Here is a 288,358-nt window from a genome sequence, read left to right on the forward strand (position 1 = left end):
AATGGCAAAAACAGCTGGTCATGAAAAACAACACCCTTGGCCCAAAATTAGCTTGCTGGATTCGCAGCCTTCGCGGCGCGAAGGAGGTTCGCGGCGCGAACTGAAGCTATCTCAGCTTCCTTGCTTTGCAAGCTTCATCCAAAATCTTCCATATTATGATGTCTCATTCCAAAAGCTCTCTCATCCAAAAATTCTACAAAACTAACAAATATGTGAAATAACTATTCAAAACAAAATAAATTAAACCTAATTGCATTTATACAAATTAATGAGAATAAAAGTGTGTAATTACATCAAAACTTGGTAAAAGGGACCAATAAAATGATATAAAAAGTAGTACTAATTGGTCCCTAACAACCTCTCTCCAGGTTCAAGAAAAGCACAAAATTCTCAAAATAGTTAAACTAGCCAACACTGCACTCTCGCTTGCAGCAACATGAGGTCCAATCTCTCTATAGTTGGAACATCCAAGAGAAGCAGACGCTTCTCCCCCACTTGTTTCATTCCCAAACTGCAGATGGAAAACAAAACAAGCATCGACAGTGTCCTCACACACATGTCGCATACTTAGGAACAAACAGAATTAAACAACCTGGCTGGATGGACCGACCTACTATGATACCACTAATGTAACACCCTTCTAAACCCCATATACAATTATCGCATAATTCAATTAAAATCACAACCACAAGGGTGTCACACACATAAAAAACAAATCATGCTCCGTAACACAGGTTACATCAATTTACATTAAACTTGTCATCGTATGCTCACTTCCATTTTAAAGTGTCATCGCAACGGAAATATCATCAAATCAATTAAAACATAATAATTTCAACTTTCATAACACAACAAAAAAAGTTGTATAAATCAACTCAATAACCACATCAGTTGTAATACTTCAACATAAACATGACATAAGAAGCTAAACAAGCATTCCAAAACCGATGTTACATAATCAGAGCAAAACACTTCTAATTATACGATAAATAAAGAAGTAACTCCAGGAACTAGCTTCCACTTACTTCTGCGAGATCGACTCCACAGTATCTGCATGATGCCCATGTAAAGGCAACGTTCAAACATAAGGGGTGATAATTCATTTAAATAATAAGGTATAAAATGAAGAATAAAGTATAATATCTACATAATCATGCACAAAAACATATCACATTCTCATACCCAAGTCATCATCAACATCATACATAATAACATCTCAATTATCATCAACATCATACACAACTACATCTCAATTATCATTAACATCATACACAATAATATCTCAATTATCATTAACATCATATGTGAAGCTAGCTGAAATATGCCCACCGAATGCATCGCATGCGCGAAGGTAAAACATAATCGCCACCAAACTTTATTTATCCCAAAAGAATGAAGAGAAAACATCGAGAAAACCTAAGGGAAAAAAAGAACACATAGAAACGGGTAAGGGAATTGGTTATGCAAGGGAAAGGTATTAGCACCCCTCACATCCATGGTACTCCATGCGATCCGTCTTGAGTGCTCTTGCTTGGATGGGTGTTTCTATCTTCATGTACCTGCAAAATAGAAATGGGTTAGGAAAAGAGTGCTCGAGGAGGACTGAGGCCCTCATGCCTACGTATTCTCGTGGTGAAATAAGAAAGTCAGAGCCTCGTAGTTTGGAGAACAAGAGAAAGAAAGGGGGAAATAAATAAAAGTGCTCAGCAAGGATTCACATCCTCGTGCCGCCGTATTCTCATAGTGCAATGAGAAAGTTAGAGCTCCGTAGTTCAGAGGACAAAGACCGAGAAAAGGATGATATTGAGGGTGGTGTTTAAACCAAAGGAAAAATATAGGGGGGTAACCATAAAGGTGTGTCCTAGAAGAAAATGAATTGCAATGGTGTTTAAACCAATAGAAAGGAAACTTGTCAAAGCTGGAGACTTACATGATAAGGGTCTTACCAAAGCACTGAGACTGATATGGTAAAGAGAAAAACAGAAACCTGTCAAAGCACTGAGTCTCACATGACAGGGGCCTTACGAAGGCACTGAGACTGATATGGTAAGGAAAAGGGAATAACCATAAAGGTGTCAACCCAGGGAATAACCATAAAAGTGTTAACCCTCAAAGAAGTGATTGCAAATGGTGTTTAAACCAACAAGAAGCTTTTCAAATCCAGAGACTTATATGACAAGGGTCTTACCAGAGCACTGGGAATGATATGGTAAAGAGGTAAGCAAAAACCTATCAAACCAATGGGTCTCACGTGACATGGGCCTTACCAAGGAAATGTGACTGGTACGGTAAGGAAAGGGGAATGTTCATAAAGGTGTCAACCCAGGGAATAACCATAAAGGTGTCAACCCTCAAAGAAATGATTGAAAATGGTGTTTAAACCAATAATATCTAAAGAGAGGAGCCACAGAGGTTAGGGATAGACTTGACAGTGAACTAACCAGAATTGAACTAAAGTCTGTGAATAAAGGCAAATACTATGAGCAACTGGGTCATTCATCCTGTACCCAAAGATATTCTACACAAGTGTAGGGAAGATCCCTTCTCATTATTCTCTATTGCTTAAGGCTCATGGTATACAAGTCTAGTCAATGACTGACGATTTGTTAGAGTAGGGTCCCAAAGATGCTTATGGGGATGAGTTAGATGAATGACTGCTGATGAATGTTGCATTCCACTAAGGGCTTGAACTTTTTGAGAGGTTGATGCTCCAAAATGACAAAGACAAGTCCCATCAAGTGACCAAGGGACTTATGGTCACTTGTTAAAGATAAAGGGGAAGTGGTAACATATGATATGATTTAGTTGATTAAAATGAATTTGGTCAAGGTAAATCAAAGGGAGTATGATTTATGAAACAAACAAGGATGCATGAACATAAAAAACTAGCCTAGGGTTTCATTGTTAGGTAGTCCAAGAGGAAGCCACGTGGGTGCAAAAGGTACTGTCCTATGTCTCATTGTTAGGTAGCCAAAGAGAAAGTGATGTGTGTGTATGAGTGTGCTAAACCTAAGTAGATGAATGCAATAGGCAATAGTCATAAAGTAGATGAAACAACACAAAAAATCCAAGGGTTCAACAAGAACAAAAGCAAGTCAAAGTGTTCCCAAGCTCTCAGGATCCAAGATCACTCCAAGTCAAGCAAAGAGCCTAAATCCTAAGTCAAAGTACAAAGTCCTAAAGGTCTTCAATACTCCAGATTCAGCATGGGATTAAGATTAGGTCCGAGTTATTTTATCATGTTTTGATTTTATTAAGATTAATAAGCAAATATCCAAACAAGATATGAGCAACAAATGAATATGGTAAGATGAAGTGATATGATGATAATGTGATATGAATTTAAAGTGCATTAAGTAAATGACATAAACTTAAATGACTTGAATTAAATGGAAATAATATAAATGGAAATAAGGTAAAAAGCAAGGTTAATGTTAAGAGTTAGTGGTTAGTTAATAATGGGTCAGTTACAATGTATGTGTCAGACAAATTAGAGAATTAACACAAAGTAAATCTAAAACACCAATGTCACACAATCAAGAGAAAGAGATGAAGATGGAAAGGAGTGAAAGAGAGAATCAGGCCAATTAAACGAGATCATTCTATCCTCAAATCAAAGGACTCAAAATATGGCGCATCGAGGGTTAACCTATCATTAATGCAAAGTATTGAAGATGATTCACAATCATCTATCAATAGTTTTGGATCAATGAAGGTTGATCAACCTCAAATCCACCTATCAATGATTTGAGATAGGAAGAACACATCAACCAAGCAATCAAGCCAACTAAAAACACCAAGAGGTCAACAAAAATCAAAATAAAATGAATTAAAATGATTTAATATTTATTAAATAAAGAAAATAAAAGGAAAAATCTCAAAGAGAGGTCAAAGTATCAAATAAAAGTCTAATAAAATTGTGGAAGGTCAACAAAAATATGAGAAGTTTGACCTTAAATGTTGGGACAAAATGTTTTAAAATGATTAAAATAAAAATACAAAAGGAAATTAAAGTGAAAATAAAAGAAAATATGAAATAAATGCAAAAATGATTTTAAAGAAATGCAAAAAAGGACATGAGGTAGAAAATAATTTTATTGAATTATGAAGAAATGGATTAAAAATTAATAAGGGAACCATTTTTAATGAATTTTAGAAGAAAAAGGAATTAAATGAAATAAAAAAAACAAAATAAAACATTTGAATCCAACGAGTATGGGAGGTGGTGCGTCCTGATTGGCTAGGGATTTGAATTTTCCCTCTGAAGCGTGCACATCCAACTTCGTCTTCAACCTTCAACTTTGATTTTGCAAACTCGTGAACTGGGATTTTTGAGCTCAAACACTATGCGTGAAAGCTTCTACTACCATCATCGTCCCTGTCCCCTGCATCAGAGCAATTGATTTGCTATGAGCAGGAAGAATTTTCTCAGAAACTCGAAGAACCCTAGTTCTTCAAAGTAAAATTAAATGCAATAGCTTCCACTATTTATAGGGTATGAAATGAGATCAAAATACGTGTGGAATTGGGTCGAATTTGTGTGAATTAAGTGGGAAAAATTTCAGATCCCGAGCATGTGAAAGTCTGATGCAAAACTCGTGCATTTGAAGATTTTCAGGTCATTTCAAGTGATACTCAAGTGCGTTAGGTCATGGGTAATTGGTTTTCATGTGTGAGAAGTGGTCCCAAAGTTTTTTGTGCAAGTTTCAATATTATAGGTCACAAATCAAAATAGAGTTGGATCACCAAGTTCAAGCTTAGGTCAAATTCAATCCAGTCGCGCGTTTTGTAATTTTCTTTGAGCCAAATGATCACTTATTGGATTAGAATATGATGCAAAAAGAATCAATCCAATAGGAGATTTGAGGTGAAAGTTGTGGGCTTGTGAAGTTGAGGCCGTGACCTGAAAAATAGGCTAGGCAAATGGTTAAGCACCTTACAACATGCTAGGTAATATTGAGGTCCAATATTCATGATGCCCTATTTTTTGATTCCCTCGTGCATTTTGAGCCAAACTTGGGCCAAATGATCTTGGCCATAAGATTAACACAATGAAAAAGGAATTAGGTTAAAAGAATAATTGAGCTGAATATGGCAAGGGTGGAAAGTAGGGGTCATGTCAAGGTTTTAGCCCAAATTGGCAACTTGACCAATGGCACAAATGAGGTCTTAAATGGATGAATTGATGTTTGGACCCTGAATCAAAGCTGCAGAGGATCCCAAAAGGCTCATTTGGCTCAAAAATTTGGCATTTGGATGAAATTGAAGAAGTTATGGGGTTTGGACCAAAAGTAGGGCCAACTTGCACATTAAGTCAACCACACTTGTACACATCTTACAAACTTGATTTTTTTCTTGCATTACAAGCCATGGTGATTATGCAATGAGAAACCCTTAATGAAATCTTACTAAGGAATTGAGTGGTATTGAAGATAGCTTGAAGATTGAGCGATATGGCATAGAAATAAACACATGAACCACCTTGGAAACACCATGGAAAAACTTGCATTCCTCTTGGCTCAAAAGACCTCGTTCTTGCCTTGATTTGAAACATGATTACCTACATGAGTAGCAAGAGAAACCAAGCACCATCTCTCAATGAAATTAGGGTCAATTGACAAGTAGAACAAAAGGAAACCATAATGTTAAGATACAAACCACAATGTGGCCATGCTTGTGATTACATGATCAAATGCAATGGTCATGTATGATGTGATTTGGATGTATGCAAATGAGGTATATAACAAAAGGAAAATGGAAGGTTAAATTTTGGGGTATGACAGTTGCCCCTATTTAATCATCTTTAACCTGAAGGTGCGAATTGCGCTAGCTTTTCGGATGTTCGAGGTAAAAGAGGAGTAAATACAAGAGTAACCAAATTTTTTCCCGAGAAAGGGAGATTACAAAGAGAAGTAGATAAACTGGTTGGTTTGATTTGCTGGGGATAAACTGAAACATTCTGTTGGGGAGATAGATCACTTGCAAGATGAATGCTTGATATGCATGATTGCAAGATGACAATGCATGATTTTTTATTTATGATGCGTATGTAATGAAATAGCAAGGTAAAGTTGGATGTATGATAGATATACTTCAACTCGTCGGTATCTACACCAGAGAACCCTGCATGGGGGAAAGCTTCCAAGTTACCACCGCTGTCGGGGAAATATCCTGATGCCCGAGGACTACCATCTGACTCCGCTTGGGGAAAGAAGAGTCCATTACTGGTGTGAGCAAAAATAGATACAGGCGTACAACGAGTGCTAACTATAGACTACTAATAATCCACTAGGGAGTTCTCAATAATCAAAGCAATGTATAAAGGTTTTCCTTTTGATTTAGCTCTTTTATTATTCTCGAAGTTTCATGGCATTATGCAATCAAGATTGGCATTATTTTGCAAACAAAATACGGGAAAATAAGAAGAGATTTGACTAAAAAACAACTGAATTTTATTGATAGTGGAAAATTTGTACATGTAGAGTATGTACAAGGATGCGAAAATCCTTAAAGAGGAGATTGAAAAATTGAAAAGAAAATTAAATGGAAATAGGAAATTTCTACTGATCACAACATTATCTGTCATTCACTGTAGCACTAAGCTCCAAAACATTGCTTCTGTTGACGTTGATTGGACTGATCTGATGATGCCTGAGGTCAAGCCGAGAGTTAAGCTGAGAGTGGGATATGCTCAAAAGACAACATCAGGATATAGTCAAATGCCTTTACCCCTAACTTTTGCAAGAAATTTTCGATTCTTTTGTCCACCGAGATGCCATTTTTGCATAAGTCGCCCTTTTAGGTTTTCAACCTAGTGGGCTATTTTTGTTTAATCCTTAACTTTTGCATGGACATTTCTTTTTTTGGGTCCATCGGGATAACCATTTTTTCCTAGATTGGTTCTGACAAGTTCCAATCTAGCGGGCTTTGTATTCATTTTTGTCTAGGCATACTATTTTTTTTATTATATCTGAGTTCACTGGCATCGAGAAGTCATCCCCGTCCATTATGGTGAGAATGAGATCCCCTTATGAGAAGGCCTTTTTGACAACAAAGGCCTTTTATAGTTGGGAGTCCACTTGCCCTAAGGATCTGAGTGTGTGGGAGAAACTCTTTTGAGCACAAGTTCACTAGCTTGGAATGAGTGGCGAAGAATCTTCTTATCAAAAGCTCTCTTAAGACGTCTTTGGTAAAACTAACCATGGAAGACGGCCGTCAAACGCTTATCTTCAATGAGATTCAACTTATCATATATGGACTGCACCCATTCAACTTCATCGAGGTCTTCTTCCATGATGACCCTCAGAGAGGGGGTTTCAACTTCAATAGGTAACAACCTCCATTCCAAATACTAGCAAATAAGGAGTTGCCTCAATAGAAGTGTAGCAGGGTATTCGTTACCATTAGAGATATTGACTAAATCCAAGGTAAACCATACAAGTCAAGTCGCCACCGCACTTCTATTTATCCAAAGGAATGGTTAGAAAGCGAACAAAAACCTAAAAGTTTTATCGAATCAAAAACTAGTAAAAATGTCAGAGATCGGGGTAAGGGGGTTGGTTATGCAATAGGAAGGTTTTAAGCCCCCAAAACATCCTAGGTACTCCTAGGGAGCCCTTTTCACATTTGTTGTAAGGTTGGTATTTTGTGAAAATTTATTTGTGCAAACATGATTGAAGAGATGAGAAGAGAATATACAACTTATTTACAATTTTGTGTTTGGATGGATAAACCCATTGCCTACGTACCATCTTAAAAAAGATTAGGATCAAAACCTCGTCGTTCGGGGTAAAAATATCAAAACAAGTTGGTGAATTGATTGGTCCAAAAGCCTTAAGGTTTTTTGTTATCCAAGGGAGAAAACTCAACCTAAAACCACAAATCCACCATGTGAGGATATCTTCAACATGCTAGTGAGGGGTTAACCCTATAATAAACATGGAAGACTCATTGTCCATCACTAAGGATATAGGTGAGTATTATATCTACCTCAAGGATAACTAAAACCTAATAGCTAAAGGTTGTGAAAATTTTTTGATAAGGAAGTGGCCATTGAAACCACAAAAACATTTGAATGAGTTATATTTACCAATTGAGGAGTATTTACAGAAGTTGGTCAAAGTTGACTTAAAGATTCAATTCAAAATTAGTGTTATGAAAAGAAAGTTTGAAAATCAAAAGCATAAGGTTTAGGTTTCTAATGTTTGAAAACAAGTTTTAAATGTTTGCACAAAAGTTTTGGCTTGGGTTAGAGTGGAGGGAAGAAGAAGAATGGCTAAAGTCCTAATCATACAAGAGATGAAGGATAAGAAACAACACCACAAATGGAGTTCCTCTCTTGAGATCATATTGATGATCCAAGTAGCTCCCATCCTTTGGAATATGCAATCAAAATAAGTGTAAGCTCAAGCAATCAAATTAATCAAGCAAGCTCTTAGAAGATCCCCCATGGCTCTTGTATCTTTCATTTTGGATGAACATGGCAATGGTTCTTCAATTTGGCTCAAATAGGATTCCCTAGCACAAAAGCAAACACATCAAAAAGTTCTATGAAGTAAATCAAGGATGGACAAGAGTGAGTTTAGAGATTTGGTCCTTCTAATCCATCTTCAACATTAGGCATTTTTACTCCAATTTGCATAGGGAATGTCCTAGAAACTAAGTCCGTTTGTCCATTTTTGCATTTGGTCCACAATAATCAAAACAAAACACAAGCTCAATAGTATATACACAATTATGTGCTCAAGTGAGCAAAAGGCAAATTGCATTAACATAAACATGTGCTCAAATGAGCAAAGGGCAAAAGCAAATGAATAATATGTACAAGAATAGTAAATTGCATAAATGTAAAGAGCAAGAATTAAAGTTTAATGGTTAATGGTTAGTGTTAGAGTTAGTGTGCAATAAGGCAATTTAGCGCTATGTTAAGCAATCGTAATTGGACTTATGTAGAAGTCACAACTATTTGAGGCCGGTCAATAATAATGTAGGCAACAACACAAGTTAGAGATTTTGATTAGTGAATCAAACTCCTACAACTTGCCATGCCAAAAAGAAGATGAGAAATGATCTTGTATTGATTTAGGTTCTTTGCATGATTAGGAAGCAACCTATCCTTAATGCAAAGCCATTCACTTGATCCATGATCAAGATGAATTAGATTTGAATCAAGGAAGGTTAAACCTCCATGTATCAAGGCTAACCACCAATCTTTAACTCATTGATCAAAAAAGAAAAAGAAGAAGAAGAAGAAGAAGAAGAATATTAAAGTACATAAATGGAAATGAAATGAAATAATCAACAAACATTGACCAAAGATAGAGAAGATCAAGGTCAAACAATAGAAAACAGAAGCAAAAGGAAGATTAGAAGTCAAGAAACAAATAAAATATTTTTGGTATTTTTCAATATTTAAAATAAAACTTGAATTAAAATAATAAAGAAAGGTCAAACTTCAAACTCACTTCAAATCAACTTTGAAAAGTCCAAGTGAATTATTCCAAGTTCAACAAGGTCAAACAAAGTTTGACAAAAAATTTCAGCATTTTTAAAAGTCAGAAACTATTTTAAATCAATTAAAAATGCATAAAAATAACCTAATTGAATTAAAATCTCAAATAAATCTCAAATCAATTAATAAATTGATGAGAATATTTTTCATAGATCTATCATCATTCAAAGAGGTTGGAAAAATATTTTTGTATTTTTTGGATATCAAAAACTAATTAAAATGAATTAAAAATAAGTAGAAAAGAGAAAATTCCTAAAAAATATCAAATGATAAAATAAAAAATATTGAAAATCATTTTTAGAAACTAGAAATTAAAAGGAGAAAAATGAAATTGGTCCCATATTTTTTGGACCAATAATGAAGGAGATATGAATTTTTTAAAAAGAAAATGGAATTAAAAGAAATAAAAGAAATTAAAATCAGAAATTAGAAATTAGAAAATGCGTGGACCGTCTGATTTGAGCTCATTAATTGAGCTGGCAAATCATGGGGCTCACACACGCGCGCCTACCATGTTCCTTGGTCAATGCATCACATGTAGCATTATTGTAAGTCATAACATGGAACGGACAAGATTCAATATGGAAAATGAAATGGAAGGCTCAAATCTAATCTAGAGAACAGATGGTGACCAGCGCCACCGTCTTCTCTGGCCAACTTCCGGCCAAGCTCAAAAGTTGCAGAGAAAAAATGTTAACCAAATGCTACGATCCAGGCACCAATCGAAAGCTGGGGTGATGTACATCACCCCTGTACCAACCAAATCCACTCTAGGTTTCTACATTGAGAGAAATTAGAGATGGAATTTTAATGGTGTTCAACTGAACTTGCTAGATTTCAAAAATTCGAAGCTCAAAACAATTGCCTCTATGCAGAGGACTTCAGATCACACAACAACAGCAAGAAATAACCAGTATATGAGTAGATTCGAAGAAATTAAAATGTGAGGTAAACCTCTGATTTGCAGAGCTTGGAGTCACAATTTCTTGCTATGGATGCTTGCAGTTCACTCTATAGATCAAGGAGAAGAAGGCTAAGGAACTTTAGATCTCAGAAAATAATCGAGGTAATTGAATTCTAGATCTGAAAATTGTGAGAAAAATGAGAGAGTTCCTTTAGTGTGAGGGTGAGGTTTCAATTGCACAGCATGTAGGGCGCCTTCAGGTTAGTGAAATGAAGAGAAATAACATTGTATTTATAGGCAAGGCAAGCTGAAATACATGATCATTCCATTGCATGAATGGAAAGGGCCTCCATGCATGGGCCTGTACAGGCGCATGGAGGGCCCAATTCCACTTGGATTTGGCATCTGATCATCATCATATGTAAACTGGACATGCAGATCATGTAGTAATGGCTCATGCAATGCAAATTTCATTGATTTTTCAAAATTGTACCTTAATGTTCAAGCCTTCGAAAATGCTATGTCCAAACTTGAAACATAACCTCATGAGTAATGGTTGGAAAGATTTTTGCATAAGGATCATTTGTTATGTTGATCAAGACTCCATTTGAGCCTTGGAAATTGATGAAAAGTGGTCATGAAGTATAGGGTGCAAAACATGTACATGTGAGATTTTCAAAATTGACCAAAGTTCAAGCCCTTCTGTTTCAATGATGAAAGCTCCAAATGACAAAATCTTCAACATAAAAGTTGTATATATTTTCAAGGAAATAAATTTGGACTTAAAGTTTTCATCATTTGGAATTTTTATGAAGAAGTTATGGGCACTTGAAGTTGGACTTTTCACATTTCAATGCATTTGGTCCAAAGTGACCTATAATATTTTGCATTATCACATGTATTTCTTTTGAGATTTTGAAATTTTGCTCAACATAACATTTGAATTAGACATCTTAATATTTACAATGCATTTGATCCCATATCAAAATCATGAAAAATGAATGAGTTATGTCCTTGGGAAGTTGACCCAAAATTAGGGTTTCAGTCAAAATGACCTATAATGTTTTTGAATGGATAATGACCTTCCAAGGTTAAAATCAATTTTTGATGAACATGAAAGTTGTTTATATGGTTCTTAAGAACATTTATTCTCTTGGGGTCATCTCCATTAGACAAACACCTAAAAAGTTAGGTCTCAGTGTATTTCAAAATAGTTAGATGAATTGACTGATCAACTTCTCAAGTCCAAACCTCATATCTTGATGGATTGATGATTGAGGACACTCAAATAAGTTCAAATATGCATGAAATGATAAATGAAAGAACTTACCTTGATTGTATTTGATCATGGGTTGAGGTTACTTCATGAGCAAGACACAGTTGATGAATAGATGAATTAAGGTCTCCTTGGGAAACAAGCCTCAAGCCCCCTTGATTTGCTTTGATCAAAATGATGAATTGAGATACTTGGGAGGCATCTTTGATGGATGAGAGCTTTGGGGACCATTTCCATGCTTGCTTTCATCTTCTCTTGGCCATATCAATGCACATAGGATCTCCTAGAAGCTTTAGACCTTGTGACTGCTCAAGCTACAAACAAGAGATGTTAGTGACATATTTTTATGCTTTTGGTTAGTAAACAAAATAAGAAAAGAAATAATATAAAATTCAAGCATTCTTGGTGATCTCAAACCAACTCTCAAGGGATCCCACCCAAAGGTAAGGAGCCAAGATGCTTACGATCCTTGAGGCAAGATGCAAATGCAATGTTATGATGCCATGAGGGATCTTAGGGTCAAAATTAGGGTCTTACAAGAAGTACGCACTAAATTTATATAGCCATGTAGAGCAAAGGGAAGCATTTCATGCCAATCTTTGTAGGTTTGACCATCTTTTGGTCTATTCTCTTGACATTCTTGTTAGCTGCTTCAACGGCGCCATTCGTCTTGGGCCGATATGGTGAAGAGTTGTAATGGTCAATCTTGAATTCTTGACACAACTCACTCATCATCTTACTGTTGAGGTTACTGGCATTGTCAGTGATAATCTTGCTAGGAACACCATATCGATAAATTATTTCTTTCTTAATAAACTTTGCAACCACTTTTATCGTGAGGTTTGCATATGAAGTAGCTTCAACCCACTTCGTGAAGTAGTCAATGGAAACAAGAATGAAACGATGACCATTGGAAGCTTTCGACTCGACCATTCCAATCATATCAATTCCCCACGTAGAGAAATGCGAAGGAGAAGTCAGGACGTTCAAAGGAGTTGGAGGAACATGAATTTTGTCACCAAAGATTTGGCACTTATGACACCTCTTGACGAAGTTGTAATAATCCACTTCCTCTATAGTCCAATATTATCCGGCCCTGAGAATCTTCTTAGCCATAGCAGACCCCTTAGCATGTACACCTTCACAACCCTCATGGATGAACCTTATGATTGTGCTTGCTTCGTGTCTATCCACGTATCTAAGCAACACATAATCATAATTCCTCCTGTACAAAACAAGAAAAACTTAGAAGATAACCTTCTAAAAGCCTTCTTATTTGTGATTGATGCTTTCTCGGGATATTCCTGTCTTCCCAGATATTTCTTGATGTCGTAGAACTAACGCTTACCGTCAGATTCAACCTCCATTGCAAGACAATGCGCTAGTTCATCCAACTGGTCAATGTGAATAGATGGTGATTCATTTCTCCAATTGACTTTAAACATGGATAAAAGAGTTGCAAGAGCTTCGACCAACTAATTCTCTTCCCTCGGAATAAAATGAAAAGTTATTTCATCAAAATAGGGAATCAGCTTCACGATGTGTTCTCTGTAAGGAATTAGCTTCTTATCTCGTGTTTCCCAATCTCCTCTGACTTGATTGATTACTAAAGTAGAGTCTCAAAACACTGCAAGAATCTTAATTCTCAAGTCGGTGGCTGCTTCAATCCCATAGATGCATGCTTCATATTTGGCCATGTTGTTTGTGCAATCAAAGCAAAGCCCGACGATGAAGGAAATATGAAAACCAGTCAGAGATGTAATTACTGCCCCTATTCCATGGCCTTTAGCATTAGAGGCTCCGTTGAACACGAGCATCCATTGCACTTCTAGTTTGGGTTCTTTGTCGGGGCCAGGAATATTGCAATCTCTGATGAACATGATGTCCTTATCGAGAAAGTCAAACTTGGTCGGCCGGTAACCCTCCACGGGTCAATGGGCAAGGTAATCAGACTAAACACCCCCTTGATGGATTTCTGAGTCACGTACTGAATATCATACTCGGTTAATAACATTTTCCATCTAGAAGTTCTTTCACTGACATCGGGCTTCTAAAAAATCTACTTTATTGGATCCATTTTAGATATCAACAAAGTTGTGTGGCAAATCATATACTATCTCAAGCGTCGAGCTACCCAAGCTAAAGCATAACAAGTCTTCTCTAATAGTGAGTATCTGGTTTCACATTCAGTAAACTTCTTGCTCAAGTAATAAATTGCATGTTCTTTACGGCCCGTGTCGTCATGTTGACCCATAACACAAGCCATCGATTCATCTAGCACGGTGAGATACATGATTAAGGGCCTACCAGGAACTGGTGGTTTCGGGATCGGTGGTTCTTGAAAATACTTTTTTATCTTGTCAAATGCCTCTTGACAATCATCATTCCACACGGGCACTTGATTTTTCCTTAACAATTTAAATATCGGTTCATAGGTAGCCGTTAGATGATAGATGATCCGGGATATGTAATTAAGTCGTCTAAGGAAGCCTCATACTTATTTTTCTGTTTTAGGAGTTGACATGTCTTGAATAGATCTGACTTTGTTCGGATCAATCTCTATACCTTTGTGACTCACTATGAACCCTAACAGCTTGCCGGAGCGGACCCCGAAAGTGCATTTAGTAGGTCCAAGTGATCATCTTCAGTTTTGGATTTAAATCATATCATCTACATACACTTCAATCTCCTTGGGGACCATGTCATGAAAAAGAGTCATCATAGTGTGTTGTTATGTTGCACCTGTGTTTTTCAAACCAAAAGGCATGACTTTGTAGTAGTAAGTTCCCTAGGGTGTGATGAAAGTTGTTTTCTCCATGTCGGTTGGATCCATCTTAATCTAGTTATACCCTAAGAAACCGTCCATGAAAGAAAAGACTGAGTACTGAGATGTGTTGTCTACCAACACATCAATATGAGGAAAAGTAAAGTCATCCTTTGGACTTGCTTTGTTAAGATCATGGTAGTTCACACACATTCGAATCTTCCCATCCTTCTTCGGAACCGGAACAATATTGGCAACCCATTGAGGATACTCAACAATAGTTAGGAAACCAACACCAAACTACTTTTTGACCTCCTTTTTGATCTTCAGGGCCATGTCGAGTCTGGTTCTGCGAAGCTTCTGCTTAACTGGAGGACATTCAGACTTGAGCAGTAGGAAATGTTCAATAATGTTGGTATCCAACCCATGGATATCTTGGCTGGACCAGGCGAAGATATCGACATACTCATAAAGTAACTCTACCAACTCACGGTGTACATGCTCGGCAAGGGATGCCCTTATCTTAACCTATCTTCTGACTTCTTCACTGCCCAGATTGATTACTTCCAACTGTTCTTTATGGGGATGAATCTCTTTTTCTTCGTGCTCAAGAAGTCTAGCTAGCTCAGGTGGTACTTCATAATCTTCCTCACCGTCGTCTCCAACTTGGTTAATTGGAAACCCAGATTTACAGTGAATTTCAACAATGTTGCATTCAGTGGAATTGTTTGCTCTACATGTTATGAGCTTATTTTAGAATGGATTTTTGAAAAAAATGTGAAAAATAAAAGAAACTTTTGCCATTTATTTTTAGTGAAAAGTAAAAATAACATAAAGAAAAGGAACATGATTTTGAGTGCAAAAACTGTCTTTCATTGACTGAATAATACTTTTAAAACATGGAGGCCCTTATATGCTATCTGTAGCGGGAAATTCATGATCGTCAAGCTATTGACAAGCAAGAGATCAATTAACAAGAGTCGCCACCACGCTTTTATTTTTTCCAAGGGAAAAGGGAAAAAGTACGAACAAAACCAAATTAGTAAGACGTTTTCAAATAAAAACTAATAAAAATTAGAGATCGCAGGTAAGGGGGTTAGTTACACAAAGGGAAGGTGTTAGCACCCAAAGTGTCCTAGGTACTCCTAGGGAGCCCTTTTTGTGTGCATATGTATTTTGTACAAAGTGATGTTTACAAACAAATAGAATGAGGGGGATGAGAAAAGAATTCATTAATTATATTTTTGTGTTTGACAAGACTTTCGGTCTTGTGCCTACGTACCAACATATGAGTGAGGGATCAAAACCTCGTAGTTCGTGCTAGAAATTTCAAAAATGAGTGTGTTGGTTTTAACAAAATTTAAGTTTGAAAGGCACAAAGGCCTAAAATGGTTTGAATGAGTTAGTTACTTTTGGATTTTTTGAAAGTTTAAGTCAAGTATCGTTAAGTTTATTCACAAGTTTGATTTAAGAAAATAAGTTTGAAAATGCAATGGCTTAAGGCCAAAGTTTCTATCTTTTTTGCAAAAGTGGTTTAAGTTTAGAACAAAAGTAGTTCACACAAAGAAGGTTTTGAAAATGGAGGGAGAGATTTTGAAATTAAAGAAATGGGGAGAAGATTGAGAGACAACCCTATGCACAAAAATTTAAAAGTTTAAAGTTGAAAAGATCTGACCAAATTGGGAGCAATCCAATAGACAAGTATGCTAATAGAAACCCAAAATTCCCTTGAACTTTTTAGAATCAAGCAACACACAAATGCACAATTATATCAATCTTGAAGAGCAAAGGCATCAAATAAAGATGGCCTCATCCAAGCTTATCCACTTCATGATCTTCTTCAAAATAGCCTATGTAGCAGATGGATTCCACAAGTCACAAGTTCAACATAACAACTTAACAATGATCAATGTTGCAAATGAACTGGAGAGATCTTGAATGATGTATCAGATGAATTCAAATTGTAAGCACTTGGTTCTTCAACAAATTGGCATTGGCCAAGTCCATTAGCAAAGGAATGTTGCCTAAATTTTAAGTCCAATTGGGCAAGATCAAAACAACAGTCCACTCAAACGTTTTTTAGGGTTTTTGTTATTATTATGTACATTAATGGTCAAAGACCAAACAAGCAAACAAAGTATACAAACAAAATAATATCACACAATATGATCCAAATGGACAAAGGGAAAATTACATTAACATAAACAATTAGAATGATATGTATAATGGCAAATGATATAGAGTGATAAAAGTAAATTGCATTAAAGTAAAGACTTGAAATTAAAAGTTAATGGTTAGTAAGTTAGTAGTTAGTGTTAGTTCTATGTGTTGGCAACAATTTTGGTAAAACCTAGAGTGTTCACAAGGTGTCACATGTGTTGTCTTGACATAAGATAACATGTACATGCAGGATGTTTAAAATGTAAATATGCAGGATTTTACTGAGATGTCAGACCCGATGTCATGACATCTGTATACAGAACATTCAGTCTGAATGTTATGTATTGTGTGATTGCGTTTTTTATGCTAATCTATGTATGATTGAAGAGGTGATTAAAACGCGCATTCAATCAGTAATTACAACTAAATTGACTTATTTTCCAAAGAGATATAATCAACTGTTGTGAGAAGATATGAATGGAAAATAGTTTTAGGGTTTTATGATGTCCAAGCCCAGCCAAATGCTTCTATATAAAGGACATGGAAAACCTGGTTTTATACACAAGAAATAATGAACGAAATATTTAGAGAGAATAAGGGTTTGAGTCTTGTGTGGTCGTGTGAATTGTAAGCCATTCAATTCATCCATAAATGATTGAATTGGTCTGATTTTTGAGCTGTAATTTGTCCACTTTAAGCTTTGAAGCATGAGTGTGTGTTTACTTGATTGAAGCTTTTAAGTAAGATCAAGTATGTGTCTTTGAAGAGTGTCTTCTTTTCATTGTAATTCTTGTTTTATATCACTGTTGTGATTGAGGGGTGTCGCATTACGCGAAAAACCGGCGGGAAAACAAGAAACAACAGAGCCGCCACCGTGCGTTATTTATCCCAAAAGAGGGAAAGGAAACGCTCGAAGTAAACCTAGGAAAGAACATGGTCTCGCGACCAAAGAGAATGGGTTCGGGAGTCGGTTATGCGAAGGGAAGGTATTAGCACCCCTACGCATCCGTAGTACTCTACGGGATCCACGCACACTAGAAAGGAATAATGGTTGCTAAACACTGCTCAAACTCACACACACTGGCTGAAAAGAAACAAAAGAAACAGACAAGACTGACTCGGCAGGATGTCGTATCCTGGGCCTACTTAGTCTATCAGGCATAGACATCAGAGTCGAAGTAGTTCGGACTGGGAAACAACACATGCTCGCTAGGATGTCGCATCCTATGCATACGTATCTCCTTGGACGAAGGAGAATCAGAGCATTCGTAGCTCGGCTGACACGCACACAAACAAACAAGACACACACAGGCAAACGTGGAGCCCGAATGCCAATCACTGGACTTACATCGGCATCCGAACCTAAACACACACACACTGGAACCCCAATGCCACTCGATGGACTTACGTCGGACTCCAACCAGAACACACACAAGGGTGGTTAAGACACAAAGGGTTGAAAAAAAAGAAAAAGGGCGCCCGGAGAGATCAGCTCAATCTCCTGCCTACATACTTCATCTGGTATGAAGATCAGGGCGATGTAGTTCCCCTACGCAGGGAAAAAGATCTAGCCTAACCAGATAACAGAGGGAGACACAACTCTAGGGAGACTACGACTCGAGCCTAGATGTTGTCATGCAAAGTCGTCCCTAAGTTAAGGTTTCTAGCCAACTTGCACAGGAAGCAAGGGTCTCGATTGCAACTAGGGCAAGAGAAAGGGGAGATCTCAATCACAACGAGGGTGAGAGAAAAGAATTAGTGTTAGTGGTTAGTCAAACTCGACAAGACATCGCATCTCGTGCCTACGTATCTCATCTGGACATGAGAATCAGAGTTGCCGTAGTTCGGCTACGGAGGGACAAAGGTCTCGATTGCAACTAGGGCAAGAGAAAGGGAAAGTCTCGATCGCAACGAGGGCGAGAGAAAGGAAAAGGCTCGATCGCAACGAGGGCGAGAGAAAGGAAAAGGCTCGATCGCAACGAGGGCGAGAGAAAGGAAAAGGCTTGATCGCAACGAGGGCGAGAGAAAGGATCGCAACGAGGGCGAAAGCAAACAAGGATTAGTCTAAACTAAACCTAACTTGCACAGGAAGCAAGTCAAACAAACATACAAGCACAGGTAGCACACACTATATACACACAAGGGGCTCACACAATGGTTAGGTTTTAGTCGAGGGGTCATATCAACCTCAACAAACAAACCTCTGGAAATGGGTGATGGTGCTCTTAACCTTGACATTGAGAGCCAAGGTGAAGCAGATGAAAGGTGAGTGAAGATGAGACTTCACAGCTTCTATCCCTGGCCTGGGAGAGCTTAAGACAAGAATGTGTGGGTTCAGAAGGTGGGAACCCTTCTACACATTTGATACTGACTCGACTGTACAATTGTACAAGATCTTGGGTTTGTATCTGCAATGCATCAACACAGTGGTGTGAGCAAGAGCAGATGACACACAGAATAGCAGGGGATAGGTTTCATATCCCTTGGGTTCTGCCAATTGCCTCTTCACTTAGGAGGACTTTCATATGTACAGGGACAAATTAAACATACACAAACATTGCCTCTTAAGGAGGACTTCAGACAGTTGCCTGGCCAAGTAACAGGCCAGGTCTTCCAGACTACATGAAGAAAAAGTAATTATACCTCAAGCAAGTTGCTATTTAAAGCAAAGCAAAGCAAGTTCAAAGAACTAAGCAACTAAGGGTACCTGAAATGGTCAAACAAATCAGTACACAGTTCACAAGTTAAAACAAAGGAAATAGGAATCAACAGTCAAATCAGATAATCAAATGTGCAAAGCACAAGACTCAAATCATATGAGTCAAGCCACCTACAAAACCAAGAGGTTAGACAATGATATTTAAGCAAGCTCAATCAAAAGAAATGGTCTCATTGGAGCATTTGTTGGTCAACCTGAAAACACAAGCTCAAGGGTAAGTAACAGGACCACTAGGGCAAGCCTAGGGTCAAAAGAGAATGAAAAAGTCAAAACAGCAAAGGGAAAGCATTCAAAATCATGTTTAATCAATCAAGAAACAATTCCAATTGGGTTCATGTTCATATCATGCATCATCATCAATTCATAGGCAAAAGAAGTCAAAGCATGGCAAATGAAAGCTCATAGAAGTCAACAGAATGACTTGCATCAAAAGTCAACTCAAACATTTCCAAAAATGACCAAATAAATCATGATCACTCCTAACACATATCATGGTAAGCATGTCAAATTTCATTGCATTTGGACAAGTGGAAGGCAGTCAATGAAAATCAGAAAGTCAAAGCAATTTCAATCATGCTCAATGAAGTCAACCAAACAAGCATCAACTTAGAAAAATCATAACTCAGAGAGGGTGTATGATAAATGAATGGGACTAAAACCATAGCAAAGATGAGGATGTCTAGTTGTCTCATGAAAAATTTCATGTCCATCTAATATAGTATGAGCATTTTACAAATGGAATGGCAAGATGTGTCACACAAAGTCAACATTTGACTAGACAGGGGAGAAAAATCTCAAACAATTAGGAAAATGGCACAAACAATTCCACAAAAAATCACATACAAACTAGACACATAAAAGAAGGATCATGCAAAAATTGAGGTCAATTGGAGGTCAAGAGGCATGGATACAAAAATCAGGAAGTTGCACATCCATGGTGTGACACAAGTTGTCACACCTTACTTCAAAAATTCACAACTCTCAAACCACATAAGATAAATTCATGATCTTTACATCAAAATAAACATGGATGAGTTTAGATTAAGCACAAAAAATTTCAGATCAAATGGATAATGCATCACAATTTCACAAAAGGTTTGGCAAGATGTACAAAATTTGGTCACATTCTACAAACCCTAATGCCATTTAAAATTCACTCATCCAAAAAATCAGCAAAAATAATGATAAAAAACTAGGGATCATGATGAAGATGATGCAAAAATTCCCATGAAATTTGGAATTAAAATGAATGAATTATGAATTTTGCAAGATGAGTAACCAAAGTGAAATAAAATAAGAATTTAAATGAATTAATTTGAATTATTAATGATCCGGATGGCAAAGCTGTAAATATGGAGTTCATTAAACGGAACGGTGTCGTTTTGAGCCACAGAATGGAATGTTCTTATTGGTGCATGAAGCTACAGTGGCATGCAGACGAATAAGACAAAAACAGTTGGAAAGGCTTATGAACATTAGGGTTTTTCAACACAGTAGCATCACCTTCATCTTCCTAATTCGACTCAACCAAGATTTTTTCCAGAAATTGCAATTGGGTACACACAAATACTCAGCAAGCTACCAATAACATGAATCCAGCAATGATTTTCAATAAAACACAGTACATATCATAAATCGAGCAAGAATCGAAAACAACATCAAACTTCATTTCAGTGCAACTCGAGCAATAGTCAACCATTTTCAAAAACAAACACATCATGAAGCTCAGCATGGAGAGATCTACACTAAGCATGGCATGGATTTGAGAAATAATGAGATCGAAAACTAACCAATTCTGAAGAGCAGATGAAGATTCAGGTGTTATTTGGATGTTATGAGCTCGAACAGATGCAGCCTTGTGCTCCCAATGGTGAATGGTGAAGATGCTTAGCTCGAAGAAGCTTGAAGATACCTTAATCCAGATCTGCCATGGAAGTTGTGTTGAAGAACAGTCCAGCAAAAACCTTCTCACAGTCGAAGAAAGATGATTGCAATGAGCATGAAATGATGCTTGGATGATGCAGCAACAATGGTATGGTCGTGTTCTTTTGAGAATTTGGCAGATTTTTGGAAAATGGTCAAAATGAGGTTTGAGAGAATGAATGTATTTTTCTGAGTTTGGAGGCAGCTAGGGTTCACAATTCTGCAGAAAATGTCATTTATATGGTCTATTTTGGCTTTGCTAATTGAATGTTAACCATGTTTAACTCAAATCAACCAAATTGCCATTTTGCTAACTTTGACCAAATGGATATGGAGGTGTGTAATTCTGCACGATTTTGGGCCTTGGCAAGTCAGAAATCATGTCTCAAGTTAATCCCAATTGGTCATTTGGATAGAAATTGCTTAATTCAAAAAGTCAAAATTGCACCTCACTTGAATTTTAAACATGCTAGGTCCAAAAGTGCCATTTTGATTGGCAATGTTTTAGCACATGAAATTTACATTTTTGGAAAAAGGAGGTAAAATGTGGTTTGTAGGAAAAAAACCCACCAAAATTGGCCAAATGGTTTGAGAGATATGGCCTTTTGAAGTTCAAGATTTTGTGAAAATGATTTGATCCTATCCTGACAACCATACATGGGAATTGAGAGTTCTTGGACTTTTTGGAAATGGGAGAACAATATCTTCAACTTTCATGTTGGGCAAAAATTCATTTGAAGCTTGTATCATGATGTAAGTTTGGGATCAAGAAGTTTCCATTTTTGGCAGTTAAAATTACAGGTCCAGTTTCTATTTTTGGAAATTTTCTGATTGGCTTCAAATTTTTCAATGATATTGATTGCCATGATATATGAGGCCTATTTGGACATGAACAAGCTCTCTCAAACTAAATCCATCCATCAAAACCATAAAATCAACCACAGTTGACCAAGTTTGACTTTCTAGGGTTTCCGACTGACTGTGCATGAACTGATGACCTCTGAATATCCAGCCCTTGACTTAAACACTTCAAATGGACCTCCAAGTCATGTGAACATGTTGGACAAATCCTAGGGCCTTGGCTCCTTGAGAAACACACTTGCTTGCTTGGTTGACTGATCTCCTGATCAGTTTGACCTAATTTCTTGCTTGGCTTGCACTTGAAGCAAAGGGACAATGCAATGTTATGCAGTGGACCATGATATGCTATGACCTAATATGAAAATGTATGTGCAATGATAGGTGCAAATTTGAGGTGCTACAGCTGCCCCTATTCAATCAGCTGGGAACCCGGACGGATGATAGCAACGACTGTCAGACTTTCAGGGTAAACAGGGATTGAATACCAAAGAACCGTAGAATTTGCACAATACAGGGATCCACCAATGGAAGCGTCCACTGGGATCTGATTCTTATTACTGGGTATAATACAAGAATGCCGGTCAGGATCGGCAAAGAAACAGTCTTGAAAGAAAAATCCGTCTGGAACGGAAGAAGAAATTGGCCTGAATACCGAAACAGAAACGTCGACCTGGATACCAAAATAAATGGTAACACAGGGATAACCACGGCTTGAGCGTCGCTCGTCAGTCTGAATACTGAGCATCGGTGTATGAGAGATTTGATGTCGATCTGAAACATTGGAAATTGGCCTGATCGCCACCTCGGTCTGAATACCGGAAAATTGGCCTGAGCGCCATAAGTACATCGACCTGATCGTCGGAAACTTCTTCGGTCTGAATACCGGAAAATCATAAGTACATCGACCTGATCGTCGGAAACTTCTTCGGTCTGAATACCGGAAAATCATAAGTACATCGACCTGATCGTCGGAAACTTCTTCGGTCTGAATACCGGAAAAACATAAGTACATCGACCTGATCGTCAGAAACTTCTTCGGTCTGAATATCGGAAAAATTGGCCTGAGTGCCAAAGTGTGAATTGGTTTGTGTTCCAAAACACTCAACATCCTGAAGAGGGCTAGAAAAGCAGTCTTGTTAAAGGATGGACATTCGATTCCACAAGGAATACGAATCTTACTCGACTGGGGAGGACGACTTCGACCCAAGAGCGCATGAGACATATTATCTATAGCCGTCAGAACGTAGATAATAACCTCGCATGGAAGATTATCCATAACCGGGTTGTAGGTTGTTAAATGGATAAACGACCGAAAACATCCTGAAGAGAGCGAAAGCAAACTTGTTAAAGGATGGACATTCGATTCCACAAGGAATACGAATCTTACTCTGCTGGTGATAACAATCGAAAGATTGACCAAAGAGTGCATGAGATATATTATCTATAGCCGTCAAAACGTAGATAATAACCTCGCATGGAAGATTATCCATAACCAGGTTGTAGGTTGTTAAATGAATAAACGACCGAAAACATCCTGAAGAGAGTGAAAGCAAACTTGTTAAAGGATGGACATTCGATTCGACAAGGAATACGAATCTTACTCTGCTGGTGATAACAATCGAAAGATTGACCAAAGAGTGCACGAGATATATTATCTATAGCCGTCAAAACGTAGATAATAACCTCGCATGGAAGATTATCCATAACCGGGTTGTAGGTTGTTAAATGAATAAACGACCGAAAACATCCTGAAGAGAGCGAAAGCAAACTTGTTAAAGGATGGACATTCGATTCCACAAGGAATACGAATCTTACTCTGCTGGTGATAACAATCGAAAGATTGACCAAAGAGTGCATGAGATATATTATCTATAGCCGTCAAAACGTAGATAATAACCTCGCATGGAAGATTATCCATAACCGGGTTGTAGGTTGTTAAATGAATAAACGACCGACCTCATCCTGAAGAGAGCGAAGGCAAACTTGTTAAAGGATGGACATTCGATTCCACAAGGAATACGAATCTTACGCTGCTGGAGATAACAATCGAAAGATTGACCAAAGAGTGCATGAGATATATTATCTATAGCCGTCAAAACGTAGATAATAACCTCGCATGGAAGATTATCCATAACCGGGTTGTAGGTTGTTAAATGAATAATCGACCGACCTCATCCTGAAGAGAGCGAAGGCAAACTTGTTAAAGGATGGACATTCGATTCCACAAGGAATACGAATCTTAATCTGTTGGTGATAACAATCGAAAGATTGACCAAAGAGTGCATGAGATATATTATCTATAGCCGTCAAAACGTAGATAATAACCTTGCATGGAAGATTATCCATAACCGGGTTGTAGGTTGTTAAATGAATAATCGACCGACCTCATCCTGAAGAGAGCGAAGGCAAACTTGTTAAAGGATGGACATTCGATTCCACAAGGAATACGAATCTTACTCTGCTGGAGATAACAATCGAAAGATTGACCAAAGAGTGCATGAGATATATTATCTATAGCCGTCAAAACGTAGATAATACACTCGCATGGAAGATTATCCATAACCGGGTTGTAGGTTGTTAAATGGATAAACGACCGAAAACATCCTGAAGAGAGCGAAAGCAAACTTGTTAAAGGATGGACATTCGATTCCACAAGGAATACGAATCTTACTCTGTTGGTGATAACAATCGAAAGATTGACCAAAGAGTGCATGAGATATATTATCTATAGCCGTCAAAACGTAGATAATACACTCGCATGGAAGATTATCCATAACCGGGTTGTAGGTTGTTAAATGAATAATTGACCGACCTCATCCTGAAGAGAGCGAAGGCAAACTTGTTAAAGGATGGACATTCGATTCCACAAGGAATACGAATCTTACTCTGCTGGAGATAACAATCGAAAGATTGACCAAAGAGTGCATGAGATATATTATCTATAGCCGTCAAAACGTAGATAATACACTCGCATGGAAGATTATCCATAACCGGGTTGTAGGTTATTAAATGGATAAACGACCGAAAACATCCTGAAGAGAGCGAAAGCAAACTTGTTAAAGGATGGACATTCGATTCCAAAAGGAATACGAATCTTACTCTGTTGGTGATAACAATCGAAAGATTGACCAAAGAGTGCATGAGATATATTATCTATAGCCGTCAAAACGTAGATAATACACTCGCATGGAAGATTATCCATAACCGGGTTGTAGGTTGTTAAATGAATAATCGACCGACCTCATCCTGAAGAGAGCGAAGGCAAACTTGTTAAAGGATGGACATTCGATTCCACAAGGAATACGAATCTTACTCTGCTGGAGATAACAATCGAAAGATTGACCAAAGAGTGCATGAGATATATTATCTATAGCCGTCAAAACGTAGATAATACACTCGCATGGAAGATTATCCATAACCGGGTTGTAGGTTGTTAAATGGATAAACGACCGAAAACATCCTGAAGAGAGCGAAAGCAAACTTGTTAAAGGATGGCCATTCGATTCCACAAGGAATACGAATCTTACTCTGTTGGTGATAACAATCGAAAGATTGACCAAAGAGTGCATGAGATATATTATCTATAGCCGTCAAAACGTAGATAATACACTCGCATGGAAGATTATCCATAACCGGGTTGTAGGTTGTTAAATGAATAATCGACCGACCTCATCCTGAAGAGAACGAAGGCAAACTTGTTAAAGGATGGACATTCGATTCCACAAGGAATACGAATCTTAATCTGTTGGTGATAACAATCGAAAGATTGACCAAAGAGTGCATGAGATATATTATCTATAGCCGTCAGAACGTAGATAATAACCTTGCATGGAAGATTATCCATAACCGGGTTGTAGGTTGTTAAATGAATAATCGACCGACCTCATCCTGAAGAGAGCGAAGGCAAACTTGTTAAAGGATGGACATTCGATTCCACAAGGAATACGAATCTTACTCTGCTGGAGATAACAATCGAAAGATTGACCAAAGAGTGCATGAGATATATTATCTATAGCCGTCAAAACGTAGATAATACACTCGCATGGAAGATTATCCATAACCGGGTTGTAGGTTGTTAAATGGATAAACGACCGAAAACATCCTGAAGAGAGCGAAAGCAAACTTGTTAAAGGATGGCCATTCGATTCCACAAGGAATACGAATCTTACTCTGTTGGTGATAACAATCGAAAGATTGACCAAAGAGTGCATGAGATATATTATCTATAGCCGTCAAAACGTAGATAATACACTCGCATGGAAGATTATCCATAACCGGGTTGTAGGTTGTTAAATGAATAATCGACCGACCTCATCCTGAAGAGAACGAAGGCAAACTTGTTAAAGGATGGACATTCGATTCCACAAGGAATACGAATCTTAATCTGTTGGTGATAACAATCGAAAGATTGACCAAAGAGTGCATGAGATATATTATCTATAGCCGTCAGAACGTAGATAATAACCTTGCATGGAAGATTATCCATAACCGGGTTGTAGGTTGTTAAATGAATAATCGACCGACCTCATCCTGAAGAGAGCGAAGGCAAACTTGTTAAAGGATGGACATTCGATTCCACAAGGAATACGAATCTTACTCTGCTGGAGATAACAATCGAAAGATTGACCAAAGAGTGCATGAGATATATTATCTATAGCCGTCAAAACGTAGATAATACACTCGCATGGAAGATTATCCATAACCGGGTTGTAGGTTGTTAAATGGATAAACGACCGAAAACATCCTGAAGAGAGCGAAAGCAAACTTGTTAAAGGATGGACATTCGATTCCACAAGGAATACGAATCTTACTCTGTTGGTGATAACAATCGAAAGATTGACCAAAGAGTGCATGAGATATATTATCTATAGCCGTCAAAACGTAGATAATACACTCGCATGGAAGATTATCCATAACCGGGTTGTAGGTTGTTAAATGAATAATCGACCGACCTCATCTTGAAGAGAGCGAAGGCAAACTTGTTAAAGGATGGACATTCGATTCCACAAGGAATACGAATCTTACTCTGCTGGAGATAACAATCGAAAGATTGACCAAAGAGTGCATGAGATATATTATCTATAGCCGTCAAAACGTAGATAATACACTCGCATGGAAGATTATCCATAACCGGGTTGTAGGTTGTTAAATGGATAAACGACCGAAAACATCCTGAAGAGAGCGAAAGCAAACTTGTTAAAGGATGGACATTCGATTCCAAAAGGAATACGAATCTTACTCTGTTGGTGATAACAATCGAAAGATTGACCAAAGAGTGCATGAGATATATTATCTATAGCCGTCAAAACATAGATAATACACTCGCATGGAAGATTATCCATAACCAGGTTGTAGGTTGTTAAATGAATAATCGACCGACCTCATCCTGAAGAGAGCGAAGGCAAACTTGTTAAAGGATGGACATTCGATTCCACAAGGAATACGAATCTTACTCTGCTGGAGATAACAATCGAAAGATTGACCAAAGAGTGCATGAGATATATTATCTAAAGCCGTCAAAACGTAGATAATACACTCGCATGGAAGATTATCCATAACCGGGTTGTAGGTTGTTAAATGGATAAACGACCGAAAACATCCTGAAGAGAGCGAAAGCAAACTTGTTAAAGGATGGACATTCGATTCCACAAGGAATACGAATCTTACTCTGTTGGTGATAACAATCGAAAGATTGACCAAAGAGTGCATGAGATATATTATCTATAGCCGTCAAAACGTAGATAATACACTCGCATGGAAGATTATCCATAACCGGGTTGTAGGTTGTTAAATGAATAATCGACCGACCTCATCCTGAAGAGAGCGAAGGCAAACTTGTTAAAGGATGGACATTCGATTCCACAAGGAATACGAATCTTACTCTGTTGGTGATAACAATCGAAAGATTGACCAAAGAGTGCATGAGATATATTATCTATAGCCGTCAGAACGTAGATAATAACCTTGCATGGAAGATTATCCATAACCGGGTTGTAGGTTGTTAAATGAATAATCAACCGACCTCATCCTGAAGAGAGCGAAGGCAAACTTGTTAAAGGATGGACATTCGATTCCACAAGGAATACGAATCTTACTCTGCTGGAGATAACAATCGAAAGATTGACCAAAGAGTGCATGAGATATACTATCTATAGCCGTCAAAACGTAGATAATACACTCGCATGGAAGATTATCCATAACCGGGTTGTAGGTTGTTAAATGGATAAACGACCGAAAACATCCTGAAGAGAGCGAAAGCAAACTTGTTAAAGGATGGACATTCGATTCCACAAGGAATACGAATCTTACTCTGTTGGTGATAACAATCGAAAGATTGACCAAAGAGTGCATGAGATATATTATCTATAGCCGTCAAAACGTAGATAATACACTCGCATGGAAGATTATCCATAACCGGGTTGTAGGTTGTTAAATGAATAATCGACCGACCTCATCCTGAAGAGAGCGAAGGCAAACTTGTTAAAGGATGGACATTCGATTCCACAAGGAATACGAATCTTACTCTGCTGGAGATAACAATCGAAAGATTGACCAAAGAGTGCATGAGATATATTATCTATAGCCGTCAAAACGTAGATAATACACTCGCATGGAAGATTATCCATAACCGGGTTGTAGGTTGTTAAATGGATAAACGACCGAAAACATCCTGAAGAGAGCGAAAGCAAACTTGTTAAAGGATGGACATTCGATTCCAAAAGGAATACGAATCTTACTCTGTTGGTGATAACAATCGAAAGATTGACCAAAGAGTGCATGAGATATATTATCTATAGCCGTCAAAACATAGATAATACACTCGCATGGAAGATTATCCATAACCAGGTTGTAGGTTGTTAAATGAATAATCGACCGACCTCATCCTGAAGAGAGCGAAGGCAAACTTGTTAAAGGATGGACATTCGATTCCACAAGGAATACGAATCTTACTCTGCTGGAGATAACAATCGAAAGATTGACCAAAGAGTGCATGAGATATATTATCTAAAGCCGTCAAAACGTAGATAATACACTCGCATGGAAGATTATCCATAACCGGGTTGTAGGTTGTTAAATGGATAAACGACCGAAAACATCCTGAAGAGAGCGAAAGCAAACTTGTTAAAGGATGGACATTCGATTCCACAAGGAATACGAATCTTACTCTGTTGGTGATAACAATCGAAAGATTGACCAAAGAGTGCATGAGATATATTATCTATAGCCGTCAAAACGTAGATAATACACTCGCATGGAAGATTATCCATAACCGGGTTGTAGGTTGTTAAATGAATAATCGACCGACCTCATCCTGAAGAGAGCGAAGGCAAACTTGTTAAAGGATGGACATTCGATTCCACAAGGAATACGAATCTTACTCTGTTGGTGATAACAATCGAAAGATTGACCAAAGAGTGCATGAGATATATTATCTATAGCCGTCAGAACGTAGATAATAACCTTGCATGGAAGATTATCCATAACCGGGTTGTAGGTTGTTAAATGAATAATCAACCGACCTCATCCTGAAGAGAGCGAAGGCAAACTTGTTAAAGGATGGACATTCGATTCCACAAGGAATACGAATCTTACTCTGCTGGAGATAACAATCGAAAGATTGACCAAAGAGTGCATGAGATATACTATCTATAGCCGTCAAAACGTAGATAATACACTCGCATGGAAGATTATCCATAACCGGGTTGTAGGTTGTTAAATGGATAAACGACCGAAAACATCCTGAAGAGAGCGAAAGCAAACTTGTTAAAGGATGGACATTCGATTCCACAAGGAATACGAATCTTACTCTGTTGGTGATAACAATCGAAAGATTGACCAAAGAGTGCATGAGATATATTATCTATAGCCGTCAAAACGTAGATAATACACTCGCATGGAAGATTATCCATAACCGGGTTGTAGGTTGTTAAATGAATAATCGACCGACCTCATCCTGAAGAGAGCGAAGGCAAACTTGTTAAAGGATGGACATTCGATTCCACAAGGAATACGAATCTTACTCTGCTGGAGATAACAATCGAAAGATTGACCAAAGAGTGCATGAGATATATTATCTATAGCCGTCAAAACGTAGATAATACACTCGCATGGAAGATTATCCATAACCGGGTTGTAGGTTGTTAAATGGATAAACGACCGAAAACATCCTGAAGAGAGCGAAAGCAAACTTGTTAAAGGATGGACATTCGATTCCACAAGGAATACGAATCTTACTCTGTTGGTGATAACAATCGAAAGATTGACCAAAGAGTGCATGAGATATATTATCTATAGCCGTCAAAACGTAGATAATACACTCGCATGGAAGATTATCCATAACCGGGTTGTAGGTTGTTAAATGAATAATCGACCGACCTCATCCTGAAGAGAGCGAAGGCAAACTTGTTAAAGGATGGACATTCGATTCCACAAGGAATACGAATCTTACTCTGCTGGAGATAACAATCGAAAGATTGACCAAAGAGTGCATGAGATATACTATCTATAGCCGTCAAAACGTAGATAATACACTCGCATGGAAGATTATCCATAACCGGGTTGTAGGTTGTTAAATGGATAAACGACCGAAAACATCCTGAAGAGAGCGAAAGCAAACTTGTTAAAGGATGGACATTCGATTCCACAAGGAATACGAATCTTACTCTGTTGGTGATAACAATCGAAAGATTGACCAAAGAGTGCATGAGATATATTATCTATAGCCGTCAAAACGTAGATAATACACTCGCATGGAAGATTATCCATAACCGGGTTGTAGGTTGTTAAATGAATAATCGACCGACCTCATCCTGAAGAGAGCGAAGGCAAACTTGTTAAAGGATGGACATTCGATTCCACAAGGAATACGAATCTTACTCTGCTGGAGATAACAATCGAAAGATTGACCAAAGAGTGCATGAGATATATTATCTATAGCCGTCAAAACGTAGATAATACACTCGCATGGAAGATTATCCATAACCGGGTTGTAGGTTGTTAAATGGATAAACGACCGAAAACATCCTGAAGAGAGCGAAAGCAAACTTGTTAAAGGATGGACATTCGATTCCAAAGGAATACGAATCTTACTCTGTTGGTGATAACAATCGAAAGATTGACCAAAGAGTGCATGAGATATATTATCTATAGCCGTCAAAACATAGATAATACACTCGCATGGAAGATTATCCATAACCGGGTTGTAGGTTGTTAAATGAATAATCGACCGACCTCATCCTGAAGAGAGCGAAGGCAAACTTGTTAAAGGATGGACATTCGATTCCACAAGGAATACGAATCTTACTCTGCTGGAGATAACAATCGAAAGATTGACCAAAGAGTGCATGAGATATATTATCTATAGCCGTCAAAACGTAGATAATACACTCGCATGGAAGATTATCCATAACCGGGTTGTAGGTTGTTAAATGGATAAACGACCGAAAACATCCTGAAGAGAGCGAAAGCAAACTTGTTAAAGGATGGACATTCGATTCCACAAGGAATACGAATCTTACTCTGTTGGTGATAACAATCGAAAGATTGACCAAAGAGTGCATGAGATATATTATCTATAGCCGTCAAAACGTAGATAATACACTCGCATGGAAGATTATCCATAACCGGGTTGTAGGTTGTTAAATGAATAATCGACCGACCTCATCCTGAAGAGAGCGAAGGCAAACTTGTTAAAGGATGGACATTCGATTCCACAAGGAATACGAATCTTACTCTGCTGGAGATAACAATCGAAAGATTGACCAAAGAGTGCATGAGATATATTATCTATAGCCGTCAAAACGTAGATAATACACTCGCATGGAAGATTATCCATAACCGGGTTGTAGGTTGTTAAATGGATAAACGACCGAAAACATCCTGAAGAGAGCGAAAGCAAACTTGTTAAAGGATGGACATTCGATTCCAAAAGGAATACGAATCTTACTCTGTTGGTGATAACAATCGAAAGATTGACCAAAGAGTGCATGAGATATATTATCTATAGCCGTCAAAACGTAGATAATACACTCGCATGGAAGATTATCCATAACCGGGTTGTAGGTTGTTAAATGAATAATCGACCGACCTCATCCTGAAGAGAGCGAAGGCAAACTTGTTAAAGGATGGACATTCGATTCCACAAGGAATACGAATCTTACTCTGCTGGAGATAACAATCGAAAGATTGACCAAAGAGTGCATGAGATATATTATCTATAGCCGTCAAAACGTAGATAATACACTCGCATGGAAGATTATCCATAACCGGGTTGTAGGTTGTTAAATGGATAAACGACCGAAAACATCCTGAAGAGAGCGAAAGCAAACTTGTTAAAGGATGGACATTCGATTCCACAAGGAATACGAATCTTACTCTGTTGGTGATAACAATCGAAAGATTGACCAAAGAGTGCATGAGATATATTATCTATAGCCGTCAAAACGTAGATAATACACTCGCATGGAAGATTATCCATAACCGGGTTGTAGGTTGTTAAATGAATAATCGACCGACCTCATCCTGAAGAGAGCGAAGGCAAACTTGTTAAAGGATGGACATTCGATTCCACAAGGAATACGAATCTTACTCTGCTGGAGATAACAATCGAAAGATTGACCAAAGAGTGCATGAGATATATTATCTATAGCCGTCAAAACGTAGATAATACACTCGCATGGAAGATTATCCATAACCGGGTTGTAGGTTGTTAAATGGATAAACGACCGAAAACATCCTGAAGAGAGCGAAAGCAAACTTGTTAAAGGATGGACATTCGATTCCACAAGGAATACGAATCTTACTCTGTTGGTGATAACAATCGAAAGATTGACCAAAGAGTGCATGAGATATATTATCTATAGCCGTCAAAACGTAGATAATACACTCGCATGGAAGATTATCCATAACCGGGTTGTAGGTTGTTAAATGAATAATCGACCGACCTCATCCTGAAGAGAGCGAAGGCAAACTTGTTAAAGGATGGACATTCGATTCCACAAGGAATACGAATCTTACTCTGCTGGAGATAACAATCGAAAGATTGACCAAAGAGTGCATGAGATATATTATCTATAGCCGTCAAAACGTAGATAATACACTCGCATGGAAGATTATCCATAACCGGGTTGTAGGTTGTTAAATGGATAAACGACCGAAAACATCCTGAAGAGAGCGAAAGCAAACTTGTTAAAGGATGGACATTCGATTCCACAAGGAATACGAATCTTACTCTGTTGGTGATAACAATCGAAAGATTGACCAAAGAGTGCATGAGATATATTATCTATAGCCGTCAAAACGTAGATAATACACTCGCATGGAAGATTATCCATAACCGGGTTGTAGGTTGTTAAATGAATAATCGACCGACCTCATCCTGAAGAGAGCGAAGGCAAACTTGTTAAAGGATGGACATTCGATTCCACAAGGAATACGAATCTTACTCTGCTGGAGATAACAATCGAAAGATTGACCAAAGAGTGCATGAGATATATTATCTATAGCCGTCAAAACGTAGATAATACACTCGCATGGAAGATTATCCATAACCGGGTTGTAGGTTGTTAAATGGATAAACGACCGAAAACATCCTGAAGAGAGCGAAAGCAAACTTGTTAAAGGATGGACATTCGATTCCACAAGGAATACGAATCTTACTCTGTTGGTGATAACAATCGAAAGATTGACCAAAGAGTGCATGAGATATATTATCTATAGCCGTCAAAACGTAGATAATACACTCGCATGGAAGATTATCCATAACCGGGTTGTAGGTTGTTAAATGAATAATCGACCGACCTCATCCTGAAGAGAGCGAAGGCAAACTTGTTAAAGGATGGACATTCGATTCCACAAGGAATACGAATCTTACTCTGCTGGAGATAACAATCGAAAGATTGACCAAAGAGTGCATGAGATATATTATCTATAGCCGTCAAAACGTAGATAATACACTCGCATGGAAGATTATCCATAACCGGGTTGTAGGTTGTTAAATGGATAAACGACCGAAAACATCCTGAAGAGAGCGAAAGCAAACTTGTTAAAGGATGGACATTCGATTCCACAAGGAATACGAATCTTACTCTGTTGGTGATAACAATCGAAAGATTGACCAAAGAGTGCATGAGATATATTATCTATAGCCGTCAAAACGTAGATAATACACTCGCATGGAAGATTATCCATAACCGGGTTGTAGGTTGTTAAATGAATAATCGACCGACCTCATCCTGAAGAGAGCGAAGGCAAACTTGTTAAAGGATGGACATTCGATTCCACAAGGAATACGAATCTTACTCTGCTGGAGATAACAATCGAAAGATTGACCAAAGAGTGCATGAGATATATTATCTATAGCCGTCAAAACGTAGATAATACACTCGCATGGAAGATTATCCATAACCGGGTTGTAGGTTGTTAAATGGATAAACGACCGAAAACATCCTGAAGAGAGCGAAAGCAAACTTGTTAAAGGATGGACATTCGATTCCACAAGGAATACGAATCTTACTCTGTTGGTGATAACAATCGAAAGATTGACCAAAGAGTGCATGAGATATATTATCTATAGCCGTCAAAACGTAGATAATACACTCGCATGGAAGATTATCCATAACCGGGTTGTAGGTTGTTAAATGAATAATCGACCGACCTCATCCTGAAGAGAGCGAAGGCAAACTTGTTAAAGGATGGACATTCGATTCCACAAGGAATACGAATCTTACTCTGCTGGAGATAACAATCGAAAGATTGACCAAAGAGTGCATGAGATATATTATCTATAGCCGTCAAAACGTAGATAATACACTCGCATGGAAGATTATCCATAACCGGGTTGTAGGTTGTTAAATGGATAAACGACCGAAAACATCCTGAAGAGAGCGAAAGCAAACTTGTTAAAGGATGGACATTCGATTCCAAAAGGAATACGAATCTTACTCTGTTGGTGATAACAATCGAAAGATTGACCAAAGAGTGCATGAGATATATTATCTATAGCCGTCAAAACGTAGATAATACACTCGCATGGAAGATTATCCATAACCGGGTTGTAGGTTGTTAAATGAATAATCGACCGACCTCATCCTGAAGAGAGCGAAGGCAAACTTGTTAAAGGATGGACATTCGATTCCACAAGGAATACGAATCTTACTCTGCTGGAGATAACAATCGAAAGATTGACCAAAGAGTGCATGAGATATATTATCTATAGCCGTCAAAACGTAGATAATACACTCGCATGGAAGATTATCCATAACCGGGTTGTAGGTTGTTAAATGGATAAACGACCGAAAACATCCTGAAGAGAGCGAAAGCAAACTTGTTAAAGGATGGACATTCGATTCCACAAGGAATACGAATCTTACTCTGTTGGTGATAACAATCGAAAGATTGACCAAAGAGTGCATGAGATATATTATCTATAGCCGTCAAAACGTAGATAATACACTCGCATGGAAGATTATCCATAACCGGGTTGTAGGTTGTTAAATGAATAATCGACCGACCTCATCCTGAAGAGAGCGAAGGCAAACTTGTTAAAGGATGGACATTCGATTCCACAAGGAATACGAATCTTACTCTGTTGGTGATAACAATCGAAAGATTGACCAAAGAGTGCATGAGATATATTATCTATAGCCGTCAAAACGTAGATAATAACCTCGCATGGAAGATTATCCATAACCGGGTTGTAGGTTGTTAAATGAATAATCGACCGACCTCATCCTGAAGAGAGCGAAGGCAAACTTGTTAAAGGATGGACATTCGATTCCACAAGGAATACGAATCTTACTCTGCTGGAGATAACAATCGAAAGATTGACCAAAGAGTGCATGAGATATATTATCTATAGCCGTCAAAACGTAGATAATACACTCGCATGGAAGATTATCCATAACCGGGTTGTAGGTTGTTAAATGGATAAACGACCGAAAACATCCTGAAGAGAGCGAAAGCAAACTTGTTAAAGGATGGACATTCGATTCCACAAGGAATACGAATCTTACTCTGTTGGTGATAACAATCGAAAGATTGACCAAAGAGTGCATGAGATATATTATCTATAGCCGTCAAAACGTAGATAATACACTCGCATGGAAGATTATCCATAACCGGGTTGTAGGTTGTTAAATGAATAATCGACCGACCTCATCCTGAAGAGAGCGAAGGCAAACTTGTTAAAGGATGGACATTCGATTCCACAAGGAATACGAATCTTACTCTGCTGGAGATAACAATCGAAAGATTGACCAAAGAGTGCATGAGATATATTATCTATAGCCGTCAAAACGTAGATAATACACTCGCATGGAAGATTATCCATAACCGGGTTGTAGGTTGTTAAATGGATAAACGACCGAAAACATCCTGAAGAGAGCGAAAGCAAACTTGTTAAAGGATGGACATTCGATTCCACAAGGAATACGAATCTTACTCTGTTGGTGATAACAATCGAAAGATTGACCAAAGAGTGCATGAGATATATTATCTATAGCCGTCAAAACATAGATAATACACTCGCATGGAAGATTATCCATAACCGGGTTGTAGGTTGTTAAATGAATAATCGACCGACCTCATCCTGAAGAGAGCGAAGGCAAACTTGTTAAAGGATGGACATTCGATTCCACAAGGAATACGAATCTTACTCTGCTGGAGATAACAATCGAAAGATTGACCAAAGAGTGCATGAGATATATTATCTAAAGCCGTCAAAACGTAGATAATACACTCGCATGGAAGATTATCCATAACCGGGTTGTAGGTTGTTAAATGGATAAACGACCGAAAACATCCTGAAGAGAGCGAAAGCAAACTTGTTAAAGGATGGACATTCGATTCCACAAGGAATACGAATCTTACTCTGTTGGTGATAACAATCGAAAGATTGACCAAAGAGTGCATGAGATATATTATCTATAGCCGTCAAAACGTAGATAATACACTCGCATGGAAGATTATCCATAACCGGGTTGTAGGTTGTTAAATGAATAATCGACCGACCTCATCCTGAAGAGAGCGAAGGCAAACTTGTTAAAGGATGGACATTCGATTCCACAAGGAATACGAATCTTACTCTGTTGGTGATAACAATCGAAAGATTGACCAAAGAGTGCATGAGATATATTATCTATAGCCGTCAGAACGTAGATAATAACCTTGCATGGAAGATTATCCATAACCGGGTTGTAGGTTGTTAAATGAATAATCAACCGACCTCATCCTGAAGAGAGCGAAGGCAAACTTGTTAAAGGATGGACATTCGATTCCACAAGGAATACGAATCTTACTCTGCTGGAGATAACAATCGAAAGATTGACCAAAGAGTGCATGAGATATACTATCTATAGCCGTCAAAACGTAGATAATACACTCGCATGGAAGATTATCCATAACCGGGTTGTAGGTTGTTAAATGGATAAACGACCGAAAACATCCTGAAGAGAGCGAAAGCAAACTTGTTAAAGGATGGACATTCGATTCCACAAGGAATACGAATCTTACTCTGTTGGTGATAACAATCGAAAGATTGACCAAAGAGTGCATGAGATATATTATCTATAGCCGTCAAAACGTAGATAATACACTCGCATGGAAGATTATCCATAACCGGGTTGTAGGTTGTTAAATGAATAATCGACCGACCTCATCCTGAAGAGAGCGAAGGCAAACTTGTTAAAGGATGGACATTCGATTCCACAAGGAATACGAATCTTACTCTGCTGGAGATAACAATCGAAAGATTGACCAAAGAGTGCATGAGATATATTATCTATAGCCGTCAAAACGTAGATAATACACTCGCATGGAAGATTATCCATAACCGGGTTGTAGGTTGTTAAATGGATAAACGACCGAAAACATCCTGAAGAGAGCGAAAGCAAACTTGTTAAAGGATGGACATTCGATTCCAAAAGGAATACGAATCTTACTCTGTTGGTGATAACAATCGAAAGATTGACCAAAGAGTGCATGAGATATATTATCTATAGCCGTCAAAACATAGATAATACACTCGCATGGAAGATTATCCATAACCGGGTTGTAGGTTGTTAAATGAATAATCGACCGACCTCATCCTGAAGAGAGCGAAGGCAAACTTGTTAAAGGATGGACATTCGATTCCACAAGGAATACGAATCTTACTCTGCTGGAGATAACAATCGAAAGATTGACCAAAGAGTGCATGAGATATATTATCTAAAGCCGTCAAAACGTAGATAATACACTCGCATGGAAGATTATCCATAACCGGGTTGTAGGTTGTTAAATGGATAAACGACCGAAAACATCCTGAAGAGAGCGAAAGCAAACTTGTTAAAGGATGGACATTCGATTCCACAAGGAATACGAATCTTACTCTGTTGGTGATAACAATCGAAAGATTGACCAAAGAGTGCATGAGATATATTATCTATAGCCGTCAAAACGTAGATAATACACTCGCATGGAAGATTATCCATAACCGGGTTGTAGGTTGTTAAATGAATAATCGACCGACCTCATCCTGAAGAGAGCGAAGGCAAACTTGTTAAAGGATGGACATTCGATTCCACAAGGAATACGAATCTTACTCTGCTGGAGATAACAATCGAAAGATTGACCAAAGAGTGCATGAGATATATTATCTATAGCCGTCAAAACGTAGATAATACACTCGCATGGAAGATTATCCATAACCGGGTTGTAGGTTGTTAAATGAATAATCGACCGACCTCATCCTGAAGAGAGCGAAGGCAAACTTGTTAAAGGATGGACATTCGATTCCAAAAGGAATACGAATCTTACTCTGTTGGTGATAACAATCGAAAGATTGACCAAAGAGTGCATGAGATATATTATCTATAGCCGTCAAAACATAGATAATACACTCGCATGGAAGATTATCCATAACCGGGTTGTAGGTTGTTAAATGAATAATCGACCGACCTCATCCTGAAGAGAGCGAAGGCAAACTTGTTAAAGGATGGACATTCGATTCCACAAGGAATACGAATCTTACTCTGCTGGAGATAACAATCGAAAGATTGACCAAAGAGTGCATGAGATATATTATCTATAGCCGTCAAAACGTAGATAATACACTCGCATGGAAGATTATCCATAACCGGGTTGTAGGTTGTTAAATGGATAAACGACCGAAAACATCCTGAAGAGAGCGAAAGCAAACTTGTTAAAGGATGGACATTCGATTCCCCAAGGAATACGAATCTTACTCTGTTGGTGATAACAATCGAAAGATTGACTAAAGAGTGCATGAGATATATTATCTATAGCCGTCAAAACATAGATAATACACTCGCATGGAAGATTATCCATAACCGGGTTGTAGGTTGTTAAATGAATAATCGACCGACCTCATCCTGAAGAGAGCGAAGGCAAACTTGTTAAAGGATGGACATTCGATTCCACAAGGAATACGAATCTTACTCTGCTGGAGATAACAATCGAAAGATTGACCAAAGAGTGCATGAGATATATTATCTATAGCCGTCAAAACGTAGATAATACACTCGCATGGAAGATTATCCATAACCGGGTTGTAGGTTGTTAAATGAATAATCGACCGACCTCATCCTGAAGAGAGCGAAGGCAAACTTGTTAAAGGATGGACATTCGATTCCACAAGGAATACGAATCTTACTCTGCTGGAGATAACAATCGAAAGATTGACCAAAGAGTGCATGAGATATATTATCTAAAGCCGTCAAAACGTAGATAATACACTCGCATGGAAGATTATCCATAACCGGGTTGTAGGTTGTTAAATGGATAAACGACCGAAAACATCCTGAAGAGAGCGAAAGCAAACTTGTTAAAGGATGGACATTCGATTCCACAAGGAATACGAATCTTACTCTGTTGGTGATAACAATCGAAAGATTGACCAAAGAGTGCATGAGATATATTATCTATAGCCGTCAAAACATAGATAATACACTCGCATGGAAGATTATCCATAACCGGGTTGTAGGTTGTTAAATGAATAATCGACCGACCTCATCCTGAAGAGAGCGAAGGCAAACTTGTTAAAGGATGGACATTCGATTCCACAAGGAATACGAATCTTACTCTGCTGGAGATAACAATCGAAAGATTGACCAAAGAGTGCATGAGATATATTATCTAAAGCCGTCAAAACGTAGATAATACACTCGCATGGAAGATTATCCATAACCGGGTTGTAGGTTGTTAAATGGATAAACGACCGAAAACATCCTGAAGAGAGCGAAAGCAAACTTGTTAAAGGATGGACATTCGATTCCACAAGGAATACGAATCTTACTCTGTTGGTGATAACAATCGAAAGATTGACCAAAGAGTGCATGAGATATATTATCTATAGCCGTCAAAACGTAGATAATACACTCGCATGGAAGATTATCCATAACCGGGTTGTAGGTTGTTAAATGAATAATCGACCGACCTCATCCTGAAGAGAGCGAAGGCAAACTTGTTAAAGGATGGACATTCGATTCCACAAGGAATACGAATCTTACTCTGTTGGTGATAACAATCGAAAGATTGACCAAAGAGTGCATGAGATATATTATCTATAGCCGTCAGAACGTAGATAATAACCTTGCATGGAAGATTATCCATAACCGGGTTGTAGGTTGTTAAGTGAATAATCAACCGACCTCATCCTGAAGAGAGCGAAGGCAAACTTGTTAAAGGATGGACATTCGATTCCACAAGGAATACGAATCTTACTCTGCTGGAGATAACAATCGAAAGATTGACCAAAGAGTGCATGAGATATACTATCTATAGCCGTCAAAACGTAGATAATACACTCGCATGGAAGATTATCCATAACCGGGTTGTAGGTTGTTAAATGGATAAACGACCGAAAACATCCTGAAGAGAGCGAAAGCAAACTTGTTAAAGGATGGACATTCGATTCCACAAGGAATACGAATCTTACTCTGTTGGTGATAACAATCGAAAGATTGACCAAAGAGTGCATGAGATATATTATCTATAGCCGTCAAAACGTAGATAATACACTCGCATGGAAGATTATCCATAACCGGGTTGTAGGTTGTTAAATGAATAATCGACCGACCTCATCCTGAAGAGAGCGAAGGCAAACTTGTTAAAGGATGGACATTCGATTCCACAAGGAATACGAATCTTACTCTGCTGGAGATAACAATCGAAAGATTGACCAAAGAGTGCATGAGATATATTATCTATAGCCGTCAAAACGTAGATAATACACTCGCATGGAAGATTATCCATAACCGGGTTGTAGGTTGTTAAATGGATAAACGACCGAAAACATCCTGAAGAGAGCAAAAGCAAACTTGTTAAAGGATGGACATTCGATTCCAAAAGGAATACGAATCTTACTCTGTTGGTGATAACAATCGAAAGATTGACCAAAGAGTGCATGAGATATATTATCTATAGCCGTCAAAACATAGATAATACACTCGCATGGAAGATTATCCATAACCGGGTTGTAGGTTGTTAAATGAATAATCGACCGACCTCATCCTGAAGAGAGCGAAGGCAAACTTGTTAAAGGATGGACATTCGATTCCACAAGGAATACGAATCTTACTCTGCTGGAGATAACAATCGAAAGATTGACCAAAGAGTGCATGAGATATATTATCTAAAGCCGTCAAAACGTAGATAATACACTCGCATGGAAGATTATCCATAACCGGGTTGTAGGTTGTTAAATGGATAAACGACCGAAAACATCCTGAAGAGAGCGAAAGCAAACTTGTTAAAGGATGGACATTCGATTCCACAAGGAATACGAATCTTACTCTGTTGGTGATAACAATCGAAAGATTGACCAAAGAGTGCATGAGATATATTATCTATAGCCGTCAAAACGTAGATAATACACTCGCATGGAAGATTATCCATAACCGGGTTGTAGGTTGTTAAATGAATAATCGACCGACCTCATCCTGAAGAGAGCGAAGGCAAACTTGTTAAAGGATGGACATTCGATTCCACAAGGAATACGAATCTTACTCTGCTGGAGATAACAATCGAAAGATTGACCAAAGAGTGCATGAGATATATTATCTATAGCCGTCAAAACGTAGATAATACACTCGCATGGAAGATTATCCATAACCGGGTTGTAGGTTGTTAAATGGATAATCGACCGACCTCATCCTGAAGAGAGCGAAAGCAAACTTGTTAAAGGATGGACATTCGATTCCACAAGGAATACGAATCTTACTCTGTTGGTGATAACAATCGAAAGATTGACCAAAGAGTGCATGAGATATATTATCTATAGCCGTCAAAACGTAGATAATACACTCGCATGGAAGATTATCCATAACCGGGTTGTAGGTTGTTAAATGAATAATCGACCGACCTCATCCTGAAGAGAGCGAAGGCAAACTTGTTAAAGGATGGACATTCGATTCCACAAGGAATACGAATCTTACTCTGCTGGAGATAACAATCGAAAGATTGACCAAAGAGTGCATGAGATATATTATCTATAGCCGTCAAAACGTAGATAATACACTCGCATGGAAGATTATCCATAACCGGGTTGTAGGTTGTTAAATGGATAAACGACCGAAAACATCCTGAAGAGAGCGAAAGCAAACTTGTTAAAGGATGGACATTCGATTCCAAAAGGAATACGAATCTTACTCTGTTGGTGATAACAATCGAAAGATTGACCAAAGAGTGCATGAGATATATTATCTATAGCCGTCAAAACATAGATAATACACTCGCATGGAAGATTATCCATAACCGGGTTGTAGGTTGTTAAATGAATAATCGACCGACCTCATCCTGAAGAGAGCGAAGGCAAACTTGTTAAAGGATGGACATTCGATTCCACAAGGAATACGAATCTTACTCTGCTGGAGATAACAATCGAAAGATTGACCAAAGAGTGCATGAGATATATTATCTATAGCCGTCAAAACGTAGATAATACACTCGCATGGAAGATTATCCATAACCGGGTTGTAGGTTGTTAAATGGATAAACGACCGAAAACATCCTGAAGAGAGCGAAAGCAAACTTGTTAAAGGATGGACATTCGATTCCACAAGGAATACGAATCTTACTCTGTTGGTGATAACAATCGAAAGATTGACCAAAGAGTGCATGAGATATATTATCTATAGCCGTCAAAACGTAGATAATACACTCGCATGGAAGATTATCCATAACCGGGTTGTAGGTTGTTAAATGAATAATCGACCGACCTCATCCTGAAGAGAGCGAAGGCAAACTTGTTAAAGGATGGACATTCGATTCCACAAGGAATACGAATCTTACTCTGTTGGTGATAACAATCGAAAGATTGACCAAAGAGTGCATGAGATATATTATCTATAGCCGTCAGAACGTAGATAATAACCTTGCATGGAAGATTATCCATAACCGGGTTGTAGGTTGTTAAATGAATAATCGACCGACCTCATCCTGAAGAGAGCGAAGGCAAACTTGTTAAAGGATGGACATTCGATTCCACAAGGAATACGAATCTTACTCTGCTGGAGATAACAATCGAAAGATTGACCAAAGAGTGCATGAGATATATTATCTATAGCCGTCAAAACATAGATAATACACTCGCATGGAAGATTATCCATAACCGGGTTGTAGGTTGTTAAATGGATAAACGACCGAAAACATCCTGAAGAGAGCGAAAGCAAACTTGTTAAAGGATGGACATTCGATTCCACAAGGAATACGAATCTTACTCTGTTGGTGATAACAATCGAAAGATTGACCAAAGAGTGCATGAGATATATTATCTATAGCCGTCAAAACGTAGATAATACACTCGCATGGAAGATTATCCATAACCGGGTTGTAGGTTGTTAAATGAATAATCGACCGACCTCATCTTGAAGAGAGCGAAGGCAAACTTGTTAAAGGATGGACATTCGATTCCACAAGGAATACGAATCTTACTCTGCTGGAGATAACAATCGAAAGATTGACCAAAGAGTGCATGAGATATATTATCTATAGCCGTCAAAACGTAGATAATACACTCGCATGTAAGATTATCCATAACCGGGTTGTAGGTTGTTAAATGGATAAACGACCGAAAACATCCTGAAGAGAGCGAAAGCAAACTTGTTAAAGGATGGACATTCGATTCCACAAGGAATACGAATCTTACTCTGTTGGTGATAACAATCGAAAGATTGACCAAAGAGTGCATGAGATATATTATCTATAGCCGTCAAAACGTAGATAATACACTCGCATGGAAGATTATCCATAACCGGGTTGTAGGTTGTTAAATGAATAATCGACCGACCTCATCTTGAAGAGAGCGAAGGCAAACTTTTTAAAGGATGGACATTCGATTCCACAAGGAATACGAATCTTACTCTGCTGGAGATAACAATCGAAAGATTGACCAAAGAGTGCATGAGATATATTATCTATAGCCGTCAAAACGTAGATAATACACTCGCATGGAAGATTATCCATAACCGGGTTGTAGGTTGTTAAATGGATAAACGACCGAAAACATCCTGAAGAGAGCGAAAGCAAACTTGTTAAAGGATGGACATTCGATTCCAAAAGGAATACGAATCTTACTCTGTTGGTGATAACAATCGAAAGATTGACCAAAGAGTGCATGAGATATATTATCTATAGCCGTCAAAACATAGATAATACACTCGCATGGAAGATTATCCATAACCGGGTTGTAGGTTGTTAAATGAATAATCGACCGACCTCATCCTGAAGAGAGCGAAGGCAAACTTGTTAAAGGATGGAAATTCGATTCCACAAGGAATACGAATCTTACTCTGCTGGAGATAACAATCGAAAGATTGACCAAAGAGTGCATGAGATATATTATCTATAGCCGTCAAAACGTAGATAATACACTCGCATGGAAGATTATCCATAACTGGGTTGTAGGTTGTTAAATGGATAAACGACCGAAAACATCCTGAAGAGAGCGAAAGCAAACTTGTTAAAGGATGGACATTCGATTCCCCAAGGAATACGAATCTTACTCTGTTGGTGATAACAATCGAAAGATTGACCAAAGAGTGCATGAGATATATTATCTATAGCCGTCAGAACATAGATAATAACCTTGCATGGAAGATTATCCATAACCGGGTTGTAGGTTGTTAAATGAATAATCGACCGACCTCATCCTGAAGAGAGCGAAGGCAAACTTGTTAAAGGATGGACATTCGATTCCACAAGGAATACGAATCTTACTCTGCTGGAGATAACAATCGAAAGATTGACCAAAGAGTGCATGAGATATATTATCTATAGCCGTCAAAACATAGATAATACACTCGCATGGAAGATTATCCATAACCGGGTTGTAGGTTGTTAAATGGATAAACGACCGAAAACATCCTGAAGAGAGCGAAAGCAAACTTGTTAAAGGATGGACATTCGATTCCACAAGGAATACGAATCTTACTCTGTTGGTGATAACAATCGAAAGATTGACCAAAGAGTGCATGAGATATAATATCTATAGCCGTCAAAACGTAGATAATACACTCGCATGGAAGATTATCCATAACCGGGTTGTAGGTTGTTAAATGAATAATCGACCGACCTCATCTTGAAGAGAGCGAAGGCAAACTTGTTAAAGGATGGACATTCGATTCCACAAGGAATACGAATCTTACTCTGCTGGAGATAACAATCGAAAGATTGACCAAAGAGTGCATGAGATATATTATCTATAGCCATCAAAACGTAGATAATACACTCGCATGTAAGATTATCCATAACCGGGTTGTAGGTTGTTAAATGGATAAACGACCGAAAACATCCTGAAGAGAGCGAAAGCAAACTTGTTAAAGGATGGACATTCGATTCCACAAGGAATACGAATCTTACTCTGTTGGTGATAACAATCGAAAGATTGACCAAAGAGTGCATGAGATATATTATCTATAGCCGTCAAAACGTAGATAATACACTCGCATGGAAGATTATCCATAACCGGGTTGTAGGTTGTTAAATGAATAATCGACCGACCTCATCTTGAAGAGAGCGAAGGCAAACTTTTTAAAGGATGGACATTCGATTCCACAAGGAATACGAATCTTACTCTGCTGGAGATAACAATCGAAAGATTGACCAAAGAGTGCATGAGATATATTATCTATAGCCGTCAAAACGTAGATAATACACTCGCATGGAAGATTATCCATAACCGGGTTGTAGGTTGTTAAATGGATAAACGACCGAAAACATCCTGAAGAGAGCGAAAGCAAACTTGTTAAAGGATGGACATTCGATTCCCCAAGGAATACGAATCTTACTCTGTTGGTGATAACAATCGAAAGATTGACCAAAGAGTGCATGAGATATATTATCTATAGCCGTCAGAACATAGATAATAACCTTGCATGGAAGATTATCCATAACCGGGTTGTAGGTTGTTAAATGAATAATCGACCGACCTCATCCTGAAGAGAGCGAAGGCAAACTTGTTAAAGGATGGACATTCGATTCCACAAGGAATACGAATCTTACTCTGCTGGAGATAACAATCGAAAGATTGACCAAAGAGTGCATGAGATATATTATCTATAGCCGTCAAAACATAGATAATACACTCGCATGGAAGATTATCCATAACCGGGTTGTAGGTTGTTAAATGGATAAACGACCGAAAACATCCTGAAGAGAGCGAAAGCAAACTTGTTAAAGGATGGACATTCGATTCCACAAGGAATACGAATCTTACTCTGTTGGTGATAACAATCGAAAGATTGACCAAAGAGTGCATGAGATATAATATCTATAGCCGTCAAAACGTAGATAATACACTCGCATGGAAGATTATCCATAACCGGGTTGTAGGTTGTTAAATGAATAATCGACCGACCTCATCTTGAAGAGAGCGAAGGCAAACTTGTTAAAGGATGGACATTCGATTCCACAAGGAATACGAATCTTACTCTGCTGGAGATAACAATCGAAAGATTGACCAAAGAGTGCATGAGATATATTATCTATAGCCATCAAAACGTAGATAATACACTCGCATGTAAGATTATCCATAACCGGGTTGTAGGTTGTTAAATGGATAAACGACCGAAAACATCCTGAAGAGAGCGAAAGCAAACTTGTTAAAGGATGGACATTCGATTCCACAAGGAATACGAATCTTACTCTGTTGGTGATAACAATCGAAAGATTGACCAAAGAGTGCATGAGATATATTATCTATAGCCGTCAAAACGTAGATAATACACTCGCATGGAAGATTATCCATAACCGGGTTGTAGGTTGTTAAATGAATAATCGACCGACCTCATCTTGAAGAGAGCGAAGGCAAACTTTTTAAAGGATGGACATTCGATTCCACAAGGAATACGAATCTTACTCTGCTGGAGATAACAATCGAAAGATTGACCAAAGAGTGCATGAGATATATTATCTATAGCCGTCAAAACGTAGATAATACACTCGCATGGAAGATTATCCATAACCGGGTTGTAGGTTGTTAAATGGATAAACGACCGAAAACATCCTGAAGAGAGCGAAAGCAAACTTGTTAAAGGATGGACATTCGATTCCACAAGGAATACGAATCTTACTCTGTTGGTGATAACAATCGAAAGATTGACCAAAGAGTGCATGAGATATATTATATATAGCCGTCAAAACGTAGATAATACACTCGCATGGAAGATTATCCATAACCGGGTTGTAGGTTGTTAAATGAATAATCGACCGACCTCATCCTGAAGAGAGCGAAGGCAAACTTGTTAAAGGATGGACATTCGATTCCACAAGGAATACGAATCTTACTCTGCTGGAGATAACAATCGAAAGATTGACCAAAGAGTGCATGAGATATATTATCTATAGCCGTCAAAACGTAGATAATACACTCGCATGGAAGATTATCCATAACCGGGTTGTAGGTTGTTAAATGGATAAACGACCGAAAACATCCTGAAGAGAGCGAAAGCAAACTTGTTAAAGGATGGACATTCGATTCCACAAGGAATACGAATCTTACTCTGTTGGTGATAACAATCGAAAGATTGACCAAAGAGTGCATGAGATATATTATCTATAGCCGTCAAAACGTAGATAATACACTCGCATGGAAGATTATCCATAACCGGGTTGTAGGTTGTTAAATGAATAATCGACCGACCTCATCCTGAAGAGAGCGAAGGCAAACTTGTTAAAGGATGGACATTCGATTCCACAAGGAATACGAATCTTACTCTGCTGGAGATAACAATCGAAAGATTGACCAAAGAGTGCATGAGATATATTATCTATAGCCGTCAAAACGTAGATAATACACTCGCATGGAAGATTATCCATAACCGGGTTGTAGGTTGTTAAATGGATAAACGACCGAAAAGAAAGGCATCGGTACCAGGACTAGGTATGCAAAAGATGACCAATCAAGAGAGGATAAAGTTGCCAACTCGGAGCAAATATCCAAAAGGAAGGGAAAGACCCAATGGGGACAATACTGCTTGATCAAGGCAAGTATCCAGAGGGGAAAGAATATCAATACCGCAAAGAGGGGATTACATCTACCGGTTTGTAGGCAGAAAACCAATGGAGAAGTAACCAGTCATCATCGGGATGAGCACAAAGGGTTAACTCCAACAAGGGGATGAAAATGGGATTTTACAACTACCAGCTAGTGGGTAGAAAACCACAAAGATAGGACTTACAACTACCGGTTTGTAGGTAGAGGCCAGTAAAGAAAGGACTTACAGCTACCGGTTTGTAGGTAGAGGCCAATAAATTCCGCTGAGGATAAGATGAATGAGTGCCGGTTAGTGAGCGACTATTCATTTATGCCCCAGGGAAGCACATGAGACAGCCAACAGGAAGCCAATTCAGGATCGATCCAAAAAGGCAGACTGAAACAAGACTCATCCTAATGAGGAAAGAACTCAATAGGGAAAACCCATCCCAATGTGTGTTGGGAGGGAACGGAAACAACCGTCATCCACGAGGATGTATCTCAGTGGGGAAATGGCAGGAAAGGATAGACACTTTCTGCTTAAGGGGTTGGCTCTACATGGAGAGATCAGACACACCCATATCTGCTAGGAAAATCTACTGGAGAGATCTGTATCACCAAATAGCAGAAGGCAACAAACAACAGATACACGACAACAGCTGCAACATGAGTACCTGAATGTTATGATTATGCATGTATGCATTCTACCTAAAATGTATGATGAATGCTGACAAACAGACATGCTCAACACGCAGGCCCAGGAATCAACCACCCGGTACTACTCTTCTTCCATAGGGAAGGCCAAAAACACCAGAGAGCAAACGCGATCTGCTGGAAATCGGGATATCAGGGAACGACACCATCCTGCAGGGAGAGGAGAAGACTGCTCTGCTGGAGAGAGGAGCGCTAACGTCTTCAGTAAACACTCTGCTTGGGGAACTGCCCCACAAAAGTATTTCAACAGCAACCTTGCTGGGAGTGCCCCACAGTAGGGCTCGAACAATCCTCTACTGGAGATGCCCCACAATAGGGCTAACAGGGACTTGGAGGAAGAATGTTGTACTGCCGGGAACATGAAGATAAACAACTTCAACCAACACTGCACTGAGCAACCGTGCTGAGGAGAAACCAAAAGAAGTTCGACAGGAGAAAGATACGGTTATGCTCGAGATACGAACAAATATCTTACCTGTTGGTAATCATACCACCCTCGGGAGAGCACTGCGGGTCTCCTAAGTATCCTTCCATCATTGCGAACGTTCACTTTGTTTAAGAACAATTTTGTGAAAAATTTGTTTATTTTGAAAACAATGATACTTTATCAATTAAAGCATGCAAAACATTTGTTGAGTTGAAACAAAAAGGAGTGCAAATAATTGGATAAAAGCTCAAATTAATGTGATGGGATGGTAGTCTGCAAAGGGCGAGACTCCATAGATCTGTACAAGTTTGAAATCGGTGATATATATTGGAGAGGGCTACATTGAACATAATGACCTTTCCTCTACCATTCCGAATTTTCGATGTATTCGGAGCTTCAGTTGACGACGAATCGAGAACCCCTGACGGATGACAGATATAGAGCACAGTCTTGTCAAGATGCAGTTACTTGCCAAATCCCTAATTTTGCCTAGACTGCCTCAGTGTGAGGTGCTCAATCTAGCGGGATGCAAATTCTTTTTTCAATGTCTCTAACTTTTGCCTGGATCGCCCTTTCGGGTTTTCAATCCACCGAGACGCTCCTTTTTGCCTAAGTCGCCCTTTGGGGTGTTCGACTTAGCGAGCTGTTTTGCTTTTTCTTTCTTTTTTTGTTTTAGGCGAAGTATTTCTTGACTGCATCAGGATTCACAGGACGAGTGAACTTCTTCATCTATTGTAGTAAGTGTTAGAACACTGCCTGAAAAGGCTCTCCTGACAATGTACGAACGTTCGTAGCTTGTAGAGTTCACTTGCCCCTGGAGTCGGGTGTGAAAGACAAGACTTTCCTGAGCACACGGTCCTTTTCTCAGAACTCGAGACCTGACCTTCTTGTCGAATGCTTTCATCACTCTCTGCTGATATAACTGACCATGACACATGGCAGTTGATCTCTTCTTCTTGATCGAATTCAGCATCAGTCAACTTGGGACTTTGAGGGTGCTATTTTTCTTTTGTTTTCTTTTGATTTTCCTTTGATTTCTTTTGATTTCTTTTGATTTTTTTTTGATTTTGCACCCTCTTTTCCTTTTTTTTTTTTTTTGATTAATGCCCCAGTTGGCTGTTCTGCTGATTCTCGAGATGCAGCTGAGTGTGATCTTCTTTTCTCGCTCAAGAAATCGGGAAATACCGTCAGGAATCCCTTCAACATCATCTTCGTCCGCTTCAAATACAGGGAATTCAAAATTGGGAGATGACGTCCGATCACTATGTTCAATGGGTTTGAGAAACAACCTGCATAAAGGTTTTGATATGAAAAGCACTTTGAAAATCAAACAAGACAATCGTTATGCAGATGAAAAAATTGCTTTTATTCTTGTTTTTTAAGGTTTTTTGTGATCACCAATTTCGTGCAAAAAGCGAAAAGGGAAAACAAAAGGAAAAACAAATGTTTAACATGAATTTATTTGAATGAAAATATCATTGCACAAAATGTTGCCAACAATGTCATCACTTCTCCTTTTGGCATGGGAGAAGGGTTTTTAAACAAAGTGATTATTACAAAGACTTATGAACAACTGTAGGAACGCCCACAGTGACCCAATTATGATAGATCCCACCGGGGATGACAACCGTCAGTATCTCTTGCATCAGCAGCTTCTGTTTTCTGAACAACCCTTCTGAAGAAAAGTCAACGCCAGCCCGGGACTTGTGAGCTTCAAGCTTGATTAGCATTGGGACCTAAGTCTTCCAAAATCAGAATACCTGACCTCACAAGGTCTTGAACCTTCACCTTCAGCTGGAAACAACTGTCCATATCATGACCAGGAGCACCCGAATGATACACACAATGTTGTTCAGGCCTATACCACCACCGAGGGTTGACAGGTATGGGCGGCGGGTCTCTGGGAGTAATCAAGTTCCACTCTATCAGAGTGGGATACAGTTCGGCGTAGGACATGGGGATTGGATCAAAAATGATCTTCCTCTCATTACTTGTACTGGCTTGATTTCCATTGTGAGGCTGGGAAGCCTGCTGCTGAGGACGATGTTGTGGAGTCTGATACTGCTGAGTTGGTCTTCTCGGCTGTTGGGGTTGAGTAGCTGGAATAGTCACAGCAGCAGCATGACGATACTGTCCTCTGTTCACACTCCTCCGTCGGTGCACAACATTTGTTTCATTCTCTCCCCTTTTGGGTGCCCCAGAGTATAGCTTCTTAGAACTTGAAGAGTTTGAAGAGCCAGGATCTTGTATCCTTCCTGCTTTGATAAGGCTTTCAGTTCTCTCCCCACAGACAACAACATCAGAAAAGCTGCTGAACGGGCAACTTCCCAAGCGATCCATGAACACACCTTGCAAGGTCCCAATGAACATGTCAGTCAGATCTCTCTCCAACATCGGAGGTTGCACTCTAGCGGCTAGCTCACGCCATCTCTGAGCATACTCTTTGAAACTTTCCTTATCTTTCTGATACAAGCTCTGTAACTGAGTTCGGCTCGGCGCCATGTCCATGTTGTGCTTGTATTGCCTTAGGAAGGCCTCACCCAAATCTTTCCAGCTTCTAACTGATTCTCGCTTCAGATCCATGTACCAATCCAAAGACGCTCCAGATAAACTGTCTTGGAAAAAGTACATCCACATCTTTTCATCATCAGTGTAGGCAGAGATCTTCCTGAAGTACGCCTGCACGTGGGTGCGAGGACAAGAAGTGCCATTGTACTTGTCGAAAGAGGGTGCTTTGAATTTGTAGGGGATCTTCAACCCTTCCACCAGACCCATATCGGTCACATCAAACCCAAGGGAGTTCTGACATTCCATGGCTCGGATCTTCTCAGCAAGAGCATCCACCTTTCTGTCCCTTTCTTCGGTTCTTACAACGTCATCGTCTTCACTGAGGAGAGTAAACATGTCCTCCTGTCTGTCAACAAGTGAAGCAGGATGACGAACTGGAGCCCGGGTAGCTCTGATATTGACCTCTGCAGCAAGAGGCTGTCCATTGACTCTGATGCCCCCCAACTCATCAACCCCATCAAAGTTACTGGCGGGAGTGGCAGCAGCAACATTATCATCCACAGGAACACCCACTGGTGAAGCACGGTTGGCAGTTGGAATCACAACTTCCTGTCTCTGGGCTAAGGCACGCAGCTCCTCTTGCCCCTGAACGACCCCTTGCATCATGTTCATGAACTGGGCCATGTTCGCCCTCATCTCAGCTAGCTCAGCTTGAACCTGGTCCATACTCCTCTGATGATTGAGTCTGGTTGAGTACCGATGCAGACGACGATCAGCAATCCTGTCTCAGTCAGGAACCAAGGTGAGAAGTCCCTCCAAACATGTCTGCAATGCAAGAATGATATGTGCATGGTATGCATGATGCGGATGCGGATGCTATTTTAATATGAATGATCCTGATAAAGGATATGCGTATGCGAGTTAACTTTTTCTTTTTTCATGCATTATTATTTTTTGGAAAATAAACATGCTATGATGCAAATGATGGAGCCAAGACTGGCAGGAACTGGCATCTGAGGAAACATCTGAAACCCCAAAGTCATCTGAGGAGCTGGCATCTGAACCCAAGTCTGGAGAACTGAGTCACCATCTGAGCAAGTACCCTCAAATTCAGCCCAGGGATCCGAAATAAACGGAACCCTCTGATCAATACCAGGGTCAAACCTCCGGCGTCCAGGAATATAACTCGTAGTCACCATCAGTACTAGGAGTCACCAACTGTACATGTTAAAATGATCATTCCCGCCCCACTCACAGGTGTAGTCTAGGCCAGGGTAAGGTCGAGAGAAACACAGCATAAATAACCTTTCGCAGAATATCATCATATACACACCTGAAGTATGCAACGACAATATCCCACCAGGGTCTGAACTGTTCGTGATATCAATGTTCCGCTGAGTGGCGCAATACCACCCGCTTCCCACGAATCACTCTATTCCTAAGCATCCTAGATTTCACTCATGGTCTGGGTATTGGACCTTTTACCTCAAGTGACTCCCACCCCCAAACAGAGAAACACAGACAGCACAGCAGATGATAATGAATGAATGCAAACATTGATGCAAACAATAAATGCAAATAATAAATGCACATATATACAATGAATGCAATAAATAACAGCAAAAAGCAACCAAAGCCCTAACCTAGAGAGCGCTAGGAGAGACTCGCTCAGGGAAGATGGACCAGCAAGAGGTCAACTTCTCTTTTCCCCAGCAGAGTCGCCAGTTGTCGCATTACGCGAAAAACCGGCGGGAAAACAAGAAACAACAGAGCCGCCACCGTGCGTTATTTATCCCAAAAGAGGGAAAGGAAACGCTCGAAGTAAACCTAGGAAAGAACATGGTCTCGCGACCAAAGAGAATGGGTTCGGGAGTCGGTTATGCGAAGGGAAGGTATTAGCACCCCTACGCATCCGTAGTACTCTACGGGATCCACGCACACTAGAAAGGAATAATGGTTGCTAAACACTGCTCAAACTCACACACACTGGCTGAAAAGAAACAAAAGAAACAGACAAGACTGACTCGACAGGATGTCGTATCCTGGGCCTACTTAGTCTATCAGGCATAGACATCAGAGTCGAAGTAGTTCGGACTGGGAAACAACACATGCTCGCTAGGATGTCGCATCCTATGCATACGTATCTCCTTGGACGAAGGAGAATCAGAGCATTCGTAGCTCGGCTGACACGTACACAAACAAACAAGACACACACAGGCAAACGTGGAGCCCGAATGCCAATCACTGGACTTACATCGGCATCCGAACCTAAACACACACACACTGGAACCCCAATGCCACTCGATGGACTTACGTCGGACTCAACCAGAACACACACAAGGGTGGTTAAGACACAAAGGGTTGAAAAAAAAGAAAAAGGGCGCCCGGAGAGATCAGCTCAATCTCCTGCCTACATACTTCATCTGGTATGAAGATCAGGGCGATGTAGTTCCCCTACGCAGGGAAAAAGATCTAGCCTAACCAGATAACAGAGGGAGACACAACTCTAGGGAGACTACGACTCGAGCCTAGATGTTGTCATGCAAAGTCGTCCCTAAGTTAAGGTTTCTAGCCAACTTGCACAGGAAGCAAGGGTTTCGATTGCAACTAGGGCAAGAGAAAGGGGAGATCTCAATCACAACGAGGGTGAGAGAAAAGAATTAGTGTTAGTGGTTAGTCAAACTCGACAAGACATCGCATCTCGTGCCTACGTATCTCATCTGGACATGAGAATCAGAGTTGCCGTAGTTCGGCTACGGAGGGACAAAGGTCTCGATTGCAACTAGGGCAAGAGAAAGGGAAAGTCTCGATCGCAACGAGGGCGAGAGAAAGGAAAAGGCTCGATCGCAACGAGGGCGAGAGAAAGGAAAAGGCTCGATCGCAACGAGGGCGAGAGAAAGGAAAAGGCTTGATCGCAACGAGGGCGAGAGAAAGGATCGCAACGAGGGCGAAAGCAAACAAGGATTAGTCTAAACTAAACCTAACTTGCACAGGAAGCAAGTCAAACAAACATACAAGCACAGGTAGCACACACTATATACACACAAGGGGCTCACACAATGGTTAGGTTTTAGTCGAGGGGTCATATCAACCTCAACAAACAAACCTCTGGAAATGGGTGATGGTGCTCTTAACCTTGACATTGAGAGCCAAGGTGAAGCAGATGAAAGGTGAGTGAAGATGAGACTTCACAGCTTCTATCCCTGGCCTGGGAGAGCTTAAGACAAGAATGTGTGGGTTCAGAAGGTGGGAACCCTTCTACACATTTGATACTGACTCGACTGTACAATTGTACAAGATCTTGGGTTTGTATCTGCAATGCATCAACACAGTGGTGTGAGCAAGAGCAGATGACACACAGAATAGCAGGGGATAGGTTGCATATCCCTTGGGTTCTGCCAATTGCCTCTTCACTTAGGAGGACTTTCATATGTACAGGGACAAATTAAACATACACAAACATTGCCTCTTAAGGAGGACTTCAGACAGTTGCCTGGCCAAGTAACAGGCCAGGTCTTCCAGACTACATGAAGAAAAAGTAATTATACCTCAAGCAAGTTGCTATTTAAAGCAAAGCAAAGCAAGTTCAAAGAACTAAGCAACTAAGGGTACCTGAAATGGTCAAACAAATCAGTACACAGTTCACAAGTTAAAACAAAGGAAATAGGAATCAACAGTCAAATCAGATAATCAAATGTGCAAAGCACAAGACTCAAATCATATGATTCAAGCCACCTACAAAACCAAGAGGTTAGACAATGATATTTAAGCAAGCTCAATCAAAAGAAATGGTCTCATTGGAGCATTTGTTGGTCAACCTGAAAACACAAGCTCAAGGGTAAGTAACAGGACCACTAGGGCAAGCCTAGGGTCAAAAGAGAATGAAAAAGTCAAAACAGCAAAGGGCAAGCATTCAAAATCATGTTTAATCAATCAAGAAACAATTCCAATTGGGTTCATGTTCATATCATGCATCATCATCAATTCATAGGCAAAAGAAGTCAAAGCATGGCAAATGAAAGCTCATAGAAGTCAACAGAATGACTTGCATCAAAAGTCAACTCAAACATTTCCAAAAATGACCAAATAAATCATGATCACTCCTAACACATAGCATGGTAAGCATGTCAAATTTCATTGCATTTGGACAAGTGGAAGGCAGTCAATGAAAATCAGAAAGTCAAAGCAATTTCAATCATGCTCAATGAAGTCAACCAAACAAGCATCAACTTAGAAAAATCATAACTCAGAGAGGGTGTATGATAAATGAATGGGACTAAAACCATAGCAAATATGAGGATGTCTAGTTATCTCATGAAAAATTTCATGTCCATCTAATATAGTATGAGCATTTTACAAATGGAATGGAAAGATGTGTCACACAAAGTCAACATTTGACTAGACAGGGGAGCAAAATCTCAAACAATTAGGAAAATGACACAAACAATTCCACAAAAAATCACATACAAACTAGTCACATAAAAGAAGGTTCATGCAAAAATTGAGGTCAATTGGAGGTCAAGAGGCATGGATACAAAAATCAGGAAGTTGCACATCCATGGTGTGACACAAGTTGTCACACCTTACTTCAAAAATTCACAACTCTCAAACCACATAAGATAAATTCATGATCTTTACATAAAAATAAACATGGATGAGTGTAGATTAAGCACAAAAAATTTCAGATCAAATGGATAATGCATCACAATTTCACAAAAGGTTTGGCAAGATGTACAAAATTTGGTCACATTCTACAAACCCTAATGCCATTTAAAATTCACTCATCCAAAAAATCAGCAAAAATAATGATAAAAAACTAGGGATCATGATGAAGATGATGCAAAAATTCCCATGAAATTTGGAATTAAAATGAATGAATTATGAATTTTGCAAGATGAGTAACCAAAGTGAAATAAAATAAGAATTTAAATGAATTAATTTGAATTATTAATGATCCGGATGGCAAAGCTGTAAATATGGAGTTCATTAAACGGAACGGTGTCGTTTTGAGCCACAAAATGGAATGTTCTTATTGGTGCATGAAGCTACAGTGGCATGCAGACGAATAAGACAAAAACAGTTGGAAAGGCTTATGAACATTAGGGTTTTTCAACACAGTAGCATCACCTTCATCTTCCTAATTCGACTCAACCAAGATTTTTTCCAGAAATTGCAATTGGGTACACACAAATACTCAGCAAGCTACCAATAACATGAATCCAGCAATGATTTTCAATAAAACACAGTACATATCATAAATCGAGCAAGAATCGAAAACAACATCAAACTTCATTTCAGTGCAACTCGAGCAATAGTCAACCATTTTCAAAAACAAACACATCATGAAGCTCAGCATGGAGAGATCTACACTAAGCATGGCATGGATTTGAGAAATAATGAGATCGAAAACTAACCAATTCTGAAGAGCAGATGAAGATTCAGGTGTTATTTGGATGTTATGAGCTCGAACAGATGCAGCCTTGTGCTCCCAATGGTGAATGGTGAAGATGCTTAGCTCGAAGAAGCTTGAAGATACCTTAATCCAGATCTGCCATGGAAGTTGTGTTGAAGAACAGTCCAGCAAAAACCTTCTCACAGTCGAAGAAAGATGATTGCAATGAGCATGAAATGATGCTTGGATGATGCAGCAACAATGGTATGGTCGTGTTCTTTTGAGAATTTGGCAGATTTTTGGAAAATGGTCAAAATGAGGTTTGAGAGAATGAATGTATTTTTCTGAGTTTGGAGGCAGCTAGGGTTCACAATTCTGCAGAAAATGTCATTTATATGGTCTGTTTTGGCTTTGCTAATTGAATGTTAACCATGTTTAACTCAAATCAACCAAATTGCCATTTTGCTAACTTTGACCAAATGGATATGGAGGTGTGTAATTCTGCACGATTTTGGGCCTTGGCAAGTCAGAAATCATGTCTCAAGTTAATCCCAATTGGTCATTTGGATAGAAATTGCTTAATTCAAAAAGTCAAATTTGCACCTCACTTGAATTTTAAACATGCTAGGTCCAAAAGTGCCATTTTGATTGGCAATGTTTTAGCACATGAAATTTACATTTTTGGAAAAAGGAGGTAAAATGTGGTTTGTAGGAAAAAACCCCACCAAAATTGGCCAAATGGTTTGAGAGATATGGCCTTTTGAAGTTCAAGATTTTGTGAAAATGATTTGATCCTATCCTGACAACCATACATGGGAATTGAGAGTTCTTGGACTTTTTGGAAATGGGAGAACAAGATCTTCAACTTTCATGTTGGGCAAAAATTCATTTGAAGCTTGTATCATGATGTAAGTTTGGGATCAAGAAGTTTCCATTTTTGGCAGTTAAAATTACAGGTCCAGTTTCTATTTTTGGAAATTTTCTGATTGGCTTCAAATTTTTCAATGATATTGATTGCCATGATATATGAGGCCTATTTGGACATGAACAAGCTCTATCAAACTAAATCCATCCATCAAAACCATAAAATCAACCACAGTTGACCAAGTTTGACTTTCTAGGGTTTCCGACTGACTGTGCATGAACTGATGACCTCTGAATATCCAGCCCTTGACTTAAACACTTCAAATGGACCTCCAAGTCATGTGAACATGTTGGAAAAATCCTAGGGCCTTGGCTCCTTGAGAAACACACTTGCTTGCTTGGTTGACTGATCTCCTGATCAGTTTGACCTAATTTCTTGCTTGGCTTGCACTTGAAGCAAAGGGACAATGCAATGTTATGCAGTGGACCATGATATGCTATGACCTAATATGAAAATGTATGTGCAATGATAGGTGCAAATTTGAGGTGCTACAAGGGGGAGTGAATAGGATCTCATATCTAAGAGTTCTTAGGTAGAAGTCACACGGGTAGAGATTAGGTGAAAAGACTGTAACTTGAAGTTGTTTACTAAAAGTCTTTGAACTGATTCTATTTAGTGGATTTCCTTCCTGGCTTGGTAGCCCCCAGACATAGGTGAGTTTGCACCGAACTGGGTTAACAATTGCTTGTGTCTCTTGCATTACTGTTCTTTATCTTTTATCATGTTTGTATTGTTCAGATATTAGTGTCGTGACATTACCTTCGACATCTCATATCTGATACCAGAATTTCAATTGGTATCAGAGCAGGCATCCTGCTCTGGTTCTGGGTGAGATCTAGGGATGTTACTTTTTGGTACTATGGATAGAGACGGGGGATCTGTTCACAGACCACCTATTCTGGATGGATCCAACTATGACTACTGGAAACCTCGGATGGTAGCCTTCCTAAAATCTTTGGATAATAAGGCTTGGAAGGCTGTTTTAATAGGCTGGGAACATCCAGTTATTACTAAGGATGGAGAAGCTACAACTCATAAGAAAGCTGAGGAACAATGGACCAAGGAGGAGGATGATCTAGCCCTTGGGAACTCTAAAGCATTTAATGCTATATTCAATGGAGTAGGTAAAAAAATCTTCAGATTGGTAAACAACTGTGAGGTGGCCAAAGATGCTTGGAACATTCTCAAAACCACTCATGAAGGCACCTCTAGAGTAAAGATGTCTAGACTGCAGCTGCTCACTACCAAGTTTGAAAATTTAAGTATGAAAGAAGATGAAAATATTCATGAATTTCATATGAATATCCTTGAAATTGCTAATGCCTCAGGAGCCCTGGGTGAGAAGATGTCAGATGAAAAACTAGTAAGGAAAATACTCAGGTCACTTCCTAAGAGATTTTCCATGAAAGTGACAGCCATAGAAGAGTCTCAAGACATTTCCAATATGAGAGTTGATGAGCTAATTGGATCCCTCCAAACATTTGAGATGGGAATGTGTGATGGTTCTGAAAAGAAAGTCAAAAGCATAGCCTTCATGTCAAACACTGAAGAGAGAGAGAGAGACGAAGAAAGTGGTCAAGATACTGATGAAGATCTGACAAATGATGTAGCATTACTGGGAAGACATTTCAACAGACTTCTGAAAAAGATGGATGTAAGGTCTAAGTCTAATGTCAAGAACATCTCATCTGACATCAGTAAGTCCAATAATGTTGGAAGAAGAAAAAGATTTGATGAAAAGTCCAAAAAGGAAAAGGAGTTCATTGCCATGAATGTGATGGGTATGGACACATTAGAGCTGAATGTGGAACCTACCTCAAGAAACAGAAGAAGATTCTTGCTGCTACTTGGTCTGATGAAAGTGAAACAGAAGAGTCTGCAAATCTTGTGACTGCCTTGACTGGAAGATGGGGTTCTGATGAAGACTCAAGTGATGATGAAGTAACCTTTGATGAGTTAGCCACTACCTACAGAAAGTTGTGTCACAAAAGTGAAGAAGTGTGTCAACAAGTTGAAAGTCAGAAGAAAGTGATAATACAACTGGAGAATGAGAAGGTAGAACACTTGGAAACCATCTCTAAGTTAAAGACTGAAGCAGTGTTCTTGAATTCCAAACTGGATGAGATGACAAAGTATGTCAAAATGCTAAACAATGGATCTGACACCTTAGACAAAATTCTCCAGACTGGACAAATGGCAGGAGACAAGCCTGGCATTGGGTTCAATGAATCCAAACCTAAGTGCAGTCACACTGGTAGCAAACCAAAATCTAAACCTAAGTGCAGTCACGCTGGTAGCAAACCTAAGATGTCACATCATATGTCACAACATCATAAAGGAAGACAACAGAAAGGGAAACATAAAAGATGGAGATGTCATTGCTGTGGAAAATTTGGCCACATAAAACCATTCTGCTATAAGTTATATGGTTATCCTAGTCCTTCTCATCATTAACCTAGACCCAAGCATCACATACCTGTCAATAGAAAAGAATGGGTTCCTAGGACTAGTGTTACAAACCTGATAGCTCACACTTCCTTCAGAGTTTCAGCCAAAGAAGACTTGTATTTTGACAGTGGATGCTCCAGACACATGACTGGAAACAAAAACCTGCTAACTGGCCTTCATCCTCATGCCACCAGCTATGTAACCTTTGGTGATGGAGCAAAGGGTGAAATCAAGGGGATTGATAAGCTTAACTATCCTGGAGTCCCTAACCTTTTCCATATGGATTTGATGGGACCCATGCAGGTGGAAAGTCTTGGTGGGAAGAAGTATGCTTATGTAGTGGTGGATGACTTCTCCAGATACACCTGGGTCAATTTTATAAGAGAAAAATCTGATGTATTTGAAGTCTTCAAAGATCTTTGTCTAAGGCTTCAAAGAGAAAAAGAAAGTCAAGTTATCAAAATCAAAAGTGATCATGGGAAGGAATTTGAGAACATCAAATTTGTTGGATTTTGTGCATCAGAAGGAATTAGTCATGAGTTCTCATCTCCCATTACTCCCCAGCAAAATGGTGTGGTAGAAAGGAAAAATAGAACTCTCAAAGAATCAGCCGGAGATATGATTCATGCCAAGAAATTGCCATACCACTTTTGGGCTGAAGCTATGAACACAACCTGTTATGTCCACAACAGAGTAACCTTGAAAAAAGGGACTCCTACTACCTTATATGAAGTCTGGAAAGGGAGAAGACCTACAGTCAAATACTTCCATGTGTTTGGTAGTAAATGTTATATCTTGACTAATCGTGAACAAAGAAGGAAGATGGATCCCAAGAGTGATGAAGGTATTTTCTGGGCTACTCAACAAACAGCAGAGCATATAGAGTCTTTAATTCCATAACAAAAGTAATGATGGAATCCATCAATGTTGTGGTTGATGATCAACAGACTGATGTCATAGACGATGTTGAGACATCTCTAAATGATGCCCCAGCTGATTTCCCAGACAAAAATAATGAGAGTGAACCCCCTCAAGCTGAACTTGAAGCTGACAAAATCAACAAGGGACCCTCCATCAGAATTCAGAAGGATCATCCCAAAGATCTCATTATAGGAGACCCAAATAAAAGGGTCACAACTAGATCAAGGGAAGTGATATCACATGGCTGTTTTGTGTCCAAGATTGAGCCTAGGAATGTCAAGGAAGCCTTGACTGATGAGTTCTGGATCAATTCCATGCAGGAGGAGTTAGGCCAATTCAAGAGAAATGAAGTACGGGAACTGGTTCCAAGACCTGAAGGAATAAATGTCATAGGAACAAAGTGGGTGTATAAGAATAAATCTGATTAACAAGTGGTGGTTACTAAAAATAAAGCAAGATTAGTAGCACAAGGATATACTCAAGTTGAAGGAGGTGACTTTGATGAAACATTTTCCCCTGTAGCTCGCCTTGAGTCCATTAGACTATTGCTTGGAGTGACATGTATTCTGAAGTTCAAACTGTTCCAAATGGATGTAAAAAGTGCCTTCTTGAATGGCTACTTAAATGAGGAAGTATATGTTGAACAACCTAAAGGATTCATAGATCCAAATCTTCCAAAGCATGTGTATAAGTTGAGGAAAGCCCTCTATGGTTTGAAACAAGCTCATAGGGCTTGGTATGATAGACTCACAGTGTTCCTCACTAACAATGGATACAGGAAGGGAGATATTGACAAGACCCTATTTGTTAAGAATGAAGGAGGAAAACTCAAGGTGGCTCAAATATATGTGGATGATATTGTGTTTGGTGGGATGTCAGATCAGATGGTCGAACATTTGTTAAACAAATGCAGTCTGAATTTGAAATGAGCCTTGTTGGAGGGCTGACCTATTTTCTTGGGCTACAAGTCAAGCATATGGAAGATTCTATCTTTCTATCTCAAAGAAAATATGCCAAAAACATTGTTAAGAAGTTTGGGATGGAGAATGCAAGTCATAAAAGGACACCTGCTCCTACACATTTGAAAGTCTCCAAAGATGAAAATGGTGTTAGTGTAGATCAAAGTCTCTACAGAAGCATGATAGGAAGTCTGCTATATCTCATAGCAAGTAGACCTGACATTGCTTTTGCTGTAGGTGTTTATGCTAGATATCAAGCTGAACCAAAAGTCAGTCACATAAACCAAGTAAAGAGGATACTAAACTATGTCAATGGCACCAGTGACTATGGGATGTTTTATACTCATGGATCTGGATCTATGCTGACTGGATACTGTGATGTTGACTAGGCTGGAAGTGTTGATGATAGGAAAAGCACATCAGGAGGATGTTTCTTCTTGGGGAACAACTTAATATCATGGTTTAGTAAGAAACAAAATTGTGTGTCCCTGTCCACTGCTGAAGTTGAATACATAGCAGCTGGGAGTAGTTGTTCTCAACTGGTTTGGATGAAACAAATGTTGAGTGAATACAATGTCACACAAGATGTCATGACATTGTACTGTGACAACCTGAGTGCTATAAATATTTCTAAGACTCCTATTCAGCGCAACAGGACAAAGCACATTGATATTCGTCATCACTTTATTAGAGAACTAGTGGAAGAGAAAATCATAGCCCTGGAGCATGTTACTACTGAAATGCAATTAGCTAACATATCTATAAAGGCTTTGGATGCTAATCAATTTGAATGTTTAAGAGGGAAATTAGGGATTTATATCCATGAGAATTTATAGCAATTAATTTGGAGTGGAAAAGGTAATAAAAATATTGTCTGCCCACTTAAAAGAAAGTGCCCCATTTATGGTAATCATTACCTAGTATTGGAACTACCATCTATAGCATTTTCACACGCAACCTCAACTCAACCACTTCCATCTTCCTCAAACTTTATCGACCATCTCTGCTAGGGAAACAAAAATTCTTTTACAAGCTCAACAAGATGTCACAACATCCTTCATCTTCTAGTTCTAAAAACACCAAACCTGCGCACAAAGCAAGAACACCCTCCATGGATTTTCTTCATGACGATATTTTGGAAGTGATTCCCCTATCAGTCATCCCAGGCGACGCTCCTGGTCTATCCTCCACTGCTGGACATACTCAAGGTAACATTTCTGATAATCCTACCTCTAAAGATGACATGCATCATACTGATCGTGTCATTAGAAATCTTGTCACGAGGATCCTAAATGAAGGACACTAAGTAAAGGGAGTTTCGACTCCTCTGTCTAGAAGGGACCCTTCTCCTGAGGTTGAACCTCACAATGAGAAATATGATGATTCATCTAGGTCTGAGAAAGATATTGCTGCAGAAGGACTGTGTTCTTTAGGGAAAACCGTGCCTTGTAAAAAATCTATAGATGCTTCTCAGTCTAAGAAGCATGACTCTGGTAAGAAGGTGATTGACTTGGAATAAGAGAGCTCAGATGACGAAGATGATAGCTTGCTTCATCACTTGAAGCCAAGTGTTGCTAAGAGAATGAAGACCAGGAAGGGTAGGTCTGTGGTCGAGATGATGACAACCAAAACTAGTAAGAAGGCTACTGTTGTAGGCCCTTCAAAGTCATGGAGTAAAGTGGAGGTAAAGAAGAGAAAGGTAAGAGAAAGTTCTGATTCAGAGGAAGATGTTGAAGACGATGTCCCAAACATCTCTCCTGTCAAAAAGCCAACTGTTAGAGAATCCCCTGCTAAGGTTGCTGCTGTACATTTGGATAACATTTTCCATCTGGAAGATGGTGCAGCCAAGTGGAAATTTGTAATCCAAAGGAGAGTAGCCGTGGAAAGAGAACTGGGAAAGGATGCTGTGGAAGTTAAGGAGGTCATGGACCTGATCAAGTCTGCCGGTTTAATGAAAATAGTTAGTGGGTTACCTCAATGTTTTGAAGGTCTTGTTAAAGAGTTTGTGGTGAACATCCCTGAGGACATTGCTGACAAGAACATCAAAGAGTTTTGTAAGGTGTTTGTTAGAGGAAAGTGTGTGAAGTTTTCTCCAATTGTTATCAATAAGTTCCTAGGAAGAGGAACAGAAGGTGCTGTTGAACTAGAGGCCACAAATAATGAAGTCTGTAGGAAAATAACTGTTGGATAGGTCAAGGAGTGGCCAAGAAAAAAGCATCTCTCTGCTGGAAAATTAACTGTGAAATATGCTATCTTGCATAAGATAGGGTCAGCCAACTGGGTACCAACAAATCACATCTCTACAATCTCTAATGCTCTTGGAAGGATCATATTTGCTATTGGAACCAAGCTTAATTTTGATTATGGAAGATTCATGTTTGAACAAATTGTCAAACATGCTTCCATAAATGTAGTGAAGCTGCCCATAGCTTTTCCCTCAATAATTTGTGGGATAATCCTAAGCCAGCAACCTGGTATTTTGAGCACAAGTGATATCCATAGTAGAAGAAAACCTTCATTGTCAGTTCATTACATCTGAAGGCAGTCATGTCAATGACATTATCATGACCTCTGTTATGAAGAAGCCAACCTCTCAAGGTGGTCTGATCTGAACTGAAAGAGACCTGTAAGGAGTTGGAGACTGGGATAAGGGTAGCTAAGGCTAGGAAAGAAGCTTTAGAGGTTCTGATTAATAGCTTGGAGCAAGGAGATATGGATAATGTTGGTGAAGCCAAGGAAACAGATTCCCACACCTCTAGTGAGAGGTCTGAATCTCAAGAGAAATCAAGTGGCAGTTCTGGATCTGAAGCTGATGAAGATGCTAGCTCCTCTGACTGAGTGGTGGTGAACCTGTTATCATGATGTGCTGTTCTAGATGCTTTGATGTTTTTTTGGCAGTCTGTTTTGATGCCTTGATGTAATTTCTTGGGTTCTTTGTGATTTCTTTTTATCTCAGCTTATATAGTTGTGTATAATTGTGGTTCTGTAACAACTGACAATATGTTTTAACATTCTATATGTTTTAAAATTCTATGTGACATTCTCTGTTGGACTATTAGACATTTATTTTGTCTCATTGGTCTCTTTGGTCTATTTTGACTAAAAAGGGGGAGATGATGTAGCTAAAGGAGAGCTGCAGTTAATATGTGCTATGAAGTAGCTAGGCTATAAACAGATGACAACTGATGTTGAACAGGATAATGTTTTGTGGAGTACAGGTGATGTTAAAGTATATGTCAGATAGGGTGATGGATGTTACAAGTGTTGTTGATGGAGATGTCTGTGTTGAACAGACTTAAGGGGAGAAGAAGCACATATGTGTTTAATGTGTGTTTACTAGTTGCTATTATAGCTAGTAAATGTGTGGTTTATTACTTCTGCTGTTGCTTAACTGCTGATATGTTTTTTTACTCTTGTGAACAAATGGACTGATATATGTTTTAGCCAAAATTTGCCAAATGGGGAGTTCGTGGTTCTATGTGTTGGCAGCAATTTTTGTATAACCTAGAGTGTTCACAAGGTGTCACATGTGTTGTCTTGACATAAGATAACATGTACCTGCAGGATGTTTAAAATGTAAATATGCAGGATTTTACTGAGATGTCAGACCCGATGTCATGACATCTGTATACAGAGCATTCAGTCTGAATGTTATGTATTGTGTGATTGCGTTTTTATGCTAATCTATGTATGATTGAAGAGATGATTAAAACGCGCATTCAATCAGTAATTACAACTAGATTGACTTATTTTCTAAAGAGATATAATCAACTGTTATGAGAAGATATGAATGGAAAATAGTTTTAGGGTTTTATGATGTCTAAGCCGAGCCAAATGCTTCTATATAAAGGACATGGAAAACCTGGTTTTATACACAAGAAATAACGAACGAAATATTGAGAGAGAATAAGGGTTTGAGTCTTGTGTGGTCGTGTGAATTGTAAGCCATTCAATTCATCCATAGATGATTGAATTGGTCATATTTTTGAGTTGTAATTTATCCACTCTAAGCTTTGAAGCATGAATGTGTATTTACTTGATTGAAGCTTTTAAGTAAGATCAAGTCTGTGTCTTTGAAGAGTGTCTTCTTTTCATTGTAATTCTTGTTTTATATCACTGCTGTGATTGAGGGGGAGTGAGTAGGATCTCATATCTAAGAGTTCTTAGGTAGAAGTCACACGGGTAGAGATTAGGTGAAAAGACTGTAACTTGAAGTTGTTTACTGAGAGTCTTTGAACTGATTCTGTTTAGTGGATTTCCTTCCTGGCTTGGTAGCCCCCAGACGTAGGTGAGTTTGCACCGAACTGGGTTAACAATTGCTTGTGTCTCTTGCATTACTGTTCTTTATCTTTTATCCTGTTTGTATTGTTCAGATATTAGTGTCGTGACATTACCTTCAACATCTCATATCTGATACCAGAATTTCAGTTAGTTTTGTTTTGCTTTTGATTTCAAGACATTCTTTGGAGAACACTCAACCCACTTGCCACAAGCATGGATCCTTGAACTAAAACATATTCAAAAGGAAGGAAAGAAGGCCAAGTTTCCACACAATACCATGGAAGAGGGGAGACTTACAATCTCACTAACTAGAATGCTTATGCCTTTTGTGTCACAAATTTAGCGCTATGTTAACCAATCGTAATTGGACTTATGTAGAAGTCACAACTATTTGAGGCCGGGCAATAGACTTTTGGTGTTAATGCATGTTGGAGACATAGTATTATGAACTATGTTCATTAAACATGCCACACACAAAAAATATGCAAAAGGTGTGGCATAATGTCATCCATCCTCATGTTAATCTTTCAATCTGTTGGTTCTAAGTGTTGGCAGCAATTTTGGTAAAACAAAGAGAGTTTCACAAGATGTTATGTGTGATGTCTTAACATAAGATATCCTATGTACATGCTGGAGTTCAAGAACATAATCATGTAGGATTGTTTCAGAATGTCATATACAATGCCATGACTTCTGATATTGTGTTCCTGCTGGAGTTGAAATGAAAAACATAATTATGCAGGACTGTATCAGGATGTCATACACGATGTCATGACACCTGATGTCTTTGTGTACCTGCTGGAAGCTATAAAAGGAATTATGGAATTATGCAGGATTTTTCCAGGATGTCAGACCCGATGTCATGACATCCTGTACACAGAATATTCAGTGTGAATGCCTGGTGTTTTGTGATTGCACAATTAATGGCAATCTATGTATGATTGAAGATCTGATTTGCAGGCGCATTCAATCATGGATTACAACCTGATTTACTTATTTTCCAAGGAGATCTAACCAGTTGTTATGAAAAGATTTAATTGGAAAATAGATTTAGGGTTTTCAAGATGTCCAAGCCCAGCTGAAAGCTTCTATAAAAAGAGACTTAGAAAACCTGTTTTACAACATAACCAATACTGAGCGAAATAGAGAGAGAGAGTTAGGGTTTGTGTCTGTTTAGTCGTGAGACTTGTAAGCCATTCAAGTCATCTTTTGATGATTGAATTGGACTGATTTGTGGTTGTAATTTGTCACTCTAAAGTTGTTAAGCAAGAGTGTGTGTCTACTTGATCAAAGTTGTGAAGCAAGATCAAATGTGTGTCTACTTGATCAAAGTTGTGAAGCAAGATCAAGTGTGTGTCTTCTTGATTGAAACTGTGAAGTAAAATCAAGAGTGTGTTATTGAAAAGTGTTTTCTTTTCTCAAGGGATTGTTATTTAAGATCACAGGTGTGATTGTAGGGAAGTGAGTGGGTTCTCATATCTAAAAGAGTGCTTAGGTAGAAATTGCACGGGTAGAGATTAGGTGAGAAAGACTGTAACTTATTGAAGTGTACGGAGAGTCTTTGAACTGATTCTATTTTAGTGAATTTCTTTTCTGGCTTGGTAGCCCCCAGACGTAGGTGAGTTGCACCGAACTGGGTTAACAATTGCTTGTGTCATTTGCTTTACCATTCTGTATCTTTATCCTGTTTGTGTTAACAGATATTAGTGTCGTGACATTACCTTCGACATCTTATATTTGATACCAGAATTTAAATTGGTATCAGAGCAGGCATCCTGCTCTGGTTCTGGGTGAGATCTAGGGACAACACTTTCTGGTACAATGGAGAGAGATAGAGGATCTGTTCACAGGCCACCAATTTTGGATGGTTCTAACTACGACTATTGGAAACCTTGAATGGTAGCCTTTATAAAATCTCTTGATAACAAGGCCTGGAAGGTTGTGTTAACAGGCTGGGTGCACCCTGTAGTTACTAAAGCAGGAGAAGCCACTGCTGAGAAAAAGCCTGAAGAGCAATGGTCCAAGGAGGAGGATGACATAGCCCTTGGAAATTCGAAAGCATTGAATGCCATCTTCAATGGAGTAGACAAGAACATCTTCAGATTAGTGAACAACTGTGAAGTAGCTAAAGATGCTTGGGACATTCTCAAAACCACTCATGAAGGCACCTCTAGAGTGAAAATGTCTAGACTACAGCTGCTCACCACCAAGTTTGAAAACTTAAGGATGAAAGAAGATGAAAATATTCATGATTGTCACATGAGTATCCTTGAAATTGCCAATGCCTCTGGAGCTTTGGGAGAGAAGATGTCAGATGAAAAGTTAGTAAGAAAAATTCTCAGATCACTTCCCAAGAGATTTGTTATGAAAGTAACAGCCATAGAAGAATCTCAAGACATCTCAAATATGAGAGTTGATGAGCTAATTGGATCCCTCCAAACATTTGAGATGGGAATATGTGATGGAGCTGAAAAGAAAGCCAAGAGCATAGCATTCATGTCAAACACTGAAGAGGGAGATGAGGAAGGTGGTCAAGATATTGATGAAGATCTGGCAAAGAAGATAGCAATGCTAGGAAGACAGTTCAACAGACTGATGAAAAAGGTAGATGTGAGAGCAAAGGGCAATGTCAAGAACATCACATCTAACATCAGTAAATCCAACAACTGTGGGAAGAGAACAAAGTCTGAAGAAAAGCCCAAATAAGTTCAATGCTATGAATGTAATGGGTATGGTCATATTAAAACTGAATGTGGGACCTACCTCAAGAAACAAAAGAGGAGTCTTGTTGCCTCTTGGTCTGATGGAAGTGAAACAGAAGAAGCAACAAACCATGTGACTGCAATGACAGGAAGATGGGGGTCTGAGGAAGAGTCAATAGATGATGAAATAACCTTTGAAGAACTGGTCACTACCTACAAAGAGTTGTGCCACAAAAGTGCAGGAGTGTGCAGACAAGTTGAAAGCCAGAAGAAAGTGATAGCTCAGCTGGAAAATGAAAATGAAGAGTATGTGGAAACCATCTCAGAATTGAAAACTGAAGTTGCACTCTTGAATTCCAAACTAGCTGAGATGACTAAGTATGTAAGAATGCTTAACAATAGATCTACCATCTTAGACAAGATTCTCCAGACTGGCCAAATAACAGGAAACAAATCAGGCATTGGATTCAAGGCTGAGTGCAGTTACACTGGTTGCAAACCAAAATCCAAACCTAAGTGCAGCCATGTTAAAAGCAAACCTGAGATGTCACATCAGATGTCAGAACAGCAGAAAGGGAAACATCAAAAATGGAAATGCCAATACTGTGGAAAATTTGGCCACCTGAAGCCCTTTTGTTATAAGTTATATGGTTATCCTAGCCCTGTTCAGTCTCAATACCAATCAAGATCCAAGCATCACAGGACTGTCAACAAAAATTGGGTTCCTAAGACAAAGGTTACAAGTCTAATAGCTCACACTTCCTTCAGAGTTTCAGCCAAAGAAGATTGGTATTTTGACAGTGGTTGCTCCAGACATATGACTGGGAACAAAAATCTGCTAACTGAACTTCACCCTCATGCCATGAGTTATGTTACCTTTGGTGATGGTGCAAAGGGTGAAATCAAGGGAATGGGTAAGCTGGACTGCCCTGGAGTTCCTGACCTTGACAATGTTCTACTTGTTAAGGGATTAACTGCTAATCTTATAAGCATCAGTCAACTGTGTGATCAAGGTCTGAATGTAAATTTCACCAGAACTGAATGTCTGATTACTAACAAGGAAAATGGAGTAATCATGAGGGGAGTTAGGTCCAAAGACAACTGCTACATGTGGAGCTCTCAAGAAACTGGATACTCTTCAATGTGTACCTTGGCCAAAGAGGAAGAAGTGAAGATATGGTATCAAAGATTGGGCCATCTGCATCTTAAAGGTATGAAGAGGATAAACTTTTCTTTCAAACATCCCCTTGGTGAGGTATAATCCTTAAATCCATAAGGCGCTTTCATTAATTACGCCTTCAACATGCCTTACTAATTTCTTGTGGTAACACCTATGCACAAAAATTTAAAAGTTTAAAGTTGAAAAGATCTGACCAAATTGGGAGCAATCCAATAGACAAGTATGTCAATAGAAACCCAGAATTCCCTTGGACTTTTTAGAATCAAGCAACACACAAATGCACAATTACATCAATCTTGAAGAGCAAAGGCATCAAATAAAGATAGCCTCATCCAAGCTTATCCACTTCATGATCTTCTTCAAAATAGCCTATGTAGCAGATGGATTCAACAAGTCACAGGTTCAACATAACAGCTTAACAATGATCAATGTTGCAGATGAACTAGAGAGATCTTGAATGATGTATCAGATGAATTCAAATTGCAAGCACTTGGTTCTTCAACAAATTGGCATTGGCGAAGTCCATTAGCAAAGGAATGTTTCCTAAATTCTAAGTCCAATTGGGCAAGATCAAAACAACATTTCACTCAAAAGTCTTTTAGGGTTTTTTCTATTACTATGTACATTAATGGTCAAAGACCAAACAAGCAAATAAAGTATACAAACAAAATAATATCACACAATATGGTCCAAATGAACAAAGGGAAAATTACATTAACATAAACAATTAGAATGATATGTATAATGGCAAATGATATAGAGTGCTAAAAGTAAATTGCATTAAAGTAAAGACTTGAAATTAAAAGTCAATGGTTAGTAAGTTAGTAGTTTGTTTTGTTTTGCTTTTGATTTCAAGACATTCTTTGGAGAACACTCAACCCACTTGCCACAAGCATGAATTCTTGAACCAAAACATCTTCCAAAGGAAGGAAAGAAGGCCAAGTTTCCACACAATACCATAGAAGAGGGGAGACTTACAATCCCACTAACTAGAATGCTTATGCCTTTTGTGTCACAAATTTAGCGCTATGTTAAGCAATCATAATTGGACTTATGTAGAAGTTACAACTATTTGAGGTCGGGCAATAGACTTTTGGTGTTAATGCATGTTGGAGACATAGTATTATGAACTATGCTCATTAAACATACCACACACAAAAAATATGCTAAAGGTGTGGCTTAATCTCATCCATACTCATGTTAATCTTTCAATCAACTAGCATTAGGACTTTGAGATGTCATTGGCCAATGAGAAATGAATGGATGAAGAAGGGGAATTAGATGAAGAGGGAAAGGGATGAATGAGATCACAAATTGGTCAAAGGAGGAATTTTACCAAATTAATATTATTCATTCATTTTGGGAGATGAAATGTATATTCCATCAATCCCCTAAATCCAGTAATATTAACTTGACAAAGTCAAATCAACCTTGACCAAGGCCCAACAACAAATAAGAAGTTCAATTAAGTCAATACAAATGGTCAACACAATTAAAATGACATTTATTCAATTAAAAATAGTAAAATAATGCATTAAATTCAAATATATTTTGTCTAAATCCTAAAATCTTATCAAAACACCAAGTAAATGGCCATGAGATTTATCATAGGTCAAACAAGGTCAAAGGACCTTGGAGAAAAAAATTCATAATTTTTGGACACTTAAAAATATTTTTAAACAATTAAAAACAAATTAAAAATTAATTAATTCATGAAAAATATTAATAATGATCCAAAAAATAATTTTAATTCAGAATATGAAAGAGTAAAATATTTGATTTTTTTTGGTGAAAGTCCCATATTTTTTGGATCAATATTAAATTTAATATGAATTATTGAAGAAAATGGAAATAAAATGAAATTCAGAAAATTCAAAAATATGTGGACCATCAGATCTCCCTCATTAATTGAGGTGGCAGATCTGATGATCCAAAATGCGCGTTCCACCAATGTCCTAGTCAACTGCGATGTACACATGGTATTCACAAGGCACGGTCAAGATTAAAACGTGAGAATTAGATCCCATGGTCCAGATGCATGCCACATCATCGCCAGAGCCAGAGCTCCGGTCATCTTTCCCCATGAGCTCCACCGGACTGGTCAAGATGAACCATCACTAAAATTCAAAACAGGGACATGATTTTAAAGAGAAAACATCACTGAGCACGAATATGACCTCCAATTCCTCCAATTCCAAATATATTAAGAGATATGTGGAATTGAAAAATGAGGTTCATGATCTGAGTTGCTTCGATTTGGCCTAAAAGCAACTCAATCTTCTTGCCTACATTGGTAGGACTTCAGACAACTCAAGAATCAATGGAATTGAGAAAGAATCAAGGAGAATCGAAGAGTTTAAAATTTCTGCAAATTACCTTCAATGGAGGTCTGAACTTGTTAGATCTTGATCAGAATCGTGCTTGGCTTCACTTCAATTGCTTGCAGGAGAGGAATGGAAAGACTTAGAAGAAATGGATTCCTGGAGAATTGAATTCCAAAACAGTGGAGATTCAAGCTCAAATTCAAATGAATTTATCAGGGTTATCCTCTTAGAGTGAAGGGTTTTCAATGGGGATTCAAAGCTGGCGCAATGTGTGTGTGATTTCTGAGCACAAGGGCCTCAATTTATAGGGAAATCAAATGCTATTTGCACACTCTTTCCACCTTCCAAATTTGGTAAAATGATGATGCCATGCTGCATGGGCGCGCATAGGCCCATGCAATGATGGTTTGAAAGGCCAAATGAATGATTAGATGCTTTGAAGATGGATTGGATTGCAAGGTACATGTGCATTGTCACTTGAAAGGTGAGATCAAGAGGAACAAGTTTTATGTTGAACACTTTTCCATTTGGAGCTTAAACTTGGAGATGTTTGAGGTGTAAGTTTGGAAAAATTTGACATATCAAAAATTTTCTCTGTGTCAAGCCATATATCTCAATATTCCACCTTGCGTAACTTTTTATGGGAGCTTCAAATGAGAACAGTGTCTTCATCAAAGTTGTAGCTCTCTCAAAGTCATTCAAAATGTTTACCAATTTCATGTCATTTGGATTTGAATTGATAGAGTTATTCATTTTTGAAGTTTGGAAAAATCACTTGATCAATGGTATAGGTCAAAAGCGACCTATAATGTAGCCTCATATCACATGTTCAAATAAGTTGAATTAGCTCCCACTACAAACATAAAAGTTAAATTAGACACATTGAATTTGATTGTGCAACTTGGAAATCTTTCATCTCATAAAAATTGAGCAAGTTATGGCCTTGGAAAGTTGACTTTCAAATTAGGGTTTAGACAAAATGACCTATAATGTTTCAACATAGAAAATGATTTTCCAAGCAAAACTAGTATTAGGTATCAACATGGAAGTTGTTTATAATGTCATTTATAGTAAGTTTTCTCTTCGAATCATTTTCATATGGTGAAAATTGTAGGAGATAGGGTTTAGGGAGACCTAGTTTTGATCATATGAATTCATCTGGAGTGTCCCTTGACTTTCTTGGCTCATGGTAGATCATATATGCATAAGATGATGAATTTTGAAGTGTCCCTTGAGAAATTTGATCAGTTGGTGAGATAGCTTGTTGGAGAAGTTACTCAAGATACCTAGTCAAACTAGGGTTTCCAAGGCAAATCACCCTCAAACTCTTGAAGAAAGATTGATCAATATAACATGTAGAGAACATTGGGACTCATATATGATGCTCATAACCATTCTTGGTTGTGCTCTTTGTTCATGAGTGTCTCAAACCCTAGATGTGATCAATGAATCAAGGAGATCATGCCCTACCTACAAAAGAGTTAGAGAGATACAAAGGCATATTTTTGGTATTTAGATTAGTGAAATAATAAAATACAAGTATGATATAATCACAAAGTGCTTGGTGATCTCTCCCAAAACAAAGCCAACGAAGGAGGGGTAAGGAGGATGCCAAGGTATGATCCCAATGCTAATGCTTATGATGAAATTGCATGAGGGATCTTAGGGTCAAAATTGGGGTCTTACACTATCCACATGCCTCGGGCGAAGGCAAGGGACAAGGAAAAAACAAAATTCTTTACATTTTTTTCTAAGAAAACCATAGGAACCATAGTAGAAGTCCAGTTATCCAGCTTAAATCCCATAGGAAACTTGTAAATGAGACCGGAGACTTCACGTTGGCTGGAGCTTGCTCCATCTACTACTGCTATAGAAGAATCCAATTGGTACCCAAAACTGATGAATCTGATAAGGTTGAACTTCTTACCTCCCCTCACCGCTGGGTGACGGGAAGTAGGACGATAACAGGGACCAAAACGACCATGCTTTTATTTACGCAAGAATCTCCAGCCCTCCTATCGAGGTTTACTTGCAGGACCAGCTACAAAGTTCTAGACTAATATGTCTTACATATATGGTGTTTCTGTTGGTAAAGTGTTTGGAATACTAGAACAATTAGTGAAATGTTTGCACAATAGACAAATTCAGTAAGAGTAAGAAAGGATAAAAACAAGATAAAGATGTAAATGAACAAAGAAAATGAAAATAACTTGACAAGTTAAATGGTTTGAAAATAAAGGTAGAAGCAGAAGTACATTTTGGCAGGAAGTTAACTCTTTTCTCTCAAACGCTTGATACTTCAAGTGTTTTCCTATTGAAATGTTACAAATGTCACCCCTTGAAATGAAAATTACATCTACTTAAATAGTAATAAGAAATAAATGATAAGAGGTTATGATCCATCAATGATGTGCCACGTGTCAGAGCGTGTCACCCACGTTGCTGGTAACTTCCCACTTTCTGCTTCCCACGATCAGTTCCCATTATGGTAAACTTGCCTTCGACTTCGACAGACTAACCTCTTTCGTTGACCCAAGTCTCTTGGTTTCCCCCTTCGTCGATTCTAATTTCGAACTATTATTGGTCGACCTGGCTTCGTGCTATCAAGGTCAAAATTTTCCAACTAACAAATTGCCCCCCTAAAAGTCCAGTTTCGACTGAGGCGCTTCGACCGAGAAACTTGACTTTTTGACATTCCAAATTTTGGATGGATGTCTAATCGTTAATGATGTTTTGTGCAATGATGATTTTCCTGCGCCACGATTTCCCAGAAAAACGGTCATCATTATGAGCTACTTCCTAGGTTATGGGATCTCAACTAATTCTACTAACTTTCCCATTACCTCTTAGTCGGACAACTGTCAAATGAAGCTTGATTGTCATTTGGTTTGCCTATAAATAATCCCCTTTTTACATTCATCATTCTCTTCCTGTTTCTTCATCCGCGCATTCTCTCTGCAATTTCTCACAGCAACCTTATTCTTACCAATTTTTTCTTCATCTTTCATTGCAATGACTTCCTCTACTCGTACCAAAAACTCCACCACCTTCAACACTGACAACAACCCTGTTTCTTTTCAACTTACTAAAATGAAAAGTATGAAACCTATTCATCAACCCACTTCTACTAATGAAGTAGTGGTAAAAATCTGGCAACGTCAGTTGCTTATTCGATTTGTCGTTGACGACAAACTTGTTGCATTTCACAGACCTTACCCAGACACCAAAACTCAACCAAAAATGGTTCAAGGCCATTTTCCTGGTTACACTCTTGCTGCCCCTCCAGCTTTCAAAAAGGATGGAACCATCGACATTTGATTCATGGACCCAAAGGCAAGAGTCTTCAGGTCGATGCCTACTCCAGGAAATAAAGAGTACGTAGCTTGGCTTAACAAAGTCTAATGAAAACTCCAAGACGAATGAAGAAGCACAAGGATCTTCGACGCTATCCAGATTTCAAGGCATGTTCACCGAATCAACCACTGCATGCTGCTGGATTTGATGTATTTATGGGAAGGTTCGACCAATACTTTCCAGCTGCCATGTGGAATGTTGACACAAACTCTCTTCGACGTGGCGGCTATCATAAGTTTATCTCCACTGAGCAAAAAAATTTGATCCCATGCTTTTGACAGAGACCACTTCTCGTTCAGTCGTGCTAGCCTTCAAAACTATATCGAAGATCATCACAACAAGGATTCTGTAGAAGTATCTAACGAGCATATTTCTTTTCTATCATTATGGCTTTCATACTATGTTTTTTGTCCTGGCTCTTTACAAACAGCCAAAAGTTACATAAGTCTGGCGATCCAAATCCATGGAGGTTGACAGGTATATCTAGGTAAGCTTTTGCTAGCTTCTTTGTACCACTCCCTAGGGCTCGCAACCCAAAAATTAAAATACCTCTATTCTACTTCCAAGGCCCTGGACTTGTCAGGTCCTATGTGACTTTTTCAACACTGTTTGAATGCCACTTTTGAATAGCAGTTGGGTTATCCGGTGTCGAAGCACATAATGCATTTAAATGAGGATCAACCAGTCGAAGGAGCAAGACCTGCCCTGATGACATGCCAGGAAACCCCCAACAAGCATCTTTCATGAAGTACCTCAACATGTTTATCGAGGCCGACGCCTTCGCTCCAGGTATGGCTCCATTTATGGATCGAAGCTTTGGTCCAAAATTGTTTAAGAATCCTTTCCCAGGAGTTTTCCCTCAGGCTGTAGCATAGTCGAGTGCTGTGTGGAGGGCGTTTTTGACCCCTACACTGTTATCCTTTAGGATAGAAGCGGGGTCGAATGGGTATGACTTCATGAGTTACCAACCCAACTTGGTGGCTCTCCAATTCGACCTTTGCCAAATGTTACCGAAACCTTTGGTGTCACATTAGACTGACATCGTATGGTCTGGTCGTTCACTAAACGCTGATGACCATAAAGCTTATATGAGATTCCACAAGTCCACTCAACGCCTTGAACTTCCAGTGTTTAAGAACCAACAAATCCTTTTGACAAGCGTACACTTTGACGAATGATGGGCCGACTACCAACGTCAAGGTTTTTCTAGTTCTCTTTTCCTTCAAAATATAATCGATTCTTTTTCCACTCTCACTGGAAAAATGCCGCCTCCACCACCGTCTATTGATGCCCCCGACACAACAATCCAAATTACAAACGCCGACGAAGTCCCGACAAAAAAGGTACCCACTGTTCTTTTTCCTTTCCCTTATTTTAGAAAGAAAAAATAAAAACTTCTTTTCTCTGTTGTTAGGGTCGAAAAAGGGTTCCAGCAACTGAACCAGCCCCTAGCAAACCTTCCAAAAGGCAAAGGGCGTCATCAACTCCGAAACCGAAGGTACTTAGTGTCAGGGTTTCATGAGGCTTTGTTTTTACAATTTGGTCACCTTCTCACGTATCTTATGACTTAGGTTCCTGAAGAGGTGCCTTCGGTCGACAATAACAACTTTGGTGGCAGTGTGCATTCACACATCTTTCCAACGTCGAAGGTGCCACCAGCTACTCCACCTAATCCGGCATGGAAAAAAAGTCCAATCCAAGAAACCCCCTTTAAGAGTCGCTCCTTTGACCGCGAAGACCATAGTTCCAAATGATATTTGTGAGGTCTTTGCCCCCCATGGTCAAGAAAGAAGTCCTCCTATTTCTCCGTAACATGTGGCTTCTCAAGTATTTGTCTCCCTTTGTTTTACCAACTCACAAACTATTCTCCAATGTGGGTTCTACCTTCTTGGTTATAGGAACATGTGGCTGATTCAACTCCAGTTGGGCCATCAGTTGAAGCGAGGGTCGATAATCAAGCAACTGACACTATCTTGAGCCCTAAAAAACAAGATTATTTTAGAGCGTATCACCCGAGGCTCAACAAAATCTCGCTGCTCAACAAACTCAGGACCCTTCGATCTTTGCTGGCAAAGGAATCTCTATCAGTACTTTGAATCCAGAAGAGGTTCTGGCTGTGAAGCGATGTAAGACCCTAATTTTGACCCTAAGGTCCCTCATGGCATCATAACATTGCTCATTTGCATTTGCCTCAAGGATCATAGCATATTGGTTCCTTAACCCTTGGGTTAGGACTTGTGTGAGTTGGTTTGAGACCACCAAGCATGCTTGAATTGTATATTATTGCTTTTCTTATTTTGTTTACTAACCAAAAGCACAAAAATATGTCACTAACTTTGTTTGTTTTGAAGCTTAAGCAGTCATGTGATCCAAGGCTCCTAGGAGGCCCCTATGCCCATTGAAGTGGCCAGATGAAAGTGAAAGCAAGCATGACAATGGTACACAAAGCTCTTAATAATCATATATGCCCTCCAAGTATCTCAATTTTTCAATTTGATCAAGATAAACCAAAGGGCTTGAGGCTTGTTTCCCAAGGAAACCCTAATTCAACTATGCATTGACTGTGGCTTGCTCATGAAGCAACCTCAACCTATGATCAAATACAATCAAGGTAAGTTCTTTCATTCATCATTTTATGCATATATGATCTTATGTGAGTGTCCTCAATCATCAATTCATCAATATTTGGAGTTTGGACTTAAGAAGTTGATCAGTCAATTCATCTAACTATTTTGAAATCCATTGAGACCTAACTTTTGATGTGTTTGTCAAATGAAGATGACCCCAAGAGGAAAAATGTTCTTAAGAACCATATGAACAACTTTAATGTTCATCCAAAATCCTTTTGAAACTTGGAAGATCATCATTAATTTCAAAACATTATAGGTCATTTTGACTGAAACCCTAAGTTTAGGTCAACTTCCCAAGGACCTAACTCACTCATTTTTTATGATTTGAGGTGGGACCAAATGCATTGGAAATTGTAAGATGTCTACTTCAATTGTTATGTTGGACAAAATTTCATAATCCTAAAATAAACACATGTGATAATACAAAACATTATAGGTCACTTTGGACCAAAGTCATTGAAATATGAAAAAGTCCAACTTCAAGTGCCCATATCTTTCTCATCAAAATTCCAAATGATTCAAAATTTAAGTCCAAATTTATTGCGTTGAAAATACCTACAACGTTTATGTTGTAGGTTTTTCCATTTGAGGCTTGCATCATTCAAACAAAAGGGCTTGAAGTTGGTCCATTTTGGCAAAATTTCCATATACATGTTTTGTACATTGAACTTCATGGCCAGTTTTCAATATTTTCCACACTCCAAATGAACTTTTGACCAACATAACATTTGTTCCTTATGTCAAGACCTTTCCAACCATTACCCACATGCCTATGTTTCAATTTTGAAATTGGCATTTTCGAAGAGGTAAAGTTTTGGGTTCAATTATGCATAACATGTGAAATCTTCTTGCATACTACATTGCCTTGCCAAATGCACGTCCAAACTTCATCCATTTGTGTTCAGCACTCAATTGCAAGTGGTTTTGGGCCTCACATGCGCCTGTACAGGCCCATGCACGGAGGACCCAAGCTCATGCACACACGGGTATTTCCTTGCTTGCATCAGCCTTGGCTATAAATAGAATGCTTCACTCACTTCAAATCTCAACCTAAAGGCGCCTGAAGCTCTGCACAACTGAATCCCCAACCCTCCATTAAAGGAATTCTGATTTTTCTCTTCATTTTTCAAGCTCAAATTTCAACTTCATTGATTGATCTTTGACTTACAATTCCTTAGCCTTGCTTCCTTATTACTTCAAGATCAAGCGGCATTGAAGATTTGGATTGGATCAAGCACTGAAAAGCTGCACTGAAAAGGTTGATTCCCCAACTATTTTCCTTCGAATCTCCCTTGTTATTGAGCATTTTTTGTATTGGTTGGTACCTCTGAAGTCCTCATGTGAGAGGCAATTGATTTGTGCTTTTAATTTTGTGAATTGAGCAAGTTCAGATTGAACACCTCATTTTTCTATCTCAGATTTCTTTCTTTATAGGGATCTTGAGTAGAAATTAAGGTTACAGGGGTGATGTACATCACCCTAGCTTTCGAATGATGTATAGATCGCGTGTTTTTGTTGAGGTTTGAAAACCTGCAACAGGTGGTCGGAACTGGCCTTCTCGCCGAAGAAGACGGTGGTTTCCACCACTGTCCCCACGCGTCATAGCCTTAGCCATTGGAGGAGTGTCTCCAGATCTAATCTTAGCCCTTGGTTGTTATGACTTCATTTAATCATGTGTGTTACACATTTGACTCATCCATACCATACGCGCGCGCTTCTGGTTCCTTGGATCAGCCACGTCAATTAATGAGCGCTGATCCAAATGTTGTGGATTTTTCTTATTTTCTAAATTTCCATTTTTTTTCTTTTATTCCATTTTATTTTAAAAATTCATAACTTCTTTATTTGGAATCACAAAAATATGGGACCAATTGCAAAATTTTTCTCTTAAATTCTAGTTTCTAAAAATGATTTTTAATTATTTTTGTGATTCCATTTAATATTTTTTGTGAATTATTTCATTTCTGATTGTTTTTAATTCATTTAAAATACTTTTCAATATTCAAAAATGCCAAAAATATTTTCTTAACATCTTTGGATGATGATGAATCTATGAAATATATTCTCATCAATTTCTTAATTGATTTGAGATTTGTTTGAGATTTTAGTCCAATTATGTTATTTTTCTTCATTTTTAATTGTTTAAAATTAGTTTCTGTTTTCAAAAAATGATGAAATTTTTTGTCAAACCTTGTTTGACCATGTTAGACTTATGATGATCCATTTGGACTTTTCCAAGTTGATTTGAATTGGATTTGAAGTTTGACCTTTATTTGTTCATTTTATTTCAAATATTATTTTAATTCCAAAAAATACCAAAAATATTTTTATTATTCCTTGACTTCTAAGCTTCATCCCACTTCTGTTTACCATTGATTGATGTTGATTCCATTCATGTTTGATCAATGTGTTTTGCTTATGTCCTTTGAATTTCAATTATGTACATTCCATTTCCATCTTTTTCTTCTTATTTTTTCTTTTTTGACCAATGAGTTAATGATTGGTGGTTAGCCTTGACATATGAGGGGATTAACCTTCTTTGATCCAAACCAAATTCATATTGATCAAAGATCAAGTGAATTTCTTTGCATTGAAGATAGGTTGCTTCTTTGTCAAGCAAAAAAACCTAAATCATACAAGGTCATTCTTCTTTTCTTTTGGCATGGCAAGTTGTAGGAGCTTGGCTTACTAGTCATGGTCTCTAACTTGTGTTTATTTGCCTATAGTTTTATTGACCGGCCTCAGATAGGTGTGACTACTACATTAGTCCACTTACGATTGCTTAACATAGCGCTAAATTGCCTTATGGCACACTAACACTAACTACTAATTACTAACTTTTAATTCAAGCATTTAATTCTTGCAATTTACTTTAATGCAATTTAATTTATTGCTCATTAATTCATTTGTCTTTGCCCTTTGCTCACTTGAGCTCATGTTTATGTTAATGCAATTTGTCTTTTGCTCACTTGAGCACATTATTGTGTATATACTATTGCTTTGTGCTTGTTTTGTTTTTGTTTGTGTGAACCCAATGCAAATGGAGAAAGGACTTAGATTTAGGACCTTACCTATGCTAAATGGAGTTTGAAGAGCAACTAGGCCTCATGCCTTTAGAATGCTAAATATGTTGAAGAGCAACTAGGCCTCATGCCTTTAGAATGCTTAATCTTGAAGATGACATTGAAAGGACTCTTAATTCTAAACTCACTCTTGTCCATTCTTTTTATTGCATTATGGAACTTTTTGATTTGTGTGCTCTTGTGATAGGGATCCTAAACTTGAGCCAATTAGAAGGACCATTGTCATGAGCATCCAAGATAAGAGAGAAAAGTCCAATTGGAAGATTCCTAGGAGCTTGATTCAAATACTTGCTTGATTGTTTGAGTTAATTGCTTATTGCTTGCTAAGTCCAAAGGAAAGGAGAAACTTGGATCATCTTTATGATCTAAAGAAGGGAACTCCAAATGGTTTTATTTCTCTTCTCTTATCTTTGCATGTTTAGGACCTAGCCCTTCTCTTCTTCTCTCCACTATAACCCAAGCCAAACTTATTTTGTGCAAACATTAACATTGCTTTCAAAAATTAGAAACCTAGGCATTATGCCTTTGATTTTTCAAACTCTTTTTCATAATACTTATTTTGAATTGAATCTTAAGTCAACTTTGGCTTCCTTTTGTGAATACTTCTAATTGGTAAATCCAACTCACCCAAATTGTTTTTATGGTTCCAATGACCATTTGTGTTAAAGCTTTTCATAAACAATAGCTATTAGGTTTGAGTTATCATAGATGTTGATATAATACTCACCAGTATCGTTAGTGTTAGATCATAAGTCTTCCATGCTTATTATAGGGTTAACCCTCACTAGCATGTTGAAGCACTCCTCACATGGTGGATTTGTGGTTTTGGGTTGGGTTTTCTCCCTTTGATAACAAAAGAGCTTAAGGCTTTTGACCAATCAATTCACCAACTTTTTTTTGATATTTTTACCCTGAACTACGAGGTTTTCATCCTACCTTTTTAAGATGGTACGTAGGCAATGGGTTTATCCATTCAAACACAAAATTGTAAATAACTTGTATATTCTTTTCTCATCTCCCCAATCATGTTTGCACAAATATTTTCACAAATACCAACCTACCATACAACATTTGTAAAAAGGGCTCCCTTAGAGTACTAAGGATGTTTTGGGTGCTTAAAACCTTCTCATTGCATAACCAACCCCCTTTCTCAAATCTCTGACATTTTTATTAGTTTTTGATTTGATAAAAATTCTCGGTTTTTGTTCGCTTTCTAACCTTTCCTTTGGATAAATAGAAGTGCGGTGGCGACTCGAATTGTATGATTTACTTTTGATTTAGTCAATAAATCTAAAGGTAACAAATACCCCGCTACAGAAAAGTGGCGACTCTGTTGGGGAAACTCTTTTGCCTAGTGGGTTTTGCCTACTTTTTACCTTTGTTGTATTGTATGTTTATATTACTTGTGACATATTTTTGTGCAAATTTGAGATGACTGTATTGTTTGTAATGTATGAATTTCTTGATATATCAATTGCTTGTGTGCTTGGTGGTCTCTTGTGAGATGAGTTCTATACCCGAACTCGAGTTCACTTATGATAGGAGAATGGCATAGTCTTGTTAACTTATGTGGAGTTATTCCTTAGCAAGTTAACTTGCAAGCCCATTCACTTGGTGAAGGTTATGTTGGGATCAATAATGTCACACGACTAGTCGTGGTTAGGCATTACTCTTTCCAATATATGCCTTAGAAGCCAAGGACCTTAGATTACCTAGCCCATCTTGGCCTATTTTAGGATGTAGTGCGAAGGTCGTTCAAGTGTAAGATTTGATACGATTGTTACGCGATACTACATTCATAAGAGTCTCTCTTGAGAATATTTTTGGAATACGAGTAGTCGTTTATCCGATAATATCCGAAAGATGGGATGATGACTATGGGAACCTCTTGTAGAACATGATTGTCAGGTTTAACCATAGTACACTCCCTTTGGATTGTTCTTAACCGAGACCCCATGCTCGTGACTTGCAACAAACCCTTGATTCGCGGTTGATCCTTTCTCGTATATCCTTAATATCAATGGAACTTGGGTGTTGATAAGGTGTAAACCATAATCCACCAAAATGGATGATTGATATTAAGGATGACTTGATCCATCCCGTGACCTTTGTGTGGTGTGATTTGCTTGATCCTTGAGTGTGATTGTTGCATCCATGTGTTCATGCATTCATACACATCCATGTCATCAACAATGAGAAAATTTTCAAGGAACTTAAGAGGTCTATTTGCAAATTTTCAGACATGGATAAGCAAAGAAGGAATACGAAGAAGTACAGTTTCAGACAACCCGACTTGAAAGAGTTAAGGAGTTTGACATCCTATGTATTAGACCCCTTGGAGTTCAAAGCTCGCCATGGGAAGCTTTTGTCTATTCTTGCTACTCAGGTGGATGAAGGTCTGATGAGTGTGTTGGTGCAGTTCTATGATCCTTTGTACCCTTACTTCACTTTTCCGAATTTCCAGCTTTTGCCTACGCTTGAGGAGTATGCCTATCTTGTGGGTATACCTATTCTAGATCAGTTGCCGTTCAGTGGCTTGGAGAGAGTTCCTTCTTCCCAAGAGATTGCTTATCTGTTGCATATAGATGAATCTGTTGTTGGTGCTCATATGACTACCAAAGGTGGAATTCAAGGTCTCCCATCTGATTTCCTCATTGCTCAAGCTACTTATTTTGGGAAGGCCATGAGTGAGGATGCCTTTGAGGCCATATTTGTACTTCTCATCTATGGGCTAGTGTTATTCCCCAACATCGACAATTTTGTGGATGTGAACGCTATTAGGATTTTCTCTACTCTTAATCCCGTTCTTACTCTGTTGGGTGACACTTATTTCTCTTTGCATATGAGGAATGCAAAGGGTGGTGGTACCATTGTGTGTTGTTTGCCTCTGTTGTACAAGTGGTTTATTTCGCACTTGCCACAGACGCTCCCCTTCAAGGAGAACAAAGGATGTCTATGGTGGTCCATGAGACTTATGTCTCTCACTAATTATGATATCTTTTGGTACAACCGTGTATATGATGGTGTGCAGATTATTGACTCTTGTGGTGAATTCTCCAATGTGCCTCTTCTTGGTACATATGGTAGAGTTAACTACAACCCTGTTTTGGCACGTCGTCAGCTTGGGTTCCCCTTAAAGGATAAACCTAATAACATTTTGTTAGAAGGTGTATTATTTCAAGAGGGTAAAGATCCCCAAAACTTGAAGGGCAGGATGGTCCGCGCTTGGCGCAAGATTCATAGGAAGGGAAGGAAAGAGTTTGGTTCGAAGAATTGTATTGCTTTGGAACCCTACACCTCATGGGTGAGGAGGAGAGCTTTTGAATACCGCATTCCCTATAACTATCTGAGACCTACACCTATGGTTATGGTTGGGCCTTCAACCCTCCCAACCAAGGAGTAGAGGAGTTGAGAGATGAAGACCGTTCGCGTGCTTGGATCCGTGAGCGAGAGGAGCTACTTCAGTAACTTAGATATAAGGATGCTTTGATTGAGTTTCTGGAGCATCAGGTTATCGACGAGCCTGATGATGTGGTCACTTCTCTTCTTCCTCAGTCTTCCAAGTTTTGGAAGAGGAAGTATGACCGACTCGCCAAGGAGAAGGCGGATATGGAGGCAGCCTATGAGAGAGAGGTGAAGAGGCTTCGTGCAACTCATCTTCCGGTCTCGAGAGCTTTGGACGATTGTTTCTAGGGTTCCATAGGATGTTCATTTTCCTTCTCTCTTGTATTGTATTTGGTTACCAAGACTGTACTTCTCTGGTGTAAAATTTTTTCCAGTTATTATTGATATGATTATTCCATATATGTCTAAGATGATTAATATTTTCCAAGTATTTGCAAGTAGATCTCTAAAAGTTCCTCTGATAAAAATAAAATCATATGCACAAGCATTGCATGCATCATGTGCATAAGCAGGTTTTGTTCAGGGCTTCTTGTTCAGTGGTCTAAGTCTATGTTCTTCATTTAATTCAAAGATAAGCTGACGCACCGGTACTATACCAGAGCCAACTCATCAAATCTAATGGATCACCTCGAGCAAGAAAATAGAGAACTCAAGGAGGAAGTGGCAAGATTGATTGTCCTGATGGAGTCATTCTTGGCCGCCCAAAGCCAATCTTCTCCAACGCCTTCAACTCCTCCCTAGAGGACGGTCATTTCAGAGGTTGCTTCCTCTACCGTGCCTGCTTCCAGTGCTCACTTTGCTCCGTCTGCTATGCCAGTCGGGTTTCCCTGGGGGATGCCCGCTAATTTATTCGAGAGGGTCTCGCCCCTACATTTGCTTCTCTGCCGGCATCTAGCCCAGTCCTCGCCGTGCCACCTCCAGTTATCAATACTTTGCCGAGAGTTGATGACACCATTTATCACTCTGAGCCGTCTGAGGGCCCATATGTGTACGAGAAAATGGACGCTATGAATGATCAATTCCTTGAGCTACGCAAGGAACTTAAAACTCTCAGAGGGAAGGACCGCTTCGGAAAATCTGCTGCTGAGCTATGTCTCGTACCAAATGTCAAGATTCCTATCAAGTTCAAAGTGCCTGACTTTGAAAAGTACAAAGGAAACACTAGCCTGCTCAGCCATCTTGTGATGTACGCACGCAAGATCTCAACTCAGACTGATAATGATCAACTCCTGATCCATTACTTCCAGGATAGCCTGTCCGGTGCCGCATTGAGATGGTATATGGGCTTGGATAGTGTGAATATTCGCACCTTCAATGACCTTGGCGAAGCTTTCGTTAAGCAGTACAAGTACAACGTTGATATGGCTCCCGCTAGAGACCAACTGAGGGATATGTCCCAGAAGGAGAAAGAAACATTCAACGAGTACGCCCAGAGGTGGCGTGAATTGGTTGCATAGATTGTGCCCCCGCTCGAAGAGAAAGAGATGACGAAGATCTTTCTCAAGACTTTAAGCTCTTTCTACTATGAGCAGATGATCGCTAGCGCTCCTTCTGACTTCACCGAGATGGTGAACATGGGGATGCGACTAGAAGAAGGAGTCATGGAAGGGCGCCTGACCAGAGAAGAAGGCTCTTCTACCAAACGTTATGGGGTGTTTGCCAAGAATAAAGATGGAGACACACATGTTGTGTCCTCCCATGTTAAACAAAGAAGACCCTCTGTGAAGAGGAAGACTGTGCGTCCCTCCAGTAACCAGCACCAGGTGGCTTATATAGCACCTGCATTCAGGGAAAATCAACATTATCAGCATCAGAACCACCAACAACAACATCAACAATATCAACAGCAACAACATCGTCCACAACAGCAGACCTACCAGCCTCAAAACAACAACCAAACCAACACTAGCTATGATAGGAAGAGGGTCACTTTCGATCCTATTCCAATGACTTATGCAGAGCTATATCCTTCATTGATTGAAAGGAAGCTGATCACTCCACGTGACCCACCTGCTATACCAACCAACCCTCAGTGGTGGTATAAGCCCGAGCTTCATTGTGTTTATCATTCCGGTGCTCCCGGACATGATGTGGAGAACTGTTACCCTCTCAAGACCAAGGTTCAAGACCTTGTTAGAAGTGGTATTTTGTTTTTCGAGGACGTAGGTCCTAATGTCAAGAAGAACCCATTGCTCGAGCATGGGAAATCTGTTGTTAATATGGTTCTGGGTTGCCCTAGTAAATACAAGGTCAGATATGTCAGCCATATCAGATAATCTTTGGTCGAGATGCATAGACTGTTATGTGGATACAGTCACTATGAGCATGACCATGACAGCTGCCGTGTATGCACTGTCAACAAGAGAGGATGTCGCCAAGTTAGGAAAGACATCCAAGAAATGCTGGATCAGGGTGTGATCGAGATACTTCAGAATCGTGATGAGGATGAAGTTAATGTTATATCCCATGTCTTCAGAATACCTGAGCCTGTTGTTGTCAGATATGATGGCAGCAAGCAGAAGGCTACTCCTACTCTCGTTATTAAGCCAGCTGGCCCTGTTCCATACTTTTCAGACAAGGTTGTTTCCTATCGATATAATGCGGTTGCATTAGAAGATGGGAAGGAGGTGCTCTACCCTCCACTTCTGTGACAAGTATTTCTGATGTCAGTGGATTGACCCGCAATGGTCGTGTGTTTTTGACACCGCCGAAACCCCAGGCTGACACTAGAAGAACTGATGTTGTTGATAATGATGCCCGTCCTGTGGGGACTTCTTCTACTTCTCAGAATCCGGCACTTGCTGTTGACAAACCTGCCTCGACTGCTAGAGCTCCTATCCCTATTGGCCAGAATGACATGTTAAAAGAGGACTGTGATGAGATGCTGAGGCTCATCAAGAGGAGCGAGTATAATGTTGTAGATCAGCTGCTACAAACTCCATCAAAGATATCTGTGTTGTCTTTGTTGATGAACTCTGAGCCACACCGCGAAGCTTTCCAGAGGGTGTTGGACGTGGCATACGTGGATCACGATTTCACAATAGAATAGTTTGATAGTATTGTTGCAAACATTACTGCTTGTAACAACTTGAGCTTCTCTTCCCGAGGAGGGAAAAGACCACAATTTGGCACTACACATCTCTATGAACTGTAAGGATGATGCCTTGTCTAATGTGCTGGTAGACACAGGATTATCACTAAATGTGTTGCAAAAATCCACTCTGGCGAAACTTTCTTACCAGGGGCCTCCCATGAGGCAGAGTGGAGTTGTAGTAAAAGCTTTTGATGGAACCAGGAAGACTGTGATTGGCGAGGTTGAGCTCCCAATCAAGATAGGACCTAGTGATTTCTAGATCACTTTCTAGGTCATGGATTTCCATCCATCATATAGTTGTTTGTTAGGAAGACCATGGATTCACGAGGCGGGCGCCATGACATCCACCCTACACCAAAAGTTGAAGTTCGTGAAGAACAAGAAGTTGGTGGTGGTAGGGGAAGAGAAGGCTCTCTTGGTAAGCCATAGTCTTCCTTTTCTTACATTGATACTGAGGATGAGGTTGGGATGCCGTTCCAAGCCTTGTCTATTGCTGAGCCTTCTAAGAAAGGAACTTCTTCATTTGCGTCCTACAATGATGTGAAGTTGGCCATTGAGCATGGCGCAACTACTAGTTTAGGACAAATGATTAAGCTGGAAGACAATAAATCCCGGGCTGGCATAGGGTATTCTTCAGGCACTTTCAACAAGCACGGTTTGTTTCAGAGTGGTGGTTTTATCCACATGGTTGAAGACCAGGAAGCTGCTGCAATAGTGGAAGATAATGTAGAGGAAGATTCTGGCAACTTTGTCATCCCTGGAGGAGTCTGGAATAATTGGGTTGCTGTTGATGTTCCAACAGTTGTCCATAAGTCCACGTAATGTTCATTTTTGTTTAAAAACCCTTCTCCCATGCCAAAACGAGAAGTGATGACATTGTTGGCATATAAATACAATGATATTCATTCAATAATTACATGTTAAATGTTTGTTTTTCCAAATTATTTTCACTTTTTTCTTTTTGCATGAAATTGGTGATCACAAAAAACCTAAAAAGAAAATAAAATCAATCTTTTCATCTGCATAATGATTTGCTTTGCTTGAATTCTAAAATCTCTTTTATATCCAAAATCATTATGCAGGTTGGTCAAACCCATTGAACATAATGATCCAACACCATCTCCCAACTTTGAGTTCCCTGTATTTGAGGCCGAAGAAGATGATGTTGAAGAGATTCCTGATAAGATTACCCATCTGCTTGAGCACGAAGAGAAGATCATTCAGCCGCATCTTGAGAATCTGGAAAAATCAACTTGGGGTCTGAAGATTGTGTTCGTGAAGTGAAGATTGGGGCACTCCTTGAAGAGTCTGTGAAGAAGGGGTTGATTGAGTTGCTACGAGAATATGTCGACGTCTTTTCCTGGTCATATAAAGACATGCCTGGTCTGGATACTGATATCGTGCAACATTTCCTGCCTTTGAAGCCTGAGTGTGTGCCTGTGTAGCAGAAGCTCAGAAGAACTCATCCTGATATGGCAGTGAAGATTAAAGAAGAAGTTCAGAAGCAAATTGATGTGGGGGTTCTGGTGACTTCTACATATCCTCAATGGGTGGCCAATATTGTGTCCGTGCCTAAGAAAGATGGAAAAGTCCGGATGTGTGTGGACTATAGAGACTTGAATAAAGCTAGTCCAAAAGATGATTTCCCTTTACTACATATTGATATGTTGGTAGATAATACAACTAAATTCAATGTCTTCTCATTTATGGACGGATTTTCCGGTTATAATCAAATCAAAATGGTACCCGAGGATATGGAGAAGACAACATTCATCACACGTTGGGGAACATTCTGTTATCGAGTGATGCCCTTCGATTTGAAGAATGTCGAAGCCATGTATCAACGAGCTATGATTACTGTATGTTGATGATATGATTGCAAAGTCGAAAACGGAAGTTGAACATGTAGAGCACTTGTTGAAGCTTTTTCAGCGTTTGAGGAAGTACAAACTCCGTCTGAATCCGAACAAGTGTACATTTGGAGTCCGTTCTGACAAGTTATTGGGTTTTATTTTCAGTGAAAGAGGTATTGAGGTTGATCCTGCCAAGGTCAAAGAAATACAAGAGATGTCTGCGCCCAAAACTGAGAAGCAAGTCTGAGGTTTTCTTGGCCGCTTGAATTATATTTCAAGATTTATATCCCATATGACTGCCACATGTGCGCCAATATTCAAGCTCCTCCGGGAAGATCAGCATCATGATTGGACCGAGGATTTCCAGAAGGCCTTTGACAATATCAAAGATTATATATCCGAGCCTCCGATTCTGTCTCCGCCTATGGAAGGGAGACCCTTGATTATGTACTTTACCGTTCTTGAAGACTCTATGGGTTGTGTATTGGGTCAGCAAGATGAATCAGGAAGAAAGAATATGCTATCTACTACCTGAGTAAGAAGTTCACTGATTGCGAATCTCGATACTCAATGCTTGAGAAAACATGATGTGCTTTGGCTTGGGCTGCTAAGCGCTTACGCCTGTATAGGTTGAATCATACGACTTGGTTGATATCCAAAATGGATCCAATCAAGTATATCTTTGAGAAGTCTGCTTTAACTGGGAGGATTTCCCGTTGGTAGATGTTGTTGTCTGAGTATGATATCGAGTATCGAGCTCAGAAAGCTATTAAAGGTAGTATCTTGGCTGACCACTTGGCACATCAACCAATTGAGGATTATCAGTCTGTTCAGTACGACTTCCCCGATGAGTAGATTCTGTATTTGAAGATGAAATACTGCAATGAGCCTACGCTCGATGAAGGGCCAGAGCCTGGTTCCCGATGGAGTATGGTGTTTGATGGTGTTGTAAATCAATATGGAAATGGGATTGGGGAAGTGATTATTACTCCTCAGGGCACACATTTTCCCTTTACAGCGAGGCTAACTTTCAAATGCACGAATAATATGGCGGAGTATGAAGCCTGTATTATGGGTTTGGAAGAGTGTATTGATCTTAGGATCAAACATCTTAATGTTTATGGTGATTCGACCCTTGTTGTTAATCAGATTAAGGGTGAATGGGAGACGAATCATCCTGGCCTCATCCCATACAGAGATTATGCGAGGAGGATTTCAACGTTCTTTACTAAGGTTGACTTCCATCATATTCCTCGAGATGAGAATCGGATGGCAGATGCTCTTGCTACGCTTGCTTCTATGATTATGGTGAAATTCTGGAATGAAGTCCCCAATATCACTGTGATGCGCTTGGATAGACCAGCTCATGTATTTGTAGTAGAAGAAGTGAAAGATGATAAGCCTTGGTATTATGACATCAAATGCTTTCTCCAAAGTCAGATTTACCCGCCTGGGGCATTTGTTAAAGATAAGAAGACTTTGAGGAGATTATCAGGCAGTTTCTACCTCAATGGCGATGTGCTTTATAAGAGGAATTTTGACATGGTTTTGCTCAGATGCGTGGATAGACACGAAGCAGACCTGTTGATGACTGAAGTCCATGAGGGTTCATTTGGTACTCATTCCAATGGACATGCCATGGCAAAGAAGATGTTGAGAGTAAGCTACTATTGGCTGACAATGGAGTCTGACTGCTGCAAGTATGTGAAGAAATGCCACAAGTGTCAGATTTATGCGGATAAGATTCATATTCCCCCGACACTTCTGAATGTTATTTCCTCCCCTTGGCCTTTCTCTATGTGGGGAATTGACATGATTGGCATGATAGAGCCAAAGGCGTCGAACGATCACCGTTTTATTCTCGTAGCAATTGATTACTTCACCAAGTGGGTTGAAGCGGCATCATATGCAAATGTGACTAGGCAGGTGGTTGTGAAGTTTATCAAGAATCAACTCATATGCCGTTATGGTGTGCCAGATAAGATCATTATTGATAATGGATCTAACTTGAACAACAAGATGATGAAAGAGCTGTGTAGAGAGTTCAAGATTACACATCATAATTCTTCTCCTTATAGACCCAAGATGAATGGGACTGTTGAAGATGCTAATAAGAACATCAAGAAGATTATCCAGAAGACGGTTGTTACGTACAAAGATTGGCATGAGATGCTGCCATTTGCTTTGCATGGCTATCGTACGCCTGTCCGCACTTCAATAGGGGCAACCCTTTTCTCTATTGTTTATGGCATAAAGGTTGTGCTCCCCGTGGAGGACGAGATCCCATCAGTGAGAGTCTTGATGGATGCTAAGTTTACTGATGCTGAATGGGTTCAGAGTCGTTATGACCAACTGAATTTAATAGAAGAGAAGAGATTGACTGCCATGTGCCATGGTCAGTTATATCAGCAAAGGATGAAGAAAGCCTTTGATAAGAAGGTCAAGCCTCGTGTGTTCCAAGAAGGTGACCTTGTGCTCAAGAAAGTTTTGTCTTTCGTGCCCGATTCGAGGGGCAAGTGGACTGCAAACTATGAAGGTCCATATGTTGTTAAGAGGGCCTTTTCAGGCGGTGCTTTGATACTTACAACTATGGATGGGGAGGATTTCACTCGTCCTGTGAATTCAGATGCAGTCAAGAAATACTTCGCCTAAAATAAAAATAGAATAGCTCGCTAAGTTGAAAACCCGAAAGGGTGGCTTAGGAAAAAATGAGCGTCTCGATGGATTGAAAACCCGAAAGGGTGATCCAGGAAAAAGTTAGAGACATAAAAAAATGAATATATATCCCGCTAGATTGAGTACCTCACCTTGGGGCAATCTAGGCAAAAATTAGGGATTTGGCAAGTAACTGCATCTTGACAAGACTTTGTTTTTTAACCGTCTTCTGTCAAAGATTCTCGCTCAGTCATCGTAAACTGAAGTTTCAAATACATTAGATTCAGAGTTGGTGGAGAAATGGTCATTATGTTCAATGTAGCCTTTTTCCAATATATATCACCAATTTCAAATTTGTAAAGATCTGTGGAGTCTTGCCATTTGCAGACTACCATTCCATCAAATAAATTTGAGCCTTTATCCAATTCGTTGCACTCTTATTTGTTTCTGTTTAACAAATGTTGGCATGTTTTAATTGATGAATATCATTGTTTTAAATAAATAACGTTTTTATAAACTGTTTTTAAACAAAGTGAACATTCGCAATGGCTCAAAGGATAATTGAGATGTCTTCAGTGCTCTCCCAAGGATAGTATGATCTCCAAAAGGGTAAGGCATTTGTTCATATTCATAGCATATCCTTTATCCTATTCATCATCTTTTAGGTTTGTCTCCTCAATGAGCGCATAGAAAGGTAATACACCACCAAATTCCCCAGAGAGTCTGGAGTTTGGTCTCAGTCTTCTAACTCCCCAGTGAGTCTGGATTTAGCATCTGTGTTTTATCAATTATATGGTTGTCATCCCTTGTGGGGATTGACCTAAAATCTCTTATAGATTGATAAATTGACATGATATCGTTTTCGAGGAAGTTGATATTCCCTCATTCAGATTGGAAATCTCCTGCAATTTGAGTAGGAAATCCAAGCATGAGTGGAATTTTTAACAAGTTGGTTTGTAGCTTATCCCCAGCGGATTCGCATACATTGATCTCCAGCCAGTTTGCCTACCATTCATCCTCAGCAGGGTTGCTCATATTAGACTTCCCCAGTTTGGTCGCCAACAGGTTATTCCAGCTGATCCCCTACAGGTTGTCCCTGGTTCAGTCATCAGCAGTTTTTCCTCAGTGGAGTTGCCTGATCGGAGCCTGATTATTGTTACTTCCTCCCTCTTGGATAGTTTCCTCCTAGCAGAGCGGGTGGTGAAAATGTATATTTTCTATCCCCAGCGGAGCGGTGTTTCTCTTCTCCTCGGCAGAGATTGTTTCTCAAGCAGTATGAGGAAATGTGATGGCTATTGGAACTTTTGTTTAGTGGTTATTCCCCACAGAGTTCTATATCTTTCCTTGGTTTTTCCCCAGTAGAGTTACTTCTACGGTGGATCTTATCCGTGTTAAGCTCCCTAGTGGTGACTGAGTAGCTTCCCCAGCTAAGGCTCTACCTGATCTTAGTTTGGCTTTGGAACTTCTAGGAAGATGTGTTGATTCCTTCCCTAGTGGAGTGACTGGTTCTCCTTCTCCGCAGCAAAGGTGTTTCCCTCGGTGGATAGGAGTGAATGTTTGATTGGACGTGCTTCTGTTTGGTGGTTGTTCCCCATAAAATTCCACATCACCCCCCTGATAAGATCCCCAGTAGAGTTCTTCTATGACTGATCTTATCCTTGTCTCTGCGTACTATTGGAAGATCCCCAACTTTGGTGATTGCGACCTTTTGCTTATTCCCAACAGCGGTCTCTGATCCCCGGTGATCCTTCTTGTTCCTCTGGCAGTGGTCTTTGTCCCTTGCAGCGACTTCGCTCGATCCTCAGCAGTGATTGGTTTCCTGGTATTTGTTGCCCCCACAAGATTGGATCTCTCCTGTGGGCTTGGCTTTCTCTTTTGAGATATTGTATCGGATGCATGTCCATTGATTCTTGGACCTGTTTGTGTTAGATATGTTTGTTTGTCAGCATTAATCATACATAAACCACGCATATACATGCATATTTATAGCATTCAGATATTCATGTTGCATTCTTTGCCATATATCTTTGTTTTTTATCTCCTGCTAGTGGTGAAATGTTCTTCCCCAAGCAGACGTTTGTGTCTCATCTCTCCATATAGAGTCAGCCCCTTAGGCAGAAAATGTCTATCCTTTCTTCCATATTCCCCACTGAGTTATGTCCTCGTGGATGATTTTTCTTGCAGTTTCCTCCCTAAACATGTATTGGGATGGAATTACTCCCCTGAGTTATATCCTCATTGGGTTGAGTATTGCTTCATTGCGTCTCTCTAGTTTGTCACTAGATTGACTCCTCTTGTTATTTCCCTTGCACTTCCCTGTAGTTCATGTGATCAATTACTCAGTAAACAGTAATTGTTCATTCTCTCCCCAGCGGATGTTGTGGCCTTCCACCTAGTAACCGGTAGTCGTAAGTCTTATTTCTGTGGTTTTCTACCCAGTAATCAGTAGTTGTAAACCCCATTTTGTCCCCTTGCAGAGTTGAACCTCGATTGTTGTTCATCCTAATCGATGACGGGTACTCTCTTCTGTGGTTTTTTGCCCAGTAACCGGTACATGTAATCCCCTCTTTGTTGGTTATCTTTATCCAATATTCAGTATTGATATTCCTTCATTTTTTGAGTATACCACCCAGTAACCAGTGATATATCTCTTGGATAATTGCCATAACTAAGCAATTTATCCCCAGCGAGTCATCTTTCATTTACCCTTGGTTGGTAATGATTATTTCTCCCCTTGATTGGTCATCATTTTATACCCAGTAACCAGTATCCCGATGTCCTTTCTTTTCGGTCGATTTATCCTTTATTAACCCAGTAACCGATTGTGGATAATCTTCCATGCGAGTATGTTATCTATGTTCTGACGGTAATAGATAATATATCTCATGCGCTTTTCAGTCGAAGCCTTTGCTCTTCTCCAGTTGAGTAAGATTCGTATTTCCTTATGGAATCGAATGTCCATCCTGTAATCGAGTTTATTGTTTCAGCCCTCCTTTTGGATGATGAGTGTCTTGGAAAGATTCCCCAATTCACGCTTGGTTGGTCACCTATTATATGCCCAGTAACCGGTATCCCTGGTGTTCCTTCCTTTCTGCCCCCTATTATGACTTTTTGTCCCCTGTGGAGTCAGATTTTCCTGAGTTGAGATATGCCTTTTGGGTTTTCCTCAGATGATTTGGATGATTGATATTTCTCACCCTTATATCGGTCTTAGATATTCTTTCTCCCTGAGCGTGTTGTTCTTTCACCCTTATACCGGTGTTTTGATGACATGTCTCTTCAAGTTTATTACCCAGATGATTGGTAATACTTCGTTTCGTTTCCCTCAGCCGAGTCCTTAGTGGACTTCCCCACCTGAGTCCGAATTTTTTATCCGAAGTATCCCTTGTGGATAGTTTGCTGTATTGGCATATTTCCCAATACATGCATCTTTGCGTCAGCTCGAGTCTTTCCATTGATTTATTTTCATGGAATCCCTTCGCGTCTCCCAGCAAGTTTCAAGTCGTGACTTGCTCACGCATTTTTACCCTTTACTCCCCCAGAGTCTATGTCTCCCTAGTGAGTGTATTACTCCTTTGGATTCTCAGTTTCTCCTGAATTCCATTTTCTTTGTGGACATATATCACCATAGAGTATTAACTTTTGCATACATACATTTGCATCATGAGGTCTCTTAGGGACCAAAATTCATCTCTTTGTTATTATTTAAGCCCATTCTACCTCGTTGAGACAATGATTTTAACCTTAATATCTCCGACTAGAATGACCTTAAATAGGGGCATCTGTAAGACCCTAATTTTGACCCTAAGATCCCTCATGGCATCATAACATTGCTCATATGCATTTGCCTCAAGGATCATAGCATCTTGGTTCCTTAACCCTCGGGTTGGGACTTGTGTGAGTTGGTTTGAGACCACCAAGCATGCTTGAATTGTATATTATTGCTTTTATTCTTTTGTTTACTAACCAAAAGCACAAAAATATGTCACTAACTTTGTTTGTTTTGAAGCTTAAGCAGTCATGTGATCCAAGGCTCCTAGGAAGCCCTTATGCCTATTGAAGTGGCCAAATGAAAGTGACAGCAAGCATGACAGTGGGTCACAAAGATCTTAATCATCATATATTCCCTCCAAGTATCTCAATTTGTCAATTTGATCCAAATAAACCAAAGGGCTTGAGGCTTGTTTCCCAAGGAAACCCTAATTCAACTGTGCATTGATTGTGCCTTGCTCATGAAGCAACCTCAACCTATGATCAAATAAAATCAAGGGAAGTTCTTTAATTAATCATTTTATGCATATATGAGCTTATGTGAGTATCCTCAATCATCAATTCATCAATATTTGAAGTTTGGAATTGAGAAGTTGATCAGTCAATTCATCTGACTATTTTTAAATCCACTGAGACCTAACTTTTGATGTGTTTGTCAAATGAAGATGACACCAAGAGAGAACATGTTATTAAGAACCATATGAACAAATTTAATGTTCAATAAAAATCCATTTGAAACTTGGAAGGTCATCATTAATTTCAAAACATTATAAGTCATTTTGACTGAAACCTTGAGTTTTGGGTCAACTTCCCAAGGACCTAACTCACTCATTTTTCATGATTTTGAGGTGGGACAAAATGAATTGGAAATTTTAAGATGTCTACTTCAATTGTTATGTTGGACAAAATTTCATAATCCTAAAAGAAACACATGCGATAATACAAAACATTATAGGTCACTTTGGACCAAAGTCATTGAAATATGAAAAAGTCCAACTTCAAGTGCCCATAACTTTCTCATCAAAATTCCAAATTTATTTTATTGAAAATATCTACAACTTTTATGTTGTAGGTATTTCCATTTGAGGCTTGCATCATTCAAACAGGAGGGCTTGAAGTTGGTCCATTTTGGCAAAATTTCCATATACACGTTTTGTACATTGAACTTCATGGCCAGTTTTCAATATTTTCCACAATCCAAATGAACTTTTGACCAACATAACATTTGTTCCTTATGTCAAGAACTTTCCAACCATTACCCACATGCCTATGTTTCAATTTTGCAATTGGCATTTTCGAAGAGGTAAAGTTTTGGGTTCAATTATGCATAACATGTGAAATCTTCTTGCATACTACATTGCCTTGCCAAATGCACGTCCAAACTTCATCCATTTGTGTTCAGCACTCAATTGCAAGTGGTTTTGGGCCTCACATGTGCCTGTACAGGCCCATGCATGGAGGACCCAAGCTCATGCACACACGGGTATTTCCTTGCTTGCATCAGCCTTGGCTATAAATAGAATGCTTCACTCACTTCAAATCTCAACCTAAAGGCGCCTGAAGCTCTGCACAACTGAATCCCCAACCCTCCATTAAAGGAATTCTGATTTTTCTCTTCATTTTTCAAGCTCAAATTTCAACTTCATTGGTTGATCTTTTACTTACAATTCCTTAGCCTTGCTTCCTTGTTACTTCAAGAACAAGCTGCATTGAAGATTTGGATTGGATCAAGCACTGAAAAGCTGCACTTCAAAGGTTGATTCCCCAACTGTTTTCCTTCGAATCTCCCTTGTTATTGAGCATTTTTTAAATATTGGTTGGTACCTCTGAAGTCCTCATGTGAGAGGCAATTGATTTGTGCTTTTAATTTTGTAAATTGAGCAAGTTCAGATTGAACACCTCATTTTTCTATCTCAGATTTCTTTCGCTATAGGGATCTTGAGTAGAAATTAAGATTACAGGGGTGATGTACATCACCCCAGCTTTCAAATGATGTATAGATCGCGTGTTTTTGTTGAGGTTTGAAAACCTGCAACAGGTGGCCGGAACTGGCCTTCTCGCCGGAGAAGACGGTGGTTTCCACCACCGTCCCCACGCATCATAGCATCAGCCATTGGATGAGTGTCTCCAGATCTAATCTTAGCCCTTGGTTGTTATGACTTCATTTAATCATGTGTGTTACACATTTGACTCATCCATACCATACGCGTGCGCTTGTGGTTCCTTGGATCAGCCACGTCAATTAATGAGCGCTGATCCAAATGTTGTGGATTTTTCTTATTTTCTGAATTTCCATTTTTTTTCTTTTATTCCATTTTATTTTAAAAATTCATAACTTCTTTATTTGGAATCACAAAAATATGGGACCAATTGCAAAAAATTTCTCTTAAATTCTAGTTTCTAAAAATGATTTTTAATTATTTTTGTGATTCCATTTAATATTTTTTGTGAATTATTTCATTTCTGATTATTTTTAATTCATTTAAAATACTTTTCAATATTCAAAAATGCCAAAAATATTTTCTTAACATCTTTGGATGATGATGGATCTATGAAAAATATTCTCATCAATTTATTAATTGATTTGAGATTTTAGTCCAATTATGTTAATTTTCTTCATTTTTAATTGTTTAAAATTAGTTTCTGTTTTAAAAAAATGATGAAATTTTTTGTCAAACCTTGTTTGACCATGTTAGACTTATGATGATCCATTTGGACTTTTCCAAGTTGATTTGAATTGGATTTGAAGTTTGACCTTTATTTGTTCATTTTATTTCAAATATTATTTTAATTCCAAAAAATACCAAAAATATTTTTATTATTCCTTGACTTCTAAGCTTCATCCCACTTCTGTTTACCATTGATTGATGTTGATTCCATTCATGTTTGATCAATGTGTTTTGCTTATGTCCTTTTAATTTCAATTATGTACATTCCATTTCCATCTTCTTCTTCTTCTTTTTTCTTTTTTGACCAATGCGTTAATGATTGGTGGTAAACCTTGACATATAAGGGGCTTAACCTTCTTTGATCCAAATCAAATTCATCTTGATCAAAGATCAAGTGAATTGCTTTGCATTAAAGATAGGTTGCTTCTTGGTCAAACAAAAAAACCTAAATCCATACAAGGTCATTCTTCTTTTCTTTTGGCATGGCAAGTTGTAGGAGCTTGGCTTACTAGTCATGGTCTCTAACTTGTGTTTATTTGCGTATAGTTTTATTGACCGGCCTCAGATAGGTGTGACTACTACATTAGTCCACTTACGATTGCTTAACATAGCACTAAATTGCCTTATGGCACACTAACACTAACTACTAATTACTAACTTTTAATTCAAGCATTTAATTCTTGCAATTTACTTTAATGCAATTTAATTTCTTGCTCATTAATTCATTTGTCTTTGCCCTTTGCTCACTTGAGCTCATGTTTATGTTAATGCAACTTGCCTTTTGCTCACTTGAGCATATTATTGTGTATATACTATTGCCTTATGCTTGTTTTGTTTTTGTTTGTGTGAACCCAATGCAAATGGAGAAAGGACTTAGATTTAGGACCTTACCTATGCTAAATGGAGTTTGAAGAGAAACTAGGCCTCATGCCTTTAGAATGCTAAATATGTTGAAGAGCAACTAGCCCTCATGCCTTTAGAATGCTTAATCTTGAAGATAACATTGAAAGGACTCCTAATTCTAAACTCACTCTTGTCCATTCTTTTTATTGCATTATGGAACTTTTTGATTTGTGTGCTCTTGTGATAGGGATCCTAAACTTGAGCCAATTAGAAGGACCATTGTCATGAGCATCCAAGATAAGAGAGACAAGTCCAATTGGAAGATTCCTAGGAGCTTGATTGAATACTTGCTTGATTATTTGAGTTAATTGCTTATTGCTTGCTAAGTCCAAAGAAAAGGAGCAACTTGGATCATCTTTATGATCTCAAGAAGGGAACTCCAAATGGTTTTATTTCTATTCTCTCATATTTACATGTTTAGGACCTAGCCCTTCTTTTCTTCTCTCCACTCTAACCCAAGCCAACCTTATTTTGTGCAAACATCAACATTGCTTTCAAAAATTAGAAACCTAGGCATTATGCCTTTGATTTTTCAAACTCTTTTTCATAATACTTATTTTCATTTGAATCTTAACTCAACTTTGACTTCCTTTTGTGAATACTTCTAATTGGTAAATCCAACTCACCCAAATTGTTTTTATGGTTCCAATGACCATTTGTGTTAAAGCTTTTCATAAACATTAGCTATTAGGTTTGAGTTATCATAGATGTTGATATAATACTCACCTGTATCCTTAGTGTTGGATCATAAGTCTTCCATGCTTATTATAGGGTTAACCCTCACTAGCATGTTGAAGCTCTCCTCACATGGTGGATTGGTGGTTTTGGGTTGAGTTTTCTCCCATTGATAACAAAAGACCTTAAGGCTTTTGACCAATCAATTCACCAACTTTTTTTTGAGATTTTTACCCCGAACTACGAGTTTTTCACCCTCCTTTTTTAAGATGGTACGTAGGCAATGGGTTTATCCATTCAAACACAAAATTGTAAATAACTTGTATATTCTTTTCTCATCTCCCCAATCATGTTTGCACAAATATTTTCACAAATACCAACCTACCATACAACATTTGTAAAAAGGGCTCCCTTAGAGTACTAAGGATGTTTTGGGTGCTTAAAACCTTCCCATTGCATAACCAACCCCCTTACCCAGATCTCTGACATTTTCATTAGTTTTGATTTGATAAAACTTCTCGGTTTTTGTTCGCTTTCTAACCTTTCCTTTGGATAAATAGAAGTGCGGTGGCGACTCAAATTGTATGATTTACTTTTGATTTAGTCAATAAATCTAAAGGTAACAAATACCCCGCTACAAGTGACAGAATATGGAAGAGGCCTTAAGGAAGCTGCAACAACTTCGTCAAATTTTGACTGAGGCCCAGCCTTCTTCTTCGTTTGCTGTACCTTCGCCAGGGATGGATGCCACCACCACTCTCAAGCTTCAAGAGGTAAAAAGCCATCTGTTTGAGCGTAAATTCTTAATTGTCCTTGACGAAGAAGAAGGTATGGCGTGCGTGACATCTTTAAGCTTCTCGACGAACTTTCCCTTCATGAGCTTTTTGCCCTGACTATCAAATACTTGATTGAGTTTGAAGCTTTCTTCACCCAACTGGTCAAGGATCTTGCCCTTCATCGAAATGCTGATTTTCATATCAAGACTAAGATTAACGAGATGAGGCTTGACTGGGATTTTAGGGAAGAAAGTGAGAAGAAACTCAGTGACTTTGAGGCCAAGAAACAGGAGCATCTCAGCCAACAAAAAGTTTTCGATCAACAAATTTCGGACTATCAAGTTTAAATAGCCAAACATAATAAGAAGATTGACAAAGTGGAAGCGCAAAAAGCTTCTTTGGATACGACTGAAGCCCTTCCTACTCAAGATGATGTCGACCGTGAAGTTATGAAAGGGATTTCACATGGTGAAAAGGCCCTTAAGATCGAAGCCAGTATTAAGCAGCTGCGGGGGAAGAAAAGCCTTCTTGAGAGCAGAATCGGTCATGAGATGACCTTTTTAGAGGACTTTAAATCTAGGTTTCCTGCTTGATTTTTCTTTTTGTAGCGGCCCTTGTAAGGTCAGTGGACCACTTTGTATGCCATCTTGGATTTTAAACAATTAATGAATATTTTCACTATGTTTGGGTTTGAATCTCTTGTAGAATATGTTTATATTTTTTCAAATATTTCCCATTTACCCTTAAGATCCTTTAATCTATGCCCAACTCCTAAATTTTGTAGGCATTGTTCGTAAATATTTGGGTTATTTGAAACAGTCATTCCCACTTTGGTGACCATTTTATCAAAGTTCAATCTCTTCGATCCATAGGTAAAATTACCTTCCAGACATAATCATTTATTTCAAAGGTTTTCGATTTAACCCTTCTGTTGTACACTTTGGCCACATGCGCCTTTTATCGTATTAATACGTCTATTGCAGCCAATCTTTCTTTGTCTAAATCAGTTAGTTCGTCAAACATCAATTTCCAATACGTCTCCGACTAGATGTCATTCTGGCGTTGCACCCTGACTGATTGTAAACAAATCTCTGTTGGCAATACAACATCGTGCCCAAATGTCAAGCGGAAAGGCGTCGACTTCGTTGCCTCTTTTAGGGACGTTTGACAAGCCCATAAAATTTGGTCTAGTGCTTTGTGCCAATTATTAGGTTTCTTAGCAACATGTCTTTTTATTAAAATAATTATCACTTTATTGACTGCCTCGACTTAGCCATTTGCTTGGGCATAATAAGGTGTGGAAGTAACCAACCTGAACCTTGTTTCGACGATAAACTCTTGGAAAGGTGAGATCAAGAGGAACAAGTTTTATGTTGAACACTTTTTCATTTGGAGCTTGGAACTTGGAGAAATTTGAGGTGGAACATTGGAAAAATTTGACATATCAAATTTTTTCTAAGTGTCAAGCCATATGTCTCAATATTCCACCTTGCTTAACTTTTTATGGGAGCTTCAAATGAGCAAAGTCTCTTCATCAAAGGTGTATCTCTCTCAAATACATTCAAAATGGTCACAAATTTCATGTCATTTGGATTTGAAATGATAGAGTTAAGCATTTTTGAAGTTTGGAAAAATCACTTGATCAATGGTATAGGTCAAAAGTGACCTATAATGTAGCCTCATATCATATGTTCAAAGAAGTTGAATTAGCTCCCACTCCAAACATCAAAGTTGAAGTAGACACATTGAATTTGATTGTTCAACTTTGAAATATTTCATCTCATAAAAATTGAGCAAGTTATGGCCTTGGGAAGTTGACTTTCAAATTAGGGTTTAGACAAAATGACCTATAATGTTTCAACATAAAAAATGATTTTCCAAGCAAACCTAGATCTAGGTCTTAACATGAAAGTTGTTTATAATGTTATTTAGAGTAATATTTCTCTTTTAATAATTTTCATATGGTGAAAATTGTAGGAGATAGGATCTAGGGAGACCTAGTTTTCATTAGATGAATCCATCTGGCCAACCACCTTCAACCAACTTGCTAATTTCCAATTCTCTTGACTTTCTTGGCTCATGGTAGATCATATATGCATAGGATGATGAATTTTGAAGTGTTCCTTGAGGAATTTGATCAATTGGTGAGATAGCTTATTGGAGAAGTTAGTCAAGATACCCAGTCAAACTAGGGTTTCCAAGGCAAATCACCCTCAAACTCTTGAAGCAAACTTGATCAATATAACATGTAGAGAACATTGGGAATCATATATGATGATCATAATCATTCTTGAATCAATTATTGGTTGTGCTCTTTTTTCATGAGGGTCTCAAACCCTATATGTGATCAATTAATCAACGAGATCATGCCCTACCTACAAAAAGAGTTAGACAACTAGAAAGACATATTTTTGGTATTTTGGTTAGTGAAATGATAAAATACAAGTATGATATAATCAAAAAGTGCTTGGTGATCTCTCCCAAAACAAACCCAATGAAAAGGGGTAAGGAGGATGTCAAGGTATGATCCCAATGCTAATGCTTATGATGGAATTTGCATGAGGGATCTTGGGTCAAAATTGGGGTCTTACAATTTGACCTAGTTTTTGATTTAGGGTTTCATTCTTGTTGCTTCCCTTTGACTTTTAACCCCAATTTTTGTACATACTTAGGCACATGTATGTAGGAAATTTGGGTATTAGTTTGATATTTAATATTTCATTTTGGGTCATTTTTGAATTTTTTCTTGATGCTTAACTTGTATGATCAATGACGGATTGTAATGCTTAATGATTAACACCATTTTGAACTTGTTCTTGAGCCAAACTTTTGGATATTTTTAGGAACATATATGCTTAGGGTTTGAGTGTGTATTTTAAGTCTTTTAATGTCAAATTGATGCATGTCTATTGTGTTTTTATAAGCTTTTATTGCTTGCTTATTTGTTGGGATGCTTGTGGACAAATGTTGGTTGCTTGAAAGGCTTCTTGACCACGGTCTTAGACACATGTTTGGAAACTTGTAAATTTCTGACTTCATGATACTTTGTTGAGTTTTCACTTATTTTTGGAGCCTCCTAAACACTTCTCTTGTGTGATACAATGCATGCCTATTTGATTGGCCTTTGTTTTCTTTTCTTGTTTGTTTAGGGAATGCACTTGTGCAACCATTTAGGGTTTATTATTATCTCTTGTTATTAATTAAGATATCATGAGGTAAATCCCCTTTACTCATTTTTATGGGCCATTCCATGCCTTTTTGTTTGTGTTTACAATTAAGTTTTACTCATGATACTTGTTTGCCTGTCTTGTGATCTTTCCTTGAGAATATATTGTGTTATTGCTTCTTAATGCTTGAGTCATTTATATGATTGATGTAGTATGTCATTTTCTTATGACTTGTGGACTTTGATACCCCATTTCCATGTTCCTTTCTCACTTTTGTTTGACATGATGTTTATATCCATTTAGAGGCATGTTTAGGTTTCACCATATAGAGATGTCTTCGGAGATTCCACTTTGGTTGTGAATCAAATCAAAGGTGATTGGGAGACAAATCAACCCGGTTTGATACCATATAGAGATTATGCGAGGAGGATTTCGACTTTCTTTACAAAAGTTGAGTTCCACCATATTCCTCAGGATGAGAACCGGATGGCAGATGCTCTTGCAACATTGGCATCAATGATTGTAGGGAAGTATTAGAATGAGGTTCCTAATTTGTCAGTGATGCGTCTTGATAGGCCAGCTCATGTGTTCACTGTTGAAGAAGTCAGAAACGAGAATTCGTGGTATTATGACATCAAGTGTTTCCTCCAAAGTCAGATTTACCCATCTGGGGCATCTTTGAAATATAAGAAAATTTTGAGAAGATTAGCCGGTAGTTTCTATTTGAATGGTGATATACTATGCAAGAGAAACTTCGACGTGGTTTTGCTCAGATGCATGGATAGACACGAAGCAGACTTGTTGATGACTGAAGTGCATGAAGGTTCCTTTGGTACTAATTTCAACGGACATGCAATGGCAAAGAAGATGTTGCGAGCAGGTCACTATTGGCTGACAATGGAATCTGACTGTTGCAAGTTTGTGAAGAAATGCCACAAATTTATGCTGATAAGATTCATGTCACATATAAGGATTGGCATGAGATGCTCCTGTTTGCTTTGCATGGGTATCGTACATCCGTCCGCACTTCAACAAGGACAACCCCTTTCTCTCTTATATATGGCATGGAAGCAGTGCTCCTCGTAGAGGTTGAGATTCCTTCATTATGTGTGCTGCTAGAAGCCATGTTAACTGAGGCTGAATGGTGTCAGACCAGGTATGACCAGCTGAATTTGATTGAAGAGAAGAGATTGACTACCATGTGTCATGGTCAGTTATATCAGCAGAGAATGAATAAAGCTTTTGATAAGAAGGTCAGACCTCAGGTGTTCAGAGAAGGTGACCTTGTGCTCAAGAAGATTCTATCGTTCAAACCAGATTCTAGGGGAAAATGGACTCCTAATTATGAAGGCCCATATGTTGTTAAGAGAGCCTTCGCCTAAAAAAGAAAAGAACAACTCACTAAGTTGAAAACCCGAAAGGGTGGCTTATGCAAAAATTAGGGATTATGGCAAGTAACTGCAGTTTGCTGATCATCCAGTTTTGGAAAGACATTAGTTTAGCACAAAGGTTGACGTCGATTCATCATCCCAGTAGCGGTCAAGAGCACAGTGGATATCAAGAATTGGTAGAAGGATTAAGGATCATTTGTATTCAATGTAACCCTTTTCCATTTAAATTACCATTTTCAACTTTGTAAAAATCTATGGAGTCTTGTCATTTACAGACTACCGTCCCATTAAATAAAGGTGAGCTTTTGTCCAATTGTTTCTACTCTTATTTACTTCAGCCAATAGTTTAAATTTTACTATGATCATTTTGGAAATTTTTTTTTTTTTAATCTAAATCAATTTTTTCTTAAAAACATATAAAAACAAGAAATTTGTCAAAGTAATTAAAAGGAAGTATTAACAGCACTTCAAAGAGCAGCAAGTCCTTAAGTGCTAAGCATTAGAGGTTCCCCAAGCAGTTAACCCTTCGGGTATCCCTAGTTGTTTGTGGTGATCCGATCCCCCTGTGGAGTAATTGTTCCTTAGCGGAGTTCCGATTCTATTCCCGAGCTGAGTTGGTTGGTTCAGTACCTTGCGGCGTGTTATTTCCCCGACAGAGTTTCTGTGTTCCCCAACGGAGTTCGTTCTTCTTCAGCAGGGTTGATCTTCAGTAGAGTAAGATGTTCTTCCCCATTAGATCGCGTTGGTTTCTCCACCCGTGATCACCCGACTTACTCCTAGTCAGAGTTTCCTCCTGGTTTCTGAGCAGCTATTGTGTGTTTATCCTCTACATGGTTGTCTCCCATTTGATATGGCGTTGACTTAAAATTCCCTGCAGACTTGATAATGATTCCTCTCCTCAGCAGATCTCCTCCCTCGGCTAGATTTGAGCCTTTGAGATGTTGTTTTCTCTATTCCCCAGCAGTTGTCTCCCTCTTTTTGTGGATTGACCGAGGATTGTATCGATGATTCAAATTCTTTACGACACCTTTGTGTCCTTTGTGACCGTTTTGTCAGCATAATCATCATATATACATATACATATACATTCATATAATTTCATAATTTCATATTGACACCATCATATTTGATTAATTTGTTTATTTGAGATTCTCATTCTCTGTTATGGCGGTACTTTATCCCCATACGAACCTCGGTGTCTGTCCTCCCTCAATTGTAGAGTGTCAGTCCCTTAGGCAGAAAGACTTTAACCTTTCTCCTCTTACCCACTGATTTGTTTCCTCGTGGATGGTTATTACTTCAGTTTCCTCCCCAGTTTTTTATCTGAATGGAACCACTCCCCTTGAGTTATATCCTCATTGGGTTGAGTCTTGATTGACTGTTTCTTTCTAGATCATGCCTAGATAGATGCTTTGAGTCCTCTGAGAGTTTTTTACCCAGTAACTGGTAATATTCTTCTCAGTTGGCAGTAAGTTACTTCTTGCCTAGTACCCAGAAAAAGTATCCAAGTGTTCCTAGCAGTGGAATCCCTAGTAGATTCATTTGTTTCTGATTCCCTAGGAAGTATATCCTTGATATGTTCATCCTAACCTGTGACAGATATCTTTCTTTCACCTGCCTGAGTATATCCTTGATATGTTCATCCTAACCGATGACAGATATTCTCATCCTTGGTATTCTACCCAGTAAAAAGGTAGTTGTAATCCCTACTTTCTCCCGCAGAGTCTATCCTTGATGTGTTCATCCTAACCGGTGATGGATTTTGTCTTCGATGGTATTCTACCCAGTAAAAAGGTAGTTGTTATCCCTACTTTCTCCCACAAAGTCTATCCTTGATATGTTCATCCTAACCGGTGACAGATTTTCTCTTCGATGGTATTCTATCCAGTAAATGATAGATGTAATTCCTATTTTCCCCCCTCACAGAGTCTATCCTTGATATGTTCATCTTAACCGATGACGTATTTTCTCTTTGATGGTCTTCTATCCAACATTCGATAGATGTAATGCCTACTTGTTGTTCAGTTGGTATATCCTTTATATGTTCATCCTAACCGATGACGAATATTCTCACCTTTGGTCTTCTGCCTAGTAACTGGTAGTTGTAAATCCTATTTTCTACAGTTTTCCCCAGCAAGGCTATTCTTACCCAGTATCCGGTAATGAATACTCTTTCCTGGTGATTCTCAGCGAGTCATCCTTGATATGTTAATCCTAACCGATGACGGATGTCCTCTCTGTCAGATCTTTATTATCTCCTCACCCAGTAATAGGTAGTAGATAATAGATTTCTGCTCCTCCTGTGTTGAAGTTTATTTCTTCCCCAGTCGAGTTGACTGCATGTTTCCTTAGTGAAATCGCTTTTCCTGTATGATTCAAGTACTTCAATTTTATCCTGACTTACTCGTATCCCCTGCAGATGTTGTTGTTCCCAGGCTGAGTCTTTTCCATTTTTTGGAATTCCTCGAGTCCCCCAGTAGTTTTAAGTCGTAGCCTAGCCTACGCATGACTCCTTTCCCCCTCAGAGTCTCTGTCTCCCCCAATGAGTTTTCCTTATGGAATGCATTATGCTCCTGCAGATTTTCGATCTCTCTGATTTCTTTTCCTTTGTGTCAATATTTCCCCACAGAGCATTATCTTTTGCATTTATATCATTTGAATCATGAGGTCTCTTAGGGACCAAAATTTGTTTCTATGTTGTTATTTAAGCCCATTCTACTGAGTCGACATGAAGATTTTAACTGCAGTAGACCAAAGGTGAGAATATGGATATTCTTACTGGATACTGGGTAAGAATAGCCTTGCTGGGGAAAACTGTAGAAAATAGGATTTACAACTACCAGTTACTGGGCAGAAGACCAAAGGTGAGAATATTCGTCATCGGTTAGGATGAACATATAAAGGATATACCAACTGAACAACAAGTAGGCATTACATCTATTGAATGTTGGATAGAAGACCATCAAAGAGAAAATACGTCATCGGTTAAGATGAACATATCAAGGATAGACTCTGTGAGGGGGGAAAATAGGAATTACATCTATCATTTACTGGATAGAATACCATCGAAGAGAAAATCCGTCACCGGTTAGGATGAACATATCAATGATAGACTTTGTGGGAGAAAGTAGGGATAACAACTACCTTTTTACTGGGTAGAATACCATCGAAGACAAAATCCATCACCGGTTAGGATGAACATATCAAGGATAGACTCTGCGGGAGAAAGTAGGGATTACAACTACCTTTTTACTGGGTAGAATACCAAGGATGAGAATATCCGTCATCGGTTAGGACGAACATATCAAGGATATACTCAGGCAGGTGAAAGAAAGATATCTGTCACCGGTTAGGATGAACATATCAAGGATATACTTCCTAGGGAATCAGAAACAAATGAATCTACTAGGGATTCCACTGCTAGGAACACTTGGATACTTTTTCCGGGTACTAGGCAAGAAGTAACTTACTGCCAACTGAGAAGAATATTACCAGTTACTGGGTAAAAAACTCTCAGAGGACTCAAAGCATCTATGTAGGCATGATATAGAAAGAAACAGTCAATCAAGACTCAACCCAATGAGGATATAACTCAAGGGGAGTGGTTCCATTCAGATAAAAAACTGGGGAGGAAACTGAAGTAATAACCATCCACGAGGAAACAAATCAGTGGGTAAGAGGAGAAAGGTTAAAGTCTTTCTGCCTAAGGGACTGACACTCTACAATTGAGGGAGGACAGACACCGAGGTTCGTATGGGGATAAAGTACCGCCATAACAGAGAATGAGAATCTCAAATAAACAAATTAATCAAATATGATGGTGTCAATATGAAATTATGAAATTATATGAATGTATATGTATATGTATATATGATGATTATGCTGACAAAACGGTCACAAAGGACACAAAGGTGTCGCAAAGAATTTGAATCATCGATACAATCCTCGGTCAATCCACAAAAAGAGGGAGACAACTGCTAGAGAATAGAGAAAACAACATCTCAAAGGCTCAAATCTAGCCGAGGGAGGAGATCTGCTGAGGAGAGGAATCATTATCAAGTCTGCAGGGAATTTTAAGTCAACGCCATATCAAATGGGAGACAACCATGTAGAGGATAAACACACAATAGCTGCTCAGAAACCAGGAGGAAACTGTGACTAGGAGTAAGTCGGGTGATCACGGGTGGAGAAACCAACGCGATCTAATGGGGAAGAACATCTTACTCTACTGAAGATCAACCCTGCTGAAGAAGAACGAACTCCGTTGGGGAACACAGAAACTCTGTCGGGGAAATAACACGCCGCAAGGTACTGAACCAACCAACTCAGCTCGGGAATAGAATCAGAACTCCGCTAAGGAACAATTACTCCACGGGGGGATCGGATCACCACAAACAACTAGGGATACCCGAAGGGTTAACTGCTTGGGGAACCTCTAATGCTTAGCACTTAAGGACTTGCTGCTCTTTGAAGTGCTGTTGATACTTCCTTTTAATTACTTTGACAAATTTCTTGTTTTTATATGTTTTTAAGAAAAAATTGATTTAGATTAAAAAAAAAATAATTTCCAAAATGATCATAGTAAAATTTAAACTATTGGCTGAAGTAAATAAGAGTAGAAACAATTGGACAAAAGCTCACCTTTATTTAATGGGACGGTAGTCTGTAAATGACAAGACTCCATAGATTTTTACAAAGTTGAAAATGGTAATTTAAATGGAAAAGGGTTACATTGAATACAAATGATCCTTAATCCTTCTACCAATTCTTGATATCCACTGTGCTCTTGACCGCTACTGGGATGATGAATCGACGTCAACCTTTGTGCTAAACTAATGTCTTTCCAAAACTGGATGATCAGCAAACTGCAGTTACTTTCCTGGTGATTCTCAGCGAGTCATCCTTGATATGTTAATCCTAACCGATGACGGATGTCCTCTCTGTCAGATCTTTATTATCTCCTCACCCAGTAATAGGTAGTAGATAATAGATTTCTGCTCCTCCTGTGTTGAAGTTTATTTCTTCCCCAGTCGAGTTGACTGCATGTTTCCTTAGTGAAATCGCTTTTCCTGCATGATTCAAGTACTTCAATTTTATCCTGACTTACTCGTATCCCCTGCAGATGTTGTTGTTCCCAGGCTGAGTCTTTTCCATTTTTTGGAATTCCTCGAGTCCCCCAGTAGTTTTAAGCCGTAGCCTAGCCTACGCATGACTCCTTTCCCCCTCAGAGTCTCTGTCTCCCCAATGAGTTTTCCTTATGAAATGCATTATGCTCCTGCAGATTTTCGATCTCTCTGATTTCTTTTCCTTTGTGTCAATATTTCCCCACAGAGCATTAACTTTTGCATTCATATCATTTGAATCATGAGGTCTCTTAGGGACCAAAATTTGTTTCTATGTTGTTATTTAAGCCCATTCTACTGAGTCGACATGAAGATTTTAACCTTCGCCTCCTTAGTTAGAATGTCCTTAAATAGGGGCAGCTGTAAGACCCCAATTTTGACCATAAGATCCCTCCTGCAATTTTATCATAAGCATTAGCATTGTGATCATACCTTGGCATCCTCCTTACCCCTCTTTCATTGGGTTTATTTTGGGAGAGATCACCAAGCACCATGTGATTTTATCATACTTGTATATTATCATTTTACTAACCAAAATACCAAAAATATGTCTTTGCATTTGCCTAACTCTTTTGTAGGTAGGGCATGATCCCATTGATTCATCAAGTTCATATCTAGGGTTTGACACCCTCATGACAAAGAGCAAAACCATGAATTGATCCAAGAATGGTTACGAGCATCATATTTGAGTTCCATTGATTCCTACATGATATATCGATAAAGTGTTCTTCAAGAGTTTGGAAGTGATTTGCCTTGAAAACCCTTGTTTGACTGGGTATCTTAAGTAACTTCTCCAACAAGCTATCTCACCAATTGATCAAATTTCTCAAAGGAAACTTAGAAATTCAACATCTTATGCATATATGATCTACCATGAGCCTAGAAAGACAAGATAATTGAAGGTTAGCAAGTTGGTTGGTGGTGGATGGCCAGATGAATTCATCTAATCAAAACTGGGTCTTCCTAGACCCTATATCCTACAATTTTCACCATATGAAAATTTTTCCAAGAGAAAAGTTACTCTAAATGACATTCCAAACAACTTTCATGTTGAGACCTAGATCTATTTTTGCATGGAAAATCATTGTCTATGTTGAAACATTATAGGTCATTTTGTCTAAACCCTAATTTGAAAGTCAACTTCCCAAGGCCATAACTTGCTCAATTTTTATGAGATGAAATATTTCTAAGTTGAAAAATCAAATTCAAGATACTTACTTCAACTTTTACGTTTGGAGTGGAAGCAAAATCAACTTTTATGAGAATGTGATATGAGGTTACATTATAGGTCATTTTTGACCTATACCATTGAACAAGTGATTTTTCCCAACTTCAAAAATACATAACTCTATCATTCTAAATCCAAATGACATGAAATTTGTGACCATTTTAAGTTATTTGAAATAGTTACAACTTTTATGAAGACACTTTTCTCATTTGAAGCTCACATAAAAAGTTAAGCAAGGTGGAATATTGAGATATATGGCTTGACACTTAGAAGAACTTTCAACATGTTAAAATTTCCAAACTTCCACCTCAAAATCCTCCATGTTCTAAGCTCCAAATCAAAAAGTGTTGAACATCAAACTTGTTCCCCTTGATACAAGCTTTCCAAAGAACCCAATTTCATGCATTTCGGATGAAGATTGTTAGGTCTGCGCATGGCTTTAACATGGCTGCATCATTGGAAAGAATCAAATGTATAAACTTCAGTTCACATTGCCTTGCCATTCAAGCTTCATTCAGACTTCAATATGAATAATTTTGGACCTAAATGCATTACGTCATGGGTTTGTACATGCCCATGCGATCGTGCCATTCACATTGCCAATTTTGGACAGATTTTTGAAGTGTGCAAATATCATTGCCTTTGCCTATAAATAGAAGGCTGATGAGCTCATTTGAATCAGACCTTGCGTGCCAGCTTTTCCCCCATTGAAACCCTCTCATTCTAAAGGAAAACCTGAGAAATTCAATTTGAAATTTGAGTTTGAATCTCAACTGTTGGAGATTCAAGAACTCCAGGATCCACAACCTTGTAACCTCTCCAATCACTTCATGCTAGCTTCTCAAGTGTGATCAGATCGTGTTTGAAGCAAGCAACATCAAGTTCTGTATAGCATTGAAGGTAATTTTCTGAAAACTTCATCTCTTCGATTCTCACTCAATTCTCTTGGATCTTTGGTTGTCTGAAGTCCTACCAATATAGGCAAGAAGATTGAGTTACTTAGAGGTCAAATCGAAGCAACTCAGTTGACACACCTCAAAATTCAACTCCTCATATCTTTTTATATATTCAGAGTTAGTTGGAATTGAGGTCAGATTCGTGCTCTACCCCATTTTTTCTTTTAGATCATGTCCTCCTTTTTTATTTTGGTGATGGTTGAGGATGGACCAGTCCAGTGAGGTTCACCGGAGAAGAAGACCGGAGTTACAACTCCTGTGGTGCGTTGGCACGTCTCCCAGCCATAGGATCCATCCAATTTGTTTTAATCCTGAGCGCTCATTGTGATTACCATCCGTGCAGCGCGCTGACTCGTGTGTTTGGTGGAATGCGCGTTTCAGGCCACTTGATCTGCCACATCAATTAATGAGGGAGATCAAGTGGCTCACGTTTTTTTTTATATTTTTTGATTTTATTTTATTCCTTTTATTTTCATTAATTCATATTAATTTTAATATTGATCCAAAAAATATGAGAGTTTCACCAAAATATTTTAAATAATTTCCTCTTTCATATTTTGAATTAAAATTATTTTTTGGATCATTATTAATATTTTTCATGATTTAATTGATTTTTTGTTTGTTTTTAATTGTTTAAAAAAAGAATTTAAATCTTTAAAAATTCTGAAATTTTTTCTCCAATGTCCTTTGACCTTGTTTGACCTATGATAAATCTCATGGCCATTTCTTTGGTGTTTTGATGAGGTTTTAGGAATTTGACAAACCATATTTAATTTAAATGTATTATTTTAGTCTTTTTTAATTTGAATAAATGCCAATTAATTGTGTTGACCAATTATGATGACTTGTATGAGTTTGACTCTTGTTGTTGGGCCTTGGTCAAGGTTGATTTGACTTTGTCAAGTTAATATCATTAGATTTAGGGGATTGATGGAATGTACATTCCATCTCCCAAAATGAATGGATGATATTAATTTGGTAAAAGTTCTCCTTTGACCAATTTGAGTTTTGATCCATTCCCCCCCCCCCCCCCCTCTTCATCTCATTCCCATTCTTTATGCATTCATCTCATTTGGCCTATGATATCTCAAAGTCTTAAGGCTAGTTGATTGAAAAATCAACATAAATATGGATGAGATTTGACCACCTCTTTTGCATATTCTTTTGTGTGTGGTATGTTTCATGAGCATAGTCCATTATACTATGTCTCTAACATGCATTAACACCAAAATTCTATTGCCCAACCTCAAATAATTGTGACTTCTTCATAAGTCCAATTACGATTGCTTAACATAGCGCTAAATTTGTGACACAAAAGGCATAGCATTCTAGTTAGTGAGATTGTAAGTCTCCCCTCTTTAATGGTATTATGTGGAAACTTGGCCTTTTTTCCTTCCTTTGGAAGATGTCTTGGTTCAAGGATCCATGCTTGTGATAAGTGGGTTGAGTGTTCTCCAAAGAATGGCTTAAAAACAAAAAGAAAAAGCAAAACAATACTAACTTCTAACTCATTAACAACTAACATTTAATTTCAAGCTATTTACTTTAATGCCATTTCATTTTAGTCTTTATTCATCTGCCATTATTCATACCATTCTAATTGTTTATGTTAATGGAATTTTTACTTTGTCCATTTGGACCATATTGTGTGCTATACCTTATTTGTGTATATTCTTTGTTTGTTTGTGTGGTCTTTGACCATTAATGTACATAATAAGAACAAAAACCCTAAAAAACTTTTGTGTGGACTGTTGACTTGATCTTGGACAAATGGACTTAGAACTTAGGCAACATTCCTATGCTAAAGGACTTGGTCAATGTCAACTTTCATGTAACCAAGTGCTTGCAATTTGAAACTTCATCTGATACATCATTGAAGATCCCTTTGAGTTCATCTTCAATATGATTATTGTGAAGCTGTTATTTTGAACCCGTGACTTGTGAATTCATCTGTTACCTGGGCTATCTTGAAGAAGATCATGGAGTGGTTAAGCTTGAATGTGGAAATCTTTATTTGATGCCTTACTCTTCAAGATTGATATAATTGTGCATTTGTGTGTTGTTTGATTCTAAATGTCCAAGGGAATTTGGGTTTCTATTGACATTCTTGTCTATTGGATTACTACCCATTGGTCAGATCTTTTCAACCCTTAAATTTTAATTTTATGCATATGATTAGTCTCTTCAACTCCTCCCCATTTCTTTAATTTTAAAATCTCTCCCTCCTTTTAAAAATCTTCTTTGTTTGAACTCATGTTGTGCTAAACTTTGACCACTTTGCAAAGGATAGAAACTTTGGCCTTATGCCATTGAATTTTCAAACTTCATTTTCTTAATCAAACTTGTAAATAGACTTAACTATACTTGACCTAAACTTTCAAAAAGCCAAAAAGGAACTAACTCATTCAAATCATTTTTGGGTGTTTGTGCCTTTCAAACTTAATTTTTGTTAAAACCAATACATCCACTTTAAAATTTGTATCATGAACTACGAGGTTTTGATCCCTCATTTTTATGTTGGTACGTAGGTACAAGTCCGAAGGTCTTGTCAAACACCAAAGTATAATTAATGAATTCTTTTCTCATCCCCCCATTCTATTTGTTTGTAAACATCATTTTGTACCAAATACATATGCACACAAAAAGGGCTCCCTAGGAGTACCTAGGACATTTTGGGTGATAACACCTTCCCTCTGTGTAACCAACCCCCTAACTTGTAATCTCAGACGTTTTATTAGTTTTGATTTGAAAAATTCTTACTTTTGGGTTTTGTTCGTACTTTTTCCCTTTTTCCTTGGAGACAATAAAAGCGCGGTGGCGACTCTTGTTATTTGATGTCTAGCTTATCCATAGCTTGATGATTGAAATTCTGGTATCAGATATAAGATGTCGAAGGTAATGTCACGACACTAATATCTGTTAACACAAACAGGATAAAGATACATAATGGTAAAACAAATGACACAAGCAATTGTTAACCCAGTTCGGTGCAACTCACCTACGTCTGGGGGCTACCAAGCCAGGAAGGAAATTCACTAAAATAGAATCAGTTCAAAGAATCTCCGTACACTTCAATAAGTTACAGTCTTTCTCACCTAATCTCTACCCGTGCAATTTCTACCTAAGCAGTCTTAGATATGAGAACCCACTCACTTCCCTACAATCACACCTGTGATCTTAAACAACAATCCCTTGAGAAAAGAAAACACTTTTCAATGACACACCCTTGATTTTACTTCACAATTTCAATCAAGAAGACACACACTTGATCTTGCTTCACAGCTTTGATTAAGTAGACACACACTTGATCTTGCTTCACAACTTTGATCAAGTAGACACATACTCTTGCTTAACAACTTTAGAGTGACAAATTACAACCACAAATCAGTCCAATTCAATCATCAAAAGATGACTTGAATGGATTATAAGTCTCACGACTAAACAAGACACAAACCCTAGCTCTCTCTATATATTTTCCTCAGTATTGGTTATGTGTAAAATAGGTTTTCTAAGTCCCTTTTTATAGAAGCTTTCAACTGGGCTTGGACATCTTGAAAACCCTAAATCTATTTTCCAATTAAATCTTTTCCTAACAGCTGGTTAGATCTCCTTGGAAAATAAGTAAATCAGGTTGTCATCCATGATTTAATGCGCCTGCAAATCAGATCTTCAATCATACATAGATTGCCATTAATTGTGCAATCACAAAACACCAAACATTCACACTGAATGTTCTGTGTACAGGATGTCATGACATCGGGTCTGACATCCTGGGAAAATCCTGCGTAATTCCATAATTCCTTTTATAACTTCCAGCAGGTACACAAACATCAGATGTCATGACATCGTGTATGACATCCTAATACAGTCCTGCATAATTATGTTTTTCCATTTCAACTCCAGCAGGAACACATTATCAGAAGCCATGACATTGTATATGACATTCTGAAACAATCCTGCATGATCATGTTCTTGAACTCCAGCAGGTACATAGGATATCTTATGTTAAGACATCACACATAACATCTTGTGAACACTCTTTGTTTTACCAAAATTGCTGCCAACACTTAGAACCAAGAAACTCCCCCTTTGGCAAATTTTGGCTAAAACATATATTTGTTCTTTTTGTTCACAAGAAAACTATCAGTAGTTAAACAACAGTTTAAACAGCAGCAGAAGCAAACACAATTACTAGATATAGCTACTAGTAATACACACATGCACAAGGGTACTTCTCCCCCCCTAAATTTGTGCAACAGAAACATAATTACTAGTTATGGATGCAACTAGTAAGACACACAAATGCACAAGGGTACTCCTTCTCCCCCTAAATCTGTGCACACAACAAACATCTTCCATGAAAATAACAGCTACTGTAACCACAACACCTGTAACAGCCAGAATGTCATTCTGACATCTGCTTCAACATCAACACCTGTGCACCACATCAGACATCCCCTTTAACATCTGTAAACAGAACAACATTCTGTTTTAACAACAAGCACATCTCCTTCAATAATAGATGTCCTTCTGTTCAGCTACATACATCTCTTACCTCCACAACTTTAACTGCTTCCACATCACACTTCTCCCCCTTTTTAGTCAAAATTGACCAAAGGTGACGAATTAGACAAAATAAATGTCAATTAGCCTAACAGAGAATGTCAGATCAAATGTTATAACATTAAAAATGTTAAAGCATAATAGTTAGGCAGTACAAACCATCATCATACACAACTGTGATAGCTGAGATAATGAACAAATCCAAGGAACTCCTTAAGAGCCCAAAAAATTATACACAGGCATCAATGAGGACTGCCACAAATTACACATATTTCAAAAAATAGTAAAAACTCCAGCATCAATACAGTTGGGGGAACAACTTCCATAACATCAGCCACACAGAACAGTCTTCACAGCACACCTCACTCAATATTCAACTTTAGTCTTCAACACCAAGGGGGGGAACCATAAATAGAGGAAGAAGTATCACCTTCACCTTCAGAGCCTTCAAAGCTTTCAGAGCTACCACTAGATTGAGCAATTGACCTCTCACTTGAGGTATTCGCATCTGACTCTTTACCAGCCTTCTCCATTTCTTCCTGTTCTAGGCTCCTAATAAGAACTTCCAAAGCTTTTTTTCTTGCCTTGGCTACCCTTATACCATTATCCAGTTCCTTGCAGGTATCTTTTAGTTGATCAATTAAGCTTCCTTGAGATGCAGGCTCCCTTCTGGAAGATGTCATGACAACATCATTTACATGACTTCCCTCAAACAGCTTATAATGAATGGATAGTGGGGGCTTTCTTCTGCTTGGAATGTCATTTTTATTGAGTATGCCTGGTTGTTGTCTCATGATAATACCCCAAATAATGGATGGGAAGGAAATGGGCAACTTCACAGCATTTGTGGAGGCATGTCTGATAATTTGGTCAAACATAAACTTTCCAAAATCATAGTTAATCCTGGTTCCAGTTGCATGAATGATTCTTCCAAGACCAATGGAGATGGTAGAGATATGATTAGTAGGCACCCAATTAGCTGAACTAATCTTGTGCAAGATGGCATATTTGACAGTTAGCTTTCCAGCTGATAGGTGATTCCTACTAGTCCATTCCTTAACTTGGCCAGCTGTAAGAGTCCTACAGACCTCATTGTCTGTAGTCTCTAAATCCACTCCTCCATCAGTTCCTCTTCCTAGGAACTTGTTGATAATGGTTGGTGAGAATCTCACACATTTACCCCTTACAAAAACCTTGCAAAACTCCCTGTTGCTCTTTTCATAAATATCCTCAGGGATATTCACAATGAATTCTTTTACTAACCCCTCATAGCACTGGGGTAGAGCAATCACAGTTTTCATAAGACAAGCAACCTTAATTAACTCCATGACTTCCTTTACTTCAACAACCTCTTTTCCAAATTCTCTTTCAACAGCTACCCTCCTCTGAATGACAAACTTCCATTTGTCAGCACCATCTTCTAAGTGAAACGAGATATTGTCTAGGTGCACAGCAACCATTTTGTTTTGAGACTTCTTCACAACCTGCCTTTTAGTAGGAGAGATGTCTGGGACATCGTCTTCGACATCCTCATCAGATTCAGAACTCTCATTTTCTTTTCTCTTCCTGACCTCTACTTTACTCCAAGACTTGGAGGGACCTACACCACCAAAAATCCCAAACCCTCAAGTCGAGGAAACCCCCAAAAAGGTACATGTTACTCCTTTAGTTTCTTCTTTTCTTGGCGTTGTTCCACACTAACAGTTTTTTCTATCAGGGTCGAAAAAGGGTCGCCTCTTCTGCTAAGCCGACTCTAGAGAATACCTCGGAGAAGCAACGAGCGCCTTCGACCCCCCCCTCCTTAGCAGGTATTTCCTATTTACTTTATGAACAAGTTTTTATCTTAGGACTTTTATCACTTCTTCAAACATTTTAATATTCATGTACCTGAGGAAGTGCTTGTGGTGGACGATGAGGATTCTGACGGGAGTGTGCATTTACATATTTTTTTCTACATCAAAAGCACCTCCAAAAACTCCTCCTACCCCCACGCGGAGAAAGAAGGCTCAAGCCCAGAAGACTCCCACGAAGGTTGCTCCAAGGGTTTCCCTGATAGTCTAGGACGATGTCGAAGACGTCCTCACTCCTCGTGATTCAGAGAAGACTCCCAGTGCTTCTCCACCTCTTGTGGATCTCCAGGTATTTGTCCATACTCCTCCCCATTATCTATGGGTTTCTCTTTGTCATGTGATCTAACACTTCTACCTTTCAGGGACCGATGGGCTCTCCAATTGAGGTCAAAACTATAGTCAGAGATATGACCGAACATCCTCTAGCCGACATTGTTTTAAGCCCTCAGCGACAAACTGAGTTTCAAAGTGGCTCCTCAAAGTCCTGCATCTACACCAACTCTTGATCCGCCGAACATGGCTGACAAAAGTGCGTCGACCAACATTTTGTCCCCGACCAAAATCAGGACTATCAAGCAAAGGAACCTTGCTGAGGCCCTAAGAAAGTTACAACAAATTCGTCGTTTGTCAACTGATGCGCCACCCCCTTCTTCGTTTGTCGTCACTCCCTCAAATCTTCATGCCGAGGTTGTTTTCATTCTTTAGCAATTGCAGGCGTCACTCTTTGATGAAAAATTTCTATGTGGTCTTGAAAGAGAAGGGGAGATTGCTCGTGATATTTTTTAAATTCCTTAATGGTCAAGTACTTCGTCGAGTTTGAGGCCTTTTTTACTCAATTCGTCAAGGACCTCAACCTACGACAAAATGCTGACCTTCAGATTAAAATGAAACTTAATGAGGCAAAGATTGAATGGGACTCCAATGAGGCTTGTGAACGGGAACTCATTGAATTCGAACACAAGAAGGAGGAACGTCTTCGTCAGTGGGAAGCCTTCAATCCGCAGATCTCCGAGTACCAAGCCCAGATCGCTGAACTTAATCAAAATATTGTTGAGGTAGAAGCGCCTAAAGCTTCTTTGGAGACGGTTGAAGGAATTCCTGTGCAAGAGGCAGTCGACAATGAGGTTCTGAGGGGAATATCTCATGGAGAAAGAGCACTTAAGATCGAGGCTGACATTAAATACTTGCGCGGGAAGAAGGTCACTCTAGATAATAGGATCAGTCATGAGATAACCTCGTTTGAGGAATTTAAGTCTAGATTCCCCATTTGAATTTTTTCTTTTTCTTTTCTTTTTTATTTTATTTTATTTCTCTTGTAAGGTCTGTCGACCATGTTTTGTAATGCCCTTTTGGGACACTTTAAAGAATCAATGAATCTTGTTATGTTTGGATATGGATCTCTTGTAGCATATGTTTATATTTCTTCAAGTATTTCCCATTCACTCTCAAGACCCTTTGATCCCCACCAAGTTCTTTGATCTCATATTCATTGTTAGTGTATGTTCGAGTTACTTGAAATGGTCCTTCCCACTTCGGAGACCATTTACCTAAGGTTCGATCTCGACGATCCATATGCAAAATTACTTTACAAATGTAATCATTATTAGTAAAGGTTTTTCCCTTACCTTTCTGTTGTATACCTTGGCTACGCGTTCCTTCTGTCGGATCAACATTTCTTCCGCGGCCAATCTTTCTTCGTCCAAATTAGCCAATTCATCGAACATCATGTCCCAATATTTTTTCGACTGGAGGTCGTTTTGGCGTTGCACTCTTACGGATTGCAAGAAAATATCTACTGGCAATATGGCATCGTGACCAAACATTAGTCGAAAAGGCGTCAAATTTGTCGCCTCTTTTGGGGACGTTCGACAAACCATAGGATTTGGTCAAAGTCTTATGCCAGTTCTTTGGTTTTTTGGAACATGATTCGTAATCAAACTTATTATCACTTTGTTGGTTGCTTCTACTTGGCCATTTTCTTGTGCATAGTAAAGTGTAGAGGTAACCAACCTGAAGCCTGTCTCTCCAGCGAACTCTTGCATCTTTTGTCCCACAAACACTGACCCTTGATTCGTGGTAATGGTCTTTGGGATGCCAAACCTATATACAATATGTTTTTAGATGATTTCAATCACCGCATCTTGATCCACCTTCACTAGAGGGACAACTTCGATCCACTTGGTGAAGTAATATATCCCTACTAGGATAAACTTCTGCTACTTCGACGAGGCTGGTCGAATATCTCCAATGACGTCTAATGCCCACCCCCTAATGGGCCATGGTTTGATGATCGCATGCAACTTATTTTCCGGCATATGTTGAATACCTGCGTGTTTTTGGCATTCTTGGCATCCTTTGGCGAACACGATGCAATCTTTCATCATATTGGGCCAATAAACCCCTTGTCGAAACAATAACCACTTCATCTTATAGCCTTCCTGGTGGGCTCCACAGGCTCCACAGTGCACCTCATATATGGCTAAATACGCTTCGATATCTCCCAGGCATTTAAGTAGTATCCCTTATGGTATCTTCTTCAGCAATTTGTTTCCTGACCACACATAGCTCAAAGCCATGTATTTGGTTTTCCTGTCAGTACCTCCGACTGGATTCTCCAAATATTCAATAATCGACTTCCTCCAGTTTGTTAATGATGAACTCTTGACAGAGAAAACTCCATGTTCCCAGGCCTCCTCGACTCCACAGGTTTCCTGCCATTCTCCGTCGGGCTCTCTGTCACGACTGTCATTCTTGTCGAGGATATCTTCTGTCAATGGTTTACTAGACACCATTTTCTCTCGAACCTAGATCATATCTTGTAATTTTGACTTACACATCTTATACCTTGAAGCAATTTGATCCAACTCGTTGTCTTCTTGGTTTTCATTTCTGGGTATATGTCTTATGCTTGTAACTTTAAAATGTTCTAGTAGTTGCGTCGCAGTCACAAAATACTTCAGCAAACTTCCCTTGATGCACTTATATTCGCGTGTAACTTGCTTGACTACCAACTCCGAGTTTCCCTTTCCTTCAATTCGACTGGCTCCCATCCCTTTCAAAAGTCGAAGACCAACTATTAAAGCCTCTTATTTGGCTTCATTATTGGAACACTTTTCACTGATCTTGTACTTAAACTTCGTCGGACCATCCTGAGGGGATAATATCAATAGACCGACTCCCGTTCCGTCTTTGTGACTCGACCCGTCGAAATACAGACGCCATGGTTTGGCGTTGACCACGTTCAGAGATGATTCGACCATGGCATGATCCACTATAAAATTCGCCACAGTCTAGCCTTTCATGGCCTTTAAAGGTTTGAATGTTAGAGAGAACTTTGTTAACGCCAGTGCCCATTTTCCAATTCTACTATGCAGAATAGGTTTAGACAACATATGTTTAATAATATTGTAATGAGACGAAACATAAACATCAATTGGTTTTATATATTGCTTTAATTTCATACAGGCAAAGTACAAACATAGACATAGTTTTTTTATGAGACTCTACCTAGTTTCAGCATCTACCAACACTCTACTGAGGTAATATATTGGTCTTTCGACACCATTAATATCCTCTTGGGCCAACATTCTCCCTATGGTCGTATCTGACGCAACAATATATAAACTCATATTTTTCTTCTTACTGGGAGGTAACAAAATAAGAGGTTTGGTAAGGTAACCCTTGATTGCGTCGAAAGCCTCTTGTTGTTCAGGGCCCTAGTAAAAATCACTTTCCTTCTTAACTTTAAGTAATGGAGAAAATACCTTCATTTTACCACTTATATTCGATGAGTCTTCCTACTAAGTTTATTTCCCCAACAAAGACTGGAGCTGCTTCTTTGTCGATGGGCTTTCGAGGTCTAAGATCTCCTTTGTCTTATTCTGATTGATCTCGATACCTCGTTTGTGCACCACAAATCCCCAGAAGTTGCATGCGTGCACACCAAAAGCACACTTAAATGGATTCATTTTGAATCCATATTTCCTTATTCTATCAAACGAGCGTCGAAGGTGATCCAGGTTCCCTCCCTGAGATGACGATTTTATCACGATGCCGTCAATATACACCTGCATGAACTTCTCAATGAAGTCATGGAATATGGCATTCATGGCCCTTTGGTAGGTTGCTCCTGCGTTTTTCAAACCAAACGGCATGACGACCCACTGGTACGTCCCTAGAGAACCAGGGCATCGGTACGCTGTCTTGGGGACATCTTCTTCGGCAATAAAAATTTGATTGTAGCTAGAGTATCCATCAAGTAAGCTCAGGTACTCAAACCCTATAGGTGAATCGACCAGCATTTCCGCCACGGGCATCAAATACTCATCCTTTGGCGTGACGTTATTTAGATCTCTTAAATTTATACAAATCCTAAGAGTTTTGTTTTTCTTGATGACAGGCACTATGTTGGCCAACCATTCGACATACCTTGTCGTTCTTATGAAACTACTTTTGAGGAGTCTTTCAGTCTCTTGCTTGATCTTTCAAGTGACGTCTAGAGTAAATCATCGAGGGTGTTGCTTCACTGGATTTTTCCCAGTTTGGATAGGCAGTCGATGCTCCACGATGCTTCGATTTAAACTTGGCATTTCATCATAATCCCAGGCAAAGCAATCCCTGTATTCGGTCAATACCTCAACTAGTTTTGACCTTATTTCTGACCCCACCTTAGTACTTATGTAGGTTGGTCTTTTTGTGATTCCATCTCCCAAATCGATCTCTTCGAGGAGATCTTGCGCTTGCATCTTCTGGGAGTCATTTAGTGGGTTCTTTTCAAACCCCAAAGGCTCATTGTCATAGATATGATCAAGCCTCTGGCTTTCTGAAGCTGTTTTCTGGTCTGGTCGCCCATTTTCAGAACCTTCGACCTCACAGGCCAAATCCTGAAGTCTCTCTCTTTCCATAATTGACTTCCTCTTGTGTTCACCCCGTAGGTGGAATTCCCGTCTCTGATCCTGTGTCTTCCTTATTATCCCATATGAAACCATGATCAGGGTCCATGTTGAGAACTCGACCAGTTTTAACGGAAGTATAGGAGCCCGATTCGTCATCATATGGCGCTATATTCGCCAAGTGTTGGTCGAAATACCTCTTGGAACCTCTATCGTCGGCCCGATAATAACTTTGGTCGGCCTCAATATTTTCTACAATTCCGTCCTTTCGCCATAGTATAAGTCTCCGATGGACCGTCGATGGTATAACCCCTATCCCATGGCATAACCTCTATCGTTGTTTTCTTCATACATATCTTCTTCGAATTCCTCATTGTAGCGGTAAATTCATGACCATCAAGCTATGGATAAGCTTAACATAAAAAAAACCAGAGTCGCCACCGCGCTTTTATTGTTTCCAAAGAAAAAGGGAAAAGTACGAACAAAACCCAAAGATAAGAAGTTTTCAAATCAAAACTAATAAAATGCCAGTGATTACAGGTAAGGGGGTTGGTTACATAGAGAGAAGGTGTTAACACCCAAAGTATCCTAGGTACTCGTAGGGAGCCCTTTTTTATATGTGTATGTGTTTTTGGTATAAAATGATGTATGAGAAAAATAGAGTGTGAGGATGAGAAAATAATTCATTGATTATATTTTTGTGTTTGACAAGACCTTCGGACTTATGCCTACGTACCAACATAAAACTGAGGGATCAAAACCTCGTAGTTCGTGGTAAAAATTTCAAAGTTGGTGAATTTCTTTTAACAAAAATTTAATTGAGAAGGGCACTAAGGGGCCAAAGGTTTGAATGAAGTTGTTAGTTCTTTTTTTCTAATTTTAAGTCAATATGATTAGATTTATTTACAAGTTTGATTTAAGAAAAAGGAGTTCAAAAATTCAATGGCATAAGGCCAAAGTTTCTACTTGAAATAAGGTCTAAGTTTGAAATCATAAGCAAAGAAAGTTTTTTTTGAAAAGGGGGAGAGATTTTGAAATTTAAGAAGTGGGAGGACATGAAGAGACTAATCCTAAGCATAAATTAAAAGTTAAGAGTTGAAAAGATCTGACCAATGGGATGCAATCCAATAGACAAGAATGTCATATAGAAACCTATTTTCTCTTTGGACTTTTAATTAAGCAATAATCAATCAGGCAATTAGCAATATCAAACATCATGAAGATCAAGGCACCAAATAAAGATAGCCACATCCAAGAAAGCATAGCTAGCAGTCTTCTTTGTCTTCTTATGTACCAGATTAAATACTCCTTGATTAACTCAGAATAAAGCATTTAGGCACAAGATCAAAATAACAATTTGCATCAAGACAATGTAGCAGATGAACTAAAACACATCTCAAGACTTGCATCAGATGAAGGCTCAGTTCATAATAACTTGATTTCAGAATGTTGGCATTAGCCAAGTCCTTTTTGCACAGGGAATGTTGCCTTGTTCTAAGTCCAAATGTTCAGATCAAGATCAACAATCCACCAAACATTTTTCAGGGGTTTTGTTGTTTATTATGTGTTTTAAGGTCCTAAGACCACAAACAAAATCAAAATGCACAAACAATATATACAATCACAAGATATGGCTCAAATGAACAAAGTGAAAAATGACATAAACATAAGGAAGTTAAATGAAATGTAAATTACAATGAATGATAAATGACTAAAAATTAAATTGCATAAACTAAATTGCTTAAACACTCAACCATCTAGTCAAATGTTAGTCAAGATTAATTGAATGTTAGTGGTGTTTTTGCTTTTTAGTTGAGTTAGTCATTCTTTGGAGAACACTCAACCATCTATTCACAAGCATGGATCTTGAACCAAGACCTCTTCCATAGGAAGGAAAAAAGGCCAAGTTTCCATACAATACCATGAAATATGAGAGACTTACAATCTCACATACTAGAATGCTATGCCTTTAGGGTCAAATTTAGCTCTATGTTAAGCAATCATAATTGGACTTGTGTAGAAATCACAACTATCGTCGGGTAATAAAAATTTAGGTGTTAATGCATGTTAGAGATTTGGTATAATGAACCAAACTCCTAAAATATACCACACACTAAAAGAAAATATCAAGAGGGATAGACTTATCGCATCCATACTTGTATTGGTTCATCTGACACAAGGTCATTGATGAACAAATTAGCCTTAGGATATTTGAGATTTCATTGGTCAATGAAAGGAAAGGGGAAGAATAGGGATGGAGATGAAGGGGGAGGGGAATGAGAGAAATACAAATTGGTCATGGAAGAAATTTTATCAAATTAAAATTATTCATTCATTTTGGGATATGAAATGTACATTTCATCTATCCCCTAAATCCAATGATTTTAATCAAGGTCAAAGGACCTTAGACAAAAAATTTCATTATTTTTGAAAAGTCATAAATATTTTTAAACAATTTAAAATATGCACAAAAACATTTAATGCATAAAAAATGTCAAAATTAGTCCAAAAAATAACTTTAATTCAAAAAATGAAAGACAAAGATATTTAAATATTTTTGGTGAGAGTCCCATATTTTTTTGGATTAAAAATGAAATTATTATGAATTAGACAAAATAAAGCAATTAAATGAAAAATCAGAGAATACAAAAAAACAAGGGTCATCAGATCTTCCTCATTAATTGAGGTGGCAGATCTGGTGGCCACACTCGTGCGTTCCATCATGCTCCTTGGTCAATGCAATGTATGTGTGGTAATCAGAATGAACACTCAAGATTAAAACATTTGAACCAGATCAGATGGCTTGGGACTTGCCAACGCACCACCGGAGCCCTAGCTCCGGTCATCTTCTCCCGTGATCACCATCGGACTAGTCCAACCTCAACTTCATGAAAAATGGAAAACAAGTACAATAATTCAAAGAGAAAATGCTCAGGCGCTCAAATCTGGCCTCAATTTTCTCTAATTCAAAGTATATAAAAAGATACAAGGATTTGAATTTTGAGGATCATGAACTGAGTTGCTTCGATTTGACGTCAAAGTATCTCAATCTTGTTTCCTACATTGGTAGGACTTCAGCCAACCAAAAATCACAAAGAATAATGAAGAATTGAGGGAGAATCGAAGAGATGAAAATTCTAAAAAATTACCTTCGAAGGAGCTTCAACCTTGCTTGATCTTGATCCCAATTGTGCTTGGCTTCAGAAGCTTGTAGGAGGTGATTAAGATCAAAAAGAGGCTTGGACTCTTGGAGTTTCAATCTCAAAACAAAATGAGATTTGAAGCTCGATTTTCAAATGAAAACCTTCAAGATTATCCTTTAATGGTGAGGATTTGGATTGCAGGTTCAAACCTTGGGCATGAGGTCCTCAGTTCTGAGCCATGACGGTTGTATTTATAGCAAATGTGATTCATTTCCAAACACTTCCAAATTTTGCCAAATTTAGTAATTTTCATTGCATGCTTGCATGGGAGTGTGAGAGGCCCCTAAAGTGATGTATTCAGGTCCAAAAATGCTTGTGTGTCATGCTGAAATCATGTCATATGGCCATGCATTTGAATTTGAAATGTGAAGGTGAAATTCATCCAATTGGTCCCTTGAAAAGAACCCATGCGCAAGTCCTTTATTCTTTGGCCAAATGAGGTGATCTTGGACTTTTTGGAAAGGTGGGATCAAGGGGAACAACTTTCATGTTGAAAACGTTTCCCTTTGAAGCTTGTATCATGATTAATTTTGAGGTGGAAGTTTGGAAAATCAAACATATTTGAAAATTTTCTAAGTACCAAGACAAATGTTCACTTTTTCCACCTTGAATAACTTTTTCTATGGACTTCAAATGGAAAAAGTTCCTTCATAAAAGTTGTATCTATTTCAAACCTCTTCAATGTGGTCACAAATTTGACCTTATTTTGGTTTGGTATGAAGGAGTTATACATTTTAGAAGTTGAGGAAAATACTTGTTCAATGGTAATGACCCAAAATGACCTATAATGTTTCCTCTTGGCACATGCATTTTCAAGTTTAATTTGAACTTCTTACAAACATAAAAGTTGAAAAGGACATCTTGAATTTGATCATGGAACTTTAATGGCTTTCATATCATAAGAATTCATAAAGTTATGGTCCTTGGAAATTGACCTCCTAACTAGGGTTAAGATCAAATGACCTATAATCGTTCACCATAAAAAAATGACTTTCCAAGAAAAACTAGCTCTTGACTTGAACATGAAAGTTGTTTGGAATGTCATAAGGAGTAACTGTTGTCTTGATATCATTTTCATATGAAAAAAATTGTAGGAGATAGGGTATAGGCCCAGTTTTGACTAGTTGACTTTCTCTGGTCAACCACCATGGACCATCATGCAAACTTGACATTCTCTTGATCTTTGGGACTCATGGAGGATCATATATGTGTAAGATGATGTAATATGAAGTATACCTTTATATATTTGATCAAATGTTGAAGAAACTTGTTGAGGAAGTCACACAAGATACCCAGATGAATTAGGGCTTCCAAGGCAAACAAGCTTCAAAATCTTGATGAATTCTTGATCAAAATGATATGTGAAGACCATGGGGATCCATACATGATGTATATAACCAATGTAAATCATCTCTTGATTGATCTCCTTGCATTGAGGGTCTTAAACCCTAGATATGAGCTTGATGGATCATGTGTGAACTCGCACACTACCTACAAAAGTAACAAACTATATATAGACATATTCTTAGCATTTTGGTTAGTAAGTAATGAAAAACAAAGTATGATACAATCAAATGTGCTTGGTGACCTCTCCCAATACAAACCCAATGAATGAGGGGTAAGGAGGATACCAAGGTGTGATCCCAAAGCCAAAGCAAATGATGAGATAGCATGAGGGATCTTAGGGTCAAAATTAGAGTATTACACTCATCAGATTGAGGGGAGTATTCAGGATCTCCTTCCTCTGGTTGGGGAGAATACTCGGGTTCTTCCTCCTTCGATTGGCCCTTGCTTCGTGGCTTTCTCTTGACCTCTGACGAACATTCCACATTCTGAGTGGTTATTACTACCTTCTTTCCTGTCTAGTTGACAGTCATGGCCACTGTCTGATTAGCCACCATTTTTCCTGGTCCTACGACCTTTGGCATCTGTTCCTTCTGTTCAACGGTTTCCGAAGGCTTCAATTGTGGAGTGGTAACGACTTTCCCAACTTTTTTGTTTCGCTGGTGGCGTCACCACTGTGTCCTAGTCATTAAATTCTTTCCTTTGTAATTAGGAGATATTGTGTATCCCCTTTTCTTCTTTGGAGATGTTATCTCTTTTTCCTACACTCTCCATTTTGGTTTTTTGCCCCCTTTCTGATTGATGGACTTTATCCATTTTTTCTATGGAACATCAGCTGGCGGAATGAAGGCCTTTTCGGGAACATCGAACTTGTCTTCTATAATCTTCACTTCGTTGAGGTGCCCCATGCCTGTCGAACACGAATCGTGGGACATCAGGTTTCTCCTCTTTCACAGCCTTATTGTTGGCCTCCAATTTTTCGGCGGTCTTCTCGTCGAACACCACAATACATTTTGGGCACATCAGAGCTTTTGACCCATTTTCCTTACACTTCTCTTGGAAGTATGATAGGGTTTCTCCTGGATGGGGATAGGCCGACTGGGACTTCCTTTCGGCCTTGTTTCCGAAACCTTCAGTAGTTTCGACCATCATCACTTCAAACGATTCATCTAACGAGGCTGCTTTAGAAACCTCAATGAGACTATTAGTAGTCTCTACCATCATGCATTCGATAGGCTCTGCGTACAAAGCTTCCTTTATCATCAGAGGGTCGAAATCCACCTGCATTTTTGGCCTTTCGCCAAAATGGAGCCTTCCTTCTTTCAGATCTTTCTACACCAAATCCCTGAAAAGAACACATTGGTGAGTTTTGTGACCAAGGAAATTATGAAATTTACAGAATCCCCTTTTTTTCTTTTGTTCTAGGGGAGGGTCTTTTAAACCATGAGGGGTGATAATTTGAACATCTTTTACTAATATATCAAAGATTTTGTCGCACTTAGACACGTCGAAAGTATAGGTCTTAGCTACGTATTTGTCGATTTTCTCTGGTTCGACAGGGTTTTTCCCATTCAATGGCTTCAAAACCTTACACGCATATGGAGGTCCGGGCTTAAGTTCTGCCACGTTAACCTCACTCTTGTCGACTATATATTTGTCATCGGAAGAAACTCCTTCGACTACGATGTAGGACACTTTTTCTTTCTTATGATATCGACCCGCCTTGGACTTCTCAGCTTTCAAGCGTTTGATATGTCGAACCCTATCAGCCAATTGGGCCATATCTCTAAGATACCGAGTATCTAGATTTTTCCTTATAGAATTATCTAGACCCCTAGCTGCCATCTCGACTAGTTCATGTTCAGGGACTTGGGTAAATCATCGTGCTTTCAGCAGTCTAAACCTGTTTAGATACTGATCAACTGACTCAACAACCTTTCGCTTAACACTAGCTAGTTCTTTGAGGTTGATCTTCGATTGTCCCATGTAAAATTGTTCATGGAACAATCTCTCTAACCGTGTCCATGTTTGGATCGACTGTGGAGGTAGCATTGTGAACTATGTAAATGCATTTTTTGTAAGAGAACTTGGGAAGTATTTTAACTTCAAGTCCTCATTGTTCGATATGTCTCCAGCCTTGGTCTAGTACATGGACACGTGCTCGATGGTGGATTCTTCAGTATCCCCAACGAACTTGGTAAATTTCGGGACTTCCCACCTCCTAGGCAATTATGTTTATAGGACAAAATCTGGTAGAGGTGAAGAGTATGTCGGCCGCTGTAGGCATGGACTTATTCCGTTTCGCACTATGATCCGTTTGATGATAGCCTCTAGGTTTTGTTCCCCCATGGCTGCATCGTGTCGAACTTGTCGGACCACCTGGTCATGATCCTGGTTACGGTTAACCAGTACCATGGGTGGCCTTCGTACCACCTTTGGGATCTATTCGAATTCCTGATAATCCTATTCAACAATATCATCTGTCATTTCCTCTTGTCGAACCGATGTTTCTGATCTAGGAGGAGGCGTAGGATTCCGACGGACTTGAGCCATTATGGCTCCCAAAAAATCTCTTATCCTTGTCATTTGAGTTTACAAATATTAGTAACTCTGCATCGAATCCTAGATCAATGGCCTCAATATGGTACCCATTTGCTGAGTTAGCATGTGTACCATTTCATGATTACTTTCGTCTATTTGTTGTCTCATAACAACGATAGAATTTGACGTAAAAGTTGGGACTGACTGAGACATCAATCCAAAACCTGGGAGTCGACCAAATGGCGTTGCAAAAGGTCCAAACCCATGGTAGCGAGGGAATGGCGATGATGAGATATCGTTGTAAGTCGAACTGAGACTATGCATATTTGCCATAAACTCAGTCGTCCTTCCCAACGTTTTGTGCATGGGGACCATGAAACTAGGTATATGTTGCCCAATAGTTCCCATGATTGTTGGTGTCGGTGTTTGTGGCTGACACGGTGTCAGAATTGGCCCTACAAACACTGTCGAAAATGTTGATGCCATGCTATAGCTGATATCGACACCCTGGGGCATCGATGTGTCTTCTGCCAAAGACGTTTCTTCGTGGGGTGTAGGAGACATCATTTTTCCACTTTGCAATCACATACACTTAACACTGTCGAGGTCCCACTGGGCGTGCCAATTTGTTGGTTCGTCAATAATCTCTAGCCTCCCTATAAGAGGGTTACTTGCAGGACCAACTACAAAGTCTTGGACTTAATGTTTGAGCGTATGTTTTGTTGGAAAACAATGTCTTTGAAAGGTTTAAAAGGTGTAAATACAACTTTTTATGAGTTAGGAACGTGGTAAAAGTAAGGCGAAAAGGAAATGTATAAATGGTAAAGTAAGAAACAAAAGAAAACTTGGCAAGATTAAATGACTTATGAATGTAAAATTGAGGCAAAGTAGATTTTGTGAGGAGATTGACTCTTTTCTCGTAAACGCTTTGATACTTCAAGTTTTACTCCTACTGCAAATGTTCAAAATGCCACCTCTAGAATCTCACCTAACACTGGCTTAAATACTAATTGAAAATAACCATCTGGAGGTTACAAAATCATCTCATGATGCCACACATCGGTCCACTTCCCCCATTTTGATAAATAACTACCCACGTTCTTTGAGTTCCCACAATTGCCTTCACCATTCAAACCCTTTGACTTCGACCCAAGCTTGCAGATGTCGACCTATGGATGTGTCCACCATCCTGTCGAGGATGCTACGACAAGTTCCCTAGTCGAACCAGCTTTCTTCTCTGGCCGAAATTGGTCAGCTAACAAGTCCTTAGTGGGTTTAGCCTAATTTTTTATGTGTATATATTTGTGTATTTGATGTTTGTATATGTTGTTTGTGTGATATAATATGTTTGTTATGCTTGGTGATCTCTATATGGTGAGCTAAGTTCTAACCCAAACTTGAGTGCAATTAAGATAGGAGGATGGTATAGTCATGTTCAACTTGTGTGGAGTAGTCCTTAACCAGTTGGCTTGAGACCCATCTACTCAGTGGAGACCTCTTTAGAGTTACTGATGTCACACAAGTTATATGTGGATATGCATTACTTTTTCTGATTTGGGGTCCGAGAAGTTGAGGACCGTAGAACATTTAACCCAACTTGGCCTATTTAGGACGTAGTGCGGAGACTGTTCAAGTGTAGACTTAATAACAGTTGGTACATGATACTACACTCAGACGAGTTTCTCTTAAGAATACTATGGGTTGATGAGTCAGTCATCCTAACCTATAGTATATGATAGATGGGATCACGACTTTGGGAACTTTCTAGAATATGATCTACAAGTTTTTATCCTTAGTACACTCCTTTTTGGATGGTTCTTAACCCGACTCCTTGCTCGTGACTCACAACAAACCCTTTGATTCTCGGTTGATCCGATCAAGTCTTGTCAATATGAATGGAACTTGGGTTGATAAGGTGAAAAAACCCAAATCCACCAAAATGGATGATTGATCTTGATAATGAATCGATCCATCCCTTGACCTTTGTTTGTGTTTACCTTATGTGTGATCCCTTGTTTATGATTGTTGCATTCATGCATACCTGCGCATCATGACATTCATCACAGAAAATAAATTTCAAGGAAACTGAGGTCTTATTTGCAAATTTTTTAAGACCATGGATTATGGACGAAGGAACACTAAGAAGTACAGTTTTAGATGTCCTGATTTGAAAGAGTTAAGGAAGTTATCATCCTTTGTATTAGATCCTTTGGACTTCAAGCAACATCATGGGAAACTCTTGTCTGTGTTATCTACTGATATGGTTGAAGTACCTCTGAGTGTTTTGGTTCAGTTTTATGACCCTCTCTACCGGTGTTTCACTTTTCCAGATTATCAGCTTGTTCCCACGTTGGAGGAGTATGCCCATCTCTTCTGTATACCCATATATAACAAAGTGCCTTTTAGTGGATTAGAGGAGATTCCCAGATCTCGCGTCATAACCTAAGCTCTTCATTTGAAAAAGTATGAGATTGATGCTCATTTGGTAAAGAAAGAAGGTATTCTTGGGTTGACTTCTGAGTTCCTCATTGGTAAAGCTACTGTTTTTGCTCAAGCCGATAGCATGGATGCTTTTGAAGCTATCTTGGTATTGCTCATTTATGGCTTGTTTATTCCATAACGTTGATGGTTTTGTTGATGTTAACGCCATTAGAATCTTCTTAATTGGAAATCTTGTTCCTACTCTGTTGGGTGATATGTATTTCTCTTTGCATTTAAGGAGTTCTATAAGTGGTGTGACTATTGTGTGTTGTGTTTCTCTCCTGTACAAGTGGTTTATTTTGCGCTAGCCTCAGACATATGCTTTCTTGGAGAACCGACAATGTCTATGATGGTCCCAGAGACTTATGTCTCTCACTAATGATGATATTGATTGGTATGATTCTGCATTGAGTAGCTTGGATATTATTGACAGTTATGGTGAGTTCTCTAATGCTCATCTCATTGGTACACAAGGAGGAATCAACTACAACCCTGCTTTGGCCCGTCATCAACTCGGGTTCCCCTTGAGAGATAAGCCTAATAACACTCAGTTAGAAGGTCTATTCTATCAGGAGGGTAAAGATCCCAAAGTTTTAAAGAAAAGGATGATACATGCTTCGTATAATATGCATAGGAAAGGAAGATTCGGGCTTGGTCCATGCAACTATGTAGCTTTGGAAGCTTACACTATTTGGGTGAAGAAGAGAGCTTTGGAGCTGAAGATGTCGTACGATTGTGAAATAACTATGTCTTTGGTTGTGGCTGAGCCATTAACTTTCCTTAACCAAGATGTAGAGGAGTTGGAATACTCACTTTACAAGATGAAGCAAGAAAAATATATGTGGGAAGAGTGGTTCCATGCTTTGAACCAGAAGCATGAGGAGTTGCAGCTTGAGTCGAAAGATAAAGATGAACTTATTGAGATCCTTGAAGACCGTGTAGTGAAGAGACAAAGAGAGCCAGAGGGTTTAATTGCCTCTAGTATGCCTCCAGCTTCCGGTGCTTGGAAGAAGATAGTTGATCAGCTTGTCCTCGAGAAAGCTCAAATGAAGACATCCTTTGAGTCCGAGATTCAATGCATCCTAAGGAAGTATGCACCCATAGCCAGATCATCTGATGGTGTTGCTAGGGATCCTTAGGATGATATTTTCCTTTTCCCTTGTATTTGTACTTTGGTTTATGAAATTGTACTCAGTGTAATCCTTCCATTTTTATGAATAAAAAGAGATTTTAGGGTCAATTGAAATGTTATTATTGTTATTACTTGAATATATATATATATATATATATATATATATATATATATATATATATATTTGCAAATGAGATTTCATATGTTCCTTGAATTTAAAAAACAATAAAAAACATTGCATTTAATGGATCATTTGCATAACATGTTTCTTTTCCCAGATGTCTTATCAGTTCTTCTTCTGTGCATCAGCCAAGCTGACTCACCGCTATAACACCCGTGCTAATCAACTGAAGAGAATGGAGCATTTAGAGCAAGAGAATAGAGATATGAAGGATGAGATCACCATACTTACGGCGCTAATGGAATTCGTGATTGTTGCTCAGAACTAGCCGTCACCATCTCCTGTAAATCCTCCTCAGAGGACTGTCATTTCTGAGATTGCTTCGCCGGCTGTAACTGTGACAGCTGCCAGCCAACCCATTCCTTCTATGCCTGATGGATTCCCTTGGGTAATGCCACCAAATTTTGTGCCAGAGGGGTATGCACCCACGTTTGTTTCTCTGCCGGCATCTAGCCCGATCATGTCAGTGCCTCCTCCCATCGTTCATACTTTGTCGCGTGTTGAGGAGACTATCTACCATTCCGAACCGTCTGAAGGTCCAAATGTATGCAAAAAGATGGATGAGATGAAAGATCAATTCCTTGAGCTGCGCAAAGAATTGAAGACTCTGAGAGGGAAAGATTTGTTCGGAAAGAGTGTTGTTGAACTCTGCTTGGTTCCCAATGTTAAAATACCAGTGAAATTTAAGGTCCAAGACTTTGAAAAGTACAAAGGTAATACTTGTCCGCTGAACCATCTTGTTATGTATGTTAGGAAAATGTCTACTCAAACTGATAATGATCAACTGTTGATTCACTACTTCCAAGACAATTTAACTAGAGCTGCCTTGAGAAGGTACATGGGCCTAGACAGTGCTAGCATTCGTACTTTCAATGGCTTAGGTGAGGCCTTTGTCAAGCAGTATAAGTACAACATAGATATGGCGCCAGATAAAGACCAATTGAGTTTGATGTCTTAGAAGGATAAGAAGACATTTAAAGAATATACTCAGAGATGGGGAGAATTAGCTGCTCAGATCAGTCCACTTCTTGAAGAAAAGGAGATAACCAAAATTTTCCTGAAGATGCTAAGTTCATTTTATTATGAACGTATGATTGCAACTGCCCCCAATGATTTTACCGAAATTGTAAATATGGGGATGAGACTAGAGGAAGGAGTCCGTGAAGGACGTCTATCCAAGGATGAAGCGTCAAGCAACAAGAAGTATTGTGGTAGCTTCTCCAAGAATAAAGAAGGAAAAAGTAATTCAATGTCAGCTGGGAGGAAGAGGAGGCCTCAGGTGAGGAAAAGTTCTCAAGCCCATCAACATCAGCACCAAGTTTCTTCAGTAATTCCATTTTTTTCCAACAATTCAACCAATCAATCAGTTTCAGCAACAACAACATCAACAACAACCGCAACAAAGAACCAACTACAACAACAATCATCATCAGCAAAATTTTGAAATGAAGAAGGTCTCTTTTGACCCTATTCCTATGATATATGCAGAGTTGTACCCGTCTTTGGTACTCAAGAATCTTATTTAGCCAAGATCTCCTCCGCAAATTCCTGTGCCACTACCATGGTGGTTCAAACTTGATCTTCATTGTGCTTTTCACTAGGGAGCCTCTGGTCATGATATAGAGAATTGCTATACGCTGAAGTATGAAGTTCAAAAACTTGTGAAGAGTGGTATGGTGTCCTTCAAGGACAGAGCACCGAATGTGAAAGGTAATCTGTTTCCTACTCATGGTAACACTTGTGTCAATATGGTGAAAGGTTGTCCAGGAAGTTTCAAAGTTTTTGATGTGCGGCATATCCAGAGATCTCTGGTGTAAATGCATAGAACTATGTGTTTAATTAGTGATTATGAACATGACTGTAGCGGTAAATTCATGACCATTAAGCTATGGATAACCTTAACGTCAATAAAACTAGAGTCGCCACCGCGCTTTTATTATTTTCAAAGGAAAAGGGAAAAGTACGAACAACACCCAAAAATAAGAAGTTTTCAAATCAAAACTAAAAAATTTCCAAAGATTACAGGTAAGGGGGTTGGTTACACAGAGGGAAGGTGTTAGCACCCAAAGTGTCCTAGGTACTCCTAGGGAGCCCTTTTTTTATGTGTGTATGTGTTGTGGCATAAAAGATGTTTGCAATAAATAGAGTGTGGAGGTGAGAAAAGAATTCATTACTTATATTTTTGTGTTTGACAAGACCTTCGATCTTGTGCCTATGTACCAACATAAAAATGAAGGGTCAAAACCTCGTAGTTCGTGGTATCAATTTCAAAGTGAGTGGATTTCTTTTAATCAAAAGTTAAGTTTAAAAGCGGAACAAAAGGCCCAAAAGTTTGAATGAGTGTTAGTTCTTTTTGTCTTTTGAAGTTTTAAGTCAATATGGTTAAGTTCATTTACAAATTTGATTTAAGAAAAGAGCTAAAAAATGAAATGGCATACGGCCAGAGTTTCTAGTTTGCAATAAAGTCTAAGTTTAGAAATCACAAGCAAAGAAGATTTAAAAAAAAGGGGGGAGAGATTTGAAATTTAAGAAGTGGGAGGAGATGAAGAGACCAATCCTAAGCAAGAACTTAAAAGTTAAGAGTTGAAAATATTTGACCAATGGGATGCAATCCAATAGACAAGAATGTCATATAGAAACCCACTTTTCCCTTGGACTTTAAAATCAAGCAATATCAATACACAAGTAGCAAGATGAAGAGAAAGGCATCAAATAAAGATAGCCACATCCAAGCTGGCAACTTTGTAGTCTTTTTCTTAAGCTCCCATGTATCAGATGATATACTCCTTGAATGGCTCAGAGTAAGGCATTAGATATAGGTTCAAAGTAAAATTTGCATCAAGACCATGTAGGAGAGGAACTCAGAGGGATCTCAATACTTGCATCAGATGAAAGTTCAATTCACAATGACTTGGTTTTAGAAAAGTTGGCATTGGCCAAGTCCTTTTGCATAGGGAGTGTTGCCTAATTCTAAGTCCAAAGCTCAAACCACAATCCAACAGTCCACACAAACACTTTTTGGGGTTTTTTGTTGTTTATTATGTACTTTAAGGTTCTAGGACCACAAACACAAACAAAATATACAATAAAGTATATACAATCACAATTCATGCCTCAAGTTAGCAAAGAGAAAATGGCATTAAAATAAACAAGTTAAATTGTATGTATAATGACAAATGATAAATGGCTCGAATTTAAATTGCATAAAGTAAATGACTTGAAATTAAAAGTTAGTCAAATCTTAGTTGATTAGAAGTTAGTGGAGTTTTGCTTTTCAACTTTTTAAGTCATTCTTTGGAGAACACTCAACCCTCTACTCACAAGCATGGATCCTTGAACCAAGACATCTTTCAAAGGAAGGAAAAAAGGCCAAGTTTCCACACAATACCATGAAAGGGGGGAGACTTACAATCTCACTTAAACCCAATGATTTTAATCCAACAAAAGCCAAATCAACCTTAACCAAGGCCCAAACACAATAGTCAAACTCCACAAGTAAATAAAATGGCTCAACATAGTTTATTCACAATTAAATAAATTAAAAATCAATTAAAAATGCATTAAATTAAATTATGTTTTGTCAAAAGCCTAAAACCTCTTCAAAACACCAAATAAATGGCCAAGAGATTTATCATAGGTCAAACAAGGTCAAAGGACCTTTGAGAAAAAATTTCACTATTTTTGAAAAGTCAGAAGTACTTTTAAACAATTAAAAATATGCACAAAAATAATTAAATCATGAAAAATCTTAATATTGATCCAAAAAAAATTTAATTCAAAAAATGAAAGTGAAAAATATTTGAATTTTTTTCGTGAAAGTCCCATATTTTTTGGACCAGTATTAAAATTAATATGAATTAATGAAAATAAGGCAAATAAAATGAAAATTCAGAAATTACAAAATACGTGGACCATTTGATCTCCCTCATTAATTGAGGTGGCAAATTAAATGGTCCAAAGTGCACGTTCGATGTGGTCATGAGTCAACTACACAACACACGTGCTAATCACAATCAACACTCAAGATTAAAACAAAATGAATGGATCCTGTGGCTGGGAAACTTGCCAACATATCGCCGGGGCCAGAGTTCCGGACTTCTTCTCCGGTGGACCTCACCGGACTGGTCCGCCTTCAACAATCACCAAAATGAAAAAGCAAGACATGGAACCAAATGAACTGGATTTGATTGCTTTCTCCTCCTCTTGCTTGCAGGAACCAAATGAACTGAAAATGGAAGTGAATTTCTGGAGTTTGAACTTCCAAATAGATGGTTAAGTTCAAGCTCGATTTTAAAGAAATCTCAGAAAATTCTATGGCAGTGAGGGTTTGTAGAGGTCTAGCAATGCTTGGGCAAGGTGTTGATGATGAATTTGAAGCCTTAAGCTTGTTTAAATAGGCGTTGTGTTTGATATTTTCACCACTTGAAAATTCGACAAAAATAGTAATTCACTTGCATGGGTGCATGGGAAATCATTTGGGCCTTGAGAGTGATGTAATCCAACTTCAAATCATGCACAAAGTCTACTGAACTCATAATGTGCAAGCATGCAAAAGCAAATAATCATTTGAAGTTCAAACTTTCCAAAACAATTCCCCACATGGAGAAGGGCCACGGGGAGGAAATAACGTTAATACTGTCGGAGGAACATGAATCTTATCTGCATAAATTTGACGCTTGTGGCATTTTTTCACAAACTTGCAACAGTCAGATTCCATTGTTAGCCAATAGTAACCTGCTCTCAACATCTCTTTATCCATAGCATGTCCATTGGAATGAGTACCAAAGGATCCTTCATGCACTTCAGTCATCAATAAATCTGCTTCGTGTCTATCCACACATCTGAGCAGAACCATATTGAAGTTTCTCTTGTAAAGCACATCACCATTCACGTAGAAGTTGCCGGCTAATCTCCTCAAAGTCTTCTTATCTTTCAAAGATGCCCCAGGCGGGTAAATCTGACTTTGGAGGAAACACTTGATATGATGTTACCATGGCTTCTCATCTTTGATCTCTTCAATAGCAAACACATGAGATGGCCTATCGAGACGCATTACAGTCAAATTGGGAACTTCATTCCAATACTTCCCCACGATCATTGAAGCCAACATTGCAAGAGCATCTGCCATCCGGTTTTCATCTTGAGGGATATGATGAAACTCAACCTTTGTAAAGAAAGTTGAAATCCTCCTCGCATAATCTCTATATGGTATAAAACCGGGTTGATTCGTCTCCCATTCACCTTTGATTTGATTTATGACTAAAGTTGAATCTCCGTAGACGTCCAAATATTTGATTCTTAGATCATTGGCCTCTTCAAGCCCCATAATGCAAGCTTCATACTCGGGCATATTATTTGTACACTTAAAAGTCAATCTAGCTGTAAATGAAAACGAGTGCCTTGGGGAGTAATAATTACTACCCCAATGCCATTACCATACTGGTTAACAGCTCCATCAAATACCATGCCCTAACGGGAACCAGGTTCTGTTCCTGCTTCAAGCAATGGTTCATCGCAATCTTTCATCTTTAGGTACAAAATCTCTTCATCAGGAAAATCATACTGCACGGAAAGGAAATCTTTAATCGGTTGGTGAGCCAAATGGTCAACCAAGACACTACCTTTGATCGCCTTTTGAGATCGGTATTCAATATCATACTCAGATAACAACATCTGCCAATGGACAATCCTCCTAGTTAAAGCAGGCATCTCAAAGATATACTTGATTGAATCCATCTTGGATATCAACCAAGTGGTATGATTCAACATATATTGACGTAGACGCTTAGCAAGCCAATGCGCAATAAGTCTTCTCAAGCATAGAATACCGAGTCTCAGAGTCGATGAATTTCTTACTGAGGTAGTAAATTTCATATTCTATCTTTCCAGTTTCATCTTGCTGACCAAGAACACAACCCATACTCTCTTCAAGCACATTCAAATACATGATCAATGATCTTCCTTCAACAGGAGGAGACAGAATCGAAGGCATAAGCAGATACTCTTTGGTATTGTCAAAAGATTATGGCAATCCTCGGTCCAATCACAAGACAGATCTTTCCAAAGAAGCTTGAATATAGGCGCACATGTGGCAGTCATAGGTGAAATGAATCTTGAGATATAATTCAAGCGGCCGAGAAAACCTCTGACTTACTTCTCAGTTTTGGGCGCAGGCATTTATGGTATTGCTTTGAACTTGGCAGCATCAACTTCAATACCCTTCTCGCTAATAATAAAGCCTAACAAGTTACCAAAACGAACACCAAATGTACATTTATTGGGATTCAAGCGGAGTTTATACTTCCTCAAACGCTGGAATAGTTTCATTAAATGCTCAACATGCTCTTCTTCATCACTGGATTTAACAATCATATCATTAACATAGACTTCAATCTCTTTGTGCATCATATCATGAAAAAGAGTGGTCATTGCTCTCTGGTATGTTGCACCAACATTCTTTAAACCGAAAGGCATCACTCTATTACAGAATGTTCCCCAGGGTGTAATAAGTGTGGTCTTCTCCATATCTTCGGATGCCATTTTGATCTGATTATAACCGGAAAATCCGTCCATAAATGAAAAGACTTTGATTGTATTGTCTACCAACATATCAATGTGTGGAAGAGGGAAATCATCTTTCAGACTGGCTTTAGTCAAATCTTTATAATCAACACACATACAGACTTTTCCATCTTTCTTCGGAACAGGCACAATGTTGGCCACCCACTGTGGATGCTCAGCGGTAACAAGGAAACCTACGTAAATATGCTTTTGCACTTCATCGTTGATCTTCACTGCCATATCAGGATGAGTCATCCTCAAATTCTGCTTGACTAGCGGGCATTCTCGCTTCAACGACAATCTATGCTCCACAATCTCAGAATCCAAACCAGGCATGTCTTGATAGGACCAGGCAAACACATCTGAATACTCTCGGCGAAGATCAACCAATCCCTTCTTAACCTTTGGAAACAGCTGAGATCCAATCTTGACTTCTTTGACATCATCTTCGGAACCCAAGTTGACTAACTCAATCTGCTCTTCGAACGGCTGAATGGCTTTTTCCTCGTGCTCAAGTAGACGAGACAATTCATCAGACATTTATTCATCACCTTCTTCCTTAGCCTGAAACACATGGAATTCAAAGTTTAGAGAAGGAGTAGGATCATTGTATTCGATGTGTTTAGAAATCAACCTGCATAGTCATTTGATACTTTGATTTTAGAGAAGTGAATTGTGACCAAATATTATGCAGATGGACAATTATTATTTGTTTATGTTTTATGTGATTACCATTTTCAAAAAAGCAAAAAGTAAAATAAAAACATCATAGATGTGGATGAATAGAATTGCATTTTATTGATGATTAATTTGAAATATGCCCAACAATGTTCACTTCTCCCTTAGGCATAGGAGAAGGATTTTTCTAAAATGATAAAAACAAATTACTTAGAGCGATGGACGATAACATGAACATCAACAACGATCCAATTGTTGCAAGCCTTTCCATGCGTCACAAAATTGACGCAATCTTCATGTTCATCACCCTCGATCACAACAGTTGAGTGTTGTTCATTACCGTGAATGAACCCTCTGCTATGGTAACTAGGTTGCACATCTTCATTTCTAACATGATACTTCCCTCACTGGAATCCCAAACTAGCTCTACTCTTGTTCTCAGTGACCTCTACCATCTGGCCCCACTGATTAGAACTACCATCTTCAACAATCCTCTGAGTGTCTTTAAAAGAGGACATAGGTTCCCCAACTCTTTTTTCTTCAGCAATAGATAGAGCTTGGAAAGGAGTTCCAATCTCATCCTCAACTTGAACATATGAGAAAGACGACATGTGGCTTACCAACAGAGCTTTTTCTCCACCCACAATGACGAGCTTACCATTCTTCACAAATTTCAACTTCTGATGCAAAATGGATGTAACAGCTCCAACTTCATGTATCCATGGCCTTCCTAACAATCAACTATAGGCCGGGTGGATATCCATTACTTGGAAAGTAATTTGGAAATCACTCGGACCTATCCTTACTGGAAGGTTCACCTCACCAATAACAGTTTTGCGAGAACCATCAAAAGCTTTGACAATCATGCCACTGTACCTCATCGGAGCTCCTTGATACGATAATCTGGACAAATTTAATTTGTGGAGTACATTCAAAGAAGAATCGGTATCAACAACCATATTGGACAACACATCCTCCTTACAATTCATCGATATCTGCAATGCTAGGTTGTAATTTTTGCCTTCCTCGAGAAGTTCTTCATCACAAAAGCTCAAGTTGTTGCAGGAAGTGATGTTAGCCACAATATGGTCAAATTGATCCATTGTTACATCATGCTCTACATATTCTTACTCGAATACCTTTTTCAATGCTTCTCCGTGCGCTTCAGAATTCATGAGCAGAGACAACACTGAAATCTTGGAAGGAGTTTGGAGCAGCTGCTCCACCATATTGAATTCACTCTTCTTGATCAAACGGAGTACCTCATCATCATCATTAGGCATCAAATTGCTGGATTCACCAGACTGACACTTTGGAGCACTAACTAGATTTGCTACAGGTACCTCAACCTTCTTATCATCATCCTCTACATCTTTTGGGAAAACGGGACCAAAAACACGACCACTACGGGTCACTTTTGTAACATCAACAATGTTCACAACAGAATTAGTTGTAGGCAACAAAACCTCTTGACCATTCTCCATCATAGTAGCATTATATTGATACGGAACAACTCTAACGGATGCATATGGGACTGGGCCCGCTAACCGTATTACCAACTCCAATATCGATCTATTGATGATGTTACTGTTGCGACTATCAAACTAGATTACCACCCTCTCAGGGGTCTTGAACACTAGCACTATCACGTTCACATCATCTATACCCTCGACTGTTGAATCTAGATTACATTCTCCTTCATCAACTTCTAGATATCTCTCTTGAAAACTGAACACCCACGAGGGTTTACACTGCAAATTGCACAACTGGCATGGTCATGCTCATAATCACTAATAGTACACAGGGTCTTATGTATCTCTACCAAGGACCTACGGATACGTCGCATATCAAACACTCGGAAACTTCCTGGACAACCATCTACCATACTGACAGAGGAATTACCATGAGCATGCAATGGGTTAGCTTTCACATTTGGCGTGCGGTTCTCAAAGGACACCATCCCACTCTTTACTAGCTTCTGGACCTCATACTTCAATGGGTAGCAGTTTTCAATGTCATGGCCGAGAGCTCCTTGATGAAAGACACAATGAAGTTCTGGCTTATACCACCATAGAAGTGGTTCTGGAATTTGTCGCGGATTTCTTAGTTGGAGAAGGTTCTTGAGAACCAAAGATGGATAAAGTTCTGTGTATGACATAGGAATAGGGTCAAAAGAGACCTTCTTCCTCTTAAAGTTATGTTGTTGATGATTATTGGTGTTATTGTTGTAGTTGTTTGTTCTTTGTTGTGGCTGTTGTTGACATTGTTGTTGAATTGACATTGATTTATTATTTTAAAATACTGGAATAACGGATGAAACTTGATGATGATGTTGACGAGATTGCGGATTTCTTTTGACATGAGGCCTCTTTTGCCTCCCAACTGATACTGCATTGGTTTCGCCTTCCTTCTTTCTGGCGAACCCACTACCATACTTCTTGCTCGATGACACTTCTTCTTTAGACAGACGTCCCTCTCGGACACCTTCTTCTAATCTCATCCCCATATTTACCATTTCGGTAAAGTCACTGGGGGAACTAGCAATCATGCACTCGTAATAAAACGAACTCAGGGTCTTGAGGAAAATCTCGGTCATCTCTTTCTCTTCCAATGGAGGGTTGATCTGAGCAGCTAGCTCTCTCCTCCTCTAGGTGTACTCTTTGAATGTCTCTTTATCCTTCTGAGACATCGACCTTAGCTGGTCCCTATCTGGCGCCGTATCCACATTATACTTATACTTCTTCACAAAAGTCTCACCCAAATCATTGAATGTGCGAACATTTGCACTATCCAATCCCATGTACCACCTCAGAGCGGAACTACTCAGACTGTCTTAAAAGTAATTAATCAGTAACTGATCATTATCAGTTTGCGTCGATATTTTACTAGCATACATGACGAGATGGCTAAGTGGACAGGTGGTTCCCTTATACTTTTCAAAGTCATGGACTTTGAACTTCATTAGGATTTTGACATTCGGCACTAGGCAAAGTTCAGCAGCACTCTTACCAAACAAATATTTTCCCCCCAAGGTCTTCAACTCTTTTCGTAGCTCAAGGAATTGGTCTTTCATCTCATCCATCTTCTCATAAACATCTGAACCTTCAGACGGCTCGGAATGGTAAATGGTATCCTCAACACGAGGTTGAGTGTGAACAACTAGAGATGGAACAGACATGATCGGGCTAGATGGCGGCATGGAAGTAAAAGTAGGCGCAAACCCTTCGAGCACAAATTTCGGAAGCATCCCTCACGGGAATCCGGCGGGCATAGTAGGAGCAAACTGAGTGCCAAGCACGGTTTGCGTAACAACTTCTGAAATGACAATCCTATGAGGATGAGGAGTTGCGGGTGTTGGAGAAGACTGACTCTGAGCAGCTAGCACATACTCCATCATGGCAGTCAAGCGAGCAATTTCGTCCTTCAACTCTCGGTTCTCTTGTTCCAAATGTTCCATGATTCTCGGTTGATTGGCGCGAGTGTTGTATCGATGAGTCAACTTGGCTGAAGCACAGAAGAATGACCAATAAGACATCTGGCAGAAGAAAACCTTTTATGCAAATGATGCATGAAATGCAATGCTTTGATTTTTTTTATTTTCAAGGAACATACTATTTTATTTTCAAATATATAATAACAATTGTAACAATTTGATTTGACCATAAAAATCTCTTATATTCATATAATTTTTGGAAGGATTACACTGAGTAGAATTTCAGAAACCAAAATACAAATACAAGAGAAAAGGAAACTAATCATCCTAAGGATCCCCTAACAACATTGTCAGATGATCTGGCGGCAGGGTATACTTTCTTCGGATGCGTCGAATCTCGGACTCAAAAGATGTCTTCATCTCAGCCTTCTCGAGGACAAGTTGGTTAACAATCTTCTTCCAAGCACCGGAAGGCTAAGGCATGCTAGAGGAAGGTAGACCCTATGGCTCTCTCTGTCTCTTCACTTCTCGGTCTTCAAGAAGTTCAATAAATGCATCCTTTTCCTTAAACTCAAGCTGCAACTCTTTATGCTTTCGGCTCAAAGCATGGAACCGCTCTTCCCACATATCCTTATCTTGCTTCATCTTGGTGAGTGCGTCTTCCAACTCCTCTACATCATGGTTAGGGAGATTTAATGGCTCAACCACAACTATATACATAGGTCTCTCACAAGCATATGGCATCTTCAACGCCAAAGCTCTTTTCTTCATCCAAAGAGTGTAAGCTTCCCAAGCTACACAGTTGCACGGACCAAGCTCAGATCTTCCTTTTCTATGCACATTATTCCAAGCATGCACGATCTTATGCTTTAAATGTTGGGGATATTTACCCTCTTGATAGAAAAGACCTTCTAACTGAGTGTTATTAGGTTTGTCTCTCAAGGGGAACCCAAGTTGACTATGAGCCAAAGCAGGGTTAGAGTTGATTCCTCCTTGTGTACCAATGAGAGGCACATTAGAGAATTCACCACAACTATCAATAATATCCAAGCTACTCAATGAAGAGTCATACCAAATAATATCATCATTAGTGAGAGATATAAGTCTCTGAGACCACCGTAGACATTGTTTGTTTTCCACAAAAGCAGGCGTTTGAGGCAAGTGTTAAATAAACCACTTGTATAAAAGAGGAACACAACACACAATAGTTCCACCACCTTTAGAATTCCTCAAATGCAAAGAGAAGTACATATCACCTAATAGAGTAAGCACAGGATTCCCAATCAAGAAGATTCTAATGGCGTTAAGATCAACAAAATCGTCAATGTTAGGGAACAAAGCCAAACTGTAGATGAGCAACACAAAGATGGCTTTGAAAGAATCCACACTACCGGCTTGAGCAAAGGCAGTAGCTTTCCCAATAAGGAACTCAGAAGTCAACCCAAACATTCCTCCTTTCTTCACCCAATGAGATTAAATCTTAGACTTCTTCAGATGAAGAGCTTCAGCTATAAGATGAGATTTGGGAATCTCCTCCAATCCACTAAAAGGCACTTTGTTAGAAATAGGTATTTCCAAAATATAGGTATACTCCTCTAATGTAGGAATAAGCTGATAATCGGGAAAAGTGAAGCAACAGTAGAGATGATCATAAAATTGAACCAAAACACTCAAGAGTCCTTCAACTACATCAGCAAATAATACAGATAGAAGCTTCCCATGCCGTTGTTTGAAGTCCAAAGGATCTAATATAAAGGATGATAGCTTCCTTAGCTCTTTCAAATCAGGACATCTGAAACTGTACTTCTTAGTGTTCCTTCGCCCATGATCTATAGTCTTAAAATATTTGCAAATAGAGCCTCAGTTCCTTGAAGTTATTTTTCGTGTGATGAATGTTATGATGGGCATGAATGCATGAATGCAACAATCACAAATAAGGGATCACACACAAGGCAATCAAACAAAGGTCAAGGGATGAATCAAGTCATTGCCAAGATCAATCATCCATTTTGATGGATTATGGTTTTCACCTTATCAACACCCAAGTTACATTGATATTGAAAAGACTTGATTGGATCAACCAAGAATCAAGGGTTTTTTGTGAGTCACGAGCGTGGAGTCAGGTTAATAATCATCCCAAAGGAGTGTACTAAGGATAAAAACCTGTAGATCTTGTTCTAAAAAGTTCCCAGAGTCTTAATTCCATCTATCGGATATTATAAGTTAGGATGACTGACTCATCAACCCATAATATTTTCAAGAGAAACTCATTTGAGTGTAGTATCGCGTAATAATTATTATCTAGTTTACACTTGAACAATCTCCGTACTACATCCTAAATAGGCCAAGTGGGGTTAAATGTTCTACGGTCCTCAGCTTCTCGAACCCCGAATCAGAGAAAGTAATTCCTAACCACAAATAACTTGCGTGACATCAATAGCTCCAAAAGGGTCTCCACTAAGTAGATGGGTCTCAAGCTAACTTGTTAAGGACTACTCCACACAAGTCGAACATGACAATACCATCCTCCTATCTTAATTGTGCTCAAGTTCGAGTTAGAACTTATCTCACCACTCAGATATCACCAAGGATAACAAGCAGATTATATCACACAAACAAATATACAAACATCAAATACACAAATATATACACATAAAAACTAGGCTAAACCCACTGAGGACTACTCCCTAGTAGAGTCGCCACCTAAATTATGTAGTGGTAAATTCATGACCATTAAGCTATGCATAAACTTAACTTCAATAAAACCAGAGTGCCACCACGCTTTTATTGTTTCCAAATGAAAAGGGAAAAGTACGAACAAAACCCAAAGATAAGAATTTTTCAAATCAAAACTAATAAAATGCCAGAGATTACAGGTAAGGGGGTTGGTTACACAGAGGGAAGGTGTTAGCACCCAAAGTGTCCTAGGTACTCCTAGGGAGCCCTTTTTTATGTGTGTATGTGTTTTGGCATAAGATGTTTGCAATAAATAGAGTGTGGAGGTGAGGGAATAATTCATTACTTATATTTTTGTGTTTGATAAGACCTTCGGTCTTGTGCCTACGTACCAACATAAAAATGAGGGATCAAAACCTCGTACTTCGTGGTATCAATTTCAAAGTGAGTGGATTGATTTTAATCAAAAGTTAAGTTTAAAAGAGGCACAAAAGGCCCAAAAGTTTGAATGGGTTTTAGTTCTTTTTGTCTTTTGAAATTTTAAGTCAATATGGTTAAGTTCATTTACAAATTTGATTTAAGAAAAGAGCTAAAAAATGAAATGGCATAAGACCAGAGTTTTTAGTTTGCAATAAAGTCTAAGTTTAGAAATCACAAGCAAAGAAGATTTTAAAAAAAGGGGGGAGAGATTTGAAATTTAAGAAGTGGGAGGAGATGAAGAGACTAATCCTAAGCAAGAACTTAAAAGTTAAGAGTTGAAAAGATTTGACCAATGGGATGCAATCCAATAGACAAGAATGTCATATAGAAACCCACTTTTCCCTTGGACTTTAAAATCAAGCAATATCAATACACAAGTAGCAAGATGAAGAGAAAGGCATCAAATAAAGATAGCCACATCCAAGCTGGCAACTTTGTAGTGTTTTTCTTAAGCTCCCATGTATCAGATGACATACTCCTTGAATGGCTCAGAATAAGGCATTAGATACAGGTTCAAAGTAAAATTTGCATCAAGACCATGTAGGAGAGGAACTCAGAGGGATCTCAATACTTGCGTCAGATGAAAGTTCAATTCACAATGACTTGGTTTCAGAAAAGTTGGCATTGGCCAAGTCCTTTTGCATAGGGAGTGTTGCCTAATTCTTAGTCCAAAGCTCAAACCACAATCCAACAGTCCACACAAACATTTTTTGGGGTTTTTTGTTGTTTATTAGGTACTTTAAGGTTCTAGGACCACAAACACAAACAAAATATACAATCAAGTATATACAATCACAATTCATGCCTCAAGTTAGCAAAGAGAAAATGGCATTAAAATAAACAAGTTAAATGGTATGTATAATGACAAATGATAAATTGCTTGAATTTAAATTGCATAAAGTAAATGACTTGAAATTAAAAGTTAGTCAAATATTAGTTGATTAGAAGTTAGTGGAGTTTTTCTTTTCAACTTTTTAAGTCATTCTTTGGAGAACACTCAACCCTCTATTCACAAGCATGGATCCTTGAACCAAGACATCTTCCAAAGGAAAGAAAAAAGGCCAAGTTTCCATACAATACCATGAAAGGGGGGAGACTTACAAACTCACTTACTAGAATTATATGCATTTTGTGTCAAAATTTAGCGATATGTTAAGCAATTGTTATTAGACTTATGTAGAAGTCACAACTATCTGAGATCGGGCAATAAGTTTTTTTGTGTTAATGCATGTTAGAGATATGGTATAATGAACCATACTCCTAAAACATACCACACAAAAAGAAAATGATCAAAGGGTGGACCTAATCTCATCCCTACTTGTATCGATTCATGAACCAATTAGCCTTAGGATATTGAGATGTCATTGGTCAATGAGAGGAGTCGGATAGAAAGGGATTGAAGATGAAGAGGGAGGGGAAGGGAAACAAACACAAATTGGTCATGGGAGGAATTTCATCATATTAAAATAATTCATTCATTTTGGGAGATGAAATGTACATTTCATCAATCCCCTAAATCCAATGATTTTATCCAACAAAAGTCAAATCAACTTTAACAAAGGCCCAAACACAATAGTCAAACTCCACATGTCAATAAAAATGGCTCAACACAATTTATTCACAATTAAACAAATTAAAAATCAATTAAAAATACATTAAATTAAATTATGTTTTGTCAAAAGCCCATAAACCTCTTCAAAACACCAAATAAATGGCCAAGAGATTTATCATAGGTCAAACAAGGTCAAAGGACCTTGGAGAAAAAATTTCACTATTTTTGAAAACTCAGAAGTATTTTTAAACAATTAAAAATATGCACAAAAACAATTAAATCATGAAAAATATTAATATTGATCCAAAAAGGAATTTTAATTCAGAAAATGAAAGAGAAAAATATTTGAAATTTTAGATCAATATTAAAATTAATATTAATTGAGCTGGCAAATCGTGTGGCCCCTGAGCGCGCGCCTACCATGTTCTTTAGTCAATGCATCACACATAGCCATTAAACAAGTCATAACATGGGACGGGTCAGATTGAATCTGGAAAATGAAACGCACGGCCATGATTGAATCTGGAGACTGGACGGTGGTGTACACCACCGTCTTCTCCGGCCAGCTTCCGGCGAAGGCAAAAATTGCAGAGAAATAAAAGTTCATGGAAAGCCACGATCTAGGTACCAAATGAAAGTTGGGGTGATGTACATCACCCCTGTGCCAACCAAATCCACTCTATATTCCTATTGAGAGAGAAATCAGAGGTTGAATTTTATGGAGTTCAACTGAAACTTGCTGGATTTTGAAAATTCAAAGCTCAAAAAGATTGCCTCTCTGAAGAGGACTTCAGACCACACAGCAACAACAAGAAACAAGCAATATATAAGTGGATTCGAAGAAAATAAAATCTGAAGTAAACCTCTGATTTGCAGAGCTTGAGAGCACGATTTCTTGGTGATTAAGCTTGCAGTGTGATCTATGGATTAAGGTAAGCAAGGCTGAGGAACTTTAGATCTAAAAATCAATCAATGAAATTGAAGTTTAGATCTGAAAAAATTGAGAGAAAATGGTGAGTTCCTTTGAGTATGAGTGAGGAATCAATCGTGCAGCATGTAAGGCGCCTTCAGGTTATTGAAATCAGGAGCATAAGGCATCTATTTATAGCAAAAGGCATGGTTGAAAGCATGATCAAAGCATTGCATGGATGGAAATGGCCTCCATGCATGGGCCTGTACAGGCGCATGGAGGGCCCAATTCTTCTTGGATTTGCAAGCTAATCATCAGCAGATACAAATTGGACGTGCAGATGGTGTATAATCAAATCATGAAATGCAATTTCAAATGGTTTCCAAAATTGTACCAACTTGTTCATGCTTTCAAAAATGGCATTTCCCAAACTGAAATATAACCTTATGGGTAATGGTTGGAAAGCTTTTTGCATGAGGATCATTTGTTATGTTGATCAAAACTTCATTTGACACTTGGAAATTGGTAAAAAATGATCATGAAGTGTAGGGTGCAAAACATGTACATGTGAGAATTTCAAAAATGGCCAAACTTTAAGCACTTCTATTTCAATGGTGCAAGCTCCAAATGACAAAACCTTTAACATCAAAGTTGTATATATTTTCAAGACAATCAATTTGGACTTAAATTTTGCATCATTTGGATTTTTGATGAAGACGTTATGGGCACTTGAAGTTGTACTTTTCACATTTCGATGCTTTTGGTCCAAAGTGACCTATAATGTTTTGCATTATAACATGTATTTATTTTAGGATTATGAAAACTTGTTAAGCATAACAAATGAATTAGACATCTTAAAATTTCTAATTCATTTGATACCACCTCAAAATCATGAAAAATGAAGGAGTTATGTCCTTGGGAAGTTGACCCAAAATTAGGGTTTCAGTCAAAATAACCTATAATGTTTTTAAATGGATGATGACCTTCCAAGCTTCAAATAATTTTTTTATGAACATGAAAGTTGTTCATATGGTTCTTAAGAACAGTTTTTCTCTTGGGGTCATCTCCATTTGACAAACACATAAAACGTTAGGTCTCAGTGTACTTCAAAATAGTCAGCTGAATTGACTAATCAACTTCTCAAGTCCAAACCTCATATCTTGATGAATTGATGAATGAGGGAACTCAAATAAGTTCAAATATGCATGGAATGATTAATTAAATAACTTCCCTTGATTGCATTTGATCATGGGTTGAGGTTGCTTCATGAGCAAGGCATAGTTGATGAACAGATGAATTAGGGTTTCCTTGGGAAACAAGCCTCAAACCCTTTGATTTACTTTGATAAAAATGATGAATTGAGATACTTGTGAGGCATATTTGATGGATGAGAGCTTTGGGAACCATTGCCATGCTTGCTTTCGTCTTCTCTTGGCCATATCAATGCACACATGATCTCCTAGAAGCTTTGGATCTTGATACTGCTCAAGCTACAAACAAAAGATGTTAGTGACATTTTTGTGCTTTTGGTTAGTGAATAAAATGAGAAAAGCAATAATATACAATTCAAGCATGCTTGGTGATGCTTGTCGTGGCTATATATAAAATATAGTTTGTCGGGTACTTGACTGCAAGTGCACAGTCTAGTCGCTTTAGTTTTAAAAGATATCGATCCCACAGGGACCTATGGTCAAACTAGTGCTGCTAACGTCACTATGTTTAGCTAAGGGAATTGATTAGTAGAAGTTCGGGCGCAATATAATAAATATAAGGGAAACTTTGTTTTTAAGAAAGAATAAAGGGAAGGAATCAGTATGCAGCGCATTAATCGTCAGGGATTCGATAAGTCACCCGTGAATAGTTTAAATGCCAAATATCTCTATGTAGAAAATGTTTATTTAAAAGACTTTATCTCACACTCTCGTGGTTGTTGATTCGGTCTATAACTTTAAGTCAGAATGTACGCTCTCGCTGTCGCATTTGAAGTCAAAATTACATTTTGAAAATAAATAAGTTCTAATTGCTTTTAAAGTGCTCTCGCTATTTTTAAACTCAATGCCTAATTTTTACTATCCAGCTCGAGCCTCACGCTCTCGCGATTGTTAATTCTCACCTTAGTTAATTTCCCACTCTCGTGGCAAAATTGTATTAAATAGCTTTTCACGCTTTTGTGATAAAGTTAATTAAATTTAGATTAAAAACTTCAGGCTAAAAGGTTATTTGAGAAAAAAGGGTTTTCACCGGTTATTATTAAATCCCATCAAATTAAGTTGCTACATACCGATACCGGTAGCTTAGCCGGACATATTAAATAAAGCAAACGCAAGGAATAAACAGATTAACATTGTGGAAAACATGCTTATAATAATAAATGGGCAATAACAATAATAATTCAATAAAAACCTGGAGATCGAAGTACAGAGTATAGCAATTCTTGGAGTACTTGAGCAGTCCTCCACAAGTCGGTAGGCTTTGCTTTCTTCAATACAGATTGCTACTAAAATTAAATAAAGTGTAGTAGTTCCCCAGTGTAGGAAACTACTACTATGGCTAACTGGAAAACTAACTGGAAATAGGGAAATTATAAAAAGAATGGCGAATACAATAAGGCAACAGAAACAAGGTTGCTGGAAAGAAAAGAAAAAATGCTGAAAGCTAGAAAGTTGAAAATTAAATTGCAAAGCGTAAATATCAAAGTAGGCGTCCCCAATTTTTTCCATTTGAGTCCTTTATATAGTGTTCATTAGGTCTTGGTAGTTGAGAAAAATAAGGATGATTTGGTCTTGAGAGAGGAATCCGTGAGAAAAGTTTGTTGGAGGAGATTTAGGCACGTTTGGGTGCCTGTTGCTGACCGCTTTAATGCGCACTTTGTGGCCGCGTGACGCTTGTCATGGGCCTGTGACGGTCGTCACAGTCTGGGTCGTGACGAGCGTCATGAATGTGTGGCGGTCGTCACATCAGCAAAATCTGCATAATCTGTTTTCTGGTTTTTCCTGTGCTTTTTCACTTGTTTCTTCTTCTTTTTCTTCCTTTTCTTCATTTTGCTCTTTAGTGCATGGAGATTCAAATACCTTCAAAAACGACACGAATACTTGCGCAATAATCGGGATATTAATCGAAATGATGTGATATTTGAGTGTAAATTAAGGCAATTATTTGATGTGTTTTCGCGTTATCAAACTCCCCTAAACTTGAATCTTTGCTTGTCCTCAAGCAAACACAATTTGAAAACAAAATTAAACGCGGATACATTACCCGTTCTTACGTGGTTGTCAGGTGGTTTAGTAAGATGTCCGATTATGAGTAAAACACCAAAGATACTGTGACGACACGAGCTTTCAGCTTTAGCATAGATCTCTACTTTACACAAGCCAGTTCAAATCATGCTATTATAGCTCGACCTAGTGTCTCTGTCTCTATTTCACCCGGTTTCATTCTAGCGCAATCACATTAAGCCCTTTGCCTCCGCATGCACTTAGTGAAGTAGTCGGTTAGTGACTTTGATCCTTTTCTTAGCATGGGGGTCTGGTACACTTAGTGTGGTACCCCTTTTTATATCCCATTTTTGAAGGTTGTGGGGGATCGGACCGTAGTTCGCCCTGCCGAGTCCAGTACCAGGTACCTCTGGACCAACCAACTGGGGTTTCTATTCCTTCTTTTTGCATAACTTTGCAACCTTTTGTATGGTTCTTTTATCAGTTTCTTGATAGCAACAGTATGAAGGAGTTTCTTGATTTGTAGGCATGAAACACTTATATTCATCGGCTCTCCACGTGGTTTGCGCTTGAGACGGTGCTGATTGCTAGTATAAACTACTAGGGGTTAATCTAGAATGGAGACTTAAGGTGTCGGTATAATGGTTATTCAAACTGATCTCGTAGAAATAAGGGATCTAGGGTGTCGGGATGGTATCAATCTTGTTAGATCTTTCTCAGTTTTCCTAACAAAGCCTCCGCGGGATAACCTATGTACTCGTAGGGTATGCATTTAATCTTAAGGAAAAAAAATTGTTATGCCAAAATATGTGTAAATGATTGAAAAGGACAAGCAAAAAAATTTGTATTGCCTGAAAGTATTAGCAATAGAAACAAGTAGAGGAGTGATAAGGATTTCCTCCCATATTTAAACAATGCATTGTCCTCAATGCGACAGTATACAGAAGTAAAAAGGAAAGAAACAAAAATCACTGCTCGTCATTACGCGGTTGGCTTCTTCGTGCTCTGGCTCTTGCGCACTCACCTCGTCCTCGCTGGGTAGGATCCAATCCCACATGCTGAGTGTACTCCTGGATGGAATCTACGCGATAAGTCAGGGCACTCTTCTGGTCTGAAAGTTCCGCCATCCCCTAATCATGCCAGTGAGCATAATCGTGTTGATCTCGCTGCATTTGCTGGATCACTTGCATCATTTCTGTTTGGCGGTCCTCCATTATTTGGTTGTGTCGCAACATCTCGGCGTAGATGTTTTCCATGGAGGTGGGACTTCGTTCGCTTCTTCGTTGTCCTCGGGAGGAGGTCTCTGCAGCGTGCTTTTGAGGTGGTTGAGGCATGCCTCTGTCAAGTTCCTCTTCGACTTCATCTGTGCCATTACCAGGATTTCCATCATTTGGCTCGGGGGCCTCTAGATCAAAAGTCCAATTTGTCATTTCTCTTGGATCTGTGTGGTTCCTATTGGGCATGATGATGCTCCGTACTGTCTTGTTTCTGACAACGGGATGATACTTCCCATCACCTCTTGCTTTGATAAGGTGCGAGGCACGACAGTAGTCGATGGCGAGGAATTCTGCTTCCAGGGCTGGTAAGTTTGCTAGCCTATCTCCCAGGTTCAAGCCTAATGCTATGGAGGTGATAATTCCCCCACAACAAAATGCATGGCTGCCTCTCATGCAAGAAGCCTGGATGTTGGCTAGTAGGAAAGGAGTAACATTGAATGCAATTTGGGCAAACACACAGTGAAGAAGGAAAAGTTCCTTGGAGTTTACCTTGTGGTTGCTGACTCTTCCAAAAACTGTGTGCCCCAGGACTCGGTGAAAGTACCTAATGGCTGGGTTGTGAATATATGTTGTGTTAAGCGTATCCCAACTCGTTGCGTTCATCTTCGTAAGGTTGTGCCAAACTTGGAATGCTATCTCTGACCATCTTTCCGGGATGCAGCAGTGGATTCCTTCTCCATGTCGGAAACCAAGCAGTCTCGCTATCTGGGTTTGATTAAGGGAGTACTCGGTGCCGAACATTCTAAATGTGGCTACACCAGTGAGATATTGGGTAGCGCCAGGTGGAGTGATGTAAGAGTAGGAACTTAGAAATTCTAGGGTCAGCGCTTCGTAGCTTGGCTGCGGTGTGGTACAGAGCTGCGTTAAGCTGGAGGCAGCTAGCATCCATTCCACACCCTTCAAAAGTCCTAACTCCCTAAGGCATTCATGATCAACACGGAATGTGACAGTTGATAGGTCGGGAGTGCCTCTTTCTTAACGGGCCATTGATGAGTTGTATGAAGCTTTTGGTGTTGGCGGGTGAGATGGAATATTTGTGGGTTACATGCTTTAAGAAAATGTGAAGAATTTGATAGATGAAGATCAGAATGCAAGAGAGTGATAATTGGTGAGGAAAAAGGTAGAAAGAGCACCTGCATTTATAGGCGAGCTCTCTGGAATTCGTGACGGTCGTCACAGGGGTGTGACGGTCGTCACGCGCAACGGATGCGTAACGGTCGTCTACAACAGTCATATGCTCGTAACGGTCACTTTCACGTGTGTGACGATCGTTCTAGATTCGTGACGGTCGTCATGTCTGTGAGACGGGCATCACCCTATAGTGACGGTCGTCACGCGCTGAATTTCAAAAATTTCCTCTAACACAGGTTGCAGCAGAATTTGATAGCAGCATAAATAATAGCTAAGCAATTTAAATTTAACAGCATAAATGCAGAAATAAATAAAAAGATAAAAATAAGCGTAATTAAATAAATAGCAATTGAATTAATGCATTGAAATTAAATGTAACATAGGAAAAAAAATGTAGCGATAACATAGCAAATGAAAGCAATAGAACAAAAGTAATGAAATAAATAAATGCGCTCCCTCCCCACACAAAACAAAGCAGTGTCCTCATTACTTAGTGCAAGTAGGAGAAATCAGTGGTCAGTAGTATTAGCCACGTTTTTGTCCCAATGCAGCGACAACTTCGTTCAGATAATGAAACTGCTCAACGGCTATATCCATCAGGCTTAGGACATCAAAGCGTATGAGCTTTATCTCTTCTTTCACAATGGTGATGTCAGCTTGGAAAGTATTCAGATGGGTGATGAGCATGGCATGATTATCAGCACAAGATGGAGGAACCGGTTCAGTAATGTTCTAATAGTTAGGAGGTGTTTCAGGGTCAGATTCTTCCTTATGGATAGGGTCAGTGATACACTCATATTTGCGCGGTGTAGCGGGAGGTGAAGGTGGATCGATAGGGTGTTCCTCTAAGTCATAGAGCCAGTTATCTCGGTTGTGAACACTCGTTTTCTCATGGTTAGGCAAGGTGAATAGTCGAACCACTTTGTTACTGATTAGATAATCAAAGGTATCCGTCCCAATGTTACCTATGATTCTGTGGTTAAAGCAAAACTTGATATCCATTGGGCGGATGTTTCCAAAAGGTACAAGCTCATAAAGTGGGTGTACAAGTCCTATGGCGTCTGCTATCATGGTAACTTGGCCACCTATTATTATTGGGGTACGGTTATTCTTAGCAAGGTGGACAAATCTTTCCATCATGAATGTCACTATATTGACGTGTCGACCTTGATCGACACACAGCAGGATGAAGAGTTCATCGCGGGACACTAAGGTGTTATTCTCTTCCTTACTAAATAAGGTGTGGGCTAGTATTTTGTGAAAATATCGGATAGCAGGGTTATGGATCTTTTGTGCATCTCATTCGAGTTTGGGTTGGATTCTCCAGATATGCAACCCCAGAAGTCATCGAGATCAATGTCATCGATAAGGTCCTCCTAGCGGGTAGTAAAGACGAAACGGCCGCTAGGGAATCCTAGGAGGTCAGCTAGGTCTCGACGGGTGTAGGTGAAGTCCATGCTAGATAACCTAAAGGATATCAACTCTTTGTTAAGTCCGTAACCATGTTCAGGGATGTATACAAGGGAACTCAGGAATTCTAAGGTTAGCTCATGGTACGTGACAAACCGTCTTTTAATGGCCGCGTTCTCCCACCCAAGCTGGTTAAACATATATAGGATGCTATCTCGGATGCCTAATTTATCCATGGTCGGTCCATCATAATAGATGGTCAATGCCATATTCTTCCTGGCTAGATAATCATACCGCTTGCGTTGAACTCTGCCTCTGAAAACTGTCTTTGGTTGTTGCATGGTGAAAGTAATTAACTAACTAGTTAGTAATTTTCCTATTTGTCAGTATCCAATATGTCTAAGTTAGTTACTAGAAACAACAAGAGTGACTGCAAAGAATCAAGAAGGGGGGAGCAAACAAAATAAAGAAGAAAATCAAAGAGGGGAAAAATAAAGTAGAAGAAAAATAACGAAAAGAAAAGAAAAAAAAAGGTGGGTTGTCTCCCACTAAGCACTTTGTTTAATGTCGCAAGTTCGACAGCAGTGTCGCGTTGTACTAGGTTTGGGGTTGAGAGGGAAGCTCTATGAGTCTGAGACTGTTCGAATAGTCTCTGTTTTCTATATTATGATAGTGCTTTAAGCGCTGCCCGTTTACTACAAAAGGGTCACTATTTCTACCTTTTATTTCTATCGCGCCACTTTGGAGAACTTTGGTGATCTCGAAAGGGCCAGACCACCGATATTTGAGCTTTCCTGGAAAAAGTTTAAGCCTTGAATTAAATAGCAGCACTACGTCGCCGACTTTAAACTCCTTCCTAGAGATGCGTTTGTCATGCCATCTTTTGGTTCGTTCTTTGTAGATCCTGGCATTCTCGTAAGCGTCCAATCTGAGCTCTTCTAATTCGTGGATGTCCAGAATCCGTTTCTCGCCTGCGGAAGTGTAGTTTATGTTAAGGGTTTTAACTGCCCAATACGCTTTGTGTTCCAATTCTACAGGGAGGTGGCATGATTTACCATAAACTAGTTTGAAGGGTGTGGTTCCTATCGGGGTTTTGTAAGCCGTCCTGTAGGCCCACAAAGCTTCGTTTAGTTTGGATGACCAGTCTTTTCTGGATATTCCTACGGTCTTCTCAAGAATTTGTTTTATTTCCCGATTCGAGACTTCGACTTGCCCGCTAGTTTGTGGATGATACGGTGTTGCTACGTGGTGTCGGACTCCGTACTTCAGAAGGAGTTTTCCAAATATATTCGATATGAAGTGGGAGCCACCGTCATTGACTACTAGTTTCGGCACACCGAATCTGGGAAAGATAATGTTTTTGAATAACGTGATCACTACTCTTGTGTCATTTGTTGGAGAGGCTACAACCTCGATCCATTTTGAGACATAGTCGACGGAAACGAGTATGTATTTATTACCAAAAGAAGCTGGAAATGGCCCCATGAAGTCAATCCCCCATGCGTCAAAGACTTCGACTTCTAAGATTCCTGTTTGTGGCATTTCATCGCGTCTTGAGATGTTGCCAGTGCGTTGGCACCGGTCGCATTTTATAACCGCGTTGTGGACGTCTTTCCATAGAGTATGCCAAAATAGGCCGGACTGCAGGATCTTAGTGCAGGTCTTTGAGGTACTTGCATGCCCTCCATAGGGGGCAGAATGGCGATTAGAGATTATATCATTGATTTTATCCTCAAGAACACATCGACGGAAAATACCGTCGGTCCCTCTTTTGAAAAGAATGGGTTCATCCCAGTAGTACTGTTTTAGGTCATGAAAGAACTTCTTCTTTTGTTGATAAGATAGGTCCGATGGGAGTACTCTGACGGCTAGGTAGTTGACAAAGTCAGCATACCATGGCAAAGTCGCATTTGCGTGTACTTCTTCCATGGGTTCTTCTATTTCTGTATCGTTTACTGTCAGTTCAAACATATCACTTTCCATTTGGGCTATGAGTCGTTCGTAAGGGAAATCGTCATTAATTGGGATTTGTTCGGGCTTGTTCCCTTCGATACAAGATAAGTGGTCTGCTACTACGTTCTCAGTACCTTTCTTATCTTTTATTTCTAAATCAAATTCTTGTAAGAGCAGGATTCATCTTAAAAGTCTTGGTTTGGGATCCTTCTTACTTAACAAATATCTAATAGTGGCGTGGTCGGTATAAATGATAATCTTCGCCCCTACCAGGTAGGAACGGAATTTGTCCAATGCGAACACGACAGCTAGAAGTTCTTTTTCAATGGTGACGTAGTTCATCTGGGCAGGATCAAGCATTCTAATCGCATAGTAAATAGCATGAAGCTTCTTATCCTTCCTTTGTCCTAATGTTGCGCCCACTGCATAATCACTCGCATCACACATGATTTCAAATAATAATCTCCAGTCAGGTGGTTGCATTATGAGTGCGGTGATTAAAGATGTTTTCAGTTGGTTGAACGCTGTTAAGCATTTTTCATCAAATATGAAGTCAGCGTCTTTCATTAATAATCATGTAAGTGGCTTGGTTATTTTTGAGAAATCTTTAATAAAACATCGGTAGAAACCGGCGTGTCCTAGAAAGCTTCTTATCTCTCGAATAGTTTTCGGAGGTTGAAGGTTCTCTATAATTTTTGATTTTAGCTTTGTCCACTTCAATTCCTCTGTCAGATACCATGTGACCTAATACAATTCCTTGTTGAACCATAAAATGACATTTCTCCCAGTTTAAAACAAGGTTTACTTTCACGCATCTTTCGAGTACCATTTCGAGGTTAGATAGACATCCTTCAAAACTCTGCCCGCAAATAGAGAAATCGTCCATAAATACTTCCATGATATCGTCTATAAAATCTGCGAAGATTGCCATCATGCATCTTTGAAATGTTGCGGGAGCGTTACATAAGCCAAATGGCATTCGTCGGTAGGCGAATGTACCATAAGAGCATGTAAAGGTAGTCTTTTCTTGGTCGTCAGGATGGATTGGGATTTGAAAGAATCCTGAATAACCGTCTAGATAGTAGAAGTGAGAATGCTTAGCCAGTCGTTCAAGCATTTGATCAATGAAAGGTAGAGGGAAATGATCTTTATGAGTGGCTTTATTTAGTTTTCTATAGTCAAAATGCACATTCTACTTCCAGTCACTACTCTTTGTACTATGGATTCGCCCTTATCGTTCTTAACAACTGTAACACCTCCTTTCTTGGGTACTACATGAACGGGGCTAACCCACTGACTATCTGAGATCGGGTATATGATTCCAGCGTCTAGAAGTTTCTTTACTTCATCCTTGACTAAGGTACTTAGGATTGGGTTGATCCTTCTCTGGTGCTCTCTAGAGGTTTTACAGTCTTCCTCCAGCATAATACGATGCATACAGATCGAAGGACTTATTCCTTTTAGATCGGCGATGTTATATCCTAGCGCTGTTGGATATTTTCTTAGGACATCTAATAATTTCTCAGTTTCCATCTGTCCTAAGTCAGCGTTGACTATCACTGGTCTTTTCAGTTCAGTGTCTAGGATTTCGTATCTTAGGTTCTTTGGTAATATTTTTAGTTCCAAATCAGGTTTCTTTGGGCAAGGCATGTGGTTGGGTGTAAGTGCTAAGCATTCGCTTAGACTTTCGTTTTGATATGGTTCATGCCAATTATTGTCTTCAAGGATTGGAGGGATTTGGATTTTCATTATTTTAGAGTATGTGGTTTCTTCCATCTCCATTTCTCTCACGCATTCGTCTATGACATCAAGCAGATAGCAGGTGTCTTCTATAGTTGGCGCTTGTAAGAATTGGGTTAAGATGAATTCAACCTTTTCCTCTCCAACTTCGAATGTCAGCTTACCTCTCTTTACGTCTATGATGGCTCCGGCGGTAGCCAAGAATGGCCTTCCTAGAATGATAGGTGTATTGGCATCTTCTTTAATGTCCATGATTATGAAATCGGTAGGAATGTAAAATTATCCTACACGAACTGGGACATTCTCTAGTACACCGACAGGATATTTGATTGAGGGGTCAGGTAACTGAACAGACATCTTTGTCGCTCTTAATTCTCCCATACTGAGCCTTCTACAAATGGTTAAGGGCATTACGCTAATGCTAGCTCCTAGATCGCATAGAGCTTTGTCTATGACAAATTTTCCAATGACACAGGGTATGGAGAAACTACCTGGGTCCTTTAGTTTGGGAGGCATGTTGTTCTGGATTATGGCGCTACACTCGGCAGTAAGTGTAACTGTTTCGTCAACCTCAATCTTTTTTCTTATTGGATAGGATTTCCTTAAGAAATTTGGTGTATGAGGGCATTTGTGTGATGGCTTCTGTAAAGGGTATCGTAATGTTTAATTGCTTCAGAAGCTCAACAAATTTCCTAAATTGGTTCGCAGTTTTAGAACTTTTGAGTCTTTGAGGATACGGAATGGGTGGTTTATAAGGAGGTGGAGGCACATAAGGTTTCTCTTTCTCTTCGGCCTCCTGGGTATTATCTTATGTTTCCTTTGGTTCAGTCATCTGCTCATTTGAGGTTTTATCTGGTTTTTGGTACATGGCAGGGTTTTGGAGTCTTGGATCTACGGGTCCGTTTACTTCTTTTCCACTCCTCAGCATAACGACATTTGCATGTCCCGTTGGATTAGGTTGCGGCTGTCCAGGAAATGTTCCAGCTGGAGCGGCTGTAGATGCTTGATGTTGAGCCACTTGTGAAATCTGAGTTTCAAGCATTTTATTGTGGATGGCTAAGGCGTCTACTTTATTCACTAGTTGTTTAAGTTGCTCGCTAGTATGTATGTTTTGGTTCAAGAAGTCCTTGTTTGTTTGAGCTTGGGTAGCTATGAAGCTTTCCATCATTAACTCGAGATTTGACTTCCTAGGTATGTTAGGAGCATTATTAGCTGGCTTTTGATATCCAGGCGGAACAGCTGGTGTTTGGCCAGGTGCATGCAGAGCATTGTTATTCTTATACGATAAATTAGGATGGTTTTTCCAACCAGGGTTATAAGTATTTAAATAGGGATTTCCTTGGGTGTAGTTCACTTGATCGGTTGGGACTCCTGCTAATATTTGACATTCTTGTGCAGTGTGTCCAGGGTTTCCACATAACTCACAGTTTGGAGTTACAGCAGCCACGGTGGTTGCGGGTGGTATGGTCAAGTTATCTAATTTTTGGAGAAGGGCATCTACCTTTGCATGAACATGGTCAAGGCTACTGATTTCGTACATTCCACCCTTCATCTGGGACTTTTTCACTGGAGTTCGTTCACCTCCCCATTGGCAATGGTTTTGGGACATGTTTTCAATGAGTTGATAGGCTTCGGTGTATGGCTTATCCATAAGTGCACCGCCCGCGGCAGCGTCTATTGTAAGTCTTGTGTTATACAAAAGCCCATTATAGAATGTGTGAATGATCACCCAGTCTTCTAGACCGTGATGTGGACATATCCTCATCATGTCCTTGCATCTCTCCCACGCTTCGTAGAGAGATTCCACATCTTTTTGCCTGAATCCATTGATTTGAGCTCTCAGCATATAAGTTTTGCTCAGCGGAAAGTATCGGGATAAGAAGACGTTCTTCAGTTCCTCCCATGTTATAACGGAGTTGAAGGGCAAGGATTGCAACCAAGCCCAAGCTCTGTCTCTTAGTGAGAAGGGAAAAAGGCGCACTCTTATCGCATCTTGAGATACACCATTCGCTTTTACAGTATCTGCGTACTGCACAAATTTGGTTAGGTGTTCATTAGCAACGTCTGTTGGATTTCCAGCAAATTGATGTTGTTGAACGGCTGAAAAGAGTGAGGGTTTCAGCTCAAAATCATTTCGATTAATAGCAGGGGCAGCAATGCTGTTGTGAGGTTCTTGTTCAGATGGGGTAGCGTAGAATTTAAGAGGACGATTTCGGGGTCCTTCTTCAGCCATGTTTGGTTTTTCTTTTGGTTTAGGAGGAAAGGAGATATCGGGAATACCGTACTTTTATTGATATTCGTGTATTCGGCGTCTCACGTATAGGAAACGCTCTAATTCAGGGATTGGTGGTGCTAAGTTATCGCCTTGTGAGTGAGTACTTGGCATACAATCAGGGAAAGAAAAGAGAGAAGATTAGTTTTTGTTTTTACCTTAGTCTATACCGTGCAACGAAAGAATCGCACTATTCGACTAAAACAGGTCCCCGGCAACGGCGCCAAAAACTTGATGCTTGTCGTGGCTATATATAAAATATATTCTGTCGGGTACTTGACTGCAAGTGCATAGTCTAGTCGCTTTAGTTTTACAAGATATCGATCCCCTAGGGACCTATGGTCAAACTAGTGTTGCTAACGTCACTATGTTTAGCTAAGGGAATTGATTAGTAGAAGTTCGGGGGCAATATAGTAAATCTAAGGGAAATTTTGTTTTTAAGAAAGAATAAAGGGAAGGAATCCGTATGCAGCGTATTAATCATCAGGGATTCGATAAGTCACCGGTGAATAGTTTAAATGCCAAATATCTCTCAGTAGAAAATGTTTATTTAAAAGACTTTATCTCACACTCTCGTGGTTGTTGATTCGGTCTATAACTTTAAGTCAGAATGTACGCTCTCGCTGTCCCATTTGAAGTCAAAATTACATTTTGAAAATAAATAAGTTCTAATTGCTTTTAAAGTGCTCTTGCTGTTTTTAAACTCAATGCCTAATTTTTACTATCCAGCTCGAGCCTCACGCTCTCACGATTATTGGTTCTCACCTTAGTTAATTTCCCACTCTCGTGGCAAAATTGTATTAAATAGCTTTTCATGATTTTGTGATAAAGTTAATTAAATTTAGATTAAAAACTTCAGCCTAAAAGGTTATTTGAGAAAAAAAGGGTTTTCACCGGTTATTATTAAATCCCATCAAATTAAGTTGCTACATACCGATACCGGTAGCTTAGCCGGACATATTAAATAAAGCAAACGCAAGGCATAAACAGATTAACATTGCGGCAAACATGCTTATAATAATAAATGGGCAATAACAATAATAATTCAATAAAAACCTGGAGATCGAAGTACAGAGTATAGCGATTCTTGGAGTACTTGAGCAGTCCTCCACAAGTCGGTAGGCTTTGCTTCTTCAATACAGATTGCTACTAAAATTAAATAAAGTGTGGTAGTTCCCCAGTGTAGGAAACTACTACTATGGCTAACTGGAAAACTAACTGGAAATAGGGAACCTATAAAAAGAATGGTGAATACAATAAGGCAACGAAAACAAGGTTGCTGGAAAGAAAAGAAAAAATACTGAAAGCTAGAAAGCTGAAAATTAAATTGCAAAGCGTAAATATGAAAGTAGGCGTCCCCAATTTTTTCCATTTGAGTCTTTTATATAGTGTCCATTAGGTCTTGGTAGTTGAGAAAAACAAGGAAGATTTGGTCTTGAGAGAGGAATCCGTGGGAAAAGTTTGTTGGAGGAGATTTAGGCACGTTTGGGTGCATGTTGCTGACTGCTTCAAAGCGCACTTTGTGGCCGCGTGACGCTCATCATGGGCATGTAACGTTCGTCATGGGCCTGTGACGGTCGTCGCAGTCTGGGTCGTGACGAGCGTCATGAATGTGTGGCGGTCGTCACATCAGCAAAATCTGCATAATCTGTTTTTTGGTTTTTCCTGTGCTTTTTCACTTGTTTCTTCTTCTTTTTCTTCCTTTTCTTCATTTTGCTCTTTAGTGCATGGAGATTCAAATACCTGCAAAAACGACACGAATACTTGCGCAATAATCAGGATATTAATCGAAATGATGTAATCTTTGAGTGTAAATTAAGGCAATTATCTGATGTGTTTTCGCGTTATCACTTGGTGATCTCAAACCAACTCCCAAAAGTTCCCAACACAAAGGTAAGGAGCCAAGATGCTTATGATCCTTGAGGCAAGATACAAATGCAATGATATGATGCCATGAGGGATCTTAGGGTCAAAATTAAGGTCTTACAATCCCTCAGGCACAACGGCGGGGATGGAATTTTCGAAATATGGCTACCACTTGAGACTTGCCAAACCTACATCAAGTGTTTTAAGACAAACGATAAGAAAATAGGTCAATCGTTAAATCTCTCATTTTTTCTTAACATGCAAAGTTGATAAAGGTAAACTCTCTCGTGCAAAAGGCAACAAGGAGGCTTGCAAAAAGGCAAAACAAGGTTTTCCCATGCAAAAAAGCAGAGGGGTCTTGCAAAAGGCAAGGTACTGACAAAGGGCCAACAATATTTGCAAAAGGAAAATTAAAAGAGATACTTTCGAGAAGCCTGTTTGGGTTGTTCACAGGGACCCTTGCACTTTCGAGAAATGCTTGAATCCAACTTATGCTAAACATACTTTCCCCAATATGAAGAGTATGTTATGATGCAATGATATGCATGTAAAATATCGATGTATGCAGAAAGTCGGTGTATGCTCAGGCTTCTAGGGTATAAAAATGCATGGTCTATGGATTGTGCCAAGTATGGTTGGACTTTAGTGGGACTTCCGTTTCGGCGGGAAAAATTATGCATGAAGTGATGCATGCAATGCATGTGGGACTGCAACTGGGTGTTTGGATTTTTGTAGGGATTTTTGTTTCCAATGAGAGATCATCATCAAAGGGTTGATGGAAAAGGGTGTCGTCGTCAAAGGGTTGATGGAAAAGGGTGTCATCATCAAAGGGTTGATGGAAAAGGGTGTCGTCATCAAAAGGTTGATGGAAAAGAGTTTGTCATCGTCAAAGGGTTGACGGAAAGGTAATTTGTCATCGTTAAAGGGTTGACGGGAAAGAATTTGTCTTCGTCAAAGGGTTGACGGAAAAGAATTTTTATTCATCAAAGGGTTGACGGAAAAGAATTTGTCATCGTCAAAGGGTTGACAGAAAAGAATTTGTCTTCGTATAAGGGTTGACGAAAAAGAATTTGTCTTCGTCAAAGGGTTGACAGAAAATAATTTCTCTTCGTCGAAGGGTTGACGGAAAAGAATTTATCTTCGTCAAAGGGTTAACGGAAAAGAACTTGTCATCGTCAAAGGGTTAACGGAAAAGAATTTGTCTTCGTCAAAGGGTTGACGAAAAAGAATTTGTCTTTGTCAAAGGGTTGACGAAAAAGAATTTGTCTTCGTCAAAGGGTTGATGGAAAAGAGTTTGTCTTCGTCAAAGGGTTGACGGAAAATAATTTGTCTTCGACAAAGGGTTGACAGAAAGGTAATTTGTCTTCGTCAAAGGGTTGATGGAAAAGAATTTGTCTTCGTCAAACGGTTGACGGAAAGAAACTGTTGTAAAATGTCATCATCAGAGGGCTGATAGAAAAAAGTTTGTCATCGTCAAAGGGTTGACGGAAAGGTAATTTGTCTTCGTCAAAGGGTTGACGGAAAGGTAATTTGTCTTCGTCAAAGGGTTGACGGAAAAGAATTTTTCTTCGTCAAAGGGTTGACGGAAAAGAGTTTGTCGTCGTCAAAGGGTTGACAGAAAGGTAATTTGTCGTCGTCAAAGGGTTGACAGAAAGGTAATTTGTCTTCGTCAAAGGGTTGACGGAGAAATGTTTGTCTTCGTCAAAGGGTTGACGGAAAGGTAATTTGTCTTCGTCAGAGGGTTGACGGAAAGGTAATTTGTCTTCGTCAAAGGGTTGACGGAAAAGAATTTGTCTTCGTCAAAGGGTTGACGGAAAGGTAATTTGTCTTCGTCAAAGGGTTGACGGAAAAAAGCTTGTTATCATCAAAGGGTTGACGGAAAGGTAATTTGTCTTCATCAAAGGGTTGGCGGAAAAAAGTTTGTCATCGTCAAAGTGTTGATGGAAAGGTAATTTGTCTTCGTCAAAGGGTTGACGGAAAAAAGTTTGTCATCGTCAAAGGTTTGACGGAAAGGTAATTTGTCTTCGTCAAAGGGTTGAAGGCAAAAAGTTTGTCATCGTCAAAGGGTTGACGGAAATGTAATTTGTCTTCGTCAAAGGGTTGACGGAAAGGTAATTTGTCTTCGTCAAAGGGTTGATGGAAAGGTAATTTGTCTTCGTCAAAGGGTTGACGGAAAAGAATTTGTCTTCGTCAAAGGGATGACGGAAAAGAATTTGTCTTCGTCAAAGGGTTGACGGAAAGGTAATTTGTATTCATAAAAGGGTTGACGGAAAAGAGTTTGTCATCGTCAAAGGGTTGACGGAAAGGTAATTTGTCTTCGTCAAAGGGTTGGCGGAAAAACGTTTGTCATCGTCAAAGGGTTGACGGAAAGGTAATTTGTCTTTGTCAAAGGGTTGACGGAAAAAAGTTTGTCATCGTCAAAGGGTTGACGGAAAGGTAGTTTGTCTTCATCAAAGGGTTGACGGCAAAAAGTTTGTCATCGTCAAAGGATTGACGGAAAGGTAATTTGTCTTCGTCAAAGGGTTGACGGAAAGGTAATTTGTCTTCGTCAAAGGGTTGACGGGAAAGAATTTGTCATTGTCAAAGGGTTGACGGAAAGGTAATTTGTCTTCGTCAAAGGGTTGACGGAAAGGTAATTTGTCTTCGTCAAAGGGTTGACGGAAAAGAATTTGTCTTCGTCAAAGGGTTGACGGAAAGGTGATTTGTCTTCGTCAAGGGGTTGAGGGAAAAGAGTTTGTCATCGTCAAAGGGTTGACTGAAAGGGAATTTGTCTTCGTCAAAGGGTTGGCAGAAAAAAGTTTGTCATCGTCAAAGGGTTGACAGAAAGGTAATTTGTCTTCGTCAAAGGGTTGACGGAAAAAAGCTTGTTATCGTCAAAGGGTTTCCGGAAAGGTAATTTGTCTTCGTGAAAGGGTAGACGGAAAGGTAATGTGTCTTCGTCAAAGGGTTGACGAAAAAGAATTTGTCATCGTCAAAGGGTTGACGGAAAGGTAATTTGTCTTCGTCAAAGGGTTGACGGAAAGGTAATTTGTCTTCGTCAAAGGGTTGACGGAAAGGTAATTTTTCTTCGTCAGAGGGTTGACGGAAAGGTACTGTTATGTTATTTATGCATATGATGCATGTTAAATGAGAATTTCTCATTTTTGTGAGAGAGCTTTTTGATATGCAACTTCCTTATTTTGAAAGAAGGTCACGTGTGTTTATTGTATGCAGTGCATGTGGTAATGCAGGATGAATATTGATTGTCTTTGGATTGATCTCCCTCTTGGGAGGTGAGATTTTTTGGGTACCAATGTCGATTGGAGTTGAGTTTATATAGATGCCAGCGAAGTGGGCTTTTATTTCTAGTGATGGCTAATATGGAGTGGGCTTTCGGTTTTGGAGATGCCAATAGCGATTGGGCTTTATGGTTAATGATAGAGATTTGTTTTGGGAGGTGCCAATAACAATTGGGCTTTATGGTTAATGATAGAGATTTGTTTTGGGAGGTCCAATAACGATTGGGCTTTATGGTTAATGATAGAGATTTGTTTTGAGAGGTGCCAATAACGATTGGGCTTTATGGTTAATGATAGAGATTTGTTTTGGAAGGTGTCAATAACGATTGGACTTTATGGTTAATGATAGAGATTTGTTTTGGGAGGTGCCAATAACGATTGGGCTTTATGGTTAATGATATAGATTTGTGTTGAGAGGTGCCAATAACGGTTGGGCTTTATGGTTTTTTGGTTTGGACAGGATCAGGCTGGATCTGATGATGATTAGATTCTTGGGTTTGCCAAGTAGGCTTTAATTTTTGAAGGTATCAAGTGAGGCTCGGCTTCATTATTCTTGTTGGGGAAGGGCTTCATGTTATGCATGATGCATGATATGTATGAGTGAAGCAACATGGTTGGTGCGTAATGATTGATGCAATTGTTTTGGATAGTTCAACAAATCTCCTTGAGGTGGGTCAAGAATGGTTGGAACTGGGAAATATTTTTTGCTTGGCTTCAAGGCTCATTATTGACAAATTATGGGATGATGTGTTTAACATGACTTCCCAATGTTTGCTTTGAACTGGGCTGACGTAGTGAGCTTGGTCTGGATATTCTGATTCCCCATGCTTGATCTGAGCAAGAAAATACAAAATATAAGGAAATGCTTCCTCTCAATAGCCAGTCTTGCCCCAATCTATTAGGTATCTACATGGACTATCCCAATTACATGTTATGAAGTAAACCAAAGGTAGAGTGATCTTGATCTGATATGCCCCAGCGTCTTGGGTCTGCTTACCCCTATTCATCCATCTCTTGGAGTGTTTCGATTTTCTCATGCTCTTGAGGTGGTCTTCCCTGGTATGAGACCTTGAATGGATTTTTCCCCTGACTGGTTGATCTTTAAGGGAATGCCCATGGCCAACTGCCTTTGGAGAGATTTGCCTAACCTCGACGTGGTTGTCCCAGACTGACTGAATCTTGAAGTGGCTTGCTCAACGGAGTTATCAAATGCCTTTCCCCCTGGTGAGATCAGTCTAAGAGGATGGCCTTTGCTCATCGGAGTCCTTAGGAAATTTTCCTCTTTTGGGTGACAAAAACTTCTCAAGTCATGTTCATCGTGAAAACGCTCTTGATGTCAATGCTCATTCACAAGTAAAACTATTTATGCTAATGTTATGTTTATGTCAGTTTTAGAAATCCAAGTATGTCCACTGAAAAGATGACATAAAGTAAATGGATCACTATGTACAAAAGTCATACTGATACTTAGCAAAACAAATAGGAGTCAGTTTCAACACAAGCTCTAATGCAATATGCTTTCAAAATGGACCTTGCTTCAATTAGGTATTTTGAGGGTTGTAATGTGGGATGGTTCATGGCTTAAGAAACAAAGAATTTATGGCTCAAAAATATATATAGCCCACCCATTCTTCTTGATACCCTTCAGTCCTACGTTCAACTAGTTTGACACAGACGTTCGCCCTTAGAATGACGAGAGTGGTAGTAAGAGGACCCACAAGGTTTTGGGAGTGACAGTCACTTGCCTCTTATTTTTGTGTTTGCAGTCACACGACTTTGTTCTTGCTGAGGATTTTTTGTTTTTGATTCCTCATCTTGCTGACCCAATACACATCCCATGGAATCATCAAGCACATTCAAGTACATAATCAATGGTCTTCCTTCAACAGGAGGAGACAGAATCGGAGGCTCGAATAGATACTCTTTAATACTGTCAAAGGCCTTTTGGCAATCCTCGGTCCAATCATGACGCTGATCTTTCCGAAGGAGCTTGAATATAGGCACACATGTGGCAGTCATGTGGGATATAAATCTCGAAATGTAATTCAAGGAGCCAAGAAAACCTCGGACTTGCTTCTCAGTTTTGGGCGCATGCATCTCTTGTATTGCTTTGACCTTGGCAGGATCAACGTCAATACCTCTCTTGCTGACTATAAAGCCCAATAACTTGCCGGAATGGACTCCAAATGTACACTTGTTCGGGTTCAAGTGGAGTTTGTACTTCCTCAAACGCTGGAAAAGCTTCAACAAGTTTTCTATATGTTCAACTTTCATTCTCGACTTTGCAATCATATCATCGACATACACCTCAATCTCCTTGTGCATCATGTCATGAAACAAGGTAGTCATAGCATGTTGATATGTGGCTCCGGCGTTCTTCAAACCGAAGGGCATCACTCGATAACAGAATGTTCCCAAGGTGTGATAAATGTTGTCTTCTCCATATCCTCGGGTGCCATTTTAATCTGATTATAACCGGAAAATCCGTCCATAAATGAGAAGACATTGAATTTAGCCGTATTATCTACCAACATATCAATGTGTGGTAGAGGAAAATCATCTTTCGGACTAGCTTTATTCAAGTCACGGTAATCCATACACATTCGGACTTTTCCATCTTTCTTAGGCACAGGCACAATATTGGCCACCCATTGAGGATTTGTAGAAGTCACCAGAAACCCCGCATCAATTTGCTTCTGAACTTCTTATTTAATCTTCATTGCCATATCAGGATGAGTTCTTCTGAGCTTCTGCTTCACAGGCACACACTCAGGCTTTAATGGCAAGAAATGTTGCACGATATCAGTATCCAGACCAGGCACGTCTTCATACGACCAGGCAAAGACGTCGACATATTCTCATAGCAACTCAATCAACCCCTTCTTAACAGATTCTTCAAGGAGTGCCCCAATCTTCACTTCACGAACACAGTCCTCAGATCCCAAATTGACTGTTTCCAAATTCTCAAGATGTGGCTGAATGATCTTCTCCTCGTGCTCAAGCAGACGGGTAATCACATCAGGAATCTCTTCAACATCATCTTCTTCTGCCTCAAATACAGGGAACTCAAAGTTGGGAGATGGTGTTGGATCATTATGTTCAATGGGTTTGATTAACCTGCATAATGATTTTAAGTATAAAAGAGATTTCAGAATTCAAACAAGGCAAATCATTATGCAGATGGAAAATTGATTTTATTCTCTTTTTAGGGTTTTATGGTGATCCCCAATTTTCATGCGAAAAGCAAATATGAAAAATAATTTGAAGAACAAACATTTAACATGCGATTATTGAATGAATGTCATTGTATTAATCAAATTATGCCAACAATGTCTTCACTTCTCCTTTTGGCATGGGAGAAGGGTTTTTGAACAAAATGAACACATTATGTTGACTTAAGGGTAACTGTTGGAACATCAACAACGACCCAATTATTGCAGATTCCTCCGGGTATGACAAAGTTGCCAAGGTCTTCCTCTTCATCACCTTCAACAATGGCAGCAGCTTCCTGATCTTCAACGGTGTGGATGAAACCTCCACTTTGGAACAGCCCACAATCATTGGAAACACCAGAAGAATGCCCTATGCCAGCTCGGGACTTGTTATCTTCCAACTTGATCATTTTCCCCAAACCAGTAGTTGCACCATGCTCAATGGCCAACTTTGCATCATTATAGGAGACAAATGAAGAAAGTCCTTTCCTTGAAGGCTCAGCAATAGACAAAGCTTGGAACGGACTCCCCACCTCATCCTCAGCATCAATATAGGAGAAGGAAGATAAATGACTGACCAAGATAGCCTTCTCTCCCCCTATCACCACCAACTTCTTGTTCTTCACGAACTTCAACTTTTGGTGCAGGGTGGATGTCACAGCGCCTGCCTCGTGAATCCATAGTCTGCCAAGCAAGCAACTATAAGACGGATGAATATCCATGACCTGGAAAGTGATCTGAAAATCACTAGGTCCGATCTTGATCGGGAGTTCTAATTCGCCGATCACAATTTTTTGCGATCCACCAAACGCCTTCACAACCACTCCACTCTACCTCATGGGAGGCCCCTGATACGAAAGTTTAGCAAGAGTGGACTTTGGCAACACGTTAAGGGATGACCCTGTGTCCACCAACACATTGGACAAGGCATCATCTTTACAGTTCATAGATATGTGTAAAGCTAAATTGTGGTCTTTTCCCTCCTCGGGAAGATCAGCATCACAGAAGCTCAAATTGTTGTAAGCGGTTATATTTGCAACAATGTTATCAAACTGCTCGATTGTGACATCGTGATCCACGTATGCCACGTCCAACACCCTCTACAAAGCTTCGCGATGTGGCTCGGAATTCATCAACAAAGATAAGACAGATATCTTTGGTGGAGTTTAAAGCAGTTGATCAACAATATTATATTCACTCCTTTTGATGAGCCTCAGCATCTCATCACCATCCTCTCTCAAAATGCCAGACTGGCCAACCAGGATAGGAGTATTATTATTCTTAATAGCAACAGGGTCAACACTCTTAACAACAGGAACATAATTATTTGGAGAAGAAGTCCCCACGGGACCGGCAGGATTAACAACAGTTCTCTTCGTGACATCTTCATGGGATTTCGGCTGAGCCGAGAAAACACGACCACTACGGGTCACACCACTGACATCTGAAATGCTCACCACCGAAGTTAAGGGCAACGGAACCTCCTTTCTATCCTCCAGCATGACTGCGTTATATCGGTAGGGAACAACTTTGTCTGATATATGGGACAAGGCCCGTTGGTTTTATCACAACAGTTGGCGATACCTTCTTCTTGCTGCCATCATACTTGATAACGACAGGCTTAGGAATTTTAAACACGGGGGTGATAACATCGACTTTGTCCTCATTATGATTCTAAAGTATTTCAATCATCCCTTGATCTATCATCTCTTGAATGTCCTTTCTCACCTGACGGCATCCTCTCTCATTGATAGTGCACACCTGGCACCTATCATGGTCATGCTCGTAGTGGCTGTGTTCACACAACAGCTTATGCATCTCGACTAAGGATTGCCTTATGTCATTCACATAAAGGACTTTGTATTTGCCAGGGCATCCCTGGACCATGTTAACAGCTGCTTTCCCATGCTCGGGCAATGGGTTCTTCTTTACATTTGGACCTACGTCCTCAAAACACAATATCCCACTTCTCACAAGGTCTTGCACCTTGGTCTTCAATGGATAACAGTTCTCCATGTCATGTCCGGGAGCACCGGAATGATATACACAATGAAGCTCGGGCTTATACCACCACTAAGGATTGATTGGTACAGCGGGAGGATCTCGTAGAGTTATTAGCTTATTATCAATCAAGGAAGGATAAAGCTCAGCATATGTCATCGGAATTGGGTCAAAGGTTACCCTCTTCCTCTCGTAGTTGCTGGTGCTGGTGTTATTATTGTTGTGCGGATCGTAGGCCTGTTGTTATTGACGATGTTGTTGTTGTTGTTGATGAACTTCTCTGAAAGCAGGTACTATATGAGCCCCTTGGTGTTGGTTGACAGTCGGACGAACTTCCTTCCTCCTTACAGAGAGCCTTCTTTTGATATGAGAGGACACATCATGAGTCTCTCCCTCTTTCTTCTTAGCAAAGCCTCAATACTTCTTTGCTGAGGAACCGTCATCTCGAGATAACCGTCCTTCGCGGACCCCTTCTTCTAGTCTCATCCCCATATTCACCATTTCGGTGAAGTCCGAGGGAGCACTAGCAATCATTCTCTCATAATAGAAAGAGCTCAAAGTCTTCAAGAAGATATTTGTCATCTCCTTCTCTTCCAGGGGTGGCACTATCTGAGCTGACAGTTCTCGCCATCTCTGGGCGTACTCCTTGAAGGTCTCCTTATCCTTCTGGTCCCTGTCTGGAGCCATATCAACATTATATTTGTACTGCTTAACGAGGGCCTCGCCTAGATCATTGAAAGTGCGGATGCTTGCACTCTCCAGCCCCATATACCACTTAAGCGCAACACCTGTCAGGCTATCCTGAAAGTAGTGAATCAGCAGTTGGTCGTTGTCAGTCTGTGTTGACATCTTGCGAGCATACATTACAAGATGGTTGAGCGGGCATGTATTTCCCTTATACTTCTCAAAGTCATACACTTTGAATTTAACAGGGATTTTCACGTTGGGCACTAGGCACAACTCAGCAGCATTTTTTCCAAAGAGGTCCTTACCCCTCAAAGTCTTCAACTCCTTGCGTATCTCAAGGAATTGATCTTTTATTTCATCCATTTTTTCATATACGTCTGGGCCCTCAGATGGCTCGGAATGATAAATGGTGTCTTCAACATGGGGAAGGGTGTGCACAATGGGAGGTGGCACAGACAGGACCGGGCTAGATATCGGCATAGAAGCGAGAGTAGGAGCAAAGCCCTCTAGTATGAAATTGGATGGCATCCCTCAAGGGAATCCAGCTGGCATAGTCGGAGCAAAGTGGGTCGTTGCAGCAGGCGCCGTTGAAGTAGCTACCTCAGATATGACCGTCCTCGCGGGAGGAGTTGCAGGATTTGGCGAATCTTGGCTTTGTGCGGCCAGAACTGACTCCATCATGGCAGTCAGCCTAGCAATCTCTTCCTTTAAGTCCCTGTTTTCTTGCTCGAGATGTTCCATTATCTTCGGATGATTGGCTCTGGTATTATACCGGTGCGTCAACTTATCTTCAAAATAAATGAAGAGCAAAGAGTTAGACCACTGATCAAGAGCTTGGAATAAAACTTGTTTATGCATATGATGCAAGCAATGCTTGGGCATTTGATTTGTTTTTATCAGAGGAACTTTTTAGAGATCTATTTGCAAATATTTAACTTTTAAGACATATATGGAATACTCATAGCAATAATATTTGGAAACTTTTTTACACCAAGTAAGTATACAGTTTTGGTAACCAAATACAATGCAAGAGAAAAGGAGAATGAACATCCTATGGAGCCCTAGAAACAATCGTCCAAAGCCTTCGAGATCGGAAGATAAGTAGAACGGAGCCTCTTCACCTCTCTCTCATAAGCTGCTTCCATATCGGCCTTCTCTTTGGCGAGCTGTTCATACTTCCTCTTCCAAAACCTAGATGAGTGAGGAAGAAAAGAAGTAACCACATCATCAGGTTCATCGATAACTTGATGCTCTAGAAACTCTATCACTGCATCCTTATCTTTGAGCTGCTGAAGAAGTTCCTCACGCTCATGAACCCATGCACGCGACCGGTCTTCATCTCTCAACTCCTCTACTCCTTGGTTAGGGAGGGTTGAAGGCCCAACCATAACCATAGGGGTAGGTCTCGGGTACTCGTACGGCATGCGGTACTCAAGAGCTCTCTTCCTTACCCAAGAGGTGTAAGGCTCCAAAGCAATGTAATTCTTCGGACCAAGCTCACTCCTCCCTTTCCTATGAACTTTGCGCCAGGCACAGACCATCCTATCCTTCAAGTTTTGGGGATTTTTACCCTCTTGAAAGAATAGGCCTTCCAACAGAGTATTGTTAGGCTTATCCTTTAAGGGGAACCCCAACTGACGGCGAGCCAAAGCAGGATTGTAGTTAATTCCACCACACCTACCAAGAAGAGGTATATTGGAGAATTCACAACAAGAGTCAATAATCTGAACGCCATCATAAACACGGTTCTACCAAGAGATATCATCATTAGTGAGAGACATAAGTCTCGTGGACCACCGTAGACATCCCTTGTTCTCCTTGAAGGAAAAAGTCTGAGGCAAGTGTGAAATAAACCACTTGTAAAATAGAGGTAGACAGCACACAATGGAACTACCACCCTTTGCATTCCTCATATGGAAAGAGAAATAAGTGTCACCCAACAGAGTAGGAACGGGATTAAGAGAAGAGAAAATCCTAATAGCGTTCACATCCACAAATTTGTCGATGTTGGGAAATAACACTAGCCCATAGATGAGGAGTACAAATATGGCTTCAAAATCTTCCTCACTCATGGCCTTCCCAAACAAAGTAGCTTCCGCGATCAGAAAATCAGATGGGACACCTTAAATTCCACATTTGGTAGTCATATTAGCAACAATGTCAGATACGTCCACATGAAGCATGTCAGCAATCTCTTGGGAAGATGAAATCTTCTCCAAACCACTGAACGGAAACTGATCAAGAATAGGTATACCCACATGATAGGCATACTCCTCAAGTGTAGGCAAAATCTGGAAATCCGGAAAAGTGAAGCACCGATACAGAGGATCATAGAACTGTAACAACACACTCATCAGACCCTCATCCACTTTGGTAGAAAGAATAGACAAAAGCTTCCCATGGCGAGCTTTGAAATCCAAGGGCTATAATACATAAGATGTCAAACTCCTTAACTCTTTCAAGTCGGGTTGTCTGAAACTGTACTTCTTCGTATTCCTTCTTTGCTTATCCATGTCTGAAAATTTGCAAATAGACCTCTTAAGTTTCCTTGAAAAACTTTATTGTTGATGATATGGATGCAAATGAATGCATGAATTCATGTATGCAAGAATCACACTCAAGGATCAAGAAAGTCACACCACACAAAGGTCACGGGATGGCTCACGTCATTGTCAATATCAATCATCCATTTTGGTGGATTATGGTTTACACCTTATCAACACCCAAGTTCCATTGATATTGAGAATGTACGAGAACGGATCAACCACGAATCAAGGGTTTGTTGTAAGTTACGAGCATGGAGTCTCGGTTAGGAACCACCCAATGGGATTGTACTATGGTTAAACCTGACAATCATGTTCTAAAAGGGGTCCCCATAGTCATCATCTCATCCTTCGGATATTATCGGATAAAATAACTACTCGTTCTCCAAAAATATTCTTAAGAGGGACTGTTATGAGTGTAGTATCGCGTAACAATCGCCTCAAGTCTTACACTTGAATGACCTTCGCACTACATCCTAAAATAGGCCAAGATGGGCTAGGTATCTAAGGTCCTTAGCTTCTAAGGTTTATATTGGAAAGAGTAATGCCTAACCACGACTACTCGTGTGACATTATTGATCCCAACAAGACCTCCACCAAGTGAATGGACTTGCAAGTTAACTTGTTAAGGAATAACTCCACACAAGTCAACAAGACTATGCCATTCTCCTACCATAAGTGCACTCGAGTTCGGGTATAGAACTCATCTCACAAGAAACCACCAAGCATGTAAGCAATTAATATATCAAGCAATTCATACATTACAAACAATACAGTCATCCCAAATTTGCACAAAAAATATGTCACCAATAAATATAAACATACAACACACATAAGCAAAAAGTAGGCTAAACCCACTGGAGACTACTCCCCAGCAGAGTCGACACTTTTATGTAGCGGGGTTTTCGTTACCTTTAGGTTTATTGACTAAACCAAAAGTCAACATACAATTCGAGTCGCCACCGCACTTTTATTTGTCCAAAGGAAAGGCTAAAAAGCGAACAAAAGCCAAGGTAAGAAGTTTTTTCAAATAAAAAACTAATAAAAATGTCAGAGATCTAGGTAAGGGGGTTGGTTATGAAATGGGAAGGTTTTACGCACCCAAAACATCCTTAGTACTCTAAGGGGACCTCTTTTTGCAAATATGTGTTGTAGGTTGGTATTTGTGAAAAGATTTGTGCAAAAGATTGGAGGGATGAGAAGAGAATATATTATATTTACAAATTTTATTGTTTGAATGGATGAACCCATTGCCTACGTACCATCACAAAGGAGGATCAAAACCTCCTAGTTCGGGGTAACAATCACAAAAGATTGGTGAATTGATTTGATCAAAAGCCTTAAGGTCTTTTGTTATCAAAGGGAGAAAACTCAACCTAAACCAACAATCCACCATGTGAGGAAGGCTTCAACATACTAGTGAGGGGTTAACCCTATAATAAGTATGGAAGACTTATAATCCAATCACTAAGGATGAGGTGAGATTTACATCAACCACTATGATAACTCAAACCTATGACTAATGTTTATGAAAAGGTTTTAACAAAGGTAGCCATTGGAACCACAAAACAACTTGAAGTGAGTTATATTTATAAGTTGGACTTATTTACAAAATGAAGTCAAAATTGGATTAAGATTATTCACAATGAGTATTTATGAAAAGATTTTGAAAAGTCAAAGGCATAAGGCCTAGGTTTCTAGTTTAAAACAAAGTCAAAGTTTACAATAAAAGATTTTGGCTTTGTTAGAGTGAGGAGAAGAAAAGAAGGGCTAGTCCTAAAGCATACAAAGATAAGAGAGGAAAGATAAACCCTTGGAGTTCCTTTTTATTGAAATCATAGAGATGATTCAAGATGCTCCTTTCCTTTGGACTTAGCACACAATCAAGCAATCAAACAATATTTGGATTCAAGCTCCTAGGATCCCCATTTGGCTTGTCTCTCTTAACTGAAGGAGAATAGCGATCCAAAACGCATCGGAATTTAAAATTTTCTCCTTTAGTGATCCTTACGAATGGGCATGATCAGTGATAGAATCGTTACCTCTTGTGACGATTGAAACCTTTGATGCAGATCTATGGAGCGATCACGAATGTTGAACGATGACAACGCCTCTACTCAATCTACATGAACGGATTCCTTCAATCTTAGTGCTAGCTGCTGTGAATGAAGGCTTTGAGTGATAAAGAGTGAGAGAGAGAGAGAGAGCGAGAGAGAGAGAGAGAAACGAAATTGCAACTGCACAAATGCTTCTGCACAAGGGTTCTATTTATAGAACCACTTATGTGGGCTGCAAGCTAAAAATCCCACTTAAGTGTATATGACCCATATCTTATAATATGCCAAAATCACTTAAGCGCGTGGTACCTTACCATATTTCGTATTCTACTTAAGTACACCGTACCTTACGATGTTCTATAATTCACTTAAGTGCATTGTACCTTACGACGTTCCTTAGTTACTTTATCTCTCATCAATCCATCCTTTTGTGTGTGACCCTGTAGGTTTTCGTGGCATTGGCAATTATATTAAATCACACATTTAACATAATAAACAGTGAGCGGTATCTAGCAACACATCACTGCTACCCAAGACACGAAAATGTCATGTGATCTGACAAATCCTTCTATGATAATACTTATGTGTATAATTACCCTTTTTCCCTTATGTCTATTTGAACACAAGGCATAGACCGTGTCATCCTTGTCCAGTTCAATATTGACATTTATCTTGTTACGCAGGATGGGCAAATTCCATCTAGGTCACTCATGTCCCTTAGCATGCTTCATGGAGTACCCATCAACTGTCTTTATGGTCATCCAGTTACGGACAACGTTTGATCAGCAATAAGGCACTCGACTCTACATCTAGGGTCCATAGTGGTTTCAGGTCGAATGGTGGTATACACCATTATCACCATGAGAATAACTTATGACACTTTGCATAACATTCTATATAGTATTCTCATAGCAGGTCAATCCAGTATAAATATCACTCTTAATATTCATACCTATGTTTAAGACTTGATAACTCCTTATCCATGATCCATGAGATGTGATCATCAGTCTATATACATAATAGTCTTTATGCTTTAATGTTATCCCACTTCACAACAAAGCTCGACTACGGATACTTTAAGAATAGTGTCCTTATGTTTAATGTGATCTCATGATTAAGTCACACTTGATACATTAAACGGACTAGCTATTCTAGGGACTTTATCAAACAAACATCATAAAGAAAAAGCCATTTATTATTAATAAATAATTTGATACAAGTACCAAAAGTATTGGCCTCTAGAGCTTACACCAACAATCTCCCACTAGCACTAGAGCCAATCAGGCATAACCCTAATGCACATAGATCTAGTATGGCCATCATGCTTCTGCTGTGCAAGAGGCTTTGTCAGTGGGTCAGCAATATTGTCAAGTGTAGGTGTAGCACCTCAAATTTGCACCTCCCATTTGTACATTCATTTCATTTTTAGGTCATTAACATTGCATTCATATTGCATAGACCACTGCATATCATCAGTCAAAACTGGTATCAAGGAGTTTCATCTGTGCAAGAGAACAAGGGTTTTTCCATGAGGTGAAGGCCATATGGTTGTTCTAGAGAGTTCATGTGAATCAAGGTTCATTTTGATGCAAGTTGGCCAAGTGTTAGAGGTTCAAAGTCCACAGTGCATGACTAGGTCATCTGAGGCCCTAAAAAGTCAACTATAAGTCAATTGAGGGCTGGGAGATGGAGAATTGGTTTGAGGCACTTCATTCATGTCCAAAATAGGTTTATTCTTCATGTTAAACATTTACCTTGAAGGATTTGAAGCCAGATCAAAAGTTTCCAAAAATGGAAAATGACCTGTAATTTTCAAGTTTCCAAAAATAGCAAGTTTTTGGACCAACTTCAACTCAACTTTCCAACATCAAAGAAGCTTAAAATGAAATTTTGTCCAACATGAAAGTTGAATATCTTTCTCTACCATTTCCAAAAAGTCCAAGATCATGAATTTCTAATGAATGGTTAAGGAGTTATAATCAAATCATGGCAAAGTGTGCTTGAAAATTCAAATGGCCATATCTTTTGAACCAAGGCTCCAAATTTGGTGGTTCTTTTTGCACTTTGCTTCTCATAACATGCACTTTCCAAAAATCTCATTACATGGCATGAAATTCCTTTGCATGATCATATGCTCATTCATGAAGTTTTTTGAAGGAAAATTGCTAAAATCATTTTGGTTGATCACATGCATGAAATTCCAATTCTGATTGGTGCATGGGCTTATTTTGGATGAATTTGGGCCTTGGTGGTGCACTGTTCACGTGGCCATCTTATGCATGAGGTGAAAATCCAATTTTCTCACACACCTTGTAACTTGTTAATCTCAATTAACCATGGTTTAAGTGTGATTTCAGATTGATTAACAAGACATATATAATGATAATCACAACTGCATTGGTCATTAACAACACTTTCAGATCTAGATCTAGAAATTTTTCAAAATTTTTCTCTCAACAAGAACTTTCAATTTTCTCACACAAAGACCATTTCTCTGGTTGGAATCATGATCATGAAGTGTTTCTGAGGAAGATTGGACGTGGATTTGGAGGAATTCGTGCCAGTTTTGACCATACATGAAGCTTGAAGCATTAATGGAAGTTTCAAATTCTACTGGATTCGTGCTTGTTTGAGCTTCAATCTCTCCATCAATCATCTCAACAAGCATTGTAGAAGTGTTTTGGACCATTGCTGAGCCTTGTAGCACGCGATTCCAGCTTGTTGTTCTTCAAGAGGTCAAGTTTCGATCTCATTTATTCTCAAATTCATTGTGATATTTGTGTAGATCTTTGTTTGGTGATCATTCTGGTATAAAAATCAAGTGAAATGGTGCATTATTCATGAAGTTATATGTGTTTGAAAGTTTGATGTCAACTTTTATTTTCTTCGATTTGAACGATGCATGATGTTTTAGCATGATTTGTTGCTTGATCTTTGATGTGCATGAAACAAGGATTCGAATGGTGTTAAAAAATTTGGATTCTGGAGTTTTCTGGAATTTTCTGGATTTTGGTATGAAGTTCATCTTCATCTTCATCTTCAACCTCGTGAAGAAGATGAAGATCATGAGTTTTCCAGATTTTGCTACGAAGTGTTCATGTTTTGCTACGAACTTCCGGATTTAGCTACGAATTCTGGAAATTGCGCCAGGCTTAGGGTTTTAAACCAAAACGATGTCGTTTTGGTGAAGCGCGCAAATTCAAATTTGGACCAGGTTCGAGTCCCACCGAGCGCGCTTATTCAAAATCAGTCCATTTTCACATGTTCCCTCCATATTTTGCCATGCCATGTCCATTTTGATTTCAAATTTTTTCCAAACTTCATAAAATCATATAAAATTGAAAACTCATCCAATTTAATCCCAATTTTTTGCAAACTGCTCCTTAGAATGTCTAGTTTTTTATGATCATGAATTTGCAAGTTGTGCCTGGCTAGAAAACTAATTTGCTCTAGGATGATTGAACATATATGCATTTGTGACCTTGCCTTACTCTTTCCTTTGTGAAATGCTTGATTTTAATCCAATGAACTTGAAATTTTGCATGCTGATTCTAGACACACTGATGGACATTTTGGCTTTGGTTTGACATTTTTCCCATGCTCCATTTCTGTTTTATGCTTGTGTTAACATGGTGTGACAATTTGTGTCACACATTTGGTTGTCTAACTTGTACAATGTGATTGCCATGCCAAATGATCTCCAATGGTTCTGATTTTTTGTGTGATGGATGTTGTGGATGTCTTTATTGCTCATGAATTTTTCCAGAATTATTTGAATCATTTCTGTTTTGATTGAGAATTTTCATTCATGATGATCATTTGGGTGCCTTGAATTGGTCTTTGACTTCACATGCCTATTACATGAACTTGCATAATGATTTTGCTTTGGTCCTCTTTAGGACTTGTTCTTGAGTGGATAAACATGCTTTGTGTTGAGTTTGAGGTTCTGTTTTGGATTTTTGATCCTCTTTTGACCCTAGGCTTTGACCTAGTGGTTTGTTACTTACCATTTGAGTTGTGATTTCAGGTTCAAGTATACATTTCCATGGTTGAGGTTGCTCCTTCATTTGAGCTTGATCATATGTTTTTATTGGCTAACATTGGTTTGTTTTGTAGGCTTTGAGGACAATTTACTTGTGTTTATGGCTTGCTCATTGTTGTTTGATTGGTTTTGTCTGTCTGTCTGATATTGACTATTGATGTTTATCTGGGTGTACTGATTGGTTTAGCTGTTTCCACAGGTACCTAAGTTGCTTTAAGTTTATTTGAACTTGCTTGGCATTGCTTGTGGTTTGCATACCACTGAGGTATAATTCCTTGATCTTCATGTAGTCTGGAAGATCTACTGTTATTGGTAGGCACCTGTCTGAAGCCCTCCTTAAGAGGCAATGCTTGTGGATGTTTAATTTTGTGCCAAGCAGGTAAAGTCCTCTTAGGAGGCAATTGGCAGATAAAAGGGATGTGTAATCCATCCCCTGCTACTCAGTGTGTCATTCCTCTTGCTCACACCATGTGTTGATGCATTGTGAATAAAAACCCAAACTCTTGTAGTGTCAGTCATCTGTGGAGAAGAGTTCCTACATTCTGAACTCCCACACTTTCTATTTGATTCAAGCTCTCCCAGGCCAGGGATAAGAGCTATGAGGCACACCCCTCATTCCCATTTCATCTGCTTCACCCTAACTCTCAATGTTAGGGTTAAGAGCTAACAACACCCTTTTCCAGTTGGCTTGTTTGTCGAGGTTGACATGACCCCTTGACTAAAGCCCAGCCTTGATGTTTGAGCCCCTTGTTGGTGTGTTTACTTCATGCTGTATGTGTTTGTGTGGTGTGATGTTATCCCCTAGGTTTGCTAGACTCCGCGTAGTCTCGTTTGCATGTCAATTAAGGTAGCACGGTTCCTTCGTATAGGACTTCCTTTCTTGCTTGAGCTTTCCTAAAACACAAACAAACATTATCCCCTCTTAAGGATACGTTAACTCCTTCTACTACAGGCGAGTAAGTCTCCAAAGGTCGAGCATCCGGTAGATTGCGTAGTGACGTTATCCACTTAAAAAAACAAACCAACAAGAATAGTTTAGCCGAACTACGGCAACTCTGATTCTCATGTCCAGATGAGATACGTAGGCACGAGATGCGATGTCTTGTCGAGTTTGACTAACAACTAACACTAACTCTTTTCTCTCGCCCTCGTTGCGATTGAGACCTTCCCTTTCTCTTGCCCTAGTTGCAATTGAGACCCTTCTGTGTGTGTTTGTCTGCTTGGAGTCTGACATAAGTCCAGCGATTGGCAGTTGGTTTCCTGTGTTTTGTTTGCTTGTTGGAGTCTGACATAAGTCCAGCGATTGGCAGTCGGTTTCCTGGGTGCGTCTGTTTGTTGGAGTCTGACGTAAGTCCAGCGATTGGCAGTCGGTTTCCTGTTTGTGTTTTGTTTGGCGTGCGTTAGCCGAGCTACGAGTGCTCTGATTCTTCTCCGGTCAGAGAAGATACGTATGTGTAGCACCTCAAATTTGCACCTATCACTGTACATACATTCTCATATTAGGTCATAGCATAACATGGTCCACTGCATAGCATTGCATTGTCCCATTTGCCTCAAGTGCAAGCAAATCAAGAAATTAGGTCAAACTGATCAGGAGATCAGTCAACCAAGCAAGCAAGTGCATTTCTCAAGGAGCCAAGGCCCTAGGGTTGGTCCAACATGTTCACAAGACTTGGGGATCCATTTGAAGTGTTTAGGTCAAGGATTGGATGTTCAGAAGTCATCAGTCAATGCACAATCAGTCAGAAACCCTAAAAGTCAACTGTTGGTCAACTGTCCATTTAATCAGTGATTTGATGATGGAAATTGGTTTGAGAGGTCTCATTCATGTCCATATAGTCTTCATATATCATGTCAAACACCATCATGGAAGAATTTGAAGCCAGATCAGAAATTTCCAAAAAGGGAAACTTGACCTATAATTGAAACCTGCCCAAAATGGAAAGTCTTGATCCTCAAACTTACATCATGATACAAGCTTCAAATGAATTTTTTTCCAACATGAAAGTTGAAGATCTTGTTCTCCCATTTCCAAAAAGTCCAAGAACACTCAATTCCCATGTATGGTTGGCAAGTTATGATCAAATCATTTTCAGAAATTCTTGAACTTCAAAAGGCCATATCTCTCAAACCATTTGGCCAAATTTGGTGGGGTTTTTTCCAACAAGTCACATTTGACCTCCTCTTTCCAAATATGCAACCATCATTCACCAAAACATTACCAATCAAAATGGCATTTTTGGACTTGCATGAATTGATTTCAAGTGTGGTACAAAAGTGAGTTTCAAAATTAACCATTTCTAATCAATTCTACCAATCAAATATGTTCAGAAATCATATTTTGGTCATGTTACAAAGCCCATTTCGTGCAGTACATACAGCCATTCCTAACTTGCTTGAAAATTGGCCAAAAGTACACCTTTTCATGGACTTTGATTTGTACCATTAAACAGAGTATTTAAACATCATTTTCTGCTAAATGAAATCCTAGCAGCCACTCAAAACCAACAGAAAACTCATCTCTCTAAAAAATCCATTTTTTCCCATCTTGAGAAATCTGCAAAAACTTCAAAAGAACTCGACCTGGACATTGTTGTTTCATCATCCAAACAACATCTTGAGCTCATTCCAACATTATTTCTCCACCTGTAGAAGCCTCTTGCCCGACTGTTTTCCCAAGGTGTCATCAATGGCAAAGTGTGGTTGAAGTCTTTTCAAGCTGTTGCAAGCCAAAGCATCTTCACCATTCATCATTAGGAGGGTTTTAAAGCATCTGTTTCACGTTAACATGGCCAAATAACAACCGAATCGACACTGCTCTTCCAACTTGGTGCTTTTAGCTGCTTAGTTCCTTGTGAACTTTTTGCTTTGCTTTGCTTATATAAGCAATTTGCATTGAGGTATATCCCTTAATCTTCATGTAGTCTGGAAGACCTGGCCTGTTACTTGGCCAGGCAACTGTCTGAAGTCCTCCTTAAGAGGCAATGTTTGTGGATGTTTAATTTTGTCCTTGCATAGAGTCAAAGTCCTCCTAAGTGAAGAGGCAATTGGCAGAACCCAAGGGATATGCAACCTATCCCCTGCTATTCTGTGTGTCATCTGCTCTGCTCACACCACTGCGTTGATGCATTGCAGATACAAACCCAAGATCTTGTACAATTGTACAGTTGAGTCAGTATTAAATGTGTAGAAGGGTTCTCACCTTCTGAACCCACACATTCTTGTCTTAAGCTCTCCCAGGCCAGGGATAAGAGCTGTGAAGTCTCATCTTCACTCACCCTTCATCTGCTTCACCTTAGCCCCTCAATGGCAAGGTTAAGAGCAACATCTACCCAGTCCCAGAGGTTTGTTTGTTGAGGTTGATATGACCCCTCGACTAAAACCTAACCCTTGTTTGAGCCCCTTGCTTGTGTATAGTGTGTGCTACCTGTGCTTGTATGTTTGTTTGACTTGCTTCCTGTGTAAGTTAGGGTTAGTTTAGACTTGCTTCCTGTGCAAGTAAGGTTTGGTGTGGCTTGCTTCCTGTGCAAGTCATGATTAGGATAGGCTGGCTCCCTGTGCCAGTTAGCTAGAAACCTTAACTTAGGGATGATTTTGCATGATAACATCTAGGCTCGAGTCGTAGTCTCCCTAGTTGTGTCTCCCTCTGTTATCTGGTTAGGCTAATCCTTTATCCCTCTGTAGGGGAACTACGTCGCCCTGATCCTCATACCAGATGAGGTACGTAGGCAGGAGATGAGCTGATCTCTCCGGGCGCCTGTGTCTTTGTTTTGTCTTGTTGTGTGCTTGGAAGCTGATGTAAGTCCATCGAGTGGCAGTTAGGTTCCAGTGTGCGTGTGTTTGGTTCGGATGCTGATGTAAGTCCAGTGATTGGCATTCGGGCTCCACGTTTGCCTGTGTTTGTTTGTGTGCGTGTCAGCCGAGCTACGAATGCTCTGATTCTTCTCTCGTCCGAGAAGATACGTATGCATAGGATGCGATATCCTAGCGAGCATGTGTCGTTTCCCCAGTCCGAACTACTTCGACTCTGATGTCTATGCCTGATAGACTAAGTAGGCCCAGGATGCGATATCCTGCCGAGTCAGTCTCTTTTGTTTTCTTGTGTCTCTTTCAGCCAGTGTGTGTGAGTTTGAGCAGTGTTTAGCAACCATTTTCCTTTCTATTGTGCGTGGATCCCGTCGAGTACGACGGATGCGTAGGGGTGCTAATACCTTCCCTTCGCATAACCGACTCCCGATCCCATTCTCTTTGGTCGCGAGACCATGTTCTTTCCAGGTTTACTCTGAGCGTTTCCTTTCCCTCTTTTGGGATAAATAACGCACGGTGGCGGCTCTGTTGTTCTTGTTTTCCCGCCGGTTTTTCGCGTGATGCGACAGCTGGCGACTCTGCTGGGGACATAGAGAAGTTGACCTCTTGCTGGTCCATCTTCCCTAAGCGAGTCTCTCCTAGCGCTCTCTAGGATAGGGTTTTGGTTGCTGTTTGCTGTTATTTATAGCATTCATTTATTTATTGCTTGCATTTATGTTTGCATTAATGTTTGCATTCATATTCATCTGTTCACCTGGCTGGCTGGTTGTCTGTTTCTCTCTGTTGGGGTGGGAGTTACATGAGGTAAAAGGCCCAATACCCAGGCCATGAGTGAAATCTAGGATACTTAGGAATAGAGTGATTCATGGGAAGCGGGTGGTATTGCGCCACTTAGCGGAACATTGATATCACGAGCAGTTCAGACCCTGGTGGGATATTATCGTTACATACTTCGGGTGTGTATATGATGATGTTCTGCGAAAGGTTATTTATGCTGCGTTTCTCTCGACCTTACCCTGGCCTAGATAACACCCGTGAGTGGGGAGGGAATGATCATTATTACAGTTACAGGTACAGTTGGTGACTTGTTGGTGACTTGTTGGTGACTTGTTGGTGACTTGTGATCCTGTTGGTGACTATTGGTTCAGAATTTTGGGGTCTCAGATGACTTTGGGTTTCAGATGAATTTGTGGTTCCGAGTTCAAGCCGAAGCTTTGATCCTGTGTTCTGAGAGACACAGCCAACCAGTCGAGTCTGCATCATTTGCATCATAGCATATTTATTTTTCAAAAGAAACGCAATAAAAAAGATACAAAAAAAAAGGGGAAAAAGAAAAAAAAACTAATCCCTGCATGCATATCATTTCTCAGGTACATTCCAGAGCTTGTTCACTGATAGAGATGGCAACAGTCCCAGAGTTGAAGCGGAAGACTTGTTCCTACAGCTTTCACCGTGAACCTTTGACGCCTCTGATTGAGTTGAGCAACCTTATGACCAGTAGTAACCAGAAGGGGTTTGTTGACCAGTATGGAGATATTCTGACACTGTTGAAGATGGTAGTCGATTCGGTGCCGTTGCAGACTCTTCTACAGTTCTACGAACCAGAGCTTCATTGCTTCACCTTTCAGGATTATCAGTTGGCGCCTACTCTTGAGGAGTACTCCATTCTGCTGAGTGTCCCGGTCCGGTATCAGGTTCCTTTCTTGGATGTGCCCAAGGAGGTTGATCTCAGAGTTGTTGCCAGAGCTCTCCATTTGGGTATCAAGGAAGTCAGCGATAGTTGGAAGTCCAGTGGGGATGTTGTAGGATTGCCTTTGAAGTTTCTGTTGAGGGTAGCTAGAGAAGAAGCAGAGAAGGGAAGTTGGGAAGCCTTTCATGCTCAGTTGGCCGTCATGATCTATGGGATCGTCCTGTTTCCGAGTATGCCCAATTTTGTTGACTATGCTGCAGTCAGTATTTTCATTGGAGGAAATCCAGTTCCTACTCTATTAGCTGACACTTACTATGCTATTCACAGTAGGCATGGTAAGGGTGGGGCTATCAGGTGTTGTCTCCCGCTTTTGCTCAAATGGTTCTTGTCTCTTCTGCCAGTCAGTCGACCTTTTGTGGATGCTCAGAGCACGCATAAGTGGACTCAGAGGGTTATGTCTCTTACCTCCTATGATATCAGGTGACAATCTTACCGGATGGATGTGCGTAACGTCATTATGAGCTGTGGAGGATTCCGTAATGTGCCACTCATAGGGACTAGGGGTTGCATCAATTACAACCCGGTTCTTTCTCTTCGCCAGTTGGGGTTTGTGATGAAGGGAAGACCACTTGAGGCTGAGGTAGCAGAAAGTGTGTATTTTGAGAAGCAGAGTGACTCGGCCAGATTGGAGTAGATAGGAAGAGCTTGGAAGTCTATTGGTGTGAAGGATGGATCTGTCTTAGGGAAGAAGTTTGCCGTTGCTATGCCTGATTACACTGATTGGGTCAAGGAGAGAGTAGAAACTTTGTTGTTACCCTACGATAGGATGGAGCCGTTGCACGAGTAACCACCTTTGATCCTTGCTGAGAATGTGCCTGCGGAGCACTACAAGCAAGCCCTGATGGAGAATCGCCGTTTGAGAGAGAAGGAGCAAGATACCCAGATGGAGCTGTACAAAGCCAAAGCTGATAGTTTGAACTTGGCTCATCAACTCAGAGGAGTGCGAGAAGAAGATGCTAGCAGACTGAGAAGCAAGAAGAGATCCTACGAGGAGATGGAGAGCATGTTAGATGCAGAACACCGGGAGTGCTTGAGGCTGCAGAGGGTTGAGGCCAGCTATCAGAAGAAGATCAGAGACTTGGAGAAGCGACTCAGAGATAAAGACATCCAGTTGAAGAAGGAAGTAGACTTGAGACAGGCATCAGAGAACCACCTTGGAGGAGAAGTGGTAGAGCTTAGACGACAACTGAAGGAGAAGATCACTCTTTTGCCAGAATGTTCAGAATGTGACCTGGTGATAGACCAGTGTCAGTACTTGAAGACTCTCATTCCGGGAGGCCGTTTGTCTTAGCTTGTATCTTTGATATGTATGTTGAGAATCACCTCCAGGCTTGTTGGGGGGGATTCATTGTTGTACTCCGATTGTTTGGATTTTCCTTGTCGACTTTGTTGTATGATCCTGTTACTCATATAGATGAGGTTGTTGGTTTCACCTTGTACTCATCACTCTTGTGTATGTTGTTTCTGTGCTTCTATGTTGTTCTTGCTGCAGGTTGCCATCTTTTGAGGATGACTCAGGCTCTCTGAATGCCTGAGAAATGAACATATCATGTGCATCATACGCATCATTAGCACCATACTCATATCATTTTGCATAACAGGTGTTCTTGGTCGTGACTTCTCACTCTTGGTTCCTGTTCAGGCAGGATAGCTGATCAACGTCCGCACCGCTACTCAACAAGACTGAATCAACAGAGAGGTATGGATCAAGTTCAAGCTGAGTTGGCTGAGATGAAGGCTAACATGGCCCAGTTTATGAATATGATGCAAGGGGTTGCACAAGGTCAAGAAGAACTTCGAGCCATGGTTCAGAGACAAGAGGCTGCAATTCCACCGGTCAACCATGCTCCGCCAGAGGGAGGCCCGGTCAATGATAATAATGTTGCTGCTGCTGTACCCATCAACAACTATGCTGTAGGTGATGAGTTGGGGGGTATTCGAATCAACGGTCAACCTATTGCTCCAGATGCCGCTAATGCCAGAGCAGTCCGTGCCCCGGCCCGTAATCCTGCTCCGATTGTTGACAGACAAGAGGATATGTTTTCTCTGCTCAGTGAAGACGAAGACGTTCTGGGAAGGGTTAATGAGAGGGATCGTAAAGTTGATGCCCTTGCTGAGAAAATTAGAGCTATGGAATGTCAGAATTCTCTCGGTTTTGATGTTACCAATATGGGGTTGGTGGAAGGTTTGAGAATCCCTTACAAGTTCAAAGCGCCGTCCTTCGATAAATACAACGGTACTTCTTGCCCTCGCACCCATGTGCAGGCTTATTATCGAAAAATCTCTGCGTATACAGATGATGAAAAGATGTGGATGTATTTTTTCCAAGATAGTCTATCTGGGGCTTCTTTGGACTGGTACATGGAATTGAAGAGAGATTCTATCCGTTGTTGGAGGGATCTGGGTGAGGCCTTTTTGAGGCAATACAAACACAACATGGACATGGCACCGAGCCGGACTCAGCTGCAGAGTCTTTGTCAGAAATCCAATGAAAGCTTCAAGGAGTACGCCCAGAGGTGGCGTGAACTGGCTGCTAGAGTTCAACCCCCTATGCTGGAGAGGGAGTTGACAGATATGTTTATCGGTACTCTTCAAGGTGTGTTTATGGACCGGATGGGGAGCTGCCCATTCAGTAGTTTTTCTGATGTTGTCATTTGTGGAGAGAGGACCGAGAGTTTGATTAAAACTGGGAAGATCCAAGATGCTGGTTCCTCTTCTTCTAAGAAGCCGTTTGCTGGGGCACCTCGTCGAAGAGAGGGTGAAACTAATGCTGTTCAACACCGCAGAGATCAGAACAGAAGTGAATACCGTCAAGTTACTGCAGTAACCATTCCGGCACCTCAACCTCGTCAACAACAACAACAAAGAGTTCAACAACCGCAACAACAACAACAGCAACGTCCGTATCAGCCCAGACAAAGGATGCCTGATCGACGTTTTGATTCGCTACCCATGTCGTACGCCGAACTGCTGCCCGAACTACTCAGGTTGGGGATGGTTGAGTTGCGTACAATGGCTCCGCCTACAGTATTGCCTCCTGGGTACGACGCCAACGTCCGTTGTGACTTTCACTCTGGGGCACCAGGGCATCATACTGAGAAGTGTCGGGCTCTCCAGCACAAGGTCCAAGATTTGATCGATGCCAAGGCAATCAACTTCGCTCCAGTGCCTAACGTCGTAAACAACCCTATGCCTCAGCATGGTGGGCATAGAGTGAACAATATTGAGGGGAAAGAAGCTGAAGATCTGGTTGTTAATGTTGATGATGTTCAGACTTCTCTGCTAGTTGTGAAGGGCCGTCTGCTGAATGGGGGTGTCTACCGGGCTGTGATGAGGATTGTTTGGGCTGTGCAGAATCTGAGAATGGTTGCGACCAGTTAAGGGCCGGTATCCAGGGTATGATGGATGAGGGTTGTTTGCAATTCAGTAGGGCTGTAAAAGATCGTGGGACAGTGTCAACTATCACCATTTACTTTAAACCAACTGAAGGACGTGGACAAAGGGTCGTTAGTGCACCTGCAACGAATGGTACCCCAGTTACCATTTCCGTGCCTGTAACCATCAGTGCTCCGACTACTATCGTTGCGTCTGGAAGAAGGGTTGTTGAGAATAGTAGAGCCGTGCCGTGGAAGTATGATAATGCTTACCGCAGTAACAGAAGGGCTGAAAGTCAGACGAGACCAGTGAATCAAGCTCCAGTGACAATTGGTTTACCAAATAGAGTTCCTGCAACTGTTGGTCCGGCTGTGGACAATGTAGGGGGTCCAGGAGGTTTTACCAGAAGCGGTCGTCTGTTCGCACCGCAACCTTTGAGGGACAATAATGCTGAGGCTCTCGCCAAAGCAAAGGGTAAGCAAGCTGTGGTTGAGGAAGAACTTGTCCAGAAGGAAGCGCCCGAGGGGACATTTGAGAAGGACGTGGAGGAGTTTATGAAGATAATCAAGAAGAGTGACTACAAGATTGTAGATCAGTTGAATCAAACTCCGTCCAAGATTTCTATACTTTCACTGTTGTTGTGCTCTGAGGCACACCGTAATGCCTTGCTGAAGATGTTGAATCTGGCTTACGTGCCTCAGGAGATTTCTGTCAATCAACTGGAGGGTGTGATGGCCAATGTGAGCACCAGGCATGGTGTGGGTTTCACCAACCTGGACTTACCGCCTGAAGGGCGGAACCATAACAAAGCCTTGCACATCACCATGGAGTGCAAGGGGGCAGTGTTGTCTCACGTATTGGTAGACACCGGGTCGTCGCTGAATGTGTTGCCTAAGCAGATTCTGAAGAAGATTGATGTGGAAGGGTTTGTGCTTACTCCCAGTGACCTGATCGTTCGTGCTTTCGACGGCTCCAAACGTTCTGTGTGTGGGGAAGTTACCTTGCCTGTGAAGATAGGTCCTGAGGTATTCGATATCATCTTCTATGTTATGGACATCCAGCCCGCCTATAGTTGTTTATTGGGGCGTCCATGGATTCATGCAGCAGGGGCAGTCTCGTCGACTCTCCATCAAAAGCTCAAGTATGTCTGGAACGGTCAGATTGTGACTGTGTGCGGCGAAGAAGAGATTCTGGTGAGTCATCTATCCTCGTTCAAGTATGTTGAGGTGGATGGCGAGATCCACGAAACCTTATGTCAGGCGTTTGAGACTGTGGCTCTTGAGAAAGTGGCGTACGCTAAGCAGAGGAAGCCAGGTGCTTCAATTACTTCTTATAAGCAGGCTAAGGAGGTTGTTGATTCTGGCAAAGCTGAAGGCTGGGGCAAGATGGTGGACTTGCCTGTCAAAGAAGACAAATTTGGCGTTGGTTACGAGCCTCTCCAAGCAAAGCAGAATGGTCAAGCGGGTCCGAGTACCTTTACCAGCGCTGGGCTGATGAATCATGGCGACGTCTCTGCAACCGGTAGTGAAAACTGTGACAGTGATTGTGATTTGGACAACTGGGTTCGCCCGTGTGCACCAGGGGGATCTATCAACAACTGGACGGCTGAAGAAGTGGTTCAAGTTACTCTTCTGACAGAGTAATTTTCTGTTGTTTTTTCATTTTGCATGAAAATCCTACGATCCGCCCAAGGCGTAGTGATTCATTGTAGGGCCTCATCATGTTTTAATGATTATCATTAATGAAGGACATTTTTTGAAATCAAACTTTGTGATCCCTGTCTTTCTATTTTTTGTTTTCATCTTTTTTCAAAACAATAAAAATGGCAATGTTTTTGTTTTTTGTGACTTTATTTAACTCTTTTTCTAAAACAAAGCATTAAACATGCAGAAGCGATCTTATGGCATTCACTATGAACAGTTCTGTTATGCTCAGTATGATTTCGACAATCCCATCTACCAAGCTGAAGAGGAGAGTGAGGAAGACTGTGAACTTCCTGCAGAATTGGTCAGATTGCTGAAGCAGGAGGAAAGGGTCATCCAACCTCATCAGGAGGAGTTGGAGGTTGTTAATTTGGGTACTGAGGACGCCAAAAGAGAAATCAAGATTGGGGCTGCTTTAGAGGACTCTGTCAAGAGGAGGCTGATTGAGATGCTGAGAGAATATGTGGAGATATTCGCCTGGTCATATCAAGATATGCCTGGTTTGGATACAGACATTGTGGTGCACCGATTACCTCTTAGAGAAGGATGTCCTTCGGTCAAGCAGAAGCTTCGTAGAACGAGTCCTGATATGGCAACTAAGATCAAGGAAGAGGTTCAGAAGCAGTGGGATGCAGGTTTTTTGGCTGTTACAAGTTATCCCCCATGGGTGGCCAACATCGTTCCTGTGCCGAAGAAGGATGGTAAAGTCAGAATGTGTGTCGATTACCGGGATTTGAATAGAGCGAGTCCGAAAGATGATTTCCCATTACCTCACATTGATGTATTGGTTGATAATACGGCTCAATCCTCGGTATTCTCTTTCATGGATGGTTTCTCTGGATATAATCAGATCAAGATGGCGCCAGAGGACATGGAAAAGACGACATTCATTACACCTTGGGGCACGTTCTGCTATAAGGTGATGCCATTTGGGCTAAAGAATGCTGGTGCTACCTATCAGAGGGCAATGACGACTCTTTTTCATGACATGATGCACAAAGAAATTGAAGTGTACGTAGATGATATGATTGCGAAGTCGCAGACAGAAGAGGAGCACCTGGTTAATTTGCAGAAGCTGTTTGACCGGTTGAGAAAGTTCAAGCTGAGGTTGAATCCGAACAAGTGTACGTTTGGGGTGAGATCAGGGAAGCTTTTAGGCTTCATTGTCAGTGAGAAAGGGATTGAGGTTGATCCAGCAAAAGTCAAAGCTATTTAAGAGATGCCTGAACCGAAAACGGAGAAGCAAGTCCGTGGGTTTTTAGGGAGGTTGAACTACATTGCAAGGTTCATATCTCACCTAACTGCCACATGTGAACCAATTTTCAAACTGCTCAGAAAGAATCAAGCGATCAAGTGGAATGATGATTGTCAGAAGGCTTTTGACAAGATTAAGGAGTATTTACAGAAACCTCCAATCCTTATACCTCCAGTTCCAGGGAGACCTCTGATAATGTACCTGTCAGTGACTGAGAACTCGATGGGGTGTGTATTGGGACAACATGACGAGTCTGGTCGAAAAGAGCATGCCATATACTACCTTAGCAAAAAGTTTACCGACTGTGAAACAAGATATTCACTGCTCGAGAAAACTTGTTGTGCTTTGGCCTGGGCTGCTCGCCGACTGAGGCAGTATATGTTGAACCATACTACCTTATTGATTTCTAAGATGGATCCAGTGAAGTACATCTTTGAGAAACCGGCTCTCACCGGACGCGTTGCTCGTTGGCAGATGATTCTAACAGAATATGATATTCAGTACACGTCACAAAAGGCCATCAAAGGTAGTATTCTGTCAGACTACCTCGCCGAGCAACCGATTGAAGATTATCAGCCTATGATGTTTGAATTCCCTGATGAAGACATCATGTATCTTAAAATGAAGGATTGCGAAGAGCCTCTTGTCGAGGAAGGACCGGATCCGGATGACAAATGGACACTGATGTTTGATGGGGCTGTGAATATGAATGGTAACGGTGTTGGGGCAGTGTTGATCAATCCTAAAGGTGCTCATATACCTTTTTCTGCCAGATTGACGTTTGACATCACCAACAACGAGGCTGAGTATGAGGCTTGTATCATGGGGATAGAAGAAGCCATTGATCTGAGGATCAAAACTCTTGACATTTATGGAGATTCAGCTCTAGTGGTCAATCAAGTCAACGGAGATTGGAATACGAACCAGCCGCATTTGATTCCGTATAGAGATTACACCAGAAGAATACTGACGTTCTTCAAGAAGGTGAAGTTGTACCATGTCCCCCGGGATGAGAATCAAATGGCTGATGCCTTGGCTACTTTGTCGTCTATGATCAAAGTTCATTGGTGGAATCATGTGCCACATGTTGCGGTGAATCGACTCGAGAGGCCTGCGTATGTGTTTGCAGCCGAGTCTGTTGTGGGTGATGAGAAGCCGTGGTATTATGACATCAAGAACTTCCTCAAGACTCAGGAGTATCCTGAAGGTGCGTCGAAGAATGACAAGAAAACCCTGAGGAGGCTAGCTGGAAGCTTCTATTTGAATCAGGATGATGTGCTGTATAAGAGAAACTTTGACATGGTCTTGCTCAGATGCGTGGACAGACCCGAGGCGGACATGTTAATGCAGGAAGTTCATGAAGGTTCCTTCGGTACTCATGCCGGCGGACATGCAATGGCTAAGAAATTGTTGAGAGCGGGTTATTACTGGATGACTATGGAATCCGATTGTTTCAAGTATGCTCGGAAGTGCCATAAGTGTCAAATTTATGCTGATAAGGTGCATGTACCACCAAGCCCTCTGAATGTCATGAATTCGCCTTGGCCGTTTGCCATGTGGGGCATTGATATGATTGGGAAGATTGAGCCTACTGCTTCGAATGGACATCGCTTCATCTTGGTTGCGATTGACTATTTCACCAAATGGGTGGAAGCAGCTTCCTATGCTAACGTTACCAAACAAGTGGTTACCCGGTTCATCAAGAAAGAAATCATATGTCGTTATGGAGTTCCGGAGAGAATCATCACTGACAATGGTTCGAATCTCAATAACAAGATGATGAAAGAGCTTTGTAAAGATTTCAAGATTGAACATCACAATTCTTCTCCTTACAGACCAAAGATGAATGGTGCTGTAGAAGCGGCAAACAAGAATATCAAGAAGATTGTGCAGAAGATGGTCGTTACGTACAAGGATTGGCATGAGATGCTGCCTTTCGCTTTGCATGGGTACCGTACCTCAGTACGTACGTCGACCGGGGCAACCCCGTACTCCCTTGTGTATGGTATGGAAGCTGTCCTACCTGTTGAAGTGGAGATTCCTTCTCTGAGAGTTTTATTGGATGTCAAGCTGGACGAAGCCGAGTGGATTCGAACAAGGTTTAACGAGTTGAGCCTTATCGAAGAGAGACGGCTAGCAGCTGTATGCCATGGACAGTTGTATCAGCGAAGGATGAAGCGAGCCTTTGATCAGAAAGTGCGTCCTCGAAGCTATCAGATCGGTGATCTAGTTTTGAAGAGGATCCTCCCTCCCGGTGCAGATAACAGGGGCAAGTGGACTCCTAATTATGAAGGTCCATATGTTGTGAAAGAGGTATTCTCCGGTGGAGCCTTGATGCTTACAACTATGGATGGTGAAGATTTTCCGTCTCCTGTTAACTCAGATGTAGTCAAAAAATACTTCGCATAAATTGACCCGCTGGACAAAAAGAAAAAAAGAGTCCAGGCAAAAATGGGCATCCCGGCGAACCAAAAAACAGAAAGAAAAGGTTCGGGCAAAAATTAGGGATAAAATGAAAAGAATTTGTACACCCGGTAAGTCGAAAACCCGCAAGGGCGACTTAGGCAAAAATGGGTATCCCGGTGGATTGAAAACCCGAAAGGGCGATCCAGCCAAAAGAGGGATTAAAGCGAAGACTACAGTCTGAGTTGTCTGTACTTCATCAAGCTTTGTCGTCTGCCATCTCGAAAGATGTGATCCGTCCAGTCATTCTTCTCAGAAAGCAAGGAGTTGGGAGGAAAACTGATGATCTGTGAGTTATAACAGAATTGGGAAATAGTGGATGCCGTGTTCACATTGCCATTAGGATAGATTTTTCCTTTTATGCGCAATTACCTCTTTCTAGGAATTGCTTCCCAATGTATTTGCCTTTTCAGGCACATTTTCAATCAATAAAAGTCGTTATTCAGATAAATAGCTCTTTGGTTTTTATTTTTACTGTTTTGTTTGCAAAAATGTCCGAATTTTTGATAAGCATTGCATATAAGAACATGAAGGCTACACAATAACGTGCAAAAAGATGAAACATTTGAAAATCATTTTGAATGTTGAGGACACTTGAGCGTATCTTGTCCATGTATCCCCTGGGGGCATTTTGTTGTGCTGTTTTTCAGGATTGGCATCTGTGAGGACGTTTCCTCAACAGATATTTTTCCCCAAGCAAGTTTGGAAGCTATCAGAGCTATGTTCCCCTGCGAAGACGTCTGTGGATAGTGCCTTCTATTCCCCAACAGATCTAAGGATTGCCTATCCCCCAGCAGGCCTGTATTTGCTGATTTCCTCCCGAGTGAGGCAGACTCATTGAAATTTATCTCCAGCATTTATCCTATCTGTGGACTGAAGGATATCCCCAGCGGGGTTTACCTTTCCCCAGCAGCAGTGCTATTCTTCAACATGAGTGAGAAGTCGTTGCTCTCCCTGCAGAGTCTCCCCGCAGAGTTGGAGTACCCTATCATTTTTGGCTCCCCAGCCGGAGTTTTTCATCATTTTTGCATTTTTGCATTTTAGTGATCATTGCATCCTCAAACTGCGTAGCATTCCCATTCAATATGGAGCATTACGCCATAGAAAAATTCAAACATATGCATTCATGTGTTAACCTCACCAGACCGTATCCCCGGCAGAGGCGGATCATTTTGTTCAACATCGGTGCAACACGCCTGCTACAGTGGCTCCTGACAGCACTCAGGACTGATATCCCCGCAAAGGTTTATTACCTCACCCCTTGTCTTGACATATCTAAGAAGTCGTTCTTGTGATACCGGTAAGTGTCATACTAGCACCCGCGTGTGTTTCTTTGTTTGGTGTCGGTAAACACCATTGTTTCGGTGTCTGTAAACATCGGGTTTTCTCCCCAGTCATCAGTAAGTGTCTGGTCATCTTTTTGGTGTCGGTAAACACCATTGTTTCGGTGTCTGTAAACATCGGGTACTCTCTCCAGTCATCAGTAAATGTCTGGTCATCATTGTTGGTGTCGGTAAACACCATTGTTTCGGTGTCTGTAAACATCGGGTTTTCTCCCCAGTCATCAGTAAATGTCTGGTCATTTTTTTTGGTGTTGGTAAACATCATGTTTCGGTGTCTGTAAACATCGAGTCTTTTCTGCAGTCATCGGTAAATGTCTGATAATCCCCAGCTAGAGATCCCCAGTAGAGTCATCGGTAAATGTCCTATCTGTTTTCCAGTTGCAAATATTTGTTTTTTTCCCTTAGTGAAGTGTTCCCAGTCATCGGTAAATGTCTGGTCGTTTTTGGATGTCGGTAAACATCATCTTTCGATGTCGGTAAACATCGAGTCTCATCCCAGTCACCGGTAAATGTCTGTTCATGCTTTGTTTCCTTGTTGATGAAATCAAGATCCCCAGAAGTCGTCGGTAAACGTCTTGTCTGATTACACCACAAAGATTTTGTTCCTCCCCAAGTGGAGACGCCATCGGTAAATGGCCCTGTATGCTTCGATATCGGTAAATATTGAATGCCCAGTTTTATCCGCCATCGGTAAATGGCCCCGTTTTCTTCGATATCGGTAAATATCGAATTCCCAGTTGCAGCAGCCATCGGTAAATGGTCTCGCTGAAGTTGATATCGGTAAATATCAAGTTTCTTTGAAACCACCATCGGTAAATGGTCTCGCTGAAGTTGATATCGGTAAATATCAAGTTACCAGTTTCTAACCATCGGTAAATGGTTTCGCTTTTCTGAAGTTGTCAATTGCAGGCGTCATCAGTAAATGACGTGGTTCTTCTTGTATCATATCCGGCAGAGTGCAAATTCCTACGGTTCTTTGGTATTCAATCCCTGTTTACCCTGAAAGTCTGACGGCCGTTGCTCTCATCCATTCGGGTTCCCAGCTGATTGAATAGGGGCAGCTGTAGCACCTCAAATTTGCACCTATCACTGTACATACATTCTCATATTAGGTCATAGCATAACATGGTCCACTGCATAGCATTGCATTGTCCCATTTGCCTCAAGTGCAAGCCAATCAAGAAATTAGGTCAAACTGATCAGGAGATCAGTCAACCAAGCAAGCAAGTGCATTTCTCAAGGAGCCAAGGCCCTAGGGTTGGTCCAACATGTTCACATGACTTGGGGATCCATTTGAAGTGTTTAGGTCAAGGATTGGATGTTCAGAAGTCATCAGTCAATGCACAATCAGTCAGAAACCCTAAAAGTCAATTGTTGGTCAACTGTCCATTTAATCAGTGATTTGATGATGGAAATTGGTTTGAGAGGTCTCATTCATGTCCATATAGTCTTCATATATCATGTCAAACACCATCATGGAAGAATTTGAAGCCAGATCAGAAATTTCCAAAAAGGGAAACTTGACCTGTAATTGAAACCTGCCCAAAATGGAAAGTCTTGATCCTCAAACTTACATCATGATACAAGCTTCAAATGAATTTTTTTCCAACATGAAAGTTGAAGATCTTGTTCTCCCATTTCCAAAAAGTCCAAGAACACTCAATTCCCATGTATGGTTGGCAAGTTATGATCAAATCATTTTCAGAAATTCTTGAACTTCAAAAGGCCATATCTCTCAAACCATTTGGCCAAATTTGGTGGGGTTTTTTCCAACAAGTCACATTTGACCTCCTCTTTCCAAATATGCAACCATCATTCACCAAAACATTACCAATCAAAATGGCATTTTTGGACTTGCATGAATTGATTTCAAGTGTGGTACAAAAGTGAGTTTCAAAATTAACCATTTCTAATCAATTCTACCAATCAAATATGTTCAGAAATCATATTTTGGTCATGTTACAAAGCCCATTTCGTGCAGTACATACAGCCATTCCTAACTTGCTTGAAAATTGGCCAAAAGTACACCTTTTCACCAACTCCATTCCACCTTTTCATGGACTTTGATTTGTACCATTAAACAGAGTATTTAAACATCATTTTCTGCTAAATGAAATCCTAGCAGCCACTCAAAACCAACAGAAAACTCATCTCTCTAAAAAATCCATTTTTTCCCATCTTGAGAAATCTGCAAAAACTTCAAAAGAACTCGACCTGGACATTGTTGTTTCATCATCCAAACAACATCTTGAGCTCATTCCAACATTGTTTCTCCACCTGTAGAAGCCTCTTGCCCGACTGTTTTCCCAAGGTGTCATCAATGGCAAAGTGTGGTTGAAGTCTTTTCAAGATGTTGCAAGCCAAAGCATCTTCACCATTCATCATTAGGAGGGTTTTAAAGCATCTGTTTCACGTTAACATGGCCAAATAACAACCGAATCGACACTGCTCTTCCAACTTGGTGCTTTTAGCTGCTTAGTTCCTTGTGAACTTTTTGCTTTGCTTTGCTTATATAAGCAATTTGCATTGAGGTATATCCCTTAATCTTCATGTAGTCTGGAAGACCTGGCCTGTTACTTGGCCAGGCAACTGTCTGAAGTCCTCCTTAAGAGGCAATGTTTGTGGATGTTTAATTTTGTCCTTGCATAGAGTCAAAGTCCTCCTAAGTGAAGAGGCAATTGGCAGAACCCAAGGGATATGCAACCTATCCCCTGCTATTCTGTGTGTCATCTGCTCTGCTCACACCACTGCGTTGATGCATTGCAGATACAAACCCAAGATCTTGTACAATTGTACAGTTGAGTCAGTATTAAATGTGTAGAAGGGTTCTCACCTTCTGAACCCACACATTCTTGTCTTAAGCTCTCCCAGGCCAGGGATAAGAGCTGTGAAGTCTCATCTTCACTCACCCTTCATCTGCTTCACCTTAGCCCCTCAATGGCAAGGTTAAGAGCAACATCTACCCAGTCCCAGAGGTTTGTTTGTTGAGGTTGATATGACCCCTCGACTAAAACCTAACCCTTGTTTGAGCCCCTTGCTTGTGTATAGTGTGTGCTACCTGTGCTTGTATGTTTGTTTGACTTGCTTCCTGTGCAAGTTAGGGTTAGTTTAGACTTGCTTCCTGTGCAAGTAAGGTTTGGTGTGGCTTGCTTCCTGTGCAAGTCATGATTAGGATAGGCTGGCTCCCTGTGCCAGTTAGCTAGAAACCTTAACTTAGGGATGATTTTGCATGATAACATCTAGGCTCGAGTCGTAGTCTCCCTAGTTGTGTCTCCCTCTGTTATCTGGTTAGGCTAATCCTTTATCCCTCTGTAGGGGAACTACGTCGCCCTGATCCTCATACCAGATGAGGTACGTAGGCAGGAGATGAGCTGATCTCTCCGGGCGCCTGTGTCTTTGTTTTGTCTTGTTGTGTGCTTGGAAGCTGATGTAAGTCCATCGAATGGCAGTTAGGTTCCAGTGTGCGTGTGTTTGGTTCGGATGCTGATGTAAGTCCAGTGATTGGCATTCGGGCTCCACGTTTGCCTGTGTTTGTTTGTGTGCGTGTCAGCCGAGCTACGAATGCTCTGATTCTTCTCTCGTCCGAGAAGATACGTATGCATAGGATGCGATATCCTAGCGAGCATGTGTCGTTTCCCCAGTCCGAACTACTTCGACTCTGATGTCTATGCCTGATAGACTAAGTAGGCCCAGGATGCGATATCCTACCGAGTCAGTCTCTTTTGTTTTCTTGTGTCTCTTTCAGCCAGTGTGTGTGAGTTTGAGCAGTGTTTAGCAACCATTTTCCTTTCTATTATGCGTGGATCCCGTCGAGTACGACGGATGCGTAGGGGTGCTAATACCTTCCCTTCGCATAACCGACTCCCGATCCCATTCTCTTTGGTCGCGAGACCATGTTCTTTCCAGGTTTACTCTGAGCGTTTCCTTTCCCTCTTTTGGGATAAATAACGCACGGTGGCGGCTCTGTTGTTCTTGTTTTCCCGCCGGTTTTTCGCGTGATGCGACAGTATGCATAGGATGCGACATCCTAGCGAGCACGTTTCCCCTCCCCCGAACTACGTCGACTCTGATGTGTGTGTCTGACAGACTACGTAGGCCCAGGATGCGATATCCTGCCGAGTCCGCTTCTTTCGTCTTTTCTGTGTTTCCTCCCAGCGTGTGTGCAGTGTTTGAGCAGTCTTTAGCAACCTTCTTTCTATCCTTTCTGAGCGTGGATCCCGTCGAGTACGACGGATGCGTAGGGGTGCTAATACCTTCCCTTCGCATAACAGACTCCCGATCCCATCTTTCTCCGGTCGCGAGACCATTCCTTTCCAGGTTTACTTCGAGCGTTTCCTTTCCCTCTTTTGGGATAAATAGCGCACGGTGGCGGCTCTGTTGTTTCGTTTTCCCGCCGGTTTTTCGCGTAATGCGACAGTAGGTACTCTGCATATTTTCACATCTCCTCTATCTATTATCTCTCGAATGAGGTGATAACACCTAAGTATGTGTTTGGATCGTTGGTGAGATCTAGGCTCCTTAGCTTGTGTGATAGCACCATTGTTATCACAACAAAGACCAATGGGATCCACAATGTTAGGAACTATGCCAAGTTCACTAATGAACTTTTTGATCCAAACAGCTTCCTTTGCTGCACTTGAGGCAGCAATATACTCGGCCTCGGTTCTAGAATCAACAACTATATCTTGCTTTGAACTTTTCCAGCTCATAACGCTATCGTTTAAGCAAAACACATAACCAGATTGCGATCTAAAGTCATCCTTATCTGTCTCGGTGTATCCAATTACAGTCAGCTCTTCTTGACCCCCATATATCAAGAATGAGTCCTTAGTCCTTCTCAAATACTTAAGGATATTCTTGACAACTACCCAATGAGCATCACCAGGATCAAATTGGTACCTACTCGTTGCACTTAAAGCATACGAGACATCTGGTCAAGTACATAACATGGCATACATGATAGATCCTATTGCAGATGCATATGGAATCTTATTAATGTGATCCCTTTCTTCCTTAGTTGAAGGGGATTGTGTTTTTGATAGACACAGACCATGTTCCAAAGGTATGAATCCTTTCTTGGAATCATGCATATTAAAGCGTCTCAACACTTTGTCTATGTATATACTCTGACTTAGGCCAAGCAGTTTTTGTGATCTATCTCTATAGATTCTGAATCCTAATATATAGGCTGCTTCACCTAGGTCCTTCATAGAAAAGCATTTCCCCAACCAAGACTTTACTTGTTGTAGGGTAGGGACATTGTTTCCAATGAGTAATATGTTATCTACATATAATACTAGGAAAATGATCATGCTCCCACTAACCTTCTTTTAGACACAAGGCTCATCTTTGTTCTTGATGAATCCATATTGTTTTACTGTTTCATCAAAATGAAGATTCCAGCTTCTGGAAGCTTGCTTCAATCCATAGATTGATCTTTGTAACTTACATATCTTTTGGGCTTCTTCTGGTATGTCAAATCCTTCAGGCTGTGTCATGTACACATCCTTAAGAAGATTCCCATTAAGGAAAGCAGTTTTGACATCCATCTGCCATATTTCATAATCATGATATGCAGCGATAGCAAGTAAAATCCGAACATATTTAAGCATTGCAACTGGTGAAAAGGTTTCATCATAGTCAACCCCATGAATTTGTTTATATCCTTTTGCAACCAGTCTTGCCTTATAGGTATGTACCTTACCATCCATGTCAGTCTTCTTTTTGAAGACCCACTTGCATCCTATAGGGTTAACTCCTACAGGAGGCTCTACCAAGGTCCAAACCTGGTTTGTGTACATGGAATCCATTTCAGATTTCATGGCTTCTAGCCACTTCTCAGACTCGGGACCAGTTATGGCCTCTTGGTAGGTCACAGGCTCATCTTGATTCATGAGTAATACATCACCTTGATCAGTTATGAGATATCCATATCTCTCAGGTAGGTGACGTATCCTGCTTGACCTACGTTGGTCTTGTTCTACTTGAGCAGGTTGCTCTTCCACAACTACTTGTGTTTCCTGCTCTAATTCCTCCATAGGTGTATCAATGCTTTGTGATTCTTGAATTTCTTCAAGCTCTACTTTCCTCCCACTAATTCCTTTGGAAATAAAATCCTTTTCTAGGAAAACTCCAGTTCGAGCAACAAACACTTTGCCCTCAGAAGGATTGTATGTAAAGACAAAGCGTCAGACAACATACGATCGCAAGTTTCGATGATGACAAAAGACCATCATGCACGTCTACAAACAAATGCAACACATTACCCATCATATCCTTTTCTACGTTTGTCTAAACCTATTATAAAGATTAAAAACATATGTGGACAAAGTGTGATCATGACGAAATGCATGAAAATCACAAAACACAGATTTATGCAGATTTGAAGGCCTTGAGTCGACCATAGGCGTCAGCTCAAAGCACACGGGTCAGCGCAAAACTCAGCTAACCTGGAGATTGGTCAGCGCATGCTTCCTTGCGTCGACCATAAGGGTCGGCGCATACCTCACGGGTTAGTGCATAAATGCCTTGAGTCGACCAGAGGTCAGCGCATGGCACAATGATGCTATCCTGGGTCATTGCATGGAACCATGGGTCGACCATAGGGGTCGGCGCATCTCTCATGGCTCAGCGCACGCCGATCTATGGTCGACCGCTCGTGCGTAGACTCAGTTTTCTGAGTTCTTTCCACTGTTTGAAAGTCTGTTAATTTTGGTTGGTTTGTCAGTTACTATATATAGAAGTCAAAACACTTTTATTAACTAACATTTGTCAATTTGAGTTCAAGTGTTCAAGGAAACAAGAAAGAGTGAAAAAGGTGTCTAAGACTCGTCATCTTCATCTTCAACATTTCACAATACATCAACCGCAAACAATTACTTTTGATGTGGTTCGTGATCGATTAAAGGTGATAAGGTTCGAAGCTGTGATCGAAGAATCCGGTTCGAGTTGAAGCTTGTGGCAGGTTCTTTCTTGAATAAAACCATTAGGGTTTTGTCCTCCAATACGGGTTTGTGTTTGGGGGTTTTTGGACGAATCGTTCTTCAATATTCAGCCGAGCGAAGGTGATTGAGAAGAGGAAGTCTTCATCAGTCTAGTAGCGGATCCGGTGGCATTGAAGTGAAGGATTCGGGTTCGACTCGTTGTGTTTGAGATCAGCCGGGCCGAGGGTTTGAAGAACGGAAGATTCTTCAACAAAGGGGCTGGAATCGGAGGTCTAGCAACAACGATCGAAGGTCTTGATTCATCTTGAATCAAGGAGCAAGGATAGGAAGCATCATTCAACACATTGGAAGTTCTGTTGTTTACATGCTTTGCAATCCTTGTATAAACGATTAAATTTCACAGGTGATATCTAATTAATCATCTCAATTCTATTTTTAGAATTGAGGGCAGACGTACCCCGAAGCGAGGACGGCGGGGGAACTGCCTCATCAAATCTCTGTCTTCTTTAATTTTCTGCATAAGTGCTTTTCAGCTTAAAAATTAAGTGATTTTCGTTTAAGCAATTTTCCCAAACTTTGATATAAGTTGAGTAAGAAACTAAAACTGCTGTTTGAATACAAAGTACAATAGTATATTGTACTAGATAAATTTGAATTACTTACTCAACTCAAATATCTCTTGGAGTGTATGCACGCCAAGTGTTTGTGAATTTGCATAAGCCAAAGTTGTCTTAAGTTTGCACTCAGTTTAATTTGGTATTTTGGATCATTGGAACTAGGCTTGCTAGTTAGTGAAATATATCAATTGAGTGTGCAAATAGTGTAGTGATTAGTATTTCATTTTATCTCTAATCCATTAGCTTAACGCATATCCGGTTTTCCAATAACGGTTCGTTTTAGACTAAAATTTTCCTCGGCCGCTTCCGCATTCAAAACAAATTTTCAAAACCAATTTTCTCTCAAATTGGTAGCGTCGGCTCAAGCTTTTAATTGGGATCTATTCAACCCCCCCCCCCCCCCCCTTCTAGATCCGTGCCATAGTCTAACAAGTGGTATCAGAAGCTCCGGTTCACTCCGTGCTTCAAAATACAACTTTGATAGAAAATGGCTAACGAACCTAAAGGGGCTTATAATAGAGCTCCCGTTTTCAATGGTGAAAATTATAGTTATTGGAAAGACTGTATGCGGGTGCACATAAATTCCATAGATAGAAAAATATGGAATGTTATTCTCAATGGTCCAATTCAAATAACCATGACCAATGAGAACAACGAAGTGGTGCCTAAGCCCGAAGCACAATGGACCGATGATGATGAAAAGAAATACAATTATGATTGGAAAGCCAAAAATATCCTAATCTCCTCATTAGGCGTAGATGAATACTATCGTGTATCCCATTGTCCTACTGCTAAGGCTATGTGGGATTCACTACAAATTGCCCATGAGGGGACGAATGATGTTAAATTGGCTAGAATCAATACACTAACACAAGAGTTTGATCTCTTCTTCATGGAGCAAGGGGAAACCATTGCTGACATGCAAAAGAGATTCACTCATCTCATCAATCGATTACATTCACTTGGTAGGCCTGTTTCCAATGATATTGCTACTAATAAGATCTTAAGATGTCTTAACAGGGATTGGCAGCCGAAAGTGACCGCCATCAAAGAGGCAAATGATCTTACCACATTGGACCTGACAACATTGTTCGGTAAACTACAAGAGCACGAACAAGTTCTCTTAAGCCTGGAACAACACGAAAAGAAAGATAAGAAAGACAAAGCAAAGGTGAGTGAAAAGAAATCAATAGCTCTAAAGACTTCCTCCTCAAAGTCTCAAGCAAAAGAGCAAAGTGATTATTCATCGAGTGACGAAGAAGAAGAGGACAAGAGTGAAGATATGGGGCTGTTCGTCAAACGCTACAACCGTTACGTGAGAAAGAACGGCATCCAACATTCCGAGAAGAACTTGGTAAACTTTCGGAAGCAATCTAGGTTCTCTAAAAATGATGACTCAAAAGGAAAAACAACTAGAGGGTCGTGTTATAAGTGTGGAAAGCCGGGTCACTACAAACCGGACTGTCCGATGAACAAAAAGACAAAAGAAAAAGATTCATACAAATCACACAAGAAACCATCAAAGCCAAGGAGAGCATACATAGCTTGGGAAAGCGATAGCGACTCCTCCGATGATGAAAGTTCTAGTGATGAAGATGAAAATGCAAATCTATGTCTCTCTGCTCATCAAAAGAACAAAAAGAAACAGGTACGACATGCTAAATATGAAAAATCCTCTAGTATGTCTCATCATGAATTGCAAACTGCTTTTGATACTTTACACTATGAAGCGAAAGAGGCCTTTAAAAGGCTTGCCTCAAATAAGAAAAAAATTTCACATTTGGAACATAAAATTCAACAATCCGAGAGGAAACTTGAGGCACTTAAAGCTTCTATAGTGGAAAGCACAAAAACAAGTTATGAGGACCTTAAAAGTAGAATGATGAACTTTGGGTGTGATACTTGTTACATTTGGCAAGGTGAAGTAAGAAACCTAAAAGCCAAACTTGACAAGGCTCTTGAGCCCAAGATTACTTTTGCTATCGACAAATCAAATTTTCGAAAAAGTATGGTTAATCCATATCAAAAATATAAATATGTTATAAAAGATGAAGATAGTAAAAGCAATCCAAATGCAACTTTCTCTTGTCTCTATTGTTGCAAGAAAGGCCATTCCATTGCTAAATGTAGATTTAGGAGGTTTTTAGTTTCTAAAGACATTTATCAATGGATGCCCAAATGCAACCATTTCGTTCCTCACCACTCAGGACCCAATAAGCAATTGGGTGCCTTCTCTTGTTAATTATCTTGTCACAGGTACAATGCCTCGAGACTACCGAGAGAAGATGGGTTCTCGACAGTGGATGCTCAAGGCACATGTCAGGTGACATATCTCTCTTCATTGACTTTGTGGCTAAGAAGAAGGGATATGTAACGTATGGCGACAACAATCGTGGAGCAATTCTTGGTAAAGGTAGTGTAGGTAATCCCTCCTCTACTACTATTTCTGATGTTTTGCTTGTCGAAGGTCTTAAACACAATCTACTTAGCATCAGTCAATTATGTGACAAAGGATACAATGTATCGTTTTCAAAAGATTGTTGCAAAATTGTACATAATGATGATAAGAAGAGTATGTTTAATGGCCTACGTGTGAACAATGTCTATATGCTTGACTTAAATGAAGTATCGTTAACAAGTGACAAATGCCTTGTAACAATGAGTGAAGATTCATGGTTATGGCATAGGCGTTTAGCACATGTTAACTTTGACTTACTCAACAAAGTAGTCTCAAAAGATCTAGTCCTAGGTCTCCCCAAAATTAAGTTCACCAAGGATCACCTTTGTGATGCTTGTCAAAAGGGGAAGCAAACGAGGATCTCTTTTAAATCCAAAAATATCGTTTCAACAACGAGACCTCTCGAGCTTCTCCATATGGATTTATTTGGGCCATCTAGGATTAAAAGTCTAGGAGGAAACTATTACGGTTTCGTAATAGTGGATGACTTTTCTCGATTTTGTTGGACTATTTTCTTAGTAAGTAAGAGCGACACATTCGCCGCCTTTGAATGATTTGCTAAGCTTTCCCAAAATAAACTAAATACAAACATTGTTGCAATTAGAAGTGATCATGGAGGTGAGTTTGAAAATCACTTATTTGAAGAATATTGCGGTAACCATGGTATTGATCATAACTTCTCCGCTCCACGTACTCCTCAACAAAATGGGGTTGTGGAGCGTAAAAATCGAATTTTGGAAGAATTGGGAAGAACAATGATCAATGAAAGTGGCTTACCGAAATACTTTTGGGCTGACGCCATTAGTACGGCTTGTTACGTTCTAAATAGGGTGCTCATTCGCCCCATTCTAAACAAAACACCGTATGAACTTTTAAAAGGGCGAAAGCCAAATGTTTCTCACTTACATGTCTTTGGTTGCAAATGTTTTGTATTGAACAATGGAAAGGAAAACTTAGGGAAATTCGATTCCAAGGCCGACGAAGGTATCTTCCTCGGATACTCTCAATCTAGCAAAGCATATAGAATATACAACAAACGATTACTTACTGCAGAAGAGTCTGTACATGTCACTTTTGATGAATCCAATCCGAGAAACGTCGGAAAGGGTAGTGTTTTTCATGGTGCAGGTACATCTACCGAAGACATACTCAAAGGTGGCGAGCCGGGGATTGATCAACCCGACATAGTCAAAATTGAGGAGGACAAAGATGTACACCGTGAAGAAACCGAGGTAGTTCATCCGCCTTCAAACGATGATCTCCCTCAAGCTTGGAAGTCTTCCAAAGACCATCCAATGGACAACATTCTCGGGGACATCTCAAAGGGTGTAACAACTCGATCTAAGCTAAGTAATTTCTGTTATCACTTCGCTTTCGTTTCGCAGATGGAACCTAAAAACCCTAAAGAAGCCCTACTCGATGAACACTGGTTTTTATCAATGCAGGAGGAACTTAATCAGTTCACCAGAAATGAGGTTTGGGACCTTGTCCCTCCTCCGCGAGATCATCGAGTAATCGGCACCCGATGGGTGTTTAGGAACAAGCTGGACGAACACGGGGTAATAACCCGTAATAAGGCGCGTTTAGTCGCGCAAGGGTATAACCAAGAGGAAGGCATCGACTATGAGGAAACTTATGCGTCGGTTGCCCGACTCGAGGCTATACGCCTTCTCCTTGCTTTCGCTTGTGCGAAAGACTTTAAGCTATTCCAAATGGATGTCAAGAGTGCGTTCCTTAATGGTCACATAAATGAAGAGGTTTATGTCGCACAACCTCCGGGTTTCGAATCCCATGAGTATCCTGATCATGTTTATAAACTAAAAAGAGCTTTGTATGGCCTCAAGCAAGCTCCTAGAGCTTGGTATGAGAGACTAAGCAAATTCTTACTCGATCAAAAATACTCAAGAGGAAAGGTTGACACAACCCTCTTCATTAAACGTCAAGGAAAGCACTTGATATTAGTGCAAATTTATGTAGATGATATCATATTTGGATCTACTAACATGAATCTTGTGAGAGAGTTTTCTGACCTTATGCAGGGCGAATTCGAGATGAGTATGATGGGGGAGCTCACATACTTTCTCGGTCAGACAAAGTACTGTTTGGACCTTATCAAGAGATTTGACATGGCAAAAGCTAAGGCCATAGACACCCCCATGCCTACGTGTACAAACTTGAACAAAGATGAAGACGGTAAGGAAGTAGATGTAAAACGGTATAGAGGTATGATTGGTTCACTACTTTATCTTACTGATTCTCGTCCCGATATTATGTTTAGCGTATGCATGTGTGCAAGATATCAATCATGTCCCAAGGAATCCCATTTAAAAGCCGTCAAACGAATACTTCGATACCTATCCGGTACTCCGAAGTATGGACTGTGGTATTCCAAAGGTAATGATTGTTCTTTGGTAGGCTTTTCCGATTCCGACTTTGCCGGTTGCAAATCGGATAGGAAGAGCACCAGTGGCACTTGTCACTTATTTTCAAACTCTTTGGTCAGTTGGCATAGCAAGAAACAGGTTTCTGTTGCTTTGTCAACCGCCGAAGCGGAATACGTTGGCGCCGGTAGTTGTTGTGCCCAAATCCTATGGATTAAGCAACAACTATTGGATTTTAACCTCAAACTTGAACGGATTCCCATTTTTTGTGACAATACAAGTGCCATTAACCTAACCAAGAATCCTGTGCTACATTCTCGCACCAAACATATCGAAATACGACACCACTTTCTTCGGGATCATGTAGAGAAAGGTGACATTGTGTTTGAACATGTAAATACTGAAAATCAACTAGCGGACATTTTCACAAAGCCGCTAGCCACTGAACCTTTCTTTCATATCCGCCGAGAACTTGGCATTCTCGATATTTCGAAACGGGCACTATAATCTGCTGTTTTACCTTATTCCATATAAGACTTTAATCTTGTACTTCTAACAAATCTATGTTGTTGTAAGCACAAGTCTACCGTTCACTAAGTCACTCCGGCATTGCGGTGATACTGTTCCTCTCTTTCTCTCTCTGCAAAATCTCATGACTACAATAGTTATATCTCATAATGATGTTGTTTATATATATATATATATATATATATATATATATATATATATATATATATATATATATATATATATATATATATGATCTCTCTCTTTGGATGTTTATTGCTGTATGCTGTGTTAATTATGCATCAAACCTGTCATCGCATGTGGCAAATAGTGAAAAATTGAAATTTGGACTGTATGAGTCGACCGCAGCAGGGCTATGGTCGACGCATCGCTCGAAAATTTCGTTTTTCTGCAGAAAAATTTAAATCGTTTTTTTTGCATTCCCATTCAAAAATTATCATTAAGTGTGCATTTACATTCCATCACCTTTCAAACTACCCACTACTTTGTAACTTGCATCTACCTAGTGGCTATTGTTCCTTGATCTTCCATCTTCCCAAAACCCTAACCTTTCCACTATAAATTGCTCTCAAAGCAGAATCACTCTCAAAACCCTTCTTAAACCTTCTCTCTATACCCAAACACTCAGTTTCAAACTTGCTCAAATGGCTACCACATCACGCAGACCTTCCGGCAAGAGATCCCGATAATCATCTGCCGCATCTCTCCCCATATCTGTTGTATCACTCGTTCCACCCGCTCGCGTCGAAGTCTTCAATAGAGATATCAGCAAAAGAGGCGTTGTGCAACAACATGCGTTCTACAAACTTACCGCTGAACGCATGCACCTTCCTGAAGTCCTGGCTCTGCTGCAGCATCAGGGCTTTATCAACTTCTTGGAGTGTAATACTAAATACAGTGAAGACCTTGTTCGAGTATTCTATGCCGGCCTTCATGACAACTTTCGCGGGCACAAGTTTCACTCTAGAATTGGTCCGACAAAGGTACCGCTTAAATCAAATATCTGGAACCAATATTTTGATATGTCTGTTGATAATGCTGGAAACCATCTACCTGAGGTAACTGACTCTCACCACATAGATGGCTATGAGTTTAAGAGTCCATTGAATAACATGCTGAGACGACCCTATACTGATCAGTTTGTGAACAGTGACGCGTTCCCACGAACTGTCACTGCCGGCAAGCTGAAAGCCGGAGAAAGGATTCTTCAGTGGGTTGTCTCACGAATCCTGCGACCAAAGAAGGGCGGACTCTCCAGAGTCGAACCGGCCGAGGTTCATCTGATTTACATTCTGAAAAATAAGATAAAGATCAACTGGCTGTACTACATTGCCAGTAGAATGTATAATCTACGGGATTCCGGACGAGGAACGGCTCTTGCCTACGGATCCTTCATTCAAGAAGTCCTTACAGCAGCCAACGTTAATCATCCGTCTTTCCCATACACTTCCATCTCATCTGACAAAGAGTTTAGCACAAAAACTATGTCTATGATGGGATATCTTTGGTGCAATGAGCGGAGAACGTATAAGTTTGTTAGAAGAGGAAATGTTCCTGCAGATGATGACAGTGATGAAAGCGAAGAACAAGAAGATGAAGAGGAAAATGAAGAAGAAGAAGCCAGGCACGATTTTGATCACAATGGTGGAGAAGATAGTCCTCCACCCGTTGACACTCATGACTACTCCGACTCCGTTTGGGTTCAGCAGTCGCATACAACTGAAGAAGATGTTCCGCGCTGGGGTGGCTGTGGTGACTGGCAACATACGGGCTGGTCAACTCAACGTCAATTTTACCAGCCGTATCACCAAGAGGATGAAGAATCTCCTCCGTCCCCTCCACAACAAGCAGAATCTTTAGAACTGTTGGATATGATGCGCAATATGCAGATCGCTCAACAGTCCTTCATGCAAGCTCAAGATGAGCGCTATGCTCATATTAACGAGCAACTTCAAGCCCAAAATGAGCGTCTCGACACCTTCTCTACAAGCATGAATGACCGGTTTGCAGCCTTTTCGACGTCATTTGAACTTCAGGAAAGGTCGATCGACGAGAGTCTCAAGCATCTGAACGGTATCACCGAATACTTATCATCTCTGGCTGACCCTTATAAAAACCCGGGCATTTGTTATCATCCAGGACAACGCCACTAGGACATAGACATTCATATGCATTTTGTAGTTTGATTGTTATTTTGAATGTATTTAGCTCTCTGCCTTAATTGTTCTTAATCAATGCGTATTGCTCAGAAATGACATTGGTGTGTTTTTTATTATCTGTTTATGATTATTTCCTGTGAAATTTCCTTGTTATCTTGAATATTCACTCTGTCTCTCTTTTTGATGTTGTCAAAGGGGGAGAAAAGTGTACAAAGCAGGCAGCCAAAAATGCCCACAACTAACAGTCGCTTTCTGCAGATAGCCTTAGATTACAAAAGAAAGGGGGAGTGTGCAAAATGTGTCAATATCGCATGTTGTTTGTCACGTTGATTTATACAGGTTGTCATCATCAAAAAGGGGGAGTATGTAAAGACAAAGCGTCAGTATATGCTCTAGCAACAACGATCGAAGGTCTTGATTCATCTTGAATCAAGGAGCAAGGATAGGAAGCATCATTCAACACATTGGAAGTTCTGTTGTTTACATGCTTTGCAATCCTTGTATAAACGATTAAATTTCACAGGTGATATCTAATTAATCATCTCAATTCTATTTTTAGAATTGAGGGCAGACGTACCCCGAAGCGAGGACGGCGGGGGAACTGCCTCATCAAATCTCTGTCTTCTTTAATTTTCTGCATAAGTGCTTTTCAGCTTAAAAATTAAGTGATTTTCGTTTAAGCAATTTTCCCAAACTTTGATATAAGTTGAGTAAGAAACTAAAACTGCTGTTTGAATACAAAGTACAATAGTATATTGTACTAGATAAATTTGAATTACTTACTCAACTCAAATATCTCTTGGAGTGTATGCACGCCAAGTGTTTGTGAATTTGCATAAGCCAAAGTTGTCTTAAGTTTGCATTCAGTTTAATTTGGTATTTTGGATCATTGGAACTAGGCTTGCTAGTTAGTGAAATATATCAATTGAGTGTGCAAATAGTGTAGTGATTAGTATTTCATTTTATCTCTAATCCATTAGCTTAACGCATATCCGGTTTTCCAATAACGGTTCATTTTAGACTAAAATTTTCCTCGGCCGCTTCCGCATTCAAAACCAATTTTCTCTCAAATTGGTAGCGCCGACTCAAGCTTTTAATTGGGATCTATTCAACCCCCCCCCCTTCTAGATCCGTGCCATAGTCTAACATTGTAGAAGTAATACCCTCTTGTTTCTTTAGGATACCCCACAAATAAGCATTTGTCAGATTTTGGCTCAAGCTTAGTTGAAATTTGTCGTTTCACATAAACTTCGCAACCCCAAATCTTCATGTAAGACATATGTGGTTTCTTACCACTCCATATCTCATATGGTGTCTTCTCAACCTTTTTGGATGGAACACGGTTAAGTGTGTAAGTTGCTGTCAATAGCGAATGTCCCCAAAAGGTGTTTGGAAGATCGGCGTGACTCATCATGGATCGGACCATTTCTAACAGGGTTCGATTTCTTCTCTTAGATACACCATTCCATTGGGGTGTTCTAGGAGGAGTAAGTTGGGATAGGATCCCACACTCTTTCAGATGGTCATCAAACTCTAGGCTTAAATACTCACCACCTCGATCTGATCGAAGAGTTTTAATATTCTTACCTAGTTGGTTTTATACTTCATTCTTGAATTCCTTGAACTTTTCAAAGGACTCTAATTTGTGTTTCATTAAATACACATAACCATATCTACGAAAATCATCAGTAAATGTGATGAAGTACTGAAAACCTCCTCTGGCTGGTATGTTCAGTGGTCCACATACATCAGTATGTATGAGGGCCAAAAGATCATTAGCTTTTCCACCTTTTAGTATTAATGTTATAAATAGGCATTTCAAGATCAAGGACATATAGTCCATTGTTCATTTGTGCAGTAGAATAGAATATATCATTCAAATAAATTGAGAAACAATTGTTATTTATTATAAATGAAAAACCAAACTTGTCCAAACAAGAAACAGAAATAATATTCCTGCTAATTGCAGGCACATAATAACAGTTCTCTAACTGAATTATTAAACCACTAGGTAAAGTCAATACATAATTTCCTACGGCTAAAGCAGCAACCTTTGCTCCATTGCCAACTCGTAGGTCAACTTCACCTTTTGCCAAATCTCTACTCCTTTTTAGCCCCTTCACATTTGTACAAATGTGAGAACCGCATCCAGTATCTAATACCCATGATGCAGAAGTAGATAAATTAATTTCAATAACAAAAATACCTGAAGTTGAAGTCTCTACTCCATTCTTCTTATCTTCCAGGTACTTTGGGCAGTTTCTCTTCCAGTGTCCGATCTTACCGCAATGAAAGCAGGTGCCTTCCTTTGCTATGCCTCCATTAGGCTTCAAAGCAGCAACAATGGGTCTGGGTTTGGCAACTTCCTTGCCTTTCCCTTTATCACCCTGCTTGGAGGGTCTTTTGTTCTGTCTCTTTCCATTTCCGATCATCAGAATGGACTTCCCTTTTGACTTCAGATTCTGCTCAGCATTTCTTAACATGGCTAGCAGTTCAGGAAGAGATTTGTCCATATAATTCATATTGAAATTTAGGACAAATTGACTGAACCAATCAGGCAACGATTGCAAGATCAAATCAGTCGCAAGTTCCTTTCCGAGGGGAAAATCCAACCTCTCAAGGTTTTCCACATACCCAATCATCTTGAGCACATAGGGACCTACAGGGGCTCCCTCAGCTAACTTGACTTGAAAAAGAGCTTTTGAAACTTCAAACCTTTCATGCCTTGCTTGCTTTTAATAGAGCATCTTCAGGTGTTTGATTATATTGAATGCTGCCATGTTCTCATTTTGATTTTGCAACTCTGAGTTCATGGTAGCTAGCATGAGACAAGCAGTTTCATTGGCATCATCGACATGCTTCTTATAAGCATCTCTTTCTGCCTTAGGTGCAGAACTAGGAGGTTCCTTTTCAGGAACAGGTTTCTCCAAGACATACAACTTTCTATCATGTTTGAGGACAATCCTCAGATTTCGGTGTCAATCCAGAAAATTTGTCCCAGACAATTTTTCCTTATCAAGGATTGATCGCAAAATATTGTTAGAGGTGTTTGTTTTCATGGTAATCTAAATTAAATTATTGAAAATAGAAGTATCAATAACATATTTAATTAGGCCTTTAATTAAATATGCTCCCACTATTTTACTCAAAACAAATGACCCTCACCATTTGATTCGGAAAATCCCGTTGAAAGATTTTCTAGTGGGTCGAGATCCACATTTCACTTTGTTTTAAGTCCGCATAGGCGGATTACACAAAACTAGGTTATTTAGGTAGGAACTCCTTCCAATTGTATCTAATACAATTCTCGAATATTTTAGTTGGGTGAATAACTCCTTATTCCAATCCATCACATGAATCATTTCCAACTCTTGCTTCTAAACACATATAATCTTATTATAATTTGTTTAGTTAAGTTTGACCCATTGTTTTAGCAATTGGATATTACAATTATCCCATCGCACCTTACTAATATAGAACATGCACCTCGCGTAGGCGAAACCTACATTGTCCGATACTAGTCTTGATGAGTGCTAAAACTTGGAAAGCATAAACTTAATATTTAATTTGAGGGAATTTGCAATTATTCTGATCTCACAGGCTTATTTATCATATAAATCGTCTCTCACATGCATCAACATATATGATGAAACAGTTATGGCCCCATAGCGCAATTGTTCTCCCAAGCCAATGAGAGAACCTAAGCTAACCTAATAACGATCTAAGCTTCTCCAAGCAAGATCTTCAAGGTTGTCCTCCTTTGATATTGAATTCTTCTCTTTCTTCATAACATTATATTACATAAAAGAAACTCGTTTTACATACGAGGGAGTGAGATGAGAAAAGAAGTTACATTAAGAGATTAAAAGATAGGCACGACGCGCAGGTCGTATTTTAAAATCCCAAAACAAAATAAAGGAAAACTAAGGCCATAATCGATCACCACAAGACAATAATAATAAACACATTATTATTATTAATTTTAATTCTTTTAATTAATTAAAACCAAATTAAATTTCGGCGACCGATCATACTACGCAGAGTTAGCCGGGGTCCGTTGTCCGATCATAAAACAGAAAAACAGAGAATACAGACTTTGTGAATGTGACGACCGTCACAAAGCATGTCACAACCGTCACGTCCAACTTGTTACGACCGTCACAGGCCCATGACGACCGTCACGCGGCCAAAATCAACGCTTTGAAACAGTCAACAGACGTGATCCAACAAGCCCTTAATTCTTAACTCTTTGACAGCACAACCCTTGTGCCGTCACTAACCCTAATGCACCAATTTTAGACCGTCAAACACACCTAGATTGTTGATTCAGTATGATTGATCAACAGGTCATTGCTTCACCATACTAATGTCGGATCAAGAAGCAAACGACCATTGATCGCTCAAAGGAAAACAACCATTAAGTGTTTGAATGAACGAAACAGAAACAATATATCATATATACCGTATTTCGCATTAGGATTACTTATATCATACATATAACTTGATCAATCTCAATTGCATAACCTATGTACGATCGATGTATCGCTGCTTCACCATACTAATGTCGGATTCCGAAGCATAGTCAACATCAATCATCCAAATCATACACACATGATGCCAAATTTAATTACTCGTTTATTCTTTGATTCATTATGTCTTTTAATCATATTAATAAAGAAAATAAACAGCTATCAGATGCATGGTTTCATAAGTGGCTCTGATACCACTAAAGGAGAATAGCGATCCAAAACGCAGCGGAATTTAAAATTTTCTCCTTTAGTGATCCTTACGAATGGGCATGATCAGTGATAGAATTGTTACCTCTTGTGACGATTGAAACCTTTGATGCAGATCTACGGAGCGATCATGAACGTTGAACGATGACAACGCCTCTACTCGGTCCACACGAACGGATTCCTTCAATCTCAGTGCTAGCTGCTACGAATGAAGGCTTTGAGTGAGAGAGAGAGAGAGAGAGAGAGAGAGAGAGAGAGAGAAACGAAATTGCAACTGTACAAATGCTTCTGCACAAGGGTTCTATTTATAGAACCACTTATGTGGGTTGTAAGCTAAAAAGCCCACTTAAGTGTATGTGGCCCATATCTTATAATATGCCAAAATCACTTAAGCACGTGGTACCTTACCATATTTCGTATTCTACTTAAGTATATCGTACCTTACGATGTTCTACAATTCACTTAAGTGCACCGTACCTTACGATGTTCCTTAGTTACTCTATCTCTCATCAATCCGTCCTTTTGTGTGTGACCCTGTAGGTTTTCGCGGCATTGGCAATTATATTAAATCACGCATTTAACATAATAAACAGTGAGCGGTATCTAGCAACACATCACTGCTACCCAAGACGCGAAAATGTCATGTGATATGACAAATCCTTCTGTGATAATACTTATGTGTATAATTACCCTTTTTCCCTTATGTCTATATTGAACACAAGGCATAGACCGTGTCATCCTTGTCCAGTTCAATATTGGGCCCATAGACATTTATCCTGTTACGCAGGATGGGCAAATTCCATCTAGGTCACTCATGTCCCTTAGCATGCTTCGTGGAGTATCCATCAACTATCTTTATGGTCATCCAGTTACGGACAACGTTTGATCAGCAACAAGGCACTCGACTCTACATCTAGGGTCCATAGTGATTTCAGGTCGAAGGGTGGTATACACCATTATCACCATGAGAATAACTTATGACACTTTGCATAACATTCTATATAGTATTCTCATAGCGGGTCAATCCAGTATAAATATTACTCTTAATATTCATACCTATGTTTAAGACTTGATAACTCCTTATCCATGATCCATGAGATGTGATCATCAGTTTATATACATAATAGTCTTTATGCTTTAATGTTATCCCACTTCACAACAAAGCTCGACTGCGGATACTTTAAGAATAGTGTCCTTATGTTTAATGTGATCTCATGATTAAGTCACACTTGATACATTAAACGGACTAGCTATTCTAGGGACTTTATTAAACAAACATAATAAAGAAAAAGCCATTTATTATTAATAAATAATTCGATACAAGTATCAAAAGTATTGGCCTCTAGGGCTTACACCAACATTAACTTGGCTACTCATGACAATGGTCCTCCTTACTATCTCAAGATGGAATCCCTATCATACAAGAGCAAACATCAAAAAGTTCACAATACAATAAGGGGAATGGACAAAGAACAAGTTTAGATGAGAAGTCCTTTAAAGTCAACTTTGCAATTTAGCATTCTAAAGGCATGAGGCCTAGTTGCTCTTCAACAATTTTAGCATTCTAAAGGCATGAGGCCTAGTTTCTCTTAAACTCCTTTAAGCATAGGTAAATCCTAATTCTAAGTCCTTTCTCCTTTTTGCATTAGGTTCACACAAAACAAGACAAAACAATCACAAGACAACAATATATTTATATACAATAATGAGCTCAAATTAGAAAAACAAAAATGACATAAACATAAAACATGTGCTCGAGTGAGCAAAAATGAAAAGCAATATAAATGAACAAGAAATAAATGGCATTAAAGTAAAGGGCAAGAAATTAAATGCTCAAATTAAAGTTAGTAATTAGTATGGTTATGTTAGTTTGTCATAAGACAATGTAGCGCTATGTTAAGCAATCGTAAGTGGACTAATGTAGTAGTCACACCTATCTGAGGTCGGTCAATAAAACTATAGGCAAATAAACACAAGTAAGAGATCATGACTAGTAAGCCAAGCTCCACAAACTTGACATGCCAAAATAAAAGGGGATGGGCCTTGTATGGACTTTAGGTTTTTTTTCTTGACCAAGAAGCAACCTATCTTGGACACAAAACAACTAACTTGATCTTGGATCAAGTTGAGTTTGGTTTGGATCAAAGAAGGTTAAACCTCTCATTGGCCAAATTATGAAAAGAATGGGATGAAGATGAAATGGAGGGAAAGAGAATTCAAGTATCAAATTCAATTGATCAAATGTGAACCAAGTCATCATCAATCAATGCTAAACAGAAAAGAAATGAAGATTACAAGTCAACAAATCAACCATAATTTTTTGGTATTTTTTTGAATTAAAAATAAATGCAAAATAAAATAAACAAAATATGGTCAAACCTCAAAATTAATTCAAATCAACTTCAACAAGTCCAATTAAATTTTCATAGGTATAACATGGTCAAACAAACTGTGACAAATTTTCTCAACAATTTTGGAAATCAGAAACTTTTTAAAAACAATTAAAAATAATGAAAAATAACACAATATGAATTAAAATCTCAAATAAATCTCAAATCAATTAAGAAATTGATGAGACTATTTTTTATTGACTTATCATTATCCATAGGTGTTAGGAAAATATTTTTGGATTTTTCAAATATCAGAAAGTAATTAAAAATGAATTAAAACTATTAAAAATCAAATAAGTCACAAAAAATATTAAATGAAGTCACAAAAATAATTAAAAATCAAAATACGAAACTAGATTTTTCAAGAAAATTTTTGGCATTGGTCTCATATTTTTGTGACTTCAAATAAAATACTTATGAATTTTTGAAAATAAAAGGAATTAATTGAAATTAAAAGAAAATAGGAATAATAGAAAAAAGTGCAGCCATCAGATCAAATTCATTAATTGACCTGGCAAGGATCAAAGGCTCAGAGGCGCGGATGCATGGTACGTTGGAGTCAAACGCGTGACATGTTGCATTAAAATAAGTAAACATGAAGAATGGTCCAGATTAGAACGTGGCCAATCAATCCAAGGGCTGGAAAGTGCACACGTGGTGATGGTGGTGGAAACCACCATCTTCTCCGGTGAGATACCAGATTCTGGCCACCACGCGCAGGAAAAAATTTTGTAATGAAAATAAAAAGTAAGGATATCGAAATGAAGCTCATGTGATGTGCATCACCACTATATCCATGGATCATCCTCACTCTTCCTATTTAGAGAGAAATGTGAGATGGAAGATCATGGTATGTCAACTGGAAATGCACGAAATGAACAATTAAGACCACCATTGGCCTGCCTCTAGTGTGAGGACTTCAGAAAACCACATAAACCAAAGAAAATCACATTGAATTGCAAGATCTAGATCCAAAACGTTTGAGGTTCTACCTCTAAAATGGAGCTTCTAAGGCCACGAATTCTTTAAGATCTTGATCTGTTTTTGCTCCGGAAGTGTGATGGAGATGATAGGTTAAGGAATTGAGCTTTGAAAATCAACTAATGATGTTGAATTTCAAGCTTGAAAAAGAGAGAAAAATCTGAAAATTCCTTTGGTGAGGGTTGGGATTTCAATTCTGCAGCACTTCAGGTCTCCACTTGGTTGTGAAATGAATGAGATTGAGTCTCTATTTATAGCTGAAGAGGGTTGTAAAGCATGGTTCCCTCGTGTGCATGGAATTTGAACCTTGCTTGCATGGGCATGTACAGGTGCATGTTAGGCCCAAAAATGAGTGAAACTTATTGCTGATACCTCATGGAATGGATTTTGACGTGCACAATGGATTGCACAAGCTTGCACATCAAGTTTTAATATGAAATGCAAAAATGAACATAAAGAGAAAGCTCTTCAAAACTCACACATGGAAAGTCCAAAAAAGTAATGTCAGTAATGGTTGGAAAGCCCTTGAAATAAGGAACAAAAGTCATGTTGGGAAAAAATTCATTTGGCATTTGGAAATTTATGAAAACTGGCTGTGAAAGTTTGGGCATAAAACATGTCTAAGTCACCCTTTGAAAATTTTCACCAAAAGCAAGCCTCTTCAAGCCCCTCTGTTTGCATGATGCTTCAAATGGAAAAACCTTCAACATCAAAATTATAGATCATTTCAATATGATCAATTTAGACTCAAATTTTTCATCATTTGGATTTTTCATGAAAAAGTTATGGGCATTTAAAGTTGGGTACTTTTTCAAATTCAATGACATAGGTCTAAGGTGACCTATAATGTTTTGTATTATTACATGTATTTCTTTTAGGATTATGAAATTTTGTCCGACATAACATTTGAAGTAGGCATCACAAACTTTCCAATGCATTTGGTCTCACCTCAAAATCATAAAAATTAAGGATGTTAGGTCCTTGGGAAGTTGACCCAAAATTAGGGTTTCAGTCAAAATGACCTATAATGTTTTGAAATGAATGATGACCTTCCAAGTTTCAAATGTATTTTTGATGAACATTAAAGTTGTTAATATGGTTCTTAAGAAATGTTTTTCTCTTGGGGTCATCTTCATTTGACAAACACATCACAAGTTATATCTCAGTGGACTTCCACTTAGTCAGATGACTTGACTGGTCAACTTTTCAAGTCCAAACTTCCAATCATGATGAATGAATGATTGAGGGGCCTCAAATAGGCTCATATATGCATAAACTAATGAATGAAATAACTTCCCTTGATTAAATTTGATCATAGGTTGAGGTTGCTTCATGAGCAAGGCACAGTCAAGGCACAGTTGAATTAGGGTTTCCTTGGGAAACAATCCTCAAGCCCTTTGGGTTATCTTGATCAAATTGGCAAATTGAGATACTTGGGAGACATATATGATGATTAAGAGCTTTGTGGACCATTGTCATGCTTTTTCTCATCTACATCTAGCCATTGCATTGAGCTTAGAAGCCTCCTAGGAGCATTGGAGCACATGATCACTTGAGCTTCAAATCAAAAAGAGTTAGTGACATATTTTTGTGCTTTTGGTTAGTAATCAAAAATAAGAAAAGCAATAATATACAATACAAGCATGCTTGGTGATCTCAAACCACTCACACAAGTCCCAACCCTAGGTTTAAGGAGCCAAACATGCTATGATCCTTGAGGCAATGTATTGAGCAATGATATGATGCCATGAGGGATCTTAGGGTCAAAATTAGGGTCTTACACCGACCTCAAATAGTTGTGACTTCTACATAAGTCCAATTACGATTGCTTAACATAGTGCTAAATTTTGACACAAAAGGCATAGCATTCTAGTTAGTGAGATTGTAAGTCTCCCCTCTTTCATGGTATTGTGTGGAAACTTGGCCTTTTTTCCTTCCTTTGGAAGATGTCTTGGTTCAAGGATCCATGCTTGTGATTAGTGGGTTGAGTGTTCTCCAAATAATGACTTTAACAAAAGCAATGCTAACTTCTAATTCATTAACAACTAACATTTAATTTGAAGTCATTTACTTTTAATGCACTTTAATTTTGTAAAGCATTTTTCATTTGCCATTATTCATACCATTCAAGTTGTTTATGTTAATGTCATTTTCACTTTGTCCACTTGGACCATATTTTGTGATATTGTCATTATGTATATTGTGATTGTTTGTATGGTCTTTTGACCTTAATGTACATGATAAGAACAAAAACCCTAAAAAATATGTTGTGTGGACTGTTGGTGTGATCTGAGACAATTGGACTTAGAATTTAGGAAACATTCCCTATGCAAAGGACTTGCCCAATGTCAATTTTCATGAGACCAATTGCTTGTGAATTGAAACTTCATCTGATACATCATTGAAGATCCATTTGAGTTTATCTGCAACATGATCATTGTGAAACTGTTATTTTGAACCTGTGACTTATGCCATCTTGGAAGTCATCTGATACATGGGAAATCTTGAAGAAGATCATGGAGTTGCTAAGCTTGGATGTGGCTATCTTTATTTGATGCATTTCTCTTCAAATTGCTATTTGTTTATTGATTGTTGTGTGATTCTAAAGTCCCAGGGAAATTTGGGTTTCTATATGACATTCTTGTCTATTGGATTGCAGCCCATTGGTCAGATCTTTTCAACTCTCAACTTTTAATTTTGTGCTTAGGATTAGGCTCTTCATCTCCTCCTCATTTCTTTAATTTCAAAATCTCTTCACCTTCTTTTAAAATCTTCTTTGCTTGTGTCTGTTTTCTAAACTTTGACCTTATTGCAAACTAGAAACTTCTTTGCTATTGCATTTTTTAAAAATCTTTTCTTAATCAAAACTTATAAATAAATTTAACTATACTTGACTTAAAATTTCAAAATCCAAAAAGAACTAACACTCATTCAAACCATTTTTAGGCCCTTGTGCCTTTTAAACTTAAATTTTTGTTAAAAAGCAATGTACTCACTTTGAAATTGATACCACGAACTACGAGGTTTTGATCCCTCATTTTTATGTTGGTACGTAGACACAAGTTCGAACGTCTTGTCAAACACAAAAATATAATTAATGAATTCTTTTCTCATCCCCCCATTATATTTATTGCAAACATCATTTTGTACAGAAACACATATGCACACAAGAAAGGGCTCCCTAGGAGTACCTAGGATACTTTGGGTGCTAACACCTTCCCTCTGTGTAACCAACCCCCTTACCTGTAATCTCTGGCATTTTATTAGTTTTGATTTGAAAACATCTTATTTTTTGGGTTTTGTTCGTACTTTTCCCTTTTCCCTTAGAAACGATAAAAGCGCGGTGGAGACTCTGATTTTATTGACATCTAGCTTATCCATAGCTTGATGGTCACGAATTTACCGCTACACACGTTTAAAAAAAACAATTTATTACTTGTGCAACAAGAGGTTTAAATTATTTTATTTGGAGATAAAGTATATTGTTGATTTTTTGTGTGACACTTATATCATGGCTTTGGAAAACAAAAAAATATGTTTGTTCATTTTACTGATATAAAATATCCAACATGGGAATTTAAATTCAAAAGTTATGTTAAGGAAAGGGATTATGAAACCACCAAGACGATGTGTCTATGGCAACGAAAAAGAAATTTGTGTTAGATGCGTAAGAAAATAAATATGCTCAAATAATCGCTTGGTTCCTTAGCATTATTAATTCTTAAATGATTAATAATTTACACTTATTTTCAATCGATCAAGAAATGTGGAACGTTTTAAGTGTATTTACATCTTGGACAACGCAACCAAACATTTGTTTTTTGGAGCTAGAGATAATCAATTACAAAGAAGCTTATTTATCTATCAAGAATATTATTCCATTTTTTTGAATTCATGGACAAAACACATTGCTCTTATACATGTTGAAGTTCCCAAGACTTATCTTGCAGCTATCCAAGAGTTCTACAACACAAGTCGAGTTCAGTTACTCAAGAAGCTTCACCTAGAATTTGAAGTTGACATGTGTGCTTTGGTAAATAGGAATCTTGTTTCTTCTTTAGATACATGTGTTAAAGGACTTCTAAGAGAGGAACAATGTCTTATTACTTAGAGGAGATATGCCTCAATAGGCGTTAATTTTTGGATTCTATGAGGGTTTTATAAAGATCATGACATGGACAAGTTCAATGCTTCTCTTGCAAATAATTTGGAAATATTCCTCGTAAATGAAATTAGAAGTCTTGTAATTATTGCAAGCAGTAGGGTCATATTATCTCTAAGTGTCCCACACGTCTTCTATGAATAAAACAATATTTTGTATAGGCTTTCCATGCAATGACAAATTATGCAGTTGTCCTTCCATTACTAGCACATCTAACAATGGTGCTTTACAACCTGAACTAACTCAAAAATGGAACTTTTTTGCTCACTTTGCTCTCTCTCCCATTGTTTCATGATTAGTGTGTATTCAATCACATGACGGTTCCTTTGAATTTTTGCATAATTTAAAGTGGTATCATGGTAATAAAAAAAAGTCAAATAATTGATGGTAATACCATATGTGTCACTGATGTTGGTGACATAAATTCTAATTTTCTGGATGTATTTGTATCACTTGACATTGCTTCCGATTTATTATTTGTTTTTCAATTGATGGTTAAAAAGTATAATATTAACTTTTTTCATGTTGGTTGTATTATTCATAAGCAGGTGTCGCGGATGGTGATTGTGAAGAGGCCTAAAGTGGGAGGAATTTTTCCTCTCCAGTTTACTTACAACCATTTATCTCTTGCTAGTAAACTCTATCATTTTCTCTTATTTATTTAAAACTGCTTTATTAGGAAATAAAAAAGTCGTTTGTAATGCCTCTTTTTCATGCTCTGTTTTTAAATTGGGTCAAAGTAAAACACTTTCTTTTTTGTGTTTGTACTTGGCGTGCTTCCACTTGATTTGAGATGATTCATAATGATTTTTAGGGAACTTCTCCAATAGTTTCCCGTGTTCATTATAAATATTTTATCATTTTTTTATGATTATAGTCATTTTACTTGGATAAGTTGTCTTCGGTCTAAATTGAAGTGTTTTATTTGTATAAGAAATTTCTTACATATGTAGAAACTTAACTTCAAGGAAAAAATCATCATTTGCATGATGTAACACATACCATACTTCTTCATGATTTTGTGACATCCATATTTTGGTTAGAGACTATGCCCACAATTGTCCTCTTGATCAATTTCCTTCCTTCTAAATTTATATATTTTGATTCTCCTTTCTTTTGTATTTTTAAAACTTGTTGTGATTATAGGATTTACATACTTTTGGGTGCGTGTGTTCGACACACCTCACAGAATTTGAAAGACATAATCTTGGTGCACAATATGTTCAATGTGACTTTATGAGGTATAGTTCTCTCATAAGGATCTTGAGTATTATAATATCACTAAACACCACTTTCCCATTTCTAAGAATGTGACATATTTTATAATTAATTTATGTTTCATCGTCTTTCTCCGAACATGAATGATATTCTTATTCTTCCCATTTTCCTATCATGCCTCAATCTTTAGAACTTTATAAACCCAGTAATGTATATGTTAGAAAAAACAAAGAATAATTTCTCACTCCCCTTCTTGATGTTGATCTTCCACTTAATCTTATACTTATTAAACCATATTATTCTAATCGAGTATCTCAATAAACTGATAGATATTCACTAGACATGTATGATTCTTCATTCTCTAACATATGCATTTCCACTTGTTACTAACAGGATGTTATAGACGTGAGGCTGATACAGGAAATGAATGAAGAGCTCAAGCTCTTCAAGAGAAATTCAGATATGATGTTGTCTCTTGTCCTCTTACAGAAAGCCCATTGCTTGCAAATTAATGTGTTATGTGAAACTGGATCCAAATGGGTCCCTCAATAATTTCATGGTTCAATTGGTTGTATTAGGGAAAAAAGGGAATATGTAATTGATGATGATGACATTTGCATTGGTTGCCAAAATAACAATTGTGCACCCTCTACTTTTTATAATTGATTCTAATAGGTGTTATCTTTATCAAAGGGATTCGAGTAATTACTTTATTTATGGTGACCTGACTGAATAAATTTTATGACTCGCCCTCAAGGTATGTTATTTTCATCTAAGGTTTTGTGTGAAAGCTTAAATGGTCCTTATACGATTTGAATCAAGCTTTCATGGAATGGCATTAGAAAATTCATTCCACTCTACCTAAGTTATCGGTTATTCAGAGTCAGTATAATTCCCCTCTATTTATTCATATCACAACTTAGGGTATTGTTCTACTTCTTTTGTATGTCAATGATATCTCTATTGTTGAATGGTAATTCAATGTTTTAGTATTTTTCCGGCATGACATTATTATTTTTGTATATATAGTATTGTAGCTATCAACAGTTGTATCCATTGAGCATTGTAGTTCAGTGTGTGCAACCAATTTTCTGTGTAACCGTTAGTATAATTGTTAGTAGAAGTTTGTTAGAATTTTGTATTCTCTCTTTCTTCTCTCTCTTCCTCCTTCTTCATCATTTTAACCTTGTGCACCAACAATTGGTATCTAGAGCTCTGGTTCAGATCCATATGGAAGCACAGGGAAATACGAGTGAACAGTGAGGTATACTATGATTGATTTCATTTCATGAGTTCGTGTTGAACTTTTGATTGGAATTGTAATAGAATCACACTTCTTGATTCTGAGGGATTGGGAAACACTAGTGTTTGGTGAGATCTGAGTTTTGCACAAAGTTGAAGATGAATGGAAACGGTAATTTGAATACCAAGCTTCCGGTGTTTGATGGAAAACATTGGAATCAATGGATGATTCAGATGCATGTGTTGTTTGGCGCTCAAGATGTTCTTGATATCTTCAATGATGGTTACATCCAGGTTGGACTTATGGAAAATGCATCAGATGCGCAGTGAAATTCTCAGCAAGATCTGATGAAGAAGAATTAGAAAGCGTTGTTCTACATCCATCAGTGTGTGGATGTGGATGAGTTTGAGAAAATAGTTGATTCGACGACAACGAAGGTTGCGTGGGACACACTTGTACGGCGCTACTGCGGTGATGCATCACTGAAGAAGGTAAAGCTTTAGTCTATACGTAATTAGTATGAGAATCTCAACATGAATAACATTGAGAAGGTACCTGATTACATCTCCAGAGTGATTCTGATCACAAATGAGATAAAGTCGTATGGAGAAACTCTCTCTGAAGAAATCATCATTAAGGAGATACTTAGATCTCTTACTCCTTAGTTTTATTATATCGTTGTAGCAATTGAACATTCTAAGGATCTGAGCACCATGAGAATAGAAGAGCTGCAAAGCAGCCTAGAGGCACAAGGGTTGCGTCTGACTGAGAGAAACTCTGGAATGGAGGTGGAGCAGCAAGCTCTAAAAGCAGCTTCTGGTAAGCAATATCATAAGCTATCTTGGTTAGAAGTCAGGAAGAGATCTAATGGTGTTCAGAAGTAAGAAACCTCAACTTTTAGGAAGGAAAAAGAGTGCTCAAAAGGGGGAGGAGAAGTATGAGAAGAAGAAAGTTCACTGTTACTGTTGTAAGAAGTTTGGCCACTTCGGTGTTGATTGTTGCTCAAATAAGGAAAGTAAATCAGGAGAAGCAAACATAGCCAAAAGAGATTATGATGATTAATGTATGATAAGGCTTATGACTCTGATGATACGTATATGAAGGACTGGTGGTATATGGACATTGGCTGCTCAAATCATCTTACTGGAAATAAGGAATGGTTGGTCGACTTTGACTCTGGTAAGAGGACAAAGATCATATGTGTTTATGATAAATACCTTAATGCCAAAGGTATGGGAAATTTAGGATTAGTTTTGAATAATAGTAAAGCAGCATTGATTCAGAATGTGTGGTATGTTCTTGACATGAAAAGCAATCTGATGAGTGTAGGTCAATTAATTGAGAAAGGTTATAAAATTACCATGAAGGACAATCTTTTGAAGATGTATGACTGTAATCAGAAGTTGATCATGAAGTCAAAACAGGGAAGGAATAGAACATTCAAAGCGAATGTTAAAACTACAAACTCTGAATGCCTTAGTGCAACAAGTGTTGTGAAGGAAAGTGAGTTGTGGCACAAAATATTTGTTCATCTAAACTTCAGAAGCTTAAGGAATTTGAATTCAAAGAAGTTGGTACATGGAATCCCTGCAATTAAAAAGCCAAAGAAGTCATGCAATGTGTGCATGAGAGGAAAGTAACCAATACTGCCATTTGCATCTGAAATTCCTCCAAGAGCAAAGCATGCTCTAGGTGTGGTGAACTATGATGTGTGTGGACCATTTCCAGTACCTTCACTTAGAGGTAATAAATACTTTATGTCATTTATTGATGAGTTCACAAGAATGACATGGGTATCCCACATAAATTTCAAACATGAGGTGTTTGCTAAATTTAAGAAATTTAAAATCAAGGTTGAGAATTAGAGTGGTCAGACTCTGAAGATTCTCATAACTGATGGTAGAGGTGAGTATAACTCTATAGAGTTCATAACGTTCTATGAGGAGAATGGAATTGAGCATGAGGTGAATGCTCCATACATTTCTCAATATAGTAGTCTTATTGAAAGAAGAAATCGAACTTTTCTTGATATGACAATGAGCATGTTGAAGGAGAAGAAGTTGCCTCACACCTTGTGGGGAGAAGTTGTTGCCACTATAACATATGTGCTCAACAGGTGTTCAACCAAGAAGCTGAAGGAAATTGTTCCTTTAGAGAAGTGGAGTAGAGATAAGAAAAATGTGAGCCATCTGAAGGTGTTTGGTTATGTTTGTTAGAAACATGTTCCATATGCTAGGAGAAAGAAGTTGGATGACATAACCAGAGTTATGTTGCTTGTAGGGTACCACAGTACATGTTCCTATAACCTCTATTGTCCTGTCACCGACAAGGTTGAATTCCGCAGAGATGTCATTGTGAAGGAATCAGAAGCGTGGTATTGGAGTAAATATCAAACCAACTCTTGTGTAGAGTTAACCTCTGAAGATACTTCCGAATCTGAAGGTTCTGAAGATGAGTTTAAATCAGAAAATGATTATAAAGGTGAGTTTGACTCTAATGGTGAGTCTGACTCTGAAGGTGAATCTAATTCTGATCCAAATTCTGATGGTGATTCAAACTCTAGTGAAGATCCAGACTCTGGGAATATTCCAAACTCTGAAGGTGGTCATGCCTCTGAATGTGGTACTTTTGGGGTTCCAGCATCTAATATTGTTCTAGCACCCGAAGGAGATTATGAACATGTTCAGAGGCCACAAAGAATTAGAAGCATTCCAAGAAGGTTTGTAGAGTTTGACATGCTATAAGATACTAAAGTAGACTCTGAAGGAGAAGTCATTCAGTGTTCCATGTTAGTAGACTCTGAACCAGTTAGTGTTGAAGAAGCACTCAAGAAGTAAGTGTAGATGTAGGCCATGAACGAAGAACTTGAGGCTATAGAAAGAAACAAGACGTGGGAGTTGACTAAGCTTCCAAAGGACAAGAAAACCATCAACGTCAGATGGGTTTTCAAGGAGAAACTATAGCCAGATGGATCAATTGGAAAACATAAAGCAATGTTAGTAGCAAGAGCATTTCTACAAAAACCTGGGTTAAATTACTTTGAAGTGTTTACTTCTGTAGCGATACATGAGACAATCAGACTGGTGATTGCGATAGTTGCTAACAAGAATTGGCCTTTGAGGCATCTGGATGTGAAATCTGCATTTTTGAATAGTCTATTGCAAGAAGAGGTAGACGTGTCATAACCTCATGGTTTTTAGAAAAAGTATCGGGAAGGGATGGTGTACAAGTTGCATAAATTCTTATATGGACTGAGACAAGCTCCTCGAGCTTGGAATCTGAAGATTGGTTCATTTTTCAAGCTCCAAGGATTCAGAAACTGTGAGATCAAGTATAGCGTTTATGTTCAGCATACTTCTAAAGGCAATATGATTCTAGTGTGTCTCTATGTTGATGACATATTTCTAAGAGGGAGTTGGGAACATGAGATAGCTAAGTTCAAGAAGGTCCTGATGAATGAGTTTGAGATAACTGATCTAGGAAAGATGACATATTTCCTAAGGATGGAGTTTATATACTCTGACAAGGGTATCATTTTGCATCAGCTGAAATATGAACTTGAGTTTCTCAAGAGATTCAAGTTGTTGAATTGTAAGGTTGCTACCACACCTGCAGAAATAAATCACAAATTGGATTCTGATTCTGAAGGTGATAATGTAGATGCTACAAATTTCAAGCAGTTGGTTGGCTTTGAGGTATTTGTGTAATACCAGACCTGAAATTTGCTATGCAGTTGGAATGCTTAGTAGGTTCATGAGTAAGCGGAAGTTGTCTCATTACCAAGTTGCTGTCAGGATTCTGAGGTATATTAAGGGGACTCTAAAGTATCGAGTTTTGTTCCCTTTTGGAGAGAAGACTAATTCAAAGTTGATGTGTTACTTAGATTTTGATTGGTGTGGAGACAGGGTTAACAAAAGAAGTATGTCTAGATATTTGTTTAAGTATCTAGGAGGTCCTATTTCTTGGTGTTCCAAGAAGTAACCGGTTGTTGCTTTGTCAACCTGTGAAGCAGAGCATATTACAGGTGTTGTGGTTGCATGTCAAGTTGTTTGAGTTCTGAATTTACTGCAGGATCTAAAGATCAAGGTCAACAAGCCTCTAAAACTGATGTTTGATAATAAGTCTGCAAACAACCTTGCCATGTATCCAATGCTGCATGGGAGAAGCAACCATATTTAGACTAAGTATCATTTTCTGAGAAGTCAGGTTTAGAATGAAGTGATGCATTGTAACACCCAGAAGAAGCTGACAAATATTCTGACGAAAGCGATTAAGACTGGTCAATTTTTCCACTTAAGGGATGTAATTGGTGTTATTAGTTTTTATTAGTTAAATCCTAAATTAAGGAACGGTGTTGAAGGATAATTCAGTATTTTAGTATTTCTCATGAGTAGCATTATTATTATGTATATATAGTATTGTAGTTATCAACAGTTGTATCCAATCAGATCATCTGGTGGATACCCCTCTTGTGGTTTTGAAATAACATTATGATGATGTTAATCTTTTGTATAATCGTGTATTGTATCAACATATTATGGGTAGCCTTAATTTATTGACTTTATGTCGCCCTGACATTTCTTTTTTTGTTTATTAAGTAATTCAATTCATGCATTCTTATTGCCATCTTTAGTCGGTAGTAGTTTGTCGTATAATTCTTTACTTGAAAGGAACATGTCATGGTTTATTCTTTCTTTCTGAAATAGTTAATCAATTGAGTGTTTATAGTGATGCTAATTGGGAAGGATATCATGGAAATCGACGATATATCGTTAGTTGGTGCATGTTTATTGGATCTTCACTAAGAATGTGGAAAAGTAAGGTAAAAGCCAGAGTTTATAAATCTTCCACTAAATTTGAGTGTCATGCCATGGTTGTTGCATGATAAGAAATAATTTGGCTCCATAGTCTTTTGATTGAACTTGCATTTTCTCAAACATTGCAAACATCACTTTATCCAAACAATACAAGTGTCATCCAAATTATTGAAAATCTCATTTTTCATGAACACATCAAACATATTATAGTGGAGTGTCATTCAAGTATGTGATGCGCTAATATCATCAATTTCTGGTTATCAAATTGACGCTCTTTTAATGAGCCACATCAATTTGAAGGTGGTGATATAAAATGATTTTGTTCTCCTTAATTGGATCCAACTTTTATTCCTAAAATAAATTTAAAAATCAGATATAAAATACTTATAATTAATTATTGTAAATACCTATCTTGTTATATATAATATAAAAGACAATGGGATGAGAAAGATATCAAGCTAAAATTTGAAACATAACCATCAGTAATTTATTAGTGAATATACACCATCATAATATGAAGTATAAATACACTCAAAATTTCTTGCCGATTCTCTCTTTCTCTTCCATTTATGTATAGTCAAATCAACGAAGAAATTTCCATAATACCATCAAGCCAATGTCCAATTTGTACATCCATGTACATCAGACGGTGGGCTCTAGAACATGATACCAAGCAAGTTTAACTTTCATAAAGCACAAATATCATACAAACAAAAAAACTTGCACAAACTAGCCAAATGTCACCTTCCATAAGTCCCCACGATAAACAAAATTATATATAATGAGACAATAAAACTAATATAATATATGATTATAGCTAACTCATAATTATTGTAACTAATTTATAACCAACTTTTATATATTTAATAGAAACTTTAATTCTTAGTCTTTTTTTAATCTAAAAATAGAATCAAAATGTGTTATACCAACCTACTGTGGTGAGTCTTTAAGACAATTTCTTTTCAATGTGATTAGGAGTTGGATCTATAAATCATGTTGATAAGATTTTAACGTATGGAGAAAAACAAACTTTTAATACATAATTTGGTCTCTCCACATAGAAGTGAAAACACACTACAATAAATATTGGATTATACAAAAATTCTTTATAATATGATCATCATCGGATGAATGAGCCATTCTATATGTATATATCATAAGAAGAAACCCAAAACATTTCACAATCAAACATACATAAACTATAATTATGTGATGAAAATAAAAAAGATCTATACACATAATTAACCATTCTTTTTTTAGTCAAAAAAGTGAAGAAAATATAAATCCTATATATCTAGCTAGAAGGCATAACATTTGTATCTATAAATTTATATATATCTCCTATAGAAGTTGATGATTTTGTTCAAACCCTTGCATATTGTGAGTAGCATCCAAAGGAAACAAAGGAAATCCACCATTAATCTCAGAAATAAACCCTTCCAAATCAGAAAACCCACCTAAATACCCACCACAACTCTCTTCTCTTACTTCTTCTTTGATCACTCTATCCATTTTCAGATCCAACCCCCAAAATCCACCATTGCTCAACAACTCCTCCTTTCTTGGACAACCCTCTGATGATAAACCACTTCCACTACTAGTGCTCCTCGAAGATTCTTCTATTACCCTTGTCTTCTTCTTGAAATTCTTTTTGACTTCACTTGGTTTCCCGGTTAACTTCTGCACAAGCTCCCTAAAATTCTCAGCATCAGTTTTGATTATCTCAGGCACAAATATGTGAATTATTCGTATCTTTGGTTTGATCTTTGATATTGTGTAAGAGTCTTTATGCATAGCTAGGGTTTTAGGTTTCTTTGAATTGGCTATGCATGTATGGTTAGGGTTTCTAAGCTTGTTTTCCATGAAGAAAACTCAATAAATTCTCAAAAGAAAAAATGAATAAGAGAAGGAGTTGTAAAAGTTGATATATATGTAAAGTATACTTAGAACATAGAAAGAAAGAAAAAAGTGAATCATGTATTTATAGAAGAATAAGGCACATATCAAAATTGAAGGATAATTTAAAAGGAAAAAGAGGATAAAGAAATAGGGAAGAAAATATGAAGGTGTCTGTTGGAAGGATAGGATTAGATGAATCTTGCCATACAGTAATATTTTCAGAACTTCATCAATGGTCCCCTCTAATATATTTTAACTGTTATTAATATTATAGAGGAAAAAATGCTAATTGCTATATTTGTAAGTTTTATATATGTATATGAATATCTTGTGGAGTGGGGGAATGGATTTAGACACTTTTTTTTGCGTTTACTTCCATGAAATGACTATAGCATTCCTCATAGTGGCAAATATTTAATATATAAACTTTTGCAAATTTCAGTATGAAATATAGTTCTTTTAGTAAATTAATTAGTAGATGTATGGACATTTGAAGCACCAATTTTGATATGTTTATCCATTTTGACTTTTATAGAAGTTCCTATAACTTTCTCACGTTTTAAAGTGCATATATATATTTTTTCTGCTTAATTAAGAATATGATTTCAATATACTATGTGAAAGTTCATAACTCTAAAAAAAGAATTGAATGAGTTGTTTTCTGAAAAGGGATTGTCTTTCAACAAATAAGAGAAGAAAATTGATTTATTGGCTTTTTTTCAGTCTTCTTTGCGGAAGATTTTGGAATAGAGGGGAGACTTTTTAAAAAAAAACTAAATACATGTTCCACTAGAGAATTGAAACATTTGGTCAAATGATGGAGTATATACTTGATCTGGCATAGCAAATCTCTGGTGCGACGGTGCGGAAGTGTACCTAGATGGTTAGTACTCCAACGTATAAGTGAGTAAGAGAATGAAGAGTAATGTGAGTTATGATTCATAATAAACCCCAGGTTTCACATGGCATGCCTTATAAATTAGGAACAATTGTGAATGTCCCTTGCTTTTCGACTTGAAATGCGGGAGGTCTTTCGATGACATCTAACGGTAGGCAATAATCCATGGTATGGATCCAGTGTGGAGCTCCTGGGAAGGGTTACATTATACCTTAAATATCTTGTTTGAGTGACTTTGGACTGATGAGTGGGCTTCCCCCTTTAGGATTTATGGTCGGTCTAGAATAGTTGTTTCAAAGGCTTCTTGTGACACAACAATGGGAAGTCTTTCAAAAAAGTGGGTTGGGTTTTCCATGTCGAGTTTACTGCTTTGAGAAGTGGAAAAGACTTAGGAGCCAACGTGAGTGATCTTGGAAAAAAACACATTAAATGTTAGTCTCATCATTGAAACATCTTAGAGGATTGTTCTTATATGTGGCCCTAGTTCTTTAGACTAGGGTGTGGTTCTTCCCTCTAGGACGCTCAAATGTACTCGAGTACCGTTACAATATTGAGGAAAATCCAACCATTGTTTTTCATCTGCTCATTTTCTTTTATTTAGGAACATTGATTTACATGCCTCATCTCAATATATAGATGTTACTTCATATTCCTAGCCACGTTTTCACTCTTTGCGCAAACTGTAACCTTTTCCACCTTCTACGATTTTTGATTTCTTATCTCTGAGCTCTGGTGATTCTTACTTTATCTGTCCTTTTCCTTCTTTGGATTTCGTGTTTTCTCAGTTCATTGCACCTCAGAACCACCCTTTGTCCTAACAACTTCCTCAACTTTTAGCTTTCCCAAGTATAATTTTTCTCCACGTTTATAGTTTTTTGCTTTCTTTTCCTCATTTTAGTCATGGAAATTTTGGGAGATGACCATGCAAATGTTCTAGACATTCCTGACGGTGACGATGTGAGTGACACTTCATCTAAATAGTGGACATGAAAATGCCAAATGTTTCTTTTTATAAATTAATCGGCCCATTGAGAACTTCGTTGTTCTTAGTGATAATTTTAGTTTTGGTGGGGGTTCTATCAAATATGACAGTAAACCTTTAACTTCTCATTCTAGAAGAAATTCAAGTGATTATAAGGAAGGAATCAGAGGGATGAACTATGATCGTCTTGTTACTAAGGATACTGATGATCATTCTTTCTCTCCTTCCCGTCATATGTCGGATCTAGAGTCTGTTGAGGCTTACTGAGATGAACCAGAAACTCTTCTCTTTATTAACTCTTTTAGTTCTGTAAATGGTTGGCAATCAAGTGAAAAGGTGGTTAGGGATCACCTCAACTTTCAGAAGCATTCCTTAATTCATGACATAAATCATATTTTTCTTGACAGTTGAGAGGACATGGTTTGAAAGGATCGTTAAGGTCTTGTAATGCATGATGATGCTTCCCAACACTATTGGGTGGAGACGGAGTTAGTAGGGACATTTTTCTTCTCAAGTTGCATTCATAGTTTAGAGAGTTCTCCTAGAGATGTGGGACCATCCTTCGATTGGTATGTTTCCGATGTTAACCCCTGAAAGAGGATATGTAGATATTTGTATGGATGTTTCATACCTTTCTATGAATGTCAGGTCTCTAGGTTGAGATTCAAGTTTCTCATTAATAGTTTTAAAGAGAGGTGTTGAATCATTTGAGAATTTATTCGTCTTAATTGTACCGGATACCTTGGGCTTTTGTCAAAGTATTCTGGTGATGGTGTGAGAATCGAGGGAAAATGATGACTTTGAGGCTTTTCTTCCATCTCTTTAATGTGATAGGTACTTCTACTAGCAGATACCTGGGGCAATGGTTACTCTCTCTTCCCCACCCGATGAAGATGTTTGATATTTATCTTGAGATTTGAAAAAAATTCAAGGACCATTACTTCTTAGTGATCCCTCCAAAATCAAGAGTCTCACTCTAGGTTTTGCATCATTGTGGAAGACAATCCTTCTCCATTTGTTCCCCTTGTTCAGAGCCAGTGAAATGTAAAGACATGATTAAAAAAATGTTGGGCCCAAAACCATTTCTTTTGAGCTTTGAAAACATATATATTCTCCTTTTAATATCTAACCTCGGAGGAAGAGTCATTGAGGCTTGACTTACTCATCTTTTGAGAGAACTTGGACTATGCATAAGGAACAAACCTTTTGCATGAACCTCCTTTGCAATAGAAAATATGTTATATTAACACATGGTCGGTTGTGGAAGTGGACACTTCTCTCGAGAGAAAACATCTCTCTGGTGAGGAGAAAAGACTATCTTTATGTTTGCCTTTATTATTTACATAACATTCTTGGTAACTATTTTCTTTATTTTATCTTGCATATAAAATAGGAGGCTTGGATATATTATTAAGAGGCAGAATGTCCACATGGGGAAGAATACTACTCAACCATCTTCATGAAATCTTACCATAGCTCAAATTGAAATGGGAGCAGAAACAACGTTAGAAGGGAATGATGCTTCGCTTGCTAGGCAGACATAAGTGGCCTTGGCTAAGCAAGAAAATATGGAGGAGCCATGATGTTCATCATTTGAAATCCAGAGTGAAAATTTTCATGAACAATCCTCACCCTTCTAGTGAAATCGCCAAGAGGGACCGCAAAAAAAATCAATATGATATGGCAATCCTTCCAAAAATATTTAAGTCATTTGAGTCATCCATTGAAACGGTGACCAAGGGTAGTAACACATATTCTCTTCCCGTCTTCAAGCTTCCAAATATCATCATATCTCATAAGGGGTGTTATCAAGGAAGTGCAGTCTTGCATCCCCGAAGCGGGATACGCCTACATTGGGAACCTCTATAATATATTTATGTAGAAGCTAATGGTGGAGATAGCCTTCAACATATAATGGGTGATTCCTTGTTATCTTTGGCATTTGTTGGCCGTGGTAAGGTGTTTGTGTTTGGTAACCCCTCCAAGGAGAGAAGGATTTTGAAAGGCCAGTGTTACCTTGCTATTTATGCCGAGAACTAACTCCAAGAGAAACTTGTTGGCCTTGCAAAGGACATGGAGACCCACAGTGTCCCCTCTAAGCTTTCCATAATGGTTTGTTCTTGAAGGAATCATAGGTAGGGAAGGAAAATGCCTTTGGAGAGGTTCATACTTATTTAGCGAATTTTGACATGGTCCGAGAAGAATTGGCTTCCAAGATAAAGGTGTTTGAGAAAACCTTTCAGAAAGAGAAGGAAGAGTTATCCAAGAAGGTGAAGGCTTTAAGATCCCTTGAGATTTTTTGAACTTAAAGAAGATAATTGTTGACGGGGAGCTAGTTAGTGATGATGAATGAGCCTTGTGCCTTTATTTATAAATGGTTGTAATTTGATGTTGATCCCAATAATTATAACAGTATTTTGTTAAGCACGTTAATGTTTTTCTTTCAAATGAATCTATTTCTTTAGTTGCATGGTTTTTGTAACACCCCGATAAAAATAAGATAATTATTTAATTTAAGTTAATATTATATTTATTAATTTAATTAAGTAATTGGAATTATTGGATTATTATTATTATTATTATTGGAATAATAATTATTGGAAAGTATATAAGTGGGAAATAAGAAAAGAGTTTCATTTTGGTAAAGAGGGTTTTTACGTGAAAAGCAGAGAAGCGGCTGAAAAAGGGAGAAAGGGCAAAGAGGAAGAGCAAGAGAGCAAGGGTTGAAGAACGGAAAAGATTGGAGCTTAAGGATTGCCGGATTAACTCAGGTAAGGGGAGTTTATCGTCGTTTAATGGGTATTATGGGGTAACATGTAATGGGTAGTGATAAGTCGTTGATTTGACCCTAATTGGATTATGAATGTTGAAAAATTGTGATGAATAGTTGATGTGAAAACGGTAATTGAATCTGTAATTGGATGGGTAGTGATTTTCCGAAAGCGTAGCTTTTTACGGAATTGGAATCGGAGGTCCGGAAGTCCTCCAACGGCGGAAAATGCGGAGAATTCTGCATTCTGCTTCGTGTTAGCGCAGGAACAGCTTTCTGTCTTGCGTTAACCGGTTAACCCAGGGTGTTAACCGGTTAACACTGTTATGAATTGTGAAAAAATTGTTGTTTGTCTTGCGTTAACCGGTTAACCCAGGGCGTTAACCGGTTAACACGGTTAAAATTTGCCAGGAAGTGTATTCTGTCTTGTGTTAACGGGTTAACCCAGGGCGTTAACGGGTTAACCCAGGGCGTTAACGGGTTAACGCTGTTGAAAAACTGAAAAATTGCATTCTGTCTTGCGTTAACAGGTTAACCCAGGGCGTTAACGGGTTAACGCTGTTGAAAAACTGAAAAATTGCATTCTGTCTCGCGTTAACAGGTTAACCCAGGGCGTTAACCGGTTAACACTGTTGAAAACTGAAAAAAAATTGTATTTTGTCTTGCATTAACGGGTTAACCCAGGGCGTTAACGGGTTAACGCTGTTGGAAAAGTGAAAAATCGAATTTGCTCAGAATTTAATGAAATTCGTCAGGGTGAGTCGGGTAATATTATAGTTAATTTTGATGAGTAATTTTGTTGGGTTTATGTTATGAAGTGTCAATACAAGTATGACTGAGTTGTTAAGTTATTTCCGTGTACGGAAAGTTGTTAAAGATACTGAGTTGTAAGCTTGGTGAGCCAAAGTTGATTATAAGTTGATTATGTTGAAAACATTGTTGTGTTGCTATTATTATTATGTTGTCGGAATTTTAAAGTCGTGTATGTCATGTAAATTCATATGCATTAAGTCGGAGCTTTGCTCACACCACGTTGGCCTGGATTGGCAAAAGTTGAAAGTTGAAGGCTTAAGCCTTGATGCCTCGTTAAATCGGCAAATTTTAAGTTGGGAGTTTTACTCCGAATGGTACCACATGCATGGAGTCTCATTGCATAATGTATGTATGGCGTATGATATGAATGGATGTATTCCAGTATTATACGTGTGTTGTGGGTTGTGTGTTGTGTTGATGTTGAGTATGATTGAGTTGATATTGCCGTTGCTGAATGTGTAATCTGATTTGGGTGATGAAATGTGTTAAATTACTTAACATTGCATGATATTTTATAATGCTCATTATATCGATTGAGGAACTCACCCTTACAACTATTTTTCAGGTAACGAGCAGTGATTGAGTAGGAGCTAGTGCTTAGAGTCTAGTGTAGTTCCTTAGTGAGTCATGCTCTGGTAGATGTAACATCGGGATGGGATGTTTTAAATGTTTATTGTTGGTTGTGAACCATTTTACATGTAATGTGTTACATGTTTTGCATGATTGAATTGGTCTCTATCCGCTGCGTATTATGCAAGTGTTTACTTTGTTTTAATAAAAGAGCATGACAGTTATTATGGTGAATAGTGTGAATTGATTGTGTGACACCCTTAATTGCATATTTACTCTGATTGATATATTGTTATTTTAATTAAAAAAATTTGGGGTATTTTAGAAGGGTGTTACAGTTTTACTCCTTTTTTTTTCCTTTTCTTTTCTTTGATGTGTTCATTTTTTATCCTTAAGTGACTTTATTTGCCACATAGTCTTTTGATAAGTGAAAAAATTGTGTTAAATATATGTGTAGTTTAGTGGCACTTAATAACTTGTCTCATTTGATTTTCTTAGGTAAACCTCAACTTTTGTGTAAATATTGTGTAGTTTGCATTTACATGTAAATACCTTTTGTTTGATCAAATTTGTGCAGTTTTGTAGGTTTTATAGCCTATTGGAAGCCTTTGATACTTGATAGCACAAAGCAAGACCCAAAGTTGCATTTTGTAAGATTCAAAGTTTTGCAGAGCGGGCTAAACGCGGTCCTAGCAGGAGTTATGGCCGTTTTCTATTTTTCATCATGGTCGCGCTAAGCGAGCTCTGCATAGGCTTAGCGCGATTCCACTTTTCCATTCCCTATTTATTCATTTGTACATATATTTTTAGGGATGGTTTGGGGAACATTTAACCCAACTTCCATCAACACAATTCTTTAGAGATAGAAGCTTATAAACAACATTAGGGGTTGCATCTTGAAGATCCGGAGTTAGATTCGCCTTTAACGTTGGGAAATCACGGTGGAAGTTTCTTCATCTTCCTTCTTCTCTTTGTAACTTTCTTGTTGGGGTTTTGTATGTAACTTTACTTTGATAGTATGTATTTGTATTAATCAGGATGATGTAAATGATCTATTTTATGAATATATATCGATGTTATCCTTGCTTACTTATTTTATCTATTGATTTGAACTGTTATTGTGAAATACTCTTTGAATCTAGATATACGATAATCATCTGTTAGATGCTAAACTCTAGAAATAAATTTGGATTTAACATTCACGTGAGTGTCGATTCTTAATTCTCCGTATTATTTAATAGGCTGAGAGATCGCCGATTAAATAATAAGGTTGAAGTCTTGTCGGTGTTGCAGACATGAACACTGTTGTGAGCGATACATGATGATATTGATAAATGTTTAGATTGTGCATAACTTATTGGTAAATTTGCATATTAGATAGGTGGATGAAATTCATTCATGACAAGTTCTCTCTTCTCTCTATTACATTAATTACTTGTGCATATGTTTTACTTTCCACATCTTTTTACTTTCAAACCCTTATAAACATAAGATTAGAAACGTAGAGATCGTTAAACGATATTTGATGTCGCATTAATCCTTGTGGAGACGATAAAACAAAATATTTACTTTTGCTTGCTGCTTTACCGCAATCAACAAAATGGCGCCGTTGTTGGGGATTGGTGTTTAGATATTAAAATCACTGCAATAGTTTCTATCTTTTTAAGCTTTGTACATTTATGATAATGTATAGATACTTGTACATAAACTTGTCTATATTGTATAGATACTCTCTTTGTACTTTTTTTCTATACATGTTTATATTATATATATTATTGTTTTCCATCACGTTTGCTCAAGTATTGGTTAGGGGTAACTTTTGTGTGAATAACTAGCCACACAAAAGAGGCAACATGGAGGAGCGTCTAGTAAATAAAGGTGTCGAGCTAACAAAGTAAAATAAACGCTTGTTGGGAGGCAACCCAAGCTTTTAATTCTTTAATAGATTTTCATTTAGTAGTATAGTTATTAAAGAGTTAGAGTGGATGAAAAGCTTGAAAAAAGTTGGAATTTTTGAAAAACCTTATTTTGTTGATGCCGCTTAGCGCGATCAGAGGGTGCTTAGCACGCTCTATTGCACATGGAAAAATATCTCAGCCACTTGTAACACCCCAAAATTTGCCCTCCTCATTCATGCATTCATTTAGCATTTCATATTGCATTTCATCATGTCAATCAGAATTAGATCCAAGAAACTTTATTTAAAAAAGAAAAAAAGAAAAAAACGAAAAAAAAAACAAAATAATAAATAATAAATAAATAAAAATAATAAAATATATATATATATATATATATATATATATATATATATATATAATAGAAAAAAACTTGGACTTGGACCTCTCTCATTTGAGCCCACAAAGCCATGAAAATCAGGTTATAAAAGAGGGAGATCAGACAGAAAAAGGAAGAGAAGCAAAATACTCTGAGGTTTCCTTGAAACAAAACCCTTGACAAAACCTGGAGAGAAACCTGACAGAGAACTCAGAGCAACCCCCAGGCAGCTCTGAAAAATTCAATCTGACTCACACACTTTCATCTCACGCAAACCCTAACATTGCCTTGCAAACCCAGCCGTGCCATTTGATTTCAACCGGTCTCTCCCATCAGGTTTGCCTCATTCCCATGATTTTATGCTCTTAATTTGGATCATCTGAATGTATGAGGTATGATGGATGAATTTCATTATGTTTTTGCCCACGGGTTTAATTATGCATGAATGGGTGAAACCTATGCCTTGAATGTTTAATCACATGATTTCTGAAATGTATGCCACAGGGTTTGAGGTTTCTGAAACCATACTGTTATCCATGAAAAAAATGCTTATCGTGTTTCACTAACCCTTTTGTTGAGTTTTTCTGAGGGCTCACAGACTCTTGCAGAGATGGTTTGCGTGGTTTTCCCACTTTATTTGTGGGATACCCCCTGGAGGTTCATTCCGATTACCTGTACTGACTCACCTTTCTTTGATGGCATTAACTTGGGAGATCCCTGGGTTTATCGTTCCTTTAATTGCTGTTACCTCGGATCTTCATCCGTTTGGTACTTTTACCTCTTTTCTGCATTTTATCGCTTTCTTAGCTGGAAGACCTCGATAGGAGGCATTTGTTTTCTTTTGTTTATTTACTTCTGAGCCCCTTGTTGGCACGTTTACTTTATACATGTTTGTTTTGTATGTGTTCGTATCCCCACAGGTAGCGCGGTTCCTTCGTCGAGGACTGCCTTTTTGCATGAGCATCCCAAACCCTAACCCTTCATTGATTTTTATTCTCCTAAACACACGTTTACTCCTTCTACTACAGGCGAGTAAGTCTCCAAAGGTCGAGCATCCGGTAGATTGCGTAGTGACCTCGTTCGTTCAAAACCCACTCCATAACCCCGTAGTTAGCCGAACTACGGCTTGCTCTGATTCTCATTCCAGATGAGATACGTAGGCATAAGACGCGATGTCTTAGCAAGCACACATCCCCCCAACCCATAGGTCAGCCGAGCTACGAAGACTCTGATTCTCATATTCAGATGAGATACGTATGCAGTGGATGCGACATCCGCGCGAGTCATTTTCATTTAACCCTTTTTTTTGGTAAACAGCACAAGATAAACTCACACCCTTTAGACAAGAACTACAAAAGTGGATCCCGTAGAGTACTACGGATGCGTAGGGGTGCTAATACCTTCCCTTCGCATAATCGACTCCCGAACCCAAGATTTGGTTGCGAGACCCCGTCTTGTCCTTTCCTTTTTCAGGTTTACTTCGAGCATTTCCTTTCCCTCCTTTGGGATGAATAACGCACGGTGGCGACTCTTCTGTCATTTTCTTTCGCCGGTTGTTTTTTTCGCGCACTGTATTTTTCAGGTTGCTATAGCTGGCGACTCTGCTGGGGACACTAAGAAGTTGACCTCTTGCTGGTCCATCTACCCTAAGCGAGTCCCTCCTAGCTTGTGTGATTTCTTGTTTATTGGGTGTTCATGCTTTTGTACATTTATTTGCTTACCTGCTTGCATGCATCTGTTGTATCTGTTGGATCTGTTTGTTTGTTTGTTGGGATGGGGTGTTCTATGAGAGATAAGCCCATTACCCAGGCTTGAGTGTACACACAGGTTTTAGAGTGGATAATCATGAGGCTTGCGTGGCGTGTTGCTACGTTAAGTCGTTCGTGAAGAACCACACCCAAACGAGGTTTCTTTTGGATATATTATGTCTTACGGGTGTTCCGTAACGGCAGGATGTTTCTCTAGAAATCGTCGATTCTGGTGACCATTTCCCGAGAACTCAGTCGAGGCCTCTCCTCCGAGACGTGATTATGTTAGCTCTGGTGGGCGCATTCTCGCTGCTCAATCCGAGGATCCCGAGACTGGGAACTTGCTATTAGGATGTCCTGTTGAGGGGAGTCAATGGAGGTCTTTTGTCCCGTAATAATACCAAACCTTCAGTGGTAAACGTATTATTCGCGACTGAAGGGCTGAAGCTGACGAACTTCTATTCTTAGAACCTACCAGTGAGGGGCGGACTAAATTCAGGAAACCTTAACCTCCAACCAACCCGGTTTTCTGGAGCAGAGTTTTGGTCTTGTATTATATTCCTCAGTGAATTTCTCTCCAGGCAGTGCAACCTAACAGATGTTCAAGCGGATCCATCAATTCTGATTGACATGCCTTTGCATTGCATAACATCATCTGCATATTTGCATCCAACATCTCATGCTTATTCATTTGCAGGGTATTCCCTTTCAAAACGTGGGTGCCTTAAAACTGAACAAGCAGTACATCGCATACCATGCATATTAACCCTTGTCTGTATTGTAGGTGTCACTGCAGTGTCTAATGTTTGTTCCCTGTATCAGGCAGTTATTGGTCCCAAGCGAGTCCACAGGTACCCGACAAAGGAAAATCGTCCACAGCTAGCGATGGACCAAGTACAGAAAGAGCTGGCTGATATGCGTGAAAGGATTGATCAGTTCATGACATTGATGACTGGTATGGCAGAAGACCAGGAAAAGCTGAGGGAATTGGTTGAGCAACCGAGACCCGACCCGGAGGTGGAGATACCAAATGCTGAGGGAAACCCTGGTAACCCTGGGAACGCTGATAACCCTATGAACACTGGTAACGCGGGTAACGCAAATGCTGATGGAAACCCGGGTAATGTTGGCAACACAGGGAATGTTGGAAATGGTATTGGCGGAAGGTACAATGTGAATCAAGGAATTCGGATTAACGGGCGCCCCGTTACTGAAGATTACCAGTATGATCAATTTTCTTTGCACGACGAGGCCCTCGAGACCACTCGCCGTATGGATGAGCTTGCTGAGAAGCTCAAATCTTTGGAGTCTCAAAATTCCTTAGGCTTTGATGTCACAAATCTTGGTCTGGTTCAGGGAGTAAGGATTCCTCACAAGTTCAAACCCCCTACTTTTGAGAAATACAACGGGGCTTCTTGCCCACACACTCATCTCCAATCTTATTTGGGAAGGTTGGGAGCTCACACGGAAGATGAAAAGCTGTGGATGTACTATTTTGAAGACAGTCTAACTGGAGCTTCTCGTAAATGGTATTCTCATTTGTCTCTTTCTACCATCAAGAGCTGGAAAGACTTGGCAGAGGCTTTTGTCAAGCAATATCAATACAACTTGGACATGGCTCCAAATAGGACCTTGTTGCAAGGTATGTCTCAGACTGCCAAGGAAACCTTTAAAGAGTATGCTCAGCGTTGGAGACAGATTGCTGCGTCCGTCCAACCCCCTATGTCTGAAAGGGAGATGGCGGACATGTTCATGAACACTCTTCAAGGCAATTATATTGAGAGATTGGCTGCTTGCCCGTCAATCAGCTTTGCAGAGATAGTAATTGCTGGAGAAAGAATCGAGAGTCTGTTGAAGATGGGCCGAATTTAAGACAATAGTGCTTCCAACTCATCAGGTCCCAAGAGACCGTTTGCTGGTAACGGTCAGCAAAGAAAAGAAGGCGAGGCAAGCGTTGTGTATGCCAGCAGAGGCAGGGGTAGAGGACGCCCTAATTATTATCAAGATCAAGTGGCCGCAGTCACTATTCCAACACCTCTTCCTCAACCGCAATATCATCCGCAACAACAACCCAGATACAACAATCAACAACAAGGAGGTAATCCGGGTCAGCAGAGACACTATCAACAACGTCCAAGGCAGACGGACCGGGTCATCGAGCCAATCCCAATGCCTTATTCAGTATTACTTCCCAAGCTGATTGACATGAATCTGGTTACGTTGAGAACTCTGGCCCCACCAATCGATCCCAATAATTTGCCTAGAGGTTATGATGTCAACGCCAAATGTGCTTTTCACTCCAACGCACCTGGCCATACTACAGATAATTGCAAGGCTCTCCAGTTAAAGGTACAAGATTTGAGAGATGCCCAGGCTATCAATTTTGCTCCGGTGCCTAATGTTATCCAGAACCCGATGCCGGCTCACGGCGGGCAGAGGATTAATGTTGTTGATAGTGGGGAAACTTTGAATTTGGTTTCTGATGTGACTAAGGTGAAGACTTCGCTATCGGTGGTTAAAGACCGACTTCTGAAAGGACAGATTTTCCCGGGCTGTGGGGAAGAATGCAGAAATTGTCAAGCTGCCGAAAACGGATGTGACAGTTTGAGAAGGGGTATTCAGCAACTGATAGATGAAGGTTGTCTTCAGTTCGATCAGGCCCGTCCAGTGAAGAATGATGTATCGACGGTGACGTTTTATTTCCCAGAAAGTACAGAACCAGCAGCGGTGAACATCGAAAGTTCAGCACCAGTTGCAATTTACTCTGACAACCCTCAACCGACTTTGGTTGGTCCGATCACCATCACAATACCAGGACCCGTTCTGTATGAGAAAGACAGTGCTATCCCGTGGCACTATGGGGATGATATCTACTGCCAGGGGCAGAAAGTTAACAGTGAAGACATTGACATTGGTAGCTCCGCTGTAGACAATGTTGGAGGGGTTGGTGGCTTCACTCGCAGTGGACGCCTATTTGCACCGTCAACATTACGCGTGAATACTGAAGCCGAGGCAGCTGCCAAGGCTAAAGGGAAACAGATGGCCGCCGAAGAGGTTACTACCGAGGAAGCTCCTCCTAAGACCGCATTCGAGAAGGAAGTGGATGAGTTTATAAGGATTATCAAGAAAAGTGACTACAAGGTAGTCGACCAGCTAAATCAGACACCCTCAAAGATCTCCATTCTCTCACTATTGCTGTGCTCTGAGGCGCACAAAGCAGCCTTGTTGAAAGTACTGAATATGGCCTATGTTCCACCGGAGATAACTGTTAACCAGCTGGAGTCGGTAGTTTCCAATGTAAACGCTAGCCGGGGGCTAGGTTTCACCGATAATGACCTGACATCTGAGGGCAGGAATCACAACAAAGCCTTGCATATCACAATGGAGTGCAAAGGGGTGATGCTTTCCCATGTTTTGGTTGATACAGGCTCTTCTCTGAATGTTCTTCCAAAGAAAGCCTTAATGAAGTTGGATTGCGATGACACCATCCTGAGGCCAAGTAACTTAGTTGTGAGGGCTTTTGATGGCTCTAAGAGAGCTGTCTTTGGCGAAGTTGAGTTGCCAGTTAAGATTGGACCGCAGGTGTTCAAGAGCACCTTTTATGTGATGGATATCCAGCCTGCCTACAGCTGTCTGCTAGGTCGGCCTTGGATTCATGTTGCCGGTGCTGTTACTTCTACCCTACACCAGAAGCTCAAATATGAACTAGAAGGCCAGGTCGTCACTGTCTGTGGTGAAGAGGATATTTTTGTTAGCCACCTGTCTACATTTAAGTATGTAGAGATGGACGGCGAGATGCACGAGATGCTATGTCAGGGCTTCGAAGCCATAAACATCAATGAGGTCGCGCCCGAAGCTGTCTTTTCTTCTGAGTTTGAGAAGGTCGGGACTTCTATCTCTTCATACAAGCAAGCTGTCGAAGTGGTTAAAGCTGGTGATGCCCAAGGCTGGGGCAAATTTGTGGAGCCAGTCATCAAAGAAGACAAGTTTGGATTGAGGTATGCTCCGGGATCTTAGAAGAATGAAACCGGTACTCTCTCCAGCAGGGGTTTGGTTTCTCCCCACATCGTCAATGTTGCAGATGAAGACAAGGCTGACAGCGACTGTGACTTAGATAGCTGGATTCGCCCGTGTGTCCTGGGAGAAAAGCTCGACAATTGGTCGTCTGAAAAAACCGTCCGGGTTACTCTACTGAAAGAGTGATTTTTATTGTTTTCCTTTATTACATGCATAATAAAGTCTTACACTTTGCCCAAGGTGTAACGGCTCATTTGTAGGGCCACCCATTTAGTTACATTTCGCAATTATTTTTATCATCAATAAAGGACGGCTTTTGCAAACAATTTTGTGTTCTCTTTCTTTCAGTTTTTTTCTACTTTTACAAAAAAAATGGCAATGTTTCTTTTTTCGTTTTTTCTTTCTTTCCAAAAAAAAATCTCTCATTCTAAGGTAAAGCATGATCCTCCATCATGCAGAGCGGACCACCCGGATCTCACTACTAACGACATTGCTATGGCCAAGTATGACTTCGACAATCCTATCTATTAAGCCAAAGAAGGAGTTGAGGAAGATTGTGAATTTCCTGAAGGGTTAGCCAGGTTGTTGAAACAGGAGGACCGAGCTATTACACCTTATTAGGAGGTGATTGAGACCGTCAACATCGGTACCGCAGACGACAAGAAAGAGATCAAGATCGGGGCAAGTCTACAGGCCGAGAGGAAAGACCGTTGATCATGTACTTGACTGTGTTAGAAAGGTCAATGGGTTGTGTGCTCGGTCAGCATGACGAGTCAGGTCGAAAAGAGCATGCAATATACTACCTTAGCAAAAGTTTACCGACTGTGAACAAAGATACTCATTGCTCGAGAAAACTTGCCGCGCTTTGGCATGGGCTACTCGCCGACTAAGACAGTATATGTTGACTCACACGACTCTATTGATATCAAAAATGGATCAAGTCAAGTATATTTTTGAAAAGCCAGCGTTTACCGGAAGGGTTGCTAGGTGGCAAATGATGCTGACAAAGTATGACATCCAATACCCTTCATAAAAAGCCATCAAAGGAAGTGTCTTGTCAGACTATCTTGCAGAGCAACCGATTGATGATTATCAACCTATGAGGTTTGACTTTCCTGATGAGGACATCATGTTTCTCAAATCGAAAGATTGAGAGGAACCACTCCCGGAGGAGGAGCCTGACCCTGAATCCAAATGGGTTATGATGTTTGATGGGGCGGTCCACGTCAATGGTCGCGGAGTTAGTGTAGTGTTGATCACACCGGAAGGGGGTTCATATGCCATTTGTTGCCAGAATAACTTTTCCCTGCACCAACAATGAAGCCGAATACGAAGCTTGTATCCTAAGACTTGAGGAAGCCGTCAATATACAGATTAAAACCCTGGATGTATACGGGGATTCAGCTTTGGTCATTAATCAAACCAACGGGAAATGGTATACACCTCAGCCTCATCTGGCTCCTTACAGAGACTACACGAGAAGATTGTTGACTTTCTTTTGAAGAAAACCAATTTGCTGATGCTTTGTTTACCTTGTCTTCGATGATTAAGGTGCTATTCTGGAACTACGTACCCAGAATTGACGTATCTCGGTTAGAGACGAATGAAGAAAGCATTTGGTCAGAAAGTGCGCCCTCGGGGGTATCAAGTCGGTGAATTGGTACTCAAAAGATTTCTTCCTCCCAACACAGATCACATGGGCAAATGGACACCGAACTATGAGGGTCCGTACGTGGTTAAAAGGATTTTCTATGGTGGAGCTTTGATGCTAACAACCATGGATGGCGAAGGATTCCCGTCCCCTATTAACTCAAACGCAGTTAAAAAAAATATACTTCTCATAAAATAGACCCACTGGACGATAAAAAGAATAGTCCAGGCAAAAAAAGGGCATCCCGACGAACCAAAAAAAAAAGAATAAAGAGGTTCGGGCAAAAATTAGGGATATAAAAAAAAGAGTACACCCGGTGAGTCGAAAACCCAAAAGGGCGGCTCAGGCAAAAATGGGTATCCCGGTGGATTGAAAACCCGAAAAGGGGGCGATCCAGGTAAAAGTTAGGGAATAAGCGAATGACTGTGATCTGAGTTCATCAGTGTTATATCACCGTTTCATTCAATCCGGCAATCTTCGAAGGTTAAAGATCGACTAATCATCCACTTCAGAAAGCAAGATGAGCAAAGCGTCTTGAGGACATACGAGCCATAGCAGAGTCGAAACTCGGTGGGACCCCGTATCCCCATTGCCATTAGGATAGTTCTCTTTTTATAGCGATCACCTCTTTTCAGGGATCAGCTTCCTGATACCCTCGCCTATTCCTGGCACAAAATTTCTCCCCAGTAAGAGTCGAATAATTCAGTTAAAGAGCCTCTTTATTTTTCATTTATCAGTTTGTTTGCAAAAATGTCCGAATTTTTGATAAAACATATTGCATATGAACATAATGGTGGCTTTTGCAGATGATTTGCACAGGAAAACATTTAAAATTGCTTTGAATGTGCTTAATCCCGGACGGTGAATTCAAACCGAGTAATTCCCTCGAGGCATACGTGTATTTTTGGTTGCAGGTCACAGGAACCGGATGCCAAGTCATGAATCCTCATCCCTAAGCGGTTGACAAAGTCTCTCCTCAGCAGAGCATGTTCCCCAGCAGAGTTGACAGTATCCAGACTATATATCCCCAGCGGAGTTGACAGTGTCAGCCTGTATCTTCCTAGCAACAGCGGAGTGGTTGCATAACCAACAGATGAGAGGGTGGTGTTCCCAGTGTTCATCTCATTCCCCAGCAGATTATTTTTAACAGATTTGTTAATTCCCAGCTTGAGGGCGATTAGCAAGTTCATATCCTCAGCAAAGGTCGTTTCCTATGACATTTCCCCAGGAAGTGTTTTCCCCACAGACTCTCCTCACAGAGCCTCGCCGAACAAAGTTTCCATAGTTGATACTCCCCCCCGCAAGGTCAACTTTTCAAGCAGCCAATTTATTTTTGGTGGCTCATTGGTCCCGGCAGACGGATCATTCCCCACAGAGCATTCAAGGATTGATACAGCGATCTGTTCCCTACCGGAGTTTGCTTCCCCAAGCAGATTTCTTTTTACACCATGCATAACATTTGCATTTGCATGCATATCATATCAAGCATACACATAAGCTGATAAACATGTTCTTCCAAGCAGACTGAAGAATTACTTTACAACCAAGGTCATGAGATCCAGCCAGAGGATCAAGCGTAAGTGATCCAGCCTGAGGGTCGTTTTGAAGATTCAGCCTGAGAATCGTTTTCCAGTGATCCAGCCTGAGGGTCATTTCGAAGATTCAGCCTGAGAATCGTGTTCCAGTGATCCAGCCTGAGGGTCATTTCGAAGATTCAGCCTGAGAATCGTGTTCCAGTGTTCCAGCCTGAGGGTCATTTCGAAGATTCAGCCTGAGAATCGTGTTCCAGTAAGCCAGCCTAAGGCTCAATTTGAAGATTCCCCAGTGAAGTTGCCTACAAGCTTTATTTCCCCAGCAAGCCCAATTGAGGAGTTGTTACAACATGTTCTAGCCCGAAGAATATGTACGAAGCCCAAAAGTGGAATATTCTCGAAGCTGCATATCTAATATGAAGGTTGGGTGTAGATGTCAAAAGAGGGTCAACCAGCGCATGCCTCAGATGCGGGATCCTAATGATGGGAATTTATCATCAAAACAATCCAGATCTAGCCAGAAGATCGAAGTCAGGTCTAGCCCGAAGACCGAAAATAGATTCAGCCAGAGAATCGAAACAATTCAGATCTAGCCAGAAGACCGGAAATAGATTCAGCCAGAGAATCGAAACAATTCAGATCTAGCCAAAAGATCGAAGTAGATTCAGCCAGAGAATCAAAGAAAATAGATTCAGCCAGAGAATCGAAACAATTCAGATCTAGCCAGAAGATCGAAATAGATTCAGCTAGAGAATCAAAGGAAATAGATTCAGCCAGAGAATCGAAACGAAGGAGATCTAGCCAGAAGATCGAAGAAGATCTAGCCAGAAGATCAAGATCGTATCCAGCCCGAGGATCAAAATTAATATCCAACCAGAGGACTAAATTGAGTATAGGTTCAGCCAGAGGATCAAAACTCCAGATTAAGCCAGAAGACTGATTCAGATCCACTCAGAGGATCGGAAGAAAAATAAACAGCGCGGTGTATTTCCGCGTTTTTGTGGTGTTCTCGGAGCATAAATTTTCGGTCTGTCTTTGGTATTCAATCACAGCTCACCCCGTTTGTCTGATAAGCTGTTCGCTTTCATCCTACTCGGGTTAGCTGATGATTGAATAGGGGCAGCTGTAACACCCCAAAATTTGCCCTCCTCATTCATGCATTCATTTAGCATTCCATATTGCATTTCATCATGTCAATCAGAATTAGATCCAAGAAACTTTATTTTAAAAAAAAAACGAAAAAAAAAAAAACGAAGAAAAAAAAACGAAATAAATAAATAAATAAATAAAAATAATAATAAAAAAATAAAAAATATAATAGAAAAAAACTTGGACTTGGACCTCTCTCATTTGAGCCCACAAAGCCATGAAAATCAGGTTATAAAAGAGGGAAATCAGACAGAAAAAGGAAGAGAAGCAAAATACTCTGAGGTTTCCTTGAAACAAAACCCTTGACAAAACCTGGAGAGAAACCTGACAGAGAACTCAGAGCAACCCCTAGGCAGCTCTGAAAAATTCAATCTGACTCACACACTTTCATCTCACGCAAACCCTAACATTGCCTTGCAAACCCAGCCGTGCCATTTGATTTCAACCGGTCTCTCCCATCAGGTTTGCCTCATTCCCATGATTTTATGCTCTTAATTTTGGATCATCTGAATGTATGAGGTATGATGGATGAATTTCATTATGTTTTTGCCCACGGGTTTAATTATGCATGAATGGGTGAAACCTATGCCTTGAATGTTTAATCACATGATTTCTGAAATGTATGCCACAGGGTTTGAGGTTTCTGAAACCATATTGTTATCCATGAAAAAAATGCTTATCGTGTTTCACTAACCCTTTTGTTGAGTTTTTCTGAGGGCTCATAGACTCTTGCAGAGATGGTTTGCGTGGTTTTCCCACTTTATTTGTGGGATACCCCCTGGAGGTTCATTCCGATTACCTGTACTGACTCACCTTTCTTTGATGGCATTAGCTTGGGAGATCCCTGGGTTTATCGTTCCTTTAATTGCTGTTACCTCGGATCTTCATCCGTGTGGTACTTTTACCTCTTTTCCGCATTTTATCGCTTTCTTAGCTGGAAGACCTCGATAGGAGGCATTTGTTTTCTTTTGTTTATTTACTTCTGAGCCCCTTGTTGGCACGTTTACTTTATACATGTTTGTTTCGTATGTGTTCGTATCCCCACAGGTAGCGCGGTTCCTTCGTCAAGGACTGCCTTTTTGCATGAGCATCCCAAACCCTAACCCTTCATTGATTTTTCTTCTCCTAATCACACGTTTACTCCTTCTACTACAGGCGAGTAAGTCTCCAAAGGTCGAGCATCCGGTAGATTGCGTAGTGACCTCGTTCGTCCAAAACCCACTCCATAACCCCGTAGTTAGCCGAACTACGGCTTGCTCTGATTCTCATTCCAGATGAGATACGTAGGCATAAGACGCGATGTCTTAGCGAGCACACATCCCCCCAACCCATAGGTCAGCCGAGCTACGAAGACTCTGATTCTCACATTCAGATGAGATACGTATGCAGTGGATGCGACATCCGCGCGAGTCATTTTCTTTTAACCCTTTTTTTTTGGTAAACAGCACAAGATAAACTCACACCCTTTAGACAAGAACTACAAAAGTGGATCCCGTAGAGTACTACGGATGCGTAGGGGTGCTAATACCTTCCCTTCGCATAATCGACTCCCGAACCCAAGATTTGGTTGCGAGACCCCGTCTTGTCCTTTCCTTTTTCAGGTTTACTTCGAGCGTTTCCTTTCCCTCCTTTGGGATGAATAACGCACGGTGGCGACTCTTCTGTCATTTTCTTTCGCCGGTTGTTTTTTTCGCGCACTGTATTTTTCAGGTTGCGACACCACTTATCCACTTTCACCCAGGTCTTGTAACCCATTTTTGAACTTATTGTGTTTTATGTTTAGTAGTAATTTAATTTAAAGTAGTTAAGTTGTTAGAAAATTGTTTTGTGTTTGTCCAAGAAGCTTGTCTTTGATTGGCTTGAGGAGACATGGAGTGATTATTTCAAGTTTGAATGCATCAACAAGAAAATGTTATGGTAATGATAAAAGTTTGAAAGGAAAGTGCATTGTTAAGGTACATGTTTAATTATTTCTACAACATAACATGAATATGAAACTTATGCTTTGTAAAAATATTATGCCATTCATTCTTTTGCAATACTTGTTCATGTTTGAATCACTTTAGATCATAGCCAAATGTGAGGAGCCTTTCCAGTGTTTACTATATGCACAGTCGAACAACAATTCTTGTTTTAAATCATTTGAATTATGTTTAATCTTGCATTTATGTTTATTTGTATGAAAGCACTAAAATGATCAAGGGATTTTGTTTGATTTTGAGCACAACCACTTAACCAAAAAGTAGCCTACCTTGTGAGTGAGCGAGAATTTGCTTACCCCTTTGAGCCTTGTGTTAGGATCCATTTTGATGTTAACTTGTGGAACTTGTACATAAGTAATTAGTTCATTGTTGATTTTAGATTGGATTCTGAACTTTTTTCTTGAACCCTCAACCATAAATTGTGGTTTGAATATTTACCCTTGTCTTAGAAAGTTTGGGAGCATTCACATTACAATGATTTGTGTCATTCAAGTTGGGGAGAAAAGGTCGGTTACTAGGTAGAGAAATAAAAGAAAAACTTGGAAAAAGAAAGAGAAAAGTGTCAAAGAAAAAGAAAAATCCTTGAAAAAGAAAAAAGAAAATATCATATAAACGGTTATAATAAGTTAGGTGCAATAGTGTAACAGTTGGGAAAAGAGAAAAAGGTGAATGTGTTTGTGAATGCTTGAGAATTTGAGAAGTGATCACTCTCATTTGTTTAGGAAATATTTTTTGTTTCAATTACCTTGAGATGTGACTTTTGTTTGTTAATCAAGCCAGGTTAAAACCCTTGAAAGTCCTTTGTGATTTATACTTTTATGCTTTCAATATAATTTTTTTTAGATGAATGCATAATTTGATCAAGATGTTAGCAAGATTATTGTGTGTGAGTCAAGTCCCTCGTGTTTATTCTTCATCCATTGATGAAGTTGTGTGTAGGTGTGATTCATCTTTGAAAATGTATTGCTTTAGAACTTTTAATATGTATTTTGGGATTAGAGTTTGTTTCACAATCATGGTGTCGTTGTAGTATAGTGGTAAGCATTACTTTTATTGTACTCTTGAAAATTTGAACCATGCATTTTCTTTCGGTTCTAAGAACTTGTTTGATCATAAACTCTTGGAGGTTTTTATTATTTCTTTAGGTTTGTTGGATTCTTGTTTTAGGACAAACAAATTTTTAAGTTGGGGAGATTTTAATAAGTGCCAAAATTCTGTTAAATATGTGTGTAGTTTAGTGGTACTTATTAACTTGTATCATTTGATTTTCTTAGGTAAACCTCAACTTTTGTGTAAATATTATGTAGTTTGCATTTTCATGTAAATATCTTTTGTTTGATCAAATTTGTGCAGTTTTATAGGTTTTATAGCCTACTAGAAGCCTTGGATACTTGCTAGCACAAAGCAAGACCCAAAGTTGCATTTTGGAAGATTCAAAGTTTTGCAGAGCGAGCTAAGCATGGCCCTAGCATGAGTTATGTGGTTTGCTATTTTTTATCATGGTCGCGCTAAGTGAGCTCTGCACGGACTTAGCACGATTCTACTTTTCCAGCCCCTATTTATTCATTTGTACATAGATTTTTAGGGATGGTTTTGGGAACTTTTAACCCCATTTCCATCAACACAATTATTTAGAGATAGAAGCTTAGAAACAACATTAGGGGTTACATCTTGAAGATCTGGAGTTGGATTCGCCTCTATTATTGGGAAATCGCGGTGGATGTTTCTTCATCTTCCTTCTTCTCTTTGTACCTTTCTTGTTGGGGTTTTGTATGTATTTTTATTGATCATGGCATTGTATATGATCTATTTTATGAATCTATATCGATGTTATCCTTGTTTACTTGTTTTATCTGTTGATTTGAACTGTTATTGTGAAATACTCTTCGAATCTTCATTTAGGATAATCATCTGTTAGATGCTAAACTCTAGACATAGATTTAGATTTAACATTCGCCTGAGTATTGATTCTTAATGCTCTGTATTGTTTAATAGGCTGAGAGATCGTCGATTAAACAATAAGGTAGAAGTCCCGTCGGTGTTGTTGACATGAACACTGTTGTGAGTGATACATGATGATATTAATAAATGTTTAGATTACGCGTAACTGATTGATAAATTTGCATATTAGATAGGTGGATGAAATTCATTCAAGACAAGTTCTCTTTTCTCTTCTTTACTTTAATTATTTGTGCATACGTTTTACTTTTCGCGTATTTTTACTTTCAAACGCTTATAAACATAAGATTAGAAATGTAGAGACCATTTAGTGGAATTTGATGTCGCACTAATCCTTGTGAGGTGAAAAGCTATGTATTCTTATGGTATTTCATGTGTATTCTGACTTGTCTTTCCTTATGTTATGAATGAGATACTTATAGAGACCAATGGGCATACATTTAGGGTTTCTCGGGAAAGACAAACGCCCACCTAGTCATGGTAGTGGACCATTGAATTACTATTTCCTAAGAATATGTAGTTTAGTCTTTGGTTAATGGGTTTATCTCTGACCAATACATGTCATTTGCCAATTTTTTCCCAAAATTGGGTGAGTTAGGAAGTGTTTATGCAAGGTTTCTCCGAATTGTGAGAGGTGTAAGGATGTTACCCCTAACTGGCGGCACAGCCCCTTTTCCCCTAGTGGGTTCTCCAAAAATGTATTGTTACACAGTCCCTCCATCACAATGGCTTGATAAAGAGAGAAATTCTCAATCGATTATGCATCAGGGGTGTTTGTCTGATGAGACTACTTAGGAAAGATTATACATTGAGCTTGTCTAATGATACTCTAAGTCCTTTATGCGAGGTGTTTATATTAACATGTTTAATGGGACCTTAAATCCTTCGGGTGAGATTATATATTGAGCATGTGTGATGAGACTCTAAGTCTCTCAAGAGAGGCGTTGAGTCTCTCTGGAAAGACTTCGGTCGAAACTCTCAAGAAAGACTATTAAGTTAAGTATCTCAGGCCAGACTTTGGCCAAATACCTTATGTGAGACCTTAGGTTGGATCCTGTCTGAGGAGACTTCAAGTCCCTCAGGCGAGGCATTTATATGAGCTTGTTTGATGTGACTCTAAGTCCTTCAAGAGAGATTATATGTTGAGTGTTTCTGATGAGACTCTAAGCCCCTCATGTGAGGCATTGAGATTAGCTTGTTTGATGGGACTCTAAGTCCTTCAGGAAAAGATTATACGTTGAGCCTATCGGATGTGACTTTAAGTCCCTCAAGAGAGGCATTGAGTCTTTCAGGCAATACTTCAGTCGAAACCCTAAATCAATACATTTAAGTTAAGTCTCTCGGGCCATACTTTTGTTGAGTCCCTTAGGAAAGATTATAGGTGGGGCCTTGTCTGATGAGACTTTAAGTCCCTCAATAGAGGTATTTAGATGAGTCTATTTGATGGAACTCTACATCCTTTCAGAAAGATTATAATTTGAGCCTGCTTGATGATACTCCAAGTCCCTGAGGTAAGACATTGAGTATCTCGGAAAAGAATTCAGTTGAAACCCTCAGACAAGACTTTTAAGTTAAGTCTCTCGATTTTGACTTTGGTCGAATCCTTCAGGAGAGACTGTAGGCGGGGCCTTGTCTGATGAGACTCTAAGTCCCTCACAAGCAAGACATTTTGATGAGGTAATTCCTTGCGTTAAACTAACTAATATTACTCTTAAAGGCAGCGAGGATCTTCTCATAAAAGTTTGGCGTACTTATATTTCCCTGAGAGGTTGAAATGATCTTCCCATAGAAATATAACATGTTCATATTTCCTTAACAAGTGGCAAGGATCTTCTCGTAGAATTCGAGAATACTCATGTTGCCTTAACAGACGATAACGATCTACTTATGGAAGTCTATCGTACTAATATTTCCTTGACGGGTGGCAAGTATCTTTCATTGGAAGTCCAACATACATAATGACAAAACTAAGGTATTCTTTGTCCATAGCTGGACGACATTCCACCACTAAAAAAAATAATACATAACTTAGATTTAATAACATTTTAAATTAATGGATTTCCAAGCTCTAAGGACGATTTGTCCATCCAATTCTTCTAGCTTAGGTGCTCCATCTGGAAAATTTTAGAATATGTGATACAATCCTTCCTAGTTAGGCTGCAGTTTTCCCTATTGCACACGCGGTACCACTTTCCTTAGCACCAAGTTCCCCTATTGCATTCCCTTTAGAATTACCTTAGATTTGTATCTTCTAGCCTCTTTTTTCTTGGAGAAAAACTCCTAAATGTTGGTTACATTTTTTACTTCATCGATTAAATAAGTAATGCAGTTTAGCCCCACATCATTCACTTCCTGGTTGAATTGAAAACGTCGCCATGAGGGTGTTTCGATATCTACAGGTAGCATACAATTTGCGTTGTACACCATGGTGAATGGCGTCTCCTTAGTAGTTTAATAGGGATTGGTATGGTTCAACCATAATATTTCATGGAGTAATTCAGCCCACAATCCTTTGGCATTGTCCAACTTTTTTTTATCCCTTTTAAGATCACCTTGTTCACTGAATGCTTGTCCATTAGTTTGGGATGGAAGATGGAGAAGAAACTCGTTTGTACACCCAATTTGTGACAAAAGTCATTCATTATGATGCTGGAAAATTATGTTCCATTGTTGGAGACGATGATGCCCAACAGTCTGAACCTACACATGATTTTCTGCCAATAGAAACAATGAACTCTTCCTGTTGTAATCTTGGCAATGACCTCTACATTTATCCATTTTGTGAAGTAGTTGACCTCCACAATTAAGAATTTTAGTTGACCAGGTTCCAGAGGGAATTGGCCTAGAATATTCACTATCAATTGGTAAAAAGGCCAAGAAGATGTCATGGAGCGAAGGGGCACTCAATTGAGGCGTGGTGTAGGTTTGTGTGTCTCTAGCATTGGTAAAATTTCTTTATGAACTCCATGTTATCTTTTAACAAGGTATTATAATAGTAGCCTACTCTAAGTAGTTTGTGTGCGAGAGCCCTTCCGCTAATGTGGCTATCGCATGCTCCTTGATGAACTTCAACGATGACTAAGGCGATTTCATGCTCCCTTAGACATTGTAGCATTGGGGAGGCTCTTCCCCTCTGTAAGACCCCAATTTTTGCCCTAAGATCCCTCATGGCCTCAAGGCATCATATCATATCATATCATTGCCTCAAGGATCATTGTGCACCTTTGCTTGCCTCCTAGTGGGTGGGTATCCTGTGAGTGTGATTCTTGATCACCAAGCATGTATTGCATTTGTATATCATTGCTTTTCATTTGTTTACTAACCAAAAGTACAAAAATATTGTCATCTAACCTTGTTTCTTGCAGATGAAGCAAACTAGGTCAAAACAGTCAAATCATTCATTGAGCAATGGATGGTGACCATTCTTGAAGAATTTGGGCACCATGATCATTCATCAAGGATTCATATAAGTTGTGATATCATTTTGGATCAAGATCTCATGTGGTAGAGGCTTAAAATTCATCAGAACATGGCTCAGTCAACAAAAACCCTATAAAAGTCAACTGTGGTCAACTGTGGTCAACTGTGCATTTAATCAGGAATTGGAAGGTGTGAAATGGTTGGAAAGGTCTCATTCATGTCCATATAAGCTTCAATTAACATTTCAAACATCCACAGTGAAGGATTTGAAGTCAGACAAGAAGTTTCCCAAAATGGAAATGACCTGTAATTTTCACCTGCCCAAAATGGAAAGTCATGCTCCTCAAAATTACATCATGAACCAAGCTTCAAATCAAAATTTATCCAACATGAAAGTTGAAGATCTTGTTCTTGCCTTTCCAAAAAGTCCAAGAACACTCATTTTCCATTTATGGTTGGCAAGTTATGATCAAATCATTTTCAGAAAATCTTGAATTTCAAAGTGCCATAACTTTTGAATGGAAAGGCCAATTTGGATGATTCTTCTTTGAGCAAACCACATTTGATGTGTACTATCCAAATCCATCATCACAATTCATCAAAAACCTTCACATAAAAAGGCCATTTTTGAAGTGAACCATTTAAATTTTTGGTGGGAAGAAAAGTCAAATTTCAAAATACTTGGAATTTTTACACCAAACCAATTTGGATAGCTCCCAAATGCAATTTATGACTTGCTGCAAAAGAAAAATTATTGTTCCATTGGTTCTAAGTTCAAAAGGGCAAATTGGCCAATTTCCATAACAAGCTTCATTTTGCTAATCATCCAAATTATGCTAAACATGACTAAGGCATGGATTAAGTGATGATATAAAAGCCTAATCATAACAGAAAACGAAAGGGACAATCATTTTTTCAGATCCAATCCAAAAACTCACAAATTCTCTCAATTTTCACATTTTTCACATACACTTTTTTCATCAATTCTTCAAGAATCCTTTGATCTTTGTGCTTTCTTTTGTAGCATTCATCATCTGCAGGTAATTTGCAAGGTCTGTTGAAGCAATTGAGGAAGAAAACCGTGCCAATTCTCACTGTGCAACCTTGAGCTCTTCAATGGCAATTGGCAAATTCTTCATGTTCGTGCATTGTTGAGCTGAGAAATCATCACCAATCGTCTTCTTGAGCAATATACTACATCTGTTTTTACAATTCGAGGCAAAACGAGCAAGGATTCCACACTGCACATCAAGAAGGTGAGATTTTTGCATCCTCTAATTGTTAGAATTGACATGTGGTTTAGATAGATCCTTGAACATAGAGTAGACTGGTGCTTGAATCGTGTGATTTCGTCCATTATTCATCAAGATATTTGGATTCAAAGTTTATATGTCAAAACTATTTTCGATTGGATCTTGTTGTGCGTTGATTTCTGGACAAAATTAATTGCATATTCGTGATCTACGTTGAACACTGGTTCCAACCATATATGGTTTGTTGATTTCCATGGAGATTTGGTCATGATGATGATTTCCAGCCAAGAACACTGAAGAACACGCGAATTTCTGGAAAATGAATGTGTTTGATCCGTGTTTCTCGTGTTGCAATTCGAAAACCTGTTTAGCGCGCGAACGGACGAATCACGTGATGCCATGCAATTTAATAAAACGGCGCGTTTTGGCCCTGGCATATGATAATTACAAAAATGCCATTCTGCGCTTTTAATTTCATTTTAATCTTAAATAATTATTTCATTTTATAACCTAACTTCTAAAATCCACAATTAATTCAATTCTAATCCAAATTCCATGGGGATTTTTTTTTTGAGTTCCAAATTTCCCCTAGTTTTTTTAGGCATGATAATGGAAGTTGTGCCTGGTGATTTTTTGGTTTGGCCTAGTGATCTTTGACATGTATGCATTATACATATGTTTTACCATATTGATCATGAAATAATCATGCATTATCCAAAATGAATGAAATTTTATAGGCATGTTCTTGACTCTTACCTGGTGATTTTGATGTATAGTTTGCTAATTTTGAGTCCCTGGTTAGAAAGATATGATGTGATCTTTTTGAGTGTGACAATGTGTGTCACACTATGTTATGCCATGTTCCTGATTTTATTTTCCATGCTTATGCTTTGCATATGGCTCTGATTTTTTGCATGTGGTATCATATGTATGTCTAGTTTCACCATGATTTTTTGTGGATTTGATTGATCCATTTCCTATTTGATTGGGATTTTTGTTGGCTGTTTAGTCATTTTAGGGTTTTTCTTGAGTAGTTCACTTACATATCTTGTAAAATCCTCATCCCTTATCACATAAAGATGAAATTTGGTGGAGTGTTTCTTGACATGTTTAGCTTCACTTTGGCTTTGGTCCCATTCATTTCTCATTTGTTTTCACTGTTTTACAATTGATTGAAGTTGACACATGATTTGTGACCTTGTTTAGGTTGATTTTTGCATACCATGACTTCCTGATTTAATTCCCCTACTTCCACTTGTCCAAATGCTATGAAATTTGATATGCAGCTCATTGAATGTGTTCTGTTTAAACTGGAATTTTTGTGGAATTTATTGAGCTGTTTTGGTATTTGTTTGATTGTAATCATTCTGTTTACTCATATGTGGTTCATACTTGCTTACTTTGACCTAAATCGTGCATGAAATGAAATTGGTGTATTGTTTTGATATGAGACCAATTGGACTCTCTTCTTAATTGAATTATCTTGGTTTTGATCATGTTTCACTTGCTGTTTTAAGATTTTTCCCTCCTTTTTGACCCTAGGCTTGTCCTAGTGGTCTTACTTCTCATGTTTGAGTTTGACTTTGACTTTTCAGGTTAAGAAGCAAAGTGCTTTAAAGGAATTAATGCAAGTTGATTGAGTTGTTTCATTTGATTATTGTGAACTAACTTGTTTGTTTTGTAGGATGCTAACTCATTTCATTTGAGTTTGTGCTTTGCACACATGATTGATTGTGTTGTCTGTTGGTTCATAATTTGTCTGTTTTAGTTTTGTGATTGAGATTCTGATTATATTTGATTGATTTCAGGTACCCTTAGTTGCTCAGTTCTTTTAAGAACTTGCATTGCTTTGCTTGTATAGCATTTGCATTGAGGTAGACTCTCTTGTCTCCATGTAGTCTGGAAGACCTGGCTTGTTATTTAGCCAGGCAACTGTCTGAAGTCCTCCTTAAGAGGCGATGATTGTGATTGTTTATTTTTGTCCCCAAGCAGGTGAAGACCTCATGTGAGGCAATTGGTAGACAAAAGAGATATGTAGCATATCTCCTACTATTCTGTGAGTCACTCACATTGCTCACACTACTTGTGTTTGATGCATGTTGAGTAAAACCCAAGATCTATTGAGTCTATACTTTGGGGAGAGAGTTCCATCTTTCTGAACTCCCCCACCTTCTTATATTCAATGCTCTCCCTGACCAGGGATAAGAGTGATGAGGCACACCCCTCATATCCTTTCATCTGCTTCACCTTGGCTCTCAATGTCAAGGTTAAGAGCACCATTGACCCTATTCCAGTGGACTTTTAAGTCTAACCCTTTGATTGAGCCTAATTGTTTGGTTATAGTGGGTGCTAAATGACTTTGTCTGATTGATTGTTTGTTGCATTCGTACATGCATGCTTGCCTTTGTGCATTTATCATCATTAATCTGTTCATTATTGCATGATCATCATTGCATATCTTTGTGATCTATGTTTGTTTGCCCATTGAGGATAATTGTAAGTCCATGTTGATTGGCTTTTGTTCCCATGATATGGAAGGATAGAGTGTAAGACCTCATTGGTCACTCATATCTTCTTTGCTCTTGTTTGTTGTATGAGAGGATGCAATTGTAAGTCCCTGTGATGTGGCATTTGTATTCCTATGATCATCCTTTGGAGGTTGGTATAAGTCCAGATAGATTGGCATCCGACATCCAAGTTTTGTTTACTTTAGGAGATTGGTGTAAACCCATTTATTGGTATCCGATATCCGCTTTTTGCTTTGTGAGATTGGTATAAGACCATTGATGGCATCCGATATCATTTGTTTTGTTTTAGGAGATTGGTGTAAATCCATTTATTGGTATCCGATATCCGCGTTTTGCTTTGTGAGATTGGTATAAGACCATTGATGGCATCCGGTATCATTGTTTTGTTTTAGGAGATTGGTGTAAACCCATTTATTGGTATCCGATATCCGCTTTTGTTTTGTGAGATTGGTATAAGACCATTGATGGCATCCGGTACCACCTCGCCTTTTATTTGCTTGATTTGCTTCGTTGCTCATTCCTAAGGACACACTTGAATCATTTTCTATATGATTTCAAGAGGTGAACCTTTCTAAGAAGTTTTACATTCCATCATCCATACCCTCTTTTTCCTAAACCTTTTCACACTTTGCTTTCAAAAACTTTGACTTGTTGTGCAAACATTCTCACCTCTTTTTCAAATTAGAAACTTGGACCTTAAGTCCTTGACTTTTCAAACTCCATTTCATAACACTTCTTTGAATCGATCTTAATCATATCTTGACCATATTTTGTGAATAATCATAATCAATTAACTCCACCCATTCAATTGTTTTGGCTTTGTCCATTGTTAACATGTTTTCATACATTAGCCGTAGGTTTTAATTACCATAGTGGTTGATGTAAATCTTACCTTATCCTTAGTGAGTTGATTGTAAGTCTTCCATACTTATTATAGGGTTAACCCCTCACTAGTATGTTGAAGCCGTCCTCGCATGGTGGATTGTTGATGTTGGTTGAGTTTTCTCCCATTGGTAATGAAAAGCCTTAGTGCTTGTGTTTAAAATTGAACTCACTAATTTTTGGAAATCTTTTAGCCGAACTACGGCGTTTTGATCCTTACCTTTGATGGAAGGTACGTAGGCAACGGGTTCATCCGTTCGAACACAAAAATAACTAACTTGTACATTCTTTTCTCATCATCCCGTTCATGTTTGCACAATATGTCAAAACAAATAAACATTTTTTTATACAACAAGTGTGAAAAGGGCTCCCTAGGAGTACCTAGGACGTAGTGGGTGCCTAACACCTTCCCATTGCGTAATTTACCCCTTACCCAGATTCTCTGATCTTTTATTGGTTTTCTACGTGTAAAACTTCTTAGGTTTTTGTTCGCTTTTTAACCAGTCCTTAGGATAAATAAAAATGCGGTGGCGACTCGATTCATTGTATGCTTTGCTTATGGTTTAATCGATAAATCATATAGCGACGAATACACCGCTACACCCTCTTATAGAGTTTTCTCTCCAAGAGAGTATACTTAGTGGTCTTCTACCAAAACATATTCGTCTCCCCTTCACCTTGAGTGAGTGCGTCCTCTTGAAGATAGCGAGTATGGCCAAAATGCAACTTGAGTCGGGGCTGACTTCTAGGATATATCTCTCGTCCACCTTAACACTGGGGGAGGAGAGAGTCACTTGTATTACTGTCTGATTGAATCCTTTGTCATTGTGATAGAGAGTTTAAACAGAAGGTCTTCTTTGAAGTTTTATTCCATGGGTCTATACTTTACTTCAAAAGATATAAAGTTTGTTAATAAAATTCTTACCTTGTGGAGATATCTTATTAGTTACAGTTCTTTTGTATGGTACTCCTAGACAACTTGATTGGAAACCATTTGGGGAACACTTGTTTCCTTTAAATGTGGAGGCACCTATTTCTAAGGTGAGGACCATGTCGGCGATGAGAGCTTTGTACTCGACCTAGTTGTTACTAGCTCTAAATTCAAATTTCAATGTTTGTTCAATTAGTATACTGCCTAGACCTTCTAACACTATCTGATGCGATTGTTACGCGATACTACACTCATAAGAGTCTCTCTTGAGAATATTTTTGGAATACGAGTATTCGTTCCTCCGATAATATCCGAGAGATGGGACGATGATTATGGGAACCTCTGGTAGAACATGTCTGGCAGGTTTAAACCCTAGTACACTCCCTTTGGGTGGTTCTTAACCGAGACTCCATGCTCGTGACTCTCAGCAAACCCGTGATTCGTGGTTGAGTCGTTCAAACATCGTTAATATCAATGGAACTTGGGTATTGATAAGATGTAAAACCTAAATCTACCAAAATGGATGATTGATATTAAGGATGTTAGAGCCGGTTCATGTACCGTTAATATCAATGGAACTTGGGTGTTGATAAGGTGAAAACCTAAATCCACCAAAATGGATGATTGATATTAGGGGATACAATGAGCTTTCCCACGACCTTTGTTTGGTGTGACTTGCTTGATCCTTGAGTGTGATTGTTGCATTCATGCATTCATGCATTCATCTGCACTTCATGTCATCAAAAAAAAAAGGGGGGGAAAATTTCAAGGAACTTAAAGGGTTTATTTGCAAAATTTTCAGACATGGAAAGACCAAAAAGGCATACAAAGAAGTACAGCTTTAAGCAGCCTGATGTGAAAGAGTTAAGGAATCTGACATCTTATGTATTAGATCCCTTGGGTTTCAAAGCTCGCTATGGGAAGCTTCTGCCTATGTTGACTACTCAGGTTGATGAGGGATTGATGAGTACTCTAGCTCAGTTCTATGATCCGCTGTATCATTGCTTCACTTTTCCGGACTTCCAGTTGCTGCCTACCTTGGAGGAGTATTCTCACCTCATTGGGATCCCGATTCTGGATCAGGTGTCGTTCAGTGGCTTAGAGAGTATTCCGACCGCTCGAGAGATTGCTGATTTATTGCACATAGATGAAGCTTTGATTAAAGCTAATCTGACTACCAAAGGCGGAATTCAGGGTCTTCCTTCTGATTTCCTCGTCGCTCAAGCTACCATCTATGGGAAGGCCATGAGTGAGGATGCCTTTGAGGCTTTGTTTGTATTGCTCATCTATGGGTTGGTCTTATTCCCCAACTTCGACAGATTCGTGGACATGAATGCTATTAGGATCTTTTCAGTTCTTAATCCCGTCCCGACTTTGTTAGGTGATGCTTATGTCTCTTTGCATCTGAGGAATGCAAAGGGCGGAGGAGTTATTGTCTGTTGTCTGCCTCTGCTGTACAAGTGGTTTATTACGCACTTGCCGCAGACTCTTGCTTTTAAGGAGAACAAGGGATGTCTACGGTGGTCTCAGAGACTCATGTCTCTCACTAATGATGATATCTCTTGGTATGATCGCGTGTATGATACCGTCCAGATCATTGACTATTGTGGTGAATTCCATAATGTGCCTCTTCTTGGTACATGTGGTGGGATCAGCTACAATCCCATTCTCGCACGACGTCAGCTTGGGTTCCCCCTAAAGGATAAACCTCATAAAATTCTATTAGAAGGTGTATTCTTTCAGGAGGGTAAAGATCCCCAAGGCCTGAAAGCCAGATTCGTCCGCGCTTGGCGCAAGATCTGCAAGAAGAGTAGGAATGAGCTAGGTCCGAAGAATTGCGTTGCTTTGGAACCTTATACTTCCTGGGTCAGACAGAGAGTTGCCACTTACTTGATGCCATATGATCATCCGAGACCTACACCTTTGGATGTGGCTGGGCCTTCAACCCTCCCTACCCAACGTGTAGAGGAGTTGAGAGAAGAAGACCTTTCACGTGCCTGGATCCGTGAAAGAGAGGAATTGCTACAGCAGCTTAAGGAGAAGGATGCTCTGATTGAGTTCCTTGAGCATCGGGTGATTGATGATCCCAATGACACTTGGACTTCCTTGCTTCCTCAGTCTTCCAAGTTTTGGAAGAGGAAGTATGATCGACTTGCTAAGGAGAAAGCAGATATGGAAGCTGCCTATGAGAGAGAGATCAAGAAGCTGTGTGTTTCTCGTCTTCCAGCATCCCGAGCTAATAGGGATCCATAGGATGTTATTTTCCTTTTCTCCTTGTAATTGAAGCAAAATGATGTACTTCTTTGTCTCGATTATATTGAATGAGATATTTTCCATATGAAGTTAAAATGTTTAAAAATTCAAAATCGCAAATAATACCCTAAGGGTTCCTTGAAAATAAAATAAAGCATATGCACAAACATTACATGCATCATTTTGCATAAGCAGGTACCTTGTTTCTGGTCTTCTTGTGCTGACCCTGTGTTCTTCATTTATTTTGAAGACAAGCTGACTCACCGGTACTATACCAAAGCCAATTCCGCCAGAGTTATGGATCAGCTAGAGCAAGAGAACAAAGAATTGAAAGAAGAGGTCGCCAGACTTGGCGCTTTGATGGAGAAACTTCTCGCTGCTCAGAATCAACCTGCTCAACCGCCTGCAACTCCTGTTCAGACGACAGTTGTCTCAGAGATTGTAGCTCCGTCTGTGCCAGCCAGTGCTCATTTTGCGTCCCACGCCATGCCAGCCGGGTTCCCTTGGGGTATGCCTCCAGGTTTCATGCCTGACATTCCTGCCCCAACCTTTGCTCACATGCCGACATCTAGCCCGGTCCCTGTTGCTGCTCCTCCTGTCGTGCATACCATGCCGAGGGTTGAAGATACCATCTATCATTCCGAGCCGTCTGAGGGCCCGGACGTCAATGAGAAGATGGAAGCTATGAATGACCAATTCCTTGAGCTGAGGAAGGAATTGAAGACCCTCAGAGGTAAAGATCTTTTCGGCAAGTCTGCTGCCGAGCTATGCCTTGTTCCCGGTGTGAAGATACCGATAAAATTCAAAGTACCTGACTTTGAAAAATACAAGGGGAACACCTGTCCACTTGCTCACCTGGTCATGTACGCCAGGAAGATGTCAACTCAGACCGATAATGATCAGCTGTTGATTCATTATTTCCAGGACAGTTTATCAGGTGCCGCGCTCAGATGGTACATGAGCTTGGATAGTGCTAATATCAGATCCTTCAACGACCTTGGCGAAGCCTTCGTCAAGCAGTACAAGTATAACGTCGATATGGCGCCTGACCAAGATCAACTCAGGTCCATGTCGCAGAAGGACAAGGAAACCTTCAAGGAGTACGCCCAGAGGTGGCGAGAGCTTGCTGCTCAAATTACTCCTCCGCTGGAAGAGAAAGAGATGACTAAGATCTTTTTGAAGACTCTTAGTTCTTTTTATTATGAGCGGATGGTCGCTAGTGCTCCCTCCGATTTCACCGAGATGGTGAATATGGGGATGAGGTTGGAAGAAGGTGTCCGTGAAGGACGTTTGGCGAAAGATGAAGGCTCTTCTAGCAAACGGTATGGAGCATTTGCTAAGAAGAAAGATGGGGAAGCACATGATGTGCAACCCCATGGCAAATCAAGGAAACCTCCTGTTCAGAGGAAACTCGTGCGCCGTGCCGGTCATCAGCACCAGGTGGCTCATATAGCACCTGTATTCATAGATAATCAGCAGGCTCAGCATCAGCAACAGTATCAACAGCCTCAATATCAGCAACAGTAACGCCCACAGCAACAGGCTTACCAACCTCGTGGAAGTACAACCAATCAGGCCAACATGAGTTATGACCGGAAGAAGATCAGCTTCGATCCGATTCCGATGTCATATGCAGAGCTTTATCCTTCCTTGTCTGAAAGGAAATTGGTTTCTCCCAGGGATCCTCCTGCCGTGCCTGCAAATCCCCAATGGTGGTATAAACCAGACCAGTATTGTGTTTATCATTCCGGTGCTCCGGGTCATAATGTTGAAAATTGCTATCCACTCAAGACTAAGGTTCAAGACCTTATGAGATGTGGGATTTTGAGCTTTGAAGATTCAGGCCCAAATGTCACCAAGAACCTATTGCCTTCGCATGGGAAATCTGTGAATATGGTCCAGGGATGCCCTGGGAAATATAAGGTCAAATATGTAAGTCATATTCGACAGTCGTTGGTGGAATTACATCGGTTGCTGTGTTAGTACAGCCACATGGAGCATGACCATGACAAATGCCGCATCTGTTCGGTGAACCGCTTGGGTTGCAACCAGGTCCGCAGAGAATTGCAAGAGTTATTAGACGAAGGAACCATTGAGATTTTGCAGAATCGCAATGTCGATGAGGACGAACCGGAGGTTAATGTTATATCCCCCGTGTTCAAGTTACCCGAGCCTGTTGTTATTCGCTATGATAGCAGCAAGCCGAAGGCTTCTCCCTCCTTGGTGATTAAACCTGCAGGCCCCGTGCCTTATTCTTCTGACCGAGTTGTGCCGTTCAGATACAATCCAGTGGTCGTGCAAGATGGGGTAGAAGTGCCTTTGCCCTCAACTGCTGTAACCAACATCGTTGATGTAAGCGGGCTGACCCGGAGTGGTCGTGTTTTCTCTGCACCTCCCAAAGCCCCTGTTGCTTCTGAATCTGCTGAGCGTCCTGTGGGGACCGCTGTAAATATTCAGAATCCGGCACTTGATGTTGCCAGACCCTCCTCCATACAAAAGACTCCCACTTCTTCAGTTGGCCCTAGTGGCACTTTGAACGAAGAATCTGATGAGATGCTGAGGCTCATCAAAAAAAGCGAGTATAACGTTGTAGACCAGCTTCTACAAACGCCATCCAAAATCTCCATTATATCCTTGTTGTTGCATTCAGAACCCCATAGGGAGGCTCTGCAGAAAGTATTGGATTTGGCGTACGTTGATCACGACGTCACGATTGAGCAATTTGACAGTATAGTTGCAAACATTACTGCTTGCAACACTTTGAGTTTCAGTGACGCTGATCTCCCCGAGGAGGGAAGAGACCACAACATGGCTTTACACATATCTCTGAATTGCAAATCTGATGCCATGTCCAACGTGCTAGTGGACACTGGATCATCATTAAATGTAATGCCAAAATCCACACTCTCTAGATTGTCATATCAGGGTCCTCCTATGAGGCAGAGTGGTGTTGTTGTGAAGGCATTCGATGGGTCGCGCAAGACTGTGATTGGGGAAGTTGATCTCCCTATCAAAATAGGACCAAGTGATTTCCAGGTTACTTTTCAGGTAATGGACATCCACCTATCTTATAGCTGTCTCTTAGGCAGACCATGGATTCACGAGGCTGGCGCCGTGACATCCACCCTACACCAGAAGCTGAAGTTCGTCAAAAACAAGAAACTGGTTGTGGTAGGGGGAGAAAAGGCTCTCCTGGTTAGCCACTTGTCTTCCTTCTCATATATTGACGCAGAGGATGAAGTTGGAACTCCGTTCCAAGGTTTATCTATTGATGAACCGATTGAGAAGAAGTCTCCATCATTCGCTTCCTACCGTGATACAAAACTGGCCATTGAATGTGGTGCAGTTGCTGGTTTAGGGAAGGTGATCGAGCTGGAAGACAATAGATCCCGGGCTGGCGTTGGCTACTGTTCTGGGGCATATAATGAGCAAGGTCTGTTCACAAGTGGAGGATTCATCCACGACGATCAACCTGAAGAGGCTGCTGCTATCTTGGAAGAGGATGCAGAAGATGTGAACAACTTCGTTATTCCTGGTGGTGTCTGCCACAATTGGGTCGCTGTAGATGTTCCTACAGTCATCCATAGATCAGAGTAATTGTTCACTTTGTTTAAAACCCTTCTCCCATGCCAAAAGGAGAAGTGATGACATTGTTGGCAGCATATATACAATGATGTTTTCATTCAATTAATGCATTGTTAAACATTTGTTTTTCCTTTGTTTTCACTTTTCGCTTTTTGCATGAAATCAGTGATCACAAAAAACCCATAAAAACAAGAATAAAAGCAACATTTTTCATCTGCATAATGGTTTGCTTGTTTAAATTCTAAAGTTTTTCATTAACCAAAATCATTATGCAGGTTGATCTTAAAACCCATTGAACATAATGATCCAACGCCATCTCCCAATTTTGAATTCCCTGTATTCGAGGCAGAGGAAGATGATGTTGAAGGAATTCCCGATGAGATTACCCGTCTCCTTGAGCACGAGAAGAAGATCATTCAGCCGCACCTTGAAGATTTGGAAACAGTCAACTTGGGGTCTGAGGATTGTGTTCGTCTGGTGAAGATTGGGGCACTTCTTGAAGAGTCTGTCAAGAAGGATTTAATCGAATTGCTACGAGAATATTCAGATATCTTCGCTTGGTCATATGAAGACATGCCAGGTCTAGATACAGATATTGTGCAACATTTCCTGCCTTTGAAGCCTGAGTGCGTGCCTGTGAAGCAGAAGCTCAGAAGAACTCATCCAGATATGGCAGTGAAGATCAAAGAGGAAGTTCAGAAGCAAATTGATGCGGGGTTTCTGGTGACTTCTACATATCCTCAGTGGGTGGCCAATATTGTGCCTGTTCCTAAGAAGGACGGAAAAGTCCGTATGTGCGTTGATTACAGGGATTTGAATAAAGCTAGTCCGAAAGATGATTTTCCTCTACCACACATTGATATGTTGGTAGACAATACAGCTAAATTCAAAGTCTTTTCCTTTATGGACGGATTTTCCGGATATAATCAAATCAAAATGGCACCCGAAGATATGGAGAAGGCAACATTCATCACACCTTGGGGAACATTCTGTTACCGAGTGATGCCCTTCGGTTTGAAGAACGCCGGAGCCACGTATCAACGAGCTATGACTACTTTGTTTCATGATATGATGCACAAGGAGATAGAGGTCTATGTTGATGATATGATTGCTAAGTCCCGAATGGAAGTTGAACATGTTGAACATTTGTTGAAGCTTTTTCAGCGTCTGAGGAAGTTCAGACTTCGCCTGAATCCGAACAAATGTACATTTGGAGTCCGTTCCGGCAAGTTGTTGGGTTTCGTTGTCAGCGAGAGAGGTATTGAGGTTGATACTGCAAAGGTCACAGCAATACAAGAGATGCCTGCGCCCAAAACTGAGAAGCAAGTCCGAGGTTTTCTTGGCCGCTTGATTTACATTTCCAGATTTATATCCCACATGACTGCCACATGTGCGCCGATATTCAAGCTCCTTCGGAAAGATCAGTCTCATGATTGGACCGAGGATTGCCAGAAAGCTTTCGACAGTATCAAGGAATATCTGTCTGAACCTCCGATTTTATCTCCGCCTGTAGAAGGAAGACCTCTGATCATGTATTTGACTGTGCTTGAAGACTCGATGGGGTGTGTACTCGGTCAACAAGATGAATCAGGGAAGAAAGAATCTGCTATATACTACCTCAGTAAGAAGTTTACTGATTGTGAGTCTTGGTACTCTACGCTTGAGAAGACGTGTTGTGCTTTGGCTTGGGCTGCTAAGCGGTTGCGCCAGTACATGATAAATCATACAACTTGGTTGATATCCAGAATGGATCCAATTAAGTATATCTTCGAGAAGCCTGCTTTGACCGGGAGGATTGCCCGTTGGCAGATGCTATTGTCTGAGTATGATATTGAGTATCGAGCTCAGAAAGCCATCAAAGGTAGTATCTTGGCTGACCATTTAGCGCACCAGCCAATTGAAGATCATCAGTCTGTTCAGTATGACTTCACTGATGAGGAGATTCTGTATTTGAAAATGAAAGATTGTGATGAGCCTACACTTGATGAAGGTCCAGAACCTGGTTCCAGATGGACGATGGTGTTTGATGGCGCTGTAAATCAGTACGGAAATGGAATTGGGGCAGTAATCATTACTCCTCATGGCACACATATTCCGCTTACAGCAAGGCTAACTTTCAAATGCACGAATAATATGGTTGAGTATGAGGCCTGTATTATGGGACTTGAAGAATGTATTGATTTGAGAATCAAACATCTTGATTTGTATGGTGATTCGGCCCTGGTTGTCAATCAGATCAAGGGTGAATGGGAGACGAATCAGCCAAGTCTCATTCCGTACAGAGATTATGCAAGAAGGATTTCAACGTTCTTTACAGAGGTTGACTTTCATCACATTCCTCGAGAGGATAATCGGATGGCAGATGCTCTTGCTACGCTTGCTTCGATGATTGTGGTGAAATATTGGAATGAAGTTCCTAATATTGCCGTGATGCGCTTGGATAGACCAGCTCACGTATTTGCAATTGAAGAAGTGAATGATGACAAGCCTTGGTATTTTGATATCAAGAATTTCCTCCAGAACCAGGTCTACCCGCCTGGGGCATCTGTGAAAGATAGGAAAACTTTAAGAAGGTTGTCAGGCAGTTTCTACCTCAGTGGTGAAGTGTTGTATAAAAGAAATTTTGACATGGTTTTGCTCAGATGCGTGGATAGACACGAAGCAAACATGTTGATGACTGAGGTCCATGAGGGTTCATTTGGTACTCATTCCAATGGACATGCCATGGCTAGAAAGATGTTGAGAGCAGGCTACTATTGGCTGACAATGGAGTCTGACTGCTGCAAGTATGTGAAGGAATGTCACAAGTGTCAAATTTACGCGGATAAGATTCATATTCCTCCGACACTTCTGAATGTGATTTCATCACCATGGCCTTTCTCTATGTGGGGAATCGACATGATTGGCATGATTGAGCCAAAAGCGTCCAACGGACACAGGTTTATTCTCGTAGCAATCGACTACTTCACCAAATGGGTTGAGGCCGCTTCGTACGCGAACGTGACCAGACAGGTGGTTGTGAAGTTTATCAAGAACCAGCTGATTTGCCGTTATGGTGTGCCAGAGAGGATTATTACTGATAATGGATCTAATCTGAATAATAAAATGATGGATGAGTTGTGCGCTGAATTCAAGATTGCACACCATAATTCCTCTCCCTACAGACCTAAGATGAATGGGGCTGTTGAAGCTGCTAATAAGAATATCAAGAAGATTATCCAGAAGATGACTGTCACGTACAAAGATTGGCATGAGATGCTGCCATTTGCTTTGCATGGATATCGTACATCTGTACGCACTTCAACAGGGGCAACCCCTTTTTCGCTTGTTTACGGCATGGAAGCTGTTCTCCCAGTAGAGGTGGAGATCCCATCAATGAGAGTCTTGATGGAAGCCAAGTTGACTGATGCTGAATGGATTCAGAGTCGTTATAACCAGTTGAGTTTGATTGAAGAGAATCGATTGACTGCCATGTGCCATGGTCAGTTATATCAGCAGAGAATGAAGAAAGCATTCGATAAGAAGGTCAAGCCTCGTGTATTCCGAGAAGGTGACCTCGTGCTCAAGAAAGTTTTGTCTTTCGTGCCCGATTCCAGGGGCAAGTGGACTCCAAACTATGAGGGTCCATATGTTGTTAAGAGAGCCTTTTCAGGCGGTGCATTGATGCTTACAACAATGGATGGGGAGGATTTCACTCGTCCTGTGAATTCAGATGCAGTCAAGAAATACTTTGCCTAAAAAAAAAAGTATATGCAAATGAAAAACAGAATAACTCGCTAAGTTGAAAACCCGAAAGGGCGGCTTAGGCAAAAATGAGCGTCTCAGTGGAGAACCCGCAAGGGTAATCCAGGCAAAATGAGAGACTTGAAAAAAGAGTATATTTGCATCCCGCTAGATTGAGTACCTCACCCTGGGGCAATCTAGGCAAGAATTAGGGATTCGGCAAGTAGCTGCATCCTGACAAGACTTTCTGTTCCGCAACTGTCTTTTCGTCAGAGAATTCTCGATTCTTCGTCGACTGAAGCTTCGCATACTTCGAGATTCAAATTGGTAGAGAAAGGATCATTATGTTCAATGTAGCCCTCTTCCAATATATATCACTGATTTCAAATTTGTACAAATCTATGGAGTCTTGCCGTTTGCAGGCTACCATTCCATCAAATAAATTTGAGCCTTTATCCAATTATTTGCACTCTTGTTTGTTTCAATTCAACAAATGTTTTGCATGTTTTAATTGATATAATGTCATTGTTTTAAACAAATAAATTTTTTCAAAATTGTTGTTTTAAACAAAGTGAATATTCACAACGACAAAAGGATACTCAGGGATGTCTCAGTGCTCTCCCGAGGGTGGTATGATTCCCAACAGGTAAGACCTTGGTTCATATTCCTGGCATTTGATTGTATCCTCTTTCTCCCGCTTTGTTGTTGGGGTTGTTCCCCAAGCAGAGATGTTGTTGAAGACTCAGTTTCTTCTCCAGCAGTAATCTCCCCAGCATTGGTTGTTCTCATTATGGTAGATTCAGTGGTTGGTAGGTTGATATCCCGGTACCTTACCGCTTTCCTCAGCATTTGTCGCAAGCAGAGCTGTTGGTGGGGTTGTTCCCCAGTATAGTCGCGAGCAGAGATGTTGTTGAAGACTTCGTTTTCTTCTCCAGCAGTAATCTCTCCCCAGTGCAGTTGCCAGCGGAGTTGTTGTGTCTCTCCTCGGCATGGATGCTTTCAATTTTTCCCAGCTTAGTCTGCAGAATGGTTGTTGTGGCAGTTTCCGCCTGTTGAAAGCTATCTCCATCCCCAGTAGGGTCGGTTAGTGGTTCTAGCATCCCAAAGATTGGAGTGATTTCCTGATTTACTTTTGATCCTCAGTAGAGTGGCTATTTGCAGAATCTACTTGTGTGATCCGTCGGATGTATGTTCTCCTCAGTAGAGTGGCTATTTGCAGAATCTACTTGTGTGGTGCTTTCTCCTTCAGTGGTTTGTGCTCTGAAAGGATAGCTAATAGCTTTTCCCCAGTAGAGTTGCTTATGCAGTTAGATTCTACTCGGATGATTCTCCTTCAGTGGGTTGTTCCCCGGATTTGTTTGGAGTTGCTTTTGCAGCAGTTCTTGGTTGAGCCACGAATTCTTGTTTCTCAGTTGATGCTGGGATCCCCTGCAGATATCCTCAGGATTCTCTTGATCCCTTGCAGTACCCGCAGATCTTTGCTTTACGGCACGTGGATCTCTAGCAGATTGGCTTTCCAGTTGGTTTCTCCCCTGGAAGTATAGTACCGGGCGTTTGATTCCTGGGCCTGTTGTGTTAGATATGTCTGTTTTGTCAGCATTCATCAAACATAAATCACGCATATTCATGCATAATCATAAAACATTCAGATATTCATGTTGCATTTTTGCCATATATCTTTTGTTTGTTGTCTCCTGCTTCGGGTGATGTAGATCTCTTTATAGATCTTCCCAAGCAGATATCGGGCGGTTAAATCTCTCCATATAGAGTCAGCCCATAAGCAGAAAGTGTCTGTATTTTCCTTCTGCAGTTCCCCACTGAGATATCTCCTCGTGGACGACGGTTTCTTCCGTTTCCTCCCAACACATATATTGGGGTGGATTTTCCTATTGAGTTATATCCTCATAGGACGTATTTTGATTCAGTCTGTCTTTTCGGATCAATCCCGAATCGGCGTCTTGTCAACTGTTTCTTGTGCTTCCCTGTGGAAGAAATGAATGGTTTGCCCAGTAACCAGCATCAATTCATTTATCCCCAGCGGAGTTTTTGGGCCTCTACCCTTATACCGGTAGTTGTAAGTCCTATGTTCCTTGCTTTTTGGCGGAATTTGTGGTTATATACTTTTTTCCTCAAGCAAGAGTTGTTGGTCTTCTACCCAGTAGTCGGTAGTTGTAAATCCTATTTGCCTGCTCTCCAGCAGTTTGTGGTTTGTTATAAACCCTATTTTGTTTCCCGTGCGGATTTATGATTCGTTCCATCCCCACGCGGAGTTGTTGGTTTTCTACCCAGTATTCGGTAGATGTAAACCCTAATTTGTGGTTATTCCCACCAGAGCATGGCTACTACCCCGTATTCGGTAGTCGTAAGTCCTATCTCTTTTCCCCTAGCAGAGGTAACCTTTGTGGTTCGTTCTGGTTGATGGTGGATTTTCTGTTGTTGTGATTTTTATCCCAACAGAGTTTGCGTTTTCCGGTGGTATAAGTTGAATAAGTGCTCAGTATTTGGCCTTCATTCAACCTATCCCCAGTGGAGTTTGTGGTCTTCTACCCCGTGTTCGGTAGTTGTAAATCCCATGTTGTTTTGTTCTCCCCATCGGAGTTTGTGCCTTATGGTACGAGTGGATAATTGCCGGTTGCTTGCAATTTTATCCCAGCTGAGTTGTTGGTTTCTACCCAGTAGTCGGTAGTGTTAACCTCTTGTTTCTTCAGCTAGATTTTTGGTATTCTACCCCGTATTCGGTAGTTGTGAACCCTAATTTCTTCTTTGCAGAGTTAACCTTGTTGTTCATCCTAACCGATGACGGTTACTCTTTGTGGTTATCTTCATTCGTTGTTCGATGTTGATACTCCTTTTGCTTGTGGATAATTGTCGGATGCTAGCAATCTATCCTCAACAAGTTGTCTTCTGGATCATTGCCGTATGCTCGCAATGTTATCCCTTTTGAAGTCTCCAATGGGTCTTTTCACCGTTTGCTAGTGATTTGTTCCCCGGATCATTGATTGTTTATCAATGTATCCCCAGTCAGTCCCTGTGAATAATTGCCGGATGCTTGCAATTCATTCTCAGCGGATCGCCTTTCATTTACCCGTTTGCTCGGTAATGATTGTTGCTCTCTTTGATTGGTCATCATTATATACCTAGTTTTGGTATCCCGATGTCGTTCTTTTCGGTCGATTTATCCTTTGTTAACCCTTATGCCGGTTGTGGATAATCTTCCATGCGAGTGTGTTATCCACGTTCTGACGGTAATGGATAATATATCTCATACACTCCTCTGTCGAAGCCTTTTGTGTTTCCCTAATCGAGTAAGATTCGTTATTTCCCTTTGCGGAGTCGAATATTTCTTTGTCGGATATTTGTCGGGTGCTTGCAATTTATCCCTTTGAGTTGTCTTTCGTTTACCCGGATGCTTGGTATCGATTGTCTCTCTTTTTTTTTGGTTGGTCGCCTATTATATACTTCGGTATCTCTGGTGCCTTTTCCTTTTCAAGTATATTATTCACGGTCGGCCGGTAATGAATAATATATCTCTTTCACTATTTGGTTGGAATCCTTTGTTGATCTTCCCCAGTAGAGTAAGATTCGTGTTCTTTGTAGAATCGAATACCCGTCCGTTAACCAGTTTGTGTTTTGGATGATGAGTGTTTTGGCATATATACCAATCCACGTTTTCGGTAGATCACCTACTATATACTTCGGTATCCTTGGTGTTTCTTACCATGCGAGTATATTATCTACGGTCTGCCGGTAATAGATAGTATATCTCATGCGAGTATTCTATCCACGTTCTGACGGTAATGGATATTATATCTCATGCACTCTTTGGGTTTGTGTCCCCAGTTGAGTAAGATTCGTTTTTCCCGTTGTGGATTCGAATGTCCATCCTGTAAGTCGATTTACTTTTTAAGCCCTCCCTTCGGATGAAGAGTGTTTTGGTATATATACCAATTCACGTCCTTGGTTAGTCACCTATTATATACTTCAGTATCTCTGGTGTCTCTTCCTTTTCGAGTATATTATTCACGGTCTGCCGGTAATGAATAATATGTCTCATGCACTCTTGGGTCAATCTTTTGATTGTTTTCTCCATAGAGTAAGATTCATATTCCTTATGGAATTGAGTATCCATCCTATAAACAAGTCTGCTTTTCTAGCTCTTCTTCAGGATGATGAGTGTCTTGGCGTATGTACCAATTCACGTTTCGGTCGGTCACCTATTATATACTTCGGTATCCCTGGTGTTCCTTCCTTTCTGCTCCCTATTATGACCTTGGTCCCCTGTGGAGTCAGATTTGCCTGAGTTGATGTACCTTTTTCAGGTCTTTCTCAGATGTTTGGATTGATTGATATCTCTCACCCTTATACCGGTCTTAGATATTCATTCTTCCTGAGTTTGTTGCCCTTATACCGGTAACATCTCATCTTTGGCTTCCCCTGGAAAGTCTTTTCTAGATTTCCCCAGCGGAGTTGTGTTGTTGTTTGTGTTGCTGCATTGGTGTTATCTCCAGTACACACATTGTGTGAGTCAGCTCGAGTCATTCCAATGGATTGTGTTCCCTTGGAATTTCTTTCTTATCCCCAGTGTGAGTCCTTTCACTTACCCAGTGAGGTCTCCAGTCTGATTTCTGTTATCCCCTAATCAGAGTCGTGTCTTGCACACGTTGTGTCAGTTTTGTTTTTCCCCAACTCAAAGTTGTGTCCTGCTCACGCATTCTTTTTCTTTTATTATCCCCAATAAGAGTCCTGTTAGAGTCTCTGTTCCTGGTGAGTGTATTACTCCGATGGATCATCTTTTCTTCTGTGTGAATTATATCCTCACAGAGTTTGTGTCTTTTACATGCATACATTTGCATCATGAGGTCTCTTAGGGACCAAAATTTGTCTCATTACTGTTATTTAAGCCCATTCTACCGCGTCGAGATGAAGATTTCTAAACTTCACTTCTCCGGCTAGAATGACCTTAAATAGGGGCATCTGTAAGACCCCAATTTTTGCCCTAAGATCCCTCATGGCCTCAAGGCATCATATCATATCATATCATTGCCTCAAGGATCATTGTGCACCTTTGCTTGCCTCCTAGTGGGTGGGTATCCTGTGAGTGTGATTCTTGATCACCAAGCATGTATTGCATTTGTATATCATTGCTTTTCATTTGTTTACTAACCAAAAGTACAAAAATATTGTCATCTAACCTTGTTTCTTGCAGATGAAGCAAACTAGGTCAAAACAGTCAAATCATTCATTGAGCAATGGATGGTGACCATTCTTGAAGAATTTGGGCACCATGATCATTCATCAAGGATTCATATAAGTTGTGATATCATTTTGGATCAAGATCTCATGTGGTAGAGGCTTAAAATTCATCAGAACATGGCTCAGTCAACAAAAACCCTAGAAAAGTCAACTGTGGTCAACTGTGGTCAACTGTGCATTTAATCAGGAATTGGAAGGTGTGAGATGGTTGGAAAGGTCTCATTCATGTCCATATAAGCTTCAATTAACATTTCAAACATCCACAGTGAAGGATTTGAAGTCAGACAAGAAGTTTCCCAAAATGGAAATGACCTGTAATTTTCACCTGCCCAAAATGGAAAGTCATGCTCCTCAAAATTACATCATGAACCAAGCTTCAAATCAAAATTTGTCCAACATGAAAGTTGAAGATCTTGTTCTTGCCTTTCCAAAAAGTCCAAGAACACTCATTTCCCATTTATGGTTGGCAAGTTATGATCAAATCATTTTCAGAAAATCTTGAATTTCAAAGTGCCATAACTTTTGAATGGAAAGGCCAATTTGGATGATTCTTCTTTGAGCAAACCACATTTGATGTGTACTATCCAAATCCATCATCACATTTCATCAAAAACCTTCACATAAAAAGGCCATTTTTGAAGTGAACCATTTAAATTTTTGGTGGGAAGAAAAGTCAAATTTCAAAATACTTGGAATTTTTACACCAAACCAATTTGGATAGCTCCCAAATGCAATTTGTGACTTGCTGCAAAAGAAAAATTATTGTTCCATTGGTTCTAAGTTCAAAAGGGCAAATTGGCCAATTTCCATAACAAGCTTCATTTTGCTAATCATCCAAATTATGCTAAACATGATTAAGGCATGGATTAAGTGATGATATAAAAGCCTAATCATAACAGAAAACGAAAGGGACAATCATTTTTTCAGATCCAATGCAAAAACTCACAAATTCTCTCAATTTTCACATTTTTCACATACACTTTTTTCATCAATTCTTCAAGAATCCTTTGATCTTTGTGCTTTCTTTTGTAGCATTCATCATCTGCAGGTAATTTGCAAGGTCTGTTGAAGCAATTGAGGAAGAAAACCCTGCCAATTCTCACTGTGCAACCTTGAGCTCTTCAATGGCAATTGGAAAATTCTTCATGTTCGTGCATTGTTGAGCTGAGAAATCATCACCAATCGTCTTCTTGAGCAATATACTACATCTGTTTTTACAATTCGAGGCAAAACGAGCAAGGATTCCACACTGCACATCAAGAAGGTGAGATTTTCGCATCCTCTAATTGTTAGAATTGACATGTGGTTTAGATAGATCCTTGAACATAGAGTAGACTGGTGCTTGAATCGTGTGATTTCGTCCATTATTCATCAAGATATTTGGATTCAAAGTTTATATGTCAAAACTATTTTCGATTGGATCTTGTTGTGCGTTGATTTCTGGACAAAATTAATTGCATATTCGTGATCTACGTTGAACACTGGTTCCAACCATATATGGTTTGTTGATTTCCATGGAGATTTGGTCATGATGATGATTTCCAGCCAAGAACACTGAAGAACACGCGAATTTCTGGAAAATGAATGTGTTTGAACCGTGTTTCTCGTGTTGCAATTCGAAAACCTGTTTAGCGCGCAAACGGACGATTAATTCAATTCAATTCTAATCCAAATTCCATGGGGATTTTTTTGTTGAGTTCCAAATTTCCCCTAGTTTTTTTAGGCATGATAATGGAAGTTGTGCCTGGTGATTTTTTGGTTTGGCCTAGTGATCTTTGACATGTATGCATTATACATATGTTTTACCATATTGATCATGAAATAATCATGCATTATCCAAAATGAATGAAATTTTATAGGCATGTTCTTGACTCTTACCTGGTGATTTTGATGTATAGTTTGCTAATTTTGAGTCCCTGGTTAGAAAGATATGATGTGATCTTTTTGAGTGTGACAATGTGTGTCACACTATGTTATGCCATGTTCCTGATTTTATTTTCCATGCTTATGCTTTGCATATGGCTCTGATTTTTTGCATGTGCTTTCATATGTATGTCTAGTTTCACCATGATTTTTTGTGGATTTGATTGATCCATTTCCTATTTGATTGGGATTTTTGTTGGCTGTTTAGTCATTTTAGGGTTTTTCTTGAGTAGTTCACTTACATATCTTGTAAAATCCTCATCCCTTATCACATAAAGATGAAATTTGGTGGAGTGTTTCTTGACATGTTTAGCTTCACTTTGGCTTTGGTCCCATTCATTTCTCATTTGTTTTCACTGTTTTACAATTGATTGAAGTTGACACATGATTTGTGACCTTGTTTAGGTTGATTTTTGCATACCATGACTTCCTGATTTAATTCCCCTACTTCCACTTGTCCAAATGCTATGAAATTTGATATGCAGCTCATTGAATGTGTTCTGTTTAAACTGGAATTTTTGTGGAATTTATTGAGCTGTTTTGGTATTTGTTTGATTGTAATCATTCTGTTTACTCATATGTGGTTCATACTTGCTTACTTTGACCTAAATCGTGCATGAAATGAAATTGGTGTATTGTTTTGATATGAGACCAATTGGACTCTCTTCTTAATTGAATTATCTTGGTTTTGATCATGTTTCACTTGCTGTTTTAAGATTTTTCCCTCCTTTTTGACCCTAGGCTTGTCCTAGTGGTCTTACTTCTCATGTTTGAGTTTGACTTTGACTTTTCAGGTTAAGAAGCAAAGTGCTTTAAAGGAATTAATGCAAGTTGATTGAGTTGTTTCATTTGATTATTGTGAACTAACTTGTTTGTTTTGTAGGATGCTAACTCATTTCATTTGAGTTTGTGCTTTGCACACATGATTGATTGTGTTGTCTGTTGGTTCATAATTTGTCTGTTTTAGTTTTGTGATTGGGATTCTGATTATATTTGATTGATTTCAGGTACCCTTAGTTGCTCAGTTCTTTTGAGAACTTGAATTGCTTTGCTTGTATAGCATTTGCATTGAGGTAGACTCTCTTGTCTCCATGTAGTCTGGAAGACCTGGCTTGTTATTTAGCCAGGCAACTGTCTGAAGTCCTCCTTAAGAGGCGATGATTGTGATTGTTTATTTTTGTCCCCAAGCAGGTGAAGACCTCATGTGAGGCAATTGGTAGACAAAAGAGATATGTAGCATATCTCCTACTATTCTGTGAGTCACTCACATTGCTCACACTACTTGTGTTTGATGCATGTTGAGTAAAACCCAAGATCTATTGAGTCTATACTTTGGGGAGAGAGTTCCATCTTTCTGAACTCCCCCACCTTCTTATATTCAATGCTCTCCCTGACCAGGGATAAGAGTGATGAGGCACACCCCTCATATCCTTTCATCTGCTTCACCTTGGCTCTCAATGTCAAGGTTAAGAGCACCATTGACCCTATTCCAGTGGACTTTTAAGTCTAACCCTTTGATTGAGCCTAATTGTTTGGTTATAGTGGGTGCTAAATGACTTTGTCTGATTGATTGTTTGTTGCATTCGTACATGCATGCTTGCCTTTGTGCATTTATCATCATTAATCTGTTCATTATTGCATGATCATCATTGCATATCTTTGTGATCTATGTTTGTTTGCCCATTGAGGATAATTGTAAGTCCATGTTGATTGGCTTTTGTTCCCATGATATGGAAGGATAGAGTGTAAGACCTCATTGGTCACTCATATCTTCTTTGCTCTTGTTTGTTGTATGAGAGGATGCAATTGTAAGTCCCTGTGATGTGGCATTTGTATTCCTATGATCATCCTTTGGAGGTTGGTATAAGTCCAGATAGATTGGCATCCGACATCCAAGTTTTGTTTACTTTAGGAGATTGGTGTAAACCCATTTATTGGTATCCGATATCCGCTTTTTGCTTTGTGAGATTGGTATAAGACCATTGATGGCATCCGATATCATTTGTTTTGTTTTAGGAGATTGGTGTAAATCCATTTATTGGTATCCGATATCCGCGTTTTGCTTTGTGAGATTGGTATAAGACCATTGATGGCATCCGGTATCATTGTTTTGTTTTAGGAGATTGGTGTAAACCCATTTATTGGTATCCGATATCCGCTTTTGTTTTGTGAGATTGGTATAAGACCATTGATGGCATCCGGTATCACCTCGCCTTTTATTTGCTTGATTTGCTTCGTTGCTCATTCCTAAGGACACACTTGAATCATTTTCTATATGATTTCAAGAGGTGAACCTTTCTAAGAAGTTTTACATTCCATCATCCATACCCTCTTTGTCCTAAACCTTTTCACACTTTGCTTTCAAAAACTTTGACTTGTTGTGCAAACATTCTCACCTCTTTTTCAAATTAGAAACTTGGACCTTAAGTCCTTGACTTTTCAAACTCCATTTCATAACACTTCTTTGAATCGATCTTAATCATATCTTGACCATATTTTGTGAATAATCATAATCAATTAACTCCACCCATTCAATTGTTTTGGCTTTGTCCATTGTTAACATGTTTTCATACATTAGCCGTAGGTTTTAATTACCATAGTGGTTGATGTAAATCTTACCTTATCCTTAGTGAGTTGATTGTAAGTCTTCCATACTTATTATAGGGTTAACCCCTCACTAGTATGTTGAAGCCGTCCTCGCATGGTGGATTGTTGATGTTGGTTGAGTTTTCTCCCATTGGTAATGAAAAGCCTTAGTGCTTGTGTTTAA

At 39.3% G+C, this 288,358-nt stretch overlaps 1 protein-coding gene and 1 non-coding gene across 2 annotated transcripts; one reads left to right on the forward strand and one right to left on the reverse strand.

The window, feature by feature from the left end:
• Positions 1-165,044: 165,044 nt before the first annotated feature.
• Positions 165,045-165,151, forward strand: LOC127099584 (small nucleolar RNA R71). Its single transcript, XR_007794072.1, has one exon. It is a non-coding gene; the product is annotated as a small nucleolar RNA R71 (small nucleolar RNA).
• A 71,550-nt stretch (positions 165,152-236,701) lies between these two features.
• Positions 236,702-237,684, reverse strand: LOC127098512 (VQ motif-containing protein 25). Its single transcript, XM_051037119.1, has one exon. The coding sequence runs from the start codon at positions 237,454-237,456 to the stop codon at positions 236,935-236,937; it is 522 nt and encodes a 173-aa protein (XP_050893076.1). The 5' UTR covers positions 237,457-237,684; the 3' UTR covers positions 236,702-236,934.
• Positions 237,685-288,358: the final 50,674 nt, after the last annotated feature.

Source organism: Lathyrus oleraceus, chromosome 6 (genome assembly GCF_024323335.1).
Source record: "Lathyrus oleraceus cultivar Zhongwan6 chromosome 6, CAAS_Psat_ZW6_1.0, whole genome shotgun sequence".
NCBI lineage: Eukaryota > Viridiplantae > Streptophyta > Magnoliopsida > Fabales > Fabaceae > Lathyrus > Lathyrus oleraceus.

Bases quoted from the DNA above. Each gene is read 5' to 3' on its own strand.
- LOC127098512 (XM_051037119.1), bottom strand. From the start codon at position 237,456: ATGGAAAACAAGCTTAGAAACCCTAACCATACATGCATAGCCAATTCA.